The sequence below is a fragment of the Podarcis pityusensis genome, assembly GCF_964106645.2.
Source record: "Podarcis pityusensis genome assembly, chromosome: 5".
Lineage (NCBI taxonomy): Eukaryota > Metazoa > Chordata > Lepidosauria > Squamata > Lacertidae > Podarcis > Podarcis pityusensis.
Window position 1 is genome coordinate 98,000,226 of NC_138032.1, and position 284,374 is coordinate 98,284,599.

Below are 284,374 nucleotides of genomic sequence, written 5' to 3' on the forward strand. Positions count from 1 at the left end.
TATATTTTAGATCCATACTTAAAGTATCTTAGCTGTAAACCAAAATATATGTAAAGTGGCCTACAGATTCAACACAAAAAGTCCCAAAGCAGTTGGTATACTTGCCTGCACATGAAACTGACAAGATAGTCAATAAACTGTCTTGAGGTCAACACATCTGCTCTAGACAGGGCAAGATTTTAAATTTGTCTCTCAATCTGACACTGGGTATGCTCACATTAAGGGATTCTACACATGGCTGTAATCTGCAAATGCCTAGTGTTGTATCAGGAGCCATTTGTAGCAACAACCTCAACCTCTGCAATGGAAATGGGGAGTTGCCATGCTGGCTGGCAGAGTGGGGTGGGCTTTAACTCCAGAGATAGCTGGCGGGGGGGGGGGGCAATAAAATTGCTGGAGATCTACATTCAAGCATTGGGTGAGAGGAGTGCAGAGGCTCCAGATTCAGCGAGAGAAGAAAAAGAAATAAAACCAAGGTAAAAAATAGAGAATCCTTTTGTAAAAAATATCACAATAATAATAATAAGTGGTGCAGCAAACTGCCCAAGTGTGAACTACACACAGCCAAGGACTCAGTAGGTGGCCTTAATTGTGTGTGCAGGTCCTTTTCTCCAGTCACTTTTACCCATTCCTGACTCAGGTCAGATGCAGGATGGTTGAGGGTTCAGCACCCTGTTTTTGAAGCAAGACACACATCCCATCCTGCTTTATTTGTAAATGGGGCAGATGCATGAATGATGACTCCATTCCATCTGGCATGTCCCCCTGCGGTATGTTGGTCTGCCCCTCTCAAACCCCCATCTGTAACATGAGGAAAACAATACTGGGCGGAGCCTGTGCACTAGCAAGATGCTGTACATACAGTGTGTTAAGTATAATTGCTTAATTGTACATTGAAATGGAAAACAACTCTGCATGCATACTGCTAAATGCATAGCATGGAAACTTCTACTGTAGCTAAACAAAGGTGTTGCAGAAAGCCTAACAGATTGATAATTATCTTAGAATGTATCTCTGCTACTCTGTCATGAAGTGTTTAACTTTAGATCACATGAGAAAGGTATTCAGTTGCAAATATCCATTTTGTGGGACTTGGCATTTGTAAGAATTTAAATATAACAGGACTAAAGCTACTTGGCATTGCTAATCTCTACATGTTTACTTAGAAGTAACTTCCACTATACTCAATTGGACTTATTCTTAAGTAAGTGTCTAAAGCAGTGTTTCCCAGCTGGGGGGCCATATTGCCTCTTGCCCCTCCCCGGATATTCCAAGGGGGCCACAGGTGAAAATCACGTAAATAGGTGGACACAGCACGAGTCTTGGCGGGCACAGAGGGAACTGAGAAGTGAGGGGGGGGGAAATCCACCCCAGCATCTAACCGAGTAGGGTCATCTAGTGCTGCTGACCTGCATCTAGTAAATAACTAAGTGTCTACTTAGAAGAAAACTGCACTGAGTTCAGTGGGCCTTGCTCCCAGGTAAGGGTGTATGGGCCTTTGTGTTTTATCTAGGCAGCCAAGGATCCTCCAGATGACAAGATCTTTTTGCACCAGGTCAGTGAGGACCACTTACTTTTAAAAATTATCCCATATATACAGAACTCCCTGTGCACCTTTTGGACTGAATCTGTAGGTTTCTCCCTCTGTGTCAGATAACTGGGGTCAAATAAATGTTGTTTACTTTTTATAATACATGGAAAATAGAGCTCCCTCGTGAGGTTCTGGACTCTCCTTCTTTGGAGGTTTCTAAGCAGAGGTTGGATGGTCGTCTGTCATGGATGCTTTGGTTGAGTTTCCTACGTTGGAGGGCGTTGCACTAGAAAGATGACCCTTGAAGTCCCTTCCAGCTCCAAGATTCCATGTTTTTCTGCTTCAACAATATTTCATTATGTTCTTATCATTTTAAGTAATTGTATTTTGTATCTATTATATAAATTATAAATAAAAAATGTTCTATTTACAAACAAAATATTTAAATAGCTACCTTTCTACTGGTAGAATGGGGGAGGGCATGGGCATAGCCAGGATTTTTGTTAGGGGGCAGGCTTTTGTTGGGGGGGCAGAACCTCAGATGTGTATTGATTTTTTCTTATGGGGGGGCAGCTGCCCCCTCGGCCCCCCCTTGGCTACGTCCATACCAGGGGCACAGGAAGGAAACAAGGACAGAAGGGGGCCACGGTCAGAAAAAGGCTGGGGGGAAAGTTGGTTTAGAGGAATGTAGCTTCAGTTAACTTAAGATTTAAGTTAAGTGGATCTGACTGAAAATGACACATGTCTTCAGGGGCAGATCTACTATGAAACTAATGAAGCTCAAGCTTCAGGACCCCTAACCCCAGAGGGGCCCCAGAAATGACTTTAGTCCACATTTGGGGTCTAGTAGACCCAATCGGAGTCACTCAACTCAGATTGATCAAGTTTTCGTTGTATATATTTCAATAATCCCAAAGTTTGAAAGTCAGTAGCACAGATGTTGTAGAATCATAGAATCATAGAGTTGGAAGAGACCACAAGGGCCATCGAGTCCAACCCCCTGCCAAGCAGGAAACACCATCAGAGCACTCCTGACATATGGTTGTCAAGCCTCTGCTTAAAGACCTCCAAAGAAGGAGACTCCACCACACTCCTTGGCAGCAAATTGCACTGTCAAACAGCTCTTACTGTCAGGAAGTTCTTCCTAATGTTTAGGTGGAATCTTCTTTCTTGTAGTTTGGATCCATTGCTCCATGTCCGCTTCTCTGGAGCAGCAGAAAACAACAGTAAGGGTGTGGTGATCTGTCATGGAAGAACCCATTGAACAGTGGCTACCTAGAGCTTGTTGCTGGTTGCAAAAGGGCCTCAGGGCCCCAAAGATGTAGGTCTACTACTGCACGTCTTTCATAGGAAAAATGCAGAGACGAAACTGCTTCTTTATCATTTTATTCCTAGAAAGCAAACCAGGTTCCCCACTGAGCTGTTTTAGACCTTTTTAACCTCTCTCCCCTTGTTCCAAAGTCTAGCCTAAAATTATAAAGTTAGTTTCAATTTAAAATTCTCATACATGTAAGTGAGTATGCAAATAAGCAGTGGCTTCCATACTCTCCCATGCCTTTACACTAAAATAAAGGGACGCAGGTGACGCTGTGGTCTAAACCACTGAGCCTCTTGGGCTTGACAGTCAGAAGGTTGCCGGTTCAAAACCCCACAATGGGGTGAGCTCCCGTTGCTCGGTCCCTGCTCCTGCCAACCTAGGAGTTCAAAAGCACGTCAAAGTGCAAGTAGATAAATAGGTACCGCTCTGGCGGGAAGGTAAACGGCATTTCCGTGCGCTCTGGTTTCTGTCACAGTGTTATGTTGCGCCAGAAGCTGTTTAGTCTTGCTGGCCACATGACCCGTGAACCTGTCTGTGGACAAACAGTGGCTCCCTCAGCCTGAAGCGAGGTGAGCGCCGCACCCCACAGTTGCCTTTGACTGGACTTAACCGTCCAGGAGTCCTTTACCTTTTTTACCTTTTCCCTCTAAATGTATTGGCATTCCTAAAGTTTCCAAATCATAACCATAGTCATTACCACCCTCAAAATGTTATATGTTTTTGACTTTTAAAAAACAAATTCAGTCATTAAATCAAACAGCATATTTTCTCAAGAGGTAAACCTCACAAATCAAGGAGGTTGTTTGCTTTCACAAAAGGGGCATAAGACTAAAATGTCCACACCACCGATGTGTCCTGCATACACAGAAAGGCACGAAGAACAAAATATGCTGTTCTTCCATGCATTTCAGGGAAGTGTATATTACACACACCTCCCAAGAACTCTGTGGAACAAGTTAATCGGAGGTGTTTGTGACTGGCACAAGGCCATCCCGTGACTGTGGTGTCCAAACTGACATTTGAACCCAGATCCCTGGAGTTGACACCAAACACTCTAGGGGTCAGCAGCTGAATGTCTCTGGGCCAAGTCCCTCTCCCTCAGGGATGCCAACTGCCCACCAGTCGCTGGTAAAGAGGAGAAAGTGACATCCATAGTCACAGAAAGTCCTGGGTGGGCCCAGTTAGAGTTCATGTGTTAGCCTGGTCACTCCCCAAAGTGGGGCTTCAGGAAAACTAGTTGTTGAGAAGGGCTGTACCTTCTATACAGCATGCTAGACCTCAGTGTAATGGCTGAATCCATGTCCTGGGATTCTTCTGCTCTGCCTTGGTCTTATGCAGGGGTCGGCAAAGTTTTTGTGGCTTGGGCCGGTTCACGGTCCCGCAGACGCCGCGAGTGCGTGCTTGTGCAAATGCTATTTCCGGTGCAGAGGAGGCGTGCACAGCTTCCCATTGGCTGCAGGAGCTTCCTGCAGCCAATGGGAAGCCGGCCAGAGTCGCAGAAGGGGGTCCCCCCTCTGCTCCACGCCGGTTTAGTGCGGTGCATGGGAGCCGACCGAGCGGGTGGCGGGGGTCCCTGAGCGGGCGGCAGGGGTCCACGGGCTGGTTAAATGACCCCCATGGGCCGCTTGTGGCCCATGGGCCTTAGGTTGCCAACCCCTGCTCTTGAACTCTTGAGCACGACCCCTGGTCTTGAGCAAAGAGGGAGCATTTCCTATCATTGTCAGGGGAGGGGGAGACAGACAAGGGTGAAGAATAGAGCTCTCTTCCAGACCAGTGCCGACTTTTTTCCAGTTGAAAGGAAAACATCAAGATGTTCATTTCAATATAACATTAACTCCCTCCCACCCACCCCCCTTTGAGAGGGGTATTCCAGGCTCATTGGCAAGTGACTAGAAGGAAGAATTTATAGTGTTGGCCTAGGAGATTTGTTGCTTGTTGTTTTTGTTTATCCACCTGTTTTCTGACTCCTTGAATAACTTTTCTCTCTGTCTCTCTCTCCCCGAAAAAGACAGCCGTGCAGTTACTGAAACAAGTCGGTACTGTCGGGCATCTGAGACCCCCTCTTTGTTTCACTGCTTGTGCGTTAGGTGGGTTTAGTGGCCAGATGCACTGAAGTTTGCAACAGACAGTCCTTAGACCATCTGTGCATTGTTTGGGTGGGTGGGGGGAGTGGACGAGTGGGGGGCGTGAAAGAAAGGCTGTTTGTGCAAGTCGTGGGAAATCTAGTGGCTGGCCTTGCCAGCATGCTCTATGAATTGAACTAATTGAAGATTAGGCTGGAGAGCTGGCCATAGCGGAGGGAGAGGATAATCCTTCATCAGTCCCAGTCGAAGGCCAGTAATTGGAGCTTATTGCAGGGCGGAGTTCCCCTCCAGTGCTGAAGAAACTGAGAAGCTTTTGCTGTTTAACTATGAATTCTCAACAGAAATTGAGGTTATGGGCTCTGTGCATGTGGAAGAATTTAAAGCAAGGGCAGAGGGGGGGGGCCTGCAAGAGGGGAGAAGTGGGTGGGAAGCGTAATGCAATTTTGATAGTCTAGGCTCAACTTTCAGAAAACAAAAGAAATGAAGGCTTCTTTTGTTACCCAAACCAACATTTTAGCATACATAATGAGCCCTTGGGTTGTATGTAATTAACCCTTAAACCTGTCTACAGGAATTTGTGTGTTTTAAAAAAGCTGCCTTATCTTAAAATAGGAGGCATTACCCCACAATCAACACAGGTAGGGAAACTTTAAAGGGATGCTAATCTGCTGTTGCTACATTTTCTCTGCCTTTAGATTTATACTGCATGTGATGTTCTTATTACTGGTATTCACACAAGTGGCTGTTTCAGTTCAGGACAGAACAAGAACCTTTGCTGGGACTCCATTTATTTGAGCCAAAAACTCCAGTAATTCTATCACAGAATCAAGCTATGGCATCAATTTAGTTGCTATCACCAGTGCTTTTTTTCTGGGGGGACACAGGGGTACACATACCCCTAAACATTTTGTGAATCCAAGTTTGGCCTCATTGAGGGGCAGTATTTCAATACGAGTAGGAAAATGAGAGTACACCTAAACTTTTTTTAAAAGAAAAAACACACTGGCTATTACAGATGTGCTTTTAAAAAAAGCTTTATAAGGGGGACGGTGACTCTGTAGCTCTCCAGATGTTGTTTAGTATCAATTCCCAACAGCACAGCCAGCATAACCAATGGTCAGGGATGACAGGAGGTGAAGTTCAGCAGCAAGTGGAGGCTTACAGGTTCTCTATTATTTTATAAGTAAACCTTCTAAAAATAATAATGTATGGGGAACTTAAGATTTGAGGTTACACTTTTTCCAGTATTTAGAATTCAAACATTTTTTAAACAAAAATATTCCAGCAACTGTTTGATGGCCAAAACAAAAACACAAGAAGATAATATGAGCTTATGATATCTCAGAATTTGCTTTCAAACATCAGTGGAGCAATGAAATGGATATGCAAAGTCATGATTGGAAAACACTATTGTGACTTTCAGAGGATTTTTCATTATGCTGAAATGCTTACATGTAATGGTTTTATTTTGATTTCATTTTACTGGCATTGCAGGGTTTGTTGTATTTGTATTCTGTTTTTACATGTTATGCTGGAAACCACACAGTGATGACCATGTAATGAAGGGAAGTCAACAAATCTGGTTAATAAATAAAATAAAAACTACCCAATAGAACAACAGAATAGCACATTTTTTTTAAGGCCCTCTGAAAGAACCATTCTAGGTGGAGGCAGGGGGGCCAGCGGGATTGTGGAAGAGGCAGCGTCTCAATACTGCTGTTAATGCATCTTCCCCCACTTTGCGTAAGTTGCGAAGGCTCAAATAACTTGCTCAGTTTCAAGAGCTGAGAAAAGCAAGGTTTCCTTCTCCTCCTGGGATTGTTGATTACGGTTAGAGCACTGTCAGTCTCCCAGCTGGAGAGACCTTCCTAATTTAGCAAAGGGAGCACACTTTGAGACACTGTCACCACTGCCAGCCAAGGAATGTCCAAAGTGAGGAATTAACTCTTTTTTTTTTTTTTTGTCAAAAGTACACTTACACGTTAGGAAAAGGCATGTCCGTGAGTCCTAAGCCTCTCAGCTACTCCTAGGTTTGCACCCAATGAGGCAGCTGCAGCAACCCAGAGGCCTGGCCCCAACCACAACTTATGTCCCTTCCCCACCTGAGCTGTGTGCAAAGACTCCATCTGTGTGCCCCCTGTTTCTGTTCCTCCCACCTCAATCCTCTCCTGGAGCAGTAAGTGATGCTCCTTTTAAAGATGAATCCTATGTTTATTATGTGTTATCTTCCACTTCACGTTAGAAATGAAGGCCTGTTGAAGAAAGGCAAGGTAAGACTATTAAATGAATAAACCAGCTAGCCAGTAACTATTTTCAACTGCATCAGGCCTGCGTGGGCCCCCATGAGTGAAAGGTTTATTTCTTTAGTCAGCAACTAGAGTTCCTTGAGATGGGACTGAGTGTACAGAGCCAATGACAACCATTTAGAAAACAGAGAGAAGACTTTTGTGCTTCGACTGGGCCACTTCACCACAGCAAGAGATTCAGAGTTTCGTCTTCAGTCCACCAAAGGGCATATATTGATTCTATATGTTGCATTGACAGCCAATGGTTTTTTGTGGAATTATAAATAGGAATAGGCAAATATTGTTTTGACTAATTTCAAATCCACTTCAAATTTAATAGGTTTGAGATCTGAACAGGTTTTGAGGTTTGTTCTGTGTTGGGAACTGGGACTTTGCCAAAGTATATCTGTACATTTAACCTGAACTTTCCAAGCCAAGTACATATTGGTTTCTCATTATAGGTCATTTACATTTCTTTATGTTTCCCATTGCCTTGTGTTCCAGCTGCTTCATTGGCAGCAAATTTCGGAATAAATATGTCATTAATTTCCTGTAGGACTATGTTATGTAGCTCCTTCTATGTGATCATATGGGGGGAAATGGTAGCGAATAGCATAGTGAGTGGTTGGGAACTCTTTGATAGTTGAAATTAAGCACGTGAAGAGCCTAGTTGGGAAGACCCACATTATTTGTTTGTTTAAATTTGTAGACCACTCTTCATTCAGAGATCACAACATAAAAATACAAAATTAGAAGACAATATAAGAAAACAAAACTAAGCCAATAACCCCCTTCCCACAAACACATTTAAAAGATTGTTTAATCAGCCAAAGGCCTGGCTATAGAGAAACATTTTCACCTGATGCCTAAAAATATGTAAAGAAGCTGCCAGGAAGGCCTCCCTGGGGAGAGCACCCCACAAAAGGGAAGCCACAGCAGAAGAGGCCCATGCTTGTGCCCAGGGGTGCCATGGGGGGCGGGCAGAGAGGCCAGTTAATGAGGAAACAAGACTGTGGAATTGGCACAGACAGTAACACATTGATCCACCATCTGTCTTTCATATGAACTATTCCAGAGATGATTCTGAGGCCCTCATAAATGTTCCCTCACCAATGTAGGTCTGGTTGGTGGGGAGGAGGGTATACTTTTTTTGGCTGTGATTTTTGCTTTTAAAATGAGGGTTTCCCACACCACAAATCAACTGAACACCTCATTGCAGAAGAATACATAGAATATGAAGTGGCATAGATTAAGAAGGAAAGTTTTACATTTCTACATCCCTCAGGATCCTGTCATGCTACCAGACATAAAGCAGGGCTAAGATTACACAAAATTATTATGGAATGTGTTGAATAGTGGGTAGACATAGCAGACGACACAGCGATTCTTCCAAAGCAGCTCTTTATTTGTAAGCTGGACAGAACTGAACAGCAAACAGCTCAGCCGGCCTGCTTTTATAGGCAGCCGGCTGTCAACACTGTAACAACAGCAGCCCAGGGTTTCCCGCCTAAAGTAACTGATGTGGACCTGAGTGAAAACTACATACACAATACTCCTGGTGGCCTGAGAATACTCCTGAGAACTTCAATACATAACACCCCTCCCCACCGAGATAAGGCGTTAGTTACAATCGTAATGGTTTCCTTATATACAGCACTACACGTAATGGTTCAATCAGGCACAAAAGCATATCGGTTACATTTCCCATACTTAGACCAACAGTGATACATGTTCAACAACATAGTCCTTTAAATAAGTTGGGCGCTTGGAAACTCTGCCAGACCGCCGGGGACTGGTAGCCAAGTCCGGGGGGCCACACAATTCTTGCTGAGGCTGTGGTGCGACCCTAGGTGGCGTTGAAACCAAATCCCCTGGATCCAGACTTCCGGGTTGGCGCCTCTGGCAATGGCGGAGCTCCTCCGATCGGGAGGAACTTGCTCCGTGAAAAGCAGGGTCTGACCACCACGGTGAAGGCGGAGACCCATAGAAATCACAGGCGGGAGAAGCCTGTGAACCTGGGATTCGGCTGGCACCCTTTGCGCCTCCCCTACTCGCGGGGAAACCCTATTTTGGGGATCCGGAGCGACGTGGGGTGAGCGACGCGGTGCTTTGAATCGACCGCTTCTTTCACAGAGTGAAGCTGCATTGCTATTGCCGGAGAGCGCTGACTTTTTCCTGTGGACAATTTGACTTTAAACGACTACCCGTGAGTAGAACGGAGAATTGGATCTTGAAACACTTTAATTTGGCGCCGAAGCGGGAAGGCTCTAAACAGGAAGTCCGCCTCCCGTTTTGTAAATAGATTGAAGCAAAGACGTTACAAGCTAAAGTCTTTGAAAGCTTTTGATAAAGGATTAAATTCCCACCGGACAAAAATATATAACCCCTCTTGGAAGCAGGAGAAGAGGGGGGAAGTTTTGGATCTAGTGTGCCTGCAGAAGAGAGTGAAAATCAAATTGCCACTGCTCTGAACCTGGAAAAGGGCTGCCAGATGACGTTCGGGGAATGTTTATTGACAGAACGGATTTGACAGTTAGCTAAAATAAGAAAGGTACTGTTTCCATTGTCCTCTTCTGCGTTTAAAAATGGAGGAAAAAGTAACCGAAAATTGAAACTATTGTTATTTGCTTGAGTCGTGCTAGAAAGAATTGATACAAACGGAGACTGTTTCCCTCTAGAGGGAGCATGTGAAACTGTTACAGGAGTGCAACAGGGAGATCTCCAGCTGCAAGATAAGATTCTAAAAACTAGAGTCTGACCTTGGATTATTCAAAATGTTGATAGGAGAAGCTATTGTGACTGTATTATACAAGATAAACTACTCGCTGGAACAGCTCCACAAAAAGACAGATGATACGATCTCTAAAATTGACAACTTGGAACAGAACGTGATTAATTTGAGTCAAAAAGTGAGTGTCAATACAGAAACAATTCAGGATGATGTGAAAATGATGGAGAAAAAGGAGAAAGCTGACGATGTGAAACCAAAAGTAGTACAAGAGGGATACTTAATTTCTCAGAAGCAAATTGAGGATTATAAATTGAGGTCTTTCATGACTGAATCTAGCAAAAGTCATATTTTGAGGTTAGGGTCCCGGCTTGGATTGAAGAAGGAAAATTGGAAAGAACCCTCTATCCAGGGATTGACTGACTTTTGGGACATGGACTTGGGTTTGGAGGAGCCTGAAGTTTTGGGGGTCGCTAGAATTGGAGGAATCTTGAAATACGTTCTGAAACACTCTATGGACAATATTTTTAACTTTGGAAATTTGGCTGAACTGTCCAGAAGGAACAAAAGTATTGCTAGGCTGGAGTTTTCCCGAGATTTGCTCCTGAGCATCAAAGAATATGAAGAAGACCTGCAGAAGGGACTTGGAAGAGATTTAAGGGCCTCGGATATAAGAGCACCAGGTTGATGGATTATATGGAACTGACGGAAAGGACTGGCAGAATCCGAAGCCAGGGAGAGGAGATAGTGGAAGATTACTGGAAAATTTAAAGTGCTTATTTAGAAATTTAGAAATTTTGTTAAAGTAATGACTGTTAGAAAAATGGTGGAATGATATTTTATGGATTTAGCAGAAATGCTATAAGAAGTTGGGTGTATATAAGTAATTTACTTTTAATGGGAAATAAGGTTAAAGAATATGTTATTTATAATATGACAGAAAATAGAGAAAGATGGAAAGGATTTGCGGTGAAAAGAGGGAAAGTAAACTTATATTAAGATCAAGATAAATTTCCAGGATAAAAATTTTGAAGAGAGGGAAAGGATTTGCTGAAATGATAATTGACTTAGGCATTGTCGGCCAACTGGTGCCAAAGAAGGACAGAACCTTTCTCATGTATGCTACAACAGCAGCAAGAATACTTATCGCAAAGTATTGGAAGACACAAGATCTACCCACTTTGGAAGAATGGCAGATGAAGGTGATTGACTACATGGAATTGGCGGAAATGACTGGCAGAATCCGAGACCAGGGAGAAGAGTCGGTGAAAGAAGACTGGAAGAAATTTAAAGACTATTTACAGAAATATTGCAAAATTAAGGAATTTTAGAAGGATGTCGGATAGAAACTAAGAGGTTTTTAGCTGTAATGCTTTTAAGAGACATGAAAAAAAAGGGTTAACAATTGGGTAAAAGATTAATGGTAAGGATTTGCTGAACCAACAAACTGAACTGGAATACAAAGAAGGGAGGTATGAGGAGGTCCGGGGAAATAAGAGCAAGGAAGATAGGTTATGGAAAATTATTGTGTTTTTAACTGTTTTATTTTGTACGTTTTTTCTTATTTTCTACTTTTTTGCTGTATCTTAAAACTTTATACTTTTTTCTTTGTTTTGTACTTTCATGTATTTTTGTGAAACTTTAATAAATATCATTATATAAAAAAAAATAGAATACAAAAAAGGGAGGTGTGAGGAGGTCAGGGAAACAAGCAAATGAAAGATAAGTTATGGGAAGGCTCGATTTGTTTTTTCTTTTTTTCTTTTTTGTTTTTAATTGTTTCTATTTTTCTGTTTTTTTTACTGTGTTGTGAGGGGTTTTGGATTTGATATCCCGCCTTTCACTCCCTTTAAGGAGTCTCAAAGCGGCTAACATTCTCCTTTCCCTTCCTCCCCCACAACAAACACTCTGTGAGGTGAGTGGGGCTGAGAGACTTCAAAGAAGTGTGACTGGCCCAAGGTCACCCAGCAGCTGCATGTGGAGGAGCGGAGACGCGAACCCGGTTCCCCAGATTACGAGACTACCGCTCTTAACCACTACACCACACTGGCTCTCGTGTTGTTTTGCTATTGTTTAATTTGGTGTTTTTTCTTTTTTCTTTTGCTTTTTTGTAAACTTAAAACCTTAATAAATACTATTAAAAAAAAAAATCCTCTGGATCCGCTGCTGTGGGTGGAGCCTCCGCAAGTGGAGTGGTCTGAGCCTGTGGTAAGTCTGGCAGACCCTCTGAAGCGGCTTGGTTCAGCTCCACGCTGGCAGTTTGCGAGGGAGGTGTAGGTGGAGCCTCGCCATCTGTAAGTGTCTCTTCTGGAGCCACGAGCGCAGTTGGGGGCACCACGGTAGTGTCCAAGTCCCCAACCCTGCGCCTAAGCTGGTCTATGTGCCGGCGCCACAAGCGTCTGTCTTCGAGTGCTACCTGGTATGAGCGAGGTCCAGTGACTCCCACTACTGTGGCTGGCACCCAAGGAATGTCCCCCACATAGTTCTGGGCAAAGACCTGGTTTCCTGGAACAAATGACCGTGGTGTGTTGGCACAGCCTGCGGGTTCGGCCACGGCAAAGTCCGGGTGCAGCCAGTCGAGCGGTGACCTGAGGCGGCGGCCCATAAGCAGTTCAGCAGGACTCCGCCCTGTGGCCGCATGAGGGGTGATGTGTTGCACGAACAAGTATTCAGCGACCCGCTCGTGCCAGTCTCCCCGGTCCAGGCGCGTCAGTGCCTCTTTTGCCGAGCGCACCATTCTCTCCGCTTGCCCATTGCTGGATGGATGAAATGGTGTAGTTAGGGCATGGCAGATGCCCAGTCCCAAAAGATACCGCTCAAAAGTGCCTGACGTGAACTGCGGTCCGTTGTCGGAGACAAGAACATCAGGACACCCATGCGTCACAAACAGGCCTCGCAGCACCCGGATGACGGCCTCGGTAGTGGTGGAGGGCATCAGGGCCACCTCCAGCCATTTGGAATAGGTGTCCACCACTACCATAAAGGTCCGGCCGTGAAAGGGGCCGGTCAGATCAATGTGCACCCTTGACCAGGGTGTCTTTGGCGTTTCCCAAGAGTGTCCCTTAGCTGCCGGTGGTGCAGGCCTCGATTCTTGGCACGCTTGACAGGCGGACACCCAGGCAGTGATGGCATCGTCCATGTTAGGCCACCAGACGTAACACCGAGCCAACGCCTTCATTTTGACAATTCCCGGGTGGCCAACGTGCAGAGCCTCCAGGACGCGTTGACGGAGTCTTTGAGGAATCACAGCAGACAGCCGCGATGAGCCGAGAGTTCATGTTGTCTGGTTGCGAAGGGCTGGAACTCCGATGCAAAAGGCCCTTGTGGCCACCCCCTCCACACCCAGTTGAGCACACGGCTGATGGTGCGATCCTGGGCTGATGTGGAGGCCACAGTGGCAGCCGATACAGGCGCTGCCGGAAGATCCTCAATCAGGAGGAGCGATGAAGCTGGAGCCGGGTCTTCCATAAACGCTGGAAGAGGGCAACGGCTGAGGGCGTCGGCATGGCCCATCGATTTCCCCGGGCGATGGACGAGCCGGTAGTGGTAGGCAGCCAGGAAAACAGTCCATCACAGCATGCGCGGCGAGAGGACCGGTGGAGTTGGACGATCACCGGCGAGGAGGCCCAGGATCGGCTTGTGGTCAGTGATGAGGTCAAAAGTCCTGCCATAGAGGTATTCATGGAACCTCTTCACTCCAGCCACAAGTGCCAGTGCCTCCTTGTCGAGCTGGCTGTAATTCCGTTCCGTTGGAGATAGCGTCCTGGAAAAGTAGGCGAGCGGTGCTTCTCTTCCGTCTGGAAAACGGTGACTAAGGTCAGCGCCGATGCCAAAAGGCGTCGCAGGCAAGGACCAGTGGCCTGGATTCACTGTACTGTACCAGCACACTGTCCGATGAAAGGAGAGCCTTGACCGCGTTGAAGGCCGCCATCTCCCGATGACCCCAGGACCAAGGCGTCTTTGTGCTGAGGAGTCGGTGAAGAGGCTCAGTCACCGTGGCTTTGTGGGGCAGGAACATGTTATAAAAGTTCAGCAGCCCCAGGAATGCCTGTAACTCCGTCTTGTTCTTTGGGATGGGGGCCTGCTGGATAGCGCGGATCTTGGATGTGGTCGGGTGAAGGCCGGAGGCGTCGATAAGATAGCCCAGGAACTCTACCTGTGGAACGGCGATCTGGCACTTCTCCCTCTTTACCTTGAGCCCGGCCTCTTGGAATCTGGTCAGCACAGCACGGAGGCGCTCGAACAGCTGCTGGTGTGAGTCTGCGGACACCAAGACGTCATCAAAATATGGTACCATGCCCGGAAGCATTTGCAGGAGACGCTCCATAAGGCTTTGGAAGATGCCAGGAGCCACACTTACCCCAAACTGCAACCGGCGGCAACGGAATGCCCCTCGGTGGGTGACGATCGTCTGGGCTTCAGCAGTGGCATCATCGACGGGCAATTGTTGATAGGCTTGGGCAAGGTCCAACTTAGCGAAGACCTTACCCTCACCCAGGGAATGCAGCAGGTGTTGGACAACAGGAACCGGATAAGCGTGCTGCTGAAGTGCCTTGTTGATCGTGCACTTGTAGTCAGCGCAGATTCTCACCGACCCGTCTGGCTTGACAGGCGTGACGATGGGGGTTTCTCACTTGGCGTGGTCAACCGGCTCCAAAACTCCTTGGGCGATCAGCTTGTCCAGTTGTTCGTCCACATTAGCCTTGAGAGCAAAGAGAACCCGGCGTGGCTTTAGCTTGATGGGGGCGACTTGTGGATCAAGGCTAAAGGAGATGGGCGTACCTGTATATTGCCCCAAAGTGCCGTCAAAAACCTCGGCAAAGTCTTTGACCAGACCCTCAGTCTCTGCGTTAGAGATGCAGTTGATGCCGGTGACTTCCAGGCCGAGGGCATCAAACCAGTCTAGCCCTAGGAGGCTTGGCCGCTGACCTTCAACCACCAGCAGCCGGAGCAGGCCCGAAAAATCCTTGAAGGCGATCCGGAACTGGCCAACGCCTACCACGGGAATGTCGTTTCCCTGGTAGTCTCTCAGGTGTATGCGGTGAGAGTCGAGTTGCCTTTTGGACACTCTGGGTACCAGTCTTTTGATGGTGCTCCAAGACACGATGGACAGGGCAGACCTGGTGTCGATCTCCATGTCACATGGTGCTCCTTCAATGAGCACTGTGACGTTCAGCTTGCGTCGCGTAGGCGAGTCGGTTTGGCCAATCGTGGTTCCAGATGGGCAGCGGCAGTTGGTGAGAGCGAAACAGCTTTCTTTGGCAGACTGGAGTGAAGCCTTGGACTTGTGAGTCGGTGAAGGGGGGGTGTCAGACGGAGCCGATCGGCAGACCTTAGCAATGTGGCCCCTTCTGGAACACTTCCGACAGATGGCGTCTCTGAATCGACACTTGGCACGGGAATGGTTGCCTCCGCAGCCGGCACATTCCGGTTGGCCCTTGGACTTCTGTTGGAACTTCCTGCGCTCCCGCTTTGTCTGGTGCACGTCATCGTCTTCACTGGAGGATGCCTCATCACTGCTGGCCTCTTCGTGATGCACTGGAACTGGCTTCCTAGCAAGACGCGGGCTGCTGGACTTGCGGATCTCCTGGGCGGAGTGTTCAGCAGCTTCTGAGGCCACAGCCTCCTCAATGGCTTTCTGTAGCGTGAGGTCTGGCTTGGCGAGGAGACGCTGTTGCAGATGGATGTCCCGGACCCCGCAGACGATTCGATCCATCAGGGCATCGTCTAAGTCTCGGAACTCGCAGTGCATTGCAGCCTGTCGCAGGGCGGTGGTGTAGTTGTTGATTGACTCCCCCTCTGCCTGGTTCCAGTGGTAAAACGCATGGCGGGCAGCAATCTTGGACGGCTTTGGCGCGTAGTGGTTGCGGAGCTTCTCTTGGATCGTGTCCCATGGTGTTGCCTGGACTGCTTCAGGCGCAACCAATGCTCAGGCCGTCTCAAACACCTCAGGCCCACAGAGGCTGAGGAATAGGCCCCACTTCCGTTGCTTTGATACTGCTGTCAGCTCGTTGGCTTGGAGGTAGCAGTCAAACCGAGCGAGGTAGGAGTCCCATGATTCAGAGGCTGGCGCGAACGGCGGTAGAGGCACAAGTGAAGCCATGATTCCGATGCCGGCGTGAAGGGCGATGGATGGAACACAGTGCTCTAGCCAGAACAGTCAGCTCTGAATTGGTTCTGTCCAGTGATTTCGCTCAGTGATTTCGCTCTGTGATTCAGCTCAGTGATTCAGCTCAGTTCAGAGGATGGCCGCATCTGGCTGTGCTCTGATGTCCATCGATCCCATCCTCGTCGCCAGTGTTGAATAGTGGGTAGACATAGCAGATGACACAGCGATTCTTCCAAAGCAGCTCTTTATTTGTAAGCTGGACAGAACTGAACAACAAACAGCTCAGCCGGTGTGATGGCCTGGGAATCCGATTCAGAGGCTGAACCGGAGGAATCCCAGCCTGCACAGGAGTCCCCGCCTCCAGGGCCGGCTGAACTGGGGCAGGGCCTTGATTCTGAAGCGCCTGCACCTGTGCCGGTTCCTCAGGAGCAGGCACCAGGTGAATCCACTCTGGCTCCGGAGGTGGTTGAGGACTCAGTGCCTACAAGTGAGTCTCCCCCTGGGTCCAGTAACCCTTCAGCCTCTCCTGAACTGCAGAGGCTCCGGGCAGAGAGGCGAAGGGAACTGGTTTCTCCCAGGAGGAGTGCTCGCCTTAAGGCCAGGAGAGGCGGGTCTCCTGGGGGCCGGGACCGCCCCTGGCCTCAGAGAAGATAAAGGCCAGTCAGCCCGGTCCCAGGTTGCGGGAGCAACGTCATTGTTGAGTACCTGCTCTTGCCCGGACCCAGACCTGACCTTCCAGTGATCCTGTCCCCGCCCGGCTTGCTGCTTCGGACCTCGCCTCGCTCCTTGTGAACTGTTTCCAGACCAGTGACCCAGGACCGGACTTTGACTACGCCAACGGTAACCTTCCCCCCGGGACCAGCACAGCCGGCCTGCTTTTATAGGCAGCCGGCTGTCAACATTGTAGCAACAACAATCCAGGGTTTCCCGCCTAAAATAACTGACATGGACCTGAGTGAAAACTACATACACAATACTCCTGGTGGCCAGGGGGAGAACTTCAATACATAACAGAATGTTTCTCTGCTAAATTTTCTCCAACATTTCTGACTCTTGATTTTTTTATTAGCACCAGAAATATTTTCTGTATTAGGACCAGCTAATGTTTCAATGCAGTATGTGAACTTTTGAGTTACACAGAACTCTTCCTCAGGTTTTAAAAAAGGGGGGAGATAGAGGGTATTTATGGTGCATGGCCTTAAGCTCATCTGCAGTTTTTTCCTCTCTTCATGGAAATGGAGGAAGCTGCACCTGAACTGTAAAGGCCGCACCTTGAGTAAAGGCTTTTGGGCTAGGCAGAGGTATGCTGGGACTGAGGCACAGATGAGACTATCACTTTGCAAAAAGAAAGGGAGAACAAGCTGTCTAACTGATACTTACATGGGTGTTCATAAATACTTACCCACCAAGCTAAGCATAGTTCACTGGGCATGAGTTTTGGCCTGGTATTATATTGGCAACACCCCTCTTTTCACACTGCTGGGTAGGCAGGTGGCCAAATGTATCACGTACACACCCTCCAACATTTATCTGATGAAAATAGGGGAGTCCCATTCCAAAATGATAATTTTACTATTTATATCACACACATCTTACTGGGTTACCCCAGCCACTCTGGGTAGCTTCCAACATACAAAAAAACCATAATAAAACATTAGACATCTAAAAAACCTATACAGTGGTACCTCGAGTTACAAACGCCTCAGGTTACAAACGCTTCAGGTTACAAACTCCGCTAACCTGGAAGAGTTACCTCGAGTTGAGAGCTTTGCCCCAGAATGAGAACGGAAATCGTGTGCCAGTAGCGCAGCGGCAGCAAGAGGCCCCATTAGCGAAAGGATGCCTCTAGTTAAGAACAGTTTCAGATTAAGAACAGACTTCTGGAACTAATTAAGTTCATAACTAGAGGTACCACTGTACAAGATTGCCTTCAGACACCTCGGGGGTTGGATAACTCAATACCCTCCATCAGGATGCTGGACGAGAGGGACCGTTGGACTGACCCAGCAAGCTATTCTTACCTTCTTAGTTTCTTACCCCCCTCAGAGCTACAACTCCCAGCAGCCCTTGAAAAACTACAGTGCCCAATAAGCCATGTGTTCCCCAGCAACTGGTGTCTCTAATCTTGCAGACTGCGTGTTGCCACCATGACTGGCAGCTGTTGACAGCACTCACAGGTGTAAACATGCAGACACTCTCCCCTGCATTAAAAGCAACATCACTATGAAAACATTAAACACTTAAAAATATCACTTCTCTACATGTAATAAATTAGCATATCAGAGATTTTTTTATGTGTGAGGCATTCAAAGATATATACCCACAGTCCCAAATTATACCACCTCATTCTGCAAGACTTGTACAATGGATTGACCTACATATTATTTTAAAATGCTTTTATTTGCCCTTAAAAATAAAAAAATAAAAGAATCTAGTAAAAGTGCATTTAAATAGAACTATTAAAGTGTTCAAGGTTCTTCACATTCATTATTATTATCATCATTATTTTTCTGTAATCCTTACAAGGTAGTTTTGTTGGCTCTGTATTATTAAATGAGGGGTTGAGGTTGAGAGACAATGGCTTCACTAAATCTAGAGGGTTTTCGGGTGAAGTATGATCTGATTGCTGTGTTCCTCTCCTGATATTTTACAGCAAAACAGTTTGCCAGCCCTGATAAACAAAAATGCTCAGAACGTGCAGTTTCACGGGATCACTAAAATGTGACAAATAAAATTGTGTCTGCTACATACAAAGGTTAATTTATTCACTTCCTTGTTAAAAAAGGAAAGGAAAGGAAAGCATCTTTGGGAGAAGCAATAAGAAGCAGAGAGGAAGTGGTATTTAACTCTTGGAATGGGAAAGTCTGCAGTTCCTCCACGGTTTCCCCACCTCACCGAGGTTTTGCTACAACTTTCCCACTCCCTGATTCACACGGTCCCCACAGTAAGCTTTTTTGTGTGGGAAAAGACAGAGAACAAGTGCCACTGATTGTGAGTTTCACACATTACATGTGTACATGTAAAGCCTGGTTTAGCTTAGAAGCAAGGTTTGAGTTTACAAAATCGTAAACTGCATGGAAAGAAAGCATCAAACACCACTTGTCACCTTCTCACATAACAGCAGGGCCAAATTCACCCCCTTGCCAAGTTGATTGGCAGTTAGAAGGAAGCGCTTCTCTACACAAACAGGAGATGATGACTGCCATCTTTGTGTCCTGCTAGTAGAGATGGGAAAGAAATTTGATTCTGCTTGTATTTTAATAAGAAACTACCTCATTCACACTTCTTGAATCAAAACGTGAACTGAAACCCAGCTGTCCTTCAATATTTGCACTTTTCCAAATTTTGCAGTGCTATTCTCCAACCACTCTTTACAAAAATGTGTATGTTGGGGAAAAGGGTGAATATGAAGGCATATATTTATGAAAAAAGCATACAAAAATGCTGTATATTGTGGGATTATTTTGGCAGTAATGTGTACATTAGTCAAAACTGCATACAAAAATGTGTTCATTAGGAGAAATTAACACAAAAATGGTGATGAATTCTCTTGGGGATTTTTGCAGATTGTTGCGTAAATGTGGAGAAATAAACTCACATTTGCAAAAAAAAAGAAGATACCAAGAGAACCTGGAGCTGGCACATTTGTCCAACCCTACATGCTCGGGACCCCTGGGAAGCTGACCTGACTAGCTGTGGCTGGAAACAGAATGCTGGACCACAACAATATTCCCCCACCTGTTGCCCTCCAGATACTCTGGAGTACAGCTCTCATCAGCATCAATCAGGATGCCTGTGCTGGATGGGCCTGACGGGAATTACCGACAGTGGCCATTTTATGTGTGTCTCGTTGACTTTACGACCACACACATGCTCATTGCCACAGACCTGGAAGTGGCCAGAAAAGGGGGCATAACGAGGTAGGGCGTGGATGGGAGGGGCTTATGCATGCAGGGGAGCATGGGGGGGGCAGGAATGCAACATCTGGCTAGGGATGACTAGACTAGATGGATCTTGGTAGAATCTACAAAGCTCTTCTTCTGTTCTTAAAGCATTCACAGTCCCTGCATTTTATTGTGTGTTATTGCCAGGTCCCTAAATGCCAGTATAAACAGTTACCCTGTATTGAGAAATAAACCAGTATATTTCACTCTGGTTAAGCTGAAAAAGTTAGATAGCTAAACACTGTTTATTTAATCTCCACACTGTTCTGAGTTAGAAATATGGGGATAATTATTGCATTCAAAAGTTAGCGCGCTCTGCTTCAAAAGAAACAAATGAAAGAACATATGGATTTCTTTAAAACTTCTCTTTGAAATAGTTTAACTTCACTGGGCTAATTTACAAGCAGTTTTAACATATGAAGAGTTCATTTCAGGACATAAGTTTTCCTGTGTGTGTGTGTGTGTGTGTTTTAAAATGTCTTCCTGTGTAAATCATGGGGGGGGGGGGAGAATTAGGCTCTGGACTCTGGTGCTGTTGTATTTTGGCATTCTGCCTCTTGACTGTTTTATTGTCTACTTTGGCTGGACTCAAAGTTCCAGTTAGAGTTGCCTGCCAAAAAGAAAGGGGGGAAATGTTAGGTCCTTTAAGGATACTGAAAAATAAAGCCAGTTTTTAAATCTGCCACGTCCTGTAGGCAAATAAAAACCAAATCTCTATGGAGCTCAGACGTTCTTTCCTGTTCTCCTTTTTGGATTCCAAGTAGGAATGAAACCCTTTTCCTTTGCATCAAGTAAAAAGTGTTCAAGTGCCTCACGGCTCTCTTACCAGGCCTGCCGCCCCCTTCCCCTCATTCAGTCAAGTCAAGGTGCAGATTTACAGCCTCCAGTGGGAAAATTATTAGTCAGTTCAGGTTTTTGCACATTTTAAACAAGACAAACAATGTAAAATCTATCTATCACTCTTGCGCATCTGAGCTGCTCAGTGTGGTTTTGCTCTCAGGCTGTTGCCATATAGGACATTAAACCTATAAATGCTTCAGGGTTTTTAAGAATTATGAGTACAATCCTGCCAACAGTTAAGCACTTTGAAAGCCCACTGATTTCAACTGAAATTTCTCCTCACTGAAATCACTGGGGCTTAAAAACTGTCACCTTTGCTTCTTTGTTACCTTTGTTTGATAATGACCTTTCTTTTATTACACTTCTGTAAGGAAGGAGGTGAAATGAACAAAGTCCCAAAACATAGGGTCAAGGGCACTCAAGGGTATGCAGTACCAGCACCTCATTTGTTCAATATATATAATTTTCTGGGTTTACAAAAGTACACACCTTGTCTCTTTTTTCAGGTTGTAGTCCTTCTTACAAATCAGTTACATTTGCTGTGAGACATTAGTGTTGAGTACAATATAAGGTTGGGGAAGTAGAGGGGGGAGGGGAGGTTTATATTCTTTTGTATGGTGTCCATGTGGGGTTTTGTGTCAGCGTCAATTGGGTAAGTCCTCTTTCTATTCGTTTATTACATTTCTTTGGTAGTGAGAGGTATTGGGGGCCAGGGTGTGGGTGGTTGTCTGTGGTTGTCTGCAGTGGGGTTTGCATTTACGAGCGGGGGGTGGGGGCTTGTTAGGTCAGGTAAGCCAGATTGATTCATAGGCTGTTGATGGATTCTTGTCATTGTCTTGTTGGGCTGTGTATGTGATAAAGGGGAGCCATACCGGGGTGAAGGTGTCTTCTTCTATTTGTTCCCACGTCAGTTTCAGTTTATTGGTTAATTGAATTTTTTGTTGTTGTTAAAAAGTGTGGCACGTAGTGTAACAACTTCATGGCAAGTACCAGCACCTATTTTTCTTTTTTTAAAAAAAGCACTGGTGAGCAGGGACACTGCTCTCCTGCCCTGTAGTTTCCCAAGATGGATATTCTGCTATTGCATCCCAAGGCAGGGGACTTTGGGATTTTACCTTCCAGGTTTTCAGTGCAGCAGCCAGAGACCACAGCACCCTCCACCTTGCTGGTTCAAGAGGTCAATTGACCCATTGACCATCCCAATGCAGCTGCAACACTTTTGCATCAGCATAAAAAGAAAAGAAAAAAATGCATCCATTTCACTATGGAGAACTGGTCCTGCGACAAAGTGAGCATATATTGTGCCCATACAAGGTGACCAACAGAGATAGAATTTCATTGGATGTACGTCTCTCATGCTTCTTTCTCATTTATTTATCACATTTATATCCTGTATTTCCCCCAAGGAGGTCAAAGCAGCCTATGTGAGGTGGGGGAGTGGCTGGATGCTATCCTTACAATAGCCCTGAGTGGTCCAGGGGAACTTTGTGGCTGAGTGCACATGAGGTCTCCCTGATCTGTCACACCACATTGGCTCTCGTATATTAAAATGACAAATACTGAATAATAAGCTAGAACTGAAAAAAATATCATTGCCACAAAGTTATCTTCAACATTCTCCTCTTTGAAAATCATGGATAGTAAATCCAATAAGTATAAAAAATATTCTTATACACCTTAGAATATATATATTATTGTATATGTTATAAATACTAACATAGTCCTAGGCTACCTATCTTGAACTGGCAGGATTTTGGGGAGGAACAGGATTTTGCTGAGAGGTGCAGCTGGGACTGGGTCACACGGGAGCAGGCTAGGGATGGGGAAGGAGAGGTTGTTGTAGACAATACTCACAGAGGGACAGAGGATGATGACGCTGCAGGGGGCAGTGCACAGGAAGCCGAGCAGCGGGGCCCAGAGCCAGAGAGGTCCCCGTCCCCATGAACACAACAGGTCCCAAGACATAGGGAACAGCGGGCAGAGCACTCCAGGATGCAGAGTCAGGCCAGGGCCTGCAGCCCAGTTCACTAGCTGGCCAGGTGGGGAAGGAGGCATAGACTCCTCAGCTGGGGCAAGCTGGAGCAGGGGAGGGTCATATGCTTATCAAGCCCAGATGCTGCAGTCAGCAGACACAGTATCAGAAGGCAGCAGAGCTGAGGGGCTGTGTTTGTTCAACTGGCCACGCTGAGGAATCTTGTCTGGGATTCGCCTTGGACCTTCACAGGTTTCTACTTTGAGATTGCCTGCTGAGCTACTTACTGCTTACCTGGACTGACTCTGGACTGCATTTCCTGACTTGGCTTGTGTGGATTGGCATCTGGAACTTGGAACTTTGTCTTGGCACACTGTCTGCCAGGTAGGCCAGGGGATCAGGACACTACCTCACCTTTGAGCTTCAATGGTTCTCATTAAACCCATAGAAGGTGCTATGAGAGGGAACTGATAAGGGGTGATGGATTTCCTGGTCGTCTTGTGCATTTGTAAATAAATCATGGGTGACAAAAATGTCATATGTCTTCCCAAAGTCAATCTCTGGCAAGTGCAGCCTGCAGAACTTCTCAATGCTTGGGGAGGTGGGGAGCAGGTAGCAATATATTTACTTTCACATGTTAGGCCATTGTTCCCCAACTTGGTGCCCTCCAGATGTTTTGGGCTAAAGTGCCAACTGTTCTATCCTAACCATTGACTATGCTGGCCAGAACTGATGGAAATGGTAGTTCAAAACTTCTGAAGGGTGGCAGCTTGGAGGAGGTGGCAACTTGTGCTTTAGGCACTGAAGGGGAACATTCTGTTAGACACAACCGTGGTCCAAGGGACAGCTCAGCATCCTGGTTACTGCCCTCCCCTCCAAGTTGTAGGTCAACCTGTGTGGAGTGAGATATTGGGCAGTGGTTGCAATCTGGAATTAAGAGGGTCAGGATTTCTGCTGGCAGAAATTTATTCCACTTTTATCATGCCATGTAAGTTCTGTAAAGATACTTTGTTCAGCATTCCTGCTGGTTCTTGAGACGTTGATCTGTTAACATGCTGAGGCTTCCCTCTCAGCCTTGTGGTTCTCCTTCTGTGATTTCAGCCAGCAATTGGAAAGAAGTCTTCAGTGCCTTCTTAAACTTCCCGCGACATTCCCCTTTGCTCCTCCGGGCTAATTTGGCGATTAGGAGGGGATTTAGGCTAGGAGTCCTCCCGGCTTGGACTGCATGCCCTGACAGAGCTCCTGCCTTTAGGAGGCTACTGCTCAGTCTTCTGTTTCTTCCCTCAGAGTCTAATGTATATATCAAATTTTCCTGGCAGGAACAATGGCTTTTGCTTTAAAGGGAGTGGGGAGCTTAACTTTGTGTTCTCTAGAAGCCTGCATGCTCTTATTAGAAATAAAAATTTTAGTCTTTCAGGTAGAACAGAGGGAAGACCAGTCGGGTTGCTCCTCGCTCATAACTGTATGGCCTGGTCCCATTTCAGGAGCAATATCCATAATAATGAGAAATGTTATGAGAAAAGTTTACTTACACAGTAGTTGTTCTTTCTGGGAAAAATTTTCTCCAAGCAAATTTCAGTCACCATGGTGACTGCAGGGGAAAGGGACTGTTTTTCAAAGGAAAAAAAGAAATAAGAAAATTCTGCTTACAATTAGTGGCTGAATGGTATGGAAGATATACAGTGCTCTGTGATTATGTATGGTGAAGCAGCCCACCATATGTAGCAGATGTTAATATTAAATTATTTATAGGTACTTCTACATGTTCAGCAGAAGGGACGCGGGTGTCCTGTGTGTCTGGGCAAAGAAGTGAAAAAGCCGACACGTGTGCAAAACAGTTCATAGCTAAGGCCTTCTCCATGCCACCACTTTGTGCTACATCATACCAGGTAAATTTCAACAAGCCTAACCCACTCCTGGTATCAGCCTGGCTGGGTGTGGGGGGGGGGTGTCAGGTGCATAATGGGAGCAACTCAGTGCTTTTTTTCTAAAAAAATGTTTAGGGGTACTCTCATTGTGACTCAAGAAAATCACTGGGAAAGGAAAGGAAGCCACCATCGGAGGTGGTAACAACAAAACTGACCAATCACTGTGCTAGATTCCAGCTCCTACTTCACACATTAAATGCTTGCTTCCATCTGAGACTCAGGAAACACCATGAGAGGAAATGAGGCCACCATCAGGGGTAGCAGCGGAACTGACGATTCACCGTGCTAGAGAAGAAATTGACAATTTAAAAATTTTTGTTTCTTCTCCCGTTAGATTCACAAAATGTTTATGGGTATGCGTCCGCCTACGTTCCCCCAGAAAAAAAGCACTGGAGCAACATCCCCTTTCCAACAAAGGTCCGTATAGTAAAAGCTATGGTTTTCCCAGTATGGAAGTGAGAGCTGGACCATAAAGAAGGCTGATCGCCAAAGAAATGATGCTTTTGAATTATGGTGCTGGAGGAGACTCTTGAGAGTCCCATGGACTGCAAGAAGATCAAACCTCTCCATTCTTAAGGAAATCAGCCCTGGGTGCTCACTGGAAGGACAGATCCTGAAGCTGAGGCTCCAGGACTTTGGCCACCTGATGAGAAGAGAAAACTCCCTGGAAAAGACCCGGATGTTGGGAAAGATGGAGGGCACAAGGAGAAGGGGACAATAGAGGATGAGATGGTTAGACAGTGTTCTCGAAGCTACCAGCATGAGTTTGACCAAACTGCGGGAGGCAGTGAAAGACAGGAGTGCCTGGCGTGCTCTGGTCCAGGGGGTCACAAAGAGTCGGACATGACTAAATGACTAAACAACAACAACAACACACCCACAAAGCAGCACCCAGCAAACGGAGCCGTCCTGCTCTTTGCAGGGTGGTCACGAGGGGGAAATGAGATTGAGTGCCACCTTCCCCTGCCTTCCTCCTGAATGTGTGTGTAACTTGCATCTTATGCTTATTTTACAAGGGCTCTGTGGAATATTCATTGCAGTCAAACCAAAAAATCATGTTTTGGCAGATAGGCACATGAAGGGGCTGAGGCTCGTAGGGATCACTTCCCTATTGTGGCCTGAGGGCATAGCTATATATCTGCTCCTCCTTGCCTGAGCACACCCCCACCCCCGCTCTTCTCCATCATACCTACAGCTACAACATTAGAACAACTGCAAATAGGAGCTCAAGCTCAGACTCCATTTTTAAGCTAGACCTTAGTACCGTATGTCTTAGTAACTCAATTAGCATTTTAAGCCTGCCTGCACAAATCTGCTGAATCTGCTATTCTTCAAGATGTATACTGAGTGAGTAAATGTTTTTTCTACCTTTTACAAGACTTGTTTCTGTGTGGTTATTATTTTAAGGGAGAAAAAAGGAGATAATACCAGGAAGATCCAGTTCACCTCAAAGCATTCTGGATTATTAATACCAAAAGGCTAAAACTAGCCTATCTAATCCATCTGACTGGGTTGCCCCAGCCACTTTGATGAAGAAAGGATAATAAGGCAGGATGGATTCATTGAAGTATCAGGAAATCCTAGGAGGAAACATCATGCTGTCTGTGAGGAAGCTGAAGCCTGGGTGTCATTGGACCTTCCAACAGGACAATGATCCCAAGCACCCCTCAAATTCCACCAAGGCTTGGTTGCAGAAGAAGTCTTGGAAGGTTCTACAGTGGCCATCACAGTCATCTGACTTGAACCCCAGTGTCTGGTGAGATTTGAAGAAGGCAAATGCAAGAATATCATTGAACTGGAGGCCATTGCTCATGCGGAATGGGCTAAGATTCCTCAGGAATGCTGCCGGAAGCTGCTGTCTGGCTATGCATCTGGTTTGCAGCAGGTCATAGCAGCAAAAGGCTGCTCTACTAAGTACTAAAGATGCTTGCCATGAAGGGGTTGAATAATAGTGACACTGGAGAAGCCAGTGTAAGTTGCAATTTCAGCTGAATTTGAACCTGAAGCATCCATTGTGTTGAACTATTTCAATTTTTTAAATAATAATTTTTATTAAGTTTTCCATTTTAACAATACAATCAAATCACATTAAATATTCCAAATTATACAAATATATATCATGAAGTCCAAATATTTTGCCAAATTATAATTTTTTTGTTGGGGGTTCCAATGCTTCAAGTTCAGTGGGGTCCAATCATCTCATATTTCTACTGCTTTGAGTGTCCACTAGTCCCATCTTTAAATCTTGTTATTATCCTTCTTCTTTCATAGCCTCTGAGTTGTTTCCACAGGCGAGCTGAAATGAACAATATTATGCTTCTGTGTGAACTTTGTATGACTCCCCCCCCTTTTTTTTTGCAGCTGATAAGTCTTTTATTTACAATATGTCCTCACACGCTGGTATTTATGCTGAATCCATCCAAAAGTCCTTCTCGGGTGGCAGACGCCATCTTTCCTCAGTTCCGATGAAATAGAATCTAGGCGTTTGCTCATTAATTTTCTCAGACAGGTTGCACCAAACATTAGTCTTTCCAGGGGAGGATTGCCAAATCAAACTTGAGATACTGATATAATAACAAAGTAAGGGCTCGCCTCCCCCTATGACTATTAATCTCTGCAACACAGTCTGTCTCATAATGGCGGATCCTGATTAAATTGTGTGTCACAAGAGAGTCTTTTATCTTCTTCCAAATATTCTTCCAGGTAGTACCGTAGTAGAAAAAGAAAAAGTTTTATCCCCCCTCCTTTCCGTTCCGTTTCAACATACTGGCTTAGATGTTATTCTTTGATGTTATCTTTCTTCCAATCCGTCACTCTTAGCATCTCAGGGACTGGCTTAATTAGCAGATAAAATACCCTTTCTTCGCTCAAAGCATGTCCATAAATCTTATATCCAATCTTTTATCTTAAGAAATGGAACTTGGAGCACTCATAGAGACAGCGTCCAGGAGATCCGAGCTCGCTTGAGGGCTTTCCATCCAGTGCCCCCACCCCCTCCTTCTTTTCGAACTCGGGGGTGGTTCGTGGGCAGCCGCGGATGAGACTGCGTCTTCCCTTCCACCGGGAAGAAACCTGGGAGGCTGATTACTCACATCTCAGCCTCTTAATTACCTCATGTGAGCTGGAGAGATGGTATTGTCGGCCATCTTCCGTGGCGCCCCTAGCGGAGCCCCCGTGTTGAGCTATTTCAATCGCTTTTGTTTGATTTGCTCATTGCAGACAGCTGAAATTTTGATAATAAACACAATTTACAGTGGGGGTTGAATAATTTTGATTGCAACTGTATATACTGTCCTAGTATCCATGAGCATGATGACCAGCCTAAAAATATTTTTAAAATAAAAATAAAGAAAAATATGTGAAGAATTGGCTATTATTTATTAAATGTCTTTACCACCCTTCATCCGAGGATCACAGGGTAGGTTACAATATATATACTTCCTTTTGTAATTTCTGAAGCTATTGCCAATAAACTTAATTGGGTACACTTGGATTCTAGTATTCTAGGGAGGAAGAAACATTTATTTTTATCAGAAGTTTCCATACTAATTGTAATTGTGTATAATATGTTCCAGCATGTTCTTCCTTGTAGTGCCCTCTCATACCCTCCAACATTTCTCAGATGAAAATAAGGGCGTCCTATTCTACACCAGAAAGCTTTTCCCGCGGTTGATCTTGCTGCACACAGAGACATCATGTATGGTACATCTGTCACCTTGAGCCAATGGCAACCTCTCCACCGAACCTACCTCACAGGATTGTTGTAAAGAAAAAATGTGTGAGGGAAGGGATTGTGTACAATATCTTCCACAGATAAATGGAATGAAATAAATTTTCAGAGGTAAGTTGGCTTGAGTCCCTGTCAGGGAAAAAGCCAGGTAACAATAATAACAACAATAAAAAGTAGAAATTGTCAGAATCATCAGAAACACACCAGAGAGTAAGTCCTACTGCACTCAGTGGGATTTACTTCTGAGTAAAAATGCTTAGGATTGCAGTATAAGGCTGCCCAGTCTTTACCCAGTTACCTGGGAGTAAGTTCCACTGAATACCGTAGGGCTTCTGAGGAGAGATGTAAAGGCTTGCTGTGTAAGGCTCCATTTGCAATAAGCTTCACATATTTCCTAAGAAATGACTGGCTGCTGAAGCATTGCAATTGAAGAGTTTAAAGTGAATTGATGACATTTTCCTTCAAAAGTATAGGGAGGGCTTCATATGCCAGCTTCACCATTTTCTTCATTTGAGGCAAGGATTTTATTTTCAGTTTAAACAGGACTCTGATTTTGCACCTACACACACACACACACACACACACACACACACCACTTTCAATTGTTCGCTGTGATGGGGAGGGGAGGAAAAAGGAAAACTGGGACATTATGGGATCAATCAGAAACTGGGTGGCTTCTGTAATTCTGAGACTGTCCTTGGAAAATTGGGACATTTGGAGGATCTGCACTCTGAAGTGGGATGCACAGTGGTAGATCCACTTCTGCTTCCAAAATTCTTGCTGGTCAGGGCAGGAGCTGTGGGGGGAGGGGCAGAGTTCTTCTCTTTGCCTGTCTCCCCCCACCCCACCCCCTTGCCAGAATTCTCAGTCTGCAGGCGTAAGGTTAGCTACTTCCACAAGCAGCAGCTTTCTGCCTGTGAAGTGATCCACTTCACTGCTGGCACAGTTCTCTGCCAGAGGAGGTGCAGCAGTTTTCCTTCTGAACCTTCTCCAGCCTGTGGATCTGGGGCCTAGAATTGCATTGCTTACAATACAATACAATAATCTTTATTGTCATTGTCCCATGCAGAACAATGAAATTGAAAATCTACATCAGACATTCAGAAACCAACAAGCCTGCTATCCCAGCTATCCCAGCCTGGTTAACCCCCTAAAAACTCTGATACCCCATAATTAAATGCAATATACTCCCATAGAGACTACCTTACACTGTGTTTAAAACCTGCACTTATCAACCTGTGCCTGAATAAAAATGCTCCAAATGCTTTGACCTTTCTTCATAGGGAACTGCCCCTGTCCCAGCTCTACAACAGCCCTTTTTGACAGCATTATAGACCATAAACAGACCACCGAGTTGCACAGTAGCATTAAGTATTATTTTCAGTCCCTTTTCTTATCATTACTAAGGTTGAAGTTTGTTTGTTTAGTTACTGCATTTTAGACCACTCAAGAGCAGAAGTTTTTTTGGGCAGCTTACAGTACATGTTAAACCAAAAACAAATAAAATCATAAAGCAAATACAGATTAAAGTCAGCAACTGCAGGTAAAGTTATGATACTTTAATAAATATCTTTAGTCACTAAAAGTTTTTAAAGTTTAAAAAGCCTGGGCCCAGAAATGGACAGGAAGCCACTGCTAGTGAAAAAGCACTGGTTTCATATATGACCATATTCTGTTGTCTTGTGGCCCTATTCTGGACCAACTGAAGTGTCTGGAGCATTTTCAAAGGCAGGCCCATGTATGATGCATTGCTGCAATCCAAGTGAGAGGCTATCAGCATGGATAACTAGAGGAAGGCTGGTACAGTAGACGTATCAATCAAGTACTACAGTCCAATCTCCCTATGTTCTGAGCTGGTTGGGTGAGCGCTTGGATTGTGCCCAGCCCTGCTGGCCTCCAACTACAGTGACACCAGCATAATTGAGCAGGCATGGACCTCTTTCTGTTCCATCTGCCAAACAGGCAGGTGGAAATGCTACCAGATTCCCACCGGGTGGCAGCCTGCAAAAATCCCCCAAAAGGGTGAGGAGTGGGCAGGTCTCAGCTGGCCCAAGATCGGCTGTATCCTCAGTCAACCACAATCACTGAGCCAGCTCCAGGTTTAGATTACACAGTATCCTGGTAAAAAAACACTCTGAGACATAGACGCTGCTCATTCTCGCCAGCAACAAGGCTGAGGATGAGTGCAAGTCCTCCAAAACAAAATGAACACCACTTCGCTGGCAAACTGCCCATTAACAGCACCTCCATCTTAATGGAATTGAGTGCCAGTTTATTCGTCTTTGACCGGTATGTTACCATGTCCTGAGACCGATTTAAAAACACCATCATCTGGATTTGATAAAAAGGAGAGCTTCAACTGTTCCCTAGGCATATATTAGTGACATCTTGCAATATGATGTCCTTCAGCAGCTTCATGTAGATGCACTACCATTGCACAACCATACAATATTTTCTGCAAACTGTTCCACTGCCATATTGAGATATTTCCTTAGGTAGCCACCACCAGTTCAAACTCCAACAAGGCAAGTTTGGGATTTTATTCATTGATTCGTTTTTACTATTCAATAAAACAAGATTTCTAAGCCATTTACACAAGTTACAATGATAAAATCACAAACAAAAAGTAAATGCACAATGCACAATCAAAATATCACAAAAAGCTGATAAAACATTAAAATAGAAATACTGAGCAGTGTTATCTGAAAGTTGAGATGGTGGGGTGTGTTTTTTTGTTTTGTTTTTTATGCCAATATTTGTCACAAATCTAATGGAAATGGCCCGAGCCGGACCCTTGGTCCATTTTTGGCCCCAGTTCATGTCTGCTCTGTGGGTTGCTTTGCCCATTACACAGCAACAAGCCACAGCCAGTCAAGGTCTTCTGATGAGCACGTACATAGGTGTGCTTGAAAAACAATAGGTTGTACACCTAGAAATTATAATATATGAGGAGGCCCTGTTAGAAGTAACTCTCCAAGACTTTAAGAGGTGTTTCCCCATCCCATAATCCGAGACCCTTTAAGGAGAGATGCTAGGGAATGAACTTGGTGCCTTTTACAGGCACAGAGCCATAACCAGCAGGAAATTTTGGTTAAATGAGAAATATAATATGACATCTAGTTCAGAGATCTGATGATGTGCTATGATGGAGAAAGCACAAGGCATTTTTAAAATTCCTGCACCTGCCTTCCCCTCATCCCCACCCAACAGTGCAGTGATTTTTAAAATATTAATGGTTCTGGCAATAGCAATTTATCTGCTTATCATATGCTGCCTTCTCTGTGCCATGTTTAAGTAAGTGTAAAAGCCACTTATTTCCAGTAACATTAATTTTTTTAATGGATTCATTTAGGGTCATGTATTTCAGCAAAAATAGATACCTTTATTTCATTTCGCACCCAGCATGTTGACTGTTGTAACATTTGACCAGTTATTAATCAAGGAGCTAAAAGGTTGACTGTTCCAATTGAGATACATTAGCTTGCATTCAATATTAATAGCTTCTGCCAATATTTATTTTGCCCATTATTTAAGTGGCTGGTGTCATTTATACTCCAGTCTTTCACTTGATGTCAGCATTTTGAAGCAAAGCTACTGGGAGTGCAGGGGGCACGAGATGGACTGAACTCTACCTGTGGACCCACCTGAGTGCTTGGGGAATGTATGGAGACTCCTTTGGCACTGCCATTTGTGGGGAGTGAAATCCCCATAGTGGGTGCTATGCGGCCACCATGGTTTCCTTGAGTGTCCTTGTCCTTCATGGTGACCGCAGAACCAAAGTATCCATGAAGGTAGTGTCCATGTAGAGCACGGAATCACAATAATGGCTGTTTTATGTCATGTGGAGATGACTGCACTGGCACAAATAGATTTAGCACGCGCGCGCACACACACACGCACAGCATATTGAGAGGCATGCCCGTCTGCTTGCCCATGGTTTGGGACACCAGCTGCATGAATGACTGCGCCCGATCCTCTCTGCAATAGGAGCGCCTGGGTGTGTGTCAAACACTGGGAATCTTCACTTGTGTTTAACCATGTAGCTTAACCCCTGCAGCACATACATGATGTTGTCATGATGTTTGTGTTGAAGCCTTTTGAAGAAACAGAGTCGAGAGACCTACTCATCTATACAGCTGCAAATAAAATGTTTTCACTGTGTTGTGAAGTGCAATATACAAATCTGAACTATGGCAAATTCAATATATTTTTCAGAACGTTTTTAAAAAAGCATTTTCACAGTGTTTTTTTTGTATGTGTAGATTCCACCCTAGTGCTGTGTCCACCAGTGAGAGCCAGAGCAAATACTTACAATGTTGTCTTGTTGTATGGATTACTTTGAATTGAATTTTTTCGGAGAGAAATAAGATTTGGACTATTCCTTGAATTTTAAGGCTGACAAGATACTGGAAAGCATCAAATAGATTTCGCAGGTTCTTGAATCAAGGAACAGAAAACCTGCAAACCCATCTTTACAAGAGTCAAAAGGATACCCACCATAAGCAGCAATTATTTCTACAGTATATGAAAAAAGTGAACTATCGTTTATCTCTAGTCCTTATATTTCTCCCAAAGTCCCATAGAAAGCTTTGTTAGTACTCTTACAAATGCAACTGTAATATGCCTGGAAGCCTCAGCTAATGCCTCATCGTTTAAAAATCCTTGCAGTTTGAATTGGAAATGAAGAAGCCTAATGCATTTTGCAAACGCTGCTTTTCCACACTGAGCTGCTGCTGAAGCAGAGCCAAGAGAAGTCATATGTCGACCTCTGTATCCATTCTGCTGTATTTCAAAATATATGAACTGGAACTGTAGGCGTCTCTGATTGGTTGGCCACGAAAACATAGAATGTGAAGGGGGGCTGCGATCTTCCACATTTGTGCTGTATGATAGTTGTGTAATCCAATTTTATGTACTGCAGTAAAGCAGTGCAGAGGATGCTGCCTGCCAGCAGATGGCACCAAAACGGAAAAAGTCGGCACAAAGTCAGACTACAGTGGACAAAAGGCTTCAGATTTCTAGCGCTCTTAGTTCCACTAGCCTGTTTTTGATATGCAAGGTAAGTTAGGAGAGGGTTCGGTCTTCCTCAGTGCTGGACTGCGTACATCTGTCACGTATTGTGTAAATTTAAGGTTTCTGGTGATGATGACAAGTGGTTAATTTATAGTAATGGTTTCATACCACTGTGTTTTCTTAACAACTTCTAATGTTTCAGATTGTATAATTTGCAGAGCATTATCCATCTCTAAACATACACACACACAACTTTTGGTAGATACCCAGAGTAAACTGTCCTAAGGTGACCCCCCCAAGGGAATTTAAAGTTGAGCCTCTCTAGATTTTAAACATGCTAATGATTTAAGGATGCATGTTTGCAATTTTAATTTATTCATTCATTTATTTATTTACACTGATACTGAAGCTTTGGTAGTTGCAGATAAGGCCACTGTGAGCAAGTTGGTAAGAACTGTACTGTACTCATGGCAAACAGACAGATTTGTACATGATTCATTTTGTGACTGAGAAAGGTTGGATTGCACGTTCAGATGTGTGTGTTGCAGGATAGCATATTCTTGCTTTTAAAATCAAACTTTTCCCAGTGAATTTTACATTTTAAAACAAGGTCTGTGGTTGGCTAATTTAAACTGTCACCCATTTCATATTATATTCTGTGCTTAACTGGCAATAATTTCTTCCAAACTAACATTTATTTTCTTTTAAATACAGGATCAAAGCAAGAGAAGTACCAGGTGCCACTTATTATAATTCTTGTCCAGAAATAACACAAAAGGTAAGGAATTGGTTTCATAACTAATCTGTTTTGGGATTTATTTATTTTTAAAAAACAAAATTTAAAATTAGACTTTGAAAGGCTTTCTGTTTTTGACTAGATAACTGGCACTTTTTCTTAAACTGTTATCTGCTACATAAATTGTATTCCAAATGTGTGGTTAAGTATGTACCAGATATTGCTATGTTTCCTGACATTCATTGAAGTGTGGAGAATGTGTGTGTGTGTACACACATATTATAAACCTTATTGAAAAGATGCCAGACACTGCTAGCAAAGGAGTAGTGGCTGGTGAATCTTCATCGTCATACTGATTTTGGATCTTTTTGCATATTTCTTTAAAAATGTTCTTTTTCTTGCCCTCTTCACCTCTCCAGCAAATATTTTGACAGTTGTAGTAGCAGCATAACCCCCCCCCTCAAAACACCAGCCAGTTTTAATGATGGGCTCCAGAGATCTTTGATTGCAATAGCCCAAGGGTTAGTTCAAATATGTCTTTACTCAAGGCAGAGCCTGTTTGTTTCGAGAATTATTGAATGCAAAACATCTCTCAGTGATCAGAAACAGAATCTTGAATTTGCAGATGGTGCCTGGAAGATGCAAGGAAGGGAAATTGCGAAGGCCTCGTGTGTTGGTGCGCCAGTGCCTTGAGTGGACATCACACTGGGCAAGTCTTTAGTTAGGCTGAAGATAAGAAGCTAGCAGGGCCCTACTCAGCATCCGTCATATGGCACATCCTTCTAAGAGGCAAAATCCTTTCAGTCAAGTATTTTCTGGGGTTAACTTGAAACACTGCATATTGATGCCTTGATTACTGAGAACCTGGCACTTCTAGAGCAAAAGTCGTAGAAGTGAAGCAGTTCGGTCACCTAGTTAATGTAATTAAGGAGGTTCAAATCCGGGCCAAGTTATCTGCATTCCCTACATAGCATCTTGGTCTTTTTTGAATGCCATTATCTCATCAGGAATCCATCCAGGCAAAAAAATAAATGCAATTCTCAGGAGAACAGATTTGCATTAGCTAGGGTTATAGCGTGAACACAATATCTAACCAATAACATTTCCCCCTTCCATTTTCAAGGGGAAATGTTCCTCTTTTTATGATGGATTTCAGTGTATTCTTCAGTTTTCCTAAGCAAGTTTTCCTGGAGGTAAATTTCATTGAAATTAGTAAGATTTACTTCTGAGTTAATGTGGTTAGATCAGGCCATAGGTTTCTGTGGGAAAAGGGGGGGGGGGAGAGATTGTAGTGAGGTAAAATAATATTTTTTAACATGAGTAAATGACATCAGATTGAACAAAATATTCATTGCTTCCACTGAAGTCTTTCTCAAAGCTTGGGTTGACAATGAATTCATTCTCTAAGAGGTTTTCACTTGCAGTAAGTTTATTTTTTTAAATTTCACAATTAAAATTAATAATTTATATTACATTTGTGTTAATGCAGACCAGACAATTGCAAAAGCAGATGCACAATCCATTCTGAGATAATAGAAAAACCCCTCCACTATCTCATTGAACTGAATGAGAGAATTCAGTGCATCCAACAGTGGTTTTGATTTAAAACAACTATATTTTCTCTACTTTGGTTTAGCATAAAACGTGAAGCAGCTGTCAATTTCTTCCCTTGTCATTTGAATTTATAAAAGAAGAAAGAGAAAACTTTGCGTAGCTTTGAAGTGTTTATAAAGCATTTAGCTTTAGCACAAATCTAAACAAATGTACAACGCAGTCTGTTTTTCCAATTTGTAAGAGCTAAGCTGGGGGAAATCACGTTATTTGATATGTGATTACTCCAAATGACAAGAAAGTAGGAAAACAGCAAAAATAAGGTTGCTAGTTTCAATGTATCTACTTTATGCACTAATCCTAACTTCATTACTTATGTGGAGACATGTCATAGGCAAATGACTATTGATATCTAAAGCAACAGTGTCTACTGTTCTTAAGACATGTTTTAGGAAGTATGCTTCTTTTCACAACAGTTGAAAATGTTAGCTCCTCTTTACATGATACACAGTATTTACAGAGATCAATGCATTAGATTAGCAAAAATGATACGGTAGTAAAATAACATTCATCACATGTAGGGGCTGAATATTAATTTTGTAGGTTAGTTATTGTATATAGGCTTATTCCCTCTATAAAGATGATTCTCCCATTTCAATAAGGTTTTATATTTCTGAAGAGTGTTTTGCAATCCTGTGCATAATTACACGGGAGTAAGTCCCACTAATGCCAAAGAGGTTAACTGCCAAGTAAACATGTATAGGCTCAGCTGTGAGGGCAGATTAACAACCTGTAAACGCAGCTGAAAATAACTCATATACAAGATTTCAAGTCTCTGTATTTTCAGTTTATTAGTTTTTACAGGTCCAAAGAGATCTGTTTTCTTAACAGGTTCCAGAGATCAGTTATGAACTAGAGATCTTGTTCATTTAGTTTTAATATCGATTATGTTACATAATAAAAGCATGGTGCTTTGCCCTCCAGAAAATTCATCTCTTTTTTGTTAGGTAACATTAGTGTAACATTTTTGGTATTATTTTCAAACGTAAAAACTTGGAAGCCTTCACTTCTGTATTCAGAGAAATAATTTTGGTAAATGTGAATGCGGATGCAATTTCAATAGCCTCATGAAGCAACTTTGCAAATAAAGAGAAAACAATACTAGTAAGTGCCAGTGAAGTGTGTGTGTGTTTGTGTTTTAAAAGGGGGAAAGCTTAAAATAAATAGGAATGTGGTTGACTGTATAAAACCTGCCTCCATTTTTAATTAGCAAATAACACCTCTGAGGGAAAATGCTTCTCTTCTACTTTTCTTTATAAATCTAAATAATGTAATGATTTCATATTTCAACCTGAAATACAGTACAGAAATTGATATGTACAAAGTTGAGGCCTGAGTATAGAATTTCTGCATTTCTAACTTCTTGTTTTCCATAGGCAACAATACAGAAAACATCAAATAAACTCATCCCCTTTTGTTAAAAAATAATTACAATTACCCTACCCAGTTGCTTACTTTAATTTTGCTTCACTTCATGTAAAATGTTTAGTTAAGCACTTTGCCTCCCATTGATTTCAATGCTGCCCTTGGTTTTTAGGTTATCTAGTATCAACAGCATGATTTTCTATTTTATATTGTTATAGAGAAATAAGAATACTGCAGTTGTGTGCATTTGTGTGTCTTGTGACTGAATGAGTATCTGTGCAAACATTCAAATAAATAGACACACGCACAGGTTTTGTGATGCCTTAAATGCTAACCAGTTTTTGATATATTTGATGCATCGGATGAAGTGGACTCTAGCCCACAAATGCTTGTGTCTCATTCAATTTTTCAGTCTTTAGGGTGCCACAAAACTTGGCATTTTCTGTAAAAGCCAAAGGCTGCAATTCAATGCGTATTTAGCCTAGGCTCTGGGGTGAGGGTCACTAGCACACCACCCTTGGGTGCAATGGCTTTCTTGAGGCTGTCCCCTGGATCCCACGAGTTTGTGAGCCCCCCCCCTTCACTTCAGCCTTTGTCATGAGAAGGTGAGACTGGATACATGTTTTTTTCTAAGAAATGATGTCCCTTCCCACATCCCCTGTCAGTTGCAACCACTTTTCAAGGCTTAGGTTGGCACCTGAGCAGCTGCACAGAGAGTGGAGTGACCAAGAGAAGAGGAGGGAAAGGAGGAGAGGATAGAAATAGGAGTGATGTGGGAGACGGAGGGGGAGGGGAGGGGATGTCACAGGAGCTGGGACAGAGGGGGAGCAGAGGGAGGATAAAGTAGCAGCAGTAGAGAGAGGTGGGTTGGGCCACACTGCTTACCTGACCTCCCTCCTGCGAAGGGAGTGGTGGCAGTGGCGGCAAGTTGTGCTGGCAGGGGCACCAGATTGACTCACCCAGTGTGTGTTTACACTGTGCCCACCTCAGTCCCAGTATGTGGCAATGATTGGAGGGAGGTCAGGTAGGAGGCGCAGCCCTGCAGTGTCATCTTTTACTGAGTAGCAGGGGGAGAATGGACGTATTTGCGCATGCGCGCGCACACACACACACACACACACACGTGTGCACACATACTGGCTCCATTAAAAGCGATCCTCTTGAAATTGCGCCAGTTTCCCACTACCATCAGAACCATCAGATTGCAGATCACATCTTTCTCCACTGATGAGTCATAGAAATTGTGGATTTGGTGCTTTCCAGTACTGCTGTGGTGCACAGACATGGATCTGCATCACTCAAAGATACTTACGCATTCTCATAGTTGTTTTTACAACGGATCTGCTCAAAACCACTATCAAATCATAGATCACCTCTCTGCACACAGATATCCTCTGTGACACATGAAGATCTGTGCCTCCGATCAACATTTTCCTAGTGGGTGCAAGCATTGGATATGTAAATTTAACACTGTAAACTTAATTTTGTACAATCAGGCAAATTCAAGAAACTCTGTTTAAATTCTCCTCTATCCAACTTTTACTGAAACAATAGTTGACAATAGAACTCTGCAAGTGAAAGGGATGCAGCTTTATACTGTTCTCTGTAGTCCTTGTGGGCTTACATGCCTTAATAAATTACTTCCAGTTTAGGGGTTTAGACTGAGCTGTTTGTGTTTTTCCATTCACAATATATTTCCAACAAGTGTAGCCAACAGAGACTTTGGTATTTTTCATTGTGAAATAGTTATGGAACTTGGATAATGCTTTCTCCCATGTGCTCCCTCTGTCATGAACCAAGGCCACCATCGTAAGGATGGAACTAGAAAGGAGAATAGCAGCCCTCACTAAATCCCACTTCCTGTCCCGATAACAAGAAGTTATGAGAGCACTTTGCAGGATGACACCAATGTAATTTCCATTGCTATTCCTGTTCCATGTTATCAACTACTGGTCAGTACTGGGGAAGCACAGCCCCACTTTCTCTCCTGACATATTTGTTAATAGAGGGGGCGGGGACATCCAAATTGGGCTTTCCCTAAATATAGGAAGTAAGGGCAAAACATGCTGGGAAGTGATTGGTCTTCATTCCATAGCAACAGAAGAAGGCAGTAACTGGGGTTGAGCAACAGCAGCCATAGAATGAGACAAAGCCAGCCACAATCATCTACACCACTTTTTAGCACACATTTATGAAGCAGGCAAACTTCCTCACATTCACTGTCCGCTGTCCATGTTCAGCCATAGTTTTAGCCCTCAGCAAAATGTGTAGTTGGATTTTTTTAAAAGAAAAAGAAGGATACTACCATTAGAGTAGTTTCCAATGATTTCTTGTTGTGCGGAAATAGGATGTGTAACTTTCCCCCTGCTTCCTGTCCCTTTGCCTGAAATTCCAATATATCTCTGTATGAGGGACTTGTGCATTTCTTAGGCAGGAGGGGTGCAAATACCACATTTAAGACACAAGTTAGAAGAACCTGGCCCCTAGTCCCCCTGCCCGGACCCTGGATAAACAGGCCTCTACAGTGGTGATGCCAAAGATGCTCTATGTCTCACACATTGCCACCATCCGCTGCCCCCTGGAAGATACAGGTCCTTTTCCTGCTCCACCCGTCAAAATTGTGACCATTTCCCTTGTATAAAAGTAAATGGCAAAAATAGAATTTGCTGGGAAAGGTCTCTAAGTATGAACCAAGAAACTTTCTCATGCAGGAATAAATTACCAGTATGTATTCTGTCTGCAGCCCCTTCATGCAGCCTACAGCAGAAGCACACACAAGACACTCTGATTGCAAGGACAGAACTTGTCCTTGAAGGTAACTTTAGCAACTGTGCCATCTAGGATCTTGGAGGGTAAAATATTAAAACATGCAAACAAAAGTCTTCATCTCTACATAGGCATTTTTATATTTTTTTTAAATAAGGCTCAGTTCAGAAAATCATCTTACCTTTAAAAGTTGACCTTTGCCTTCACTTTTTCCACTTTACTACTCTTAGCCACTCAAATGTCAATGGCGCTGCCCACTCCTCCTTGTTGTAACAGCTGTGTGGTGTCACCTCTTTGCTTCTCTTCCTTCAAACCCAATTGAAAACCCTGCATCTCCTGTGTAGCTTCACTTTAAGCCACTAGGGCCAACCTAAATGGAACAGAAACATACACAACAAATGTTGCTGCCCCATCCAGTCTACTATATCTGTAGTAGTAGTAGTAGTAGTAGTAGTAGTAGTAGTAGTAACAGTAGCAGCAGTATATAATTACATTTACACCCCACATTTCCCCCAATACCTCATGGTAGCAAATTTATCTCCTTTCCTCTGAGGGTTAGGCTGAGAGATAGTGTCTGGCCCAAGATTATCCAGTGAGCTTCATGGCTGAGTGACGATTTGAATCCTGGTCTCCCAGGTCCTAGACCAGCACAAAATGGTGAATGTTTGTGTAGTGTTTTCCACATGAAATTATCGCTCCGCTAACTCAAGGACAGCCTGAGTTTTGGTCCTAGGGCATCCCACCACAACCAGTGTTGCTACCAAAATTGAACATTGCTACAGAAATTGGCTAGAAGTAATAACTTTTAAGATCCACTACTTTTGGCTATAAGCTTGTTTTCCTTTCCCATATAAATCCATGAGACTTAAATGAGTCTAACAAGCTGGATTGTGTCTATAATGGCCTTTCTGGATCAGCGAAGGTCGGCTTCATTCAGCCTTCCATTTCTAGTGGTGACTAGCCAGATAATCTGGGCACTCAGAAACAGGACATGAAAGTGATCGACTTTCCCCTGTGGTTTGTCCCCAGCATCTGGTAAGCAGAGTAAATGCTGCCTCTGTGCATGCACAACCCATTTAGCAATCATAGCTAATAGCTGTTGATTGCCTCATCTTCTCATTCATTTTAGGAGGATTGATTTGGACATGAGCAAGCAATTCCAAGAACTGTGCTCTTTGTACACAATCCAAAAGACTTTTAATGTTGAAAATACAGAATAGGTGTGGAATGATAGACAGATAAATATATGTTTTCTTTACATTTGCTTTTCACATCCTTCACAAACTCCCTCAAAATTATTATTTCTCAGAGGCCACAGAAAGAAAGTTGATGGTTTAAAAAGCCATAAGCTAGACCAAAGCGTCATATGGTCCATCTGAGGCTGGCAGTAGACAAAAGGTCTATTTATATGATGAGAAAGGGGTCCTAGAAGACAAAGGCATGCAGTGATCCTGATGGCAAAATAAATCATCAGACCACTAAATAGATCAAGCATCTTACTCCTTCAACAATTATACCAATTCAGTCAATCTAGTGAGATTCTGAATCAACTTTGTAGAAGCTCAATGTCAAGGGAGGACAAGCAGATATGTTTGTCTGGTCCAGTGAGACCGTTAATGATGCACCAGGCCCATCAAATGTTGTTCAGCTGACAATTGCCACTATTAAAAGTGTGGTGCCTCGTGAAATTTAAAAAGGTGCTGTAAGTCTGCATTCCTCAGTGCACACAGAAACACATTGCACCTCCCCTTGGGACCCTTGTCAGGTCTGCCAGTGACTGGGATGGAGGGGAATGTGGTCCTCCTCACTATGCCCACTCTCCTCCATGTGGAGTGCCTTACTTTTCTCCATAGGAATGTAGGATTGAACTGCAAGAAAACTGGGGAGAAGCGGCTGCATCCTCAAAAATCTTTGGTTGTGGGAGAAGTCTATTGCCACCAGAAACCCTTAAAGAAACATATCTGTGATTCCTATTGTTCCCATGCCAAAATGGTACAATCTGCCCTTGCAAAAGGATCACCCCAGCTATCATTCTGAAATTTGTTAGGCTCCTGAAAACCCCTTAATGTATCTGCCTACAGTTTTGCAGGCTTAATCCAGTGTGGAGGGGATCTGCAATGCTGGCATATTTCATTGATTTCTATGAAAAGTGGGGAGGGTGTTATAGCCATTTTTTAGATTCCTCATTATAGTGAACAGAGAAAAACATAGCTTCATTGTTAACATATCTAATTTAGTTCTGAATAATGAGTTGAATTGGAAAGATATAGAGCAGCTCCAAAACAGTTTGGGCTGCTTCCAACCCCACAGTAGATTTCTGTGTTTGTATCGTGATGACTTCTTTTGTAATCATGCAGTGTCATAGGACTGTGGAGTTGTAAGGGCCCTGAGGCTTCTCTAGTTCAACCTCTTGCGATGCAGGATTTGATTTATATATCCTTCAGTAAAAACCATTCATTTGGTTCAGGTTCAGTTTAAGTGATAAGACATCTGCTTCTTCTGTAGAAAAGCACTGAAGCCAGTCTCTGCCTCATGTGTTAAAACTTTAATTCCATATGTGTGTGTGCGTGCTAATAATTAGAAAAGTGATTCATAATAACATTTAGCCATATTGTGTCTGTACTTCACATTCCGAATGACTTCTGTATCCATTTTCCTCAACCAGATTTTTATGCTTCTTTAATGCCAAGGCTTGCAATTTTAGAGAGGAATTAAGTAGCATAGGATACAAAAATGTCTTCAGTTTCTGTAACTATTCCTGACCAGCATTTTGGCTCTAAAGTACAGTACAGTGGTACCTCAGGTTACATACGCTTCAGTTACAGACTCCGCTAACCCAGAAATAGTGCTTCAGGTTAAGAATTTTTCCTTCAGGATGAGAACAGAAATCGTGCTCCGGCAGCACGATAGCAGCAGGAGGCCCCATTAGCTAAAGTGGTGCTTCAGGTTAAGAACAGTTTCAGGTTAAGTACGGACCTCCAGAACAAATTAAGTACTTAACCTGAGGTACCACTGTAATGATCTCAAATTGTACTACCCACAGAAAGTTTGTCTGCTAACGAACCAACGGACCTTTTACAGAACTACTGTGTGTGGTAGAGGATTCTGAATTCTTTTTCAGAGTACCCACAGGCAGTTTAGGAGGTACAGTCTCCAGGTTTCTTGGGTCTCATCAAAATCATGTTTGACCTACAACATACAAAATATTATTCTGCAGCAACACTTTGCATTTGGGGCCTATGTGTCTCTGAGGGGGCAAACCTGTGCCTGTATGTTGTTTTTTCCTGACACGCTAATTTTCTATTTGGAAGGATTTACTTGTATGTAGGAACATTCAATTGTGTGGCATCGCCTTTAACTCTGAAATGGTACAGCTGAGACATTGTTTTACTACCTCAGTGAGAACTAGGGCATCATCTCTGACCATAAAGAGCATTTGTGTTCAAAGAGCATTAGCTGCCGTTGCTAAACTTCTCACTGAATAAATCTTAGTAAGTGTCCATGGAAATCCTGTGTTCTTTGCAGTACTGTTTAAAACCATAGCTGTAAAGTTTGCAGATATGGCAAGAGCCCATTTGGAAAGCTCCTTGCAATGTCCAAACAGCATTATTTTTTTGTCATGGAGGTAAAAGTCCAATCAACGTGTTTCAGTTTGCTAGGCTGCGCTGTTTCTCTTATTTGTTTCATGGTACTATTTTTACTATATTATATTTAGTGATGTTCTAACTATGTTAGCCAGTCTGAGCGTCCTTGGACAGAAGAGCAGAGTAGAAATGTATAGAAATAAAAATGATGGGAAAAGATTTGTGCTTAGAAGAAGATCCATTGCAAATGGGCAAGGGCGTTTCATTTTACTGCTTCATTCCATAAAATTCCGGTGGTTTACAAGTCCTTCTCCATCCCTGGGATGGGTGAAAGAAGCTGAATAGCTCACATGGTGGTGTCGCCTGTGTGCAACCCGAAGCTGACCCAGGAAATGTCAAAGGCAGATGAGGCAAGAGGGAACAAGTTCCATGCCGTGTCAATTTTCTCTTTGGTAGCTTGAGAGAGAGAACAAAGAGCAACTCCCACAAAATGGATATTTGCAACTGAAAACCTTTCTCATGTGATCTAAGTTAAACACCACATGAAAGCTAGCAGAGATACATTCTAAGTTAACGTACTTTTAGGCACTCTGCTGCTCTTGCTTAGCATCAATGGAATTTTCTGATGTTACACCTCTAGCAATAGCATTTCAATGTACAATTTAACAGTTATACTTAACATGGATGAGCCCTTGGATAGGCTTTTGACGTTTGGGCTAAAGCACATGTGTAATCTTGATACTGTAGGTTATTTACACTGACATACAGTTCTGATATTCTGTGTTAATAAGAATTTTATCTATTAGCTTAATTGAAACCTGGTTTAGAACTTGCCTGTGGCACTTCAACAGTTACAGTGGCTTTATGTGAAAATATTCACCAAGTGTTTAACAGGGGACAAATGCATCCACTGTCATTGTGCACTGAATACATTTCATTGTTTAGCATTCGTCTGTATTGTGATTTATATTTTTATCACACTTACAGGACCGTATTTGATCAGTTCAGTTTGTTCCCATCAGCAAGGTTCCTGGAATAAAAAACACCAATCCCTGTGCCCTTACCTTTTGGGTCCATCTAATTCCATCTACAGGTTTTATTGTCGAAATGTGATGCAATAACTGGATTGTTGGGCTTGAACTTCGGGTTCAGATTCCTAGCCAGGTATGAAGCTCTGTGGGTGGCTTTGGACAAGTCAATGTTTATTACCATAATCTACCTCACAGAGTTGACCTGGGGTCTATGTAAGGAAGAAAGCTAATACTACTTCTAATGATGATGGTGGTGGTGGTGGTTAATAAATAAGAATGAATTATGTACCACATATGCAGTGGGTTCAGATGAGAGAGAAAGATGGCTATATAGTTTGAATCAAATATTTGTACAGTGGTACCTCGGTTTACGAACTTAATCAGTTACGGAAGTCCATTCTTAAACCGAAACTGTTCTTAAACCGAGGTGTGCTTTCCCTAATGAGGCCTCCCACCGGTCCCTTCCACCGTTTGGTTCCGTTCTTAGATTGAGGTAAAGTTCGCTAACCGGAACACAACTTCCAGTTTTGTGGAGTTCGTATACCGAATAGTTCGTAAACAGGGCTGTTCCTAAACTGAGGTACCACTGTACTTGGGAAAATCTTGTGTTTCAGATATATTTCATGCACAATGTCCATGTGTAGTTTGGTTGACAAGAATGCAGTCTGTGTAGTGGTTAGCTCAATGAATGCGGGTTGTTCTTTCACATGCTTTCTGTAAATAACACGTTCGAATTTACTATAAGAGGCAATAACCTGATTCAGCAAACAAAGGAAGAGCAGGAACAGAAAATTCTTTCCCAAGCAGTTGGGGTAGTCTTGGATGCAAGATAAATACTGTACCTCTTACATAGCTCGATGGTCACTCACTATACCTGATCTGTGGCTGCATTATGGCTCAGTTGATTCATGGGGAATTTGAGTGAATGTACAGAGTCCATTTAGAAGAATAGCTTATGCAAGCCAATAACTTTGAGGTCTTGGTGGAGACAAGCAATTTTATCCTCAAAATGCTTTGCAAGCAAGTCACAGCGAGCTTCCGTTGGTTCTACCACCTCCTTGGGCCGGCCTGTGAAAAGCCCCATACATGCTGGAAAAGCTCTGCTGGACGACATAATGAGGATGGTCTTCACTGCCACTAGGTAGGCTCGATAATGAGCCCTGACCAGTGTTTGGCTGCATTCATTCAGCTCTTTCCTCCACTTTCCTAAAATGAAGTCTTTACAGCATCAGTGAATGTCTTTTCCAGTGGCGTAGCGTGGGTTCTCAGCACCCGGGGCAAGGCAAGTAATTTGCGCCCCCTAACCCGGGGCAAGGCAAGTAATTTGCGCCCCCTAACCCGTGGATTTTAGCACTCGAGTCTCTTCCGCACCCCCTCCAGATGTTGCGCCAGGTGCAGCAGGCCCCCCTGCACCCCCCACGCTACACCACTGCTCCCACCACAAGTCTTCAGGACAGCCATCCGAAGGCTGGCGCGGGGAGAAGGTCTCTCCGCCCCACCGCCAGGCTTCGGAGCAGCCTTCCGAAGGCTGGTGCGGGGAGAAGGTCTCTCCGCCCCACCGCCAGGCTTCGGAGCAGCCTTCCGAAGGCTGGTGCGGGGAGAAGGTCTCTCCGCCCGACCGCCAGGCTTCGGAGCAGCCTTCCGAAGGCTGGCGCGGCGAGAAGGTCTCTCCGCCCCACCGCCAGGCTTCGGAGCAGCCTTCTGAAGGCTGGCGCGGGGAGAAGGTCTCTCCGCCCCACCGCCAGGCTTCGGAGCATCCTTCCGAAGGCTGGCGCGGGGAGAAGGTCTCTCCGCCCCACCGCCAGGCTTCGGAGCAGCCATCCGAAGGCTGGCGCGGGGAGAAGGTCTCTCCGCCCCACCGCCAGGCTTCGGAGGAGCCTTCCGAAGGCTGGCGGTGGGGCGGAGAAACCTCCTCCCGCCGCCAGGCTTCGGAGCAGCCTTCCGAAGGCTGGCGGTGGGGCGGAGAGCCCTCCTCCCACCCCCAGCCTTCGGAGCAGCCTTCCGAAGCCTGGCGGCGGGAGGAGGTCTCTCCGCCCCACCGCCAGGCTTCGGAGCAGCCTTCCGAAGGCTGGCGCGGGGAGGAGGTCTCTCCGCCCCACCGCCAGCCTTCGGAGGAGGTCCGAGGACAGTGGGGTTCCTGCTTCCTCCAGGAGGGCCGGCCAAACGCGCCCCCCCCAAATGTTGCGCCCGGTGCGGCCGGCACCCCTGGCACCCCCCACGCTACGCCACTGGTCTTTTCCATGATACATCAGTACTTGCAGAACTGCTTAGGAATGTTTAATTTATAGTCAATGAAAACTGAATGTGGGAAAAGAAAAATATCCACTAAACCTGTATGCCAGGAAAAATCTAAGGAACTTATTGCATACACACATAATATATGAATAATAAAGAATGTTAAGTTACAATCAAGAGAGCTTTATTACATTACAACACAGATTTTTATTAGAAGAGGTATTTGTAATTAGATCAAATACTTTTTAAAATGTATCGCTACAAGTCGGGATCAGATTATATGGGGATGACAAGGTAAAGGAGTCCCCTCAGGAGTGACGAAGCAAGTGCTGGCACCATTGAGATGTGCAGATGGTAGGTGATGTCCAGCTTATCACAACTTTTGCATTTCCCCCTGTAATGGTTCTAGGGGTTGCTCGTGCGTAAGCCGGTGCTTATCTCCCCGGCTGGGTGCAAACACCTGGCTGGGTTGCCTAAGTGAAGCTTTTCTGCCCGGACCGCCACTCACCCGTGGCTGACTCAATCGCTGGCAGAATCTGTCAGTGGGCGTTTCTTAAACTTCTTCCAGCAAAGAAGCTCTTTGACACCTAGTCTCCTCCTACTCTCTCTGCGCAAAAGCCTTCTGCGCAAGGAGGGCGTGGGCAACGGAGGACCCCTACTCTCCCTGCTGGTCCCAGGCAAGGAGTCATGGGACCGCCTCGCCGCTTCCCCCATCTGCCCCCCTTCTCCACTGGTGCTACGCTGATTCTCTTCACCAGAAGATGGGCTGTTTCTCCCAATCCCTGGACGCTCTCTGGAATCCCTCTGGCTTTTGCTCTCTCCCTCCGGCACTGATGGCAGTTCCCTGACACCCCCCTTTACTTTTTAGTTAGCTGAAGCCTTAGGTTTTCTGATGTGTGCGTTGTCAACCCATCAGAAAATACCAAGTAGTTCAAAGCAGCTGGTGCACGAATTACTTACTTGTCACCACCAGTGTCTGCTATTTAGCACAGTGTCTTTAGCTATTTTAACTGCCCCCACCCCAATGTTTCAGATTGGTCTATACCTCTGGATCTTCACTAATACTCATATTTCTGCAGAACAGAAAAAGGTGTAGATTCCTTTAGTCAGCCTGGACAATGTCACTCTGCCTCCCTGCTATGCATGCTGCCTTTCTGTTGTCTGTCCAGCCAGGAGCTGTGAGGATTAGGCAGTTTATGATTACAGTATTCTGCAGCCTACTGCAGCTTGCCCATGTGAGATCAGAATTTTCTAACATGCAGATAGCGTAGGAAGAGGATTAGTCTACTGTATGTAGATGACAAACAGACTTACTGTGCATTGATAGAGCCTTTTCCTTATTGCTGATCTCAATGGGATGTGGCATTAGTTGGGACAGCTTGCCCAAATTACTTTCCTGTTCCAGTTGACTTTCTGCTTGTGTCTCTCTTCTGCCCACCCTGGTGAAGCAGGAGAAAAATCTGGAGAGATTCAGTCCTTCAGTCATACACTTGCCCAGCGATATCTGCAATATTATAGATTGCTCCCTGTGGCCTATTGTATTGACCATTAAAGAAGATGTTTGTTGGCTATGACTATGACAGAATGGATAACATTTTCCACCCTGGGGCAGTAAATGCCTTCCACATGTGACACCATAATAAGCATTATTTTTAGGCATGGCTATAGCTGGCCAATATGGAGTGTCCTTCTTGAAAACGGACTTTCATGCTCCCTCCTTAGTGATTTATACCATACAGCAGGGAGGACATGAAGTGCAACATGTTTTCCTATTTGTACTTGTAGCTCTAAATGAGCATTTTGTAATTTGCCACTTACCTTTAAGATTCACAGATAAAAGTGTCAAGAATGCTAAGTTGCAACCCCACAGATCTGGACTCTGCGCCACTGGCTCACACAGGCAGGATAGATCTGCCTGGCTATGTAGCCGCAAATGTTCTGGCTCATTACTTGAACTAGCTTTGTGGTGCCTGTGTATTGCTGATTCAGTAGTTGGGTTAATACTCTGGCAGGTGGGGGAGGGGGGAGAGATGATAAGAAAAACTGACTATAATACCCTGGAGTAGATGAGGTCATTGATGGATATGATGAATACTAATATTAGGTGACTGCTTATGATCACATCTTCCCAAGCGCAGAAGCCATGATTCAGCTCTGCCCTGCTAGGAGTGGGTGGGTGGGAAGCAGAGATTATTGAATCCTAACCATAAAGTGGGTTAAATCATAATTGGCAGTTGGCCAAGCTGCTCAAGGTCCCAAATAGAATTTATAAAAGGGTTTCAAAGCCGGGAAAGGAAGCTCTGAATTTATGCCAAATCTACATTCCTGAAACAAAAGCTTCATACATTAGCTATGTGTTTATTTAATAAGTTCTGAATTTTGGTTATGCTGTGAGTGTATGAGGGTGGGCAGACTTAATTGGTATACACCCTTGAATGGAGTTGCCACATAGAGTAATATTCAAGTGAATTTGGAGGGGCTCCTACTATAATGCGGGGAGGGGGGGACCTTTTTTCAACCTGAGGGCTACATTCACTTCTGGGTAACTTTCTGGGAAGGGTCAGAGGCAAGAAAGGGCTGAGCAATTTATCTTTGTACAGTGGGCTAGTTTCTTTGCCCCCTCGCACTCCCTTTCCGTCCTCCAGAGAGGGAAGCGAGAGTTCATGGTCACTTTCTGGCCAAGAATAAAAACCTCAAGGCTGATCCATCTACCTCTTGAGTTTCACAGAATTCCCGCTGCTGCTTTCAGTCTGTTTCGCCATGGGTCAAGAAAAGATTGTATTGTAGGAACCAAACCAGGGCAATCCTCAGGTGAAATGTCTGAGGAATTTCAGGGAGAAAGCAAAAGAAGAACAAGAAGAGGGGCAAGCTCTGAATTAGAATTTAATATAGGAAAGAGATGCAGCACTCCACATATACATATCCATTTCTACTTATTATAGACCATTTGTTTGCTGCACATTTACTTTTAAAAATGTAAATATTTTTCTTAATATTAGAGATTTTAGGGTAATGGTGGATAATGAAAATGGCAACTCGGTTTGCGGGAAGTGAAGAAGAGGCAAAAAAGAGAAAACCATGTTATGGAAATTGCCATAAATCTCTCAGGTGCAACCAGGACAGGTCCTAATCCTAACCTCAACTTACCTGAAAGTGATTCCCACTGAATTCAACTTCAGGCAGCAGTGGCATAGCGTGGGTTGCTGGTGCCCGGGGCGGGGCAAGTCTTGTGCCCCCTAATGGATTGGGCAGCTGGGGTGGAGGCGCGTGTTTCCCCCCTTGGGTGCTTTCCTGCCTCCCTCACTCCTTGGTGGAAGGTGGCAGCACCACCCTCCCCCTGCATCCCTCTCAGCCATGCAGGTGGAGGCGGCAGGCTGGGGGCGGGGGCAGGCTGGTGACCACCTGTGCTGGGAGAGCTTGGGGCTGCCCTTGGGAGCATTGCCTGCTGGCCATATCCCCACCACCACCACCGCTGCTGCCGGCAAGACCAGCACCAGGAGCACTGAGTAGCGCTGCTGCTCTGACTGCAGTGACCCTGGTGACTCAGCCTCCGCTGCAGCCTCCTTCTACCCCTCCTTGGGAGCAGGCTCCTCCCCGACCTATGCTTTGGTCACTGCTTCTACCGGCGCCCAGCGTTCCCCAGGGCCTGCTGCCTGCATCCTCACCACCTTGCAGGCTGGGTGAACCCTCAGCTCCCGGCCAGCCCAGGGACTTGCAGGTGTCCAAGGAGAAGGAGGCAGCCCTGAAGGTTGAAGGCCCAGCCCAGGACTCCGGAAAGCTGCGGGAGCTCAGCAGGGAGTCTGTTGCGGGCATGCCTGGTTGCACCCCTCTCAGGATTTTATGCCTTGGGCCACAGCCCCCTTGGCCCCCCCACTCCACTGCCAGGAGAGCAGCCCCTGAAATTTCCTCCTTAGGGGTGGGAGGAGACCAGCAGTGCCTCCTATTCGCTGCATGGAGGGGGGGGCTGCCCAGGAGGCGGCTCATTTGGCCTCCAAGGAGTGTGCCACAGCTGTAATAATAATTCTCATCTACTTTACAAATAATCTTTGTGAAATACTTTGAACACTCAAAATTGCTATACAAATGCTAAATATCCTCCTCATCCTTTTGAGAGTAGAGTTGTGGGCATTTTCTAACAAACTACCTCCCATATGCATTTTATGTGGTAGAATTGTGTACAGGGCTGGTACCACAGGGCTCTTACTCAGACATTTGAATTGACTCATTGCGCCCAGTGCTCCATAGCTGAGAACCTTATCAGATGTGCCCTGCAAGGTGGATTGTTGGTGATTTGGAATCCATCCTTGAAGATTCAGGATGCTAATCTTCACCCAGGGATTCCCTTTTACCATCTTATCACATTTTACCTTTGGGATTTAGGGAGCCAGTAACTGATTCTGCTGCACCCTCTTCTAGTGTTTGAAGTCATTTCTTGATGCACAGTTGCGTGCTCCCAAATGAATAGAGCCATTCCGCTTTTCCTAATTATTTATCACAGCTATAGGCAAACTATTCTTCACATTTGGTTGAATAATTTAGGATTGGAGTTTAAAAATTACTTTATAGACCTATCAAAAGAATTATTAGTTGATACCATTTGGAGAAGCACTGTGACATATTTTGGGCTGGCCATTTTATTATTGCCTTCCAGGCATATTACACAAAATCGATTTTGTATTTGGAATTATTTTGCTAACAAAAACTATGTTATCTTTGGGATAGGCAACTGGTTGTCCAAGTGTCCAATCCAGCTAACATGGGCTTCCATTCTGGCTCCTGCATGATCTCATTAGGAACATCAACCAGTTTCTTCCGAGCCAAGATCCAACTAAGTGTTCTTTAGCCCATTCACTTCAACTATGAACAGCAACATGGGCTCTGACAGCATTCTCCTCTCTTCTACTCCAACTGCTTGCCCTTGTGCCTGAGCCAAGATGTGGGGATGAGCAGCAAAGGTGTAGACCAGGGGTTGTCAACCTGGTCCCTCCCGCCCACTAGTGGGCATTTCAGGATTCTAGGTGGGCGGTAGGGGGTTCTACGGCACAAGCTGAATCCTCCTTCCACCGAGCACTGGGGGGCGGCAAGGAAATTTTACCATCAAGAAAGATGCATTAGTGGGCGGTAGGTATAAAAAGGTTGACTACCCCTGGTGTAGACAAAAAAGGACATTTCTGCTAGTGCTCCAGCTTCAACTTGTGCTCACACTGGGGAGGAAGAAGCTTTTGCTTGTGGAAGAACCGATGCTTTTTGCCCTTTTGTCATTGTTTAGTGCAGAATATGGTCATTATTAAAAAGCAGTTGTCAACCAAGCAAGTCTGTCTTACCTCTATGGCTACTTGTTATTCAGGGGTGAGAAAAGCTATGACTTCTGAATACTCTCATATCCACAACGAAGGAGCCATCTCCTCCTTTGTAGACGGTAACCTATCACTTCCATCCTAGTCTGTATGTCTCCCCCCATCCCACAAAAACCCTTCCCATAAAGTATCTTCATCTAAAATTAGAGAAGGACTATCAGCATATACACATTAGATGAGCATGCAAAATCTTTTCACCCAATAAAGTATGACTATGTAGTATTCATTTTGCTGATATATGGAAAAGTTGAAATATTTTGCAAAATTAAATAGTAGTGTAAAACGATATGAAGACACAGCTAAAGAACTGTGTCTAGTTTGGTGATGTATTTTGCTTTTCAATCTAATCATTTCAGATGATGGTCAGTGGGTTCATCTGCACGTGTAAGTAGTTAATTCTGAACTTGATTTTATCATTTGCAATTTTCGCCCCCTCTCTGTTGTGCAAAGCATTTATTAGCACTTGAAGGGAACACTTTGTCATTTACAAATGGAATGATACATATTCAGTGACGGATCATGTTTAATTGGAAAGGGAGGAGACAAGCAGTGAGGGGTCCAAACAATGTCCTCCATCATGCAGATTCGATAATTAGCAGAAATATGCTGGCAAATTGTGAAATGGGGGGAGTTATGTGAGATGGAGCAGCATTTTGGCACACTTGAAACATGCCTGCAAGTGTAAACCTCACACAGTTCATGGTCTGGAAAGCTGATTTTTGGACACTGAAGTTAAGTGTTACCTAAACTTCTGAAACCTAGTGCACAACACACACACACACACACACACACACACACTGATTAAAATTGGAAGCAGGCATAATTCACACATGAAAAGATTATTCAGAGAGAGAGAGAAATGAGAATAATGGGCAGATATATACCTTGCAACTGCAAAGAGCCCAGTTAATATTGTCAAACATTGAAAATTAACCTATTGTGCTGGATTCAACCGCTACCCAGTGTCTCTTAATGCTCTGATTCTCTCTTGCTCCCCTTCTTACAAATATACAGTGCAACACTGTATTTCACTCTCTGCATGCAGGAAACATATTTTTTGCGTTGTTGTTTTCTATCCCACCTTTTATCTTACAGGAATCCAGGGTAGTTTATAACATAATAAAAGAAAACCCAAACAATCCAACAATTAAAATATTAAAACCACATATATAAACAAACAAAAAACCACCCAATGTAGGAAAGCATAATCAGTGGTGATGCTTCTGGTAACCCCCCGCCATACCCTTCAGGATAGTGTCACCAAGTGAGGTGGCATTGATGCCCTATGGAACTTCCAACAGGCCAAGAGTGGTAGCTGAGCCCAACATGGTGGCTTTATTTTTCAAGGCTCACTTCAGCCTCTGTTGGAGCACCCTGGTGTGTTCTAGTTCTGGTATTCAGTTTGGGAATCGTAGGCTGAGCAGCAAATGCATGAAATTAAAAAGGTAGCTTATTGTACAAAAACCTTGTCTTCTGACATAGCTGATATTTGCTAAAAGAAGCACTTTTGGTTTTATTTATATCTTAATTAAAATATTTGTAATCCCACCCTTCATCTGTAGTACAGATTCTTTACAGATACCAGGGCAGTGTAGGCAGTGGTGTCGCAACAGGGGGGGGCAGGTGCCATGTCTGCGGGGGTGACAAGAAGGCACCCTGCAGGGGCTCATGGCGGCGCAAGCAGCCATCACGCTGCCGCAGCCGCATGTGGAGGATCCTCTGTTCACAGCTGCAGTCGTGAGCAGAGGATCCTGGAACCGTCCGTATGGCGCTGGAGTGGCGCCGGCAGCAAACTGCTATGAACCAGAGCAGCACACGGAAACGCCATTTACTTTCCCACTGGAGCGGTACCTATTTATCTACTTGCACTTTGAGGTGCTTTCGAACTGCTAGGTTGGCAGGAGCAGGGACCAAGCAACGGGAGCTCACCCTGTCGCGGGGATTCAAACCGCTGACCTTCTGATCGGCAAGTCCTAGGCTCTGTGGTTTAACCCACAGCACCACCCGCGTCCCCGCCCCTGGGTGTAGGTCATCAAATATAAAATAATAAACATGTAATAAAAATAAAAAGTTGCTAAAAGCACCAGCACTAGAGCAGGTTAAACAATTGCTCATGTAAAACCCTTTGAGATATTTAAAATGTCTGGGCAAAGAAGTATGTCTTAGCCTGGCTCCCAAATGATTACAGGGTTGGCATGAGACACACTTTTGCTGGGGAGGGAGAGGTCCACAAAGAGGGCACGGCTACAGAGAAGACTGTCTTGTGTCACCAGATTGTGATTTCCCTTAATGATGGAACATAGAAAAAAGCCCCCTCTGGAGTTCTTAAGGCACAGGCAGATTGCTATAGGGAGAAGCGTTCTTTCAGGTATTTGGGTCCCAAAGCATCTAGGGCTCTAAAAGTAAGTGTCAGCATCTAGAATCGGTCTGTGTTATGTGACTCTGCCTGCACTGGTTAAAATTATGGCAGCTGTGTTCTGTAGTAAGTGAAGGTTGAGATGCCTTCAAGGGCAGCCCTTGAGCAATGCATTACAGTAATCCCACTGGGGGGTTTCCAGAGCACGGCTCCTCTTAGAAATACCATCCTTAGGCAGGAATAGTTGTGGCTAGAGAACCAGCTAAAGCTGTTAAAATATGCTTTGCACCACTGAGACTTCTAGTAGTGATGGTTCTAGGATTACTGTGCCCCCAAGACTATATGTACCTTTTTCTCCAAGGGGAGCAGAACACCACTGAGAACAGGCCATACACTTGATTCTCAGACAGAAGGACCAGCTGCCCACAGCATTTCTGCCTCATCAGGATTCAGCTTCAGTTTATTGGCAGTTGACTTCCAAATCCAAGCAGCAATGCAACCCCTGTACAGCCTCACTAGACTCAGATGACAAAAAGAATAGAGATGAGGATCATCAGGATACTGATCCTATCTTACATGCAAACCATGCAAATTTATTAAAACAGCTTCTCAGCAAGAGTTTAGTTATTTATGTTTCCATAAATAGATATTGGCGCAAGCAACTCACACCACAACAAGTTTAATAATCAGTTGTGTATGTTTGTTTTATATTAGGAACGATTTGTGCAAAAATAGGCAGAGGGCATAGTATGTCAGTTTATCGTCAATATGTGAAATGCAGGGAAAATACCAGCTGGCACAAGAATATGGTCCAGGTGAATGGAAGCCAAGAAGGAGGGGGGAAATGGGTGGCGAGTGTGGACAGCTTGAAGTTTGAGAAAACTAATGTAGTTAACAGCATCCTTGGTTCTTAATTGTCACGATGGCATTTGTTACCATATAGGTGTGTTGGTGTGAAGTCTGCTGGGGACAGTGCCTGCTCAAGTACCTGCTCACTGAAGTTGTCTGTCTGCCCTCCGCCAAGTAACATTGAAGGGAGAGCCTTGGCAGAGATAGTCACAGTGCCTTCCTTAAGACTGTTTCATCTCCCTCCCCAATCAGGGAGTGGCTTGCCCAGTGGGGTGGGCCCACAGCAATAGCCTCCTGGCAGCAGCACTGCCATTTATGATAGGGGAAGGGGCATGAAAGTGGCAAGGTGGGTGTTGGGCAGATACGCCTGTGGGACCACTCGGTGGGCTCCACCGGTGGCGCCTTCACAACTCTGCCACTGCCTCACCTTCCCCTCCTGGTAAGTAGCAGTGACACCAATAATAATAATACCCCACCCATCTTGCTGAGTTTCCCCAGCCACTCTGGGCAGCTTATAGCATATCTAAAAACATAATAAAAACATCAAGCATTAAAAACTTCCTGATACAGGGCTGCCTTCAGATGTCTTCTAAAAGTTGTGTAATTCTTTATCTCCTTGACATCTGATTGGAGGGCATTCCATGGGGTGGGTGCCACTACCAAGAAGGCCCTCTGCCTGGTTCCCTGTAACTGCACTTCTTGCAATGAGGGAACCGCCAGAAGGCCCTCAGAGCTGGAACTCAGTGTCCGGGCAGAACGATGGGGGTGGAGATGCTCCTTCAGGCTGTTTAGGGCTTTAAAGGTCAGCACCAGCACTTTGAATTGTGTTCAGAAACATACTAGGAGCTTACTGCCAGGAGACTATTATTGCAGTTCCGTCCCACTAGGTGGGTAGCACCTTGGCAGAGGTGTGAACTTGTATCAATAATATTGCCACACACAGAATAAGGTTTACCAAGAGAGAGAGAGAGAGAGAGAGAGAGAGAGAGAGAGAGAGAGAGATTAGTGTTACATTATTTGATGCAGGTGTTTTCAAAAATCCAGGCAATACAGATTCAATTCATCAGAAAGAAAAGAAGATATCAGTAAAGCTTTATAGGACTCTTTTTTAGCAAAAAGAAGGGGGCCGAGTCTGTTTTGGAACATGGTAGAAAAGTCCAAGTGAGAACCACATAGTAATTTAAGAAATACAGTAGATTTTAGACTTATTAGATCATTTGTGTGGGATAGGATCATGGTATGTGCATGGGGGGGGGGGACCTTGCTACATGTTTGGACTGGGTTCAAAAAACTCCTTTATTATTTTATTTATGATTTTCAATTTTATACATGTCAATAATTATATAATCATTTTAACATTTCAAAACTTGACTTCCTTCCCCCTCTTTCTGCGGTTCCTTAAGCTTATTTTTTAATATTTTCTGCATATCCAAATTAACTTAATTTACTCATTTATTCATATATATACTATATATATTAAATATATACTCTTATAAAACTGCAGGTTATTATAATAATCCTGCCAATGTTCTTTCTTATCTGTTTACAGTTTATTTGTAAATATTCAATAAACCGTTTCCATTCTTTTATAAAAAGTTTGCTATATTGATTTCTTATTTTTCCAGTAAGTTTTGCAATTTCTGCATTTTCCATAAGTTTTTGTATCCATTCTTCCTTTGCTGGGACTTCTACTTCTTTCCATTTTTGAGCAAGTAACATTCTTGCCGCTGTAGCAGCATATGTGAATACATTTCTATACAGTTTGGGTAATTCTGTCCCTATAATTCCCAAAAGGAAAGCTTCTGGGGTGTTTTTTTAAAACATCTTTTTCAATTCATTATTTATCATTTCCCAGTAACCTTTAACCTTACTACAAGACCAGCACATATGATGAAAAGAACCTTCTTTCTCTTTACATTTCTGGTTTTTACTTTTTGAAATATGGCAACCCTAAAAATAAGCACTGAGACAAACTGCTTTTTAAAATAGTTCACCCTTCTTCCTCCCAAGCACTAGGGTTAGAGAAGGTTGGGTGAGATTCCAGCCCTGGATTGGAAGCTGGATCTATCAAGGAGCAAAGTCCAGCTTTCCTCCTACGCCTCTCCCTCTTAAATGGTTTTGTTTTGAATTTTTGCAACACTTGGGAGAAGGCCTTTGTGCTTTTTTAGAAAGTGTTTTGAGTTTGGGGCTGGTCTGAATAATTTGGATTAATTTGACGAAATTCAGAGCTGCCTTGACCCACTTTGAACCAAGTCCAGTTGGCTTGTTTCGGTTCAGAATTTGGATTTAGTCCAAAGAGGTTGCACAACTCTCCCTGCTCCTTATATGGAGAGTTTGGGGAAATTTTACTGTTTGAAAGAATGTGAATTGCTTGGGTGTATAATTTTATTTTATCATTATTTCTGTGTTAAGTACATAGTCTTGGATATGGTGCTTGAATGGATCAGTGTACTGTTCAGTTCATTTAAAATGGTATATTATGCTTCATCAAGTATTAGACTTTGGAAAATTCCATAGTGAGTTGCATTCTGATGCCATAAGTGTTTGTTGAGTCCATGCTTCTTAACTGAAAATTAAACAAATAGCTGTTACTGCCTATTTTGTACACGTACCTGCATTTATCTGAACAGAAAGAATCAAATCATTATATGAATGAACCCAGGTGCACATAGTTGAAATGTTGCTCACTCAGAGAATCAGTTCAGCACACCTGAATGCATTTGCAAGTGTAATAATTTAATAAACACCTTTAACATTAAGAAGTAATGACTTTTAAATATTTTTTACATTTTTCAATGTTGCTAAATTACTGAGTCCAGGGTTTACAAATTGAAAAGAAGACCATAGTACATAATGTAACTAAAATCAAGAGAGCAAGAGACTTTTGAGTGACTGGAGAGCAGTAAAGCTGAAAAAGCAGTATTCCTGGGCAGAGATACTTCATTTATGAGATAATTTGTGTATTCCTGTGAACTTTCCGCACAAAATGATGCTCAAAGCAGTTCAAAACATATCAAATGAAGAGTGGTAAAGACAATAGTCAAAAAAAAGAGCATGAGCAATTACAGGCACAAATCCCCATACCATTACCAAATAAATGCACCATTAAAGAATATAAACAATTCAGTACAACTGAAGCAGCATGTAAAACAAGGCAAATAAACTGATCTACATGGCAACACGAGAATGGGTCTTCTCTGCAGTGGCTCCCCGTCTGTGGCATGCTCTCCCCAGGGACGTTCGCCTGGTGATTATACACCATTAGGCGCCAGGCAAAAATGGTCCTTTTTAACCAGGCCTTGGGTGAACCTGATCAACATCCCATACCCTTTTAAAATGTGGCTCTTTTGTTCTTATTTTAATTTTATATACTGTCATCCTTTTATGTGAATCGCCCTGAGACCTCCAGGTATAGGGCAGTACAGTGGTTGGGAACGGGATCCGTTCCAGAGGCTCGTTAGCAACATGAAAAGAACACAACCTGCGTCTGCACGTCTGCGCATGCGCGGGTTGCGATTTGCCACTTCTGCGCATGTGCATGACATCATTTTGCGCATCTGCGCGAGCGGCGAAACCCGGAAGTAACCCTTTCCAGTACTTCCGGGTCACTGCGGGACGTATCCTGAAAGAACATAACATGAAGCAGATGTAACATGAGGTAGGACTGTATATAAATTCAATAAATCATCATCATCATCATCTAATCTATATTTTTTTTTAATAAACAAGAAAAATTTAAAAAGAAAAAAAAATACACAATACAAAATACAGAATACAAAATACAAAAAAGAGAAAAAGAGAAAAAAACAGTTAAAAACAATTCCGTCTTTTCATAACTTCTTTTACATTTACTTGTTTCCCGGACTTCCTCATACCTCCCTCTTTTGTATTCCAGTTCAGTTTGTTAGACCAGCAATTTCTTTCTCTCCTTTTTAATCCCAATCCTTAATCTTAATATATTATGACATTAGATTTTTACCTATTTAAAACCAATTTTTCCATTCTTTTAACCTTTTTAATCCTAATCCTTAATCTTGATATATTTATAACTTTAAAACCTGTACAGCTGGAAGCCACTTAACTTCAATCCAGCATCACTCTAACATTCATTAATTTTGCAATGTTTCTGTAAATAATCTTTAAATTTCTTCCAATCTTCTTCCACCGACTCTTCTCCCTGGTCACGGATTCTGCCAGTCATTTCCGCCAATTCCATGTAGTCCATCATTTTCATCTGCCATTCCTCCAGTGTGGGTAGCTCTTGTGTCTTCCAATACTTTGCGATAAGTATTCTTGCTGCTGTTGTGGCATACATAAAGAAAGTTCTATCCTTTTTTAACACCGATTGGCCGACTATGCCCAGGAGAAAGGCCTCTGGTTTCTTCAAGAAGGTATATTTAAATACCTTTTTTAATTCATTATATATCATCTCCCAGAAAGCCTTAATCTTTGGGCACGTCCACCAAAGGTGAAAAAATGTACCTTCAGTTTCTTTACATTTCCAACATTTATTATCAGGCAAATGGTAGATTTTTGCAAGCTTGACTGGGGTTATGTACCACCTGTATATCATTTTCATAATATTCTCTCTTAAGGCATTACATGCCGTAAACTTCATACCTGTGGTCCATACCTGTTCCCAGTCAGCAAACATGATGTTATGTCCAACATCTTGTGCCCATTTAATCATAGCAGATTTCACCGTTTCATCCTGAGTATTCCATTTCAACAGCAAGTTATACATCTTTGACAAAATCTTAGTTTTGGGTTCTAACAGTTCTGTTTCTAATTTTGATTTTTCCACCTGAAAGCCAATTTTCTTATCCAAATTGTATGCCTCCATTATCTGATAATAATGAAGCCAGTCTCGCACTTTGTTTTTTAGTTTTTCAAAACTCTGCAATTTCAATCTGTCTTCATCTTGTTCCAAAATTTCCCAATATTTTGGCCATTTGACCTCCATATTGAGCTTTTTCAAGGCTTTCGCTTCCATTGGTGACAGCCACCTTGGAGTTTTGTTTTCCAATAAATCCTTGTATCTTATCCAAACATTAAACAATGCTTTCCTGACAATATGGTTTTTAAATGCTTTGTGCGCTTTGACCTTGTCGTACCACAAATATGCATGCCATCCAAATACATTGTTAAAACCTTCTAGATCCAAAATGTCAGTGTTTTCAAGAAGCAGCCATTCTTTCAACCAGCAGAAAGCTGCTGATTCATAGTAAAGTTTAAGGTCTGGCAGGGCAAATCCACCTCTATCCTTTGCATCTGTTAGTATTTTAAATTTTATTCTGGGCTTCTTGCCCTGCCAGACAAATCTAGAAATATCTCTCTGCCACCTCTTGAAACAGTCCATTTTGTCCACAATTTGCAATGTTTGAAACAAAAACAGCATTCTAGGCAATACATTCATTTTTACAGCAGCAATACGACCCAGCAGTGAAAGCTTCAAGTTTGACCAAATTTCTAAGTCTCTTTTCACTTCAGCCCAACATCTTTCATAGTTATCTTTGAATAAGTTCCCATTTTTTGCTGTCAAGTTAATCCCCAAATATTTAACTTTCTTAACCACTGTTAAACCTGTCTCATTCTGAAACCTCTCTCTCTCTATTGGTGTTAAATTTTTCTCTAAAACCTTGGTCTTTAACTTATCATCATCATCTAATTTAACACCTTAAAACCAAACAGGGGAGAGTTTAAAACCTAAGAGAAATGGCATACAGGACCTTGGAGGCCAAGCCCGTTATTCCATTCTGAAGTTTGCCACTCTTCAGCTGCACACATTAGTTGTTAGCAACCCTTTGGTCTCTCCTCTCAGCCCCTTTCCTGCTCTGCGCACCTGGGAGATAAAGATTGCCGCTCCTCCTCCAAACCCCACATATGCTTGCATTTCACGGCAAGGCAGTCTCCCCCCTCCCCAGCATTGCTTCATGTTTGCAGTCACTTCTGTTTTTAAAAAGACCCTGAGCTTGGTTTTTCTTTCTGGACACTGCCATGCTGTCCCGGTGTGCTGGGGCAGCCTCTTGGCTTTCCCTGGCATGCCCACGCACGCAGGCATTTGATGCAAAGAAACGTGAATGAAGAAAGATGGCTGTTCCCTTGTAAGATTGTGGTTTCATGTCTCAGTCGAGTGCTTTTCTAAAGCTGCTCACCCCCACCCCTCCTGCCCCAGACCATGTATTTTGCATGCGTGGGACAGTGGGCTATTGTTAGTCTGTGAGACACAACTCCGTCTCAGAGCCGTTCAGGAGTAGCTTGTGAAGCAAGTCAGCTTGATTTGCATTTGTTCCAGTCACAAAGGTTTATAGGTCAGTGGAGGCTGGCTGGAAAAAAAAATCACCATGCTTTTGCACCATTCTTCTATGGTTGTCAGGAATTCAAACAGGCTGGTTTGTATATTTCTTCTCGGCCATGAATATATGATGGCGCAGTCTGGAGCTGCTTTGTTCCTTGGGAACCTGGTACCAGCTGGGACTAAGATGGAGGACATGGCTTGATGCCAGCCTGCCGTCCCCCCCCCCCCCCCCGCGCTTCTCTGCCTCTCACCCTCTTCCTTTTGCCCATACTAATCCGCATCTGCTTGGATGTCAGTACAGCCAGAGACAGTGAGAGGGCACTGCTCACCTGTGTGCTGTGCCTCCTACATTTCTTCTCTTCTGAGAAAAGAACCCAGATGAATAAAAGGCAACATTTGCTGTTTTCATTGGGAGCTTTGCAGGAGCTTAATCTCCATGCTGTTGTTGTCACTGTGTCTTTCAGTTCATGCAGGTTTAAAAGCTGAACGGGGGGGGGGGGGGGCTGCTTAGCTATGTAGGAAGAAAAGCCATGCTTCTGTCTCACAAGCCAGATAAATAGCACATTTTATTTAAGGCATGCATTAATTCAGACAGCCTTTTGTTTTTGGCATTGGAGGTGGAGGAGGAACCCCTTACAATACAGGATTTTTGTGGAATATAATGATATAAATGTACCAGTTATATAATGGCCTTAAGTTTTGCTATGTTGGATATAGAGGGTTCCTAGATAGAAAGAAAATATATATTTTAAACATTACTAGACTTTAATTTTAGATAAAGCAAGAGGTTTTGAAAGAAAAATCTGCAGTTTGAAACTGTGAAGTGTCACACAGATTAAAGGAGACCATGGCAAGATGCTATCCTATTAAACGCTGGCAACTCTGCTTGCAGGAGGCTTAGCCTGAGCTTGAAATGTATTTTGCATTGGTTTTGATGTCAGATCGCCCTCCCTCTCCTGAGTTGATGAGAAGATCAGTTTCAGTTGCAAAAACCAGTTCATCCCATAACTGTCTGAAATCTGCAGTCCAGAGATTTTCCTTACAGATACCTGAAAATGTGCCAAGCATGGTGTTTTAATGCCGCTATTTAAATGCAAGCGGTGATTCTCCCATTCTGAATCTACTTGAAAGAGGCTTTCTGTAGAATATGAATTGTTTTCCAGCCAGTGAGACTTCACTTGGTAGGGTGGCTGCTTCTGTAAACGAGTGAGACCCTGGCTGAATATCACATTGATGCCTCCATTTGAAACGGCCAGGGAAACCCATTTGAATATATGAATCGCTGCCAGGTTGGCACTGCCTTTCATTCACAGATTAGAATTCAGCCATGTCTTTAACTCTTCAGCTGCACAGGCTGCAAAACAACATTGCCCTAAACAAATGTTCAGGTACAATTGCTTTATTCTCCTGCTGTCTCAATCAGGTCCTGTTACACTATTCACTTAGGAACATGCACCATTTACGTATTTAATACACATGCAAAGAAATGCATCATAACTTTTTAAAGGATCAAACATCAGATTCTGTTATTGAAAAAATACAGTTCCCAATTTTGTTATTGCTTTTTAAAATTGGTGCTTTATTTTTATTTTAAACACACACTTGTGTATGTGTTACATTATAGTCAGACTGCAATATTTAGCAGATTAATCAATGCCTAGCACAATCCTATACATATCTGCTCAGAAGTAAGCCCCACTGAGTACAGGAGAACAACCCTGTTCTCTCTTGCCTTGGAGTGAGTCCCGATGAACGCCCTGGGACTTACTTTGAGTAGGCATGTATTGTATGGAACCCCATGATTAGTTGCTGGACGCCAATTTTAATCAAGGAAATGAGGTTAAGGGCCTTCTTGTTAAATTTTTAAAGCTATTTTGGTAGTGTTGTATAATGCAATAGAGAAAAATGAAAATTTTAAGAGATGGCATTTTCTTGTGATAGTAAATTGTAGCCTTTGTTTATTAAATTTTAAGTTGTGTTAAGCTTTCTTCAGTCTCTCAAAAAGTGCTGATGTTTAGGGATTGGTAATGTACCAGTTTATTTACATTTCATGCTTTTAGTGACAATGTGGAAAATTAATCAAAGTAAAAATAATGTTGGTGGACATATCCTAGTTATAATTACTTCAATGCAAACCACTTGTTTTAATGTCCTTATTCGCTCCTTGTTTCAGACACTTAGGAAATTCATCAATTGTCTCTTATCCATCAGATCTACAGTAGTAACCTCCCATAACAAGCCCATAACATTAATTTCTGCCAAATGATAAATAATGCAAGTTATTGATATGTTGATATTAAGAATTCCTGCAGTGGTGTCCAAACTTCTTTCAAAGAGGGCCAGATTTGATGAAGTGAAGGGCCGTGAGGGCCGACCAAAGGGCCAGCCTTTTTTTTAGGATTGAAGTTGTTGTGCTTTTTTATTTTTTTACCCCAGGAAATAAACTGCCAAGGAGACAAATTAAACCGACCAGCGGGCCGGATTAGGCCCCTGAAACCGACTTTGGACATGCCTGCTAGCATCATGAGCAGCAAATTCTCATAAAATATGTATAAATGGAGAGGGGGATGATATAAAATCGAGAGGGTGAAAGAATGCTTGGATTGTGCTAAAAATACATTTTGTAGCTGTGAGAAATTCAACTTATAAACTTATTGGGACTGGGACTTATATGCATTTTTATAATATTTTGTAAAGCAGTGCATGCATAATGCTAATACTAATGATGTGATAATATATTGTAGCTAATTAGTTAAACTATAAATATTTGATTTGAAATAGTGACAGTACAAAATAAAAATTGTTTTTAAGAGTAATAAATAATAGTATGATCCAGTCAAAATTAAGAACATATTAATTCACACTACGGTCAGTTGGAGAGTTATATATTTGCCTCTTGTTTGCTACGGTGGCCCTGACGCTGCCTCCTTTTGCCTCCCCCACATCCTCAAGCTACATTGAGTGGCCTGGCGGTGGCTTTGTGAACATGGTTTTGCTGCCCGTCTGTGACTGTGCAGTAATTAAGGTCATGGTGATATAAGTTGTCGTGGCAGACCAGCAGACCTGTCCGATAGGCCACAAGTCATGGAAGCCTGAGTTAAATTCTGTCATTTCACCTTTTCTTATGGAGATCTCGTAAAACGCTCTGTTCTGTGGAACATATCTGATTTTGGTCATGGTGGCATATATCCTGCTTTACAGTCCTCAATTCAAAGACATACTCTGCTTGATGGCCTGCCCAATCCATATCACTGTAAGAACCATAAGAATGGAATTCAGTATATTCAACAGTTAATATGTCAGTGGACATTACCATAGATTGAATAGGCACATAGGTCATCTGGTTATAGTCTTCCCAATTATAGTAAGAGATATTGTACTTCTGTTTAAATTTTAGTACTGCTTTGATGCATGTAAATTAACACATACAGTCATACCTCGGGTTGAATGTGCTTTGGGATGAGCATGTTCGAGTTGCGCTCTGCGGCAACCTGGAAGTAATGGAGCGCGTTACTTCCGGGTTTCGCCGCTTGCGCATGCGCAGACGCTCAAAACGACGCCACGCGCATGCGCAGAAACAGCGAAAAGCGCAGATGTGCCGTCGCTAGTTACATTTGCTTCCAGATGCGAACGGGGCTCCGGAACGGATCCCGTTTGCATCTAGAGGTACCACTATATATTATGCAAAACTGTCCTCCTTTTTGATGATGGGTAGCTGCCATAACATTTGGTGGGGTGGGAGCACTGATCTAATTTTTCAGCAGTGTCGCTGTGGCTTACTAGGAGGGGTAAGGTCAGCATGGTGCAAACACACTGGCAGACCACTAATGGCCACTCTGCATGACCCACACTCATTGGAAATCAATGGGAAGTGCAAAAGAGCCCTTCAAGAATTGCACTGTGTTCTCCAGTGAAACTTGTGTAGGAGCACTTATTGCTGGATTCCACCCCATGTAGCTGATTAGTGCTTCTTTTTGCCATAATTGCACTTTCTTCCATAGGAAGATATAGGATACAGAATATTTCATGTGCTGTTGGAATGTATTATGCATTGTTGGTTGTTTCTGAGTACAATATCGAAAAGTTCTAGGAGCAGCTATCCAGGGCTTGTTTTCCTTTGAATAGGAGAGCCCTGGAGATTTACAGAGTCTTCATATATTTGCTTTATTTACAAATATAATACAAAGCATAGTTTGTCAATCCTAGAGATTCCCAGAGAATAAACTGTGCAGCCACATACCCCACCCCCTACTTCTAAGGCTGCCCCCCCCCCCCAGTTTCCTACTAACTCCAGCTAGCAACTCTCAGTTCTCAGTCTGCTTCTCTATGTCCATGCAATTGGCAATTTGTTTTTCACTCTCACAGTCACACCCCCCCCCACCCTGCAGAGCAGTCTATCTGACAAACCGCCTCTGCAAGTAACTTGTCTAGTCAAGAAACATCCAGAACCATTAAAGGAAGATCTAGGATGGAATTCTGCACCCTTTGGGAGTCAGCCCCATTCATATTTTTTTTTAATGATATTTATTAAAGTTTCAATAAAAAATTAAACATAAAACCTAAAAAAGAAGTACACAATTCAAAATATACAATACATAATCTAAAAGAAAGAAAAAAATAAAGAAACAAGAAAACAAAAGACAAAAAAGAAAGTAGAACAATTAAAAACAATATCACCTTTTCGTCTCCATTTTTAAATTTACTTATTTTCTGGACCTCCTCGTACCTCCCTCTTTTGTATTCCAGTTCAAATTGTTTGTCCAGCAATTTCTTTCCCTCTTTTTTTAATCCCAATCTTACTCTTAATATAATATAACATTAAAATTTTACCTTTTAAAAGCCAAATTTCCATTTCCTTAAACTTTTTTAATCCTAATCCTTAATCTTAATCTATCCATAATTTTAAATCCTAAACAGCTGGAAGGCACTTATTTTTAATCCAACATCACTCTAACATTCTTTAATTTTGCAATGTTTCTGCAGATAGTCTTTGAATTTCTTCCAATCTTCCTCCACCGACTCTTCTCCCTGATCACGGATTCTACCAGTCATTTCCGCCAGTTCCATATAGTCCATCAGTTTCATCTGCCATTCCTCCAGTGTGGGAAGCTCTTGTGTCTTCCAATACTTTGCAATGAGTATTCTTGCTGCTGTTGTTGCATACATAAAGAAAGTTCTATCCTTTTTTATCACCATTTGGCCGACTATGCCCAGGAGAAAGGCCTCTGGTTTCTTGGGAAAGGTATATTTAAATACCTTTTTTAATTCATTATATATCATTTCCCAGAAAGCCTTAATCTTTGGGCATGTCGACCAAAGATGAAAAAATGTACCTTCAGTTTCTTTACACTTCCAACATTTATTATCGGGCAAATGATAGATTTTTGCGAGCTTGACTGGGGTTATGTACCACCTGTATATCATTTTCATAATATTCTCTCTTAAGGCATTACATGCCGTAAATTTCATACCTGTGGTCCATAACTGCTCCCAGTCAGCAAACATAATGTTGTGTCCAACGTCTTGTGCCCATTTAATCATAGCCGATTTTACCGTTTCATCCTGAGTGTTCCATTTCAGCAGCAAGTTATACATTCTTGACAAATTCTTGGTTTTGGGTTCTAACAGTTCAGTTTCTAATTTTGATTTTTCCACCTGGAAGCCAATTTTCTTGTCCAATTTAAATGCCTCCGTTATCTGAAAGTAATGAAGCCAGTCTCGCACTTTGTTTTTTAGTTTTTCAAAACTCTGCAATTTCAGTCTATCTCCATCTTGTTCCAAAATTTCCCAATATTTCGAGAGTCAGCCCCATTCAATGCAGCCAGGCCTACTGCTGAATAGAATTATTCTGCATTCCAGGAGAACCAGAGCAAGACAGACCCAACACACCATGGTATTACCATATTTTGAGATTAGAGGAAAACAATTTGTAAAAAGTCTGCTATTTCATTTTTAATTTTCTTTAGTTTGAAGTCATATGTACTTTCTGTGGTTGAAAATACTTTCATAATCACAAGTATATTTTAGGGTGCTGGAGGCTCCTTAAAACTGGCTTTAGATGTGGCATCAGATCAAAAGAAATCTTAGACTGTGATCCAAGCATAGGCAGACCTTGCTTTCTTCTCACATTTCCCCCCTTTACATATTTCTTTTTTTATTCTTAATGGCTTTTTGAGGCAAAGGAGGGTGTTAATTGTCCAAGGTAAACATGATATTGATATGATTATAAATCATATTTCCCTCTCAAGTCATGTTGACTTTATCATAGAAGCAGCTTTTCTTGGCAAAAATGGGCTCCTAGAGCTGCAGATGATTCCTGCTTATTGTGTACGATATGCAAAGTTAATAATTTTTTGCTATTAATTCATTAAATAAAACACATATCTTTTTATCTACTCTGTTATTCCTCAACCCCAACTGAAGCAAAGCCTAACTAGGTATAAAAGCATTTTCTGCTATCCATACCTCTCTCTTTCCTCCCCTCCTTTGTTCTAAGAAGGGGGCATGATGAAGCACCCCCTCTCTATACTGGTCTCTGGCCTGTCCTCCACCTGAATGGACAGGACACTACCATATGGGGAGCCTCCACCGGTTGTAACCAGTGTAGGGCTCAAAGTGGGACGCTTGAGGAATGGATACGGGGTGGCCAAGTATCCACTGTATTCTTTGCCAGCCTGTTGCCTAATTCGGGCCCCTCTGCTGCGGCCGCCTGGAGGTTGTGCAGCAAGAATTGTCCTCACTTCCTCCCCGGCTGGCAGACACCAGCAGGGCTTGGGATGAGGTGGTGGCTGTGCCACTGGGATCGCTTCCCCTCTTTCCTCCTCCCCAGGCTGGGTTAGGTTTGCTCTGCTGGTCTACTTAAAACTGGGAATTGTTATGACTTAGTATTTTTCGCTTTTTCATCTATGACTATCGCTTGCACCGTTTCAGCTTTCAGTGTTGTAAGAAGAGGTTTTGCCGGGGAGGAGACAGGATTCTTAGAAAGATAAAAAGTCATTCTGTTCATATTCAAAAATGGCAGGAAAGCCTTCTAAAGAGCATTGGTTGCATACCCTTCAACATTTCTCTGAAGAAAATATGTGGTTACATTTTAATACCTCAAAATATCCAGAAGTATAGATGTTGCTAGATAATGTGGGGGTGGGCTTCCTGCCTTTCCCCAAGTGATGTTTCAATGGAATGAATCCATTGCTTGGGGGTAGAGCTCATATTTGGCAGAAGACAAACCTATTTTCTCTTACCTATCTCTTCTAAAGCACTAGCATCATTTTGACGTTTTGCCTTTTGGGGAGAGGTTGATTGATACTTTTTGACTGTAGTGCACATGTGCGCAAATGTGTGCTTGTGGACCCAAAATGGCAGCAGATGGCTTCCCTTCCACCCTCACACATGTGTGTGAGTAGCAGCTAAGTAAAGCCAGATCCACTGTAAATTGAAACGTTTAGTCGAACACCCTTGTGGTGGTTGTCTTTTCTGACAAAAGTAAGCTGCTATTTTTAGTTTGATAAGCAACAGCCAGAAAAGCATATTTAGTAATGTGCGAGTGGAGGAGGGATGCCCTTGCATTGGTGTGAAACTATGGGTGCTATAACTATCCAACTCATGCACCCCATTTTTTATATATTAATGCTGGAGCGTTAAGAGGATGGAGGGTGGGGTAGGGCAGAGCCTGAGATTTCACAGAGCTTCTGCCAGTCAGGTAAAGCAGTGCTGGATTAAATGGTCTCCCTCAAGGATCGGCAGATCCCCTTAAATCGGTCCAATCTCATTTTTCTGGCAATCATAGATCTATTTTGTCCTGCTTTGCATTTTTTAGTACGCATTGCCCCCAAAGTATACATTTTCCAATGTGCTTTTTGTGTGTGTTAAAAACACATTTTACATGCACTTTAATCATAATGTGCATATTTTTGTGTGCACCTTTGTGCACCAAAATTGCATTGCAAAATCCAGAGATGTGTGTCATCTGATTGGGAGCTGTATTCTGATCCATAAGCAAGTGTAGGGCTGCTGCAAAAAGCGGGCTGAACAAGGTCCTCCTCCACCAACAACTGACTCAGAATAAGGTGACTGCGTCCACTCATAGCTCTGATTAACCTTTGCTGAATTATGCTCATTAATAATAAAGCATACACATATATACAGCAGCGCTTTTAGGAACACTTAGGTTGAAACATTTATCGCACAGTAAATAAGGTAATGCTGACTATCAGGGTGTGTTTTTTTAATATTGTGCTTTTTTAATGTTGTGCTTTCTCCCCTTCATCTAAATCAAGATTAATAAACTAGAATAGAAAAAATATTGTTTTCATGACCACATGGAACATGTATAAAAAAATTACAAGGCACAAAACCCCAGACATTCAATTCATTGCACGCAGACAGGTTCTGTCAGTTGCCAACCTCTTTGGGAAAATGTTGAATGGAAGGTGAAATTGCAGACAGAGGCCATTTGGATGCCAAGACTTCAACTGGGTGCTCTGGAATTAGCATATCCGTCTGGCCACCAGTGCCAAGCTGTAGTTTTTATGGTGTTGATAATCGATGGGCAGAGGAGAACAACAAAAGACGCTCCTTGCAGTTGGTTGGCAGCAGAAAACAAGTGGTGAGAATGAGGGAGGGGGCAGGGAGAGACCCAAGAGCATTTGTATGCAGTCTGCTTGGGAAAGACTGGGCTGCATTGAAACTGTGTTTGTGTGTGCTATGGTGGTGACTCGGGTGACACCACCATCGACTTTATTAGTCCTGTTTCTTTCTTCCTAGAAGAAACAATTAACTCAAGTTTTGTTGCAGCAGCTAATGACCATTAGCCAGGTGGAGTGGTGTGCTTGTGTGCGCACATGTGCAGGCATGTGCACACTTTACATTGTTCCAAAAGCAATGGAAGCAAAGAAACAAGTCATTCATTTTAAAAATTGATTAATAAAAACACAGAGTATATCATTCCCAGGGAAATTCTTAATCTCAGGAGCACAGACCAGTACATTTAAGCCTCCATGGTTTCAAAGGAAATACCGTATTTTTTTCTCTATAAGACTCACTTTTTCCCTCCTAAAAAGTAAGGGGAAATGTGTGTGCATCTTATGGAGTGAATGCAGGCTGCGCAGCTATCCCAGAAGCCAGAACAGCAAGAGGGATCGCTGCTTTCGCTGCGCAGTGGTCCGTCTTGTTGTTCTGGCTTCTGAGATTCAGAATATTTTTTTTCTTGTTTTCCTCCTCCAAAAACTAGGTGCTTCTTATGGTCTGGTGCATCTTATAGAGCGAAAAATACGGTAGTTTCTTTCAGAGAAATCCAATGTTTAAATTCAGCTTGATTGTGATTTAGGACTAAAACTCTCACTAACATATTTCTGTTGGATTTTACTTATTGGATATTACGTGTGGCCACTATAAAAGAAGCTGTTGGTGGATTTTTCTAGAAGCCTTTTTCACACATAAACCAAACATTTTTTTAGAGTGTGTGGTTTACCTGTTGACATGTAGAACATTTTTGTGCTTCTGAACCTGTTGGCTAGTGTCCCATGCAGTTTTGGGAGGACAATGGGGTTGGGGAGGAAAATCACTGGATGTCAGTATCTGTCATGTATTTGCACACCTGAGTGCCTTCAAATTGTGTCTTCTTTATCACTTCTCACAAAGCACAGTTCACCACAGCTTTCCTTGCTCATTCAAAGAACTCTTCCCTTTGACCGCAGAAACTGGGTAAAGGGAGACACAGGATTAGTGGTGGAAAGGGGTTGCTGTTGTGACACCCAGGGAACCAGCTAAGACTGGAGAAAGGACAATAGTTGCCTCTCCCCCCCCCCCCCCAAGTGTTTAAGGTGACATGATTGAGTCATAATTGGCACACTTTCCCTGCCTCGCCTTCTATACTTCTAGGCTGTGTTATACACAATTAACCTGCAGGGCTGGGCAGTACTATAGGATGCAGGCATGTAGTTCACAGTTGGCAAAGAATCACAGAGTCTCTGTCAATTGGGAACTATGGGCAGGAATATATTTCCATTATGCAAACCAGCAGTATCAGTGCATGACATTTTCTTTAAGCTGTTCCTTTCCAGAAATAGTTTCTGTTGTATTTGAGAAAATATGTGTTTGCCTCAATAAGCTGCCGTGTTTCCGGTGAACTTTGAGGTTCCTTCCATGTTCTGTTCCATGTGTCTGATGCAAGTTTTAGAGCAGCAACTGCTATGAGTCCCATGGCAATCAGTGTGTCTACATGTACTTAACAGCTCATGCCCAGTATTCAGAGTTTCATGTGCAAGTAAAGTTCCTCTTGCTGTCAACCTATGAATGGCTAGAGTTTGTCTGTTTACCTTCTGCTCATAGGAGTGCACAGGCCATGCTTGATTTAAAACAGAGAAAGTGTTCTCACCAATGTGCAGTCTTTTACCAATGTACTTGTGCATTTGTGTGCATTCAAGAAACACTGCAAAAGCAGCGTATGTACATAAAGTTTATTTTTGTTTGGCATTTTACCAGTGCACATGATTGGTAAAAAAGGTAAAGGTAAAGGACCCCTGACAGTAAAGTCCAGTCACAGACATCTCTGGGGTTGCGGCGCTCATCTCGCTTTACTTGCCGAGTGAGCCAATGTTTGTCCGCAGACAGTTTTTCCAGGTCATGTGGCTAGCATGACTAAGCCACTTCTGGCGAACCAGAGCAGCACGTGAAAACGCCGTTTACCTTCCCACCGGAGCAGTACCTATTTACCTACTTGCACTTTGACATGCTTTCAAACTGCTAGGTTGACAGGAGCAGGGACCAAACAACGGGAGCTCACTCCGCTTCGAACCGCCGACCTTCTTGATCGGCAAGCCCTAGACTCAGTGGTTTAGATCACAGCGTCACCCGTGTCCCTACAAGATTGGTAGTATTACACAAATGAATCTTGATGCAATTATACATAGATCACACTGAGGTTGTTGTTGTTTTTGCAGTGCTTTTTCGCAGCACACACATGTGCATCGATATCGTAGAGGTAAAAATATGGTCTTCACCAAGGCTAGTAGTAGCTGTGGGAGGGGTGGATTTTGATCAGAGAAACAGGTGAGGGAAAGGGGTTAAGCCTTCACCCACACAGTACAGTTTCCCTGGTCAAATTAGCATCAACCTGCAGCTCCTTTGGAGGGATGAAAAAGACATCAGATCTTGTAGTATGTAGTTTGTCCCTTATTTTGATTCATCTATGATTCTAGGATGTATCACAAAATTCAATAGGAGAACATAATACAGAAGAACTGCTTCAATTTTTTTGCTTAAATATAGCCTGTATCATTAGCCCTGGTTCTTGGCTATACTTTTCTTGGGACAACTGTTCTAAAATTGTACTTTCCATTAAAGAGTGTTGATATCAATAACAATATAAATAGTTCCTGGCAATGTAAAAGAAGCACACACACACACATTCTTATTTTGCATTTTTGTGCAGAATGGTTAAAACAATAAAATGTTAGCGATGCATCAGTGCAGAAGATAAGTAGTCATGCATAGAAATGCAGGTAACATAAAGATATGCAATCAGAGCAACTTCCAGAAAATCTCAGGCATGAAAACTAAGTGGTGATACAGGCTAGAGAACCTGTTGCTACAAGCAATGGTTTCCATGGAAACAAATGGTTTCCAGCATGTAGAGATGAAGGAGTCATATTTTTCAGATAATAGACAGTCATTCTTTTATGCCATGTGCTACAAAAAGCAATTGCTGAAGAGTCTCCACTACAAATCAATGCCTGAAGTAAAATTAAAAAAAATTAAAAAATGAAGAAAGGTCCTACAAACACTGCTCATCTTTTAGCCTCACCATTCCTTTTTTATTATTCATGTCCATTTAAGGCTATCCCTCCTATCCTTGGCCATGCCCCTTCTGTAAATAAATGAGTAATATTTCTAAGAAATTAAAAACCTTACAGACTATGATGGTATTCCTGGACCATCATCAAACCTTGTGACAGCGCACTTCACACCTGACCTGATCTTCCCCGCTGTAAAGAATACAGTGGAATAAATGATTGCTCATTTAGGGAAAACTGTATGCTCCCAGTTTCTTTTCATCATTCATGAAATAGGCAATGGTATCAAGCAACCCACTGTGTGAATAACATCTGCCAGTCAAGAAGATAAGAAAAGGGTTTACTTCTAGATACCACTCTCTGTCCTGTGTGTGTGCAGCTTCTAACCTCTGTTGAAAAGCCTTCAATGAAAATGAGTCCACTACCTCCGGAGTAAGTGGCGGTTCTAAGGGGCAAGGCCCATCTTGGAGAGCTCCCATTCATTTTTATGGGTCTTGCGAAATAAAATCATCTCATGGATTGTGCCCATGGCTCAGATCTGCCCATTACTCCTAATAGCCCCTTGATTTGTCACCCGACAGCTGCTTCCACTAGTCTCGTGGTCAGAGAAACCGTTCTGGTTTCCTCTTCTACACTCTATAGCCATTGCTCTGTCTCTATATTGAGAATATCAGGTGATAAAAATATTTGTATTTTAAACATGGTTTGTAGAGATGAATGGTCTTTTAAGTGTGTTCAAATTCCACTGTATTAACAAGCATCCAAAGATGGTGAGCCTACAACCCTATGCACACCTACTTGGCAGTAAGCTACATTGAATACAGTGGGACTTACTCATGAGTAGGATCAGGCTGTGGCTGCACGAGAGCTCGTGCAAAGCAGTAGTTTATAAATGTCAGAGAGGTGCATAAAAGCATTAGTCACCAAGATTATACAGTTCAATTGCAGCCACTTTAAAGGAAAAAAGTGGAGGAGTAAAATACTTTTGAGTAATTTGTGACTTTAATTTTGATTAAACCCACCTTTTCCTATTCAAATACAACGAAAGAGTAGATTAGCTGGAAAATGATGTTTTCCATTGTAACCTGTAAGTTAGGGATGAGTAATCCCCAGTTTGAGGCCTACGCTTACAGAAAGAGCCCACCAATTGTGGCAGCAGTGACAAAAAAGGGGAAGGATTTACACTGCTCCCAGTACATTTCCAAGCACAATTCAACATGTTGGAGCTGACCTTTAGAGCCCTGAACGGCCTCAGCCCAGTAGACCTGAAGGCGAGTCCCACTCCCATATCGTTCAGCCTGGACACCGGGGTCCACCTCTGAGGGTCTTCTGGATGTTCCCTCAACGCGAGAACTGAAGCCACAGGGGACGAGACAAGTGTGGTGCCCACCCTGTGAAACATCCTCCTGTCAGATGTCTTTTTTAAAAATTAGTTTTTCCTTTATTACTCACAACTATATCTTTACATCATAACTTTACATCTTACAATTATACATATTCCTGTTTTCAAAGTATGTTCATAATTATTATCATAGATCGGCAAGTATTACTCTACACAAAAAAGAAAAAAGATGTAATTTTAAAATCGTAATATTCCTCATAAATAAATGACTTCCCGTCTCTTCCATTTTGTACTAATAAACTTATTGCCTATATTTGTCCCTTGTCTTTTTATTTATAATATTTTCTTATCTATCGATTTTCCTTTTAAAATTGTTATCCACAGAAACTACTCAAAGGCCGTCACCGTTTTCAGATTGCAGCAATTACTCAAGTATTCCTTAAAACAATTCCAATTTGCGACAAACTCCTGTTTGGATTTATCTTTGATTCTTTCTGATACTCCGTTAGCTTTTGTATCCAATTATATCTGGTGGGTACATACCTGCTTTTCCAATGTGTAGCTATTATAACCCTCGCAGCTGTGGTGGCATACAGAAAGGTTTTCCTGGTTTTGGGGGGGATATCCAAACCAGTAATACCTAATAAGAATGTTTCAGGGGTTGTTGTTTTTTTTTAATATTCCCTCCTGTCAGATGTCAAGGAAATAAACAATTATCTGACTTTTAGAAGACATCTGAAGGCAGCACTGTATGGGCTGGGAATAAGAATAAGAATAAAGCATTGAAGAACTGTCAAAGTCACTTGAATCAGTTTACATCTGAGAACCAGGATCGCCTGGCTATCTCCTGATATATCTCCACCCGGACATCTTCTCCTCCAGCACAACCAGCCTAATCTATTTGAGTATCTCCTGCTCTTAGCACATTTAACCCTATTTTTGCTTCTGGCTCCAGGAACACGAGGCCACCTCTTTATCTTTCTTCCCTTTCTGTGACATCTTTGGTAGAACTTGTTAGAACTCTCTGTGTGCTAATACATAGTATAACCGAAGACATGTTCTTCTTTGGTTTAACATTGCCTCCATCTTGCCCTCTCCCTCGGTTGCCTCCCTGGTGTCACATTTTAGACTATAAGTGTTTTGGGGCAGGGAAGTCAATAAACATATGCAGCTCTCAGCTATATCTAATAAAACTGGTGATTCTTGCAGTGAAGAGGGAAAAGAAAACAAGATTTTGTTGTTGTTTTTACATTAAGGATGTTCCCAAATTCCATCCAATATCAGGTTGGGCCCATGGGTTTCAGTTAGAGTGCACTGATTTCCAGACTGGACACATGTAACATGCGTAGCAGGCAGCCTAAATCAGTCGTTCTGCCCATCCTGTGTTGCAACGTATAAAAAACAAGAGCTGAGAAAAGAACAAGGCAAGAGTGACGAGGATCTAGGAAGGCTCCTCATGGAAGGACCTTTACATGCTAACTTGGCAGAGATTTTCAAGGTATGGGAATATATCACAGAGCTAAAAATTCATGAAGTTAAGCAGTGACAGTGAGAAACCTGGATACTTGCAGTTAAATTAGCTGCAGTTAAATTAAAAATTCAGAAAGGTCTGAATTTTACAAATTGAATAGCAGCTGCAGAAAGCAGGTTGATGGTGTTGGCAGAGTGGTGGTGGCGGTGCTGGGGTTACCTCTTTTCTCCCATGCTGTTTTCCCACTGAAAATCACTTTGCCTGTGCTGCTATTTTCTCTGTGATTGGAAGCATGTAGGTAATTACTCTTTCTAATAGTATTATATAATAATATTTGTTCTAGACAAGTGAGCAAGCTCAAGATGCTCATGAGGATTAATCAGATGTGATCCAAACACAGTAAATGTCTTCTTTTTGGAAATATACTTAATTGGAGAGACTGAATTATCTTGAGAAAAAATGAAACAAGTAGTTGCAAAGAACTTTGGTTTGGAGGATAATAACAGCCTCTGCAATTTGTCACTTATTGCAATTAAGATGTCATTGGGTCCAAGAACACAGGGAACAAGAGAAAAAATCTAGATATATACTTTGTATACCTTATAGGTGTTTGACACTTTAACATCACATTGCGTCAGCCCGGAGGATGGCAACTGGACATCACTCAGCTACAACAATGCCGCACTTCTGGACATTCTGTCCTCAGGGCCCTGGAATCGCCGCCTTGGCTACCATCTCACCTTTTGGAAATTCAGCTTTGTCAGAAGCATTCCCTCTCCCCTTCTCCCTCTCGGTGTGCTTGTGAAGGGGGAAGGGAGGGATGTTTTCTGCTCCTTAATTAACCATACACTGCTCCACAATTTAAATATGGAAATGGAAAGCCATCCGCAATTATTAATGAGCCTCCAGGCTGTCCTGTGGCGTTTTGAAGCAAAGGCTTGCTGGCCCCCTCAGAACATCCCGGCCAGCCTCTCCTTTTGAATTCTTCTTATTAAGAGCTTGCGTGTGTGTGTCTCGGGGTGCCTGGGCGCCCACCCTCCGCCGCCGCCGCCGCCGCCCAGGCCCGAAGGAACCAAAGAACTGCAGACAGAAAGGCTGGTTTTGGTTTGCTTCCCCTCGCAGAGCGCAGGGCCAGCCCATTTCCCTGATGTCCGTGTTAGCGAGGGAGACGGGCGATGCCCGCCAGCCAACTTCCGAAGGGTCTGGGGGATGTTCTGCTTTCCGAGAAAGACCACCGCGGACGGAGGGGGCTCCTTGCCCCGGCTGACACCCGCCCGGGGGACAGGCAGACTTGGCCGCCCGCCAGCTTCCCAGCCGAGGGCGAGGCGGGGCGAGCGGGGCGGCCTGGCAACCCTGCGCCCCCGGAGTGAGAGCGGGGCGCTGGGGTGGCCAGAGGCTTGGCTGCGGGGGGAGAAGGAAGAAGATTGCTCGTAGGTGGGGCGGGGGGGGAGATGCAGCATTCCTGCCCCCCCCCCCCGTCCTGATATGCGAACATCAGCCTGTTTGCAGGCTTGGAAAAAGAGAGGAGGCGAACAAAGACGCGGAGCCTTCGAAATGGAGAGGAGAAGGAAACGAGGGTGGCATAATAAGGGCGCGAGAGAGGGAGGCGGGGGGGCGGGGGGGTCTTCGTCAAGCTCCAAAGCCCGAAAAAGAAAAGAAACAGGAGGCGGGGAAAGGCAGCCGTTGGGAAGCCCGAGCTCGTCCCTCTCGGCGGCTGCGGGGCTCCAGCCTGCCCGCTCCCCGCCGGAGGCGAGGGAAGCCCCTTCTTCGGGGCCCTTCTGGGGGGGGCTCCTCGCCCCCCCCCCAATTCTGCACTGTAACATAGACAATGTCCGGGGGGGGGAGGTAAAGTTGGATGTCATTTCGAGGTGCAAGAAGCGCGAACAGAGTTAGGGGGCGGGGGGGGGCGCAAGGCGAGGGGGCTTGGAGTGCCTGGCCGAGTGCCAGCTCCGAGGGGGGGGGGCAGCGACGGAGCCCACTTTTCTCACTGCAGCATTTCCTCTCTTTCAGAATGATACCAGCTATATTATAGAAATCCTTGTAACAGTTGTAAAAACACACACAAATAAATAAGCATTTAAAAAACAACCACAGCAGACTTAGCTTATTGAAAGCACTTTTTAAGAATTCCTGGCGGGAAATCCCCCCCCCCCAACGTTCCAGCTTACATTTATGCAAGGCAATTTTTACCTTTTTTGTCTCCTAATCATGGCCCTTTGTATCTCAAATGGCCTCCCCTTAATTTATTGACTTGCCCTTTCTTTTCCTTTCCCTCTATAAACCTCACATGAAACATGGTGATGGTTTAAATGCAGGAAGTTATAAAATGAAAGATATGATTCAGAAAAGGCAAAATGCTAGAGGTGTTTACTTTGAACAAATTAAGTAAATAAATCATAGTGAGGGCAGCCTTAATGAAATTACATCTTGTCCTACATTTTTGTCAATACATTTGTGTTTAAATAAGCATAATTTTCAAAGAAAATGCCTGCTGTAGGAGTATCTTGCATCACAGAAACTATATTAATGTTTTGAATGGTAGTCAAGTTACCGTGCTTTTAAAGGGTAATCTCTTGTTGCTGCATTTTTTAATAGAGTATTTGTCTAGGGATCTTATAATGGATAAAATAAATCTTAGAGAAATGAGATTTGTTTATGATGTACCTACAGAGGAGAGATACTGAAGGCCTTTCAAATAACCCTTAGTATAAATGGAGCGAGGTTATTTATAAAAATGAACCTAACAACATTTTGAAAATTATCAGTCCTAAACAGATCAAACACACCGAATAAGTCAAATTACAAATGCAGTAAATATTGTTAATTCATTTGCTAGATATACAGCTATTTGGTAATAATAACTTTTGACATTCCCTTACATGATAAGGGACCTGCTAGTATTTGTTTGTATTCGGTATCAGTTTTCCTGCATATGGAACCACTACAGATTTGCAATCCAGAGAGAAATGCAACCTAGATAACGTTTTTCTTCCTAAATTCTATCCATTTCAAGCGTGGTGAAGTCCTGGACTTCTGCCATGACTTAAAACCCATCTGTGCTGATTTTCAAAATAGTTCTCATATATTGTTCATTGAAGCTTGGGTAAAAAAATACTGTTGACCAACTTGTATCGTAGGTAAATCAACTACATTTGGTCAGAACTGAAAGCAGTATAAAACTGTACAGTAAGTTTGCTTCGGAAGGTGCTAGGATCAGTTCCACGTGGTAATTAGTTACTGTTTAAATGTGTTGCTAGGAGAAAGTAGTACAGGAATGGCTAGGATTTTGTATAATCTGGCGGTGGACTATTCTTCTGCTATTCTTTGTATCAGGCCTTTGTTGATCTATTTAGGCCATTTCTGATGTCTGCTTATTTTATTTTATTTTATTATGAGTCCAATTTATTGTCTTCAATGGAAGGCTTGCAGCACCTGAAAAAAGATCAAAACAGTATAATTATGCAAAGAATGCTGGTTTAAGGAAGGGGCTAGGTCTGTTATAAAAATTTTATTTACTGGGAAAGCTATAGTGCCCTAAGCCCCTTTATGTAAGACATGTAATTGACATCTGAAACAATTAGGAAGTACTGGGAGAAGGTATCATTGATGCCATTGTTACGATGATACGCATTTTAGTGTTTTTATATGGTAAACTACCCTGTGATCCTTGGACAAAGGGTGGTATATAAATCCAATTAATAATAGTAATAATAATAATCCAGGGCTTGGGGTATTCACAGGCCAACCTTTTAGCCTGCCCCAAATTAGCTTTGCTGAGTATTTTCTCAGGCAGCCTTGATAACTTTTTGCACAAGCCCAATAATATCCCTGTGGGGACACACTGTCTTACAAGCTGGCAAAACACTTGAAATCTGCCGGCACTTTGACCCTTTCATTGTGGGAGTTAAGAATCGGAGACAGAATAATTAAGGGAGAAACCCCCTACAAGGGTTTCTTGGCTAGACCTGGCATAGCAGGTCTAGCCAAGCCAGGTGTGTTTTTGTCAAATGATATTATAAAACATGACACACCCACCCAGTGCTAAATATGCTTATTTCTTCTCTCAGCAGTTATCAATAAACTTTTGTAAAGGTATCCTGCTAGATAAAGTGGAGCAATATATTAAGAATTCAATACAATAATTCACAGACAATGATGCCTATAGGAGGTCTTGCCATAAAACCAAACGGAGCCCCATTTTCTCTCTTCCTTCGTTTGGGGAATGGGAAGGCCTCCCACACTGCCATTCTCTCCCCCATCTCCCCTTGGTCAAGGACTGAGATCTCAGAACTGCACTACATCCTAGTCTTTTTTGGTATCTCTAAAAAATGAAGACCATAAATAAAGAGAAAGATTTTATATATATATATATATATATATATATATATATATATATATACTATAGTTATGTAAACTATTGCTTCTGACTGAGGATGCTGATTTTTAATATCTGCAGATTGTATCGATTTGCAGAAAAAAAGAGTGCAAACTAGAGAAGGTTAATGCAGAGAATGATTTTCGTTGGGTGACTGCTATTTATTCGATTTAACAAAATAAATAATACATTCTACCCCATTCATTCCAGAAGGCACTGGATTGCAACAAGAAGGGATTATTAGAGCCAGATGCCTAAATTGGATGCAACCATCACTGCATGTTTTAGAGTGATACATGGAAAGACCATCCTATTTTCTGGGAGGTAGCTGTTCTTCTTCCTTTGCAGCAGTCATAAGCAAGGTGTGCAATGCTTGTAGCCTGAGTCATATTTTAAATAATAGGTAACTCCACTGATTTCCACCCCCCACTGCATGAAGAAATACAAGCTTGGCCCTTTTCCAAACTGAAGATTATTTTTGAAAAGTACATTAACATTAAAATAGTTGTGATTATTTAGGATATTATTGACAACACATTCATAATTCATGTCAGATAAGCAATTACTTTAACTGTTGAACATATTAATAGCACAGTAATAATCAGTGAATATTTGCATCATTATATACCAGCTACATAAAAAAAAGCAGCAGCAGAAGGATATTTTCTAAACTAAAGAATAATAGTTTCCTTTGCTGTGCTATGGAATGCTGAATATGCAATAATGGCAATATTTACCAATTATGGTATGATAATGAAGAATGTTTTTGTTAAAATATAACATCCATAATTTTCATGAATATTAGACTTGAACAATATGGCATGTTTGCTCAAAAAAGAGAGAGAGAGTGATTAGATGAGCTGAGATATAGAGCAAGAGATAGCAAAATATAAATTCTGCAATCCCATATTACATTTTATCATTTTGGAGATCTAAAATAGAAATTGATTTAAGTGAGCATAACCAATTTGGACATTATTTGAATATATTCTTTTTTGTGCAACTGAGCTGATGCAGGGAGAGAAACATGTTGACCCTTGTAATGGGCAGAGCCCCCTGCCGCCTTAACTCAGTGTGCAGTATACAGAATTTTGCTGAATCAGCTTTCTGAAACATTCACCTAAAAGTATTCCATGCTTGTCAGTATATGACAGTGTTAGTACATACAAAGGAGAACATTTCAAAAGTAAATCTTAAGGTGGTAAAATATACAAGGGCAACCTCATTCATATCCTTATAGGTAGTGTGGATTTTCATCTAAATAGGATAGCATGTATGAAGTTGATTATGGAATGCAAATAATAAAATATTCTGCTCGGTGACAGTTTGTGTTTAAAGTACTTAAAGAAGAGCAGGCTTGATTGTTAAATAAACCCCTCAAAGTGGTTTACAAGCATATAAGACAAGAAAATCAAGGGAAAAATATGGCCATTCTGTAAACCATACAAAAGTTAAAATACTAAAACAGGTTAAGATTACCTCAACTTTCTAAGCATCTGGCTAAGCTTGTCTAAAGAAGAACGTTTTTAGCAGGCACAGAAAAGAATACAGTGGAAGTGACTGCTTGATCTCAATAGGCAGGGAGTTCCAAAGTGCTGGCACTGCCATGCTAAACAATCACGTTCTTACAAAAGCAGAGTGGGCATTACGTGGCACCTGTAGTAGTGCCAGTTCTACCAATCGAAGCAGCTGAGTGGGTACATGTGGGGTAAGGCGATATCATAGGTAACCATTCCCAAGTTGTTAAGGGCTCTATATACAATTATACTGACTAGCTTGTGATTAAAAGGTACTTATTCAGGGGAAAACATCAAATAGCAAGGTCCCTTACCCTGCAGAAGTGTAGTGATTTCAAAAGACGGCCTTAATTTAAAGTGGTATTTATCAGCAGATATAAATGTCATTCAAGACAGACCTTCCAGCTAGTTTGACCAACCAATGAATAATATTACTTCCTTGCAGTAAACATACCTGGAATTGAATCTTATTGAAACCAGTGGAATTTAATTCCAAGTGAATATGGCCACAAACCTTTTAAAATATTCTGTATTAAATGGCTTGTGGTAACCCTATAAATCCTATCTTTAACTGTAACAACACCAAAAAAAGCAAAGCCAGTGGTCTTGATTCATTATTATACTGTAACAGTTTACCTACTTGCAACAATAGAAAGAAAATAGACTGTTTCTATTTGCAGCAGATTGATTAACTGAAATTTCTACAAAGCTACAAATATTGACACATACTTCCCAGGTGAAGAATGAATGCATATTTCAACATAATATTCCAAGTAGTATACTATTCAGTGAGCATGTGATTTGAGGAAGCGGATTCACTTTGTTAAAAGGAAATCATTGTGTGATTATGCATTTTTTAAAAGTATCGTTACAAATGTGCATGTCCGCACTGAAGAGGCAGAGTTCACAAATTTCAAAAAGTACATGAAATAAGATTTTAAATAGAAAAGATTCACAAAGTAGTGTGGCATCTCTGTGAGTAGAGGGATTCACCACTGTTTGCCTTCAGGGACCAAACTGTTATTCTGGCAAGCAAATTAAAATTTCCAAAATATCACTACCGTATTGAGAAAGAATGTTTGGATCCCAGACTCAGGATGAAGTTTTCTGTGGAAGCAAAGAACACCAAAATATTGGTGACCCGTTATCATGAAATTAACGAATGCAAATTAAGTTATGGGATAATGTGGTGTGTGTTTAACTCAGCTAAAAGTCTTCAAATACAGTCCAGTATAGATATCAGCATGCTTGTTACATTGGATGCATTTGCGCAATCATATCTGGCTTAATAAACCAGAAACCAGAATGCACATGACAGTCACCATATGCAGGTCCTTCATGTAAACAGAAAAATGAGCCAGGAAGCTGCTTCATTTACTATAGCTTCCTGTTACATGTGAACCAGGATCTATGGTTAATGGCTTCCAAACAAGCTGCAATAAAAAAGTCAAGCCATTAAAGATAGTTCCTGGTCCTCATGTAACAGGAACCTACTGTTTTTTGCAAGTTCCTGGTTTGTATTACTGCTCACAATAAAAAGTGGAGACAAACGAGAGCAAAGGAGCTGCATCTAGGTACACAAAGCTTGTATGTACCCGGCCTTATTGAGCCAGGATTGTACAACCCAGGCATGAAATCCATACTGTATTGCACGTTAACCTTTTTAAAAAGGATTTTAAAAAATGAAATCTTCAAGAAATATCAGGAGAGCTGAATGTGTGTTCCTTTATGTGTACCTTTACTGCTTCACCCATCCACCATTTCTCCATTCTCAAATCATGCCTCCCCCAAGTAGCTTTTCCTGCATCAATTTTCATATGTAGCTAATAGGTACATATTTTGAACCACTCTGGCTGAAAAGGCAACTTGTGCAGCAATTTGGAGTGGATAAATGGCGAGGCAGGGAAGGGAGAAGCACATACTATTCATTTGAAGCTAGGCTGGGCTGAGAGTCACTCTACAATTTTGCAGGGCTATTTGTCTCTTTTCAAAACTGCAAATCTGTTTTCCATACTTTTCCAGGAGCCTTGAGGATTTAACAGAAATGTTCAAATTGGGGGGGGGGGTTGCACTTACTTTGTTAATTGTATGAGGTGGTTGAATGTGCTGTTATTGTTCTGCTCTTAAAGCACTATAAATGCCCCATGCCTGTTCTTGGTGCCACAAAAGTCTCTACCTGCCACCTTCCAGCCTGGCCCACATCCTGGAACATCCATTTTGCCATACAATAGGCCCCATCTGCACTATATATCTAAACCACTTTAAACACTCAAAGAACCATGGGTACTGTAGCTTGTTTAGAGATTTTTAGGAGAGCCCTTTTTTCTCACAGAGCTACATTCCCCAGAGTTCCCTAGAAAAATGAGGAGTTTGTTCAACTACTGTAGGAGTTGTAGCTTTCTGAGGGGAATAGGGGTCTCATCATCATCATATACCCCACCCAATCTGGCTGGGTTTCCCCAGCCAGTCTGGGCAGCTCCCAACAGAATATTAAAAACAGAATCAAACATTAAAACTTTCCTAAACAGGGCTGCCTTCAGATGTTTTCTAAAAGTCAGGTAGTTGTTAAATTCCTTGACATTTGGTGGGAGGGCGTTCCACAGGGCAGGCGCCACTACCGAGAAGGCCCTCTGCCTGGTTCCTTGTAACCTCACTTCTCGCAGGGAGGGAACCGCTGGAAGGCCCTCGGAGGTGGACCTCAGTGTCCAATGGGGATGGAGACACTCCTTAAGGCCGTTTAGGGCTTTAAAGGTCAGCACCAACACTTAGAATTGTGCTCAGAAACATACTGGGAGCCAATGGTCTCGGCAGCCATTCCCAGTCACCAGTCTAGCTGCCGCATTCTGAATTAGTTGTAGTTTCCGGGTCACCTTCAAATATAGCGCCACATAGAGCGCATTGCAGTAGTCCAAGTGGGAGATAACTAGAGCATGCATCACTCTGGTGAGACAGTGCGGGCAACTCTCAGCACACTTAACAGTCCTGCAAATGTTCAAAGTGGCTTGCTACCACTTTAGATGCAGTGTGTGCCATCCATGATGTGCTAGTGGACTGGAAGCCAGGAGGCTGAGGCCTTCACACTGTTGCAAGCATGCTTTCAACAACATTTTTAAGGAGCCCAGTGTTGAAATCCACCTTCCAGTTTCTTGAAAGTTTTCTTCCCTCGTTCTCAGGACATTTTAGAATTCCTTTAGAATTTGGGCAGGTGGTGAGCTTGGAGCTTGGAGGTGGCTGAGGGTAGTGTGAGTATTTTTGCTTTCCAGCAAAAATTTCCCAAGCACTCTTCAGGCTCCCCAGACTTTAACTGAAGTGTGGGAACCCTGAGAGTGCAGACCACTGGTGAGATGATTTGTAGAAGGAAATGAAGGACAGTCACAAACACCGGGGCACCTTCAAAGCAGGGGAGGCAGAACACAGACTGTCACCTAGTATTTCACCAAAATATTCCACCCCTTTTGATAATTTTTGAATGCAGTTTCTTTTCTCATTAACTGATGGAGAATGGATGAAAAAACACAAAAGAATTTTTTGGTACAACAGTAGTTAAAAGAGCAGAGAGCAAAAAAATAAAAATAAAAATTTGACCATTTGCTACAGCTAATGAGTACAAAATTCCCCCTCCCTCAACAAGTTCTGAGAAATTTTAGATACCAGTACGTTATCTCAATTTCTTCTTGCTACTTGCTTGGTAAATCATAAACAGCTCCTTATTCCTTTTCCCGGCAAGTTGTTCCACCATATTACTCACAGCCACCACTCACAATTTAATACATATAGATGATATTGATGTAGATTTGGGTTAATTTTCCTTGAGGTAAGAAGATAGATTATTTTACTGAACACCTTCTTTTTAATGTCTTTTTGTATTCTGATCTGCTGTTGCCCCATCTCTATTCCCCCACTCCCCATCAACTGGGGCTTATTTCTCAGTTATTATATAAACCTAGCCCAGGGGTCAGCAAAATTTTCAACAGGGGGCCGGTCCACTGTCCCTCAGACCTTGTTGGGGGCCGGACTATATTTAGGAAAAAAATATGAACAAATTCCTATGCCCCACAAATAACCCAGAGATTTACATAATAACTGAGAAATAAGACCCAAGACCCCTCAGAGCCAGTGTGGTGTAGTGGTTGAGAGCGGTAGTCTCGTAATCTGGGGAACCGGGTTCGCGTCTCCGCTCCTCCACCTGCAGCTGCTGGGTGACCTTGGGCCAGTCACCCTTCTCTGAAGTCTCTCAGCCCCACTCACCTCACAGAGTGTTTGTTGTGGGGGAGGAAGGGAAAGGAGAATGTTAGCCGCTTTGAGACTCCTGAAGGGGAGTGAAAGGCGGGATATCAAATCCAAACTCTTCTTCTTCTTCTTCTCAGCCGCTAAGAGTAGGCTCCTATGCTTTACTGTTATGAAGCCATATAATATGTGTCATATTATGATTTGATGTGACTGTTTGCAGGAGGAAAAGTTAGGTGAGGTACACTGGGATTTAATTTAGTTGGCCTCTTGTGGGGAAATCCCCGCAACAGTGAAAACAGAATGTGAAGTATTCTGGAGAGCCAGGAGCCTTACTCACTTCTTGTAGAGAGCCTCTTGTGGGAGATGGATCAGAGTAGTGAAAGTCTGGGCATATCCTTCAATTTCTGAAGATTTCACTTTTGTGGGGAATCTCCAACATCAGCTTTAAAGAAACATTTTTATTTTATTTATTCAACAAAATTGAATAAATGGGTGACTAGTGGGGTGCCACAGGGTTCTGTCTTGGGCCCGGTCTTATTCAACATCTTTATCAACGACTTGGATGATGGACTCAAGGGCATCCTGATCAAATTTGCAGATGACACCAAATTGGGAGGGGTGGCTAACACCCCAGAAGACAGGATCACACTTCAAAACGACCTTGACAGATTAGAGAACTGGGCCAAAACAAACAAGATGAATTTTAACAGGGAGAAATGTAAAGTATTGCACTTGGGCAAAAAAAAGGAGAGGCACAAATACAAGATGGGTGACACCTGGCTTGAGAGCAGTACATGTGAAAAGGATCTAGGAGTCTTGGTTGACCACAAACTTGACATGAGCCAACAGTGTGACGCGGCAGCTAAAAAAGCCAATGCAATTCTGGGCTGCATCAATAGGAGTATAGCATCTAGATCAAGGGAAGTAATAGTGCCACTGTATTCTGCTCTGGTCAGACCTCACCTGGAGTACTGTGTCCAGTTCTGGGCACCACAGTTCAAGAAGGACACTGACAAACTGGAACGTGTCCAGAGGAGGGCAACCAAAATGGTCAAAGGCCTGGAAACGATGCCTTATGAGGAACGGCTAAGGGAGCTGGGCATGTTTAGCCTGGAGAAGAGGAGGTTAAGGGGTGATATGATAGCCATGTTCAAATATATAAAAGGATGTCACATAGAGGAGGGAGAAAGGTTGTTTTCTGCTGCTCCAGAGAAGCGGACACGGAGCAATGGATCCAAACTACAAGAAAGAAGATTCCACCTAAACATTAGGAAGAACTTCCTGACAGTAAGAGCTGTTTGACAGTGGAATTTGCTGCCAAGGAGTGTGGTGGAGTCTCCTTCTTTGGAGGTCTTTAAGCAGAGGCTTGACAACCATATGTCAGGAGTGCTCTGATGGTGTTTCCTGCTTGGCAGGGGGTTGGACTCAATGGCCCTTGTGATCTCTTCCAACTCTATGATTCTATGATTCTATGATTCTAAAATTTATATACTGCTTTTGTGTGTGTGTAATCCTCTGAATGGTTTACAAATATATAAAACAAATTGTTAAAATTATCAATAAAAACCATTAAAAGCAAGTATTTAAAATATTCAAAAGATATTTAAAGTCAATAGTAACTAAAAAGAAATAAAACACATGTAATTTCTACATATCTTGATACGTTGCTTTGAAAAAATGTTTTAAGTAGGAAGTGCACACAGTGGAGGCACCTGCCTGATATTAAGAGGCAAAGAGTTGCAAAGTTAAGGTGTTGGCAAACGAAAAAAGCAATTTCTTGCCTGCACAGAATTCATATTATGTGGCTCCTGTCACGGCAGCAGTTTCACAGATTGAAGTGATTGGGTGGGCATATTTGCAATATTGAGTATTTATTTATTTTAAATAAACAACTTGGATTTATTTTTACTTTTAATTGAAGAGTGGTATAGAAATATTTTAACTGAATGAACACTGAGCTCATTCCTATTTCCGGTCAATTCAACAATTCATAATTAATTGGAAGGCGCTTCCATATCATCCTGGAGAAGGCAGGGTATTGGAACAGACGAGGCAGGGTTTTTGTTTCATCCGTTCATTCTAGACAAAAAATCACCTCTGTTATTTAGAAACAGGAACCACTTCACAGTGAGATCCCAGTGCAAGATCTCCCTGTGCTGTCCTGCACTGCAGGGCACTGCTTTGCCCTCTCCCCTGGAGTTGAATGGCATTGAGACACAGCCCAGAAGCCTTGCTTCTCCTGTATCTGGGGGGCAGGAGCTTCAATACTTCCCAGCCACACGCAGCAGGCCCCAAACACATAGATTCTGCTGCTAGACTTCGATAGGGCACTGCAGATCTGTAGCTCCTGGCTAGAGATTACTGGCACGGCTCATTTCACTCCCAGAAACAAACCTGGGCAGGAATGGGGTAGTGGGACCGGCAGTTAACCCAATCCAGGTGTGCCTGGGATTCAGGACTTGGCGTTACTTCCTGCTGCGCTTGGCATTGCTTCCCTTTATTGGAAAATTGTGGATCCAGGTCCCAAATGTGTATTTTTTTACCGCTATGCAGTTGTATGGCATGCAAATGATGACAAATTATTTTTGTGTAACCAATGCTATCAGTGAATTTTTCTTCAGAATACATATAAATTAAAACTAGCCATATTTCTAACTTAATAAATGCCTTAGACTATTGAGTGTGAAGTTAGAAGAACCAAAAAAATCATCTTGCAAATTGCTCTGTTTATCATCATCATCCTATTTGTATTTTGAAAAATAAGAATGTAGGAAAGTATATTCAGAATATGCTTTTCTTAAAAACTGTAAGTCACCAACTATTAAAAATGAATGTTTCAGTTATTTCTCTCTCCCTTTTAAAAACCACTTAAGGATGTTTGTGTGCTCCCACGTGTGTATATAAAGTTTCAAAAAACAAAAGTCAAATGATTTTGGTGGCTAAGGAGGGCTGCCACTTGTCTGCGCTGAGGATATGACCCCTTTAATCCTCTTTAGTTAATGTATTGGTGATCTTTACTTAGGCAAAGTAAACAGTGCTGATCTGAACAAAGAGGAGGTCATGCTTCCTGCATTACACTCTGACCCAGAGGTCATGGCCTTTGTTCGCTTCTCAATAGGAATTGCTCTCCGAGGGCCACCACAAAATGGAGAACTAATTTAGGCACGTGCGAGCATAGAAAGGCAGAGCATCAGGATTATGTAATTTTAAACACTTCAATACCCAACATTTACACCCACAAAATTGAAGTAGGTTGTTGTTAACATTCTGTGAAAAATACTTTAAACTAGTTTTGCTAGATTGGTTGTTTGCAAAGTTTAATTGTTCAATTCCTCACTGTGATTTGTCAAAGATAAACAATTATATAATAATAGTTTCTGTTTGGAACACTGGTGTGTGTGTGTGTGTGTGTGTGTGTGTAATATATATATATATATATATATATATATATATATATATATATATAATTAAAGCAGCATAAAAACCTGAACTACGGTGCTTTGCAGATAATCTGTCTTGCAAATATATTGTTTAAAAGTGTGTGCAGTGTCTTCCAGCTTTTCAGGGAAATGGTGTATGATATTTCCTCAGCATACATTTAAATAATAATCTTGAATTGTAACATACCATGGAAAACCATCCCTCTTAGGGCTTTACTAGAATGATGTCATATTGAAATGGGAGTTGTGGAAATTAAGAGAAATTAAGTGAAATGTATCTTTTGGAACTGTAGCTAAATTCTAAAGAACAAAAGGGGGAAAAAATCTAAAGAACAAAATTTTATCCTTATATACATATAGAATTAGTGTTAGCTGTTTATTTTTCCTGCACATATGTGATCCAGACAGTGAAATACATAGAAAACAAGCAGTTCAGAAGACATTTACATTATTTTAAAAATAACAAAATACTTTCTGAGTGAAAAACTAAAATAACATATATTACGTAATATAACAAATTACATACATAGAATCTTCAGGGAACCTACAGAATGTAGGAGAATCGGGGGGCCACTAGGGGGCGCATTGGAAGATGGCCCATCTCTCCGACCCACACGGGGTAATTAAGAGGCTGTTATGGGAGTAGGCAGCCTCCCTTGTTGCCCCAAGGAAATGGGGAACACTGCCCCTGCCTGCTGTGCCCATAAATCACCCCCTAATTCGAAAGAAGGAGGTGAGGGCCCTAGGCAGAATGCCCCCGTGTGGACCTCGGCTCTCCTGGACGCTGTCTCTGATCGCGCACTAGCTGCAGCAATTTGGAATAATTAATTACAAAAGAAGCAAATGCACATATTTCAAGTGAAGAAGGGGAGTGAAGTCTGCTAATTTAAGTGACCTCTGCGAAAGAAGACGACGGGTTGGAGAAACAGGAACATTTTACGATGAAGATACACCAAAGGCTGGGTATGTTGACAACGGGACTGAATGGGGGGGGACCTTTTTTACTTTCCTTCTATGTGATTTACAAGAACCCCTCCTCATTAGAACCGTCGGTTGAACTGACCCAAGCAGGATGATTAAGGTCTGTGTGGAGATAAACTTTAACCAAAAGTATGCTTTATGGAGATCGAGAAGCAATAATTCGGAGTCGCCATCTTGCCAAAGGATTTATAGCCGGGAGGAAGAACGGACTTGTTTTCAGACTGCATTCCTAGTGAATCTCCTCAGAGGTTTTGAGAAAGGAGGCAGATTGGTGAAGATTAATGACGCTAAGACTGTTTTGAGGTATGGAAGTGATGTTATATGGAAAACGTCTGGATATGGCTACTGGATAAAAAAAATAATATCCACGCAGGATTACAAAATGTTCTAACCAGCTTGTGGAGACTATCAGAGGTCACAAAGAGTAAGGAAAAATATATGAAAATAACAACAAGAGATGTGGAAAAACAATAAGAAAGGACTGGATAGTAGTATGAACATCATAAGGTTAGATTTGTGGACATTAAAACAGCAGCAAGAAGCAAGAAGTTGATTGGATCCCCTTCGGAACTTGAAATATGGGTACCCCCAACAAAAATTTAAAATTTGGCTGTGTAATTTGGAATTTATGTAATTTGGTTTGATTTGATGTGATTGGTCGGTTAATAAAAAATTATTCTCATAAAAAAAAACACCAGAATGTAGGAGAATCCTTCCAATACCGAATTATCAAGTTTATACTTGTATTATAATAACCTATTTTACATACTTCTTCACACATCTACATAAGTGGATCCCAGTGAAGGATTTCCTGTGAGGTGTGATAAAATAGCTGATGGAAATCTACATAAACCACACATTTTATTTTGAAGTTTAATGTCATAATTTTCTGTATTAGTTCCAAACTGAGGTTGCTTCCAGAAGACCTGTTTTTGAACATTCATCCTGATTTGTTTGCAGGAAGATTATATGATATCAGCTGTTTACAGAGCATTCCTTTCTATGATGCGGGGTCAAGCAATTGCCACGCCACACTTTCCTTACTACAGAAAGTCCAATATGAGAGGGGAGTGGGTTTATTCTGCAAGAACCAGTAGTGGTTTAGTGGGTCATATTGGAATGGGGCAGCGTTGCTCACCTGGTTTCCCAATGCAGGTGACTCCCAGAAATGAGAGGGTGAGGAGCGCACAGCAGACGGGACCAACCTCCGGCCTCCCTCACCCCTCTGTGTTTGGAGGCCTGGTGAACGCTGCCCAGCCCTGATCTGCTGGTAAGAGCCCCCATCCCACTTGGCTATGTCCAATAAAACTGACTGAGACCCAGCCCACTTTCATGGATCGGTGCGAAATTGCCACTATGTGATTAAATTCCAAAACAGTCTGGAAAGCAGAGTCTGAGACATATCTGTAGTACCCCGGGATAGAGACGGTTCTATTCAACTGCTGTTGGCTCCAATTTTGTCACACCAAGCAATAGCCAGAATTTTTTTATTCTATTTGGTAGTATAAATAGAACCTCAAATGTACTAGCTAAGATATTCTCCATTTCATATCAATAAATACTGTATTATGAGCTATAACTTGCTGTTCAGCATGCAGAAATGTAGAGTCTTGACATTTAATTAGTGAGGTTAAATAAGAGAAGTAGGATAATATTGGAGGTCTCTTAACAACCTGTGTTCCCATTCACATGAAGAGGCAAACGTTCAGTACACCCAAAATGCAGGTGCTGTGGAGGAAGGGGAGAGGCCACGTTCTTCAGAGGCTTCACTTGGTTTGCTCACAGCCTTTGCTGCCTCGTGGCCCATCCAGCAGACGAAGGGCTGCTTAGCTTCATAAATGATTAGTTTGAGAAAGAGGAATGTACTGAGGTTTAAGAGCTCTTATAGTTTGCAGTGATAATGCTGAATGATAGTTGTCATATGCAATTATAAAACTACTTTTTTAAAGGAAGTCATTTATAAATATATTTACTGAGCTGTTGATTTAATTGTAGCCATTTGCTATGAAGAAATGTTGAGAATTTGCACAACAAAAGGCTTATAGCCCTTTTAGTACTCAGAATCTGTTCTGTTTAGAGAAAACAAAATGCTTAACTTTCAAAATATTACTGGTTATTTGTTTTAAATCCCTCTTCATTTCAACTTATTGCGGCTCCTGGGTGAAGGGGAGTTCTATAATTTCACCAGCACAGTGAATAAAGGATTGAAACAGAAGATTTCCCAGCATTATGATAAAAAATGCTTTGTACAGCATATTTTTTAAAAGTAACATGCAGAAAGAAAAACTACCTGCATGTGATGTAAAACAATACCTCTGTTCAATCATTTTATCCAAAACAAGAAAATGCAGCAGAAGTAGAGACTAATTAAAATTTATGATAATTACAAGCAAAGGAAAAGCAACGTACACTTGGCAACTGTCTTCTTGGATATATGCAATATAAAAGTGACTGCTTTTTTACACTTGCATTTCTTAGGCAGTGGGACATTTCAGTTATTTGCTTTTTGAATTTAGTTTGGACAGGGAAATAGAACCACAAGCTTTGGTTTTTCCTCAACATTTCGTAAAAAAGCAAAAGATATACTTTTTTGAAAAATGCTGGGGGGAGGGAAGGTTGTGGAACCTGCTTTACTTAAGAGTGTAGAAAAACCTGGAAATATTTATTATATTCATTTTAAAGTTGCAAAAATTATTCTACTGTTAAAAAGACTCTGTGATGTGAGTACGCTTTATCTGGCACATAACCCCTTTTCTTTAAGAATTACTTCTATATATAAAGTGCTTAGAGCTCCATGGCACAAATTTGGAGTTCTGAAAGGGTCTGATCTTTCTATGGTTAATGTAATGCCTTCTTTTACAAAAAGGAGTCCCCTTTGTATATTTTGATGCAATATGTAATATAGAGTATTGATGCAATGAAGCAGACCACAGACAATATTATTTAATTAATATTTAAAGTTTTTCTACCTCCTTTAGGGTGTGTTCTCTCCCTCCTGCATCAAAAAGGTTTTGGTTTGGTTTTGTATGTATTCTGTTAACTGTCTCTGTATAATGGATCAGCTTCCGACTTATAGTTTTGGTGACTTTTTCCTATACAGTTTTCTTGACATTTTCAGAAGCTTAACAAGAAATCTTTTGTCACTGCCAATAGCAATTGTTTTATGTGATAGCCTAAAAATCATGATAGTGACAAGCACAATGAAATTGCATAAGGATAATTCTGTCATAATAAATTGCAGACAAGTTAATCTGTAGCAGCAAAAATAACAGCAATGAAAAGTCCCGATAATAAATATCCAGCAGCTTTCTGAAGTGGCCATACAGGTTTTTTAGGTTTTTTTATGTTTGAATAAAGTAAATAAATAAATTAAAAGAAAGAGGAAAAAAATTGCTTTCTGCTCAGGGCATATATAACTTACCCATTTAGGTGACCACTTTATGCATCTGCTGACGTGGCCTCTGGCCCTTTCCCAGTTTTCCTCATTAGTATTGCATCAGTATAGCAGGAAAATAGATTTAGCCTATGAGTCTTGTATAAAGACTCATAATGATATTATTAAGAATTTCAGCTTCACAGCTTCACTGAGCCAGTTCTTTTCCATAGTATCATCAGTTGTACTAACAGCAATGTTGTTCCAACTTCACTCAGCCACGCAGCATTTTCACGCAGTGCTCCATTGTCTGGACAGAACTCAAGTCCTGCTGAAAATGGTCACATTTTGGTTGAGGCGGATCAAAATGTAGCTGTGTCTTCACAGCTACTGTGACATCTCTTTTGTCGAGACAGGACTATGTCTCAGCTTTTGCAGCTGTGTGGAACATCACTTAGAATAGCTTTGCATGATATCTCCCCACTTTTTCATTTCGTAGGTACATAGAAAATTATAGTCAATATTGGGTAGGAATATGGGTTCCAAAGTCATTTGACATTTTGTGCACGGAAGGAAATCAGATACCTTTCTAGTGAGGCTGCTGTGCCTTTCTGCTGGAGGGAGCATTTCTGCTTTGTGACCTCCTCTGTCTGCAGCCTCCCGTCTCTTGGACAGTCTCTTCAGCAGATCCCCTGGAAGCTGCTTCATTTTGGGTCAAACCGTTGCTCCATCCAGCTGAGTGTTGCCTCCACTGCCTGGCTCCCCAAGGTTTCAGGCAGGAGACATTCTCTGTAGATGGCCGAGATTGAACCAGGGACTTCTGCTACAGCTCTTTCCTAAGCTTCCTGGGGGGCTCAGTGAGGCTGTAGACTGAGTGACTATCAGCCAACTTGCACCCCTTCCAGCAGAAGTGGAAGTGTTAGCCATTCTTGCAACCAGAGATGTTTTTGGCCCACAACTCCCATGATCCCTAGCTAGCAGAACCAGTGGTCAGGGATGATGAGAATTGTAGTCTCAAAACATCTGGAGGGCCAAGGCTGAGGAAGCCTGGTCTAAGATATTGTGGCGCAAGGGGTCAGTGCATCTGGCTGTTCACCAGAAGGCTGGTGGTTCCAACCCACCCAGGAATGGCTGTCTGCAGAATTCCTGCATCACAGGGGGTTGGACTAGATGACCCCAGGGTTTACAATTCTGAATCAAATGAACTTAATCAATTATTATATTCAATTAGTTAGTTTCATAACCTGCCTTATATGACATTACCAGCAGAACCTTAGGTATTTTTACTCTGAAATGAATCTCACAGGTGGTCAAAAGTTACTCTCAAGTAAATGTGCATAGGATGGCAAACGAACATTAAAACAATAAGCTAATGTCAAGAAAGAACCAGCTTCATCCCTGACTGCAGAATACTTGCTCATATTAGCCTTTTTCAAACTTCTGAAAGAAGAAATTTCTTAAGTAAGGAAGTAGTTACTGAGAATCTGTGTGCGCATGTGCTTTGAAAATGGTCATGCCCAATTTACCCAACAGTTGGATCTCAGTATTTGAGGTAAAGTCAAGCATTTACTTAATTGCCAGCAACATTTGTTTACTTATACTGTAAATGTAGAGTAATCAAGTAATCCTTCAGGAAGTCCTCCTGAACATGTTCCATTGAAATGAATGGAAGCTCTGAAAAAGAAACAAGTCACTGTCATGCTCTTCGTGTACAGCAGGGCTCCCATTAATTTCAGTTATGGGGCTGGCAGATAAAACTAAGGATTGTGCCTTTATAAATGACAAGGTTGTGCTTGTATTCAGGGACCAATCATGCTTTGAACAGCTTCCAAATTCTCTTTTAAATTATACACATAACATCTAGCTGTTGTTATTTTTATAAACTAGCTTGTATGTCATACCTAACCCAAAAGAACTATTTTAATAGATTTCTCAGAGTGATTTTAAAGAGCATTTATTTCTACAGCACTTGGCTTGGTAACAATAGATTTTTAAGCCCTTAGCAAAATGTTTCTGCTTATATTCAACTTGTATGCACACCCTGGGTAATAAATCGCCATTTTTATTTTCTTAAATGAGACGTTAGATATTAGTATTGTCAACTGTTGTTTCTGCTCTGGAAAAACCAAAAAGTGTGGTGTTTACTCATTTGTATGTAAGAAGCATTACTGATTTTTGTGGTGGCCAGGAAAATGTAGGGGGTGCATGTTTTTATGGACTTACTTGGTAGTTCTTACTGAGGTTGAAATTAAAGTACACTTCAAAATACAGGTCATACAGTTCCCTTTGCCAGATCTAAGGGGAAACAATTTAAATATACTTTTCTTTCAAGGTTGCATCCAAAGTTGGCAGATAATTTGTATTTGTGGGTGAAACAACAAATCATTTTTCATCTAGAATTAGGAATGACATGTGACAGAAGTTGAAGCCAACCACATGGATCCAGACACTGAGCAGAACCCTGCTCACCCAATGGGGCTTTCTACTCAAAATGCTCATCGGCTCATACAAGACATCTCTGAATTCAATTCATAGTCAGTATATATTAAACTTTTTCCACAATACTGATGGGGCTTGAACTTGTTAACTATTTTAAAGCCATTTTGCATTCTGATCACTCTAACAGCGGACACTCTATATTTAAATAAATATTGAAGATAGCAAGTACTGATGATGACCCTTGCACTTTAATACCAAGGCCTCTCACATTCAGTAACTATGAATTAAATATCCACATAAATGTAGCAGTACACAAGCTCAAGTAATTTAATTTATTGGCCACCTAATTAATCAAAGACAGATGATAAATAAACTAAATAATTTTAAAGCTGTGGCAACTCCAAAAAATCCAAAATGAAGTGTTTTCCTTAATATTTATAATCCTTTAGGTTGTATATCTGTATATCTTTAGATTACAGAATATGTAATGTGGTTAAAGTTAATGTGTTTTAAAAAGAGGATAAGCAAAGAGAAGTTTTGTCTAAGTGGTTGAACCTGGCATTTGCTGCAAATCTGAAGGGGAAATATTCTTAGTATTAGATTTCCTTTCTTTCTCTCATGTATAACCATTATTAATTTCAAATTAAGGGTTTTTTGGGTATTTTCTTTTCTATTATTTTCATATGCTTCCATTAATGGGAGTGAAGAGTTCGAGAGAATTAATATCACCATAGTAGAGACCTATTCTTATTATACATCCATTTGAAAAGTTATATTTGAAAATATATTATTGTAATTTTCCCTCTGTGTATAAACTATGGTTATATATTGCATAGCTTGTTTCCTAACTAAAAACAACAACAACAATTAATATTCACCACATTTCTTTATTTCCCCCTCCCTCCCACAATGTTTTGTAATGTATATTGTGTTATAATTAAAAATGTCAATGTGTTTCTATCTAACATAACACAAAGAAAAAGCAATATATGTTGGTGTACCTTGACAGAATATAAAGCATTTTGGCTGTTTAGTAAATACGGGTTCTAATTGATCAGAAAGCTATTTTGATCGCTACCTGTGCAGAAAAACTGCACGTGCATATATAGAGGCTTTTTAAAAAAAAAACTAAAAAAAACTAGTAGCCTGCTAAGTGTGTCCTTCTAAGAGAGAGAGAGAGAGAGTGATAAGTCTCTCTCACACAAATCCAGCCAAAATTAAGCACTTTTAAATCTCATTTTTGGGATCTCTCTTGCTGGAGTCAGTACTTGGACTTTTCTGTTTATGGGAGTGCAGGCAGAGTGAAGGTTGAAGCTAGTTGCAAAACAGTCCGTGTTATAATTCCCTTCTAAATGGGGATTAAATTATTTATTGAAACAAGGTAATAAAACTTGCTCCTTATTCAAAAGCAACACCACTGAAAAGAAAGAGCCTTAAGCCCAAGCAAGAGCATTCAAGTTTGTTATCACAAGTTTTAGAATGAAAGCCTCATGACTCATTAATATAATACTGCATATAATGTAAGTGTATCAACCAATTTGTATTATATCTTTGTCAATGCTTCCATTTTTAAAAGTTGAAGAGTCCAGAATTTGGTACTTTGTATAATTAACATTACTTACTGTGGTGAAGGCTTTTTAAAAACATTGCAGTTGACTTACTGGTGAAATTTGAAATAAGTTGGTCTAGAATGAACTGAGAAGAAATATTTACAACCTGCAGTTCTGAGCAATTTTCTGAACCACACAGTTTTTAGCACATAGCACATGTTTGTTTTACATATTTATTTATATTCTGTTATGGTTCAATGCATAAATATTTGTAAATGCTGAAAGGAAAATAAATGTGCAAGTTGCTTAAAAATACTTTTAAAATAATATTTTTTGCTATCAGCCCTACTGCGTCATTTTTTTGAAGCAAGATTACAATTAGTGGGGAAATGAGGTGGCCAGGCCCAGCTTGTGTGTCCATGTGCCCTTATTAGCATGATACACAAAATTCACTGAGGAAAGATTGTAAATTTATAAGATTTCATTATCTATGTAGTTTTCAGTTTATAGATCACTGTGTTTCAAATATTAAAAGGGTTTCAAAAGTACTTGTCAAGTATTTCACCATGCTTATCTTCTTTAGGCTGCTATACACAATTGTCTGGCAGTAAACTCCACTGAACTCAATGTATAGGATTGTACTGCTAAGTGCATCAAACTAGGGTAGAGTTCTACTATTGTATCACAGTGCTTCATTTTTAAAATGAAATAAGTAAAATTTCTACCTTAAAAATAAAAGTGAGAAAGGCAAAAGCCCACATCTTATAGGCAGAAATGTGAACAGATGCAGAAAATCCTAAAAACAAGGATGAGGGGGGAAATCACATCCAGTATATTTAATGGAGGTCTCATGCATTCATTCAGCCTTTATTGCCATAATTTAGATAATTAAATCATAAAGGGGGGGGGTCCTAAAACATTGGTAATCCAGACATATTAAAACACATAAAACATACAAAAGATTCAATAGCCAACATTAAGTAATATTAAGTAACTTTAGATTTGACTTTTAAAATCTCTGCTAAATATCCTGAAACCAAACTCAGTAGTTTCAAGAATATCATCCCTCAGCAAATATTGCATTACAAATTCTTTGCAAGTAGATACTTTAAACTTCAAAGGAGTCACCAATAGGTGTCTCCGAAGAGTATAAAAGAGAAGGCAGTCCAAAATTATATGGAATATTGTATCTGGTGTATTCATACCACAAGAGCAAAGTCTATTCTGGAAGGGTATTTTTTGGAACCTTCCAAACAGTACAAATGGGGGGAATGCATTTAAACGGGTTAGCATAAAAACTCAATGATACAAAGGGTTATCCAAATTATAAAAATTAGTTGGGCATCATTCCATGACAAGGCTGCACACCTAAGTAAGCAGATGAGCATACAGAAGGCTGAGAAGGGTAAAGTTTTTGAAATACAGCTCCAATAATATTGTCTATAATTATTGAACCTGTATTTATTAATTGCCTTATATGGGGAATAAAATATTAAAGGAAAAGCAAATGTTTTGTTAAATATTAGCATAATCTTAGATGTCAGTGACGGGACTGCCATAGCAACAAGCTAAGCATAACAACAGTCACGTTAATTCTTACCACGTTATTTTGGAATTACTGTCCAATACACTGAAAGTGGCTGTTTGTTTTGTAAATAGATACTAATGAAGCAGCTTAGTAAATGACAGAATATATAATGTGTCGTAAATATAGCAAGTATTAAAAATGTAGCATTGACTTTCTTATATATCAATGGGGTTCAAATGTGCTGCAGTGAAATGAGTTTTGATACAACATAATGCAAAGTTAAAGCAATGTGAAAAGATAAAGGTAGTATTAAGAGTAAATATATGAAATATATTTATTTTTAACTTAATATAATAAATTAATAAATTTAACTTTAATATGGTACACCAAATAGCTCTTTAAACCCATGAATGTTAATATCCAGTGTTAATAGCCAATGTGTGTTGATACTGAGCAGATGTGAATCTTTACTGCTTTAGATTTGCTGAAAATGTATTTTAAAGTAAGGTGTTCTGTCCCTCCCCCATTTTTTTAAAAAGGAAAGTAACCTCTCAATACTCTGTGTTTAATTCACTAATTCGACTAATTCAATGCACTGTTATTTTTATTTTTTATGTGGAAACAAATTGTGTGTTGAGGGGTGAAACTTTGTTCTACATCCGAAGTATCATTTATATAGGTTTACCAGTTCGGTGCAAAGTTCCCTACGAAATAAGACAGTGAAGTCCTATTGAAATTGATGGGAGCTGAAGGAGAGCCCTACAGTTTCCTCCTTCCTTTCCATGGTGGTTGTGTGGATTGTGACCATAGTGTAGTGTTAGCAGCAGCCTTTTGGGCTGCGCTGCTGTTCTCAGCTGTGCTTCAGGTCTGATGGCTCCTTCGCCCCCAGATGCATCTCACATAAGGAAATACAACACAAGTAAAAACATGTTTAGCTAATTACATGTACAAGAGAATATTAAGTATAGTAATTCTGTGCTTGTGTCACCCAAAATCTCAGTATTAAAAGACAGCAGCATTTAATATTTGCCATTTCAAGTGCCATATTGAAATTAATCATTTATGTAGTTTTGATTTATGAAATAGGAAACGTGTCTTTCCTAGAATATTTCAAGTCTCTATCAAGAGTTTTTAATCCTTAAAAATAAAAAAACTGTTGTGTTTTAAAGATATATATATCCTGAACACAGACAGACATGAAGAGACTGAGAGACATTTTAAAAAAAAATTGCTTGAAGTAAACATTAAGAAAATGAAAAACAACAACCCCATAATGTGGCTCACTGACAAAAAAACAATTACTAAATTCTCTGTCTTCTTAAAATTCTCATACCAGAGAAGATTGCTTCAGAAGTATCCAGGTAATTATTTTCACTTTCCAGAACCATTTAAGTGTTGGTTTATGTCATCTCCAAAAGATAAAATCATACAATAATTTAGAAGGAATGTATACTTCACATTTCTGTTTCTTACTGAATAAAATCAAAAGTAAACTTGCCACCATATGCTCCCATGATTAATGTAAACAAATAAAAGATAGATAAAATGTTATTGTGGATCTAGAGCTAGTAAAAGTTTTAATTCATTTGGGTGGGGTTTATATATTCATCTCGCTACTGCATTTTGCATCTGAAAATATAATTTATTAGTGGCAGATAACCAGCATTTAAGATAATATTACAAATCTGTGTCAATGCAGAAATATTTTATAGTCTACTATATACTTGATTCATGATTCTCTACTTCAGAATAAATAATGGGAAACGAGTGTTAATTGAATAGGTGGTTTAATGGTTTTATACAATTTTCGTACCATAGTATCTCAACACAGATATTAAAAACATTCGTGTTTCCTCTCCATCTCAAACGCAAGCAAGCAGCAGCAGCAGCAGCAGACCAAAGCAAAGATGAGACAAGGTCCGTGGGAAGCCAAATTTTCTGAGACACTTTCTAAGGATGGCAGGTGCCTTTTTAAAATGGCAAAATGTGGACAAAGCCGGGGGAGGGGGGGAGAGGGAAATTGGCATGTATTGCAATATTTGTAACTCGCTGCTATATATACACTGTCAGGCTGCAGTTCTGGTTAAGACAAATAGGCTGTTTTCCCTATACTAGCTGTTAGAGAAGATGCCCACTAGACTAGTAGTAGTTACAATGTGAGCTTTGCTGTTTCAAAATAAGCTTAAATATAGACAAACTATGTAAGTGGACAGGAGACCAGATAATTTCAGTGCTGTGAATTTCTAGTACCTTCTTATGAACTTGCATTTGGAAAGGGGGACTAGCTGCGCTGTTGCCTGCCTATGAGCTGTCAAGTAAAAAGCAAGGTGGTCAGTATCCCAGAAGTGAACAATATTTTGAAATAAAGCAAAACTATACAGTTGACTTCTTCCAGTTGATATATTTTCCTGTCAGTTCTTAGGAACAAAAGGTGCTATTTTTAATGAGAATTTTCCTCATGGTAGTACATGGGCAAATATTTGTCATAATCCTGTCAGCAGAATTTGAAGAGAGTTGAGTCAAAATGAAATGATGGCAATTCTACATCCAGGCAAAAGCTTCCCTCACTGCTCCCTGAGGCTGCAGTCCTGTACCATTTTCTGAAGAGAAAGTAGAGAGGTTTGGCAAAGTATCTTCATAGAAGTCTGAGATTTTGTGCTCGAATATTGCAAGGCATCCTTTAAAAAATGTGTTGGGTAATCGAGCATTATAAAGCTTGTGCGTATCTGTGTGTATGAGAGAGAGAACCCGTGCGAAATACGCTGATTTACAAATACACCAATAGGGGGGAAATCTATCTGTGTATCTATCTATTTAAAATATGAAAGTGGGATTTCAATTGGTTGATTGAAATGGTGAGATGTGACGCAAAAGGACACTTGGATGGGTAGAAATGCTGATGTGTGCCAAAGCAGGCACACCAAGAAATATAGTTGTTGTTGCTGCTGTGTGTGTGGGGGGGGGGGTGCGCAGGCCTTGCACTTTCTTTTTTGCTCACCCTTTGACTGAATATCTCAGGGCTGAGATATGTGTGATGGGTCGATCTATCTACAAAGCAGAAGAGAAAGAAAGCCATTGCCAAGTGTGGCGGAAGGGTCTGCTGACCACCTTCTCCCCCCTCGAAGCGAGACAAGGGGCGCCTTCAGTCCACTTTCACCCCACTTTCAAATGCACGTCTGTCTCGGCCCAGCAGCAGCTCTGCAGACGGGAGGCAGAAGACCTCGATCTGCCCATCCGCCCGCCCAGGCGGAGCTGCCAGTCAGAGCCCAGGCCGCGAAGAGGGACAAGGGGGGCGGGGGGAGAGAGCTGTCGCCCCGGGCAGGGACACATTCACACGTGAAACGCAACGCCCGAAGCAGCGGAAGCCAGCCCCAGCCCCGACGCCAGGCGGGCGCACGTTGGAAATGGAAAAGGAAAGGCGCCCGCGGAGAAGAGGAGCCCACCTTCGTCCGGCGGCGGCAGCGCAGACGCCTCGGGCGCAACAGTCGCCAGCAGAAGTTCGCCCTGGTCGGGGGGCGGGCGGGCGGGGAGCCTCCTTGGGCAAGGGGGAGTTTCGCCGGGGACGCGCCCCTCAAGAGCGCTACATGGGAAAAGCCCCAAGCCAGGCCGGAGGAGAGACAGGGATACATTATCTATCTTTTAACGTATATAAAGGAGGCGGAGGCTTCGTTTCCTCGAAGAAATGGAAGGATTATCTGTGCTTGGGAAGTCGGCAGGAAGTGCCAGGCGGGGGCGGGCACCAAAGGGCCCTTTCTCAAAAGTACTTGGTAACCAGCAAGGGGCTTTGGGCCCGACCCCTCGAGCCTGGGGGGGGGGGGGATGGAGCGAGAGCGGCGAGTCTCCTCAGGATGCCCCCCCCCCGCTCGCCTCGCCCCTTCCCTCCAGGCGCGCCCATGGCAGCTGTTTCTCCTCCAGCCCCGCAGTCGAGCTGTCTCGCCCAAATGCTTATCGGCGCTTGACTCGCTGCCAAGCTGGTTGCGAGGGCCGAGCAGCCTCGGCCGGGCTGTGCAGCTGCGGCAGAAAACAAGGGCTCCGCCAGGGCTGCCCCCCCCTCCTCCGGCGGCAGCGCTCTTTCTCGTCTCCTCCGCCCGTGGCTGCCCCGATTTCCCCGCCTCGGGCGCAGCTTCTCCAGCGGGGCCTGCGGACGGCTTTGCGCTGCCAACCTGCAGCCCGTTCTCTCTAAAGATGGAGTGAGTTTCTCTCCGGGCTTTGTGCGCCTCGCGTGCCTTTTCCTCTTTGGCACCAAGTCGGGGCGGGGGAGACCAGGCGGAGGAGGCGCCTCCAAAGTTGAATTCGGCAAAGCGCCTTTCTACAGCAGCTGGGCAGGTCGTGCGCGCGCGCGCCTGCTGCCTGTGTGCGCGAAGCCCCCGCAGCCCCAGATCCCGCCGCCGCCGCCGCTCGGGCTCCCTTCTTTCTCTGCCATTGCACCAGTCCTCCAGCCCCCCCCCCCCGCCGCGTCACAAACACAAGCCCGCATTGGGCTGGCAGAAGAAGAGCTCTTGCTGGCTCGCAGGGGCGGCGGCCAAAGGCGGGCGAGCGGAGCAAAGAGACCTCGGGGCGTCGCAGATCTGGCGCAAGGAATCGTGTGTGTGTCGGCGCGCGCGCGCGCGCGAGCGAGAGATGCCTATGTGCGTGAGTACGTCTGGGCCGCGCCTGCTTCATCCTGGGCTTCCGCCGCGCGCCCCGTCTCGCTCGCCTCGGCCCGATTGCGCGAGTCGCGAGAGAGAGAGAAGGAGAGAGCGCGAGCGCGCGCGGGGGGAGGACAAGGCGAGTCCTTTGCCGCTTGCTTCAAGGGCCGCCTCCCCTTCAGATGGCCTTCAAAAACTTTTTTATTATTATTTTTAAAACATGGCCAAAAAGGACCACTGCTCCCCTTCCCCTTGGCTGTATTTTTAACTCCTCTTCCCCCTCTTACAATATTTGGAATATTTTTTCATCTCCTTTAGTGCACTTTGCTTTGAGGTTTAAGTACTCCCCCAAACCCTGCTGTTTTCTCTCGTTATCTGGGGGTTTATTTCTTTTGACCAACCCAGCTATGAAAATGTGATATTTTTAAAATGTTTTTCCTTTTCTGAATAGAATGCTGGTGCTTTCTCCTTCCTCCCCCCTTTTTCTCTCTCTTTTGGATTGTCTGGAATGTATAAGAGAATCTCCCGTGTGGGAAAGGCTATTCACCTGCCCCCCTTTGAAAAGTTAGCCTGATACAAGTGGAAATATTTACATGTTTTGGTTGCCCAAGCATCCTGGCATTTTCTTCTGCTTCTCATCCTCCACCCTAATGGAAACACAGGGCTGGTGCATTAAAAATGCTACCTCCAGGACAGGTGCCAACTTCAAGGTAAAAAGCAGTAAAATAGGTGATAGAAGGATTGGGGGGGGGGGGGGAGAGAGCAGACAATCAGGAATTACAAAGTCTATCTGAAATTATGATTGAATTTTGCCATCCAAAATGGGCGAAGGGAAAAGTTGAAAAGATACTTTTTCTGCATGCATTCAAAAGGGGTGAAGAGACTCTTTCTTTCTTTCTTTCTTTCTTTCTTTCTTTCTTTCTTTCTTTCCTTGCCTACTGAATTATTCAAACTGTCAGTGGTGAATCCAGGGACATTAGCATGCACCAGGCATGCTGTTTGTCTGTTTGCTAACATTCTTCATTCAAGACTTGTTAACTGCCAGACAAGCTTAACACGCTCTTCTCTCCTCCTCTCCCCCCTTTCCTTTCTCATTCTACCTCCCTCCCTCACAGTGTCTTTCCTTCTCTCTCATGCCACCCCTCTCTGCCTCTTCTATTGTTGTTGCTGGGAGCTGGCAGCCAGGGGGGCAGCGGTGGCAGGGGAAAGCATGTGGCTGCGAGGCTGGAGCCCTGTGGTTGCTAGGTAAGGACCGCCTTCCCATATTTGCCAGGCCTGTGAGCACTTGCAAAATCAAGAAATGCCACGGAGATCACCGAGTGTCTTCCATCTGCTTTCACAGGAGACCGCAGAACTGCAAGGTGAACACACTGTCGTCCTCTCTCTGCTTCTTGTCCTTGTGGCTGGATTCCTACTCTTCCCCGGGTAAGAGTCAGTCCCTTCCTTAGATGCTTCTGATTATTATGTCGCAACATTTCACATTTAGCAGCATTCACAACAGAGTGGGGGAACAGAGTAAAATTGCCGAGAGGAAAACGACATTTAATCACTCAGATTGGATATTGGTGGATTGTCCTAGGATTCACTAAGTTAGACCACCTAACCAGCAACATCTTCATTGGCCTAGCCTGGTCTCAGTCCGGCTTGCTAAAAATGACGGCTTTTAGATTTAAGGATGTTGTGTAGTTACTGTTGTTTTTTTCCTTCAATTTCTGTGCCTATCGTTTTCATTCTATCATTTTGTCAACCTGTTTTAAAACCAGCAACCTTTCATTTTTCAGAAAATCAGATGCATGGTTTGTTTTTGAATGCAAATGTCTTGTGGCAGTTTTGGTTTTGCTTCACTGACAAGTTTTCATGAGTGGTGTGTTTCCTTGCCTTTTGGTGCGTAGGTGGAGGTATACATACATGATACATAGAAATTATTATATAGATGATACGCCTTTTTACCAGAATGGCACTTTGCAGAGATATGGCACTGAATCAGATTGTGTAGTCTGTTCTGACTTTTATTTGACCATCCTTTCTCTTGGAACTGGAAGCTTTATACTCTCCCTTATTGCGAAGCTTTGCCTGTCTGTCTGGTGCACGCTCACATGTATCGAGGAACCAATAGGCTTTTAAAAAACGACAACATTTAAAACTATATTCTTTGGTAACACAATTCAGTGGCAATAACCTTTGCCCAAGTAGTGCAATGACATGTATTTAGGCACATCTGTACCACACGTTATTTGATAAGGAGAGGGATTAATATTATAATCATAAATGTTACATTATTTTTGTAAAATCCCCAGAGGAATCTGAAGTATGTCACTGCACTATGTATACGTATTGCGTCTATGGCCAGTCATAATATATGGATGTCTACTTTTTAATTATTCATAACAAAAGCATTTATGCAAATGCTTTTCTTTTTCTTTTTTTACTGGAAACCAATGTATACATCAAAACAACATGTGGATATGGATGCTCTTTTGATGAACTTGACAGTCAGCCAGTTTGGCAAACACTGTACATTTTAGATATATTCATACTGTGCATAAGCTGAACATCTAATATGCTTAGTTTTATTCATATTCCCAATTAAAATATGCATAGATAAAAAAGAAAGTATTGTTCTTTGCTAAATGAAAAAAATACTTTGATCGAGCTTTCGTTTCTGATGTCGAAGCTTCTTCCTCTTTTTTTTTAGACAAGTATGGGAGATTTCAGTTTAGCCAAGGAGGAGAATGTATTTAATTGCAATACATCTGCTTGTGTATCTCCTAAATTTAAGTACACTTTAAAAAATAGGTGGGGTTGTGAAATTGCAAATACGTAGAACATACTTTCTGGTTTGTATAGAGACACTTTTTAAACAGAGACATTAGCCAATATGAGGATGGCAGCCATGTAGTAGCTCTTGTGGAGAATTGTTTAATGGTAACATAATGCAAAATGCAAATAATAACATCTGTATCTATAGCTGGTGTGTGTGTTTATGCCGATAATCTGAGACCAAAGAGATAAAACATTCTGGAGGAAATACAGCATTGGTTTCTTCATTGTTCAGAAAGGCCTCTGCCTTCCCCAAACAACTGTAATAGAAGTGTGCGTATTAAATCGCTACCACTTTTTAGCATTTGTACTTTCAGTAAATTGCATCCATGTCCAAGATTTTTATGGCTATTTTGTTTTTGTGTTATATGAAGAAAAGTTATTGTGGATACTGAGGGTAATTTATTATGTTGGAAAGTCACATTTGAAAGCATACTTAAGATAATATTCTCTTTAAATTAACTATGGGAATTTGGGGGGATGTGAGAGGAATTAAATTGGATAAATTGGTAAGAGATGAACAGGAACAACATGATTAGGTTATTTACTCTTCTGCAATTTTCATACCATTGTAAAGTAAGTACTTGCAGAGACGGTGATCCTAAGCCAAGTCAGTGGAAGAAAGGCGTATTGAAATTAATGGGAATAATTTCAGGGAATCTTTTTAGGACTAGAATTCTAGGTTAGTGCCAAGACAGAAATTATGATCATGCGTGAGTGTGTTCCTGTAATATATAGCATGTACAGTGTGTACAGATAATAATTGTGATTAGGTGTTGAATATGCTACAAATAAGTTGGGATTTTACCTTTCTTTTCCTAACTTTGTCCTTTTCAAGGGTTTGGCAAGGAAATACTGTGTATCAAAAAAGTATTTCCTTCATGAAAATCTACCAGCATTGCCTGTTTTGCTGTACCAAGTACTGAGCAGGAAGGGATTCCTTATTTAAAAGTAAAATTCACACCAGAGCTAGATAAAGTTGGGAGTCCTGAGCTCCATTATATGCAATATAGCCCTACTGAAGTACTCTATCTATCTGTGTATAAAATTGCAGTCAAACACCTCAGTGAAGCACAAGTGATGCAGCCTGTTTTACAAACCTGAAATCCCTCTGATCAGCAGTTTTGGGGGAGGACAGGAAGGGCTGGATCCTTTCCTCTGGTTCCTCTCTGGAATGGCTGGTCACCAGGATTTTAGCTTTTAAAAATCCACGTGTGGGAATTGCAGGGGCAGCACCCAGTCCTGCACATGGCTTGCTATCCAGCCTGGGAGATGTACACAGAATCCTTCCTATCATGGCAGAAGCATGTTATTAAAGGCACTACGATATACGTAAAAAGCAGAAGGGCAACCAGCAGTAAAATAAAATGAGGCCTGAAGTGACCACTTCCTAGAAACAGACAGATTATGGTTAGATAAATAACCGCATGTGAAGATAATAGATGAGAATGGACGTCCTGAGAGCGTTCGTTTTCTTTTAGAAAAGTACTATTTCCTATTACACCAAGTATAATGGAACTGTAGTTAAAAATTCAGCAAAAGCATTGGGGGGGGGAGGAAATAAGCAAGATCAGGGTAGGTGTATTCCCCCCATAGTACATTTATTTTATTTTTGAAAAATGCACAAAACAAAGAAATAACGTACAGTAGTACCAGAATTTCCCCACATTTAGTATGCACAAATATATGCATACTAAATGTATATACTAGATGTATATACTATTTTTTTTAAATGATATTTATTGAGAATTTTTTTAAAATTACACAAAAAAAGAGACAAGACAAAAAAAAGAAAAAGAAAAGTAAAACCATCATTCTCCAATTCTCCACTTTCAATACCTTCTTTCCTTGACCTCCTCCTCCTCCCTTTTCCTGTATCCTAATTTATAATAGTCACAGCAAATCCTTTCCATAATTTATAATATTCTGTCCTTACATTACCTTAGTCTATTTTCATCTTATCTTATATATAAAAAAAGTTATATATATATAAAAAAGGATGTGAGGGCAATCTGGCTGCGACATCTGTCACCCCATTGATCGCCAGGGTTGATTCGGCTGATCTGGCTGGCTAGGCGGGTGTCCCCTTCCTCCCTCACCGCTCCATGTGCGTCCCTCCCGAAGCTGCGTGCTCGGTGGAAGAGGACGACCATCCCAGATAGAAGGAGTGTACCGTTCTTCGGTCAAGGGTATACGATAGCTGCGCTCCCCTGCTAGAACCTCAAAACAAGTAGATGTATATACTATTGTACATCATCTATATATTCAGAAAACATAGATAACTTTTAAAATGATAAATGGAATTCTCTTTATTATCCACATTTTTCCTGCAAAAAAAGTTCCATTTTCTTAAAAATTCACAGCTTCTCAAATACTTTTGCTTAGCCTCTGTCTTATCTTCACAGGATTCTTGTTATTATGGAGGTACCTTTCTTCAGCAACAATGCTCAAGAGTCTTACATTCACACCCACAGGGTTTCTTGTTTAAGATAGACTCGTCGTACTCGTAAAGGGGTTGTATACAGAGTAGGTTCGTGGAGATCCCAAATACATAGCAATCAGGTATTGTGATGGAAAGGGAAAGATAGGAATGCGCTGCCACGTAGTAAAATGTCCATGTGAACTGAGTTCAGAATAGTGAGCCTTTCCCCTGAGAAGGAAGTTATCATAGCATCTTCTGGGCATTCCATGATCATATCTTGCCCTGGTCATATCCTGATGCAGCAACTGGTAATAATGAGTGGGTTGGTTTTTTATTATGCTATCTGTGTGAAAGTGCAGCCATGCATTGCTAGGTTAAAATCTTACTCAACTGTATTTTGTAAAGCTGTATCTGACTGGGCTGGGTTGAGGAAACACACACATTTTACAATGGAAAGAGGTATTGACACCCAGTATCCCAAGAGCTGAAGGGCCTGATTGTAGCGACATTGAATTCTGCATATTAACATAACGAGAGATCCTTGTTGAAGATGACATACTGGGACTGCTATATTAGGTGTATTGATAAAGCTAGGTAGATGTATAGTAAGGAGTATGCAAAGCTAAAACTGTGATTGAAATTTGAGAAACGCTTGAGTTAGGCCTTGAATGACTCCAGCATTGAGTGTACAGTCAATAGATACCCAGTCTTTTGGGTAGATCAAAAGCTGCATTTATATGATTGAGAAATTGGTATTAAATGCTCAGATTGGGATCATTAAGCACTAGTAAATCTTGGCTTTCTGTAACAGTTTTTAAGAATAAAATTGTAAGTGACAACAGTATGTTAAACTGCCTTCCTATTTACTGGGGCATTAGCTCTTATACGTAACAGAGGTAGGTAGCCAGCATGGTGTTCTCTAGATATTGCACCACAGCTCACATTATCCTTAGGTAACATGGCCAGTGGTTAGGGATGATTGGAGTTGTAGTTCAGCAATACCAGGAGGGTACCATATTGTCTGTTCCTTCTCTACAGCATCCTCGTCACAGATCTTCAGGAGAAATCTTGCAGAGTATCCCATGAATTTTAGAATTTAGACAGGCTTGGATTGGAAGAGGCAGGCATTCTTTTGCTGTGACGCCACAGCTGTGGAACTCACTTCGTCAGGAGACTTGTGGGGTCCAGTTTTTGGTTATCTTCCACAAGATAATGAGGATGTTTCTGTCAGAAGTCATTATTCAGAGCAACTATGTTTTACAAAATATTTTGCCATGGTTTTTATTAATACTTTATTTTGTTGATCTGTGACCTGCCTGGAGAGTATACATTCTAGAAAGTTGGCTTAGAAACATAAATGATAATAATGATACGTACCTTGTGGTAATTTGCACCCTTTTGCAAGCATTCTTTGTGGCTTCTGTTGAATCATGGTTCAGTTGAATCCATGCCTGTGTCAGAAAAACTAAGTCAGACAACGCAGGCCTTCACTTTGTAGTTAATAAGGGATTATATGCACAAGAGAGACAGCTGCAAAGTGGGTTCCCTTAATGTTTTAATTTTTTTAAAAAATCCTTTTTTAACTAGTGCTGTAATTGTTTTATTTCCTACTTTGCACACTATCTTTCTCTGGACAATTCCTGTGGATTTGATTCCTTTTAGAAGTGTATACATTGGCCTAATACAGATGTAAATAATAGTTCCCAAACATACAGCACAGAATCATGGTTTAGGTCAGTAAGCTAAGCTGTGAGGACATATATGTATAGAAAAGCATCAGTGAAAAACCTTCCCATCACTTTATAAGCATATATATAAAGTATAGTTTGTGTGGTACAGTTGTTATCCTTAGCCATGGTCACTGCAGATCGTTTGTGTACCAGCCATAGTTTTCAAATATATAGTTGAAACTCGGAAAATTAGAATATCGTGGAAAAGTTCATTTATTTCAGAAATTCAACTTAAAAGGTGAAACTAATATATAAGATAGACTCATGACATGCAAAGCAAGATATGTCAAGCCTTTATTTGTTGTAATTGTGATGATCATGGTGTACAGCTGATGAAAACCCCAAATTAACAATCTCAGAAAATTAGAATATTAAATGAAATCAGCAAAACAAGGATTGCAAATAGACCAGTATTGGACCTCTGAGAAGTAGAAGCATGCATATGTACTCAGTACTTGGTATGGGCCCCTTTAGCATCAATTACTGCCTCAATGCGGCGTGGCATAGATGCTGTCAGCCTGTGGTACTGCTGAGGTGTTATGGAAGACCAGGATGCTTCAATAGCAGCCTTCAGCTCTTCTGCATTGCTCGGTCTCATGTCTCTCATCTGTCTCTTGGCAATGCCCCATAGATTCTCTATGGGGTTCAGGTCAGGTGAGTTTGCTGGCCAATCAAGCACAGTAATCCCATGGGCATTGAACCAGGTTTTGGTACTTTTGGCAGTGTGGGCAGGTGCCAAGTCCTGCTGGAAAATGAAGTCAGCATCCCCATAAAGCTCATCTGTGGAAGGAAGCATGAAGTGCTCCAAAATCTCCTGGTAGACGGCTGCGTTGACCCTGAACTTAATGAAACGCAGTGTACCAACACCAGCTGATGACATGGCTCCCCAAATCAACACAGACTGTGGAAACTTCACACTGGACTTCAAGCATCTGGCATTGTGTGCCTCCCCATTCTTCCTCCAGACTCTGGGTCCTTGGATTCCAAATGAGATGCAAAAGCTGCTCTCATCAGAAAAGAGATTTGGGGAGTACCAAAACCTGGTTCAATGCCCATGGGATTACTGTGCTTGACTGGCCAGCAAACTTGCCTGACCTGAACCCCATAGATAATCTATCAAAACATCTTAACTAGAGTAGAGCCAAACTGAGGGAACCGTTTTGCAAATGTTCTTTATAATGCCTTCCCACAGCAGGGCCGCTTTTTGACTTTTTTCTTTTCATATGACTCAGAAGGACATGGAAATGCTCCCTGGGCCCAGGGGCTGAACTGCTGATCCCTGCCTTGGCGTCCTGCTGCGCTTCCATTGGCTGCCCTTACAGCACATTGGCCTGCCCCCCTCAACCACACAGGGCCCTGTTTCCTCTTGCTGAGTGAGAGGGCAGGAAGTGAAATAACCACAGTGTGGCACACTAGGACGGCAAGAGTTCGCCCGGTTGTCTGAATAATATAAAATCCATTTCGCCGTGAGGCACTGTAACAACATCTCCTTTATGACATATCATGTCCCCTTTAAAGCATGCCTTTTGCCCTGAAAATATTTTGGGGTGAGAATTCCAAGGTATTGCTAATCTTAACATATAACTCTGAAGACGTGTTGCTTAGGATGGGCCATGCCAGCATGCAGGCTTTCAAAATGAGAAATTATGTGTACTTTGAGGAGTTTGGAATGAGTATTGTATTGAATTTAAATTATGACTCAGAAAGATGCACAACAAAGACCCTTGCAGCTTGCCATCCTTTTTTCTGCTGAGAGAATTAGTAAGCTTTTTTTTGCTAAGATATTATAGCATGCTTTGATTTTCTTTTAACGTTGCTTTTATTCTTGCTATCATTTGCTATATGTTTTTGTTCCAAGCTCTCTGACATAAAGACGTGTATTGGAGCAGACCCATCCACTTAGCTGCAGTTTAAGGGCTTCTTTATAACATAGTTAGATCATCTTGCAACAAACACAGTATTTCACTTTGCAAGACAGAGTTTTTGTAAAGGGAAGAAAATAGGTATCAAAAAGTTTATTTTGACAAAACAGTTCATTCTTGGTACTCTATAGTTTTAGCAGTGTCAGCCACATTTATTTAGGATTTGCGTACTTATATCCTATTCCTCAGTAAATTTCCTGGTACGTAAGACCCATTGATTTTAAGGGAGCTCATTTCAAAATGAAGAGCTTGATCTGCTCAATCCCTTGCTCTATCCTTTCCCTCTCCAACTTCCCTGATCTATGTGCGGAATTTCCTCTTCCTGACTAGGCCCCTCCACATTCGCACAGCTGCACACAACCTGCTCACCTGGGATAGACGGAAATCATCCCCTGGCAGGCACAGGAGTGGTGTATGTTAAATAGTAAAAATTATTCTGAATATAGCCACAAATTCTAAGTAGGGATGAAGATGCTGTTGTTGGAAAAAATACTGGTTTTGTATTTGTTACTTTTCTGAGTTTCAGTGTTTAAGTTCCATAAAAGTTGTTAGGGTTTTTGCAACCATTGCCTTATCCTAATTAACTATGGCTAATAAGGTAAAGTCAACATAATGAAAGGGAAATAGTTGCAGAAGCAATGTTCATATGTTACATGGCAAACCAACTTGCGTTTGTGTTTCAAGTTGAGCCGTACATTTTTTGAGACCATGATGTTGTTTTTCCTACATTACCATATATTTCTAAATGCAGTAGCTAATTTAATAGGAAATAATGTGTAATACATAATTAAAATTGTAATTCATCACAAGCTAAAGTTATGGATACGTGTAATTTCAATTCCCTCTGCATAGCATTATTGGCAGGTGTCATGATATGGATAATAATAATCAATTTAAGATTTATTTTTTCTTTTAAGTAGGAATTGTGTTATGTAGAAGTCATAAATAAATGTAAAGCACAAAGTAAGCTACTAAAACACTTTACATTTTGGTATTTAATTGGCATATGGTGCAGAATGATATAGAATTATCTATAATTATCATCATCTCTGTTTTCGAAACCACAGTCTGTTTTCTGTGTTGTATAAAAAGAGTTTTAAGAACTATACCACAGTCCTACAATTCAATATTGTGATATAGTACATATTACAGTACAGTGGTACCTCGGGTTACAGACGCTTCAGGTTACAGACTCTGCTACCCCAGTAATAGTACCTCGGGTTAAGAACTTTGCTTCAGGATGAGAACAGAAATCGTGTGGCTGCAGTGGGAGGCCCCATTAGCTAAAGTGGTGCTTCAGGTTAAGAACAGTTTCAGGTTAAGAACGGACCTCCAGAATGAATTAAGTTCTTAACCTGAGGTACCACTGTACATCTTTGCTGCCCATGTTTGTTTTTAAAGTCAGCAAATTTTGCTAGTCAGTTACTCTTTTGGTAAACCACAGCATATTCCATTCTCAGGCTCTAATCCGAAGTTTCTTGTGTCTCTTTATTCTGTTGAGTTTTAATTGGACTAATACATTACTGTAAAGCAAAAAAAAATTAAGCGCAGATGTATGCTATCCATAAATGCAGGGATCCAAGTCCAATTTCGGAGCTACATGTCTGGACCTGTGTTTTGAATATCTGATCACTATTTTTACTAATTGAAAGAACAATAAAATGTGGTTTTAGAGAATGTTGCCTCCGTATTCATGTTCTTAGACTTTGCCCTATTATCTAGTTGTAGGATCCGAGATGTTGAAAAATAGGGAGAAAACATATTTGAAGGATAAAGAAGTTGTGCAGTCTCAAGGCTCAAGAGGCAAGTGCACCATGTTTGACATGTTACATTATTTGTAGTTTAAATCGCCTTATTTTTATTTGCTTTTTGACAAAAAAAGTCTTCAAGGTATCTTAGAATGGCAACCATAAAATTCCACACCAAAAATAAAGATACATTACACTGCAATACAGAGTTTCATTTATGTTATTTATAAAAACATTTATATATAGCTATTCATTTTTTTAAAAATCAGAGCGGTTTAGAAAAATCATACAGAAAACCACATCATAAAAACCATATTGCCAGATCTTTTGATTGTGCTGGTGTTGAGGTGCAGGGAGAGATCCTGAGATGCTGTGAAGATGACCCAGTGCCTGGTGGGCCAGGAGGTGGCTGGGACCGGATGAAGCCTAGCAGACAGAGGAGGGATGGTGGTGGAAAAACGTGAACGCTCCCAAGACAGGCAAGAAATAACCTGTCCCACTGCTTCTCCCTTCGTTCTCTGAGATTGTACTCCTCCAACTGCATCTGCAGATCTTTAGCAGTGGCAACCATGGCACGATGACATCCAAGAGAAATAGCACCAAAGAAAACTTCAAGACTGGTCTTCGATACTTAGAGGAGCATCACCCCACCCCACATAGAGACTGAAGCTTTTTTAAAAGCACTGTAGGAGAATGGAGGGTGATACCAAAAAATGACATTAACCTCTGAAATTTGCTGTCTGAAATAAATTATTTGTGTTGCTTCACGTTCTAGAAGCAAGTGTAGCAAAATAGTTCTAGTTGGTGACTTGAGTAATGTAGCTCTGCAACAGTGTTAGAAACTGAGATAAGAAAGCCGGGAGCTAAATGGTGCCCTAAACCAAGGCTATGGGCGCAACAACGGCACACTTTTTATAACAAGAATACAAAGCTCAAAATGAATGAACTGCAGCTGAAACCTTATGTTCATTTTTCACATGGTCTGGTCCTGATCTGAAGGCTTCAAAAAACAAAGCCACGCTATCCCCTGCCCGCCCCCTTCATATTCTGAAGAGGGTCTCTTCTCTAGTCTTCAGAGAGTGGCTGGAAGTGGGAAGGCAGAAAAAATGTCCTCCTTTCCTTCCACACTGCAGATAAGCCCTGGATTCTCCCTACACCCCCTTTCCTTTGAAGTATGGTGTGCACACAGTCTCAGAGGCATGATGCCTCTGGCACTGGAGAGCATAGAATTGTCGAGTTGGAAGGGACCCCAAGAGTCATCTAGTCCAGCCCCCTGCAATGCAGGAGTCTCAACTAAAGCATCCATGACAGATGGCCATCCAACCCCTGCTTAAAAACCTCCAGAGGACTTTTGTTTTCCTTGAATTCCTGGTCAGCGCCTGGCACTTCCCACTTGGAAATACTTAAATCTAGTTCTGCATCACACACCAGATACTCTAGGAAGCCCACAACCACGACAAGACAGCCACCCCAGCAACTAGCATTCAGATATATACTGCCTACAAACACAGAGGTTTCTAGGTAGCTGTTATAGCTAATAGCCACAACAGACCTTTCATGAACATGCCACGCACATCCTGTTAACATCATCTAAGCCTGTAGCCATCATCACATCTTGTGGCAACAAATCTCATAGTTTGACTATGTACCGCAGGGGCAGATATTGTGGCACACCCCATATTATGTTGTTGGACTACAATTCCCATCAGCTCCTACCAGCCCCCATACCTGATGGCTTCGGTTGGTGGGAGTTGTAGTTCAACAGCATCTGGCTTGTTCGGGGTGAATAAATTTGTGCCTAGGAATCTCCCACCATTGTGCTTCATTGGATGACTAGTGTTACAGAAGATGCGCAATGAAGGCGATCCCCTCCCTGTGGCTGTTAATTGGCTACATTCATTAAATGCTATGCGAGGTATATTTACATTGCAAGCATATGCATGTCTAGGCAGAAGTGCACCCCGTGGGATTCAAGCGGACTTGCTCCCCAGCACATGGACGATTGCAAACCTCAGGCTACCAGCCTATTCACTGGTATATCCCACTGAAAAATCCCACATGGGATTTGGGAGAGGACAGCACTGTGAAGTTGCAATGGATACACACTTTACTTGGAAGCCACAAGGCTTCCCTTCTGAACAGGCAGCTCTGCAGCTGCGCCATACACAGATTGCAAAACAAAAGGGCTCCCCAAATGCAAAACAAAAGTTACCCCCGAAATGCCTTTTTTTGCCTGCCAACTTCTCAGCCACACAAGACTAGCCCCGACCCCGCTCATTCTCCCCTTTGCTGCCCCCCAAGCAGCCCCGACTTCTAGCATCCCTCCCCGCAGGCGCCTCACAAAGTTTTCTCCGTCCCCCGTGGCGAGGCTCCCTCCAGCGGTACCTGCCTCTGGGCCACCTCCGAGTCCTGATAGTACTTTGCGGCCAGCAGTTCTGCCACCAGCACCAAGGCCAGGCCCGGCCGGGGCAAATGGGGTGGAGCAAGGCACTGGGAACTCCCTCCGCCCGCCTCAGCCTCGCTCGGCGCCGTTTCTGACAGGGGGACCTGGGGCTCCCCTCTTCTCCCCCGGCCATCGCCCACAGCCATAGCCGTTTCCCCGGACTCCTGGCCTGGCGCCCCTGAGAGCCCGGTGCCCTGGTGCCCCACACCACTATGGGTGAGACGGCCCTGCCCACTGCTATGGGAAAGTATGCCTTAGTTTAAGAACGCTTTGGTTTAAGAATGGACTTCCGGAATGGATTAAGTTCGTAAACCAAGGTACCACTGTGTTACAGCAGGGGAACTACACTTGTGACTATCACTTTTGACAGCTGCTACACTTTCAGACTGCATTCAGACAGTCCTCCAAACCATAACTGGAGGACTGGGATTTGAGAGCTCCTCCTTTCCCTTTCCTCATGCTCACAACTAAGTATATTACTTTCTGGCCTTATCAAATGCTGCTATGTCTAGGTCAACGAGCAAGTTTTGAGCAAGCCCTCCAGGCCAAGGCTGCAAACTTTCCCCATGACTTACTCCATGGTTTGGAGGATTGTCTGAATGCAGAATTAGTTTAGTATCTAAGCCAACTCAGACACTTGCTTACATATTCCCTGATGGTTTTCTTTTTGCCCATCACAACAGTTTGTATTGTGATTGAGTTAAATGTTTTTTATTTTAATGTTCCTGGGTTTCCCCCCATCTAATTTGGAGTACTATACGTCTCCAGTTTTACATTTAATTCCTAAGCAGATTTCCTTGGAAGTAGCTACCTTTGAATTATTTTAAAATGTATTTAGGATTACAGCCATAAGTAGGTAGAAAAATATAACTGGAATAAAGTAAGTTAATAAGGTTGCCCCAAATTTGCCTGTTTTCTTGAATAATTCCATTTTTATTTCAGACTGGTACTATTGCAATATCTGTGGTGAAAAATTATACAGGTCAAAATAGAGAATGTGGTAAACTTGTAGCAGTTCCATAGCTTTGCTTATAGTTTCAAAATGTGTAGGGATTACATTATCTGAAATGAAATATTTCTGCTCTATCCAAATGACTAGTTAAGGTCAGCATGATAAAAAATAGAAAAATCAACTAAAAAACTGAACAATTAGCATTTTTAAAAAGACATGCAGTTTCACCTTTCTTGCATAGCTCATTAAAGCATTATTTTAAAAATTAACTTACCTTGGCATTTGTGCGACATTCTGACAGCTTAATCACAAAACAAATTTCAAAACAAATAGGCACTGTCTTTTATATGGGGTCTCTAAATCCCTAGTAATTGATACCAGACCTTGGTAGAGAGAAAGAGTTCAGTTCCCACAAGAGAAGGTTTTTCACAGCTACCTCACACAGAAGTAAAAGAGAAAAGTTATTGTCTTCCATAAGTTTCCGCAGCTAATCTTAGGGCCTTCAAGGTATTCCTTGTTACTTCAGTATAATACTTCGCTAGAAATTTAAAAGAATCACTTCTTTTTTCAAACCCATCATCCTTGGAAATTTTATAAACGAGTTCCTAATTTCTCAGACTAAAATGTCAAACCATAGAGATATAAATAGCACAATAAAAGCTTTGTAGACGGTGCAGTAAACATTAGAAATAATATTTGCTATCATACCTGTTAGAGTATATTTTGAACTGTAGCCTATTTATCTACAACAATAGCACAGATAGAATAATATGTCATTAAAATAATTTAGTGCTTTTTTTCAGAACTCTGGAGCATATTTTTTAAAACGTGGCAGCAAAATACTGTTATGGATTGTGGTTAAAATAAACAGAATAAATTTGGAAAAGTAAAGTTTGAAATAAAAATATGTACTGCCTGTCTTAAATTGAGATTATCAGTTATTTTTATTTTTTAATTAATTGGATTTATTCTTCCCAAGCCCTTGGGATGATGTGGGCATAACAATATGTTAATTATTATGATGCTTCCTTCTCTACCAGCAAGGATAGAAGTGTCTTCCAGAAGATGCACATGGTCAGGGTTGTATTGTAATGTACTCTATATGGGTCTGCCACATACAGACAACACTGTAGCTAGATGATTGATGGAAAGAGGCTATGACAGCACATGACTCTGGCACTCAAAAGCTTGTACTATCAGATCCGATTTGTGGTTCATGTATTAATATACGGGCAGCGGTCATTTTAGACATCTCCAGTTGATATGCAATCGCTGACGCATGGGTCCTCTTGGACCCAGAAGAAGGCAGAATGGGGGTGGAACAGGTCGGGGGGTGCTTATACATGCTCTGGTGATGGGGGGGGGGCAGGAATGGTCGGCACCTGTATATGAACAACTTGGGGCCAGGATATTTCAGAGGCCACCTGATCCCTTATATCCCTGCCCAGTCACTGAGCTTCAAAGACATTATTATTATTAATTAACAGTGCTTTTTCTAGAAAAAAAGGATGCCGGTCCTGCTCAGCTGCAAGTGGGGGTCAGAGGGAGGGTACTCTGCACATGCTCAGAGGCATGCAGCTCTTTCCCAATGCTAGCGTCGTTGCTTGGGCACCGACGAAGACGCTGATCATAAGTGGCCCACAGATTTTGGGAATGGCTTTGCAAGGTCAGCAGAAGAATGCTGATTACAGGTGGGCTGGAGGCTCTTGTTCCTAAGAGTGCCTGCCATTTTTGCCTTCCTCCAGCCTGCGGTTGAGTTGATCTCTGCTCACAGAGCAGCGTTTCTTGCTGCTTGCCCACCCTTTCGATGAGCAGCATGACCCCTCTTCCCTCCATGGCTGCCCTTCTGCAGCTCGCCACCCCACTCTCTGGCAGGAAAAGGGAAGGCTGCTTGCGCAGCACCCTGAGGCATGTCCAGAGCAGCAGAGCTCCTCCAGAGCACACTTGCGCCACCCTTTGGACATGCTCAGCAGCAGTGCTCCGGCCTTCACTTCATGCTTGCTGTGGCGCATGGAGCCACTCGAAAGGCTGGGAGAAGAGAGTTTCGCTTGGGGAGACAGATGTGTCACTGCCCTTTCCCTCCCGCTCCTCTCACTTGCTGTTGGGTGTAAAGATCAGTGCTTTTTTCCAGAAAAAGAGGTGCCAGTACTGTGTACCATTGGGTATGACCAGAAAAAAGCACTGATTTATTATTATTAAACTGAATTCAGATTTTGTAATTGTAACTGATTTTTATTTTCATTTTTTGTACACCCATTAGATACATTTGTGGTTAAGCTGTATATGAATTGTCAATATAAAAATAAAATGAGGGGCCTCAAGTGATCTGCCAGCCTTGATTTTCAAGTCACTGGGCCAGATCCCAAGCCCTTGGACCTGGTTGGTGCACCCGGTACATTTCTGTATTTTAGCCTCAGAGGGGCTCAGCAAAAGTGCCTTGGAAGAATGGCTACTGGAATGTAATGGCAGGGAGGAAGCTCAGTGCTCCTCATCCGTGCAAAATTTTTTTGGTTTAAATCAACTCCAGGTTCCTAGTTTCTGCATGATTATTGGTACACCCAGGCTCAAAGACACACAGATCTGCAGTCACCACATCTGGTTTATTGAAAGCAGTCTGGAAGGGAGAAACTGCTCATAGCAGTTATGGGGCTTTCCTTGCTTAATGTTTCTGAATTTATATTAACAGTATCCCCCAAAATTATTGTAGCTAAAGACATGTCTGCATGTGCAGATTGACGCATGATACATAGAACCTGTTTTTCCATGTGGGCAGAGACAGAAATGTGTAGAATACTCCCTATATTTTTCAGGGATCAAAAGTTGTGGTGGTGGTAGTTGTAAAAAGAGAGAGAAACATTTCCTGAAATATAATTCCAATAACATATATTATTATTACTAATAAGGTGGGAAAGGATTGTTGGAAGTACAGAATGAAAAAACCCCCCAGCATTCTGGCAATGGAGAGCCCTTGAGAGCAACAAATATTCCCTCAAACGAGGAAGGCAAGGAAGCTGTGAACAATGAGAGTAACAGCGTGTGCTGGTGGAAGAGAGAGAGAGAGAGAGAGAGAGAGATGATTTTTTGCAAGTTTCTTTGCATTGAGTTTACCCTATTTATATTGCACACAGTATCTTTATTATATAATTTTGCAGGAAGGTTAACTGACTTTTGATGCACCTAGCCCTCATCCATCTTTCAGGCATGGTTTCAAAACAATCACAGCCTCTCTGGATTCAGATAACAGAGAAATAGAGCTGGGTGTCATCAGCATATTGATAAAAACATGCCCCAGATTTCCTTAGGACTGTTTCCGTGGTTTCTATAGCACAACTGCCAGAGGGCAGACACAAAAGCCCCAGGGCGATTCTAGGTCCTACAAGTAGGAATGGAGCCACTGCAAAAGAGTACCACAGGCTCACACGAACCATTCAGGAGCATAGAGTGGTCAGAAGCTCTTGAGATAAAGCAACCGGGTGACATGCTCCATCCGTCTCTTGAAGAAGGTCAGCCAAGGCCATTTTGGTCCCAAACCCAAGCTGATGTTAAGGGAACTGAATGTGATTCATTTGCCTCCTATGTTAAGGGAACACCATCAGCATTATCATCATCAATCAATAAATACATCAATAAATAAATCATTAAATGTTTTAAGGTAAAATAAATATGAAAAAGAAAACATATTTTGAGTCATCCTTCATGCTTGTTTCTCACACCGAATGGGCATAGAAGGTCAGGGTTAGATCTTCTGCAGGTATGTTGAGTAACTAATAACTTTATATTGCATCTTGCAGGGTCATTTCAATCCCTACCACTTCCTATGCTTGGGGTTTTGTGGATGTGTGGTTGGTTGTTGTTGTTTTTTTGTTCTCTCAGTCATTTCCATGACTGAGTAGAATTTGACCACAAAAGCGGAAAGAGCAAAACCACAAATGGTTCACTAAATTGAGGGCTGAAGCACCATATGGCAATTCATACCTTGTCATAGCTGAAGACTACCTGGGACGTGGAGTTGTAGAAGGATGACACAAAAGTTTTCATTGCTGTCAGGTTGCATTTGATTCCATCAATCATTAAGGACAGGCTGCTCATTTTTTTCAATCTTCTGTTCTCCACATTTCCCCTAATATAATGGATTTTTGTATGCCATTTTCACCAAGATATGCATTTTATAACGTATTACTTGGCTAGCGAACTGCATTATAAAATTTGGAGAAGGACCAGTTTCAAAGGATGGCTGGGGTTCAGGCCTGCAGAACCAATGGACTCATGAGGTTGAGAAATGCAGCCTCGTCAGCTGTATAGGTTGCCAAGGTCTGACAATCTCCTGTTTTTTCATTCTGAGGCAAATAGCAAAACTAATTTCTCTACCCTAGAGACCATGCGTGGTGATGCATGGCTTGGGCGCAACAAGTTTTACAGTTCTGCTAAAAATGAACTTAAATATGTGTGTGACATCTTAGGGCTGGTCCAACACGTGCATTGAACATCAGTCTACTTGATGACTCAGCGCTGAATTGTGAAATGGCAGGCTTGAAAGCAAAAGATAAAAATTATATGGTTCTCATTTATGAGGAGTCACACACGCAAGCCATTAAAAGACAGGCAGTGTGAAAAGCATTAAATGGTGGTGAATATCTGGGTTGTGTTTTAATAATTTGTGTACAGAGCACAATATTTTATAGTGTTGTCCTTAATTTTATCCCGTATCTCCCCCACAACATTCTCCATCAATAAAAAATGAAAATAAATTGCTTTAAAAGATAAAAATTTTGAAATTATCATGGGTGGGGGGTAGAGTTTTTGTCACATTTGTCTTTCAGGGTGGCCTTCATTCTGCAACTCATCTCTCCAATTGTTTATGTTCTGCAGCCTTCCTAGGTGCCTCCACTTCCTTAAACAAAGCTCTGATTCCTTCAGTTTTGCTTTCAGTGTGGGAACCCATGGAGTTCCTGACTGCTGTTCTTTTTTTATTCTAGTGAACTCTTGTTTTACTTTCAAAGAAATTTGTGCATATTTATTTTAAAATTAAAGGAAAGACTTCTCCTGAAAGTAATACCAGTGCACACAGTGATCTCAGGCACTCAGTAGCCCTCTTCCCCAGCTTCAATTCATGCCCAGCGGGAAGATGTGATGACCTAACTCCTCCCAGGAGGCCTTTTCAGCCGGAAGGCTGCAGAGCATTGGAGAAATGTTCAGTGGAATGAATGTGTGCACACCAAATGTGTGCTATGCTAAGGTATGTTCAACCCTGCATTTGCTGAAATTATGAAGAAATTCCAATGGCAGCAGGGATGGAAAGTGAAGCAGTTTTGCAGAATAAGAAAATATTTGAGGACAGGTTTCAGCACAGCACTAATATTTTAGCTGCAATCTGAAGAAGTGTGTGTGAGCAAAGGGCTGTGCCCAATAAAATGCATATGCCTGATTGTGAATGTGTTGACAAGGACAAACTCAAATCAAAGAAACTTGCAAAGACTTTCTTTACAATGTGCAGATAAATGCACGAGGCACATTATGTATCTTTATTTTATAAATACCAATAAATGTGGCAGCCCATGCTGTTAGCCATTATTAAGAATTCCCTTTCAGGCATTAGAATGCCAGACCAACACACATACCTTGTTTTCTATGTGGTTGTGACAGATGCAGGTAACAATGCAAAGAACTGCTTCTGTTGTGTCTGGTTTGGTTCTGAGTTCTAGGCTCTTCACATACTGTGAAAAATATATCTCTACCACAGACTTAAATGCCCACTGAAATGAATTGACAGACCTGCACTTGACATGGAGGTTTGGGTCCTGAATTTCCGATAATAGCTTTATGACTTTTTCTTTTGCCAAATCATGAATTTCAATGTCAGTCTTTTGCATCATTGTAATGTTGACTCTTTTAGCCCAAAACAGCTGAAGCTATCTGGTTCTTGTCAAGGATTGTGAGTTTTATTGGTGCAGAACTTTCTTGAACTTTCTCGAAAAACACGCTTGCAGCTGTTGTTTATCTGTTTAGTCACGCGAGTCTGTGGGACTCAAGGTCACTGCTTGGCGGCGGCCAATATATCTTCTGCCTGCTGAGCAGTTCTGTATCAGTCCTTTCTTTCTGTTTTCCTCTCTGTTTTTACTTCTGTAACTGGACACTCCCTTATGAGCTGAAGTTTTTGTACCTTACTGAGGATCAATTTTTACACTTTTAAGCCTCCTCACTAAACTATTACTGAAAAATTCTGCTGCCTCTGTGTGTATTGTATTTGCACTCTGCACAGGAGATGGATCCCATGCATTTGCTACTCTGCTGCTTTCTGCCCATGCACTGGAGTTGCTGAATTCAGGCATGGAGACAGGGGGTGCCTGGATTTGCACCAGCCCTGTCAGTCCTTTCACACGGAGAGAGAATATACATTAGAAAATACAGTAATACCTCGGAAGTTGAATGGAATCCGTTCCAGAAGTCCGTTTGACTTCAAAAATGTTCAGAAACCAAGGCACGGCTTCCAATTGGCTGCAGCAGGCTCCTGCAGCCAATCGGAAGCTGCAGAACCCACGTCAGACATTCGGGTTCCAAAGAACGTTCACAAACCAAAACACTCACTTCCGGGTTTGCGGCGTTCGGGAGCCAAAATGTTCGACTTGCAAGGTGTTTGGGATCCAGGGTACGACTGTAATGCATTTTGCACGCCTGGACAAGAAAAAGAAAGACAGAATTGATATCTGCATACAGTGGTGCCTCGCAAGACGAAATTAATTCGTTCCGCAAGTCTCTTCGTCTTGCGAGTTTTTCGTCTTGCGATGCACGGTTTCCCATAGGAATGCATTGAAAATCAATTAATGCGTTCCTAGGGAAACCGCCTTCAGACCAGGTCCGGGGACACTCTGTCCCCGGACCTCTTCTGAAGGCTGGGGGGGGGGATAAGGGCTTTTCTTCCCACCCCCAGCATTTTAAAAAACCCCAGGACAGCGGAGGACTTCTCCGCTGTCCGGGCGATCTTAAAATGCTGGCGGGCGGCATTTTAAAATCGCCCCAGACAGCGGAGGACTTCTCCGCTGTCCGGGGCGATTTAAAAGCCCCTGGGAAGGCAGGCAGGGGGGACAAAGACTTTCGCCCCCCGCCCGCCTTCAGAAGGTGTTCCCGCCTTCCGCCCCGCTTCGGAACAGTGTTACGAAGTGGGGCGGCTGGGGCAGGTGTTCCCGCCCCCCCCCGCCCCGCTTCGGAACAGCGTTCCGAAGTGGGGCGGCTGGGGCAGGTGTTCCCCCCCGCCCCGCTTCGGAACAGCGTTTTAAAATGCTGGGGGTCGGGAGCGAAGCGTTCGCTGCCGACCCCCAGCATTTTAAAATCTCCCCGGGACAGCAGAGACTTCTCTGCTGTCCCGGGGAGATTTTAAAATGCTGGGGGTCGGCAGCGAACGCTTCGCTCCCGCCCGCCAGCATTTTAAGATCGCCCGGGGCAGGCGGGGGGGGGAAGGCAGGCGGGGGGGAGCAAAGACTTTTGCCCCCCGCCGGCCTTCAGAAGAGGTCCTCTTCTGAAGGCCGGCTGTGGGCGAAAGTCTTTGCTCCCGACCGCCAGAATTTCCCTATGGGCTTTCGTCTTGCGATGCAAGCCCATAGGGAAATTCGTCTTGCGAAGCGCCTCCAAAATAGAAAACCCTTTCGTCTTGCGGGTTTTCCGTCTTGCGAGGCATTCGTCTTGCGGGGTACCACTGTATTGAATGTTCTAAACAGAGTTGTAAAATTGGGGGGGGGGATAAGATTCATAACTGATTGAGAAAGGGGGATATTAAAACATGCATGATTGTAGTACATCAGATCTAACTACATAGAATCTGATGCAACACCCTGTTACTTTGTTTGAGAGCTGCACACCCACCACCAAGGGCCAACAATGTATGAAGAGTTTCTGAGTTTTGGGGATCCATGTAAAACAGTAACTGTCCTGACCACCTATACCTATTCTGTTGACCCCTCAGTAGATAGAGCAAAACCGTTCCGTTAAGTAACGCCCATGAAAATATTACAACTCCAAATTTGGTAATATAATAGCAATAACTACCTGGGGGCTGGGAAGCAGCATAAAACATAAATTTTTATCTTTTGCTTTCAAGCCTGTCCAGTCCTCCATCATTTTTTCACACAAACATTAATACTCATATCAGCAATAATATTAAGGTGAACATCCTTTCTGTGAATAACATTTTGCTTCATTTGTTACTTCACAATCAACCTCCAACTTTTCAAGCAGTCCCTGTAACTGTATTTGACAGCCATTTGGTTTGCAATGATAAGCCACGGGGACGTTTATCTCCCATGCTATGAAAAGTTTATTCTACTAATATCTGCTGGTCAAGCTGTGTTGAAGGCACAAGAGCGGGCAATGCTGGATTTTCTTCTGGTCAATTGGCAGCCCTAAAGATTATGCAAAGTTGGCTTTGATTTAGCAAATAGGGTGAGAGGGCACAGGAATGGAGGTGGTGCAAGAGAAGAGGAATATAGACAAGAGAGGTCTTGTACACTGTTTCAGCTCAGGGCCTCCTGGTCTTCTTTCCAGGCAAATGGTTGCCTTGGGCTCGATTTGTTCATGATACTGAAAGGAGATGGACGGCAGCAAGATAATCCCACAGGTAAAAGCATCCTCCTATCCTGCAAGTGTACTTTCTTCTCCTCACCCTCCTTTCTGTAAACACACCTTCTCAAGGCACACTTGCTCATAGAGGCAAAGTCAGTAAAGAGAGGAGTAGAAAATTAAGCTGACTGCACTATAGTGCTAGAGATCATACAGGAGAATTATTCCATGGTTATCCAGTCTGTATATAACACCTAGAGAAAGCAAATAACCAAGAGCTTTAGCATTTAAGCAGTTTTAAAATACAGCAGTTGGGTATTACTCAGTTTCTCTTGTAATTAATCATTATAAGCACAGTGCAAAGCAACTGTTACGTTTATTTTATTAATGATGAACTGTGATTTGATCCATGGAATAAGATGATATTTTGTGGGAGAGGAGTCAGACATCAGTTAATTAACCATGGGGATCAAATGATATCATCCTCCTGCCCACTGCCTCCTGTGCCCACCCTTTGGACTCCTGCCTGTCCCTGTAATCTGGTCCAGAAAAGCATTAGGTATAACCTACAAACCCTCAAGTGCCTAGGGAACTCAGATACCTCATTGAATGCCTCTTGCCATACAAACCTACTTGGTCATCCTTAGAGACCTGCCTCTAAGCAGTGTTAGAAAATTGGATATATAAACTAGGCTAATATATGACTCCTTAAACCAGGGTTACTGTCGCCAAAACAGAATGCCTAGTTGCCATTTTGGGGCCAGACTGCTCAAAAGTTGTATTTTTCAATATGATTTTTTGGTTCCTAGAATTCATTCTGATTGTGCAAATAAAATATAATGGGTAGAATTCTACAGGATGTGTTGCAAGTGTCAACAGTCAATATCCAGTGTGGTGTAGTGGTTAAGAGCGGTAGTCTCGTAATCTGGGGAACCGGGTTCGCGTCTCCACTCTTCCACATGCAGCTGCTGGGTGACCTTGGGCCAGTCACACTTCTTTGAAGTCTCTCAGCCCCACTCACCTCACAGAGTGTTTGTTGTGGGGGAGGAAGGGAAAGGAGAATGTTAGCCGCTTTGAGACTCCTGAAGGGGAGTGAAAGGCGGGATATCAAATCCAAACTCTTCTTCTTCTTCTTCTTCCCCAGCAGCAGCAGCACCAACACGAATTGATCAGATTAAAAAATAGCCAATAGAAACTGCAATAAAGATGTTTAAAATCATTCAAAAGCCTGGCACCAAAAATATGTTAATGTGAACACCAGGTGAGATTCTTTAGATAGAGCATTCAATAAGCTGGGGGGGGGGGTGTGTCATTAAGAAGGCCCTCTCTCTTGCTGCCACCTGACATTCTTCTGCTGGGGGAGGGGGGAACTTAGAGGCAGCATTCAAAATTCACCAGGCACCAGGCACTCTTTGCACCTGGCTATCGGCTGCTTATGACCAAGGATGGCACCTGACATCTCCACCATCTGGAGATGCATGCCTGGGGATTGTTGGAAATGTTTCTGATTATTGCAGTGATTCTTTATAATAGCAGATGTGTTGTGTTTTTTATATTTCTTCTCTTTGACTGATTGCTATTGAATTACTGTTTGGTAGTTGGCTTCAGGCTTTGGTGCAAAGCGATGAATGCATTGACTTATTGTTATACATTGGTCTTTATTGAGCTTTTGTCACTAAGGGCAAGTGACAAAGGGTTCAAGCCGCGTAGTGCACATCAATCACCAGACTTTCAAATCATAAGTAGAATAATAGAATCAGCAGAATTAGGCCCATGACTTCCAGTTCACTTGGTTCATCTTCCTCTTACTGATGAGCTGTAGCCTATCCCCTGCTACTATCATGTTCAGCCACTTTGTTAACTCGAAAACTAACTTTCTGAAATGCATTACAGTGGTGCCTCGCAAGACGAGAAGAATCCGTTCCGCGAGTCTCTTCGTCTTGCGGATTTTTTCGTCTTGCGAAGCAAGCCCATTAGAGGTTTAGCGCTTAGCGCTACAGTATTAGCTGATAAGCGGCTTAGTATCAGCTGTTAAGCGGCTTAAAGATCAGCTGATAAGCGGCTTAGCATCAGCTGTTAAGCGGCTTAAAGATCAGTTGATAAGCGGCTTAGCATCAGCTGTTAAGCGGCTTAAAGATCAGCTGATAAGCGGCTTAGCCATCAGCTGATAAGCGGTTTAGCAGCTTGGGAAAAAGGGGGGGGGGAGGAAAAAAACCCTGCAGGAACTCGCAAGACATTTTCGTCTTGCGAAGCAAGCACATAGGAAATTCGTTTTGCGAAGCACCTCCAAAACGGAAAACCCTTTCGTCTAGCGGGTTTTCCGTCTTGCGAGGCATTCGTCTTGCGGGGCACCACTGTACTGTTTCCACTTTATTGACACATACATACAATGTTAGTCTTTTGTGATAAAGATAAATGTGTTTGGCACTGGATACTAACTGTAAATAATCTTTTCATTACAAAATGGCATGAGTTTTAGTAGACAGCAACCTACTTCATCAGTTCTTTTTGGTACTTTGAAAAGGAACTAGCTAATGCCAGTGCCTTGGAGTCAGGACTCTGCTTATCAAAGAGAACTACTTGCACCCATCCATTCCTATTGGTTTTGGTGTACTGCTGTCCAGATTTTTAACATCTCTTATGAAGAAGGCTAGTCGTACGGAATCTGTTCACAATTACAGCAGCGCCTTGGTTGTCGAACGGCTTGGCTCCTGAACAAATTGGCTCCCAAATGCCACAAACCCAGAAGTGGGTCAAACCGACTTCCGGAACGGATTAAGTTTGACAACGAAGGTACCACTGTATTCTAATAATAGTAGGGAAGTGGATCTTTTTATACCTGTTTCTGCTCTCCCTCCATTCCTTCTTGATTAGCAAATTGTTCAATAGATGACTGGGTAGAAACATAAAGTGAGGCCTGTGTATTACAGGCGTTTTCCATGTTTATCAGACTTGTACAGTGGTGCCTCGCAAGACGAAATTAATTCGTTCCGTGAATTTTTTCATCTAGCGAATTTTGCGTCTTGCGAAGCACGGTTTCCCATAGGAATGCATTGAAAATCAATTAATGCGTTCCTATGGTCAAACAAAGTCCAAACAAAGCCAAATTTGATACAACAAGAGTTTATTAAGTGCTCTTTAAAGTCACACATACTGTAAAGAGCATTTCAAAATTCAAACCCAGAATTTTTTTTAAAAAACAGCAGAGTTGCCCAATGGTCACAGAAAATCATAAAAATGCAGGAAAAAAAAACAAGCTTCCAGATTCTTGCAAACCCCTCCCCAACTGTTCACCCAGCACACAGAAATTCAAATCCAGAAATTTTTTTAAAAAACAGCAGAGTGGCCCAATGGTCACAGAAAATCATAAAAATGCAGGGAAAAAAACAAGCTTCCAGATTATTGCAAACCCCTCCCCAACTGTTCCCCCAGCCACCCAGCACACAGAAATTCAAATCCAGAAATTTTTTTAAAAAACAGCAGAGTGGCCCAATGGTCACAGAAAATCATAAAAATGCAGGAAAAAAAACAAGCTTCCAGATTCTTGCAAACCCCTCCCCAACACCAAGTCCTTGAATTCCAAACACCCCAACCCAAAATCCAAACCCCCCCAAAAAAGTTTTAAAAGCTTAACTTACCAAATGGCTGCAAAAGAAGTTTTGGAAAAGCTTCAAAAATCACCAAAGTCTTTAAAAACCTCAAAAAAGGCTACTATGTACACTGCGTTCTATGAGTTGCTCCTCAAAGTCAAGTTGCAACTGTATTAACGGTGTTAAGAAAAAGGAATCAAACTTGCAAGACGTTTTCGTCTTGCGAAGCAAGCCCATAGGGAAATTCGTCTTGCAAAGCAGCTCAAAAAACGGAAAACCCTTTCGTCTAGCGAGTTTTCCATCTTGCGAGGCATTCGTCTTGTGGGGCACCACTGTATAGGAAAAATGTGGATGTAGCCTACCTTGATTTCAGCAAGGCATTTGACAAGGTGCCCCATGATATTCTTGTAAAGAAGCTGGTAAAATGCGGTCTTGACTATGCTACCACTCAGTGGATTTGTAACTGGCTGACTGACCGAACCCAAAGGGTGCTCATCAATGGTTCCTCTTCATCCTGGAGAAGAGTGACTAGTGGGGTGCCACAGGGTTCTGTCTTGGGCCCGGTCTTATTCAACATCTTTATCAACGACTTGGATGATGGACTCAAGGGCATCCTGATCAAATTTGCAGATGACACCAAACTGGGAGGGGTGGCTAACACCCCAGAGGACAGGATCACACTTCAAAACGACCTTGACAGATTAGAGAACTGGGCCAAAACAAACAAGATGAATTTTAACAGGGAGAAATGTAAAGTATTGCACTTGGGCAAAAAAAATGAGAGGCACAAATACAAGATGGGTGACACCTGGCTAGAGAGCAGTACATGTGAAAAGGATCTAGGAGTCTTGGTTGACCACAAACTTGACATGAGCCAACAGTGTGACGTGGCAGCTAAAAAAGCCAATGCAATTCTGGGCTGCATCAATAGGAGTATAGCCTCTAGATCAAGGGAAGTAATAGTGCCACTGTATTCTGCTCTGGTCAGACCTCATCTGGAGTACTGTGTCCAGTTCTGGGCACCACAGTTCAAGAAGGACACTGACAAACTGGAACGTGTCCAGAGGAGGGCAACCAAAATGGTCAAAGGCCTGGAAACGATGCCTTATGAGGAACGGCTAAGAGAGCTGGGCATGTTTAGCCTGGAGAAGAGGAGGTTAAGGGGTGATATGATAGCCATGTTCAAATATATAAAAGGATGTCACATAGAGGAGGGAGAAAGGTTGTTTTCTGCTGCTCCAGAGAAGCGGACACGGAGCAATGGATCCAAACTACAAGAAAGAAGATTCCACCTAAACATTAGGAAGAACTTCCTGACAGTAAGAGCTGTTTGACAGTGGAATTTGCTGCCAAGGAGTGTGGTGGAGTCTCCTTCTTTGGAGGTCTTTAAGCAGAGGCTTGACAACCATATGTCAGGAGTGCTCTGATGGTGTTTCCTGCTTGGCAGGGGGTTGGACTCGATGGCCCTTGTGGTCTCTTCCAACTCTATGATTCTATGATTCTATGTTTGATACAACCTGTGGTGCTGCATTTAATAGGGATATTGGACATCATCCTCTATGTGTCCTTGAATTGACATTGAGGCTGCAACTGGCATAAGTTCTCCTACAACCTTGGTGGAGGAACAGATACTAGATGTTCCGAATGTCATTGTGGAATCTCTCCCTCCTAGTAATCTACTCCTGTGGTAATGTCACACAATACGGAAAGGCAAATCTGTGCTTTCCACTAGCTGTACATGCAACAAGGACCTCTTGATGTCTTTTGGTCTTGTCAGGTGAGCTTGTATAGGATGACTTTCCCAGATGTCAGGCTTGGAAAACCAAACTATTCCATGCTAGGAAAAATTGGAAGGGGATTGAAAACAAAACTACTAAAATCATAATGTCATCATGCAAAGCTGACTGCACTTGGAATACTGTGTACCATTCTGGTTACCTCACCTCAAAAAGAATATTGTAGAAAAGGCTCAGAAAAGAGCAAGTGATCAAGAAGGATGGAGGGAAAGTGGCAGCATTGGGGCCTTTTTAGCTTACAGACAAGGGAAGTAAGAGGTGACATTGTAGAAGTTTATAAAATTATGTATGGTGTGGAGAAAGTGGATAGAAGCTTCCCTCCCTCTCATTACTAGAACCCAGGACCATCCCTTGAAAGTGAATGTTGGAAGATTCAGGACAGACAAGAAAAGGAACTTCATCTCAGTGCATAATTATGCTATGAAATCCACTCCCTCAAGATGTAGTGGTGGCCATCAGCTTGAATGGCTTTAAAAGAGGATTAGACAGACACTGGCTACCAGCCTTGATGGCTGTGGTCTACTCTCAGTGCTTCTGTACTAACGTCCTGCTTGCGGGCTTCTCATCTGGTTGGCTGCTGTTAGAGGATTCTGGACTATGTGGGCCTTTTGCCTGACTCAGCAGGACTTTCCTTAGGCAATATTTGAGCTTTAAAATGTTTCTTCATATATTTCAATATGAGTTTGCTGAGGTTCACCTTCCTGAGTCAGGAAATAGAGCATCTCTGTGTGTGATACAGTTGTCTGTCTGCACAGGCAGTTTTTACGTGTACAGTTTTTTACACATATAGTTGTAACATGTGAAGTGGTCCTTGGACGTTTGTTAAGTAACTGAAGAATGTGAAATAAAGGTATGGGTATACCAAGAAAGAACATCTTGGTATTAATCATTTCTGTTTTAACTTATTAATTTTGTACTTTCCTATTGATTTTATCTTTGTGTGTATATGGAAAATTTGAAATAAATATTTTTACAATGCCTATTTGGAGCTCCAGCTTATGTCAATTTGACTTTTAATTAAAAAGGGAAGTTGGTTTTTCTGTGAAGAAAACGCCATAGTAATTCATTTTCAGAACTCCCTACTGCTTTGATCCCATTTTTGTCCTCAGGCATCAGTGTGGGCAGGTGCTAATAAAAGCTTTTTACTGTATTGGCAGTGCCAGGTGCTGTACCTCCGTAGAAGTAAGATTAATTTTCTATTTCTGGCTCTCCTAAACCCTAACCCTGCCATCCTTTCCGTGTAGGCTCCCAGATTCACCCACAATGACCTGATTGTGCTGAGCATGTGCTGTTCTGAAAAACACACTTGTTTGAATAATATGTAATAATGATTCCAAGTTGAAATGTGGAAATTATTTTCAATAAGTCTGGTGTGAAATCAAAGATTAAATGTGTGTGTGTGTGTGTGTGTGTGTGTGTGTGTAAATAGCCCTAGGTTTCTATTTTTATCTCTATACCACAGATCCATGGACTGCAGGATCTTGTATTTAGTGCAGAATTTTGTTAATTACTGCACTGTTTTAAAAAATAAGAAAGTTGCTGGCCTTTATAGCTGCAGCAATACACTTCAGAATGGGTGGCAGCTGGTGAATAAAATTTTCGTGAATTGAGGAACGTACATTTCAGTGCCAAATGTATCTCATTTTGCTTCCCATAAATAGAAAAGAAGAATATACAGTGCAAAATAAAATAAAAAACATTGCAGATTTGCTCGATTTCCATGGAATTCCTGTTGTGAAAGTTGAATTTCTTGGGCACGTATTTTTTTATTCTTTAGTATGGAGTACAACAGAGATATCCTTCCTTCAGCAAAATGCAGGAAGTGCATCTGGGTAAAACCAAAGGTTTACAACATAAAGACACAAAATACGAAATACATAACAATAAAAGAACAATAACACGCACATAGACACACTCATTTAAAAGGCCATAGATTGTTTAACACTCAAAGGCCTGGTTGAAGAAATAGATATAGAACATATTTCCTGCATTTCCGTGGGCTAAACTAGGTGATCCAACTCTACAATTCTATAGAAAAAGATATATTTGTAACTAAGCAAAGTGTTTATCTCCATCTTTGGTCTGTTCTCTGAAGACTTAGAAAGCATTTGGTTGACTGGTGCAGTCAGTGTAATTGCTAACTTGCTGTTGCCAATAGAAAGAGCACACCATCCTAGCATAGGAGCAATGCCCACTCCTATGGGAAGTTGCTTTGTGTTCAGCAGAGCCCCCCCCCCCCCCGTGTGTGCACACCACTGAGCCAGGCAGTGTTGTTGGGACATCTGGGTACCTTGCAAACAGAAACATGTAGCTCATCTGCATCAAGGTGAAAGGTAACTAGGGATCAGGAGTCCAGACTTTCCATTCCTGAGAATGGCCTGGGGGACTAAGGTGTGTATATGTACTCATGCTCTAAAGGCGGGGGGGGGGGGGCTGTTGTTGCTCCTAAGAGGTGCTGCAAGGCCAGGCCATGGCTGGTACTTAGACCAATGTTTCAAAATTTATTTTTTCATACTAATTTTGGTATTGTTTTATAGTGCTAGTTTAAAATTGTATATAACTTTCCCCTGCCCTAGCATGGGAGTACAGTGGTACCCCGCAAGACGAATGCCTCGCAAGACGGACAACCCGCAAGATGAAAGGGTTTTCTGTTTTGGAGGCGCTTCGCAAGACGAATTTCCCTATGGGCTTGCATCGCAAGACGAAAGCCCATAGGGAAATGCTGGCGGTCGGGAGCAAAGACTTTCGCCCACAGCCGGCCTTCAGAAGAGGACCTCTTCTGAAGGCCGGCGGGGGGCAAAAGTCTTTGCTCCCCCCCGCCTGCCTTCCCCCCCCGCCTGCCCCGGGCGATCTTAAAATGCTGGCGGGCGGGAGCGAAGCGTTCGCTGCCGACCCCCAGCATTTTAAAATCTCCCCCTGTCCCGGGGAGATTTTAAAATGCTGGGGGTCGGGAGCGAAGCGTTCGCTGCCGACCCCCAGCATTTTAAAATCTCCCCGTGTCCCGGGGAGATTTTAAAATGCTGGGGGTCGGGAGCGAACGCTTCGCTCCCGACCCCCAGCATTTTAAAACGCTGTTCCGAAGCGGGGCGGGGGGCGGGAACACCTGCCCCAGCCGCCCCGCTTCGGAACGCTGCTCCGAAGCGGGGCGGGGGGCGGGAACACCTTCTGAAGGCAGGCGGGGGGCGAAAGTCTTTGTCCCCCCTGCCTGCCTTCCCAGGGGCTTTTAAATCGCCCCGGACAGCGGAGAAGTCCTCCGCTGTCCGGGGCGATTTTAAAATGCCGCCCGCCAGCATTTTAAGATCGCCCGGACAGCGGAGAAGTCCTCCGCTGTCCTGGGGTTTTTTAAAATGCTGGGGGTGGGAAGAAAAGCCCTTGTCCCCCCCCCCCAGCCTTCAGAAGAGGTCCGGGGACAGAGTGTCCCCGGACCTGGTCTGAAGGCGGTTTCCCTAGGAACGCATTAATTGATTTTCAATGCATTCCTATGGGAAACCGTGCATCGCAAGACGAAAAACTCGCAAGACGAAGAGACTTGCGGAACGAATTAATTTCGTCTTGCGAGGCACCACTGTACATTTGTGAGGCTAGAAAGCAGAGTACGAAATGCAACAGTGAATATGTAGATTAAACTATGCAGAACCAGATTTACATATTAAATTAGAGATGTCAGCAAAGTTCTCCAAACCAAAATATGAAATTATACTTGGGAGCTTATAAAAGCACACCTCGGGTGAGAGGCAAATCTTGAGATTATTCTTTAGCTCAGATCAAAATCCCACCTGGCAAGCAATTCCTCACTCTCCCCATCCACCTGACACTTTGCCCTTTCCTGTTCCCCAAATCCATTTCACCCCCGTCTCAAAGCACATTGACCTCTAACCCCTTCCTTACCTTTAAGAAGCAGCAGCAGCAGCAAATGCCGTTGCAGCAGGTCCTCAGGAGAGCTCCATTTTCCTTGTTTATCCTTGTTTATATCCAGTTCGGAGAACTGAGGCTTTGTGTGGCTTGAAACAAGGTTCTTTATTCTTTCATGTACCGTATTACCGTATTTTTCGCCCTATAGGACGCACTTTTTCCCCTCCAAAAATGAAGGGGAAATGTGTGTGCATCCTATGGGGCGAATGCAGGCTTTCGCTGAAGCCTGGAGAGCGAGAGGGGTCGGTGCGCACCGACCCCTCTCGCTCTCCGGGCTTCAGGAAGCTATCCGCAAGCCTTGCAAGCCCGGCGGGAGGTCCCGCAGGCTCGCAAGGCTTGCGGGCAGCAGCCTGCAGCCCACAAGCTTGAGGGACAGCGGGGAGGCGGAGCGCCGCCTTCCCGCTGTTCCCCGACCTGGTTTGGATTCCCCAACCTGGTTTTGGGGGGGAAATAAAGGGAAATTTTTTTTCCTTTATTCCCCCCCCCCCCAAAAAAAAACCTAGGTGCGTCCTATGGGCCGGTGCACCCTATGGGACGAAAAATACGGTACCTTATTTCCTTGATTTGCTATGTCTGCTTCAGAACACATATCTTTCACATACTGCAGAAGATGGAATAATCTGAAGCAGACAGTAATATTTGAGAGCTGTATACAAGAATAACAATAATACAATGCAATTGTCTTATGAAGTTATTAAATAGTTATAAAGGAAATAAAGAGCAGCTAAATTATTTATTTAAAATATTTCGTTATAAAACATTTATCATTCTAGAAGAAAAAACAGTTATCATTAGTTTTTACAATTTTCCCATAATTCCCCCCCATTGGGAATTAAATTTAAAATCCCCCAGAAAAATGTGGAAGGTAAACCTAATTTTCCAATCATTTTCATGCCACCACACCCAGACCCTTATATCTATACCTCCCAGTAAAGTTTTTACTTGCACACCCAAACCCTGCACTTCACCCCAGGCCTTACCAGCTAACAGGCTATATGCAGATTATCCGCAGAGCTGTCTTTGTTTTTGCTGTCTGTCTATCTTGGTAGATCACAAGTTCTGCTGGTGGAAGGACCATTTCACAAACACTCATGGCAGTTGCCATAGTGGGAGACATTAGGAACTGAATTCATCTCAATTTGCAGTCTACCTCAGGTACCTAGACCATTCCCAGATTTCATTTTTTGTCACATGACAGTGTAGCCAAGAGATGGAATCTAGGACCTGCCTTACGGTTTTGGAATGCCACTGTTACAAAGCTTTATCGTGAGCTCTTTTTCCAATTTTTCTAAATTTCAGAATACAAGTTAATCTCATTTCTACTATTCTCATTTATACTATGTCTTATCAGGTTTCAGATTCCTCCCCCCCCCCAAATTACATGTATTCAGATTAATTAGCTGCATCCAGTTCATGAAGAGCCTTGCCAAAAAAGTTTCATTCCCAAGCAAGTAATGACACAAAAAACATATGTCTATTCAACATAGCATCCTAAACAGGAAGGTGGGCCTTGTGGCCTCAGTTCCAAAAGACAGGAAATGATGCTTCTATTCCTAGCTTTATTCCCACTTTCCTGTGTGACCTTTGGCAAGTCACTCAATCTCCCCATTTATCTGTTATGCTAAGTGTACAGTTGTGATAATTATATCTCATGTGGGCAATATAGTTGTGGCAATTTAAATTGCTGAAAGAAAAGTGCCTAGGTAAGAATTTCTACAGTGGCACAAGATATCATATGCTGATGTTCTTTTCATTATAGAGCCAAAGATCTTACACATTAAAATATATATATATCAGTACCAGATAATGCTGCTGAATTCAGATCAATAATTAGAGTATCACCTTTCCCTCATTGAATATGACAGTGCACAACAACTACAAAAATTAGGCATTTTCAGTGGGAACTCTTCCACAAGCAGAGAAGAGGATCATGATGCAACAGACCAGATGTTCCAATAGGATGAGGAAGACACCTAATAGTGGGGGAGGGGAATCCAAAGCATGGCTGAAAGCAAAGGAGCCATGGCAGACCCGACTGGGATTCCTCTTCAGTGAATCTGACTTGGATAAATCCTTCTTAACTCCCAAATAATCTCTAGCCAGTTTGCAGTGCGTTTTTGCACATTGTCCTGGGTACTATTTCAAATATTGAGGAAAAAATTAAGACATGAGAATCTAATTTGTGGTCATCAGCTTAACTATTTCTGGTTTATGACTACGGCCATACCTTGGATCCCGAATGCCCTGGAACTCGGACGTTTTGACTCCCGAACATCGCAAGCCTGGAAGTGATTGCTCAAGATTGCGAACGTTCTTTTGGAACCTGAACATCCAGTGGGGCTTCCGTGGCTTCTGATTGGCTGCAGGAGCTTCCTGCAGCCAATCAGAAGCCATGATTTAGTTTTCACATGTTTTGGAAGTCAAACAGACTTCCAGAACAGATTCTGTTTGACTTCCAAGGTACGACTGTATGTTGAATTACAACTTGCTCTTTCTTCCATAGGCTTGCCTTTCTTAGTATATAGTTTTGCTTTTTTGGCTATCAAATAAATAAATGGCTAGTTTTGCAGGAATAGAATCAGAAATTTTAGATACAGTTTCTTTGGTTGCGGAAGGAGAAGTGCCAGAGATGACTAAAGCCAACAACATGTTTTCCTGTTGCACACGGCCCTGTGATCATAAGATGAAGGGCTGTATGCAAATTTAATAAATAAAAAAACAAGAAAGCTTTTCTCCACAGTCAGTACGCAAAGCAAGTGGGCTGTAGAAGGAGAACTGGGAGCTCTGTCCCTCCTTTGCCAGCACACTCACTCAACCTGGAGGGCATTTCTGGTCACCAAGTGGTTAAAAACAAGATGTTGTTGTTGTTTACTGAGCCGGTTGGTGTGCAGATAATTTCCTTTGCACTTAATCATCTGCTTATATTTCCCAGTGCCAGTCTGACATTGTTAGTCATTCTTCTGGATGTGTGTGAAAAGCACCCCCCCCCCCTCAGCAAACTAGCCATAAAATTATGTCTTCCTCACTGAAGGCAAAATTGAGTACACCTGTAATAACAGTGCAGTAAAATACTGTCCACCTATTTCTGGACGTTCGTCTGTGCTGCTTTCCAAGCACTCAGAAGCTGAAGCCCGTGCCCCAGTATATATCGTTTTCTATAAAATAAGTGTGTTATTGTTGTGAAATCTTAAATATGCCTGACTGCATTTCCTTACAACCATTTCTTACCACCCCTCCTCTTTCTGCTATTCATTACCCTCGTTTCTTCTTTGTTTCTCTCTCTCTCTCTCTTTCTCTGTTTTCTTCTCTATTGCAATGGTGGTTGGAGCTCATTGGGACTGGTAGGGTGGAAGATACGGGTACTTGGATCTACAGTGGTACCTCGGATTAAGAACTTAATTTGTTCTGGAGGTCCATTCTTAACCTGAAGCTGTTCTTAACCTGAAGCACCACTTTAGCTAATGGGGCCTCCCGCTGCCACCACATGATTTCTGTTCTCATCCTGAAGCAAAGTTCTTAACCCGAGGTACTATTTCTGGGTTAGCGGAGTCTGTAACCTGAAGCGTCTGTAACCCGAGGTACCACTATAGTACCAATAACAAGTATTTTTTAAAAAAAGAAAAAAATTGTGCCAATACTCACCATGAGGTTGTTATGGTAAGTGCCACACTTTTAACATGGGGGGCAGGAGGTGCCGGTACTGTGTATCCTGGCGTATCCCCAGAAAAAAGCACTGCCAATAACTAATTCTAGTTTTGTCCCCATCCTCCTCCCTGATGAGTTCTACAAAGGTAATACTGAGTCTAAGGAGGAGGCGGCGGCTGGCGGGCAGTCCCAGCAAGAGGGCACACACTTGGAGACTGGCTGAGGGCAAGCTCAAGCTGGTGAGACATTGCCCCTTTTATCCAATGTGCCAGCCTCCACTCTCTTGCTGTCAAATTTTAGGCTGTGTGCTCCTTGGGGCATGGATTTGTCCTTTTAAAAAGTTGTGTGAGAAGGCCAACATATTTGGTGAATATGTCAAATCGAGGTTATGAGGGGGCCTTACAACGCAGATGCCTCCCTCCAAACATTTGCGTTTGAGGGGTTTTGTGTGTAGTTGTCTGAGACAGTAAGCAAATAAAGCGCAGGTCTGATTCTGTGCTACAGCCAGACCTACCAAGAGGACCACAAACCCTTGCTTAGTTGTACGGCTGGTAGAACAGCCAATAGCTTGCATTGATGGTGTTGCAGCTGAGAAACACTTCTTTTCCTAAAGCCACCTTGTGAGCTTATGGAGTAGATATAATTTGAACTGGATATATGAAGCACATCTCTTCAAACGTTAAAAATACGAAGGCTGTCTGTGGGATTAAAGGGGCAACAGGTGACACTTCTGGCCCCATCCCCAAGTTGAATGGCTTTGTCCCCTGCCTTGGGATGTGCCCGGATGTCTGCCAAGGGAAGTCCTACACATGTAGACCTCTGTGTGAGTAGATATCCATGGGAGCTGGAACCCCGATTAGAGAAAGCTATAGCTCCCAAGGAAGCCTTTGCAAATAGCCATGTTCAATGCATTAATGTTGGAAGGAGCAGAAGGGTCAATGGTCATTCTAATGGTCAATCTAATGGAGCAGCCCCTTAATGCCCTGATTGCATGAGGAGGCCTGTAGTTTCACACTGCAAAGCTGGAGGTTTTGGTATTATTTTATTTTATATAACCTCAATCCCCACTACCACCCATCTGCATTTAGAGATGCTCTTGAGTCCTCTAAAGGGTTTTATAAATCCTAACTATGATTATTATTCTGTTCTTTCAGATCACTCTGGTATGCCATTAGGTAAAGGTAAAGGTACCCCTGCCCGTGCGGGCCAGTCGTGTCCGACTCTAGGGTTGCGCGCTCATCTCACTTAAGAGGCCGGGGGCCAGCGCTGTCCGGAGACACTTCCGGGTCACGTGGCCAGAGTGACAAAGCTGCAGCTGGCGAGCCAGCACCAGCGCAGCACACGGAAACGCCGTTTACCTTCCCGCTATAAAGCGGTACCTATTTATCTACTTGCGCTTAAGAGTGCTTTCGAACTGCTAGGTGGGCAGGAGCTGGGACCGAACGATGGGAGCTCACCCCGCCACGGGGATTCGAACCGCCGACCATACAATCGGCAAGTCCTAGGCACTGAGGTTTTACCCACAGCGCCACCTGCGTCCGTTTTGCCATTAAACATTGCTAAATGCAAACAAGATATTGTGATAGTTAGATTTATAATTTCTATTCTAATGACAGTTGCCTACAAACAAAAAACTGACTGACTAACTTGATAGTCATGGTGACTTGATAATTGATTGCTGGGGGCATGAACTATGCTCCCTCTTCTGAACATTTTTAGCTATCCTGCCAAATAACTGTTGATGAATATCATCCATGAGTATATCTAACTCATTTCTAAAAGCCATTTAAGTTGACTTTCAGCATTATTTTGTGATATGGCATGCTCAATAACCTTTGAACTGTTCATAGAATGAAATGGTCAGCAATAAAATGTTCTCAATTCACTTTCTATGAGGGAAGGAAACGGTGAAGGTTTTGCTGCAATAAACTCTGCACACATATCTTAAAGCTTAGACAGGCTCTAGGCTGAGGACTAGGAAGGTTAAGTGAGAAGAGTCTGTGTTTGGAGGAAGAGGGCGGAATCGGTAGTGAGATACAGGAACCTAAAGAAAAGTTAAATGAATGAACTGGAGTGTTGTGGGAGGGGAAGTGGAATAAAGAGGAGATGCAGAGTTGAGGAAAGGAGTGGGGAATAGGATAGGGCACAGAGCCAAGGTGAGTGCTAAATATTCTATATAAAAAAGAAATGTGCTGAAGTTACACAGGTAAAACTGCATGCACCTTACCTATAAAGCCCTAAATGGCTTGGGACCTGGCTGCCTTCTCATGAACCAACCCACTCTCTTCATTTGACATAGGAGTGCCTTCAAGTTCCCTCACCATCTGAGGTAAGACAAATGGTAGCAGGTCAGAAAGCAGGTGTTAAGAATGCCCTTCCTGGGAAAGCTGGCCTGGTCTCCACTTTGATGCCTTCTCAACACCGGGCAAAGATGCTCTTCTTTCATTTGCCCAAGCAGTCAAACATTTATTATAACTGTTTTTAGTTTTGTCTTTGTACTCTGCTGAATTTATTGACTTTTAAGGCTGCTGCGGTTTTAAGGTTTTAGATGGAGTTTTTATGGCATTTCTTGTCTGCAACTGTACATTGCACAGGAGTCTTGCACTGAACTGCGTATAAATAGCTTGGAATAAACAAATTAAGCAAATATTATTGCAAAACATTGTGTTGTGTATCTAGTAGGAGTTTCCTGCTGCTGCTTTTGGACAAAACAGAGACCCTTATACTTATTTGATCTTCCTTCATTTTTAAAAGGAGGAGGCTGCAACAAATACTTTCTCAAATGACATAGGGCATCAAAAAATTTGTCCACTGTTGTAAGTGTTATCTGACATGGACAAAACTGCTATTTTAAGAGAAAGCAATATTTTGTAGCAGAGTCCCTGTAGTAAGACACTTTTAATTTCAAGTCCACCAACACACATCTGAAAGGAACGGGAAGATATTGCATCATGTTACATTTTTAGAAAGGGCCTTATAATCACAAACTCTCCGTGTAAAATTATTGTGAGGAGAATTAAAGTTAAGCTGTGATCCTCAAAGAACTTAGCATCTCCTGGGGCATGAGCGCTATGACTATTATGAAGGTCAGCCATTTTTTGAAACTAGAAGCAGGTGCAAAAGCATAAAAGGATTGCTGAACTATTTTGAACATGACAAAAGGGGGTGAGACAGAATGTGTGATTGACTTGGGCTTCCTGTTTCCTGCATCCTCAGTTGGGGCTGAAATTGAGCTATCACATTTCAGTGCCAGGAATGGAGGTGGGTGAGATGACAGTGTACAATATGAATTGCAGATGAAACAGAGAAGCTCCAGGAAGTGCACAACAGTTGTGCATAATGGGGACCCTCCTCACTTTTTTTGGGGGGGGGTAATCTTGCAAATCACTCTGGAAAAGTTTGTGAATTCCACAAGCCTTTACTCTACCATTTGTGCTTTTGTTCCTTGTTTCCCCCTTTTGCAGTGTTTGTGTTGTGTTCATTCTAAGAAAAAAAATGAGAGCTCATCAGCATAGTCTAATTCTAGTGTGTGAGGTGTGGGGAGTCTAGTTTAATGCCATTTTACTCAACAAAAATGCTGAAGCTGACAAAGGCCAAGGGGACTCTGCCATTCAGACTGTCATTCAGTATACCTCTTTGAACATACCTAAAAAAGCACAACATAGATATTTGTGGTAGCAAAATACGCCTTAAGATTCTAGCAAATCTAGTTCTCAAGTGGCTGTTCAATCAGTAATCATTATAAAGGATCATACACTGATCAAAAAGGCATCTAGTTAGTAGGAGTGAACGTTTTTTTGAACATGGGCATTCAGTGGAATAGGAGGGCAATGTTTAGAGACAAGATGTACATAGATATATGTGAAATGTGTCCCCATTTCGTCTTTCTAGCATTCTGGCTTCACATGTCCTGGGCACTCGTCTCAGAAGGCACATATGTAGTTTTAGCCATGCAGATATTCTTGAGTGTCATTAATTGTCTGCAGTTGGTTTGCTTGCACAACATCTTGAACATTCTGTCACTACTTTCCTCCTTGATTGATCTGACAGTAATGTTGAGCTGCTGCTTCTTCAACATTAATCAGCAACAGCAGATTTGTGGCTTTCACTAGGACTGAACCAGCGGTTCTCCTGCTGGAAATCTGGAGGATGAAAGTTGCTCCAAAACTTGGGTGGGCGTGCTCCTCCAGGGAGCTAACTGGAAATGCTGCTGTGTGGTGACACCTTGCCATTCTCTGGGAATTGTGGGAAATAAAAATGGCAGTTGCCAGTTATCCAGGAGAGCCGCTGTGGGCATGGCCCACATTTTTGTTCCTTTGCCAGTAATAATAATACTACTACTACTACTAATAATAATAAATTGATACCCTGCCCATCTGCCTGGGTTTCCTCCTTCCCCCCAAAATTCCACTGCCTGCAACTGGGACAGTGAACAGGGGTGCCAGTTTTGGTCAGTCCTATGTTTGTTGTTGTTCTGTTGTTATTATGGTTATTATTTATTTATACCATGCCTTTTCCCCTGATGGGACTTAAGGTGGCTTACATATAAAAATGAGAACTAAAAACGTAGGAAAAAACATTAAAAATAAGTCAACATTGTTATAAGTAAAACTATATACAGTGGTACCTCGGGTTACATATGCTTCAGGTTACACACGCTTCAGGTTACAGACTCCGCTAACCCAGAAATAGTACCTTGGGTTAAGAACTTTGCTTCAGGATGAGAACAGAAATCGTGTGCAGCAGCAGCGGGAGGCCCCATTAGCTAAAGTGGTGCTTCAGGTTAAGAACAGTTTCAGGTTAAGAACGGACCTCCAGAACGAATTAAGTACGTAACCGGAGGTACCACTGTACATTTATAAAACCTATTAAAACCATGCCAGTAATTACACTAAAAACAGCACAGCACCAGCCCTTCTATTAAAAAAGCAGCCTGTTGCCAAAAGCTTGAGGGAGCCAATCTAGCTTTTCCAGGGAGGAAGTTCCAGTGTCTGGGAGCAGCCACCGAGAAGGCCCTCTCCCGCATCCCCACCAAAGTGTAGATGTTGTGGGTGAACATATCAGACAACACAGCGATTCTTTAAACAGCTCTTGTTTATTCACAGGCCAGAACAGGACTGAACTGAAGGGTTCAGCCAGCCTGCTTATATAGAGCTCCACTAGAATGCAACAGTAACCATTTTCTGTAACTATCCAATCACTGAACGTCACTTTCAATCCCTTATTTGCATATGCGGACCTGAGTGAAAACTATCTACGGTGTCGCCCTGCTGGCCCAGGGTGAGAACTTCAGTACATACCAGTAGACTTGCACATGGTGGCCAGCTTCCATTTAGATTTGCAATGCTTGTTTGGGGCTTCTCAGAAATATGTAAAGGCAGGAAGCGGGTGTGGGGAATGCCGGCCTGCAATGATGCCCACCTAATAGGTGCTGGAACTATGCTCCAGTGCGCTCCGGCTGAAAAAAGCACTGGTTATGAGTTATCAGCATCTTCAGATCTCACTCAACCACAAGTTCACAGACATTAAGTCAACATCTGCAGCCTCATGTTCATCCTATCTGCAATATGAAGGGAACAGTTCTACCTTTCATACAGGCTGTTGTATGGATTAGGAAAATATGTAGGGCTAATTGAGGAAGAAGGGGCTTTGTTTTTAGGTTTTGTTTTTTGCAGACTTTCAGGAGCTTCAAAAAGCAGCCTCCCCTTTCTGAGGCTGTTTCAAGGATTGCTACAAAAGCAGCAAAACTCTTTATTCATTCAGAGTGAGGACAGTGATGATCCAGGTCATGCTGATCAAAGGAAACACAGCCCAGAATAACTAAGGAGATAGTACAAGAATACTTGGCTAGTTTAGATGTATTCAAGTCTCCAGGGCCAGATGAACTGCATCCAAGAGTATTAAAAGAACTGGCAGATGTGATCTCAGAACCACTGGCAGTCATCTTTGAGAATTCCTGGAGAACAGGCGATGTCCCGGCAGACTGGAGGAGGGCAAATGTTGTCCCTATTTTCAAAAAGGGGAAAAGAGAGGACCCAAATAATTACCGCCCAGTCAGTCTGACATCAATACCAGGGAAGATTCTGGAGCAGATCATTAAGCAAACAGTCTGTGAGCACCTAGAAAGGAATGCTGTGATCACCAATAGTCAGCATGGATTTCTGAAAAATAAGTCATGTCAGACTAACTTGATCTCGTTTTTTGACAGAATTACAAGCCTGGTAGATGAAGGGAACGCAGTGGATGTAGCCTACCTTGATTTCAGCAAGGCATTTGACAAGGTGCCTCATGATATTCTTGTAAAGAAGCTGGTAAAATGTGGTCTTGACTATGCTACCACTCAGTGGATTTGTAACTGGCTGACTGACCGAACCCAAAGGGTGCTCATCAATGGTTCCTCTTCATCCTGGAGAAGAGTGACTAGTGGGGTGCCACAGGGTTCTGTCTTGGGCCCGGTCTTATTCAACATCTTTATCAACGACTTGGAGGATGGACTCAAGGGCATCCTGATCAAATTTGCAGATGACACCAAATTGGGAGGGGTGGCTAACACCCCAGAGGACAGGATCACACTTCAAAACGACCTTGACAGATTAGAGAACTGGGCCAAAACAAACAAGATGAATTTTAACAGGGAGAAATGTAAAGTATTGCACTTGGGCAAAAAAAATGAGAGGCACAAATACAAGATGGGGGACACCTGGCTTGAGAGCAGTACATGTGAAAAGGATCTAGGAGTCTTGGTTGACCACAAACTTGACATGAGCCAACAGTGTGACGCGGCAGCTAAAAAAGCCAATGCAATTCTGGGCTGCATCAATAGGAGTATAGCATCTAGATCAAGGGAAGTAATAGTGCCACTGTATTCTGCTCTGGTCAGACCTCACCTGGAGTACTGTGTCCAGTTCTGGGCACCACAGTTCAAGAAGGACATTGACAAACTGGAACGTGTCCAGAGGAGGGCAACCAAAATGGTCAAAGGCCTGGAAACGATGCCTTATGAGGAACGGCTAAGAGAGCTGGGCATGTTTAGCCTGGAGAAGAGGAGGTTAAGGGGTGATATGATAGCCATGTTCAAATATATAAAAGGATGTCACATAGAGGAGGGAGAAAGGTTGTTTTCTGCTGCTCCAGAGAAGCGGACACGGAGCAATGGATCCAAACTACAAGAAAGAAGATTCCACCTAAACATTAGGAAGAACTTCCTGACAGTAAGAGCTGTTTGACAGTGGAATTTGCTGCCAAGGAGTGTGGTGGAGTCTCCTTCTTTGGAGGTCTTTAAGCAGAGGCTTGACAACCATATGTCAGGAGTGCTCTGATGGTGTTTCCTGCTTGGCAGGGGGTTGGACTCGATGGCCCTTGTGGTCTCTTCCAACTCTAGGATTCTATGATTCTATGATTCTATGATCTGATATGCTGTTTAGCCCTGGTATAATAATATTTTCCAATACGATTCTCGGATTGGCTTGGAATTAACTGCCCATGAGGCTATTCCCAGCTAGGGGGAAAACAGCACCAAAGCAGCAGCCGATAGGGGAAGTAACGGAACAAGGTAAGGAGAGATGTGGTGGAAGATGCTTTCTAACATATTCCGAAAGCACTGTTTTGCCTCCAGAACATAACATGTTAATATTCTGGTGAATACTTGGTTCTACCTATATAAATAGTAACAAGTATTATAAGGTGTTAACAGTGGTGCAGGTTAGGTACCAAGAGAGTTGACAATTGGATTTTCCATGATAAATTCCATTGAAGTATTTTATCTTGCATACTGTCCATGCAGTTGTGGTTCCTGAGCATTAATAAAGTTCTTCCTAAACCTTTTAGGTCTTGTGCTGGGGGAGGGGCAGCTGTGTCCTCTCACTCTAACTCTGTAACATCTGTTTGATAGAAGAATGTCAGTAAGGGAAAGATCAGCAAGGGGGGAAAAGACAATTAGATCCCCAGGGTATAGATGTGCAAAAGTCCTCTGAGAAATGCTATTGGTCTTATCAAAAAAACTCCACTTCCCTTGAAATCCCACTGGTATTTTGCCTGAACCACAGATTAATTTTGAATTTTATTTTAGGTGAAATTCGAGGACAGCCTGGGACAGTGCTCATCCCAATAAAAGTTGCTACATTCATCAAAACCCATTTTGAATTTTCTTGAAATCCTTCAGGTGGTTTGCCTGAGGAATGATGCCCAAATTAGCTCTGAATCTAATTTTAAGTGACATTTTGATGGCAAGTCTCTTCTAGGGGAAGACAGATTAAAAATGTTTCAGTACTAGAATTGCTAACAGAATGCTTGAAGTTAGTATATTTTTATTTTTACCTTATTGATTACTAAAAACAAAAGAAAAATAACAGGCAGTATCTACAACCTCCATACTTTTAAAGACACCAATAAATTTAATTTTGGCGATACAGTCTATAATAATTATTATACAGTCTATAATAATTCTTCAAGATGGCATTCAATTTACATCAAGGCAAACAATTTGTAACATTTTAAGGGAAGTCTGATATTGTTTAGACTGCCAGTGAGGATTTTGTCTCCTGTCTTCTTGTCTAGACAATGGGGCGGTTTCCTTAAAACGTTAAAAATTGCTTCCTATTACCAAAACCAAAAAGCTTCTTTCCACATAATTGACTGTCTCTTTTGTGCCATGCTACAACCAGAGCTTTTATTTTGGTCTAGAAATGGCGGGTATTGATTGCTTGCTAAACCCACTTAAAAGCAGCTTCAATTGGCACAATTATAATCCATTATAAAAATGCAGCATTTTAAAAACATCAGCCCTAAAAACAGATAAATTTAGCTGCCTGCAAGTTGATTTGGTGACATATTTATGAAATTGTTCATGTGCTCAGGCTTTTTTTACAAGTTTTAATTTCAAGCTATACAATTCCTTTGAGAAGTTTCTTTTGAGCATTTCGTAGAATCTGTTGACTGAAAATGTCAGAGGAATAGGCTTGCGTAGCATTATAGGTCATGATATTCTGCTGTGCCAAGCAGAGAGGGAGCCCTCTTTTTCTTTCTTTCCTTAATGGCCCATCAGTTGCTACTGGGGGTTTCTTCTGCCTGTGGCTAAAAGGAAAGTTTGCAGTTTGGATCTGGGAGAAAAGGCTGAAAAGAGGTTTCTTGCTGGCTTTTAAAGATCCATCTTTTAAAAATGTTTTTATTAAAGATTTTATTGGGTTAAAGAAGTACATACATTGTTTCTATTTTCAGATTATAAAGTGTATTTTTACAGATCAGTTATATTCGATGTGAGACTTTAATGTTATATAGAGGATGAGGTTGGGGAGAAGAGAGTTGGAGAGAGAGGGGAGGGGGGAGAAAAGAGGGGGAGCTGCTGCTTGGGAGGGAGGGAGGGAGGGAGGGAGGGAGGGAGGGGTGCCTCGCAGGGGCTCACACACTTCCCCCCATGCTCCACCTGCACTTTGGTAAATGTTATAGAAGTGCCACTACTCCCTCACTGCCATCTCTTGCAGGGAAATTAGCCTGGTAAAGCTATCCTGGAACTCCTTATATCAAGAACTTCTTGAACAGAAAAGAAAATCATAAGTTGTTTGAAGTTGAATACAGATTTGTCTCATGCACTTTTTGATCATTCTTTTGTACGATCATATTTGTTCCTTTCCACCAGTGTTTTAGATTTTTCTTCCTTTCTATTTTCTTCCTTACATTTTACTTTTCAAGTCAGAAAAAGCAAAAACAAAACAAATGAATACTGAATATAGTTTGGTTTTGCAGAGTAACAGAGGGCTGTGTGTGTGTGTGTGAATGATCGGATGATCGCTGAGATCATCCGAGGAGACTGTTGTTGACGGTGCCGCAACCTGCAAACTTCCAGCTACTGGGCCTACTTTGTGTTGGTGCCTGTCTCTGGGATGTTTTCCCTGCCTGCAATACGGGAATATCCATCTCTAGTGTGTTTGACACTTACTGAAAAGGAGAGTTGGAGAGTTGGTCCTGGTCTCTGTGTGTAACATCCACCCAGGGAAAAATATCTACAGCTAGAGAAAGGAGTCTCTGAGCTTAGATAGGAAGATGGCGTTGAGTGTCTTGGGAGAGCATTCAGACAGGAGTTAACCGGAGGGCTGAGTTGGAGCCAGGAGAGGGAGAAGCTGTGAGGATAAAGTCTCCTTGGGTCTCCTTCCCGTCAGGAGGGGAGAGATCTTCCAGAAAGAGAAGACTCCCAAACCAGGAAAAAAGGGGTGCGTGGGGATCCCCTGGGTCTGTTAGACTGCCAGAGGTATCTCAGGAGTATGACTGATCAAAGGTTGGGAAACGGACAGAAAGTACCACCTCCGTGTTTAAGAACCAAAGTATTAATCTGTAACACCTACACAACAACTAAGTTTAGGAACTGAAGTGAAAGAAGTGGAAATAAACTTTTGTTTAGAAACCTGTAACATCTAACTGAGGAGTAAAAACTGAATTAAAGCAGCTGACATTTAAAAGAAGCTGTGCATTTATTACCTTCTTTAGAAGCCTGTATCATCCACCTGATTAAGTGTAATTATTAATAAGTTAACTGTTTCCTGAAAGACCTTTTATCTCCTGACACATCCTTTGTTTTATCAACTTCATTCTGTAAACTAAATCTTTCTTATTTGTCAAACTTCTGCCTGAGTCTCCAAGAATCTAAGTGTACTCTCACACAAAACTCATATGATAACCCCTGGTGGTTATATATAGTGTAGACAGAGGTGAGATTTGCTTCAATTGGTGGCAGAGAGAGGGATCCACTACAAATTGGTGGCAAAGGTTTGATCCAGTACAGTATCTTTTGTCCAGTCATTTTCTGACTGTTGATTGCTGGATCATACTTATTATTTTTAGTGCTTTGTAGTCTTGAGTAATTTATTCTTAAGAAAATGAAAGTATTTTCTGATTATATTGTTTGTTTGTGTGCATTGAGTTGCTGCATGTTTTAGAGCTCTTGACTATTGTTTTAGAGTTTTTGAGTTGAGTCCTTATTGCAGGGCCTGACGGGCTTCTTAAGGACTGCTGCTGCTGCTCGGCAGAGAGGGCTTCCTCTTTTAAATGATTTTTATATCCTTTTATATCCTTTTTTTTTAGTGCTTTAATGGTTTTTAACTGGGTTGTAAAGGCGCTTGATGGGATGTGCCTGGGAGGAGAGGAGTGGGAGAGAGTGGGGGAGGCCCAGTTACAGGGGTTCTAAGTAGGGGGAGGTATGGTGAGGGAGGAGGGGCAGGCTGGGTGAGGGGCACACACAGCCGTGTGCCAGCCCCTCCTCCAACCTGGGGCAGCCCTCAGGTCTGTGACTGCTGCTGTTGAGCGCCAGGGCAGCCCAGAATAAAATCTCCCTCATCCATGATCTGATTATGGATGGGGAGGCTGATCTGGCATGTATCACTGAAACTGGGTGGATGAACAGGGTGGAGTTGGTCTCACCCAGCTGTGCCCACCTGGGTACTCAGTGCAGCATCCGGCCAGACTCGAAGGTCGAGGAGGGGGCGTTGCTGTAGTCTATAGAGATTCTCTATCTCCAGCCTCTCTATCCAGTTGTGGGGGGGGGGGCTAGAGTGTGTGTTCCTGGCGTTGGCCAATCAGGACAGATTAGGGATTCTGCTGGTTTACTGCCCAGTAGTCTCCCTGCTGACAGAGCTGGTCTCGGAGGCGGTGTTGAGGACTCCCAGACTGCTGGCTCTGGGAGACTTCAACATCCATGTCAAGGCAGCTGGCTTTGAGGTGGCTCAGGAATTCATGGCTGCCATGGCAACAATGGGGCTGTCCCAACATGTTACTGGCCCAATGCACATGGCAAGCCACACTCTAGACTCTAGATTGGGCAGAGGTTGATTTGAAAGTGGGGGACATTGACATCAGTCCCTTGTCATGGTCAGAGCACTTCCTGATTAGATTTAGGCTTTCAGCACCATTTCCCATCCGCAGAGGCGGGGGACCTATTAGGAAGGTCCGCCCTCGGAGGCTGATGGATCCAGTGGGATTCCAAACAGCTCGGGTGGGGGGGGGGCGTTTCCAGCTGATACGACTGGAGCTCCTGTCGAAGCCCTGGCTGACCTCTGGAACACCCAAGTGGCTCGGGCCATTGACACGATTGCCCTTGAGTGCCCTCTCCCACTTCATGGAGCCCAATTTGCCCCCTGGTATACTCCAGAGCTTAGGGCGAGGAAACAAGCTGGGAGACGTCTTGAACGCAAGTGGAGGAAAGATCCGAATGAATGCAACCAAACACTAGCAAGAGCTCATTATCGAGCCTACTTAGTGGCAGTGCAGGCAGCAAAGAAGGCATACATTGCTGTCTCCATTGCATCCTCTTCATGTCGTCCGGCAGAACTTTCCTGGGTTGCATGGGGCCTTTTATAGGCTGGCCCAGAGGAGGTGATAGAACCAATGGTAGCTCACTGTGACTTGTTTGCAAAGCATTTTGAGGATAAAATTGCTTGCATCCACCAAGACCTTCACTCTGCTGTTATGTTGTTGTTGTTGTTGCTGTTGCTGTAGCTGTTGTTGTTGTTGTTGTTGTTTAGTCATTTAGTCGTGTCCGACTCTTCGTGACCCCATGGACCAGAGCACGCCAGGCACTCCTGTCTTCCACTGCCTCCCGCAGTTTGGTCAAACTCATGCTGGTAGCTTCGAGAACACTGTCCCACCATCTCATCCTCTGTCTTCCCCTTCTCCTTGTGCCCTCCATCTTTCCCAACATCAGGGTCTTTTCCAGGGAGTCTTCTCTTCTCATGAGGTGGCCAAAGTATTGAAGCCTCAGCTTCAGGATCTGTCCTTCCAGTGAGCACTCAGGGCTAATTTCCTTAAGAATGGATAGGTTTAATCTTCTTGCAGTCCATGGGACTCTCAAGAGTCTCCTCCAGCACCATAATTCAAAAGCATCAATTCTTTGGCGATCAGTCTTCTTTATGGTCCAGCTCTCACTTCCATACATCACTACTGGGAAAACCAAACTTTAACTATATGGACCTTGGTTGGCAAGGAGATGTCTCCTTTTTAAGATGCTCTGCTGTTACAGCAGATGAATTTCATGGGGTGTCCAGAGCACAGTCTAGCCCCATTGTGTTGGATGAGTTTCAGTTGGTAAGGCCTGAGGATGTGGACAAGGTGCTCGGATCGGTTAGGGCGACCACTTGTGCCCTAGACCCTTGCCCCTCTTAGCTGATAAAAACCAGCAGGCTGGGCCCGGAAGGTGATGAACTACTGGCCAGTTTCTAATCTCCCTTTTCTGAGCAAGGTTTTGGCGTGAGTGGTTGCAGACCAGATCCAGGCGCTTTTGGAAGAAACTGATTTTCTGGGTCCATTTCAGTCGGGGTTTAGTTCCAGTTGTGGCACAGAAACTGCTTTGGTCGTCCTGTATGATGACCTCTGTCGAGTGGGAGACAAAGGAAACAGGACCCTGTTAATTCTTCTCAACCTCTCAGCGGCTTTTGATACCATCGACCATGGTATCCTTTTGAAGCAACTGTCTGAACTAGGGGTGGGTGGCACCACTTTGCAGTGGTTCCAGTACTACTTGGATGGTCATTTCCGGAGGGTGTTACTTGGGGAGTGCTTTTCAGCTCCCATGTTGTTTAACATTTACATGAAACCGCTGGGTGGAGTTATCCATAGGTGTGGAGTATGTTGTCAGCAGTACAGTGGTACCTCGGGTTACATACGCTTCAGGTTACAGACTCCGCTAACCCAGAAATAGTACCGGGGGTAAGCACTTTGCTTCGGGATGAGAACAGAAATTGTGTGCTGGGGCGCAGCAGCAGTGGGAGGCCCCATTAGCTAAAGTGGTGCTTCAGGTTAAGAACAGTTTCAGGTTAAGAACAGACCTCCAGAACAAATTAAGTTCTTAACCCGAGGTACCACTGTATGCAGATGACACTCGGCTCTTATTTCTCCAGGTGAGGCAGTGGGAGTGCTGGACCAGTGTCTTACCTCGGTAATGGACTGGATGAGAGCCAACAAACTGAAACTCAATCCAGATAAGACGGAGGCACTGTTAGTGGGTGGTTCCCTAGACTAGATCACCTGCTCTTGATGGGGTTAGACTCCCTCTGAAGCAGCAGGTTCACAGCTTGGGGTTCCTCCTGGATCCTTTGCTGTCACTTGAGTCTCAGGTGGGCTCAGTGGCCCCAAGTGCCTTCCATCAGCTTTGACTGGTGGCCCAGCTGTGCTCCTATCTGGACAGTGATAGCCTAACTTCTGTAGTCTATGCTCTGGTAACCTCAAGGTTATATTACTGCAATGGTAATATTAGGGCTGCCTCTGAAGATGGTTCGGAAACTTCAGTTAGTGCAGATTCAGCGGCCAGGTTGCTCACCGGAGCAAGACGGTTTGAGCATATTACACCGACCCTGGCCAACTGCACTGGCTACCAATTAGTTTCCAGGCCCAATTCAAAATGCCGGTCTTGACCTATAAAGCCTTAAATGGCTCAGGACCGCAATACCTCAAGGACTGCCTCTTTCCATATGAACCTATCCAGACCCTGAGATCATCTTTGGAGGCCCTCCTTCGTGTGCCCCCTTCTTGAGAGGTCCGCAGGGTGGCAGCATGAGAACGGGGCCTTCTCTGCAGTGGCTCCCCGTCTGTGGAATGCTCTGCCCAGGGAAGTTCACCTGACACCTTCATTATACATCTTTAGGCACCAGGCGAAAATGTTCCTTTTAAAGCAGGCCTTCGGTTGATTTGATTGACATCCTGTGCCCTTTTAAAATGTGGGTTTAGGGGGGTTATTGGGTTGTTGTTTTTAATTTGATTATGTATTTTGTGATTTTATATTTTAATATTTTTCTCTGAACCACCCTGAGACGTCCAGGTACAGTGTGGCATATAAATTCAATAAATAATTATAAAACAACAACAACAACAACAACACCACCAATACCACACCTAACTATTATATATATGGTAAGCAATCTGTAAACCACAGAGCCTAGGACTTGCCGATCAGAAGGTCGGCGGTTCGAATCCCCGCGACGTGGTGAGCTCCTGCCCACCTAGCAGTTTGAAAGCAAGCACGTCAAAGTGCAAGTAGATAAATAGGTACCACTCTGGCGGAAAGGTAAACAGTGTTTCCGTGCGCTGCTCTGGTTCGCCAGAAACGGCTTAGTCATGATGGCCACATGACTTGGAAGCTGAACGCCGGTTCCCTCGGTCTGTAAAGCGAGATGAGCGCCACAACCCCAGAGTCGGGCACGACTGGACCTAATGGTCAGGGGTCCATTTACCTTTATCTTAAGCAGTCTGTAAGTTGAATATACACACATAAATAGTAAAATAAACAGAGGATCTTCTACATGCACTGAGTTCTGGGTCTTCCCATCCTACAGATGTACTGGACCTACATAGGAGCCTTATAGCTAACCCTTCCATTGGAAGTAATGACCAGTTATTCTGCCCATGCCCAGCTTGGCTAGATGGGGAAGGATGAGGAAGGGGCTCAGTTTGTCCCTCTCTCTCTCTCTCTCTCTCTCTCTCTCTCTCTCACACACACACACACACACAGGTATATGGAAGGGAATGATAGTTTTCTCCTTGTTATTTGGGCTGAGCTAAATTTCTCAACTAAAACTACGTCCCTTCTTTAGCATTTTGAGGGTGGGGCAAATTTTGAGGGTGAGGACAAAACACCCCAACACTCCTTAGGTATCTCGCCCCTGCTGGCTGCCAAAGTTTCTCAATACCCCTAGAATGCTACATTAGGTGTCGTGTTTTTCCCAGGGACATCAAGGGGAATTAAGATGTCAGCCAACAGCAACTAGGACTGCCAGCAAGTTTCATCCCCTTGCAACCTCAAAATTGGCCCATCCTACAAAAATAGCCAACCCATTCCTCTTTTTCACTGCTCTTGAAGGGGGTGAGAAAATGAGGGGCATTTCAGTTAAGCTCTGCATGAATAGTTCTCACAGTTATATGAGAAATATTTTTGTAACTTTAAAGAAAATTCTTTTTTCTTAGTTTTATGAATTTAGCTACTGTAAGTCATCCCACGTCAGGGGCAATCAGATGCAAATGTTTTAAATCAGTAAACCATTACAAAACCTGTTTAAGATTGTGATATGCTCATCCCATATCTTTTAATCCAGTTGTGGCTAGTGATGTTAAATTCTCGAGAAAAATCTTTTGGAGAATATTCTCAAGAATATTCTCAAGAATATTCTTGATTAATGAGAATAATAGAGAATTTTCATTTAAAATAGGAGAATATTCATTTTAATGCATTGAAAATGATATAATTAGTTAATATAGATGCTTATTCATGGGTAAACTTGTTCAGATGGCAACCAAAAACTGTACAGATATTTATTCAGTGGGGCAGTGCAGTGAATTCATATTCTTTGATTTTTTGCTTGAAATTGAAAATTCAACGCAAATGACTCAGGTTAATCACTAAGCCTGCTACTACCCGTCAGCTTGAAACATCACTGTTTAAATCAAGGCCACCTCACATGCTGTTACACATAATTGTATAGGCCTAGGTACTTTAAGTCTACAAAGCATTAAAGCTACTTTCTGTAAAAAAAAAAAAATCACACTGTATGTCCAAGGGTATAGAATTGCTAAGAATAAGGTCACACCAAAATAGAAAAAGGCTATTACATATAGTTGAAATACATATGAATTCAAATGTTCATCAAATTAAATGAATAGCATTTTAAAAACTTTTTTTAAAAAAATGTTTTCTATATCTCACATTTCAGAACTGCCAATGGTGAATGACACAATTTCCAGTAATGTAACTAGATCAAAAAAATCATTATTCATTACTTACACTGGCTATATCACAGCTTGACTTATTATTTACTAGATTTTTTAAATGTGGTTATAAAACTGGTTCTTACATTAGAGTTTACAGTTTGTGGAGAATATTCTCTGGATAATTTTCTAGCAGAGAATATTCTCAAGAATATTCTCACATCACATCACTAGTTGTGGCTGTGGAAATGGGAAAGACCACCTTTATTTTTCATGTATTTAATGCATTTTCTGATGCTTTCTTGTACACTAACGTATCACATATCGGATGGCTTACAAAGTACCTATATTCCTTCGAAATAAACAGAATCTGACCTCTGGACTCTGGAAGACTATCAAAGATCTTGGCAGCACATCAGACAGTCTCTTAATATAACTTTCCAGCTATTTGTGGAAGTCCATCTCAGTTTTACGGAGGGGTGGGGGCTGACCAGGCTAGAGAGAGTTGGGGGTGGCAGCTTAGATTTGCATCCTCCTTCCGGAAGCCATTTCGGCCACGCAGCCCATTATGCATCTTGGTGCCCTTTTATAACTTAAGGACCCATTTGCAGATGTAAAGTAGATCCACAAGGAAAGCCAGAGCAAGTAAAGAAGAACAAAGGTCCAAGGTAAAGTACAAGTCTTGCTTTGCTGCTGCATGTACATTTCATTTCAGAAAACTGCTGGCTTTTTTAGTCAAAGGGATTGGCATAGCTATAAATGTTAATTTAATTTTTCTTTATGAAGTGGTAAAGCAGATACCAATTCACAGCTGAGTATTCCCCATGACCACTTACAGAACAATGTTAGTTTCCTTGGAAGTACGTTTCACAAACATTTTCTCTGAAAGGTGAAATAGGATCCTAAAAATCTGGCTTCATTCCCAAGGAAGCAGCAATACTCTCATTACGAAACTTTCTGTTGTCAGCCCAGTTTATCTTTAAATTGTCAATGTTTAGTAAAACTTTTTATGTAAAAACTAACCACAATCTCCTGTTTATTTTAGTAAGAGATGAACATATTCTTATATTAACGTTTGCAGGAAGGTGTTAAGTTCCAGTTCACTTTTTTATTCAGGCACTCCTAGAGTACTACAACAAATGTTGATATTTTATTTGCTTTCTTAGTTTGAGGTTGTTGGGGTTTACTTCTTACACAAAGACTTATATACTGCACTTTCGTGCTTATGCACCAGTCTAGGCAAATCAAAATCATACAGCTTTGTGTATCTTAAAAGGAAATTAAATGCTATTCCTGACTTCATTGACTCAAAAGGATATTGCTCTTAGTCTGAGGTTTCAGTTAGGTGTTTTTTTAAATGGAGATCGTCACTTGGTACTAAAACCTTGGGTGGACAAAAGTGTTTATTGGAAGGGAAAGCCTAGGAATTGAAATTATTATTATTATTATTATTATTATTATTATTATTATTTTAAAAAAGGTAAAGGTACCCCTGCCCGTACAGGTCAGTCGTGTCCGACTCTAGGGTTGCGCGCTCATCTCGCTCTAGAGGCCGTGAGCCGGCGCCGGACGAGGACACTTCCGGGTCACATGGCTAGCGTGACGAAGCTGCAGCTGGCGAGCCAGCACCAGCGCAGCACATGGAAACGCCGTTTACCTTCCCGCTATAAAGCGGTACCTATTTATCTACTTGCACTTAGGGGTGCTTTCGAACTGCTAGGTGGGCAGGAGCTGGGACCGAACGACGGGAGCTCACCCCGCCGCGGGGATTCGAACCGCCGACCATGCGATCAGCAAGTCCTAGGCACTGAGGTTTTACCCACAGCACCACCCGCGTCCCTAATAATAATATTTTTTCTTATTTATACCCCACCCATCTGGCTGAGTTTCCCCAGCCACTCTGGGCAGCTTCCAATCAAGTGTTAAAGATGATACAGCATTAAATAATGCACAACTCCTCTTCAAATTTTAACAGAGGTGATGTTGACTTATGGCAGTGGAAAAGGCAGGCTGGGTAACCCAACCTAATAGTCTGACCAAGAAATTCCTTGAGGCAACAGAAATTATAGAGTTTCCAAGCTAATTGGAAAACCCCTCAAGGGGAAGCTCAGTTTCCCCCGCTTTCCCACCCTAACCCCTTTGGGCAACAACATTCCATTCTGATATGTGGGGACAGTGGTGCTCCCTCTGATTGTCGCTTATTTTTCTGGTTCTATACAAGTGAATGAAGCAAAAGTATCTATTCACTTTTATGAAGCAATGAAAGGGACTCTTAATTCGGAAGACCCTAGGGGAACACAGGGACGCAGGTGGCGCTGTGGGTTAAACCACAGAGCCTAGGACTTGCCGATCAGAAGGTTGGCGGTTCGAATCCCCGCGACGGGGTGAGCTCCCGTTGCTCAGTCCCTGCTCCTGCCTCCTAGCAGTTCGAAAGCACGTCAAAGTGCAAGTAGATAAATAGGTACCACTCCGGCAGGAAGGTAAACGGCGTTTCTATGCACTGCTCTGGTTCACCAGAAGTGGCTTAGTCCTGCTGGCCATATGACCCGGAAGCTGTACGCCGGCTCCCTTGGCCAATAAAGCGAGATGAGCGCCGCAACCCCAGAGTCGGTCACGACTGGAACTAATGGTCAGGGGTCCCTTTACCTTTACCTAGGGGAACACAATAAGTCCTAAGACTTACTTTCATTGATCTTAATGGGAGAGGACTATATTCTTATTTTCCCATTGAAATGAATAGGATCTTAAAATGCTCAGCTTATGGCTTGATCACAGCTGGTACATATCTCAATTCAAGCCTTTAATCCATGTAGCTGGTATTTTTGGCAGTATGTTGTTGCAACCCTTTTCCATCACGCGCCAGTACTTTAAAGCCAATTAAAGATCCAACTAAACGGAGAACCTCTGCTTCTTAATGGTGGCATAGGAGGGTTTTCGCCAGGCAAAGTGCTTTTGCAGTCAGCGCCTCCCTGCCTCCCACATTCCATGCCAGAGCAAGAGCCAGGTACTAAGGCGAACTGCAAGTGAAGCCCATTCCCCCGTCCCTGGGGGAGATTTGCAAGGATGATTTACCCTCTATCATCCTTGTTTTTCGTTCACTGACAATCCATTGCTGTCGTGGAGGCTGCCTCCATTAAGGCAGGTGGGCCCAGAAGTCTAAGGTGTGAATAATTATATGTGGGGAGGGGGGTACCTCCTGGGAAAATCCATTCAAAAAGCAATTGTACCAAATGGAATTGTGAAAATAATAAATGGGGGATTTTGTCTTCCCTCAGGGGAGGTCCTAGACTCCTTAGGGCAGACCCTCCAAGTGTCCCTATTTTCCAGGGACATCCCTGATTTAGAGAAGCTGTCCCAGTTTCTGATTTGACCCCAGAAAGCAGATCTATCATCGCCAGGGCCAAGGGCCTTGACACCTCCCATTTTTCCCATGCCATTTGTCCAGTGGAAGCACATTTCCAAATATGATCTGTGTAAACCAGTGTACCTTAGTTGCTACTCCTTGCACGCTGTTCACAAGCATGCATCTCTTGCTGCACTTTACTTGGAATACTTCTCTGCCCTAATAGAAGGCTGTTGACAGGCAAGTCTCCCATATCTCAATCTTAGAAATGATTATCAGATGTGCCCTCCCTCTGAGTGAACAGCAGCAACACTCAGTGTCGGGAACCCTGATGCACAATGTTGCCTTGCCCAAGTCACCGCGTTGACCAATGCTAGATATGCCCAGACTTTTGCAGGGGCCTTTCTTAATAACTTTTCACTGGCATGCTCATGGTTCTCCCTCCTGTTACAGTGGCACACCACTTTGGAACAACCAGTTTACTAGAATACCTCTTGCTTGGAGATACCACAGTGCTGTGTTTTCCTACATGATGTAGCTTGCCTAGATTCACCTGGTGAGTTTGTGGCTAAAGTGAGGAAAGATTTCAACTTGAAATTTAGCCTTTATACTGCACTTCATACTCTTGGGCTTGGTGCTATAATTGCGTGTGTTTTGTATGTCGAAGCTGTGCAGGGACATGGGCAAGGCCAGCTTGCCATATGAGTTCTGAATTTTCAAACTAATCTACTGACATTTGATGTCACAGGGATCCTTAAGAGACCATTTTCCTTTTGTTTTGTTTCTTAAATGAGCTATTGCATTGGAGGGATGCATTGCATATGAAGGGGCAAGGGTTCTTCAGACTATTACCATCTCATTCCTCTTATCCTTCTGATGTGTGGGCCAATTAAGTGATTCAAGAGCAATTGGTTGACAGCACACGCTCTCACATACATGTGGATCATTATCATATAGATGTTTTGTGCCCACAGCCTTTGAATTTAAATGAAGTGAAACTGTAAAATGAATAAATAAAATATATGTTTTAAACTATGCAAATAGAGAAGTGTAATGTTGGCAGCATACCTCAGTAGCAGACTTGAGTGACTCACATATAAAAGTGTGGTCATGTGAAGTTATGTGGCACTATCGTCATTATTTTGCTGATTCACCAAACAGTTGTATAAAAGACTTCTAATTGGTTTCATAGTTCTGTTCCAAACTCATTTCACAGATTTTAAAGTGGCATTCAGATGTATGGAAGTAGTAATGGGCTGCTCGAGGGTTATTTACATCTGGCTCTTCAGAGGAAGACAGGTTTCATGTTGACAACCAACATTACCCTGCCTAGAACTTGTGAACTTACTTATGTTTCCTAAGCAATAAAAATCAACACCTGAATCCATCAGGTAACAATATTATTTCCCCATCTTATAATTAAAAAGGATGTTAAACACATTCAGCTACTTCTACCAGTAATGTTTGTAGGCCTGTCTGCTCAGCTGGAATAAATTCTGCTTGTGTCAGCGGTTAAATTTGGTACAATTTCTATAGATGAAGGGATTACAAGCAAACCCATCTGGCATGCATTACATTTTCCAAGTCAGACATTGTACTACTAAAGATATTGGCAAATTATTTTTTTAATTATTATGTAGGGGAAACAGGGCTGAATTTTTAAAAATCTGTTTAAACAGCAGGTTAATCAGCTAACACAGGAGTGGGGAACCTGAGGCCCAGGTACCAAATGTGGCCTTCCAACCCTCTCTGTTTGGCCCTCAAGACTCTCCCCAGACCGCACACCTCCCTGGCCCGGCTTCACAACCTCCTCGAATGCTTTTATGTGACTGGAATGCCTCCTTGAACTCTGCCCTTTGCTTGCCTGAATGGAGGATAGAGAAAGGTGTTTGCGTGTGTGTGTGAAAAGTAGCTTACTGGAAAAGTAACGTGTACATTTGTTATTTACCCACTTTTGTTTCTGAACCCAGCCACCACTGACATGTGGCCCCTGAGAGATTTCCCAGAATGAATGTGTCTCTCAGGTTTCCTCCCCCACCCCCAAAACTTAAAACTTTAATCAATTTCAATTTGCAAAGGCAATTTTTATCCTGGGTAGAGGCTGGTGTGTAATGGCACACCTGCTTGCTTTTTGCTAGCTAATGCACACCCCCTCCTCCTCCTCCTCCTCCTCCTTCTTCCGTTTCTGATATATTTTCTGTTATAAGGAATGAAAAATGAAATATTAAAAATGAGCTTTTTAATAACTAAAATTATCTTTAGTTTATTAAGACCTCAGTACTGTACAGTGTACACACTTAAAAAAGCTTCATTTGGACTTGCTTCTAAGTAGGCATGTATAGAATTGCACTGTAAATTGTATGACATGTTGTTGTTGTTTATTAAATTTCTATACCACCCTTCATCCGAGGATCACAGGGCAGTTGACAATATGAAAACACAATAATACATACCAAAGCAACAAACAAAAACTGTATTCCACCCTCATTTTAAAAGGCTATATAAAAGCAAAAAATCTGGGAGAAGAGGACTGTTTTTGCCTGTAACAAAGGCGCCAGGCAGGCCTCCCTGGGGAGAGCATTCCACAAGCAGGGAGTGACTGCAGAAATTCTCCCTCCAATATCTCAGAAAGCACCTAAGTTAAGCAGTTGGTAATATGCAATTATCTTTTAAGTTAACTGATTTAGCATCTATTTAAAAGACAGTTAAATCATCTCAAAACCTTGGTTATAACCTGAATACTTCCTAGCAAAAGTTAGTTTTCATGACTTCATTGAAAACAGTGCAGTTGACTACAGCTTAACTTAGTTGCAACTACATTCTGTTGTTTTCTGCTGTTTTCGGTTGCAATTGCAACTAATATTTGCCACAACACACACACATCTGTATATATTATAATGCACATTCCTTTGAGTATTATTAACAGTGACTCTTGTCAAGAAAATATTTTTCCCCTGAAGTTACGTTGCCATATTCTAAGTATAAGCAGTCACTGATCTTGTCCTGCTTCTTTCAGAACTTCATAACCACTTGTAAAAGGTGGAAAAGAAATAGGCAAAGCTGTAATTTCCAACATATTATAGATTAAAATGTTGTAAGCTTTTGAATCTGTAAGGTCTTCATCAGACTTGTGTGGAGTGGGAAAAATAAAACAGATTCATTTTCATATATGGAGTAATTTCTTTTATCCAGGTATCAGGGCTGGCCCAATATATTTTGGCACCTGAGGTGAACCACAAAATGGTGCCTCCCTCCCTGCCAGGAAAGAAGGGGTGAGTGAATATCTGCATCAGGAACAAGGGGGGGGGGGGGAATAAAGATCTACATCAGAATCTGCTGCCCCTGTGGAGCCTGCCACCCGGGACAGTCTCCTCACTTTGCCTCATGGGTGGACCGGTCCTTGCAGGTATGGTGCTTGTTGAAGAAAGGAAGTAGGCTAGGGGTGCAAATGTTTTTGGCACTTGCTGTGAGGGGGAGAGAGAGCTCAGTGAGTATGGGGAACCCTGCTTTCTGCAGTTGTATCTGATCTCCCTCAATTTCCAGGCAGTACTGAACGGAGAAGTGCCTGAGCTCTGGCCTATCAGGAAATTATAACCATTGACTTTGGAACAGGGATGACTGGGTCACTCTGTCTTTTCTCCATGTCATTTCTACATAGGAATCCATGTGCAGTGTGTGATATTTGAATTGATGTTAAGTTCTGCCTAAAGTAGTTGGTCTCCAAGATGCATCATTGACACATATAAGTCTTCACTGGATGTTTCAGTGACGTGATGAATATCTTTGTGTAAACAAGCCCATGAGCCATTGTGAAACAAAAATTCAAATTTCAGCACCTTGAGGTCCTCCCCCCATCTTTGTTCTGGTTGTTCCAAACACTAGCAGTGACAGTGATGGCATTGGTCATAAATCCTTTGCTGTCATTTGGTTGTTGTTGTTTAGTCGTTTAGTCGTGTCCGACTCATCGTGACCCCATGGACCAGAGCAGGCCAGGCACTCCTGTCTTCCACTGCCTCCCGCAGCTTGGTCAAACTCATGGTCGTAGCTTCGAGAACACCGTCCAATCATCTTGTCCTCTGCCATCCCCTTCTCCTTGTGACCTCAATCTTCCCCAACATCAGGGTCTTTTCAAGGGAGTCTTCTCTTCTCATGAGGTGGCCAAAGTATTGGAGCCTTAGCTTCAGGATCTGTCCTTCCAGCAAGCACTCAGGGCTGATTTCCTTAAGAATGGAGAGGTTTGATCTTCTTGCAGTCCACGGGACTCTCAAGAGTCTCCTCCAGCACCAGAATTCAAAAGCATCAATTCTTTGGCGATCAGCCTTCTTTATGGTCCATCTCTCACTTCCATACATCACTACTGGGAAAACCAGAGCTTTAACTATACGGACCTTTGTTGGCAAGGTGATATCTCTGCTTTTTAAGATGCTGTCTAGGTTTGTCATTGCTTTTCTCCCAGGAAGCAGGTGTCTTTTAATTTTGTGGCTGCTGTCACCATCTGCAGTGATCATGGAGCCCAAGAAAGTAAAATCTCTCATTGCCTCCATTTCTTCCCCTTCTATTTGCCAGGAGGTGATGGGACCAGTGGCCATGATCTTGGTTTTTTTGATGTTGAGCTTCAGACCATATTTTGCGCTCTCCTCTTTCAAGATTCCCCAAAATGAGTACATTGAGACATTCTACCAAAGATAGACATGCATCCCTTTGTGCTGCCCACATCACTAACATTTTGGGGAAGTTATTTTTAATGTACTAGCTAATTATGGGGGGTATAATGTCACTAGAATACTATTTTGAGAATGACTTCTTTCAACTGTGCTGAAATTATTCATTCTAGGGTCACCCCACTCCCTCCCCCATTTGGACTCATCTCTTGTATCCCCTATATCACACTTTAGGTTCTGTAAATAGCCAGTCACAGGATAAAAGTATTCTGTATAGTTTAGATGTCAGTCCTCTCATGTTGACAACTCTTGAAAGTAGAAGCTCATCAAAATCGGTGACAGCATGGGTCGCTTGAGCCTCTAATTCTTGTCTTGATATGAAATCGGTGGTTTGCCTCAAGACTAGCCAGTTACACCCGAGGGTTCCAGGTTTCTCCTGCAATACTCTTTCTTCTAATTGGTTCTGAGTTCTAGTAAAAATCAAGTAAAAAAGGCAGGATGGTAAGTAGTGGGGTAAACAGGGATATTGGAAATGCAAAACTTTTTGTCTTGGATTTTCGCACCTTAAGGGTTTACATATATCACTTTTTTTGTTCAGGTAAGACAAGTTTGGTTTTTTTAACAGCTTTTTTAAAAAGTATGTAAGGTAAGGAATGTGTGTTGAACAAGACAAAGCTGGGCTAGGTTTTCTTTTTTATAATTTTATTTTTCATTTTCCCATTTTACAAATATTACCACACAAATACATTTATACAACAAATTTAAAACATCAAATCCTCGACCCTCCTCCCCACTTTCTGTGGTTACTTATGTTATATATTTTATCACTGCATATCCAGTTCATACCTAATTAATTTATCTTTTATATTCTATTTAAGTTATTCTCACTACATACTTTTATGTCAATCCTGCTAATGATTTAAATTGTTTACAATAATTCTACAAATAATCAATAATTTTTTCTCCATTCTGTATTAAAATGTCTCTCTTCCTGACTTCTTAATCTTCCAGTAAGTTTCACCATTTCTTCATACTTCCAACGGTTGTTGTTGTTGTGAATCTTCCTTGGTTGGAACCGTTTCTTCTTCCTACCTCTGGGCATATGTCATTTGAGCATCGTGGTAGCGTACATGAATAGCTTCCTTTGTTCTTTGGGTACCTCTGAGCCTATTATTCCTAAACTTCTGGTTTTTAAATAAATATTATTTTCAACTCATTTTAAAATCATTTCCCAGAATGTTTTGTCACCACCTTACAAGTGCACCATATGTGGAAAAGGTACCCTCTTTCTCCTTAAACTTCCAACCGGTATCCGATTCTGACTTCTACATTTTTGCTAGTTTACTAGGTGTGAGATACCATCTATATATCATTTTCATATAATTTTCTTTTATCACGTAACATGCTGTAAATTTTAGCTCAACGTTCCATAATCTGACATTTCGTTATGTCCTATATCCATTGCCCAGTGTATAATTGATCACCTGTTCATCTTTGGTTTGCCATTCTAGTAGCATCTTATTCATTTTTGACAGAACTTTATTATTATTATTATCTAGCAGGTCTCTTTCTGGTTGGGAAGTTTGAGTCATAGCCATTTTTCTTATCCAGTTTAAATACCTCATTAAGCTGATAGTATTGCAACCAGCTTCTTACCATTCCTGCAACTTCCTCAAACCTCTTTAATTTAATCTCACCATCCACTTCTGTTAAAATTCTAAATGTTACCCAGTCCTATCTCATGTTCCTTTTTTTAACCTCTGTGCCTTGTATAGGCGAAAGCCATAAGGGTGTTTTCCTTCCCATCAAGTTTTTATATTTATTCCATACTCTATACATTTTTTCCTGATTACATGATTCAGGAAACCTTTATGCATTTTAGTTTTTCCATACCACAAATAGGCATGCCAGCCAAATTTATTATCGTGACCTAGATTCAAAACCTGTGTGTTTCTCAGTGTCAATCACTCCTTTAACCAGCAAAAACAGGATGTCTCATAATATAATCTTAAATCTGGCAGAGAGAATCCCCCTCTTCCTTTAGCATCTATCAGAATTTTATATTTTATCTGTTAAATAGTGGGTAGACATAGCAGACGACGCAGCGATTTCTCCAAAGCAGCTCTTTATTTTGTAAGCTGGAACAGAACTGAACAGCCAACAGCTCAGCCGGCCTGCTTTTATAGGCAGCCGGCTGTCAACAATGTAGCAACAACAGCCCAGGGTTTCCCGCCTAAAGTAACTGATGTGGACCTGAGTGAAAACTATATACACGATACTCCTGGTGGCCAGGGTGAGAACTTCAATACATAACATTATCCTTGTCCCCCATCCCTGGCAGACAAATCTAGAAACATCCTTTTGCCATTCTTTAAAGCATCCTGCATTGCTCATTGCCAGAGCTGTTTGAAATAAAAATAACATCTTTGGTAACACATTCATTTTTATGACTGACATCCTTCCCATTGATGAAAGTTTCATCCTTCCTCATATTTCAGTATTTTTAAAACTCTTACCAGATTTTAATATAATTATATTTAAATAAATTAATACTTCTTGCTGTTAACCATATTTCTAGGTATTTAACCATTTTCTCTGTTGTTAGACCAGTACTTATCTGTAGTTCAGTTTTAACATTTTCTCTCATATTTTTCACCAACATTTTAGACTTAGTCTTTTTTAATCCGATACCTGCTACTTCTCCAAATTTTCTGATTCCTTCCAGTGCCTTTGGGGTTCTTCCCCAGATATCATCACGTGGGCTGGGTTTTCTGAAGCAATAAAACAGTCCTGTTGCATCTCGCTGAGGGTGGAGGTATCCCAGGGGTTCCAGGCACTTACCCAGGGTGCAGGTTTCCTTTTGGAATGAGGGACCCTGGAGGCTGTGGTGTCTGTGATATATGATTTATTTATACGTATCTACAACGTGAGCCTGCACTGCAAGGGTTCATAGCCCTAACACCCCAAAAGGGTCTTGTTTCTCCTGTGCCCGCAACATTGAATTCAAACAGAGATCTGGCATGGATTCAAACCAAGGTCTCTCTGGCTCTCTGCTTGCTGTTTTCCTTCCTAGGCCACATCACTGCTCTCAGCTTTATTCCTCCTCACTATTTGCGGGTTGAGGAAGGAGCCCTGCCCACTTGCTGCCTCGCACATTGCTCCTTCCTTGGTTCTCTTTGCACTTCACCAGGAGGCTAGCCTGACACTTGCTGAGTCCAGGGATTAAAGAGTTCTGGCACCCATAAACTCATTAACACCACTAATATTCTTTTAGCTAGTTCTAAAGGCAGACACTCCAGATGAACTTACCTCTTTCTTTCTCTCCCATTTTTTTCTTTTCTTTTTAGCACCCTCAAGATATGTGGGCTCCATTCACTGCCACTCACTGTTCCAAGTTCCTTTCAGCAAGGCCAGTCTACATTTGTTAGATGATCTGTGTGGTACCAGGTAAGCAAACTGTACCTTTTAGATCAAAATTTACAAGTTATTAAAATGCATGTTGTCCTAGCTGTGTGGAAGCTACTTTTTCACAATACCCTCCCACAATGTTTAAATTTCAATGCTGTATTTTTGAAGGAGAAATTTTTTTGGATATCAATGTTTTCAAAGAATGTTTTTTTTCTAGCTACAGTCTGAACAAGGAAAGAAGCAAAATATTTATTTTACCTGTTTCAAGCTACCATCCTAACTTTACTGAACTTGGAATTAAATCAAAATGAAATTCCTTCAGAGTAATGGATATAATGGAATTGATGTCCTGCAGTTGCTTAGGTACCGCAAGGATGTGCACTTTGTGGGGCGGGAGGAAACACCCAGCTTGGGTAGGAACTGGACTCCCATCATACTTTTCCTGGCTTCTCCTTTATGTGCTGCAATGCTTTGACCACTTCTGCTTAGCTGGGCATACAGAAATGGAACAGGGGAAGAAGGCTTCACCTCTTCTCTGTGTCAGGTGCAGGGTATAAAAACTTTAAAAGGCTACTTCTCACATAGGCGTGTGGAGCAATTATAAGCAGTAAAGAGCCTTATTGCGTCACAGTGATGATGATATGGTCGCATAAGCTTTATATGGGCGCATTACATGTTACCCTCATTTGGCTGAAGTGTAATACCAATGCAACTAAATTATTCCACTACCAGTAATGTTAAATGTTGTGAACTCAAAAGAAACTTTGATTCTGTTGGAGGAAAGAGTATTTTAATTTCTGGAGAAAAGTGAGAAGGGGTTTGGGGGAAATAGTGAAATAATCTAAGGTAAGCATCAGTTGGTGGTTTTAAATCTGTGGTGCTATACTAGGGGTTTTTTGCGGGGGGGCGTCATGTTAAAATTAAATATATCGAACACATTTTTAATAAGAAGTAACATTTGATCTGTTTGTTGCTATGAAAAAAACAAATGAGTGGCCTTTATTTGGCTTTATTGTACTTGGCCAGCTTTACTGCTTTTCTTTTGAAAGGCAACACACTTTCTGAATGTCAAGTTAAAACATTCATTACAGGACTTGAATAAAATGCCAAATTTAGTTCCACATAATATTTCCTTTTGCGTAAATAGCCACTTGCCTGATTGCTTCGGGTGAACAGGAAGTCTCACCAGGTGACCAGGCAAGGTCATCCAAGAGGAAACCTTTCTTCTGGTTTTTAATCTAGGTTGTCCGTGATTTGGAGAAAGATCAGCATCATAACATCTACAAACTACATCTCTGTGTTGGGGGGGGGGGCTTTCTGGAAAGTGAATGACTGGAAGTGGGGTGGTTCTAAAGGATTTTAGCTCAGATTTGCTTCCCAAACCTACCCCCCATGGACCCCTTAAAAATTGTTAATGGTCTTGGTGGACCACTTAATGATTTTTCTGCCTGTTATTAATGCTGTATGATTTTAATTGTGTTTTTATTGCTTGTTTTATTTCTTTTATTTATTTCTTCTATATTTTATTTTATTTTATTATATTGCATTTTGTATTCCATTTCAGATTGTAATCCACTAAAAGGCAATTTAAGAAATTAAATAAGCAACAAATTTCAGTTAAAAAATGAATGTTAATATTTACTGTGGACATACAGTGGAGCCCTTGAATGAAACTTGTGGATTACTGGTGGTCCCTGGACCACAGACTGGAAACCCCTGTGCTAGAAAAACCTGTTACCACTCCAACCCTGGTTCTATTCTGCTTGAGGACAGACTGCTGTCTGTTGAATTCAGCAGAGCCATAAAGTAGCCTCTCTCCTAAAATACTCAGGTGCACAGCATGTGCAACATGGCATTGCTTGGTCAGGGTAGCAGAGTGCCCTCATACAGTAATCAGAGATGCAGAGACTAGATCAGAACTTTCCCAGAAATTGGGAATGGATTATTTGTTGTCAGAAGTGTTGAGTTGGTTACTTACGTTCCCCCCACCTGCGTCTGGAACCTGGCAGGTGGAAGAGTGGTTTAGGGAGCAAAGGTTTCTGGGTAGAGTTGTAAGGACCAGTTACTGGAGAGAAGAGTGCAGTTGCACTCAGATCCTTCTTGTGGGGTCTTCCTACACACATCTGCTTGGCCACTGTGAGAACAGAATGCTGGACAAGATGGGTTTTTGGACTTATTGAACCCTGCTCTGAGAATCCTTACAATACCACCTTTTAACCAATTAATTTGAGTCAAAATACTTCGTAATCTAAAGATGGAACCCATGAATTGGCTAAATCTGCAGCTCTGGTTGAAATCCACAGGATTGAGTTGCATCCTAGAGTGTGTCAAAATCCCAAGGCAAAGTAAGAGTTGGACAAATATGAGAGATAGTCATCTGCCTCCATATTTCTTCTTGACTCTGTGATGTTCATTGTGTGTTGATAATTCTAAAGGTGTCATTGGCCAACAGTAAACCACACAATGAAGCTGGAGTTAACTCTTTATAAGCAAAAACACGATCTGCACAGAATTGGTGGAGTGTCAGGCCTAATAAGCACAGCAACTCATACCTGGTAGGCCTTGCCCCCATGAGGCAGCTGCTGAGACGGAAGATCCCTGCCTCTCCACAGCTCCTAAAGTCCCCTCCTCTCCAGGGCTTTCCCAAGCAATTGGAGACTGCACTTGTGTGAAGCCCACCTCTCCTCTTTTCTAAATTCGTTGGGATCCTTTCTGTTGTTGTGTGGCTCCAGTATACAATTTTAGGAGAAGGATCAAGAGAAGCAAGCTGTGTCAAAATATCACTTTTGTTTGGGGGAAGTTTAGTTTTAAGGAAGGCATAAAAGGGTTGCTTAATATTAATTCATTTTTATTTAGTTTGGGTGTTGAATGTCTTCAAGATTCACTTCTCAGTTAATCTAACAATAGCTTGATTTTTTAAAAGAAAAAGAAATATTAAAACTACTATTTTAGTTGTCAAGGCAACAATGCTTACATACATGATTATGAAAAAGATTTATATAAAATGGCACATTAGGTCGTTATGGTAACTCCAATACTTTGAAAACACCAAACTGCCACTTTGGAGCATTGATCTCCCCGCCACTCCCTGGCCAACCCTAGTGATAGCTTGATTTGCAGATCGGTTTTGAATATGGCTTAACTTGAAATTTTTGAACCTGATATGGTTTTTGAGGGACGAACACAAACTCTGTCCAGTAGGAACAATCCAGCAAAGGGCAGAGCCTCGAGAAAAAGGCACCAGACCAGTTTTGGAGCAGAAAATGGCACCTGGTCAGTCAAGGTAAGACCATGGCAGCGCCGAGTGCCTTAGCCATAGAGCTTGCGGGACAGACAATACAGGGCGATGGCTCAGACAGCAAAAGAGAGCTGAAATAGCTGAGCCTCATTTGTTCTGGGAGATTTTATTCCTCCTAGAGACCCAGAGAAAGAGAAATGTCAGATCAGGACCTAACGTGACAAACATACAACACACACACACCAAGCAAACTTTTCTCAAGAGGATATTGACCTTTAGTGAACTTTTCTATGAACCGGGGTTAGGTTTCAGGTTTTGTTGCATATGGTATTACAGGATTTGGGGTTTTTCTAACAAACACAAAATGCAGGCTGTAATCAACATAGTGGTTTTAGAGATGTTCCATGAGCTTTGAGGGCACTATGCCAAACGCACAGGCTCTTAAGATTTTGATAGAACTGTGCATGCTTTTCCCACCTGTTGCCATAGCATTCCTGGGGGCTGCCAGGAGAGATGGAATGCTGCAGAAGTATTGTCTAAAGGAAACAGATACTTTATAAACACACAGGGGCACGTAGTATGTTTAAAGAGGGCCATTCAGCAGCTGGAGTTCTTCAAGGACTTTCTCCTATTTGTAGTGTGCAGACCACCACTATAGAGCACAGCAAAACAGCATGGAATGGATCCTCTTTCTTGGTTAAACCATTACTTCACTGTCATGGGTTTTGCCCCTGTAATTTTGCCTCACGTAGCTAAAAATCATTTATAGTGGTACCTCTAGTTACGAACTTAATTCGTTCAGGAGGTCCATTCTTAACCTGAAACTGTTCTTAACTAGAGGCATCCTTTCGCTAATGGGGCCTCTTGCTGCCGCTGCGCCGCCAGCACACAATTTCCGTTCTCATCCTGGGGCAAAGTTCTCAACTCAAGGTAACTCTTCCAGGTTAGTGGAGTTTGTAACCTGAGGCATTTGTAACTCAAGGTACCACTGTATACCCCACATACCTTCACACATGGTATTTTTTTAAAGTTGTTTGACAGTTTTTTTCTGTCAAGCACATGGCAAGGTCCCAAGTTATGCGAAGTCACAAGTTATGCAGGCCTGCTCTGACATAATTTGCAAACTGAATGCTTCCAGTGTGTCACAAATCTAACCAAACATATATTTTCTATATTTCCCGTTTTCTGTATTTGAATTCAGCACCACCCTCATCCTAACCCCTTTTGACATATAGGAGGGTAGATAACTTCCCACTCTACCCAAACACTTTTTAAAACACTGTCCTGGTATTTTCCTTTGAGGGAATAATTCAAAACAGCTGAATCTTTAACCCTGAAATTTGACAAACACACAAAGTTTAATCGGTAGCATGTGGTTGCCTGCTTTTTTTCCAAAGGGTTGAGACCTTGGCTCTTTTGGATCCCTCTATTCTGTACATTTCTTAACATTGGAACTGATAGTCATACAACTCTGGAACTATGTAATTTTTATGTTAATTTGTAATGGTTTCCTTAGTTTATATGTTTTCAGGCTCTACTGGCCTTAGTTTATATGTTTTCCCATGTCAGGGAAACTGTCCAATTGCCTGCCCTGGATGGAGTTTCATTCATGTTTCATTCATCCTGAAGGAGCAGGTATGCAGTCTGGGGTGTTTCTGGAACACCTCTGTCACTGGAGGCCGAAGTAGCTTCAGTGGCTAGAAGCACATTTAGCAGCCGTACCTGGAGTGGCAGCTGGGACCGTTCCTGAATTGGGAGAATTTGGATACTGTGGTTCAGGCAGTGGTGGCTTCAAGGCTGGATTTCAGCAGTGCTCTTTGTGTGGAGCATTCCTTGCACTTGATCTGGATACTGAAGCTAGTGCAAAATACTGCTGTGTGGTTGCTGACAGGAGTGAGACCCTGTCAGCATATATCACCTCTGTTCAGGGATTGGCACTAGCTGCCGATTTGTTACCAGGCAAAGTTGTGTATCACTATTGGTACAAAAAGCCCTTAACAGCTTGCAGAGTCATCTTATCCCATATTTGCCCAGTCCACCACTTCAGTCAGCAGAGCAGGCACCGTTACAGGTGCCACACCTACACTTTGGAGCTCCCTGACTATTGACACCAGGCAGGTGTCTATTCTTTTCAGCACCCGCTTAAAACTCCCCCCCCCCCTTTTAGGCAAGGCTATCCAGACATGTAGAAGTTGACATGTTTGAATCTCTTCTTAGAATCATAGAATCATAGAGTTGGAAGAGACCACAAGGGCCATTGAGTCCAACCCCCTGCCAAGCAGGAAACACCATCAGAGCACTCCTGACATATGGTTGTCAAGCCTCTGCTTAAAGACCTCCAAAGAAGGAGACTCCACCACACTCCTTGGCAGCAAATTCCACTGTCAAACAGCTCTTACTGTCAGGAAGTTCTTCCTAATGTTTAGGTGGAATCTTCTTTCTTGTAGTTTGGATCCATTGCTCCGTGCCCGCTTCTCTGGAGCAGCAGAAAACAACCTTTCTCCCTCCTCCATGTGACATCCTTTTATATATTTGAACATGGCTATCATATCACCCCTTAACCTCCTCTTCTCCAGGCTAAACATGCCCAGCTCCCTTAGCCGTTCCTCATAAGGCATCGTTTCCAGGCCTTTGACCATTTTGGTTGCCCTCCTCTGGACACGTTCCAGTTTGTCAGTGTCCTTCTTGAACTGTGGTGCCCAGAACTGGACACAGTACTCCAGGTGAGGTCTGACCAGAGCAGAATACAGTGGCACTATTACTTCCCTTGATCTAGATGCTATACTCCTATTGATGCAGCCCAGAATTGCATTGGCTTTTTTAGCTAAGCCAATGCAATTCTGGACTGCATCAATAGGATGCAGCCCAGAATTCTTCTTAGAATCCCCCTTCTTAGTTTACATGGTTCATGCTGGGATTGGGCTCATCCAAAGGGCAGATCAACTGGCTGCTACCGAGACCTTTCCGAGCTGTTGGCCAAGCCTGTGCCCAGTAAGCTGCCCATGAGCAGGTGGGAAAGACTCCCTGAGGGGTCTCTGCTGGCCCCTCTCTTAGCGCCCCCCCCCTCTGCCTTTAGGGTCTCCCATATACTCTGACAACACCCCCCTCCGCTCTCTCAGCCCTAATTAAAAGTTCTTTCCCTAAGGCCAATGGGCATTTGGAGAGCTAGCTTGGAGATGAACCACATCATTTTGGGTACCTCTAAGCGCAATTCTTGAATGTAAGTTAAAATACACAGCTCTCATGTAAGGTCAGGGAAAGCCCCCCCTCCCCGTATGTGTTTGTCCTGAAATCTTAGCAGACTGAAGCACCTACCAAAGAAAGGGGTGGGGTTGGGGGTTGGGGTGGGGGAGGGAAAGTGTGGAGGAATTGAAGCACTTGGCACCCCATTCCCCCCCCCAAGGCTTTGTTCCTTTCCTTTGATCACCATACTGCTTGGATCTTCATACTGTATTTCTTTATATTGTATTCATATTGTATTTCTATATTGCATCTTTTTCTTAGAAGACATCTGAAGGCAGCCCTCTGTAGGGAAGTTTTTAAATGTTTAATGTTTTATTATGTTTTTATATATGTTGGAAGCCGCCCAGAGTGGCTGGGCAACCCTGTCAGATAGGCAGGTATTATTACTACTACTACTAATGGAATAGGATGTCCCTATTTTCATCAGAGATGTGTGGGAGGGTATGGCATGCGTGTCCACAGTGTGCATGTGGAAGGCGAGGGGGCTCCACATCCTCTTTTTTGCTCTTCAAAATATGGCAACCCATTAAGGATGCTATCCTATACTCACTTACCTGGGAGTAAGTCCCACTGAAGTCAGTGCACCTTATTTTGAGCATAGATGGGATTGCGCTATAAGGCACTTTTAAAAATTGACTCGCAGTCCCTGGGTTGCCCTGGCCATTCATAATGCATGCTGAATTTCGGTATATTTTTATATGGGCGTACTGGAACATAGGCCAAACTTACCAGCGTTGTGAGTAAAACATGTAAATTTGCTAAAATCAATGTTGCATAGATGGAACATCCTAATTAAGTACAGAAGCACTCATAGAAAAAACACTGAGGGGAATATAGAATATTAATCTTTAAAATCGAGAAACACGTTAGCCTGGTTCCCAAACTATATAATTTCCACACTGTCTCCTTGTTGGTACTGAAAGATAGGCTCTCTCTTTTTCCTTTTTAATTGTGCATTATTATTACATGTCTTTCCCCCTCTCAGAAATAAATAAATCGCCATTTTGTGGCTGATTGATGACTAACAAAGACTGTGAGGAATAGAAAGTAAACTGTGGCATGGAAGGCATTTCAATGGGAATACAAGATTGGTGTGTTTTGTTTAGCCTTTTTATTGTTGCTGACTGGCTGCCTTTGCAAACGACTTTACAGTGTCTGGAAGGAGTCCAGGCCCAGAATCTGAGGAGCCAAACTTGGGCAAGTGCCACCAACGGTTCTTTTCTTTTGGCACTGATGTGTTCCTGGCAAGAAGCAAATACTACAGAGAGGCCTCTAACTCATTTCTCCATCCGAGCCGCCTGAATGTACAGAGACGCTAAACCAGCTGTGCTTTTCTCTGAATATTACCTGCAACCTTTTGCTATGGAGTGCAGAGTTGGAGCTGCTGCGTCTAAGGATTTCTCCCTACCAGTCTTGATAATTGATTACATGGTGAGATGGCAAACTCCCCCATATACAGTCTCTGATCCATTGTCACTGCAGGAAAGTTCACATTTTCTATGGGCATTGCCCTATCCCTTCCTCTCTCCATATTGTGGTGGATTTGTGACACGACATTGCACACAAAAACACATTCACACACTCAATCACCATATACTCTCCATCAATTTCTTTTTCTTCTTCCTTATCTTTTAAAATGAAAGACATACCAGGCAGCACATCCATTGCATTAGCAATTCATATTGATCTTTGATCAAATTCTAATTGCTTCTTTTATCCTTACATGGTATTTTATTGTATTACAATTTGAATTCTATGGAATTAAATTGTAATACAATATAGCAGGAGTGGCCAACTCCCAAGAGACTGCGATCTACTTTTTTATGGCTACAGGGCCTAAGATCAAGGGGAGACAAACGGATCGCTGGGGAAACAAACAGCCTCACTGAGTGAACTCCTCTTCCGTTCTGCAGATCGTGCAACAGTGGAGGGTGGGGCAGGATTCTGTTTTACCAACACAAAGGAAAGGGACCCAGCAATCGACAGTGATCAAAACCTCACAGGGATCTACCTGTAGATCGCGATTGACCTGTTGGACACTCCTGCAATATAGAATAAGTAATAAAAATATAATTAAAATCACACCACATCTAGCACAGCCATATTTCAGTTGCTACAATAGGCAGAAAGATCATAAAGTGGTCCCTGAAGGCCCTCGACAATTTTCAAGTGGTCTATGGAAAAAGAAGCTGCTCATCCACTGAGATAGAGTGGATGTCCTAACACTAGAACTCATGGACATACAATCATAGAATTGTATAACAGGAAGGGACACTGAGGGTCATAGAGTCCAACCCCCTGCAATGCAGGGATTGCAACTAGATCATTCAAGACCATCCAGCCTTTGCTTAAAAACCTCCAAGGAAGGAGAGTCCACCACTTCTCATGGGAGTCCACTGTTGAACAGCTCTTAGCGTCAGAAAGTTCTTCCTGATGTTTAGTCGGAATCTCCTTTCTTGCAACTTGAAGACATTGGTTCAGGTCCTACCCTCTGGAGCAGGAGAAAAGAGACCTTTACATGGGAGAGACCTTTACATATTTGAAGATGGTTATCACATCTCCTCTCAGTCTTCTCTTTTCCAAGCTAAACATACCCAATACCCTCAACTGTGCCTTATAAGCAAGGCTGAATTAACCATTAAGCAAAATAAGTTTGTCCTTAGGTCATCTAGCAGTTGGTTCCTTACCTTTCCCACCCCGACCTGGCCACAGTGATCCATGCGACGGTCACTTCCAGGCTTGACTACTGTAATTCGCTCTACGCGGGGCTGCCCTTGAAGCTGTCCCAGAAGCTCCAGCGGGTGCAGAATGATGCAGCGAGGCTCCTCACGGGATCTCTGCCATGGGAGCATATTCACCCAGTGCTTTTCAAGCTGCACTGGCTCCCGGTGGAGTACAGGATCAGGTTTAAGGTGCTGCTTTTGACCTTTAAAGCCCTTCACGGCCTAGGACCCTCGTACCTATGGGACCGCCTCTCCTGGTATGCCCCACGGAGGAACTTAAGGTCCATAAATAGCAACACCCTGGTGGTCCCGGGCCCTAAGGAAGTCAGACTAGCCTCAACCAGAGCCAGGGCCTTCTCAACACTGGCCCCGGCCTGGTGGAACGCCCTGTCTCATGAGACCAGGGCCCTGCAGGATCTGATTTCTTTCCGCAGGGCCTGTAAGACAGAGTTCTTCCGCCTGGCCTTTGGCTTGGAGCCAATTTGATTCCCTCCCCCTCTTTTTTTTCCCTTTCTCCTCCTGTGATGAGGCTGCATTTTAATATTTTAATGTTTCAATATTTTAATGTTGTATTTTAATCTTGTTTTTAAGTTGTATTCATTCAACTTGTTTTTATTATTGCTTGTTAGCCACCCTATTATTATTATTATCATCTAGAGAAGGGGGGGCACCACAGTAATTTTCCATTGCTGGATTTTAAACATTAATGGTCACAAATTGCTCAGCTGCGTGTTCATTTTCTCAGCTGAAGTATACAGTGGTACCTCGGGTTACATACGCTTCAGGTTACATACGCCTCAGGTTACAGACTCCGCTAACCCAGAAATATTACCTCGGGTTAAGAACTTTGCTTCAGGATGAGAACAGAAATGGTGTGGCGGTGGCGCAGCAGCAGCAGGAGGCCCCATTAGCTAAAGTGGTGCTTCAGGTTAAGAACAATTTCAGGTTAAGAACGGACCTCCGGAACGAATTAAGTTCTTAACCCGGGGAACCACTGTATTTAAAATCCCAACAGAACAACTGTGCAACAAGGCAGGCAGGATATCTCTGCTAGGTAGAGGCAGAAGTGTTATGTAGGATTAGTTTTGAGGATGTGATCAAAGACTTTGCAATTAGAAAAAGGAGGATATTTTTTTCAAATATAAAGTGGAAGTATACAAAACTTAACATTATTTTCCATCTTACTGTAGGTTTTGTTTCATTTTAAAAAATACAAAATATGGTTTATTATTGTTTATATTTTGATTTAGATATATATGGGGGCACCAAGTGCTTAGTGCCTCTAAAGGTCTTTATCTAGCTCTTCTCATAAGGCTTGGTTTCCAAGCCCTCAATCATCTTCTACACACACTCCAACACCACGATGTCCTTCTGACCACACTCAGGGTTGCCATATTTCCAAAACTGAGCTTTTGTTGAGTTTTTTGGGAGAACATCTCTCCCCCCAAAACTAAAGTCTTTTGCAGCATTTTTCTTTTTAAAAAATCACCCTAGTTGCCATACAGCCAGGTTTTCCTGGACATTTTGCTGAGTCAGCAAAAACCTGCATTTTGACAGTCCAATTCCTGGATGTGTGGCAGCCCTATTAGTACTATGACTTCCTATGATCAGGACACTAGACTTCAGTTGATGCAGCCTAGAATAGCTTTAGCTTTTTTTGCTGCTGCATCACACTTATGTTAAGCTTGTGGTCTACAAATACTCAGAGATCCTTTTCCCGTGTTCTACTGGCTCCTGCAGCCAATCGGAAGCCACGCCTTGGTTTTCGAACGGTTCCAGGAGTCGAACGGATTCCTGGAATGGATTAAGTTTGACAGCCAAGGTACCACTGTTTGGCGAAGATTAGCACGTGTTGAAATGGCTTGAGGGTTTGTTGAAATACAGACACAATAGAACTAAAGGACTCTTGAGTGTATATGAAACTCTTCCCATTGTAGGACTCTTACTGCTGTATCAGGCCCATAGAGGAATCAGGTCAACCATGTTCATGGGAAACAAAACTCAGGAAACAAGTCCTATTTTGGGCATGGAAAGAAGAGCCCTTACCAGTTCCTTCCCCTTCACAGCCTTCCTGCAAGTGTGGATCATCTCCTTGGCTAGTATTTGCCCATTATGCCCCAAGGAGTTTACAGTTGATTTCCTAACACCTTTGACGTTGAGGTTAGAAAATTTGGAACACAACACCAGAGACATCCCTACTGCGACACGCATCCAGTTTCTTCTCATTATTAAATAGATAGCTAATATACAGATAGCTGTACTTTTTATCAGTACAGTCATACCTCGAGCTAAATATGCTTCAGGTTGAGCGCTTTTGGGTTGCATGTGCAGATGCTCAAAATGACGTCACGTGCATGTGCGGAAACGGTGAATCATGACACGCAGGCGCGGGTTACGTTCGCTTCAGGATGCGAATGGGGATCCGAAACGTATCCCGTTTGTATCCAGAGGTACCACTGTATATAAATCCCGTCCAACAATGTATGCAAAAAGTTAATTTTAGTCCGAGGACTTGGTTGCTTGAAGCTTGTTCTTATAAGTAATTGACAGTGACAGTGCTTTAATACAAGAGAATTTGAATGAGGTTGGGGTTTGTTTGTTTGTAAGCATAGCATTTCCCCACCCCAGTCTGGAGAGTGAATAGAGGACTACCTTGATGTTAAGAGTCTTGTTAATTTTATGGCCCATTTTCACATGGAGATCAGCTTTTATTTTCTGCATCTGCCTTTATTCTCTGCTCCATCATCAGTAAGGTTTACTGAGCAGAAACAGAGGGAGTATTATGGGAAGAAATCTAATCAATGCAGCGCTGAGGGACAGTCCTTCAAAATTCTCCCTCATGGCCGTGTGCCAGATTGGAGGTCATTGTGAGGTTATCCTGTCTGACTTTCACACAAAAAACCCCCATCCAACTTCTCTCTGTGTGTGTAAGAAAGAGTGCTGGCAGTCCGAGTGTAATAGAAACCTTGTTAAAATAAGTTCCTAATATACATGCACCTGTTATACCACCCTCCCTAGCACAAAAGCTGTGTTTCCTATTTTAAACGCTTTGCGTGTCCGTCTGCATTCCCGCCCGTCTGCACTTGGTCTGGTGTGGTGCAGCCAAAGCACTCAAATGCCAGACCTCCAGCCAATGTCCGAGGGGTGCAGAAAGTTGCCGCAAGCAGATGTCCACAAACATTGCCAAGCACTAATTTTCATGTCAGCCAGTTTGAAAGCTTCACTGGCTAATCCACATTTCGTGATGCAGAAGAGACACCACATAAATGTGTGGCCTTATTAAGTATGTATTTCAGAGGCCTGCCCCTTTCTCAGGTAGCCATGCGGGAAAGTGCATTGACAGAAACTGATGCGGCAGATTTAGTGGGGGGGACGGACTGTTAATAGAATAACTTAGGCAAAAAGATCTTTTCCCTCATGCAGTCAGCTCTCATTCTTCTCAAATTTTAAACATTTGTCAGATCCTATACTTCCGTAGGCTGTTACCTTGTGTCTGTGACTAACGTAAGTTGCTCAGTGGTGAAATTTATAACCCTCTGTGAATAGCTTAATCTCCCTTTCAAATAGCAATAATTCAACTTGGTTACAGAAACGGGCCCTAGTTCAGTAAATATACTCTTAGTACTGCCATCCCTTTGCCAAAAAGGTCTGCCACAACATGCCCCACCAAGGCAAATGCAGCCCACCAGTCATATGTTGCCGTCTGCCAGGTGCTTGACTGTTTTCTCAGTCCAAGGCAGGCTGTGTTGTGCCGGGTGGGTCACAGGTTGTGCAGACCTGATCTAAAACAAAATTTAACATTGTGAAAACAACATAACTCCTCCAGCAAGGGAGCACAGAAGCCAAAATGAAATTGGCCATTAAAAAGTCTTCCACTTTTTAGAGAAAAGAGCCTCAAGCCGATGTCAAATGAGATTTAATCTTTAAAAAGTATAAAAAGCCCAAGGAGTTTTGATTAAAAAGTCTTTCCTGGGGCAATGAATTTTAATGCTATTTTCTTAAAGAGAAATTTTTAGATGGTTATCTTTCCATATCTCAGTCAGCACCAGTTTGAAGCTCCTGTTCCATGTGTCCCTCTCTCCTTGGAGCCACCCTCCTCATTTTTGTTTCCCTGCTTCTTTTAAACTTTCCCTTTTAAAATATGTGCACAGGAAGTGCTCCAACCTTGGGAAGAGGAGACAGCTTTCATCTTCTCTAAACTGGACTACCAAGGTGTTTACCAGAAGGAAGAGGGGTACCTGCTATGATGAGCACTTTTGTGGACTCACTGCTATCCACTCCAGCATTTGAACCCTGCTGGTAATATCTAAGCTGCCTTTTCCTTTTCAATGGAGGTTGCTCTTCAAGTTGCCTTCAACTTCCTCAGCCTGTACTCAGCCAGCCCTCACCTGCCTGCTTACTTACACCCAGCCCAAGAGGTCGTGGCACTGGCGCTCAGCTTCCTCCTCAGCGTTGCCATTACAGAACTTTGCACCAGGGACAAAACTAGAATATTTGTTGTTGTTGTGTATTAAATTTGTATCATTTAAAATTTACAGGGCAGTTCACAACATAAAAATACAAAATACATAATAAAAGAAAAACAAGCCAATAAACCCCCTCCCACAAACACATTTAAAAAGCCATAGAGTGTTAATCAGGCTGGTTGAAGAGATGCGTTTTCACCCGGCACCTTAAGATATGTGATGAAGGTGAGCTTCCCTGGGGAGAGCATACCATCAATGGCCAGCCACTGCAGAAAAGGCCAATTAGTTGGCTCTGGTTCCACCTCCTGTTGGCTTTCTGCCTTTCGCTCAGCCCCATTAGGTGCAGCCACCACTGTTTGTGTTTAACCCTTGTACATGGACGCTTCCAGACAGGGCCCTTTATATATTGCAAGATCCATTTTGTCTGTGTGTGCCTAGCCTGTTAGCTCCCATTCATTCCCATTATTTCAGCCATAATATTCATTACTGTTCCACCACTTGCCATCTATAGCAGTGGACAAAGTTTGATTGTCTCCCATTCAGAGTGAAGGCAATGCAGAAAGGTTTCGTAGTGGGGTTTGGGTGTGTGTCCTGCTTTTTGCCCTCAGGGATGTCATGTGGCCACATCTCTGTGTTGTGCTGAAAAAGAAAGTGTATAGTTGGCTTGGAAGTTGCATAACTATTTCCTGTTGGTGTTAATGTCTCTATGTGGGGTTTATTGTGGGGCGTGTGCACATGGCACGCTGATATCATGCAGCCCCGGGGCCCCTCAATCGCAGGGGCAAGGCAGGGAGCATGGTTGTCTGTCTGGTTGGTTATAAGTCGTTTTGGGGTGCCCTGGGCAATATAAAGGGGAATAACAAATTCAATAAATTATAATAATATCACAGTTGTGAACAAATACAGAAAACTGAAACACCACAAAGGGAGATGTTTTGCTATTTTAAAATCTCAGAAGCCCAACTTTTTGCATCAAAAATATTTCAGAAATAGCCTGGAGCACTAATTTGCTTGTGTAGCACCAGCAAGTACTGTATAGCACAAAAGATGAGCCCCAGGCAAATGGGGTGGGGTGGTGAGTGGAGACAGAGTAACAGAATATTGAACTTCTGTATTTGAAACTCCTAATGACAAAGAATCTAAGAGGTCTGATACACATTGTATATTAAACTCCCCTTTTCTTTCCCCCCAATTGCTATAGCACCACACTGCAGTACATTGCACTTCTTGCTAAAACTGTTTTCTAATAACTGAGCTTGAAGCATGATTGTTATAGACCATTACTCAATTGCTCAGCTTGTTGTCATGCATTGAGTCATCTTTGTGGTGGATGTCAACCCCAATGTTTCTTCTGCTAAGAAAGAACTGGTGACTTGTATAACAAACCACACAATTTGTATGGCATAATCTTGCAATCACTTTCCCTGTGAGAGACAGCTACCATTTCCAGGAATCAGTCTTTTGCTCATGAGTAATAGCTATGAACTCTATTCAGCATCCTGGTTAAACACAGGGAGGGAAGAGTGCGCATGAGCATGCTAGCTCTTTTCTCTCATTGCCTTCCACGAGTTCAGGAGCAGCTGCATGACGTGAAGAGCCTGCTTCTACTTAGTTAGGCTCCTCATGTCATGTAGAACCCTGATTTCCCAAGGCTCTACATTGCACAGAAGACTCTACAGGTCCTGGGTGCTCTCTGGGTCCAGTAGCAGCCAGTTGCCACTTGAGAGCTGTGTGCTTCCTTCCTTGCATGATTTTTTAACCAAGACCCCAAATGCCTGAATGAGGTTACCATTTTTGAGATCTGTCTTCTGTTCATAATCATACAGAACATGAGACTCCCAAAGTGGAAGCACTAGCCCTTCCCAATTTACACTAGCCCCTCCCAATCCGGTACCTTGCTCCCGAATGCTATTGGACTCCAACTTGCGTCAGCCCCAGCCAGCATAGCCAACAATCATGAATTGTAGTAGCACAAAATATTTGGATTGCGCCAGGTTAGGGTAAGCTGCTGTACACACGGCTTCTGTCTTTTGTGTAATCTAGTAGGATGTTTCTATGAAGTCAGAGGAGGTAATTTTATTTTCAAGCTTCAAAAAGCAGTGCTGCACAAATAAATTATTGCCAGTCTTACTGATTTAATCTATTTAAAATTTGTTGGCAAAATAAAATTTCATTTTTAATTTCATGGTAGGCTAAATCAGGTTATACCCAGTAGAACTTCACCCACCCACCCTGAACATTTTTAGTAATTGTACTGAAATGCTTTTAGTTTCTTCATGAAATTTCTTATACTTTTCACTTCTTATTTTGCTTTAGGCAACATTTCAGTGGTAACACTGAATGATGCCCTTGTAAAATATATTAGATGCAAGGTTTTGTTTTGCTTTGCTTTATACATAAACCCAGTGGTCTTTGTGAGGAGATTTCACCCCTCCCATACCCAAGAATCTCCTGATCATCTCCTGATGGAATCTGCTCACTCTCCAGATAGGAGGAGGTGTGTCCTGCCTATCTACTTATTCTGCCCAGCAACACATATGTGTGTGAGAGAGAGAGAGTCAGTCAGTCAGTGTATCGGAGAGAGTGAGAGTGTTGGAGATCCTAGAGATAAGATTGCTGTTAGAGCAGCTGCAGACTCTCAGTGTAGCATTGATTTATGCTTAGAATATTCAGCTCTGTATATAGTTTTGTATCATAGTTGTAGTTATAGAATAAAAGGAAGATATTTTACAGAGCTGCTCTCCGAGTGGTTTATACTCTGCAAGACTCTGCAAAACTCTGCTGCGCAACGACTGTATTATTGAGACAGTAATCCGGTGCTCTCAGCTCTGAGCTGTGAGTCCACAGCACTGTGACCGTTTCCTGTGAGAAGGAGGTCTCTGGCGGTGCTACCCAGCTCGCCTAGCCCAGTCGGGGCTGAGGTGCAAGAGTCCAGTTGGTGCACTGGCTCTAGGGCGATGCTGACATCGGTTGTGGGCCCAGTCGTTGTTCCAGTCGTCTGACCTGGCGTTGTTCCAGTCATCCCAGGCGTCCCAGTCGCCAGAGGTTTCTGTTGCTGATTGCCGGACGGTGGAACGGACACTGCATGCTGGACTGATTTGCGGTGCCCAGAAGCAGAGCTGTTTTGGAGCAGAGTGTTCAAACTGCCGCTGTTGCTGTTGCTGCTGCTTGATTTATGGAGGTATGTTGCTGACTGCCAAAGAAAGAAGATAGCATCCCTGTTTGCCTATTAATTGCGCTCTGAGTGGGAGAGAGAGTGGCTGAGGGAGTCAAGGCTTTATCTGTGTTGCACGAGGGAAGTGTCTTGCTCTAAGTAATAGCAGACATGGCCTGTGCACATTCTGGCCAGATGACTCTGTCCTTTCCTCTCCTCACGCCTGAAACCTATGCAGTTTGGCAAGTAAAGATGAAAGCGCTTTTACAGAGGGAAAAGCTATTTCACACGATAGAAGATGACCCTCCAGATAAGGATGATGATGATTGGGCTGAGTGGCATGCTGCAGATATGAAAGCCCGAGGGACAATTATTTTGAGTGTTTCAGACCACTTGCTGGTGAACTTAGAGGGTCAAGAGACTGCACAAGCTGTTTGGCATAAGTTGAGAGATATGCATCTTAGACAAAATGCTGGTTCCAGTGTGATTTTCTTTAAGAAGCTGTGCAGGCTGCAGTTGGAGAAAGGTGGTGATTTGCCTAGCCATCTATCTCAATTAAAGCGTCTCAGACAGGACCTTGTTCAGCGAGACCTGGCTATTTCAGAGGCTGTGTTTGCAATGCTGATGATCAATAGCCTAGATGAGTCTTATGATGGAGTGGCTGCCCAGATTTCCACAATGCCTTCTGACCGGCTAACAGAAGATTATGTGTCTAGCGTGCTTTTGAATGAGTGGGATCGCAGACAGGCTGTTAGAGAAAGCCGGGACTGTGCTGTTAAAAATGTGCTTGAAAATGTGCCTGAGTCTTCAGCAGGGGAAAGGGAAAGTGAAACTGCTGCTGTTAAAGCTTTGAAACTGAAGCGGTGCTTTTCGTGTGGAGCACAAGGCCATTTGAGTTTCCAGTGCAAGAAATCTTCAAAGAAGAAGGGAAACTTCAGAGGCAGAGGGGGAGGAGGAAGAAATCCCCAAGCACCTGCTACTTCAAAGGCCTTGATCTCTCGCTGTTCCAGTCAACGTGGGCGGAGTTTCTTCGTGGTCGACTCTGGCTGTTCAAACCACGTGGCCAAAGATAAGAATCTCTTTGTTCAGCTTGAGAAGCAAGAGAAAGAAATTCATCAAGCAGATGGGACAGTTCTCACGAGTATGGCTCAGGGAACTGTGTTCTTAAAGAGCCTGAATGCAACTATTAAGAATGTCCTGTATGCGCCTGATATTCAGGACAATTTGTTGAGTGTTTCCCAGCTTGATCGTCAAGGGTTTAAGGTGGTGTTTGCTAAATCTCGCTGTGAAATTCTTAGAGATGGCAAGCTCATTCTGTATGCAAAATGTGTAAATGGGTTGTACCAATTGCCTTTTGTTTCAGGTACAGGCACTGCAGAAGCAACTGAGAAAGAGTGTTGCAATTTGTCTGTAGAAAAGAATGAGAAGTTGCATGACCAATGTATTCATTATTACCATCGCGTTTATGGTCATTTGAATTTCCAGGCTGTGGCAAAAATGCCTGATATGGTTCAGGGTATGAAGTTGAAAGAATGTCCCTACCACATGAAATGTGTTTCTTGTGCTGAGAGTAAGGCAAGGCAAGCTCCCAAAGGTACAGAGTCTGGGAGAGAGGCCAAGAAACCATATGAAGTCATTCATGCAGACTTAGTGGGGCCTCTAGCGCTCTCTAGAGGCAATTCAAGGTTTTTCACGGTTCTGATAGACTCCTGTTCAAAATATGTTTGGATCTATATGCTGCAGAAAAAGTCTGAAGCCTTTACCAAGTTTCGCCAGTTTTGTAAATGGCTCAGAAATGTACATAATGAGAATGTACGTTGTCTTTTCACAGACAGGGGTGGAGAGTTTTGTTCAGAAGAGTTTGAGAGTTTTCTTTCTGAACAGGGCATTGAGCATAGGACGGCCACGCCCAGATCACCCTGGCAGAATGGTTTGTGTGAGAGAGTAAACCAGACCCTGCAGCAAGGAATCAGAACGCTGTTACATGATTCGGGCTGCCCAATCCTTTTTGGGCTGAAGCTCTTTCGTTTTTCTGTCACGTGTATAACAGGAGGTACCAGTCTAGTGTAAATTGCACCCCATATGAGATGCTTCATGGAAGAAAGCCATGTGTAAAGCATTTTAAAATTTTTGGTTCGGAGGTTTGGGTGCACACCTCGCAGGGTGACAAACTGAGCAAGCGTGGAGAACATGGTGTTTTCCTAGGATATGAGAAAGGGTCTTATCGTGTTCTGATCACAGACACGAAAACCATAAGGCTGACCAGGAGTATTGATGACAATCCACAATGGGACAGAGTTGGCGTTTTTCAGTGCCATCCCATTTGTGATGATGGTGCAAAAGGGGCAAAGAAAGTTAAGAGGGAGGCAAGTGTTGTTGGTGATGATAATCCTGATGCCAATGTAGTTCCAGATGATGGCACAGATTATCAGAGCCCAAAAGCCTCAGGTGAGTCTGACGCTGACTCAGACTTAGCAGCTTCATATACTTTAGCTCCCCATTCTCCCAAAGAGGAGGAAGCACCAGAACAAGAGGATCAGAGAGTTTTGCGCAGATCCGAGAGAACAACCAAGGGTGTACCACCGAAAAGGTTTTCTGAAGAGTTTGCAAAGACTGCGGTCACGAGCAACTCTGGTGGGGTTTTCAAACCTAGCATGAAGTGTGCTGAGAGTAGTAGCACAAAACGCTTTATTTATTTCCTTACCTGATATTTGAAGGAAAGCGTGTATTTGAGTTCTGAAAGTGGTTTGTTCAAATCTGCCTAATTAGAGATGTCAATTTGCATTTGAGAGGAAGAAATGTGTGTGAAGATTTTTCCAGAAGCTGCTTATTCATTTGTATTATCACAATGTGTATTGTGCGTAAATTGCAGTTATGTTAAAGATTCTTGAGATGGTCGGATGAAATGGGGGAGGATGAGGAGATTTCACCCCTCCCATACCCAAGAATCTCCTGATCATCTCCTGATGGTCTCTGCTGACTCTCCAGAGAGAAGGAGGCGTGTCCTGCCTATCTACTTATTCTGCCCAGCAACATATCTGTGTGTGTGTGTGTGAGAGAGAGAGTCAGTCAGTCAGTGTATCGGAGAGAGTGAGAGTGTTGGAGATCCTAGAGATAAGATTGCTGTTAGAGCAGCTGCAGACTCTCAGTGTAGCATTGATTTATGCTTAGAATATTCAGCTCTGTATATAGTTTTGTATCATAGTTGTAGTTATAGAATAAAAGGAAGATATTTTACAGAGCTGCTCTCCGAGTGGTTTATACTCTGCAAGACTCTGCAAAACTCTGCTGCGCAACGACTGTATTATTGAGACAGTGAATCCGGTGCTCTCAGCTCTGAGCTGTGAGTCCACAGCACTGTGACCGTTTCCTGTGAGAAGGAGGTCTCTGGCGGTGCTACCCAGCTCGCCTAGCCCAGTCGGAGTTGAGGTGCAAGAGTCCAGTTGGTGCACTGGCTCTAGGGCGATGCTGACACTTTGTACATACCTGAAGTGACAATGTAGTTAGTGGGGGAAAGAAATTATTTCAGTGAGGTACTAAACAATTCAATGTTCATTTAAAACTCTATGGGACCAAACTCATTCATTCTCAAATATCATTTTAGGCTTATAACAAACAAACAGGCAAAAAGGAAATCCATAAGCTTCTCACAGCAGGAAAAGGGAAAAGCCTACAGAACTGTGTCACATAATTATGAAAAGGGTTCTTTTCATAATCTGGTTGTTCATACCATCAGACTATAAGATTATTTATCCAGCATGCTAAAAGAGTGACAACGATTTCCATTAATCCTAAAGATAATCTTTTAGTATCTTTTTGATGCACTGTGTTAATAAAGAGCTACAAGCTGAAGGGCTTGGACTAAAAAAATAATTAGGAACACTGCCTTTAATATCACATTCTAGCAATAATGGGAGTTGCACATTGCATATTTGGATTGCACATTTGGTAGTAAATGCAGAGATGTAACGTAAGTAAAAATGAAGCTATATTGGCCCTACTCCATTAGTGTTGATGGAGTGCCACAGAATGGCAGTCCCTTGGTTATATGGGAGATAGTAAAGGGATGTCGTCAGGGACACACTTGGAGTCTGGGCTAGCTATACCTGTGCCTGAGGCACCGAGAATCAATCCTGCATAGCCCCATCCTCGGTTATTTTTCTTGGTCACACTAGAGCCCTATTCAGACATTCAAAAACCAGCAGCACTAACAGTGTGAAGGGGTAGACTGGAGAACCCCCTTTGAAATTATATAGGTTACTTTTCTAGAGGTACCTATACAGCATATGCCTTTTTCATTCCAAAACCATTCCCACAAAAGCACAAGTATGAAACTGAATCCCTCTTAGTTTTACCCACTCCAAATCAACTTTGAAGGCACCCCAAAAATGAACAACAGCCCCTGCATCTGTCCTTCTGATATTTGTCGCGTTTCTTGCCTAGGGGCACTTGCAGAAATATTTGTGCTATTTTCATACAAATTGCAACAAAACAATAGGAGAAATGGCATTAATCCTTTTTTTATCACTCCATGGAAAATGCTGCTCTCACAAGAAAACCACTGCAACCATCCTTTTGAAATACAGCAGGATTATTACCTCAGAAAGGGTCGGTGTGCCTGCAAATTTTATCCAATTATATCAAGGGGGGGGGAGTTCAGTTTGTTTGTTTCTTTGTTTTTGTTTGTTTCTTTGTTTGTTTGTTTGTTTTAATCTCTATAGCTGTAAAAGGGGATAACAGAAGAGTTTTATTCTTCTGGATTGGGATTTGGACTTAAATCTACTCAGGCTGTCTACAAAGTACCTCAGACTGAATTGGGCTGCGCCAAATCAGAGTCCAAACCAAATCGTGCAGTTGGTGCACACCTCTACCTCATGCAACCAATTGTCGAGTTGGGGTTTCATTTTGGGGATATGGATAGAAATGTGAAATAATAAACTAAAGCTAATATTCACTGTTAAAGAAAGGTAATGTTGAATAATTTTAGACATGATCTAGCACATGTTTGACTCCAACTGAAATCAGTCAAATTACTGAATTTTTGGCTGGAATCTGCCTCTTTTTTATTCTGTATTCTGTACCAGCATAGTTAAAGCATGCGCACACACATATATTTGCTCTCTTAACTCTAAACTCTACAAGTTTATATTGTCCCCAAACTACCTCTTGCTACCTCTAAACTACCTCTAAACTCAACAAGTTTATATTGTCCCCAAACTACCTCTTGCGAGTGAGCGTTTTTTAATTGCATTAATTTCAGTATGACATATTTAAGCATACACATTGGAATCCATGAGTTTTTGAAATGTTTTAACTTCAACTGGCTTGTACTCTCAGTTTTCAATACTTGGTGCAATATTGTGTCATAATCCTGAGCTGAATATTAGGTTATTTAGGAAATCTTGGTAAGCATTGGGAGAGTCTAGGGTACGTAATTGTTCACACTTCTCTTTACTTACATGCCTTTTTCACAACCCAACCCAAACTAAGCATTTTGAAATCCCTTTGGTTTAGAATTGTTGATATTCAAGCCTAACTCCTCTAAGTGTGTTTCCCTGGACGTGCTTGGAAGCGACCACATTATTTGGGAATCCTGATAAGGCAGAGATTGTGCATGTAGCATCACTCAGTTGGGCTTATTTGTGCCCCTAGTGGACAAAGGGAGGGGTAGCTTTCCACAGTGTTTTTTCCCTAGAAAAAGAGGTGCCGAAACTCACCATGAACTCATTCTCTTAGGTTTCCAAACTGAGTTAGAATCATAGAATCGTAGAGCTGGAAATCTTGATGGGGGATAATGTGGCCTAGCAGCCGCATAAGGCCTTGTGTGAGACCTTGTGTGAGCACTTTCAGGGGCCTACTAGCATCAACTGACTCAAACTTTGGGCAGCTCGTCTAGCCACTGAACACTTCTTCCATAGCATGTGTCTGTCTCACATCCTAATCTGAATGGACAACACAGGTGCTCACTCCTGTATCAACAGGGAAGGCAGGACCAAATCAGCAGATCTACAACAGGAATCTACGTTATTCCTACTCTGGGTGGAGAATCACCTCAGTGGAACACATATCTAGGAGGTCCAATACACAAGCTGACTAGTTGAGCCGCACCACACTGTACCCAGGGGAATGGACACTACACAAGGCAGCATTTTGACATTTTCAGCGAGCCCCAGGTCCATTCGACATAGACATTAATCACAGTGCATCTGAGGGAGGGACTAGCTTTCAGATGCATTGTTTCTAGTTGTTTCTAGTTGCCTTGAGAAAAGGGTTTAGAAAAATGTTAAGCTGAGAGGATGAAATTATTTTTTTAAATGGCATTGGCAAAAGTGCAGTCAAGGCAGATAGGATTTTTCTTGAGTGGGGATGGAAATTACTAACAATATTAGTTTTAGTTGACAGACAAGGTTGTAAAGACATAGACTGGGAAGTCCAACCTCTGCCACCCTCACCTAGCCCCCTTTCTTGGTCCATCCCAAGTTCTGGCGCCCAGACAAGTACTTGCAACTGAAGAGTTGGGCACATAAAGACATGAGGTTCATGCGACATCTGCATAGCAGGGGCTGACCTATATAACTCCAGACAAACTTGAAGCTCAGCTTTGACCCCTGCCTGTAACATGCTTTCAGAAGGCTCAGATTTTGTCCTTTGTGCAATACATTTACTGAACAGAGAGTCCTCCATGATTGTTAACGCTTTTTGACGGTCTACGTTTCTCTCAGAGAATGAGAAGGATTATCTCCACAATCTGTCAAATGCCTTTAAATATGGAGTTCCGGATGGGGGAGAGGCAACTAGTTGAGTTGCAACTAGAGACAAAATATGACATAGAACAGAAGTCGAACAGAGAGTTTATATCCCACCCATCTTTTTTTGCAGTTGTCAAATATGAAATCTCAAAACTTGCCAACTATCAAAATAGCAACTATCATTTGCCTTCTATATGACAAACTACACTAAATAATTTTGGGCTTGTGCTACCAAATAATAATACTTTTCCATGTCTAAAAGTCTGTTGAAACCATTTTTAATGTTTCTTAATTTTTGTAATGTGATTTCCATAGATTATATTAATCCTCTAAATAGAAAATCCTGTAGGATTATCTGTGTTTAGGCCGTTTTTCAAGGGTTTCAGTTATAAGTGTTACATCTGGTTCCCAAACCTTATTTTTGTTTTAAACAGGATATGAGTTTTGCTGGGTATCAACACATTTCTTTGAGAAAAAATTGTTTTAACAGTTAGTCTCACCTGTGATTGGAAAATTATGGGGTATGCATATTTTTATATACATATATTTCTTTAAAATGTTTATATCTAGAATATTTTATATATTTATATTTACAAAATTTATATTTATAAAATATTTATATTTATCACAATGATCTCAGGGCAGAATACAATAAAATTACCTTTCCATGAATTTGTTCCAATAACCTAGTATATTGGCTAAATCTCTTCTTTTTTGTTGGGGATCCGGAGCGAAGTGGGGTGAGTGGCGCGGTGCTTCGAATTGACTGCTTCTTTCACGGAGTGAAGCCGCATCACTGTTGCCGGAGAGCGCTGACTTTTTCCTGTGGACAATTGGATTTTAAACAACTACCCGTGAGTAGAACAGAAAATTAGATCCTTAAATTCATTAATTTGGCATCGAAACGGGAAGGTTCTAAACAGGAAGTCTGCCTTCCTTTTTTGTAAACAGATTGAAGCAAAGAAGTTGCAAGTTAAAGCCTTGGAAAGTTTATTTTTGTAAAGGATTAAATCTCCATCGGTTAAAACTATTAAACCCCCCTTGGAAGCAGGAGAAGAGGGGGGAAATTTTGGACCTAGTGAGCCTGCAGGAGAGAGTGAAAAACCAAATTACCACTGGTCCGAACCTGGTAACGGGCTGCCAGAAAGAGTGACATTTTTTGACAGCTAGCAATAAGAGAAATATATTGTTTCCATTGTACTCATCTGTGTTTAAAAAGTAGGAAAAGAAACTATTTTTATAGTTTAAACTGTGTTTGAAAGGATTGATACAAGTGGAGACTGTTTCCCTCTAGAGGGAGCTTTTGAAACTGTTACAAGAGTGGAGCTGGTGTTTTTCCAGTTGCAAGATAAGAACTGTGTGAAATAGAGATCGACCTTGGACTTTAAGAATGTTGACAGAAGGAGCCTTAGCGACTGTATTATGTAAGATAAGCTATTCGTTGGAACAGCTTCACAAGAAGACGGACGCTATGAATACCAAACTTGAGAACTTGGGACAAAAAGTGATTAATTTGGAACAAAAAGTGACCATTAATACAGAAATGGTTCAGGATTTGACACAGGAACCTACCTTGACAGGACAAACTGGGGAGAGGACGAAGGAGAATGTTGGTGTTGTTGAACCTAAAATAATACAAGTGGAAGCCCCAGTCTTACAGAGGCAAACTGAGGACTATAAGTGGAGGCCTTTTATGAATGAATATAGAAAAAGTCAGAATTTGAAGATTGGAGCACTGTTTGGATTGAAGAAGGAAGGTTGGATAGACTCTTTCATGCAGAGATTTACTGACCTTTGGGTCCTGAATCTGGGTCAGGAGGTGATTGGAGTTGCGGGGGCCTTTGTATCTGGAGGAGCCTTGAAACATGATTTGAGATATTGTATGGACACTGGTTTTAGCTGTGGAGAGTTGGTTGGTCTGTCGAGAGGGAATGGGGGCATGGTTGGGTCGGGGCCCCCCCAAGACCTGCGCTTCAGCACCCTCAGCATCAAAGAATATGAAGAAAAACTGCAGAAGGGACTTGGAAAAGATGTAAGAGCCTCGGACAGAAGATCTCCAGGTTGATGAACTATATGGAATGGACGAAAATGACTGGCAGAATCCGAGACCAGGGAGAAGAGATGGTGGTAGAAGATTGGGAAAGTTTAAAGTTTATATATAGAAATATTGTAAATTTAATGAGTGTTAGAAAATTGCTGGAATGAAATTTTATGACTTTAGCAGAAATGTTATAAGGAGTTAGGTATAAATAAGTATTTCAGTATTAATGGAAAATAAGGTACAAAATATGTTAAGATATTCATAATGATAAAAATAGAGAAAGATGGAAAGGAATTGCTGAAACAAGTAATAGAAGCGGAATACAAAAAGGGAGGTGAGAGGAGGTCAATGAAATAAGGGAATGAAAGATAGAGTAATGAAATGGTATGATATATGTTTTTAAATTGTTGTTCTTTTGCTTTGTTTAGTTTAGTGTGTTAAGGTTGTGTTTTGTATTGTTTATTGTATTGTATTGTATTGTATTGTTTTTTCTTTTCTTTCTCTTTTTTTTCTTCTCTGCTCTATTTTGTCTTTTTCTTTTGCCTATTTTCTTCTTTCTTCTTTTCTTGTAAGTTTTAAAAGCAATAAAGATTATTTTTTTAAAAATTTAAATCTCTTCTTTTTTGTTATGCCAACTAAGTAATTCATCTCTACACAGTCAAAGGTCCTATAGATGTTTAGAACTATCTAGGTTTTTGAGTCTTCCTGTAATGATTTCTATTGTATTAGCAGTTCCCCAATGGAGTTTTGAGATTTGGCAGCGAAGGACAAGGCCAGCAAAAACAGGATAGACGTATTAGCTCAGGATTTGCTTTAAAAGGTCAACTAAAAGTGCTATAAATAATTTATAATAATGATTAAATAATGAAATTGGTCAGTGTGATTAAATTTTAGAGAGGTCCTGGAAGGGTTTAGGGATGACTACAATTTTAGAATGTTGCCATGTTCAGGGCAAGGTAGTTCTTCTAATGTGCCATGAAAAAGCCATGCCAGATAAGGAAAGGATTGAGATATTTCTAAATAAATGAGCTATGTAACCATCTGCATGGTTGTCTGCAGGTGAGGCACTCCTCATCCACCAAATCCTAAATTTACGTGAGGGTTACGTTCCAAGGCACTGTTCACATATGTGAAATTGTGTATAATTGAAGCATCCATTGACAAAGCCTGAAAACACCCTCTAAACCTCTGGAAAACTTAGAAAAGCTCTTTTAAAAACCAGCAGCCCTACCAGACAGGCAGTAATGGTGGCAATGTGGCACTCAGTCTTCCTCATAATTGGAAGACGATTTGAAGTGCAGTAGACCGGTACGGCAAAGTCTGGGTCAGATGCACTTGTGGGGCTGGTGGTGTCTTGCCACTGAACATGATGATGGGCAGATGGTACAGATGGTCAGGACATGCTTGGGGAGCCTCCTGGTCCACTGATACAGCTTCAACATGGTTGCGTCATCTGCATATCTGCATAGCTGAGGTTGTTGATATTTCGTCCTGCAATCTTAATTCCGGCTTGGGATTCATCCAGCCCAGCCTTTCGCATGATGAATTCTGCATATAAGTTAAATAAGCAGGGAGACAATATACAGCCTTGTCGTACTCCTTTCCCAATTTTGAACCAATCAGTTGTTCCATATCCAGTTCTAACTGTAGCTTCTTGTCCCACATAGAGATTTCTCAGGAGACAGATGAGGTGATCAGGCACTCCCATTTCTTTAAGAACTTGCCATAGTTTGCTGTGGTCGACACAGTCAAAGGCTTTTGCATAGTCAATGAAGCAGAAGTAGATGTCTTTCTGGAACTCTCTAGCTTTCTCCATAATCCAGCGCATGTTTGCAATTTGGTCTCTGGTTCCTCTGCCCCTTTGAAATTCAGCTTGCACTTCTGGGAGTTCTCGGTCCACATACTGCTTGAGCCTTCCTTGTAGAATTTTAAGCATAACCTTGCTAGCGTGTGCAATGAGTGCAATTGTGCGGTAGTTGGAGCATTCTTTGGCACTGTCCTTCTTTGGGATTGGGATGTAGACTGATCTTCTCCAATCCTCTGGCCACTGCTGAGTTTTCCAAACTTGCTGGCATATTGAGTGTCTTTGTCCATGGAGTTTTCTTAGCAGGGATACTGGAGTAGCTTGCCGGTTCCTCCTCCAGGTGGATCACGTTTGGTCAAAACTCTCCACTATGACCTGCCCATCTTGGGTGGCCCTGCACGGCATAGCTCATAGCTTCTCTGAGTTATTCAAGCCCCTTTGCCACGACATGAAGGGGATCATACAAGTAGCAGCACCCAATATTTCTGCCTCAAAAGAGACAGAAAGTACCCAGGTACAGGCAGGGCAGGGCATGAGAACATCCCAAATGAAAATAGTCAGGCAGTACAGTACTGTCAGTGCTGTACAGCTTGAATGACGGGTGGGGGGGGGGATAGATATGGGGAGCTACATATTGAAAGCAACTGCACTATCAGATGTGTTACTGGACTCCTACAAAAAGTTATGACTTCAGGCATGAAAGTACAGTTGCAAGATTATTTCACCATGCATAGCTTTCTAAATACTCTCCTTGGTGACTATGATCTACTGTTTTGAAAGGACCTGTATGTTACTGCATTTTATTTCCCCAGCCAGTCATATGAGGGGTACAGGTCATATTCATTACCAAAGTTTGCACCAAGAACAAAGACTTCAGTTGTCCTGTTGCTTGCAGATACCAGTCGGGCCTAGTTAATCTTTCTCTTCACTTTGCTGGATGGGTATTGTAGGTTTCCAAATGCTTGATACAATTCCTTCTGATCGTTTTTGAATGAAAGACTGGAGCAAATATGTCTTTTTATGCGGTTAGGCTGTAGACACGTATTTGGAGGCGTGTTAGGGCTTCTCCAGACAACCTGCTTATTATGCATTCATCCTGAATTGCTTTTCAGATCACTTATGGTGATTTTTAAAAAATTTTGTACAACTTATATGCCAAAATGGCTTATGTATATGTCTTCCTTTGTGTCATTCACTCATTCCACATTTTTCAGTGCATTCTCCCATAACTTTCCTACCTGCAGAAAGCCATTTTTAATGCATTTGTTGCATTAGGGCAAGGCAGTGCTTTAATTAACTTTAATGGCACAAGCCTTAATTTTCAGGATGTGCTTGAATAATCTTATTTTTGAGGCACTCTTTTTAAAAATGTTTTTTATTAAAGATTTTGTGGGGTTACAGAAGTGCATATATCGTTTCCATTTTCAGATCATAAAGTTCTTTCAACAGTTCAGCTGTATTCAATGTGAGACTTTGAGGTTGTATACAGTATAGGTTTGGGGAAAAAGAGGGTTGGGAAGAAAGAGCAAAGGTGGGAGAGAAAGGGGGTAATAAACTTCTGTTCTTTTACATGGTACGTGTGTGAGGTTTTTGTGTCAGTGTCACATGGGTAGGTTCTCTTTCTATTCATTTATTTGTTTTCATTGGCACTGAGAGATTAGGATGCCCAGAGGATGGTTAGTTGTCTACAGTTGACTGCAGTGAGTTCTGTTTGCCGGTGGGGTGGGCTAGTTGGGTCAAGTTAGCCATATCAATTCATATGCTGTCAGTGGGTTCTTCTTGTTGTCCTGTTGGGCTGTGTGTGTAAGAAAGGGGAGCAGCACCAGGGTGAAGTCATCCTCTCTCTTTTTTTACTCCTGTGTTAGTTTCAGTTTGTTGGTTAGCTTTTCTACTAAGCTGTTTACCCTACTATTTGGTACCAGTGGTTCATGTTCACTCCTGACGGGTCCCTTCAGTGTCTAGCTATGATGCTCCTGGCTGCTGAGAGTAGATAGGTTATAAGCTCTTTGTGGTGTGAGTGTGTGCTATTGTCTTGGAAAATATTCAATAGAGCTAGTTCTGGGGTGGCTTCTAATACCTGTTGAGTTATTTTGCATACTTCTTATAGGACTGATGTCCAAAAAGGGCTGCATTTTGGGGCAATCCCACCACAAGTGGATGCATGTGCTTGTAGAGGCACAGCCTCTTCAGCATGTTTTTGATGTTCCTGAGTGTTATCAACGCCAACATATATGGTGTTAGGTTAGATAAGTTTCAAGGTGAGTGCCCTTCTTTTGGCTGAGATGAAGATAAAAGGAGGTTTAGACCACAGTCGTTGTTTTTTGATTGAGTTGAGGGGATTTGTGGGATTTTGGAGCAGCGCTTTTTATATTGTAGATACAGTCCCCTTGCCATGTCCCTCTGCTGTCAGCAGAAGGTTTTCAAGGGCCTAGTGGCTGCTGTTTTTACTGCTGGGTTGTTTAAGAAGGCATGCAGTTGAGAGTGGGTTAGCCAGGACATTTGGTTGTCCCCTAGTTTGTCTTGTATTTATTGTGTTGGTATGCGTTTATTATTTTTGTAGAAGTCTGTGGCAATATAAACCTTTGGCTTGCCAAGTTTTCATTTGGAAGTTTTGGGCTGCATGATCGAATAGTGGGTGGTGGCCCAGGAGGGTTAATGGGGATGGGGTTGGAACAGTTTTCCACCTTTTTCCTTCCATGCTTAAAGCATGGTCTGTGTGAACCTTTTAGTGTTGTGGGGATTTTCCTTAGTTTGTTTTCATAGAATCATAGAATCATAGAGTTGGAAAAGACCACAAGGGCCATCGAGTCCAACCCCCTGCCAAGCAGGAAACACCATCAGAGGAGTTTTAGAGGAGTTGGTATGGTGTGGTGGGGGTATTTTCGATTGTGTCTATCTCCCTGTTTCCTTTCGTCTTCTAGGATGTATGGGATTATGTGGCACATTTGGTTGGCAATGTAGTATAGTCCTATATTGGGAATTCCCCCATCCTTCTTCTGAGGAGGGAAGGTGCAGGTATTTGGAGCTTATTCCTGGCAGTTTTTTCTGCCATTAGCAGAGTTGGGTTGGGGAAATCCAAACTGAAAGGGTTTGGAATAGGTAGGTTAATTTTGGGATGGTGATCATTTTGATCATGACTATTTAGTCTGAGGGGGTGAAGTTGGACTTCAGGTATTTATTAATTTCTTGCCACAGGGGATTGTAGTTTTGGAGGTTTAGTTTGTTGAGGTTTCTGGTTATTTGTACCCCTGAGTATCTGAATATGGTTCAGCAGAGCTTTATTTTTATGATGTAGGTGAATTCTTTTTGGATATGAGGGAGGGTGTTGAAACATATAGCCTCAGATTTTGCAAAGTTCACCTGTGGGGCTGACACCATTGTGAAGAATGATTGCTGTGGTTGTGAGGTCTGGTGTCATGACCATCACTTAGTTTATAGGTTTTGCCTTTTATTCCCACTCCCTTGATGTTGAGGGCTGCCCAGAGTCGGATTGCCAGGGGTTCCAGGGCCAGGATGAATAGGAAGGGGGGCAGTGGGCATCCTTGTTTTGTGCCTCTTTGGATTGCTATGGTATTGGAGTCCATATTGTTAATTCTGCATTTTGCTGAGGCTTGGGAGTAAATTTGTTTGAGGGTTTGTAGGCGGTTGGGGCAAAATGTCATGTTGGCTAATACTGCTATTAGGTATTTCCATTCCAGACAATCAAATGCTTTGAGGATGTCCAAGGACATAACTATCAGTGGGAGTTTGGTTGTTTTGCTATGTTCAATCAGGTTCAGTAATTTCCTAATGGGATCTTTTATGTTGCGGCCAGGGACAAAGCCAGCCTGGTCCGGGGCTACTAATTTGTGTAGGAAAATTTTATGCGGTTAGCCAAGATTGATGTGAATATCTTGTAGTCTTGATTTATCAATGAGATTGGGCAGTATGATTCTACTTTGAGACTATCTTTGACTGGTTTGGGGATTTTGAGGCACTCTTTGAGTGCTAGCAGTATAAAACTTGACAACCCCAGTATTTTGGAGATGAGACAGGCCATTTGATTGTGACTCTTATCTTCTCAGCTACATACTCTTGAAATTTTGGTTCAAAAAAGAGCCCCCTCTGATCAAAGTTTTTAAAGTGTAGTTTGGGGATAGCCCATGCAATGCCTTCCGTAAGTTGTTGGACTCCATCATCCCTGACTGTTATTGTCCATGCTGCCTAGGACGGATGGGAAGTTCCAGATGTAGCAGATGCCGAGACCTTTGAAAACAACAGAAAGGCTGAAGCAACCCAGTTAGAAGGGCAGGGTTGAAATAATAAAATTATTATTATTGCTTTATTATTATAGCTTCAAGGTACTGTAGTTAGCATTTAGAGTAAATCTTAGACATCTCAGATTGCATGTTGATATGGTGTGTAATCCAGCAGTTGTGTCCTGAACATGAATGGAAGGGAAAACTACAGGCTGGAAAGCAGGTTTTAGTACACACAATCATGTATGGGAGAACATGGATGTAGGCTAGAGAAACTTTTGATGGTGTTTTCAGATCTTTGCCTGCTACTCCAGTACACTGTGAGTCAGAGAGAGAGTGTGTACATGTGTTTTCACGTGACTCATGACAAGTTTAAACAGATTTCATGTCAAAACATTTTTTTGCTGATGTAGCACATTGGTGCATTGAGCAGCTAATTGCTGCTCATTTGTTTGTAAGATTGTTTTATGACACCTAGTGGTCATTGTGCTGGTATTTCCGACTATTGTAATTATTACTGGACTCATATTCTAGACTAGAAGTTTTTACTCATAGTAGTTTTGTACTAGTCAGTTTCGTGCAGTTTATGGGCTAAGACTGAGCTACTTGGGAAGTCCAAAGTTTGACTCCCCCTGCTATGAACTCTCTAGCTGGCCCAAGGCAAGCTGCTTTAACTCTACTTCTGCCTCAGCAACTGTGGCACAGGACTAATTATACTTGCTTGCTTTGCTTGAAATGTTCTATATTAATACTGTATTACTGTTATGCATACTACAAGTTTTCAAATGGCAGGAGTCCAGGATAGAATTTCCAGAAAATCCTGACAATTTCAAATAAATGTAAAAGCCAAGTGAAAGTAAATGTCCTGTAGGCACCAGGTGAAGACGTTCCTCTTTAACCAGACCTTTGGGTGATTATTATCTGATGCCCTTTTACATGTGTTGTGGAAGCGGGGGAATATTGGTTTTTGTTAAGTATTTTGTGCTTTGTATAATATAATTTTATGTTGTTAACTGCCCTGAGATCTACAGGTATAGGCCGGTATGCAAATTTAATAAATAATTATAACAATGATACTAATTCTCCTTTCCATCATCTACAAGAAACAGACATATATACTGCCACAAGTGTGAACAGTGAAAGCAACTCTAAACATTTCTGTAATTTCCTGCTGGACATCATAGAATCTTAATTTTCTGACTATATTTATGCTGTAGGTGGGAAATGCACGAACATTTTACTGTTATTTGATTGTTTGTTTGTTTGTTTGTTTATATAGCATGGACAATGTATATAGAGCTTTACAGACAAAGTGAGACAGAGGCAGATACAGAGAGAACAGCCCATTCTAAGAAGTTTGCATCCTTTTTTCCTAAAACATATAAATGTTCATATAAAAACATGCACTCATTATCATTGTTACTAGAAGAGAGAAAGTTTCATAGAATCCTAGAATCTTAGAGTTGGAAGGCACCCAAGGGTGCCTTCTCCCCTGCAATGCAGCTAAGGCATCCATGACGTTTGGCATACGGTGATTGGGTATAAATAGTTGGAAAGAAAACTGCATAGATGGAGAACAGTATACACAACAGTAGCAGTTTTTCTTTTTCTGCTTATTCTATTTATGGGTTTTTCCCTCTAAATTAAAATTGAGGAGGCTTTCCAGTTATAAGCAGAGCAGTCCTAATCCCTGGACTGCCTTGCTGGAGGGGGTTGAGGTGCCGCAGAGGCTCCAAATGGGCCCACTCAAAGCGCTGCAGAGCACAGGCCACCACAGGCTGCGTTCCCACTTTCTGTAGCCAGGAGTAGGACCATGCCTCTGATGGAGCCAAGGCTGACTGATTTCCCACTGATTTCCCTCGTCAGCTGGAACCAGCAGGGCTCTGGACGCCACAGAGAATCCACCTCTCTAATGCCAGCTGGGAGGATGCTTAAGAACTTGGAGTCACAATCAAAAACAAAGCAAAAGAGTAACAGTTCAAAAATGAAAACTGTAGTTTTAAGAAGCTGAAAAACATTATCCAAGAAGGCATGATTTAAAAGGGGGGGGGGGAGTTTTGACATGTGTAGCCGGAAATACTGGAAACTCTGAGCACTGGAGACCTTCTTTTGAAAGGCAGTTCTGGAAGATGAGGCAGGGTTGCTGGTGAGGAGGCTGTGCCCATGTCTCCTGCGGGCATCATAGAGCAGTATGTGGGACCTCAAGGCCAGGACCCTTCCTGAAGACCAAAGTGGGTCACGGCCTCTTTCTTTAAGCTGCTCTTTTTGATTCTGCATATGCACTATTAGTAGCTGGGGGCGGGTACCCAATCCATCTTCATGGCTGTGTACCACATCCCTGGTTAGCAAACCAGCAGCAGCGCTTGAGATTGGAGCTGGGATTGTCTTCTTCCCATCACCATCCTCCACTTGGCCAGTTGATTGGTGCCATCACCAGTACTATGTGCACACATCCCTCATCAAGACCACTGAAATTAAAGAGAAGTTAGTCACTTCTGTGGGGGCAGCTTCTGAACAGGAAATCCTGTAAAACATAGCGCAGTAAAGTGCACCTTCAGTTCTGAGTCGAGTTTCCATTTTTCCGTGCTTTTCTTAGCTGATCGTCGTAACGGTTCCCTTGCTACTTTCACTTATGTAAAATTAGAGCCCTCAGCAAAAGCATCATGAATAATTGACACTGAGAATAGCATGCTGTTGAGCACCATGGCAGCAGCGATCTGCTTGCTTTCTGACACTTTGAAGCCTTTGTTTCACTCCATTAATGAAGGTTTAACTACATAAAAGCTTTATACTGTGAGTTAAAGACACACATACTCCATTTCAGACTAACAGAATAGTTTTTTAAAAAAATGGAAATCACTGGAAAGCAGCATCCCTACTGCAGTTGAGTTACAGTCCTGTCTCACAAAGTGCTCTTTTGTTACGTGCTTTGCAGGCTCTCTCTGCGCCTCCAGGTGGCTGGATCTCAGACATTTGCACTAGGCCCAAACACCCAGGGTTTGCATCCCTTATTTCATCTTGCTCAATGCTATGGTCCTGTTATATGTTACTTCTGACTACCAGGATGTTGTGTTATTTTAAAACTGCTGTGTGGTGAAAACTTGATAGATTTGGAAATAGCAACTTATATAATTAGCAACTTGAAGGCAGCAGTCCTTGCTAGGGGGCAGTTCCCACTGTACAGACTGTGGCTTTCTTATGAGTTTTATGCATTGGGCTAGATAAATAATTTAAATGGTTTCTCTAACTCTTTTGTAATCCTTGGCTCGGTTTCATTCATGGCCCACTGGATATCCAAAAGGTGTATGACTTCTACAAAATTGTCTGAAACCTCTTCTTAGTCCTCGCTCTGCTTGGCCCCTTTTTTTTCTTGTCAGGTAGTGTACACAAAGCCTTACTTTGAATTGTTATTTAAGGTGATTGTTTTTCTTCCTCAATACATTTCCCATCTCTCTTTCTTTCTTTCTCTTCTCCCCTCAGGTTTCTTATCCATCCCAAAAATTGGCTTGGTACCGCTTTCGGAACTCAGACCATCTGGTAGCCATCACAGCCTCCTGTTGAGATCATGGAAACTGGTTCCGCCATGCTGCTGCTGCCACTGCCTCCCTCAGCTGCACATGTCACATTTCAGCACCATGCGGCGGTGGGCATAAAGCCCATTGGCACTAACACAGCAAAGCAACGGAGGAGCACAGGTAAGAGGGTCCTGGAAAAATTATAAGGCCCCAATCCAGCCACAGTCAAGTACTTCTGGTTTCACTGAAATCATTTTCACTGATTTCAGTTCCAGAGCTGAGCACATGCTTTAACTCTTGCTCAGACACATTTGTACATGCATACGCAGAGAGAGAGAAATTGGTGGGAATTAAAAGCTCTTATCTTCGACTGGATTGCTCCCCATTTAAATCCTGTCCCATTTTATTTGGAAACAATCTGCTTCAATAGACTGGGTATAAGGAATTATTCCGTATGAGAAAAAGGATAGAGGGTCTTCTCTGTGGGCCTGGCTTTCAGACTGTAAACTCAACTAGCCTCTCTGAATCCTATCTTGACCTCACAGAGCTAGACCAAAGCAGCCTGGCTCTACTTGTTCAGAACTATGAAAGGCCCCTTCTTACAGGCAAGGGAAGGTGGAAGAGATTGAAGACATCAGGGTTTGCCTCAGACTTTAGTAGTCCCTCTGCCCCCAACACTGATTTGAAGTTTTGCCAAGATTTGCTATAACCCCTGCCACCCTTAGGCCCCCCACCCCACCCCAAACTGCTGCTACCAGTTGACTTCTCCTGGACATCCTCACCGAAGTGTAGGGTGACACTGCTTGGGTCCCATCCACTGCAGGTAACCACTATGTTGTAAAGGTAAAGGACCCCTGACAGGTAAGTCCAGTCGCAGACGACTCTGGGCTTGCAGCGCTCATCTCGCTTTACAGGCTGAGGGAGCCAGCATTTGTCCACAGACAGCTTTCCGGGTCGTGTGGCCAGCATGACTAAACCTCTTCTGGTGCAACAGAACACCGAAACCAGAGCAGCGCACAGAAACACTGTTTACTTTCCCGCCAGAGCAGTACCTATTAATCTACTTGCACTTTTTTGCATGCTTTCAAACTGCTAGGTTGACAGGAGCTGGTACTGAGCAACGGGAGCTCCCCCCGTCGCGGGGATTCGAACTGCCGACCTTCTGATCGGCAAGCCCAAGACCCACTCATCTGGTGCCAGCTTACTTGGAGGAGTTTGTCAAGACGCATTTGGACAGGATACCTACCACATGATGGGTTCCCACTCCAGGTGGTTGTTGATGATGGTCAGGCAAATACCATTACCCTTGATCCCTTCTAAAATTAACCAAGATGACACTAGACTTACTTTTGCATATTACAGTGTAAGAGGTTTTAACATTGGCACTATAACTCATGAGATGCATGCATGTATGTATTTAATATGCCTGGTATAAGAAATTTAAATAGCAGCCATGGGAGGGCTGGGGAGGGAGAACTCAAACACACACACACACACACACACACACACACACACACACACACTCTGGTGCAGCAGTCTTGATGGGGGAAGGAAATTCCCAATGCTGCTGCCCCCCCCGGCAGACTGGAAGCTGCCATTGGCTGGTGATTTTTTTTAAAATGAAAGGTTGACAGCCCTGTTTATGGCCATATAATTATAATTTTTTATGAAGCTTCTGATCCTGGCAGTTGTTATCCTTTGGGGTTGTATATCTCTCCTACCTTAAAACTGTCATTTTTCCTATTACATAACAAAAATAGCTGGCTTGGTGCCTTTTGAGGAGAGACTGTTGAGGTGTTTATTACCATCAGTCCCCCTCTCCCAAAGTGCAAGGGCGTTGTTCACTCAGCACTGAAACTGCTGGGAATGGAGGTGGGGGAATAGATCTCTGATGGACTCCGTACGTGCCGCTTTGGTTTATTAAGCAACATTTTAACCAGTTAAAATAAATTTACAAGCATTTATAAAATCCCAAAAGTAATTGGTTTTCACCCTTGAGCAAAAACATTTCATAACAGGCACATTAAGCATTAATGTAACCAAACCTTTTTATTGTTGACAACCACAGGACAATCATGTGTAAGACTAACAGTTTGTAGTTAATATTTATGATGGAGCTTATGACTCACCTGTGGAGCAATTAAGTGCTGCTCTTAAAGACTGAGGTTTGGGGTTTTTTTACAAAAAAAAAAGTATTTTCTGCATGCCCGTGTGAATCTCCTGCAACTTTAGTACATTCTTGCTTTAAACACTGATCTTTCTAAACATTGTACATTATTCTGCTGAACGGATAACAGACATGTTAATTATTGTTGAGTTTATACTTCTAAAGACCGTTGTATGTCTGGGTCAGACCGGATAATATCAGTACATCAGAACAGCACATTAAACCCCAAATTATCAGATCAGCTGAGGTCAGCAGATGAGACATACACACACACCTGTGGGTGACAGTACACATTATCAAAAAATGTGAGAGTGGCAACCCCATGTCAAGACCCATGTATCAAACAACAACATGTTAACTGACTGGGTGTCCTTGAGACTTTCCCTGTCCTAGCCCTACATCATTGGCGCCTGCCGGCAGTGAAATGCTCCGCATAAAGTTTCTCAGGATACTAGTAAATCATATTTCATGATTTCATATTGGGGTAGCCCATACGCTGTCTTGCAATGTTGCTGGACTCTTTCCACCATTCCTGTCCCTGGGCCTGATGGGATTTTGACTCCAACAACATGTTTCTAAGCTCTGGGATGGAATTTGGCAGAGGACTGTTATTTTTTATCTAGCCCAGAGTTTCTGATAACATGTAATTCTGCCTTGCATAATGCCACACAAATGGTTCTTCATGTTTTCAGAGGGTTTGGTCCTTACAGATTAGGTCAGGCTGACATGGAGTCAGGGTGGTGTAGTGGTTAGAGAGTTGAACTAGGACTGGGAAGGCCAAAAAATCAAAGCGCCATTTGGCCATGAAGCTCACGAGGTGACTTTGGGCCACCCACATTTTCTCAATCTAACTACTTCACAGAATTGTTGTGGAGATAAAATGAGAGCTGAAAACTATGTACACCTTGAGCTTCCTGGAGGAAGGGTGGAATCTAAATGCAACAGATAAATACCATACACATCTGGGAATTAATGAATCATTAGAGCAATCACTGCATTGGTCATAAAGAAAGATGGGATCTTTTGACACCTTTTGTTTGATGAATTGTGTTGGCACAGTAGCATGCCTTGATAGTTGCATTGAAGATGCCTTTATTAAGCAGTAGAGCACAAGCTTTGCACACAGAAGGACCCAGATTCAGCCCATGCTGTCTCCAGTTAAAGGGTATCAAGCAGCAGTACGTGGAAAGACTCTGAGATCTTCCAGAGCAGATGCCAAAATGGGAAGATAGAGGTAGACAAAATGGAGCTTTAATGTATGCATTAGTTTTGGCCCAGTATGGTTCTGGCATCTCTTTCAGATGCTGAACATAGTCTTTAAAGCTTGCTTCTATATGAATTAATAAAATAAATTCAGGGTGACTTGTGTGGGGTGCCATCTCGGTTGGGGCATCACAGTGTTCAGAAAATTATCAGGCCCCCTGGCTGATATATTATTAAGAATGGGCTTTGTGTAGCCTCCAGTAGGTAAACACCCACTGACCAAGGCTGGTGGTGCCTGGCCAGACCCCAACAGCTCCATGCCCTGTGCATAGAATGCAGGATATTAACCCATGTTAGTCATACATACATACTTTAAGTTAAATGTCAGGTTATAAATAATAAAGATTCACTACCTGGATTACTACCAACAATAAAAGCTAAAGTATGATTGTTATAAATGTGGAATTTGTAGAATATTCCTAAAAGATTGTATTGTGTCTAAACTAGTAATGCACTGATTAGCAACACCATTAATTTTTCCTCCCTCTAGAGATCTTTTTTGTCTTGCAGGTTACTATAATTCAACCCAGGGATTTGTTGGACCTCATCTGCATCAGAGTGAGACTGTCCTTTGGGGTGAGGTAGTAGGTTGTATAGTTTTAGGGTTATACCCTGCCTGTCAGATAACTATACAATCTACTGTCTTTCCTGAAGTGGCTGTGATAGCGGCACAGGACGTTCCATCACCGTATCAGGAAACAACATATGTTACTGATGCATACGAATGTATGGGACAGGAGAGCGGAACCTTAAAGTATTTGAATCAGCCCATCCATTGACCTCGTTGAGCCAAGGACATGATTCAAGGGCCTAACACACCAACCAGATAATGTCCTCTTACTGAGTTGTACTTGATAAGGGTAGCCTCTGTGTCTAGGTGTACACATTTTGACTAACCAAACAGTATGGTCTTCTTTAAAATGTTTTGCAAAAAAAATAACTCTTGTGGAATAGAGCATCTTTCTTTAGTACAGTAGTTCCATAGGAAGTTTGCACAGATCACAATATCCTCCAAATGTAAATTACAGCACTACTTGGCCACTACAGGTTTCTAGTTGAGACAGGAATAGACCCGTTTGGCAGGTGGCAGTGAAGAAGAGGAGAGGGCCCATTTGGTTATCAGAGGGTGCTGCGATGTGGCAGCAGAGGTAAAGTATAGACCAAGACCACATGGTAGGAAAATCCCACACAATAGACCTGGAGTGGTGACTCATGAGTGGAAGCAGAAGGCATTGCAAGGCTGCTGCTAATCCTGAGGAGTGACTAGGAGGTGGGGAAAGGGCTGGTGGACATAGGAAGGAGAGCATGAGGCCAGTGCCGTACTGCAACACCTGGAGAATGGCCAGCAGCACTAAATACAGGTATAGCCTAGTGGAATGAGCACCATCATCCCCTCTTTGGCTCTGTTAGATTCCTTGAACAGCAGCCCCTGGTTGTCACCCAGTGGAAATGGCAGCCTTGCCTTTCACTCCAAATACATTTATGCATCACCACATGCAAGACTCTCTCTCTTAATTGTGGAAGCAAAAGCCAAGAAGTAGCTGTGTTCTATCAACGCCACCCAGTGCTCTGGCAGGATGAGGTAGTAGGTTGTGTGGTTTCAGGGTAGTGATTTTGCCCCAATCAGGAGATAACTATACAACCTACTGCCTTCCCTGAGGAGCAGCTTTGCAGCTTGCCCAGAAAACCCATTTCACTTTCAAGTAGACAATCCATGCAACAGTCCTCCCAAAGTATCTTGAGAACTGTATGATTATGCTGGGAATTCTGTGTTGGAGAACCACTACCCCCACCTAAAAATGCAATCCCCAAGGACAATATGACTTTTAAGCCAGCTTCAATCTATGAAATGGGACAGTATAAATTAGAGAAGATGTTATGGTCATCTCCAGAGTAAACCTATATGTGAAAATAGTATTATTTGGGATTTTATATTTAGAGTTTATATAATTTTATGCCTGTCAATTAATTCATATTTTAGAAAAAGATCTTATTTATCTCATAAGTTCAATAAAATGTTTTGGGCTGTAACAAATTTGCCTTAAGTGTCAATTGAGTGGAGTAAAATTGTTATGTCCTGAAGAGTAACACTTTGACCCTCCTATTCAGCATATTTGCAAGACCACTTGGCTTACAAACAGCTCCAGTGGGTGTCACTAAGTTGTCAGGCAAGGAATGTCCAGGGTGAGGATTTAACTCTTTACTGTCAAAAGTACACTTACAAGTTTGGAAAAGGCATGTCCACCCATCCTGCGTCTCTCAGCTCTCCATAGATGTGCACCCAATGATGCAGTTGCAGGAACGGAGAGACCCAGCTCCCAACCTCAGCTTATGTTTCTTCCCCACCTGAGCTGTGCACAAGCTTCAGTCCTCTTTTGCTCCCTCTTACTGAGGTTGGAAAAATAAGGCTCCTCTCATTTAACCCCGTGAAGCAGCCCATGATGCCATCTCTTTCAATGCTGATGACCACAGGCAGTCACACTTTAAGCACAAGTGATTCAGGTCCTACCAGACCCTTGTGGTGTGTTTTTACAGGAGGCCGAGCCATAAGAGATCTTTCGTTTCTGAAACTAACTTAGTGAATGCATGTCCTCAGGTACATAAGCCTACAAGCCATGTTTTACAGAAATGGAATAACTGCTTGTGTTATCAGCTTCACATCTGCGCATAAACCTACATATGTAAATACTAGTAACTGAGTTTGCCAAATGGTGGTTGCAGAAAGTGGGAGGGTGGCGGGTGGGAATGCCACAGGTTTGCAAGCAGCACTCAAATTCATTTCTAATAGTCTGTGAGGGAAAAGGTACTTGCCTCACAACCTCCTTTGAGGCTTGTCGATTTACCAGGTGTGAAATCTGGATCAGTTCCTGGAAATTTTGCCTGTCTCTAATGGAAAGCTTGGGAAGAGCTTTAGTAACCTTATAGCAAGTTATTTAACTGGTTGGGAGGTGAGAAGGGGGGGGGGAGAGAATGGCCCATTGCCCACCATCAAATCTGGTATCTATTATTACTGTTTATTAAAGGTGCAAGATTTTATCCAGGCCTGCCCAGCTTGGGACCCACCAAGCAGCATACAGATCACCCATTATGTGTGGCAACTGAACTTACTGTTTTTCCTGTTTGCAAGAGAATGCTGTTAAACATCAGTCAAACCGCAATACTTTGCTGTGTTGCTGGAATTGTCTTGGTGGGTCATAGGTTGATCAAGTCTACAATGGGAAACATTTTAATGGCTCTCATCCAGCCAATGGAGCTACCTCTTTGCCTTTCCCTCCCACCAGGGCACAATGAAGGAAGCACAACCTGTGACCTATCAAAGCACACATAACCCACCATCATAGTAGAACAGGATCTTGACAAACCTCATTTTTATGTCTGTCAGAGACTACAAAAATAGGGGAGTTGCAAAGCCTTTGGCAGGCCACAAAGGATGTCTTGTGTTCAGCTTGGTGGGTTTCCCAGATGGAGGGACAAACAAACTGCTTGGCGCTGGCCACCCCCCCCCACCCCTGCCTTGCTAGAAGAACTCCCCTTTTAACCAACAGATTCCTTGTAAGTAGCTCCCTCCAGTCTTTGCCAAGCATTAGAAAACAACATTTATTGTGATCCTGCTATCTTGGAGCATTGAGTATCAGCAACAAAGTTTCTCTCGGTTGTTTCTGACAATCAGCCACAGAGTATTCAGATAAAATTGTCAGGATTGGAATTTGGATTCCCTGTAGGCATTCAAATAGCAGCAAATGAAACCAGCAGCAGAGTCTCTGAAAGAAGAAATGCATTAAGAAGAGACATCAAACATCAGCAGGAGAATATGTGGAATTTCAAAGTATTCATTTACAGCAGAAATATCCTATTTGCATTATGATGCATTATTTATTGAAAAGCACTTTGAGTCTCTGTGAGAAAAGTGAGTGTAAAAGCTTTCTCAATAAATACAAATAAATATACATTTTCCATCACGGTCTGTGTTGGAGGGATCCAAACAGGTGATACCAATGCATAACCAGAGCAATGGCAGCATTCTTTGATACAATAGGCAAAACATGGGGCGACATAAGTTCTGAATGTTGGCCCACCAAACCCATGCTCATATGCTGTTTTTTGGAAAACCTCCTTTACTCTGGTGGATTTCTCTTGTGACTAGGCAGGGGAAATTCACTGCTATCTGAGCAGGCAACAGTCTTAACCACCACTTAACTGGAAGTAAGCCCCAACGAACTCAGCTGGGCTTGTTTCTGAGAAGACATGCTTAGGCTGGCACTGTAAGTAAGCTGAGCGGCATCTTCCCAGTGAGAAATGCAGGAGGCTCCTTTCACTTCTCTGCCGGCACAGAACAAGTCAGTCCATGATGCTCCCCTCTTCCACCAGCTGACTGTTCTGAAGACTCGCTCAGAATTTCAAACAGGAGGATTCTATTTGAAGAGAATGGATGAATGGAAGCAAAGAGCTTTCATAAACATTGCACAAAATGAAGTGATAGACCAGAGTGGTAGAATTCTGGGATGTGCAACTTCAAACTGCAGGGAACACATTTCTGAATGCACCTGTATATAAAGCACATACACAAACTCCCAACAAGCTGAAAACTTGGCAGAGATATGTTAAACATTTCTCCCACAATAAGTTAGATGGCTACATGCAGGGACTGTTTTATGTAAAGATGCATAAGAAATGCAAACCCTCTATTTGCAGTCCAGAATTCTACTCCATTCTGCATAATCCGTAGAACAGCTGTAAGTCTACCTCCCTAATGAGCCTGTGGGAAAGGAGTTGAATATAAAAACCCATTTTTTTTCTGAATCAGCTGAAAGTTTACAACAGCTGATCTATTAGTACCCATCTGTAATGAACACTTGGAAGAATGAGTAACACATGCTGTATTTAAAATCAACATCTTGAAACAACAATACCTATCTTTGGTTATCCCTTAGCTAGAACAATTCTCACACAAAGCAGTTGTCATCACATCTACAATATTGATGCTACTTTTTGTTAATAAGGCACACCTGAGTCCCTCAAATTCTATCCCACACTGTCAACATCAGGGGCCAGCAAACTTCTTCAGCAGGGGGCCGGTCCAGTGTCCCTCAGACCTTGTGGGGGGCTGGACTATATTTTTTTGGGGGGGGGAATCTGAACGAATTCCTATGCCCCACAAATAACCCAGAGATGCATTTTAAATAGAAGCACACCTTCTACTCATGTAAAAACACGCTAATCCCAAGACCGTCCATCGGCTGGATTTAGAAGCCAATTGGGCTGAATCCGGCCCCCGGGCCTTAGTTTGCCTACCCATGCTTAACATTGTCACACAGGGATGCGTACCTCCTGTCCACAGGCCAGATGGGACATGACAGCTGGCTCAGTGTGGCCTGCTGGACTCTTTCCCCAGACCACGGCCCTAACTGGCTTCACTCCCTGCTTTTCTTCTCTCCAACAAAGGAGAGCATGTTATCTCTGCTTCGGCAGCACAGTCTGATTCCATAACTGGCTTCTGCAAGAGTGAAAACACTTTCTCTGCCAGTATGGAAGCCAATTGTGCTGGCAAAGTAAGGGGAAAGTGCTCTGCTTCGTCAGGCCAGTCAGGCTGGCAAAGACGGGCACCTGATCCCTGCTCGGTCGGCCCACTGGTTGCAAAGAGGCAGAAGAGGCTTCCTCTGCAAGTACAGATGCCAATCAAGCTTGCAAGACAGGGACAGAGAGAGCACTGCTCCAGCAGCACAATATATCTGGCCGGTGGGGAAGAGAGCCCTTTATTCTTGGCCAACTCACCGGGTTTCTGTGCTGTGTGCTTTTTCAGGTGCAGTGTGTGAGAGAGAAGGTGTCTGTGTCTGCGGGGGTTTGGTCCCACACACTTGGGCCTGGCCACTCTCTACCCAATGGAATGTGGCCCCAGCAATAGGAATAAATTATATCACTATTGGCCCCACCCCATGCAGGAACAGAGTTGGTTTTCAATGCCTGAGTTAAACTTCACTAACAAGGGGGATAGATCCACCATACCTGTGAGGGTTTTACACCACTTTTTAAAGTAAGTGTTTGTAGATCAAATTATTTTAAGCAATTTTCTTTGCAGCTATTTTTGCCCGACTTTCTTAAATAACTCATTTGTTTTGGTACAAAGTAATTGCCAGGTCACATGTAGAAAAGGTTATATACAAGTATGCATATATGTTAAAAGAAGTAGCGCTTCTTTACCCTGGGAGCTTACAGTGAAGCGTAGGTAAGAAATAAAATAAAATAGTAGTAGCATGCACATCCACTTACTATTAAAGGTAAAGGGACCCCTGACCATTAAGTCCAGTCACGGTTGCGGCACTCATCTCACTTTACTGGCCAAGGGAGCCGGCGTTTGTCCACAGACAGCTTCCGGGTCGTGTGGCCAGCATGACTAAGCTGCTTCTGGCGAACCAGAGCAGTGCACGGAAACGCCGTTTACCTTCCCGCCAGAGCGGTACCTATTTATCTACTTGCACTTTGACGTGCTTTCAAACTGCGAGGTTGGCAGGAGCAGGGACCGAGCAACGGAGCTCACCCCGTCAGGGTGATTTGAACCGCCGAATTTCTGATTGGCAAACCCTAGGCTCTGTGGTTTAACCCACAGCGCCACCCATGTCCCTTACTTACTATTACGCCCTGTCTAATCTGCACCACTTTAGATTGCATATAGGGTTCATGTTTAGAATTTCCTTCCTGCTACAACTAAAAATCTCTCCACATAGAAAACTAGCATGTCAGGAAGACAGTCTATAGCCTAATATCATATGGAGGAGTATCCCAAATCAGAATATTTATCTTTTGTAAACCACTCTGAGGTATTTTTTCAATCAAGCAGTGGATATATCTTATGAAATTAAATAAATATATCAATATATCAATGTATCTCACAGCAAGCAGGCTTAAGGTGAACTGCATCCAAGAGTATTAAAAGAACTGGCAGATGTGATCTCAGAACCACTGGCAGTCATCTTTGAGAATTCCTGGAGAACAGGCGAAGTCCCGGCAGACTGGAGGAGGGCAAATGTTGTCCCTATTTCCAAAAAGGGGAAAAGAGAGGACCCAAATAATTACCGCCCAGTCAGTCTGACATCAATACCAGGGAAGATTCTGGAGCAGATCATTAAGCAAACAGTCTGTGAGCACCTAGAAAGGAATGCTGTGATCACCAATAGTCAGCATGGATTTCTGAAAAATAAGTCATATCAGACTAACCTGATCTCGTTTTTTGACAGAATTACAAGCCTGGTAGATGAAGGGAACGTAGTGGATGTAGACTACCTTGATTTCAGCAAGGCATTTGACAAGGTGCCCCATGATATTCTTGTAAAGAAGCTGGTAAAATGCGGTCTTGACTATGCTACCACTCAGTGGATTTGTAACTGGCTGACTGACCGAACCCAAAGGGTGCTCATCAATGGTTCCTCTTCATCCTGGAGAAGAGTGACTAGTGGGGTGCCACAGGGTTCTGTCTTGGGCCCGGTCTTATTCAACATCTTGATCAACGACTTGGATGATGGACTCAAGGGCATCCTGATCAAATTTGCAGGTGACACCAAACTGGGAGGGGTGGCTAACACCCCAGAGGACAGGATCACACTTCAAAACGACCTTGACAGATTAAAGAACTGGGCCAAAACAAACAAGATGAATTTTAACAGGGAGAAATGTAAAGTATTGCACTTGGGCAAAAAAAAGGAGAGGCACAAATACAAGATGGGTGACACCTGGCTTGAGAGCAGTACATGTGAAAAGGATCTAGGAGTCTTGGTTGACCACAAACTTGACATGAGCCAACAGTGTGACGCAGCAGCTAAAAAAGCCAATGCAATTCTGGGCTGCATCAATAGGAGTATAGCATCTAGATCAAGGGAAGTAATAGTGCCACTGTATTCTGCTCTGGTCAGACCTCACCTGGAGTACTGTGTCCAGTTCTGGGCACCACAGTTCAAGAAGGACACTGACAAACTGGAACGTGTCCAGAAGAGGGCAACCAAAATGGTCAAAGGCCTGGAAACGATGCCTTATGAGGAACGGCTAAGGGAGCTGGGCATGTTTAGCCTGGAGAAGAGGAGGTTAAGGGGTGATATGATAGCCATATTCAAATATATAAAAGGATGTCACATAGAGGAGGGAGAAAGGTTGTTTTCTGCTGCTCCAGAGAAGCAGACGCGGAGCAATGGATCCAAACTACAAGAAAGAAGATTCCACCTAAACATTAGAAAGAACTTCCTGACAGTAAGAGCTGTTTGACAGTGGAATTTGCTGCCAAGGAGTGTGGTGGAGTCTCCTTCTTTGGAGGTCTTTAAGCAGAGGCTTGACAACCATATGTCAGGAGTGCTCTGATGGTGTTTCCTGCTTGGCAGGGGGTTGGACTCGATGGCCCTTGTGGTCTCTTCCAACTCTAGGATTCTATGATTCTATTCTGTGATTCTATGATTCTATTAAGGTATGTGAAGCAGGCTGTGCAGCACTCACAGCTCCAGCATAAGAAGCCAACAATATTTTTGAAGGCATGCCCTCCAACATTTCTCCAATGAAAATAGGGACGTCTTTTTCTATTCTTATTATACTATTTCTACCCCACCCATCTGACTGGGTTGCCCCAGCAACTCTGGATAACTTCCCACATACATAAAAACATAATAAAACATGAAACATTAAAAAGCTTCCCTATACAGCGCTGCCTGTAGACGGCTCAGGGCTCCATACCCCCCCAAAAAAACATTTTGCTGATGAAAATAGGGACATCCTAAGGAATCAGATCAGAAACCGGGATGGCTTCCGTAAATCTGGGACTGTCTCTGGAAAATAGGGACACTTGGGAGTGTCTGAATGCTACTCCTGATTGCACAACTGGTAACTCAACAGGCTGAATGCAATCAATGTTTTCCATCTGTTTGGGACTTCTGGGGAACTGCAAAGCACCTGACATTCTGCAATGCAAGACTGCAGACTGTAGAAGCCTCACCTTCCTCCACCCCCACTGATTTCCTTCTTTGGGCTATGGATGTCACCTTTTTCAGTCCTGTGCCCTTAAGCAGCAGCTTGTAATGCAGAAATGATGAGGATAAAGTTTTCCCGGTTACTTTATCCCTATGCCAGGAAAACCTTCCCCTATTAAATGTCTGCACGTCAGATTGCTGCTCAAGGTGCAGCAGCAAGATACTTAGATTCACTGCTGCTACAGAAGCACATTTATTACAGAAGCAGAGCAGTTACAAAACCATCCGCTTGATATGCATGCAGGGACACCTACTGGCTGACTTAGTGTTGTTGTTTTTCAAAATCCTGTGCAAACATTACAAGACCTCTGCTGGATCAGGCCAAAGTTCCATCTAGTCCAGCTTTCTGTTTTCACAGTAACCAATCAGATGCCTGCGGGAAGCCGACAAGCTTGTGATTCCCAGCCTTGGAAGGAAGGCCTCCAAGAGCAGAGGCAGAACAGAGCCATCAGGGCCAGGAGCCACTGGTAGCTCTGACAGCTCTGTCCTCCATGGCTTTCGCCAGTCCTTTGAGAACAACTCCCTATAATCCTTTTAATGGAGCTTTGCGTATGTGTTGTTTATGACTGAGTAATTTGAATGATTGGACAGTTGTTACCTCTGCATTTGTTTTAGATTTATCACCCTAAAAGCTTTCAAATAAATTTGCACAAATTAATGCCATATCACTTTAACATTTTAAAATTAAAATATACCAGCTTAGAGCAAGAAAAAATGCTGCACCAGTAGCTAGTTAAGGCAGGCAGGCAGGCAGGCAGACTTGTGACTAGGTGAGAGTTCCAAAAACCAGTTTTGGGGTTTGATTTAAAAATAGAAGGACTTTATTTTTTTCCTTTGCACCCTGCAGTATTGGTTAGTGGAAACTGCAAATCCGTGCTCCAGTACCTGACACCAAGATGGAGAGGTTTATGCTTGTCTCATAAAAATGTACCTATGCATGAATTAATATTGTAAGACTTGATTGTGTGAAATGCTTTGAGTTGTATTTTCTACATTAAATGCTTTGAGAAATGCTTTCCATATGAATGGAAATGACCAATAAGTCATACCCTTTTCACTACCTCACACCTTTTTTCACTAAACATTTTGTACCATTTAGTACCATTCCAACCTTGCAATTATACTTGGTTCAGCTAGCATCCCATAATTACTTTATGGTGTCTCTTTTTAACCCTCGGAAGTTGAACCAAATCCATTCCAGAAGTCCGTTTGACTTCCAAAACATTCAGAAACCAAGGTACGGCTTCCGATTGGCTGCAGGAAGCCGCAGAAGCCGCGTTAGGCATTTGGGTTCGAATGAACGTTCACAAACCAGAACACTCACTTTCGGGTTTGTGGAGTTTGGGAGCCAAAATGTTCGAGTTGCAAGGCGTTCAGCTTCCAAGGTACAACTGTATTCATTCAAGTGAAATGTTTTTATATTTGCTGGAAGCAGCCTAGAGTGGCTAGGGAAATCCAGCCAGATGGATGGGGTATAAATGATGTTGTTGTTGCTGCTGCTGCTGCTGTTGATAAGCTATTCGGGGATTACTAGGTCAGTGAGGAACTTTTGTCATGGAACCACACCGTTTTTTGAGGTTCTAAGGCCACAGTCCCCAGCTCATTTGCTTAAACCTAACTATGCTCCAATCATGTATCAGACAGATGAGGTTTCATTTTAAGAGTGAAGGGGGCACTGAATCAACCCCTCCTGCTGAAATTTATCTCCCTGCAGCCCCCCACCCCAATTGAGCTATGTTCTTGTTCTGGAGCCCCATTGAAATGGGGTCAGTGGGAGCTCTAGCAACTGATTACAATGCTATAAGCCATGAGAAAGTTCAGTTCCCCTCAACCAAGTGTCCTGCTGGGTCTTCAGATCACCCTGACTTATTCTTGACAAATATGTCTGCTGTGGCCATGTGTACTTTGAGCCTCAGTCACTCTCAGCCCTTCTGCCTCTTCCTTCTCCCAAATGAAAGTTTCCTTTGTTGATTTATGAAGTGAATGACCTCACTGGGTGGAATTACAGCCCCCTTTCGTCACATAGTGCTGTCTCTGTTATTCTTACTGTGTTCTATAGATTTACGATCGTTTTTAAGCCTGGCAGTACATGATGAAATATGATGTTTAAAGAAAAAACCCAACAGGCCAAATGATGTTGATGTGGTGGAAGCTGAATATAATATAGTGGTTTAGCATTTCCTTTTCTTTCTAGGCTTCAGTCACTAGTAAGCTTTAGCTGGTTTTGCCAGCTCTATCTGATAATCAGACACACAAGGATAAATCTCTAATCAAGCAGAAAGGGAAAGGGAAAGAGAGAGTTTTCAATGCTGCGTTTTCATTTTTTGCTCTACAGATATATTTTATAAACCTTGAAAAAGCAGTTCTAGTGCAGAGTGCCTCAGCACCCACCCAATGGCTACAATGGTTTATCTCCTTGTTTTATTCCTAAATAATTGCTACTGGAGTAGAGGTAGGGAGCCTATGGGCTCTCCCAAAATCCCTGGTTGGACTAATAGGAGTCCAACAAGATCTGGAGGGTGGAAGATTGTCCCTCTTACACACTGAAGGGAACAAAGCCAAACTCCTCTCCCCTCATTTAATGGAAAATATTTTCACCAATTCACATATGAAGTTACATATGAAGAAATATAGGATCAGCATGCATAATAATTATACCGACAATGGATTTTAATGGATTTCTAATGAAGCTATTGGGAGTACATTGGCCAAGTGACCTACTTTACAGAGGCAGTCTGTCGGAAGCCAGCCGTCACAAATGGCGCAGTTTAGCATAAAATAAAGACACAGAGAGCCAGCAATATTTTCAGGATGGTATGAGCAGCTCCTTTCGAACTTCTCTCCTCTCCCGTAACTTTTATTATCCTTTGTTCTCTCCTGTCGCATGGCCATTTGCCAATGTCTCACGTTACCTACATCCGGTCATGGCTTAAACCCACCCATCGCCATATAGGGTAATTACTGCCCAGAGGGGGAACATAACTCCATATAAGGCTATGCACTTAATACACTGCAAGGCACGGACATGCAGGTCACCGAGGTCAGCGAGGCACCAGGTGGCGCTACAAGCCTTTGCCATGACTTCATGGCTCCCACAGCAGTCCTCTGTTTGAAGGTATCCTTTATTTGAATGGTTGCCCAGCCCAAGTCCAGTTTAAAAAACCATAAGAAGGGATAACAGGAGGCCTCTGGAATTGTCCATCCACAAAGTTTGCTGCATCTGATCAGCAGATGGAGCAGCGCCAGGCACACAGGTCATCTAGTCACTCTTCTCTGATATGGTAAGATATATTTCTTTCTAAATTATACGAATTGTTTCCAAATTTGTATCTATACATATCAAACAGCATATACAACTTTATGCTATTCATTGTCTTCTTTTGGTGATGCATAAATGGCACCATAATTGGGAGTAAGCAGTTTGCCTAATAAAATCTATGCCAGAAGTGTATGCTCATCATAGAAGGAGAATAATTGTAATATACAGTTACTTACATTTGCGTGCATTAAAGGGTTAACCTGAGCCTTGAGTTCAAGTTACCAGAGTGTGTGTAGTTTGGCAGGCTCACAGCAGCCCATGCTTCCTGGAGCAAGCAAAGAAGGAACCATGCGACTTGGCTCCCAACTCAGAAAATGCTGTAGGTGAACTGAATTACTCCAAAAAGGAGATTTTTATAGCCTGCATCTTTGCACAATCCTTTTTGTAAGGAAACCAAGTTCTTTTCTTTTAAAGTTGTTTAGAATCTCTCCCCCCTCCCCTTGTTTTACTGCCTGCAGTTGGAGATCTGTTTGCAGTAAAATCTGGAATCTCTGTGAGTAAAGCATTCACTTATTTGCAAAGCTAAGTGTCTGTGATTTATTCTAGCCTAAGTATTTTTGTGGGGAACATTTCTTTAAAGGTGGATGAGGGCAGATGCAAATCTAACCAAGTTTTAATGTGCTTAGAACAATCACCATTGTGCTTAGCTCCGCTACTGGACAGTAGGAATCTCTCTTCCAAACTTCTCTCTCCAACAAGAAGGTATTAGGAATAAACAAGAAGCAGGAACAGGTGGTACTACTCTGAGAGAAGATGATGCAGCAGCTTCAGGATTTTAGGCACCACTAAAGGTGGCAGAGTTGGCTGCGCTAAAAGAATGGTAGCTGCAGCCAGCTACAGCTTTCTGGTTAAGTTACCTGGATTATGTGTATGTTCGTTTCATTCACACTTTACCATTTTGCATGGTATACCCTAGGTATACCCTGAAAAATGCAGCATATGTGGAATGGCTCTCAAAGGCAACCTGGAGAAATCACTTTTAAAAGTGACAGAAAGAGCAATAACCTTTAAATCATGCATCTCTCTCCCAAAGTTGGCTGATCTGGGAATATGTAACAAGTCAGTTACCAGGATTCCCCAACCTGTAAATTTGGTGGTTATTTAGTTCTCATAATGTTCTCACTTTTGCAAAGAAACAACATTAAATGTTGGTTGCAAAGCTCTACTTACCACCTCAAAGATACAATTTGTTTGGAATTGACATTGGACTGCTCCACAGTTTTCCACTGTGGTCAACTTTTCAAGCTGACCTGGCCTAATGTGGGCTGACTTTGTGTCCCTGGTGCCAGACTTTCCCCCCTTCTGCTCATGCCGTGAGCCATCTGTTCAAATTACTGTTGAAAAAGTACCGATATGAAATATTGCAGAGAGAATATTGTGAACAGGAAGCGGGTTTCCAGCAGGGTAATTTATGTACTTTAAAACTGAAAGGTATATTATCCTTGCTTTAACAGACATCAGTTGCTTGTTAAGCTAAAACTTACAGGTATTTTCTCCCTAAGGGGCAAACAGCATTGAGGACAATTTTGATCAGGAAAATGACATCGGGGGAAGGAGGTTTTTTAAAAAAGAATTTCCCTGCTTCTTCTAACAGCACCCCCTCCCCCTGCTCCATTTATATTTGTTCTTAAAAGTCAGGAAATGTTAACCCATGGGCTCTGAGTAGGGAGTCCTTATCAAAATGTTGCTGGTGGTAATTACAGTATTAAGAAAAGGGCATTTTGCATATGCTCACAGTCACTTTTTATCTTCTATTTTTATCTTCTATTGCTGAGACCCGGCACCAGATCCTAGGCCTTAAAAGGGTTTTGGGGAGCTTTTCAGCAAATGGAGAAACACCACAAGGGTCAATTTTTAAGGCACCAGTTGTCACCAACTCTGGATTTTGACTTCAGCCTTCCCATGCACTGAAGTGCCTGTGTGTGGTCATTTTATTACTTATTTACTTAAAATATTTGTACCCCACCTTTTCCCATCATACAGTGTGTCTACACATGCAGGTATGTATATACAGTGCAATTTTCAAATACGCCAGCTATGCAGTATATCCAACCCTGAAAGTGAATGCCCACTTAGAAAATCAAATAGTTTCTTTTTTTATGTAACAATATCTTACTTAGCTTGATTTAAAAAATGTAAGCACCTTTCAGCAAAAAGTGATTAAGCCTGTCAACATAGCGCCAAAGACACAATAGTTAAGTCATATAAACAAACCCTAGAAACCCACATTCATAATCGCAATCCAAAGCATGCCCATCCACAATCAAAGCTCTCTGTACTTTTTTATGACGTATCTGCAGAGATGAGTGAAGGTAGCTGCATACACATGGCGAGGGCAACACCCTGGCTTTAAATCCCCACCAACCATGCCTTTGGCCATGAGAGATTGGCCTGTATTCCAGACCTTCAAAAATAGAGCCACTTACCAGAAGAGAGTCACTTTCTAAGGAAAGCCATATAATGAGAACTGATACGTTGGTTCTCCTCTTATAGATGAGCAGTACTCATGTGACACAAGAAACACGTTCAACCATGATTTATTGGTCTGTGAAGGAGCCTCAGGCTTGCTTCCCTCTCCTCCTCCAGTCCTAGACTTCTTAAATATGACAATCACAACAGGGGCAGAAAAGAAACAGGAAGAGGGCATTGGCTGGAGAAGCAGCAGGAAGTGAGAAGCAGAGTCGGCCACTCAGTAGCCCCACTAGGCCCTTTGCCTCAGAGGTGCAAAAGAAGGATAGAGGAGTCCCGTTGCCAACCACCACCATTTACCACACAAGGACCACAACTGCTGCTTTGTCGCTGCAGCAAAGGGAGCTCCTGTGGGACTCTCCAGGAGTGCCAAGGCCAGAATGGCAAACTCAGATGAAGGGTCCTTCCTCAGTGAGAGGCATTCTGGGTGAGGTGGACTCAGAGGGGACCTGTGCTGCTGCTCCTCTCCCATGGTAACTACTTTTGAAGTTTGAGTAGCGGACCATTAAACCTTAAAGTCAAGTGTCTGTTAAGCTTGTGGCATATGCCCCATGGACAGAGGGACTGCAGAGAGGATTATAGAGTTATCATTATTTATGATGGAATCTCAGAATAAGTCATTGTTAGCTTCCAATGGTCACTGCTCAGATAGTCAAGAAAACCTCTCCTGGTAACATGTGAAAAATTTAAAACAAAGGGCTTGGTAACATAAATGCTGTTTGTTATTGTTCTGTTTTTTAAGAAGCTGCTCTTTTCCCCCCTGCTCCCCCCTCCCAATTTCTTCATTTTTTTTCTGGGAATCTTTATACAAAAAAATCACTTCATGCATCTTTCCCTCTTGGCTGTTGTAAATATTTCTGTTTTAACTTTATTCTCCTTTCCCTTTAAGATTTCGGCTGCAGAGCTGCTCATTTTCATGTCAGTCCCTTCTGGAGTCCCATTTGCAGCAGCTTTGATATCAGCTGCAAGCTTCTTGGTCTGCTCTTAACTTTGCAGGCAAAGAGCCTTTTGTGAATGAATTAAACAGCATGAAATCTCAAATGCTGGAGCTGGATAACACTCTGGGACAAAAAGCTCAGAAATGACATTTTCTAATGGAAAGAAACAAGAATGGAACCAAGGTGCATCTCTAACACACATACACACAAGAATTTTAAATGGGGATGTAGGGGAAGCCTATTGTGGAAGAATTTTGTGTATTGGGGAGATAGGATTATTGGTATGTACGATACTTCCTCCTTGCTTATTGGCACATCCTAAAGGGTTAAACCCTTGACTCTTATGCATTTTGGGTTTGCATTATTGTCTTGATTTTCTGTTTCTGCTTCAGGGATAAGTGCCTGCAGCTGAAGGTTGAGTGCCTGCCCACAGTAGTAAATCTGTAGGATTAAATACCTACGCTGGCCCTGGTCTATTAGCTTATCTGCCCTGGCCAATGATATAACATCCCTCACACCATCCCAGGAATGGTTTCTGGAACAGGTGTGAGGCATTTGGATATCAGCTTCAACATTCATATCAGCTTTGTTCTGCCTAGTTGGAGTCTCTCCATTATTGTCTCTGATAACTGAAGTGGGGATTATTTTATATTGCTTATGCTATGTTATACTGTTTGAAAACTGCTTCCATGGCTTTTTAGTCTGTGTTTAAGCCTGCTACTTAATAAAAGCACTGAATTTCTCTCCACTAGTGTTATTGTGATTGAATAAAAAATAACTATTGCATTTGGTATTGGGCAAAGAAAGCATTAGGATATTTTGTACTCTGTTCACTCAGAATGAAATGTGAGTAGGAGGCTGCATGCTGTATGATAGGGGTCAGCAATGTGCGGCCCATGGGCCGGGTGCGGCCCACAAAGACCGTTTTACTGGCCCATGAGCTGCCCATGAACCCAGACACCCTCTCGGCGAGTCCCCCGCATGCTGCGCGAAACAGGCTGCGCTGGTCCGGCCCACGGACGATCTCCGTGGGAGTGATCTGGTCCATGGCCGGTAAACCTTGCCGATCTCTGCTGTATGATAATGAATGTAATGATCTTAAGAAATTTTTTTGATATCATTTCAGTAAAGTATTTAGGTTGTAATCCTATACATATTCATCTGAGGAGATGTACATAAGGCTGCACTGTGAGTTTATTCATTATTTTATTTACATATTGGATTTATTGCTGCTAAATAACAAAAGTCCTCTGAGTGGCCTACAATCTTGATCACAATGGGAGAGAGGATTCCACAGCTTGGGTGTCATAATCAGAAAGGTCCTCTCCCACTATACTTAATGTTAGATGGTTTAAAGAAAAGGATTAGATATGTTTAAGGAGGGTAGGTCTATCAATGGCAGTTTGCCATGAAACCTAATTGGAACTTCTGTTTTGAGTCTACATGCCATTACCGTAATACCTTGCCTGTGACCTTCTCACATGAACACTGTGCTGATAGAACAAAGCAGTCCTTATATTTGGTGCAGACCATGTGCGTTGCAAAGTGTGCCCTTACTGGTGGTGGTCCAAGGTAGGGTAGGGGTTCTGGAGTAGTTTGGCAAAGAGCTATAGTTCACATGTATAAAATCCAGGGGTAATCAAAGACATATTGCTGCTGCATGAGGCAGACAAGATGACACCCTCACTCATACCAGGTACAAAATAGAATCACACTGGCAGTATTTTACTTCAACACTGGTGATGGGGCTGTATCCTCCAATGTACCTCACAGCAAGCTAGCTTAGGGTATATAAAGCAGGCTGTGAAGCACACAAAGCTCTGTCTTACAACCCCTTGCCAATGCTTCTCAGCTGCTTCTTCTGGAGATGCATGCCTCCCTCTGCCGAATGGTAGGGCTGGCCCCTGACAAAGTCCTAGGTTCAATTCCTGGCATCTCTAGTTAAAAGATCTCAGACCCTCAGCAAGTGTCCCTATTTTCCAGGGACAGTCCCAGATTTACAGGAGCCATCCTAGTTTCTTATTTGATCCCAGAATGCCCCTCATCCTTAGGACGTCCCAATTTTCATGGGAGACATGTTGGAGAGTCTGGAGTTATGTGACCACCAAGCCAAGGCGATAAGTAACTATACAACCTTTCAAAGACATCTGAAGGCAGCCCTGTATAGGGAAGCTTTTTTTAATGTTTATTGTTTTATTATGCTTTTATATATGTTGGAAGCCACCCAGAGTGGCTGATGCAACTCAGTCAGATGGGTGGGATATTGTTATTATTATTGAATAGGATGTCCCTATTTTCATTGGAGAAATGTGATCTCTGTCTGAGACCCCTACCAGTCAGAGTAGATATTTGGCAGTTGTGGGGAGAGACAAAATGAGATGGTGAGAAAGGGCAGCGCTGATTTAGAAAGGGGAACATACACATTGTGCTAATGCCTGCTTCCCTATTTGGAAAAAAATCCTCTAGTTCACAGGTTAATGCCAATGTAACTTCCAAACCCAATATGTGAACAAAAAAACAGATATTCCACAAAACATAGGCTTCTCTCAATTTTGAAGTTCTTCAATCCAAAAATATGTACAAAAATATATCTATTAGGGGAAAGTATTCTACTTCTCTTTAAATCCCTAATGTCCCCTCACCTGAGCAGGAACTTCCAGAATTTCTCTTCAGCTGAAATTTGGGGGCAGTCATAAATTAGAACTGTTTGGGTGTGACAGAAGAAAACAGACCTAGAAAGATTTGTATCCACCATTTTGCCAAATGTAACTTTCAGCCACTAGGTGGCAAATGCTCCCTTCTTTCTTAATTAAAAATTGCTGATTGTATACTGTACTCCTGTTACAGAATTGCAGGATAGTAACTTCTGTGGAGGCAAGAGCAGATGTTTTGCACATCACCATGCATGGGGTGGCTCATTCTTCCCCGAGGCAGAAGATTATCCATGGGAAAGCAGATCCAACTGCCTTATCTATGATTTTTTTACCCTGAGAAAGACAAGTTTAAAACATAGCAGGACTTGCATATACTTTGTCTAGACAGCTGGAGCAGTTGCTGTTCTTGCCCCCCCAGCCCCCCCTGCATTATTTCCCCAAGGCTATGCAAGGGGTGGGGGCAGCGCCACATCCGCTCTACTGCAGCCTTATTTCAGTCTGTGGCGCTGAGCTACCCAGGATGGTGTGAGTGATGTGGTACTCAGTAACAGGAAAACAGCAAGGCAGCACTTTTCCCTGGGTGGGCAATCAGAAATGGAAGAATTAATATATTGACAGGATGTTGACAATCTGGTGGGCAGAGGGGAGCAAAGATAAGAAGAGTGGTTTTCAGTGTTGCTTCCAATGCTTTTCTCCAGATGTTAGTGGAGGGTGACATAGCTGTTAGTTTATTTTTCATATTTAATATGATAAAATAGTAGTTCTAAGAACAGTAGTGCAGAATAGCACAAGGGACATCAGGCAAAAAAAGAGTGGTGTCCACTGTGGTCACCTTGCTACTGGCTGACCTCTGCCTCTGGAAGCCCTGGGGAGGCTGGTGGGTGGCCGTTTGGAACTGACCTCAGTTACATTACTCTACAGTTTACTTACATTTAAGCAGGCAGAGAACCCTTCCGGTTGGAATAAAGTGTACAATACATTGGTCGGATGAAAGTGCCTCAGGTTCATCACTCATATAATCCACATATTGTATCTGAAACCTGAAAAAGACTGTGGAAGTGAATTTACTTTTGACTGACTATAGTATTTGCATATAAAGTGTCTGCATGGAATAAAGGTTTTTGCAAGAGTTGTTTATGTAGTGGAATTTCTTCAGTTAAACAAGAATAACTTAGCTTTATGTTTATACAAGAACTTTATTATTATTATTAAATTTGTATACAGTTCACAACATACAACTGGCAGCATTGGGATTTTTAACATTTAGTGAATTGAAGTGTTGGTATAGTGACTCCTTAAAGAACAGGTTGTTTACCTGTGAGTGCAAACACATATATGGGTATTTTAAAATGTACTAACCCGAAGCTCAAGGAATAATGTTAAGTATAGCCAGAGCATATTCAAGTTCAAATGCTCACATTTACCATTATTACCTCATTCATGTCTCTGGTGTCTTTAGCTTTCAGTACAACAATTATTCCTTCATTTAGATGTTAAAAATTGCAGTGCAAAGCAAGATAATTTAAAATTTTGAATTGTAGAAATAAAAGTGGTTTAATGCTGAAATGGCTCAGCAGGCAGGAGACATGTAATTTAAAAATTTAGCACTTGGTTTTAAGTTTCACTAGTGAGTTGGAAAAATTAATCAGAATCATCTGATCAGGCCTTTCTCACACAACCTGCTTTAAAAACAACACCGCAATAGTTGTCATTCTTACTTCAGAGGTGCATTCAGTAGCAATGAGCAATAGTACTTTTACTTGACACCATGTCAAGTTTAAGCAATACATTTACATATTATTGAGTATTACTCCAGTTGCTTTCAAAGGCATGGTAAGAAAACATAGTCCCTACCTTTTCCTCTAGAGTCCATACTTTCATTATTTACACAATCCTATTGCACTCTAATTATTGATGCATACCTGTAGATTATGGATTAAGGAATATAATGTAAACAAATAGCAACAAATATTCTTTACACTGGAAGAATCCTGGAGCTCCCCAAGGCAAATGTTAGGGAGCAGCAGGCCTTGTCACTGGACAACCAGGCAGCGAGGATTCAGACATCATAGCGCCCCAACCACCTTCTCAAAACACAAAGGGTCCCTGTGCAGAATCAGAAGCAGAGAAGTCATGGAGTCCAGCAGATCACAGATGCCTAAAGGTACCGGCTTAGTCAGCTGCCAAGCATCCTGTTGCCTGCCTGAGGAACAAAGACTCTTCACAAGTAAGGAGCGACTCATGAGTAAAGTACTACTCTTGAGTAGGCCAACTCCTCAGGCAGGCTACACAACCTGCTACTTGCAAAAGATAATTTTAATCTGCATAAGATGCTATGTTTGCATGCATTGTATATGAAACTTAGTTGAGGTTTGAATTCACAGAATGTATGTTTTGCAGATGGGACGCGGGTGGTGCTGTGGTCTAAACCACAGAGCCTAGGGCTTTCCGATCGGAAGGTCAGCAGTTCAAATCCCTGTGACAGGGTGAGCTCCCGTTTCTCAGTCCCAGCTCCCGCCCACCTAGCGGTTCGAAAGCACGTCAAAGTGCAAGTAGATAAATAGGTACTGCTCTGGCGGGAAGGTAAATGGCGTTTCCGTGTGCTGCTCTGGTTCGCCAGAAGCAGCTTAGTCATGCTGGCCATGTCTGGGGACAAACACCAGCTCCCTCGGCCTATAGAGCGAGATGAGCGCATCTGCGACTGGACCAAACGGTCAGGGGTACCTTTATCTTTACCTTTATGTTTTGCAGAGCCCCAAAGGTGCTTTTACAGCTAAAGCTACATAAAGAGGATGGAGTCTTTGTTTCAGTGTTTATGTTAATTGATGAGTCAGCCCTAGAAGTCTCAGTCTCTCTCAGAAGCTGCCAGCACATTGAAGAAGCAGCTTGGTTATCTGAATCTCTCTCTGGGACCAGAGAGAGACTAGTAGTTCTTGGACTATATTACCAAGTAAGATCTTAAAGAAAACTGGACTTCATTGCTAGTTGTTTAAGAGCAATGTATTGATTTGTATTTACAGCACTTTTTGGTCACAAGTTTAAATACAGTTTGCAGCAAATCCCTGGGACTCTTTCTTGATGTGGAGGGCTTATCGATTTGTACTCTGCACAAGGTCCAGATCAGGGCATTCCTCTCACACTGCTGTGCTCTGGGTGGGACTCCGAAAGCTGAGAGGTTAAAGTTTTCAGTTGCTGGAGCCAATATCTGTACACCAGCTCCCTGCTGAGCCTTGTGAACTTAGCATGTTTCTGAACCTTGCTCTTGTGTTTTGACTTTCAGCCGCTACCAAGACCTTGCTTTTTGTGTTAACCCAGTGAGTAGACTTGGAACTGCTGCATTTGACTATGAGGGGCACATTTCAGGTGTCTGTAGCATCTTTCCTACCCCTCTAATGCATGCTACTCCTTTTCAACAGCCTTCTTAGAGAAGAGAGCTAGGATTGTCAGTGTGTTAAATACTAACTTCAGAACAACTTAACTGGAAAAAAGATCCTTATAAGGCTACACTGCCCTTGAATGATCAAATGCTGACTACTTTTATTCATCATGTAGCAGTACCCCATAAATTGCAAATGGGGAAAATTTAACTGCCTTAAATTCTATTCGTGTGCAGTGGTACCTCGGGTTACATACGCTTCAGGTTGCATACGCTTCAGGTTACAGACTCCACTAACCCAGAAATAGTGCTTCAGGTTAAGAACTTTGCTTCAGGATGAGAACAGAAATCGTGCAGCGGCGGCGCAGCGGCAGCACTGGGAGGCCCCATTAGCTAAAGTGGTGCTTCAGGTTAAGAACAGTTTCAGGTTAAGTACGGACCTCCGGAATGAATTAAGTACTTAACCCGAGGTACCACTGTAGTACAAATGTTATTTTTCTTGGTGAGGGGGAAACTTCAGCATCAGCCCTCTAAACAGGCAACTCACATTAGTTGGAATTTTACTACAAAAAAGTTAAAAATGCACACCAAGCAGACATTCTTTTGCATATGGCTTGGTATGAGTTTGAAAAATGTGTTCCAGTGATTTTAAAATCCCCCACATAACAACATTAATCCTTTCATCAAAGAGTTCCTGCTTCTGAATGTGGTTAAAACTGTGTCAGTATCGAGAGGATTATTAAGTGCACCAACCTACTTTGCAAATGTTTAAATTGCCAGTCTGTATTAGGATGAGTGTTGTATAGTAACCACAAGTAAAATATTAACAGCTCAAACTTGTAAACACATCCTGACTTTTGTATCCTTTGACAAGAACCATTATTGAAGTAGAGATATTTTTATTCTTAAAAATGGTATCCTATTTTTCCATCTCAACTGATGCTGAAGTTAAAAAGCAATCCCAACTTCACTGCTTCTAAATTTAGGCGGCTCTGCTATGTAATTTGAACCATTTGTTTATGTCCTGATCCACCTAAGTTGATTGTTAGGCAAGTGGTCGCAGATTCCATGTTTTGATTGGGAATCTGTATTATAATTAGATTAGGAAGCAATACAGTTAGAACTGGTTTAAGCTGAACACTCAGCTGCTTCTTATTGATCTCAGCCCTTTTGTGGTGTGATAACAACTATACAGTTCAAAGTACCGTATTTTTCGCACCATTGGACGCACCGGACCATAGGACGCACCGGATCATAGGAGGGGGAGAACAGGGAAAAAAATTTTTTTTCTTGTTCTCTCCCTCTAAAACAAGGTGCGTTCAAGGTACCTATTTTTGGGGGGGGGGGGAATAAAGAAAAAAAATTCCCTCCCCAGGCACGGGGCAGGCGCGGGGGAAGCCCGAGCTTCCCCCGACCCCAGCCCCCAGAACAGCCTGCTATCCGCAAGCCTAGGGAACCGAGCCGGTCTCCCCAGGCTTGTGGAGAGGTGCGCGAAGCCCGGACGTGCTCTTCAGTGCGCACCAGGCTTCGGAATGCAGGCAGCTCCGCGCCACCCTCCCGAGCCCCGCGCGGCTTCACGCCGGGATCGGGAGGGTGGCGCGGAGCTGCAGGAAGCCCTGGGGCGCAGGCAGCTCCGCGCCACCCTCCGGAGCCCCGCGCGGCTTCGCGCGGGGGTCTGGAGGATGGCGCGGAGCTGCAAAAAGCCCTGGAGCTCAGGCAGCTCCGCGCTACCCTCTGGAGCCCCGCGCAGCTTCGCGCCGGGATCGGGAGGGTGGCGCGGAGCTGCAGGAAGCCCTGGGGCGCAGGCAGCTCCGCGCCACCCTCCGGAGCCCCGTGCGGCTTCGCGCCGGGATCGGGAGGGTGGCGCGGAGCTGCAGGAAGCCCTGGGGCGCAGGCAGCTCCGCGCCACCCTCCGGAGCCCCGCGCGACTTCGCGCGGGGGTCTGGAGGGTGGCGCGGAGCTGCAAAAAGCCCTGGAGCGCAGGCAGCTCCGCGCCACCCTCCGGAGCCCCGCGCAGCTTCGCGCGGGGGTCTGGAGGATGGCGCGGAGCTGCAAAAAGCCCTGGAGCTCAGGCAGCTCCGCGCTACCCTCTGGAGCCCCGCGCAGCTTCGCGCCGGGATCGGGAGGGTGGCGCGGAGCTGCAGGAAGCCCTGGGGCGCAGGCAGCTCCGCGCCACCCTCTGGAGCCCCGCGCGGCTTCGCGCGGGGGTTTGGAGGGTGGCGCGGAGCTGCAAAAAGCCCTGGAGCGCAGGCAGCTCCGCGCCACCCTCCGGAGCCCCACGCGGCTTCGCGCCGGGATCGGGAGGGTGGCGCGGAGCTGCAGGAAGCCCTGGGGCGCAGGCAGCTCCGCGCCATCCTCCGGAGCCCCGCGCGGCTTCGCGCGGGGGTTTGGAGGGTGGCGCGGAGCTGCAAAAAGCCCTGGGGCGCAGGCAGCTCCGCGCCACCCTCCGGAGCCCCACGCGGCTTCGCGCCGGGATCGGGAGGGTGGCGCGGAGCTGCAGGAAGCCCTGGGGCGCAGGCAGCTCCGCGCCACCCTCCGGAGCCCCGCGCGGCTTCGCGCGGGGGTCTGGAGGGTGGCGCGGAGCTGCAAAAAGCCCTGGAGCGCAGGCAGCTCCGCGCCACCCTCCGGAGCCCCGCGCAGCTTCGCGCCGGGATCGGGAGGGTGGCGCGGAGCTGCAGGAAGCCCTGGGGCGCAGGCAGCTCCGCGCCACCCTCCGGAGCCCCGCGCGGCTTCGCGCGGGGGTTTGGAGGGTGGCGCGGAGCTGCAAAAAGCCCTGGAGCGCAGGCAGCTCCGCGCCACCCTCCGGAGCCCCGCGCAGCTTCGCGCCGGGATCGGGAGGGTGGCGCGGAGCTGCAGGAAGCCCTGGGGCGCAGGCAGCTCCGCGCCACCCTCCGGAGCCCCGCGCGGCTTCGCGCGGGGGTTTGGAGGGTGGCGCGGAGCTGCAAAAAGCCCTGGAGCGCAGGCAGCTCCGCGCCACCCTCCGGAGCCCCGCGCAGCTTCGCGCCGGGATCGGGAGGGTGGCGCGGAGCTGCAGGAAGCCCTGGGGCGCAGGCAGCTCCGCGCCACCCTCCGGAGCCCCGCGCGGCTTCGCGCGGGGGTCTGGAGGGTGGCGCGGAGCTGCAAAAAGCCCGGGAAAGCCTGCATTCGCTCCATAGGACGCACACACATTTCCCCTTCATTTTTGGAGGGGGAAAAGTGCGTCCTATAGAGCGAAAAATACGGTACATCACTAAAGCGCAGCCGCACTCTCTCTCTTACATTTCTATCCTACCTTTCCTCCAAAGAGCTCAAGGTGAGATAAATTGTTCTCCTTTATTTGTATCATTACAACAACCCTCTGAGGTAGGATAGGCTGAGAGACTATGACTAGCCCAAGATCACACAGTGACCTTGGTGGCTGAGCAAGGATTTGAACCCTGTTTTCTCAAGTCCTGGTCCCCAGCATCCTAGCAACAATGCCACACTGGCTCTCAGTGGGTAAATAAGGGCCAGAAGACCAGATATGTGGTGCCTCTCTCCCCTAGGGTTGCAATTCCGTGGGTACAGTTTGCTAGAAAGGACACTGGGTGATTGAATGGAGCTAAGTGAACAACCGTTCCTCGCTTTGCTGTTTTCTATCTCCTCCCTCTAAACTTAACTGATAAAAGAACTGCATGTTTTGATGGTCACTGCATATTTGGTTCTGGCCATGTCCAGATTCTGGTGTTATTTTTGCAAATCATATAATTGGATCTGGTTCTGTCAGTGCTGGTCTCTTGGCTGAAAGTAGAGGGGAATGAACCCAGCTCCCTTTCCCACATCAAACAGGTAATAATGTCTTTCACAGGCAGCCAATATTCATGAGTAGATATCCAGATAAAGTACATCATAGCTGGAATGGGACCATCCTGGTTAAAACCTTGTACTGTACAAAATACATTCTAGTGTTCCAGTATTAAGTTGCCATGCCTTACAGGTATTCATATGCTTAAAATCAGATATCTGGTTTGATTAGAAGTTGGCACATCATAATGTTAAGCTCATAATTATCCTAGAGTTTGCACTGAATATACATTGCCAAATATTTCTACTAGCAAGTAGGGCATGCAATTTCAGTGGCGCCTGTGCGAGGCCCAAATTCAGCACCCTTCTCACCTTCTGTTCTGCTCAACTCAGAGCAACATAGTGGCGCCCCCTCCCCCACCTGCTTGGTGCCCAGTGGGGGGAGACTGGTAGGACTGGTTGCAGAATGAAGTGCTTCTGTTCAGAATACTCCATTCCATTCCTGCATCAGGAAGAGAGTATAGAGTTCTGCTCACTTCATCTCAAAAAAGATATTGTGGAACTGGAAAATATTTAGAAAAGGACAAACAAAATTATCATGGAGATGGAGCAACTCCCCTATGAGGCAAGCTTACAACATCTGAGGCTTTTTACTTAGAGAAATAGTGAGTAAGAGGCAACAGGATAGAAATTTACAAAAGTTGTGCATGGCATGGAGAAAGTGGATAGGAAAAGTCCGTCCCCCCAGAACACTCAACCTCGTGGTGGACATCCAGTGAAGCTGAATGTTGGAAGATTCAGGACAGATAAAATAAAGTCCTTCTTCATGAAATTCAGTGATATCCCCCAACTTGGGAAGCTTTAAAAGAGGATTAGGCAAATTCATGGCGCAAAAGGCTGTGTTCTGCCTCCGCTGTCTGAATACCAGTTCCTGGGAATGGCAGGAGGGGAGAATGCATTTGTGCCCACGTCCTGCTTGCAGGTTCCCTCTTGTGGCATCTGGGAAGCAGCATCTCTTGCCACTTGGCTGCATCTTTTCACCATAGATAAAATCCTGTGAAAAGACTAAAATTGGTAAACAGTACAAATCGTATTGCAGTTGCTCCGATATGCAGTGGAACTCTGGCTGCAATATACTATTATCAAAATAATAATTTCAGAAAATAAGACAATTTCCTAAGTTTTATACTGTTACTGAGCATTAGTGCTATAACACCATATTTAGGTGCAGTGATACCAGAGCTAATACATCCTGGATATCCAATTACAATAAACTGCAGTGAAAACATATGAATTGCCTTGGTGGTTGAATCCAAGACCCATACGGCGCAGTACTCACCTTTTGGAAGTTTGCAGCCAGGACGCAAAGATCGCTCACTCTTTTGTACAATATCATCTCAATGGAGGCCTCTACTTGCTGCTACAATTTTTCTTTCAATCAGCACCACAACCTAGAAAGAAAATCACCACTTCTTGCTCTTCCTCACAACTCACTTCCTCAGGAGGTGATCAGGCAGCAATTGTCAGGAGAAGGAGCAAGGTCAGAAGGCTGGCATTAGTGGCGAGACCCCTACTGAGCTGTTGGCTGTGGAAGGCACCTAAGAAGGCCAACGCTTGCTCAGAAACAGACTAACTCCCATCCAAGTACTAACCAGGCCTGACCCTCCTTAGCTTCTGAGATCAGACAAGATTGGGCATGTTCGGGGTAGGACCATTTCTCCAAAACAAACTAAAGAAAATCCCCACAACACTGAACAGGTCCACTCAGTTACAACCCCCCCTGGCCTATCACCCACTATTCCATCACATGGTGCAAAATCTCCAGATAAACACCTGGCAAGCCAAAGGCCTACACTGCCTAAAAGACTTCTACAAAAAGAAATCCATACCAACACAAGAAATACAAGACAAACTAGGGGACACCCAAACACCTTGGCTAACACACCATCAACTACATGCCTTCTTAAACAATCCAGCAGTAAAATCAGCAGCCACTAGGCCAGGGGTCAGCAAGCTTACCGGACGATGGACCAATGGATCCGTCAGAGGGTGGGCCGGGGCGTGTGCACACACGCGCTCTTCCAGGTCGGAGGAGCGTGCGTGCGCACATGCTATTTCCGGCACTCCTCCGACCTGGATGTGTGCCAGAAATAGTGTGTGCACATGCGCACAGGCGCTTCTTTGTCCTGCATGGGTGCGCACATGCTATTTCCGGCATACATCCGGGTCGGAGGAGCACCCATGCACATGCGCACAGGCACCATCACCCTGGAAGTCAGTCCTCGCACCGTGCCACACCACACCGCACTGGTAAGAATGAGTGGAAGGGGTCACCATGGGCTGGATAGACGAGCCCTGTGGGCCGCTACTGGCCCATGGGTCTTAGGTTGACAACCCCTGCAGTAGGCCCTTGTTGTTGTTTAGTCGTTTAGTCGTGTACGACTCTTCGTGACCCCATGGACCAGAGCACGCCAGGCACTCCTGTCTTCCACTGCCTCCCGCAGTTTGATCAGACTCATGTTTGTAGCTTCGAGAACACTGTCCAACCATCTCATTCTCTGTCATCCCCTCCTCCTTGTGCCCTCCATCTTTCCCAACATCAGGGTCTTTTCCAGGGAGTCTTCTCTTCTCATGAGGTGGCCAAAGTATTGGAGCCTCAGCTTCACGATCTGTCCTTCCAGTGAGCACTCAGGGCTAATTTCCTTAAGAATGGATGCGTTTGATCTTCTTGCAGTCCATGGGACTGTCAAGAGTCTCCTCCAGCACCATAATTCAAAAGCATCAATTCTTCGGCGATCAGCCATCTTTATGGTCCAGCTCTCACCTTGACCACCTTCCAAAACCTTCTCCAGACTGCAGAGGGGATGGTATCCACAATATACAAAATACTGCTCCAAAATCCCACAACTCCCCTTGATGCACTCAAAGAACAATGAGAAGTCGTCTATGAAATAAACCCTACTCAATACGCTAAAATATGGTCTAAATATCTGTTTAGACCAGGGGTCAGCAAACTTTTTCAGCAGGGGGCTAGTCCACTGTCCCTCAGACCTTGTGGGGGGCTGGATTATATTTGGGGGGGGGGATGAATAAATTCCTATGCCCCACAAATAACCCAGAGATGCATTTTAAATAAAAGGACACATTCTGCTCATGTAAAAACACGCTGATTCCCAGACCATCTGCAGGCCAGATTTAGAAGGCGATTGGACTGGATTTGGCCCCCGGGCCTTAGTTTGCCTACCCATGGTTTAGACCCATCTCATCCAAAAAAAGGGGGGAAGTTACTCTGAAACTTACTTACAGATGGTACCAAATACCGCTGGAACTGATACACCCAGGAACCTCACCAAAATGCTGGAGAGGCTTTGCCATTACAGGCCCATACCTCCACATGTGGTGGCAATGCCCCCAAATCCAACCATTTTGGACATCAGTCCTACAGGAAATACACAGAATAACTAAGCAGTTATTAGAAGTCACCTCAGAACTCGCCCTGCTGAACATCTTCCAAGATAATAATTTCCACTCACACTATAAAGAGCTCATAAGCCAGCTACTCTCAGCATCTAGAAGCATCCTAGCCAGACCCTGGAGAGACCTGTCAGATGTGAACATGGACTACTGATACTAAATCGTATGGGAAACAGCTTTACTAGAAAAGCTAACCAACAGACTGAACCTGACATGGGGATAAATAGAAGAGGTTGCCTTCACCTCAGTATGGCTCCCCTTTATCAACTCAATGGGACTACAACAAGAACCCATTGACAGCATATGAATCAATATAGCTTACTTGACCCCCCCACCCACTGCAAACCTCACCACATCCAACAACAGACAACCAACCACGCCCCCCTGCCTCCCATCCCTCTCACCACCAAGAAATGCAAAAAGCGAATAGAAAGAGAACCTACCTAGTTGACGCTGACACAAAACCCTCACATGTACATTATATAAAATAATATGTTTCACCACACCACCCCTCCTCTCCCCCTTTCTTCTTCCCCAACCCCATGCTGAATACAAAACTAATGTCTCGTATCAAATGTAACTGATTTGTAGAAAAGACTTTACAACCTGAAAAAGAGACAATGCACATACTTTTGTAAACCAAGAAAACCTTTTATATATATTTTTAAAAAGAAATAAACAGACTAACTCTGAACATGGAGGTTTGACTTAGCTGTCATAGCTACAGCCAGCAATAAAACTAATTGGTTGCTTCAAAACTAGCAATAAAAAGTCATTGGTTGAGGCATGTTCTTATTACAAAATTCATATATGACAACATATATTTCTAGATCTGTGTTTATGAAACTGCATTATGAAAGGCAATCTTATTATGTTACATTCACATAACATTCCTATTTATATATGCTTTTATCAGTTTAAATATAGTTTACATTGGGCTTCTTTCATTTTAGTTCCCTAATAGGTGTTAAATTGGTGCTCAATAAACCATCATTTCTATTATTGAATCCATTTCTAAGGGTGTGCATAACTCTTAGGTACAACTATCTTGGCATGTGGTCAGAAGCAATCAAAACAAAGAGATTAAGGTCATTAATGATATTCATTTGTGGAACACTGATACAATCAAATGCAGAAATTTAAAAGCAATAATGTTCATGCCTATACCATCTGTTTCCTCCATTTTCTGAAAGTCATCAAATCGGGCAAGCAAGGTGTCCCCAAGATGTTTTATTCACAGTACCACAGAGATCAAATCCATCCAGGAATATTATAATGTATCTCCCTAAATGACCTTAATTTCATTGCCAGAGTTTGTTGTTTGTATCATGAAATTTCACTGTGGAGAGCAGGATTATCTTATTCTTGTTTCCCATCCTACACAATGTGGACTGGCCACGTTGGTCCTATGGGGACCCATCCCTCTCCAGGCAGCACATTGTAACAACAATTAATCACTTGCCCAAGGAACATGAGATTATATTTTGGAAGGACTAGTTTCAAAAGAGGAAACTAGTACCGAAAGAGGAAATCTTTGGTTCCAGCTGCTTAAGAGGGTGGAGTGGAAAGCAGTGCCCATGAGGAAGTCTTGCAGGCCCTACATTAGGGAAGAGGCAGGTGTAACTATTCTTTTGGTTTCAATAAACTAATGAAATTCTTAATGAGCTGTGGGCAGCTCATATAAATACAAATCAATATACAGATCAAGTGTTGCCTTGCACATTAATTTTCATGCAGAAGATCAAGTCTTCTGTATGATGTACCAGCGTTTTGTATCTGTAGAATGGATATGCAAATCTGGCCGGCTTCCAACAAATATAAAAGCACAATAAAACATCAAAATTAAAAACTATGCAGGGCTGCATTCTAAAAGTTGAATAGTTATTTATCGCCTTCTGATGGGAGGGTATTCCACTACCAAGAAGACCCTCTGTCTTGTTCCCTGTAACTTCACTTCTCACGGTGGGGGAACCGCCAGGAGGCCCTTGGAGTTGGACCTCAGGCTGAATGATGGGGATGCAACGCAGCAGCTTGGACTAGAGGACCCTTGGCGTCCCTTCCAACTCTACAATTCTGTGATTCTATGATTAAATGAAGCCTGTTGTTGCATCCATTTTCACATTACAAATGTGTACATTTCTTATTCATGACCACAGACATTTGAGTATGAAAATGTAATGTGTAAAACATTCCAAGAATACAAATGTTACTGAATTAGAAAATAAAAGTATATGCCTTAGCATTACTCCATGTGTAACTGAACCTTATCAAGGACGTTAGCAAGCTCTCCAAAATTACATCCATGTAAAACTCTCCATGTGGTTTAATAAGCAGGAATTTATGTGCTATTTCCATTGGCTGAACTCTTACCAAATTGTCATGTTTGCTTTCTGAAAAATAGAAGCGTTTGTTTGCAATAATTGTCATCACAAAAGGTCTGCAGCAAAGAAGGAAGTCCGGCTCAGCAAGTGTGACTAAGTGTTTTTTGTTAACTTTACTCACACTTTAATAATAGAGTTGAGGTGGATCTTTTCTATGCAAATGTTTTATTGATGCTTACTGGATGAGTAATCTCTACATTGCTTGCTGTATTAAAAAAAACCTGGTTGAGAATTCTCATCAATCAGTTGTGGGAGGGGGGAGGAATCTCCCCCCCCCCCCCGCCCCCGTTGATCAGTTTTATTCCCTCTCTTTTATGATGGCCAGAGATGCTGTGGCAATGGCTTTACATGGTGTCCTGACTCATTTGGAGAAGCAAGGGAACTATGCGAGACTGTTATTTGTAGACTTTAGTTCTGCATTTAATACTATTCTTCCGCATAGATTGGTGCCCAAATTATTAGACCTGGGACTTCCACCGTGTTTGTGCAGGTGGATATTAGTTTTTCTATCAAACCGTTCCCAAAGGGTCAGGTTGGGTTCACACGTCTCTGCGGATCTCATCATGAATACAGGGACGCCGCAGGGGTGCGTGTTGAGCCCACTTTTATATACACTGACTGTGCCCCCAAATACCCCAGTAATAAGATCATTAAGTTTGCAGATGATACAACGGTGGTTGGTTTAATCATGGATGGAGAGGGGGAGGTGGCTTATAGGAAGGAAGTTGAGCAGTTGGGGGAGTGGTGCAGGAAAAACAACTTACTCCTTAACTTAAAGAAAACAAAAGAGATTATTGTGGGCTTAGGAAATGTAAATTGAATATTCAGCCACTTATCATTGAGAGGAAGTGCATGGAACAGGTCTCAGTGTTTTGATTTCTGGGAATGGAGTTGAAAGATGACCTAACCTGTTGAGAGTGTGTTAACTTATGGTCTGTGTGTGTGGTTTGGGAGCTGCACAGCCAGGGAAAAAACAATGCTGTCCGGGGTTGTAAAGACTGCAGAGAGAATAATTGGGTGCACTCTTCCCACCTTGGATCAAATCTACGCTTCCAGGTGCCATAAGAAAGCTGCAGAGATAGCGCAGGATAGTACGCACCCCGGAAATGATCTCTTCCAACTTCTGCCTTCTTGAAGATGGTACAGGGTTATAAAGACTAGGCCTGAGAAACAGTTTCTATCCAAATGCAATTCTGGTTTTAAACGCAGTATAAGGAGCATCTATAGGAGTATATTGTATTTTAAAATGGGGTTGCAGAGTTTTTAGAGGTTTTTGAATGCCTTATATAGAGTTTTCAATTTCATTTTCTTCTGTATGGGACCATGGCAATAAAGATATTGTATCGTATCGTATCGTATTGTACACTGTTGGTGTCTATGCAGTTTAATTAGGTCTGGGCTTTTCACATGGGCATAGCCAAGGGGTGTTCAGGGGGGCAGCTGCTCCCCTAAATCAATACAAATCTGAGGTTCTGTCCCCCTAACAAAAGCCTGCCCCCCACTAGCAGAAAGGCTGGCTGCGCCCATGTCAGAGCAGTGTGTTTTCCTGAGGTTGGACCGTCAGAGCGGCAGCTTTTTGACAGCTTTGTAAGGTGTCTCAGAGAGACTGGAGCATAAATATATGCTTATTAGGTCCCCTATTGAAGCCAGTAGGGTTAAAATGTGCTTAGCTTTTGCTAAATCATTAAGTTAAAGTACCTAAGGCTGTAATCCACAATATCACCACTAGACCAGCATTTTATCAGGGCTTGAACCACTCTGGGGGAAAAATCAGCAGAGTGAGTGCCATTTGTGGTAAAAAGCAGGTTTTCGCAGGGAAAGTGGTAGACAAACCAAAAAAAGTTCTTGGACACAGACCTGGAAAGACCAGACCTGTGCCCAGAAATGTGAAGTAAAGGCAAGTGTGGAGGAGTTCTCAGAGGATGCAAAGATGATGTTCACTGCAGATCTTCTTCACTTGCACCCTTGGCATCTCCCAGACATGAGATCAGTGATCACCAACCTTTTTTGGTGTAGTGGCATGTTTGGAATTCTGAAAGAACGTCATGGGGAACCAGACACAAAGTGGCTGCCATGAGGGTGCAGCTTGACACAAAATTGGGAATACTGATTTTCTTGCATAACAAAGCATCAACTGATTGGTTGACCTGAGAGACCAGGGTTCAAATCCCCACTCAGTCATGAAGTTCAGTGGCTGATTTGGGGCCAATCACTTTCACTCAGTTTAATCAACCTCACAGGATTCTCGTGAGATTATAATGGAGAGAAGGAGATGCATGCCACATTGAACTGCTTGGAGGTGGTGGTAATAATAATAATAATAATAATAATAATAATAATAATACACCCTTCAGGTCATGAAAAAGCAATGAGTCAAGCCTCAAAGCAAGTGGGGAAGGTATCTCTGTCACCTCTTCTCCCCAGAGCCAGAAAAGGGGGAGAAGGTAAACTTTGCCTCCGTCTGTTCCAGTAAGTGAAAGATCATTGAAAATATTAAGGAAGAGCTGCCTGGAGTTGAAGGGCCAACTGCTGCATCTACATCTTGCTGTTCTCCCTGGCCGGGAAAGCGGAAGGCAGGCAAGTTGTTAAACCAACCTGGAGCTGGAGCTGTGATTAGGCTCACATTGGACACATGATGACAGCAGTGAGTGAGGCCAGTTCAGGACCCAGCGCTTCCTAGGCTGGCTCAAGCCATCCCCACAATGTCCCATATTGTGGCTTTCTGTGGTGGAGATTCCGCCAGCAACACTTCCTCCTGTTTGGCAGGCATGTCTCCCAGGCACCACCAACCAGCAGTCCTTGCAAAGCCCTGTGCTTTCACAAGCCCTGACATGATCATCAACTCTTGTCTTGGGACTGGTCTTATTCAACATCTTTATCAACGACTTGGATGATGGACTCAAGGGCATCCTGATCAAATTTGCAGATGACACCAAACTGGGAGGGGTGGCTAACACCCCAGAGGACAGGATCACACTTCAAAACGACCTTGACAGATTAGAGAACTGGGCCAAAACAAACAAGATGAATTTTAACAGGGAGAAATGTAAAGTATTGCACTTGGGCAAAAAAAAATGAGAGGCACAAATACAAGATGGGGGACACCTGGCTTGAGAGCAGTACATGTGAAAAGGATCTAGGAGTCTTGGTTGACCACAAACTTGACATGAGCCAACAGTGTGACGCGGCAGCTAAAAAAGCCAATGCAATTCTGGGCTGCATCAATAGGAGTATAGCCTCTAGATCAAGGGAAGTAATAGTGCCACTGTATTCTGCTCTGGTCAGACCTCACCTGGAGTACTGTGTCCAGTTCTGGGCACCACAGTTCAAGAAGGACATTGACAAACTGGAACGTGTCCAGAGGAGGGCAACCAAAATGGTCAAAGGCCTGGAAACGATGCCTTATGAGGAACGGCTAAGAGAGCTGGGCATGTTTAGCCTGGAGAAGAGGAGGTTAAGGGGTGATATGATAGCCATGTTCAAATATATAAAAGGATGTCACATAGAGGAGGGAGAAAGGCTGTTTTCTGCTGCTCCAGAGAAGCGGACACGGAGCAATGGATCCAAACTACAAGAAAGAAGATTCCACCTAAACATTAGGAAAAACTTCCTGACAGTAAGAGCTGTTCGACAGTGGAATTTGCTGCCAAGGAGTGTGGTGGAGTCTCCTTCTTTGGAGGTCTTTAAGCAGAGGCTTGACAACCATATGTCAGGAGTGCTCTGATGGTGTTTCCTGCTTGGCAGGGGGTTGGACTCGATGGCCCTTGTGGTCTCTTCCAACTCTATGATTCTATGATTCTACATTATTGATAATGTACAAAAATAAATCAGACCGATGCTGGAAATGTAAGGAGGTGGTGGGATCGATGTACAATGTCCTGTGGACCTGTAAAAGAATGAGGGAATTTTGGGATTCAGTCTATAACGAGTTGAAAAAGATGTTCAAAATTTCATTTCCCAAAAAACCTGAGGCATTTCTTTTAGGGATTATTGGGAGGGAGATTCCAAGAAATTTAAAGAAATTATTTATGTACGCAACCACGGAAGCGAGAGTTTTGATTGCACAGAATTGGAAAAGTGACACGATACCATCAAAAAAAGTTTGGCTGATTTAACTGATGGAATACGCTGAGATGGATAAACTGACAGGACAGAGAAGTGATCAAGTGAAACAAGAATTTAGTAAAGACTGGAATATATTTAAGCAATAACTGAAAGACCACTGTGGAGAATTAAATTTTTTGACTGGTTTAGATTAACTCTTGTAATAAGAAACATCAAAAAGTAGCAAAAAATTGGTTACCAATAAACTAGATTTATTTTGATATGCATTCAACCAAGAACTCTAAAGGACCCAAGTAAGAAGGGGAGGGAAGTCAGAAGTAATTAGAATATTAATGAGTCAAATGATTAAGAATATATCTTTGTTTTTCTTTATTATGATTTAGAAACACATGTACATCAACAAGAAATTGAAACTTTATACTGTGATCTTAAGTTAAGAAAGCATTTCTGTTGTTAAAAACCAATAAAGATGAATTGCAAAAAAAGAAGACGACATGATCATCAACTCTTGCTGACTGCTTATATCTGGTCAAGACAGAGGGAGAGGGGAAATAGACCAACTCAAGCTGTTTAAAGCAGGTTATTTAATTTCAACCATGCCTTCTAATCCAAGAGACTCTCAAATGCTGCTTGCATCTACTATATATTTTGGATGGTTGTTTGCTTGTTTTTGACACAAAAAAGCCCCATGAAACCACATTGCAGTACTCCAGTCTTGAAGTTACCATCACTGGAAAACTGTGGCTAGGTTATGTCAGTCCAGGAGTTGCCGGCAGTGAATCAGCCTCAGCTGAGATATTCTTTTTGCCACCAAGGCTACATAACTACAGTGGTGCCCCGCAAGACGAATGCCTCGCAAGATGAAAAACTCGCTAGACGAAAGGGTTTTTCGTTTTTTGAGCTGCTTCGCAAGACGATTTTCCCTATGGGCTTGCTTCGCAAGACGGAAACGTCTTGCAAGTTTGTTTCCTTTTTCTTAACACTGTTAATACAGTTGTGACTTGACTTCGAGGAGCAACTCATAGAACGTGGTGTGGTAGCCTTTTTTGAAGTTTTTAAAGACTTTGGTGATTTTTGAAGCTTTTCCAAAACTTTCCCGACACCGTGCTTCGCAAGACGAAAAAAATCGCAAGACGACAAAACTCGCGGAACGAATTAATTTCGTCTTGCGAGGCACCACTGTATCAAGAAATAAAGAGGAGTCTAATAACATTCCCAGACCACACACTTTGTCTTTTAGGGAAGGTACAGTCCCTTCCAGAAGTGATTGAACACATATTCCTTAAGAATTAAATTAATTAAATTAAATTAAATTCCTTAACCTTTTTCCAGTCTGTGATTGCTTTCAAACACCACATAAAAGCTTCTTCTGGGTGTGATTGGGGTATTGATGACACACATCTTCTGATGTCCTCATTCAGCAGCTTCATGTTGAGCAAATGGGGGACAGAAGGGATCCTTGAGGGACCCCATTCCACAAATGTCATGGAGCACAAGCACCTTGTGGGACCACTGGGAATGGGCAGCGTGCCTCCATTCCTGAGAGCATATCCTGAAGATTACCATGGTCAATGCTATCAAGCGCTGCCAAGGATCCAGCATCATCAGCAAGGTCACAGTCTTTCTATTCCAGAACAGAACCCGTTCACATCCAGAGGTACCACTGTATTCGGACAATTCTCCCAAAGTATAGAATCTTCCTGAAGGTACTTTCCAGGGATGTTTACTACATAGGATGAGTTGTACATGCCCACTTCATTTACTGGCTCTGCTCCCGTTTCCTAGGCGGGCGAGGGGGCCACCAGCTCTCCCCCCTTCAGCATACCATGCTAATGAATCACCACCTAGCCTTCATCTTTATGCACCCAGATTTAGCTTCCATTAATATTTTTAATAAACTCAGTGATTTTCTTACTGAGAAAAGGTGGGGAAACTCACCACAAAGTTAGTTTCTTGCAAGCCCAGTCACAATGCCACCCTGACAGGCAGTGACCAAGTGTAAGATGTGATTTTAAAACTCAAGCAGACAATGATCTGGATTAGAAATGGCCACAACTTTATTGATTACAGATATAGGTGGATTTTTGGCTCAGGCATTGGGTGTACTGCATATCCGTTCCAGCCCCCCCTCCCCCGACAAAATAATTAATTAATTTTAAAATGCTGTATATGTCTTCTTCTCCCCTTATGTTTAGAATCTTAAGAAACTAAGGTCTATTTAGTCCAACATATGATTTCCAACAGTGACCAGCTAGCTCTTCCTTTTATTTATTTCCTTTTAGGGACAACGGCCAGCCAGCTCTTCTTTCAAAAATGGTAAAAACCAAAAGTGGTTGGGTGCTGCTAGTGTTACTCAATTTAAGTTAGGAAGGCCATTTCCCACACCAACTGAGGAAGCAGCCAGTTGGTTATGGGGCACCTTGAAAAGAATGGCACACAGAGTCATTGAAATCCAATGGGAGTCTAAGCCCTGTTAAAGAAGATTCCAACTAAACACCAGGAAGAACTTTTGGACAGCAAGAGCTGTTCCACGGTGGAATGGTCTCCCTTGGGAGGTTGTGGACTCTTCTTCCTTGCAGGTTTTTAAGCAGAGGTTGGATGGCCACCTGTTGTGGATGCTTTAGGCTGAGTCTTGCAGTTCAGGGTTGGACTATATGACCCTTGGGGTCCCTTCCAACTCTGCAATTCTCCCCGCACCTGAGGCCGGCTGCTTCCTTTTTGTGTCCTGAGGAGGAGGAGGAGGCCTGTGTTTCCCACTCCTTGGCAGCAAATTCCACTGTCGAACAGCTCTTACTGAGCTGTAAGATGAGTGAGAAAACTATTTTATACTTTTATGTAAGACTGTTGTGTCTATTCTTTTTCTGTGTGTGTTTGGTCGTGTCTGCTTCTTTGTGACCCCCTGGACCAGAGCACGCCAGGCCCTCCTGTCTTCCACTGCCTCCCGCAGCTTGGTCAGACTCATGCTGGTAGTTGGAGAACCCTGTCCCACCATCTCGGCCTCTGTCGTCTATTCTTTTTAGGAGGAAGTAAAAGGGGAATTACCAGGAAACTTTTTTTAGAGGCTTAAACAAGCCTGGCAAAAACGTTGACCGCTATGTAAGTTTAAAAAGGGGCATGTTACTCTGCTAAATTGTAGAACTTGTTAACACAAGTTGGGAAGGATATAATTAAACACTATATCCTCTCCTGCCTCCCTGAACATTCCCGCAAACCGAGCATTGCAAATACAGCTGAGCCCATTTTCTGCCCCGCTGCCTGCCTGGGGGGCGCCGCGTCTCCCGCGGACCTGGCTGCCCAAGCGACGCCTCTGGGCTTCGCCCGCCCCGGGCGCCCCCCCCCCAGCCTCCTCCTCCTCCTCCGCCGCCCGCCCGCCCGCCGGCTCGGCCCGCCCGCCCGGCCTTCGCGGCCCAATAGCAGCCGGCCCTGGCGGGAGGTGTGCGCGGGCGTGGGCTGGGGCCGTGGGCTGCTGTGTGCACGGCGACCTCATTTCCGGTACCTGCCCCTCCGCGGCGGCCCGGGCAGAGTCCGAGGGGGCCAGGCCGGCTGGGAGCCCCAACCCGCAGCTGCGCCCCGGAGGGGAGCCCGGGCGGGCCAGGCCAGGTGTGCCACCTCCTTCCTCGGCGGAAGCGCAGCGAGCGGCTCGGCCTTTTGCTGCCGCGGCTCCTTTGTGCATTTCAGCGGCGTCGCCAAGGCGCACAGTCAACAAGTGAAGTTCTCCTCCGCAGCCGACCTCTCCGGGCGGGAAGAGGAGGAGCTCTACTGGTTGAATCGCCGTCTGTCCGGCGGGCTCGAGAAGGGCGCGTGTGACCTTCTTTCCTCGCTTACTTAGATAAAAGCCGCGGGCAAGGCCAGGTGGTTGCTGCGCAGCGCGGACGCGGGAAAGGCCCCTGGCGCGCCGTCCGGTGAAGCTCCTCGTCCCGGCCGCGTTTCCAGGCTGAGGAAATCCGCGCCGCTTGAGGTGCTGCCTGTCACTTTTGCTCCACGGTATGTGTATTCCTTTGCTCCCCAATGCGAGGTTTGTAGCCTTCTTTCCGCCTGCTACTAATCTTCCTTCCTTCCATCCTTCCTTCGGGGAGGACAAACTCTAATAGGAACAGAAGTAAGAAGGGATCGTTGGGCTGCCTGCTTCCCTTCAAACTTTGCAGTCAAGAAGAAATGCAACAGGTGTAGCAATTGGGAAAGTTTCACCTGGGAAGGGAAGGCTGCACATGTTGAATTCCTGCCTGTCAAAGACTGCAGAGAGTATAGGAATCCTTTTAAGATTAAAAAGTGGAAACCCTATGTTTGTTTGGCTGCGTATTCCTCTCTTTCAGCTGAAATAAAACCTAAGAGCAGCATAATTAACTTTGTCTTATTTGTTCTCCTTTTTTTGGGTCTAAACACAGAGTTTAAGCTCCATTTTTGTCACCTTGTAAAGTCCAGATACAGTGGTACCTCGGGTTACATACACTTCAGGTTACAGACTCTGCTAACCCAGAAATAGTGCTTCAGGTTAAGAACTTTGCTTCAGGATGAGAACAGAAATCGTGCTCCAGCGGCAGCGGGAGGCCGCATTAGCTAAAGTGGTGCTTCAGGTTAAGAACAGTTTCAGGTTAAGTACAGACCTCCAGAATTAAGTACTTAACCCGAGGTACCACTGTACTCTAATGGTATTGCATAAATAGCTTGAGGGGGAAATGTTCCAACAATATTCTTGTTAAAATAGGTTAAAATAGGTCAAGATCTCTTAGCAATTATTATTTATTTCAAACTTTTAAAAAGTCTTCAGAACTATGTGCAAGTTATGCAGGGATTAGTGGTGATAAAAGTGTGGATTTTCCCCACCCCACCTTCTTCCTGGTCTCAGGAATCAAGGGGTCACAGTTCAAATCCCTGCTCAGCTCTGAAACTCAGCCGGTGACCTTGGGCGCATTGCTCCCTCTCAGCCTAACCAGCCTGGCATGCTTGTTGTGAGGATAAAGTATGGCAACCTACATTTGTGTCTGCCGCCCTGAACTCATTAAAGGAAGGGTGCAGTACCAATGTGATAGGCTAGCAAAACCAGTATCTTACATATTTTATTGGCTAGACTCTTTTAGGATTATGTAAACGATTGAGTTTCACAGAACTCCTCTTCAAGATGACGTGGGGAACGATGATCTGTATCAATTCTTGTGAATCAAAAGCTCAGGCTGGGATGATGTAATTGCATTTTATCAGACTGTTGGACTTTGTGTTGGTAGACTGCGCCCTGTATCCTAACCAAAGGCTAGGGTGTTTCAAAAGAAACTGCCTGTGAATTCTGGAGTAAAGGGCCTTAAAATATCTATAACAGAGTAACATAGAGGTTGGCGCAAAAGAAAGATCTTGTAAGAAGCTGCCATCACAATTTAGGTGGTAATTCTTTCTGTTGAATATGTGAAGTATTTCTTTGGTTTTGGATGTGGGTCATATGCACACCAACATAGGTGGGTTGATTCTGTTGTCTTGGATGGGTGATAGTGTTATCCTTGAGACAAGGGCAGAACAGTTGTGTCTCTGACATAAACAATAGTTGGAAGCGATCCATACCCACAAAGCAGGAGGCTTTGCTGCCAAAATTGGGATTTATTTCTGTGGTTTGACAAGGAAAAATGTTTCTATTCTAACCTGCAGGGTTACCAGATTTTTTACCCCACTCCCCTCCCCCGAAATTATTGAGAGTGTAGTCCTAAAAGTATCCAGGGCATTGGAAGGACATAAAAATAACAATAAGTAGGCTTATGTATCATTTTTAAAAAATCTGTAGTGCAGTTTATTTTCAGGAAGATAACTGAAAGCAATAACTTGTTGCTCCTGGGTGGATTGATGAATATAATTTATTTTATAAAAATGTAGTATTTCTGGCAAATGGCATTTAGGTGGCAGACTAGACAAAATTACCATTTTTCTGAATTATCAGTTGTAAGCTGACACTTATACCCAGCCTTCAACTCATAACTGGAGTTAGTATAACACCTAAGTAGGTTGTAACTACACTTTGTAGGTGAAATACATTGCTATGCTATACTATACTATACTATACTATACTATACTATACTATACTATACTAATACTATACTATACTATACTAATACTATACTATACTATACTGTACTATACAGTGGTACCTCGGCATGCGAACGGGATCCGTTCCAGAGCCCCGTTCGCATCCTGAACAGAACATAAGATGCGACTGCCCGTGCGCGGGTCACATTTCGCCGCTTCCGTGCATGCACGTGACGTCATTTTGACCGTCTGCACATGCGCAAGCGACGAAACGTTACTTCCGGGTCGCCGCAGAGCACAACCCGAAAATACTTATCCTGAAGCGTATTTATCCCAAGGTATGACTATACTATACTATACTATACTATACTATACTATACTATAATTGGAACTTGTGCTGTACAATGCATAAATAATGAAGGCTGCTCCATCATTTTAGTGGGATTATTTATTTCCAGGTAAACGCTAGAAAGATTGGCCTGCAAAAGCATCTAATTATAAGTTTAAACATGTGGCAACAACACTTTCCTTGGTGATCTTTCTGTGTTCAGAGGCATATTGTTCATCTTATGTTAGCAAAATGCGTTTTGGTGATTGACCTTGGTGACTCTCCTGCTTTCTATGATCCAAGTACATAAGATATTCCTTCTCTCCTTCCCCTCCCCCACTTTCCATTTTGGGAAAGCAAGGCATAGTTATCATGGGACGTGGGAGGAGGAATCTTGCCAAGTTACTTGTGCCCTGCATTGCTGCAGTAATAAGATGGAGGTAGGGATTTTGGAATTGAGGATTTGTGTGGATAGATTATGTTAAACCTGCTTGCTTTACTTTTAAACATTAACTATTTGTTACTTTTTCACCCTTGCCTTTTTCATTAATATAATGTGAATTTCAAAGTTTTTGCATTGGAATAAATATAGCTGTGGACCAGCATTGCACTTCTGGTCTTCTCATGGGTAATGATGGCTGCCTTATCAGGTTGGATTCCCCCCCCCCCCCATCACAAGAGTTTTATTAGCCCAAATGTGATGGGTTGTTTTGATGTAATTCTAGATGGGAAACTTTGCCACAAAATACACTTTCTTAATCTGTTTTAATTTACCTGCTGAGATTGAAATCAAACATGGAAAGATTAGCTGCGGAGAAATTAAAAGCTTGTTGTAGCAAGTAAATGAAAGTAATGTTTCAAATATTTTCTTTAATTTGTTGTAGGAGTTAATTTAAATGTAAGAATTGTCTGTTACTTATTTAGACTCGTATACCTTCCAGCTTTTGCTCTCATCCTTTAAGCCTAAGTTTCCATTTGTTTTTTCCCCTTTGGGATGGGTGTGTAAGAGATAGGATTTATTCAGGTCATTTTTTAAATTTAGGCCTCTTGTGACTAGGTGTGTATTCATTTTAAAATGAGCATTTTAATGTATGTAAATGAAGCGCCTACCATAGGGGTGTTACTGATACTGCAAAGGCATGGTATTGTTTTTGTGTACATAACACCAGCAGAAACAAGGAATGTACTTATCCTTAATCTTTTACTACAATTGTGAGACTTTTGACTTGTAGAATGCTGTTAATATTTCCACAGAGAAGTAAAACAGCAAATTGGAAGACCTATTGCACAGCTTGTTAAAATTTCTGACAAGTTTTAGTAAAGAACAACAAATAAGATTTTTAATTATATTTCCTGTATGTTGCAGAGTTTTTCTGTTGTGTCTTCTAAGGTTAGCTGTGACTTTGATGAAGTGTATGAGCTTTCGTGTGCATCTGAAGAAGTGTGCATGCGCACGAAAGCTCATACCAATAACAAACTCAGTTGGTCTCTAAGGTGCTGCTGGAAGGAATCTTTTTATTAAGTTGTAGGATATCACCCTAAACAAATTTATTCTTGCTCATGACATAAGCTTTTGTTGTCTACAGTCCACATCAATGCAAAGTGTTATTCTGGTCAATGCAAAGTGTTACTCTTTCAAATTGCTTTGTTTAAGAATGACCACTTACGGTCAGTTACACAGTTGAGTCCCGGGTAACAAGACCCTCTCAGCCCTGCTGATGCAGTCCAAAGGAAAGCAGAGCAAGATGTTTGGCATCAGCTTGGCTGCAGCAGTTGCCAGAAGGAGGTGTACAAGACGCCATCCGATTTTCTTGTCCAGATTTATGTAGGGTTTACTCCTAAGCCTTTTATTCTCCCGAAGAGGCAGCAAGTATGGATTTTTCCTCATGATTTACCGTGAGTATAGCCACAAGGTGGCAGAGGCTTAGGACCAGAATTTTCCTTCTCCTAGTTGGGCTCCCTTCCCAGGTTGATGAGCCCCATCTGCCCCTCACTTCCCTCTACAGTGTGTGCAGAATACGCTTTCTTGACTGTTGGACCCACTCTTGTCCACTCAATCTGCTGGAGCCTGTCTTCACATGCAGGGGAAGTCTGCAACTCACTGAGGGTTTGAAACCCATTGGCTACCCTCACCTGGTTTAGCCAGCCTGTTGAAGCCATTCCCAGGGTGTGGCCACTGTTGCATGATGACAGCTTCTAGTTAATAGCATAGTTCAGTCATTTTCAACCTATTTGAGTCCACTGCTCCCTTGACCAACTACATTCTTTCTGTGGCACCCCAGTGGGGCTCAGGAGCCCAGTTATTTGACCCCTTGCCTGCAGAGCTGACAGCCTCTCACCCTTTTTCAAACACCTTCCCTTGTGGAGTGTTCTCCTCTTCCCTCTCCTGGGGAGTCCTCTGGACAGTTGCTGCTGCTGCCCTCGCACCTGCCCCAAAGAGAGGGGCCTCCTCACACTGCCCCACAGGGCCCTGGGAAGCACTCCCTGGCCAGCCCCAGGCACCATTCGCCTGGGGAGCTTGTAGCAAGGGCTGCTGCAACAAACAGCTGTGCAAGCCTTTGGGAGGCAGAGATGCAAGAGGGCATTAGAGGAGGAAATAAGCAACTATCTTACTTTCCAAAGACATCCGAAGGCAGCCCTGTTTAGGGAAATTTTTAATGTTTAATGTGGTATTGTGTTTTTAACATTCGGTTGGGAGCTGCCCAGAGTGTTTGGGGAAACCCAGCCAGATGGGTGGGGTATAAATAATAAATTATTTATTATTATTATTATTATTATTATTATTAACCATCATTCAAAGCACCCCAGGGTGCCAAGGCACACTGGTTGAAAACCACTGGCGTAGTTAATAGCATAGTTATAACAAGCTTTACTTTTCTTCATTTCATATTGTTCTCACTGTGGCTACCAATTGCAAATACAGTATTAGGCAAGCTTGGTCTGATATTTCAAAAGTTTTTAGTGCTTTAAAAACTAAATAAAGGTAAAATAAACTAATTACAGGTAAACTAAATATGCTAATTTAGATCATCTAGGATATTAATCTTTAAGGTGTCAGAAAACACACTCTTTTTAGAAATAGAATTATTTTAGTTTGTATCACATACTGCTATCTTTAAGCCTTGGGCAAGTAACAGTGTAGTAAAAACACAACAAGATTATGCTGCATTGGATATTTGGGTGGTTGCACCTAAGCATAATAATACTTTAAAGTCGATAATCAGTCATTTTTGTTAATTTTCATTCTTGGCCACTGTGTAATTTCCATTCACCAAGATCACTAATCTAATCTTTTCCCAAATTTGATTCTGAATGTGGATTTTTGCTTTGGTTGCCACCTCTTGGCCCTAGTCCTATGCATTTAGCTGCAGCCTGGCATATAGAAATTAAGCTGATGGTTTTTTCCTCATAACCTTTTCCCCAAGGCCACGAAATATTTCATTTTCTTATTTTTTGTGTGAGCCGGACTGTTAAATGCACAGGACGAAGTCTAAGGGTGGAAATGGCAACCTTAGAAATAGTATACATAGGAGAATATGTAAGAAAAGGCTAAGAAAAAATGTAAGAAAATGTAAGAAAATAAAATAAAACTTTTTGGTATGGACATAAAAGGTTGAGAGAAGATCTACCTGGAAGGGGCAGGTCCTCTGAAACAGAAAGGCTTTCCTAGGCTCCCTTGCAGGAGAGCTGATAGGAGGAAATAATAGTGATCTCATGCACATAAATCTTGAAGATATTTAGCAAAAGTTAAAAATGGGAAGAAAACAGCTGCTTAGAGCACAACTTTTAATGCACTGCTTAAGCATGAATTATACAATATTCAAGATACAGTTGAAATCTTTGTAAAATAGTTATGTGTCTTGAGCTGTAGTCCCAAAGAGCTTTGAAGTCTGCACTTTGCTCAGAGAGCTAACATTAAAGATACCTAGACAGAAGCCTTGGGCAAATTGATAAAACCAGGCTTGTTCTTGATATCTAGTATCTGCTTGTATAGATCTTAATATATGGGACTAATAATTTACCTGCTGATTAGATTTTTTGAAAGTGCAGTTGCTAGATTGGATAGTAATAGACATACCTTATTAAAGTTTGGGGGAGGGGGCAACAGACTTGCGGAAGTTTGCATGTGCCTTAGCTGCATTTAAGAGTCCCCTTCCATGTTCTGTTTATCTTATGTAGTACTCTTTTTCTTTTTAAGTGAAAACACTAGAAATCCAGAATACATGGTGAATTTAACAACAAGCAAGTCTGCCAAGAAAATGGAAGGGAAACATATTATGGATACAGTTTTTGTTTCTAGTTTTCCAAGAATCTGTTGTAAATGGTAAGTAAAATTTGCATTTTGTATATTATGCAAACCACTCTGATTTCTTCAAGGCACTGTGGAAAGAAACTATTACAGATATACTTGCTTGAATAGGTGTAAGTTGACAAAATAATATTTTTTATAATATCAGAACTCCTGGTCTGTTTTGTTTCACATCAGCTCAAGAGTTCAATTCTTATTTTGTTGTTGGCTCACTCACAGCGTTCAAAATTAGCCCATCTAATTTTGACTGGCAGCCGACCTTTTGCGAGGCAGTGCAGATGTCCAGGTGCCATTGCTTTGTGCCTAACATCTCCCCCTGGCAATACCACACCAGTCAGTTGGTCTGTGGGGCATCAGGACACCAAAATACATGCCTCTTTTGCTGCTGTACTGCCCTGCCTGGTTGATGGGGTAGCACGGTACCAGAAGACGCATGTGCCGAAACATCCTAGGCAGCAACTCTTGACGGGTCTCGGCCAGAGGCACAGTCGGCGGCATCTGCTGCTGAGGAGAAGAGCTGATGGGATGCTGCCAAGGAGAGGAGCTGTTTGGGGCTGCCACTCAGTGCTGCAAATGTGGAGCTGTTCATTTGGCTGCTCCAACTTCTTAAGCAGCTCTAGAAGCTTCTGCACTTCATTGCGAAGCTTCCTCATTCTGTTCCCTTCTTTCTATTCTCCAATACTGCGGAAGCCAGCTGATTCTGCCTGGCCTTAGAGTCTTCTCCCCACGTTGGAGATGGGGAAGAAGGGGAGGGAGGGGGAGCTTCACCTGACAGAGAGAGAATAGGAGGAAGGGGAGAGGAGCTGGCAGAGGGAGAGGAGGAGAGGAGCTGTCCTGTTGCTGCCTTGTGGGGTGAAAGAGTCACGGGGTTCTTTGGAGCCATGGTGGTGCTGATGCTGAAGTGCAGAAGCTGCCAGAGCTGCTTACGAAGTTGAAGCAGCCAAACAAGCAGCTCCACATTTGCAGCGCTGATGATGAACCCCAACGGCTCCTTTCCTTGGCAGCACCCCCAGACCTCTTGCCAAGGCCATTGGCATCCTGCTGCCACCTCTGCTGCTGTCCCCCACGGCCACCAGGAGCAGCCCTCTGCTCCTGAGGCTCGAGAATCGCTGCCTGAGCTCAGACAAAACCAGACCCAGGCAGCTTCCACCAAGTAAGAAAAAAGGACAAAGCGAGCGGGGAGATCTGCAGGGAAGAAATGCATTTACACATTGTGTTTTGGCACCCATAACCCAGGTTCCAGGTGCCATGTGGTGCGTAGCTTTCCCATCCCAATTTTGAGCACTGCTCACTCAGTAGCTGTGAAAGGACTTAATGTTTCAGGTGTCATAGTTTATAATAAAGGATGGATCTCAAAATTATCACATGGAATGTGAATAGACTTAACGAAAAAGCAAAGAGAAATAGGGTGGCACATGTTTTAGAAAAACAAAAACATGACATAATATGCCTGCAAGAGGCCCACGTCGCAAAAAAACATAAAAGAGTTTTATCAAACGAGAGACTGGGACTAGACTTTATCTCTTCTAATAATTTGATAAAAATGGGTGTAGTAATACATGCAAAGCCTTATTTGGGTACTAAACTACTACTGGTATATAATATGAATTAAAGCTGAAAAGCTTTGAAGAGATAAGAGAACGGATAGCGGATTGGTTCCAATATTATCAACTATTTGAAACATTCAAAATAGATTTAAAAAGGGGTTTGCGACAGAAACATCTTGATTGGAAACAGATTTGGTCAACTCCTAAATGAAAACTCTGTCAAAAATGTACCAACTCCTCCTTGACTGGGAAGTCACTTGTTTGGAGGATGCATTGATTCCCTTTCCCTGCACTTGTATCTTCTCTGGGTGGGATTTCAGCAGTCAGATTCTCACACACGTTCCGATCCTGAGTTCTCCTGCATTTCTGTCCTGTGCTTCTGTCAGGTACTCATCCCAATTGTGTATATTAAATTTGTTTAATAATTAACTATATTACATTTATTAAAGGTGTATTTAATTATATATTTAATAAAATATATTAGTCGTGTATATTAACTAATATTATATTCTCCATACTTTAATTGACGATATGGAAATTTAATTCAGTGCTGGCACACAGGTTCTATGTCAGTGTATTCTTGCAGTCCACTTGGCCTGAGAGGTTGCACCACCCAGGTCTATGGGAAAGAATGGCACGTTGCAAGTCTCGAGGAATAGCAATGTCTAGCTGTGGAAATGACATGATTTAGGATAGCTGTGGTATTTCACAAGTCTTAGAGTCAGAGACTAATGTAGCTATCTAGTCAATTCAGCTTAGAATCAGAGACTGGATGCGCAAAGAAATTCCCTCTCACGGGTTTCTACTCCTCACCTTCTGGGGGATTTTTTTTCCTGGGTGGTGGAGAATGATGTTACTGTGTGTTCCTTCTTAATGAAAAAATGTAGACTTCTACATTTTCTTATCTGTCCTGTGCCTATAAATAGCATTACAGCAGTATAATATTAAATTAATAATACATTATAGAATTTTGTTGTATTTATTTTACTAGTTTAGAAGATCTAATCTTAATGCATTTTATATTTTTGATGAGTAAAGTGCTACTACATCTCTCTTTTATCCTTGTGGAAGATCAAGGAGCCTGTATGTTTGCAGTTTAAGAACTGGCACCTGGGCTTGTGACTTGTCTAAGGATATCCTTAAATCTGAGAGAGTGGCATTTGGGGATGCAGAAACTGGCCAGGGACGGACAGCTGCTTGGGGCTATAGCCACTACTCTGGAGCTTACTTATGATGTCAGGATGTATATAGCAGGCTTTCCTGGGATGATGGGAAATGCAGGGAATTAAGGAGAGAGAGTATGTAGGGTATCCTACAACTTTGTTTTCAGGAGTATTCAATGTGTTTGTAAATATGAATGATTTTACTAAAACAAAAAAGTAAATAATTTGTGCAGGAGCTACTAATTACGCAATGTAACTACTTCAGATGATGGTATCAGCAAATTTATGTTTATGCAAGCTCATATGGCATACTTATTCATAAACTGCTGTTCGAATTCCTCCAATTTTGTGATTATCATTGCATTGCAGGGTTGTGCCACATGACCCTTGTGATCTCTCCCAGCTACAAAATTCTGTTACTCATATTTACACACTATTGCTTTTCTGTTCTTAAATATGCTGCTTTAAATATGCTACAATTTTTCTTCGCACCCTTCTGGATCAGGGTAGCTTGACCTCAGTGGTCCATGCATTGGTAATATCAGTACTTGATTAGTGGAATGTGCTTCATGTGTGCCTTTGTATGGGGTCTAGAAGCTGCAGCTAGTGCGAAATGCGGTGGCCAGACCGCTCACTGGAACAGGTTACTGGCAAAATGTTAACTCCTTTGCTGAGAAAACTCCACTGGTTGCTGATTCGCCCAGGGTCAAGGTTCTTGTGTTAAGTCCCAAAGCCCTAAACCAGGCATAAGCAAACTCGGCCCTCCAGATGTTTTGGGACTACAACTCCCATCAGCCCTCGCTAAGAAGACCAGTGGTCAGGGATGGTGGGAGTTGTAGTCCTAAAACATTTGAAGGACCGATTTTGCTTATGCCTGCCCTAAACAGTTTGCCTCCAAAGTACCTTAAGAGCTGCCTGGTTCCTTGGGATCGCAGAAATCTTCTGATGGGCCACTTTTGGTGGTCCTCCATGCCCCTGAAGTTCAGCCAGCTTTTAGCAAGAGTGATCCTTGAGTGTGGCAGACCCTGTCCTGTGGAACTCCTTACCTGCTTTCCTTTAGGGTCCTAAAAACTATTTCTCAAACCAGCATTTGGAATTTGATTCCCCCCCCAACCAAGTTATATTGACATGGTACTGATATTTTTGCAGATGCTGTTATATTATGGTTTATGTTATATACTGCCTTGTTCAGGGCCATCTTAAGCATATGCGGCGCCGGGGTGCAAAGATCCGCCTGGCGCCCCCCCCCCCCGGTTGCCCAGAGTTGTTGACCTTTTTTAGGGTGGGCTGGTGAGGCGCACAGAGCTGGCCTGGCCAGCCACCTCAGCAGCAACAGAGAAGCCCGAGGCAGCAGCAGAGTAGGGCCGGGCACCTGGGGGGGGGTGCAAGCAGAGCCCAGTTCAACAACAGTCAAACCCGAGGTGGCGGCAGTGGCAGCAACTGAGCGAAGCCAGGCGCCTCGTGTGAGCAGCATGCGCTGAACAGGCCTCTCAACGGCCCACCAATCCCAGGCGCGCAGGAGGGCTGCCTCATCGCCTCGCTCACCCTGCTCTGACAGCCTCTGCTCCACTCAGCAGTGGCTGTCGGCTCTTCCCAATCCCCGGACTCCAAATCTCTGCCCCGGACTCTCAGCCTGGAGCCCCTGAGAGCCCGCGTCCGGGTGCCCCACACCCCTAGTGCCTATGGGTAAGACGGCCCTGTCCTTGTTATGTTTCCTATGAATGTGTGGTTTATAAATACTTAAATAAAAAAGAAATAAAGCTATTTACTGAAGTAGATATATGTTGAATAGGGTATATTCTTGAAAACCTTTATGAGCTATTTTCACTTAACTTCCTACTGTTCTGTATACAGTGGTACCTCTGGTTACGTACTTAATTCGTTCCGGAGGTCTGTTCTTAACCTGAAACAGTTCTTAACCTGAAGCACCACTTTAGCTAATGGGGCCTCCCACTGCCGCCGTGCCACCAGAGCACGATTTCTGTTCTCATCCTGAAGCAAAGTTCTTAACCCGAGGTATTATTTCTGGGTTAGTGGAGTCTGTAACCTGAAGCGTATGTAACCTGAAGCCTATGTAACCTGAAGCCTATGTAACCCGAGGTACCACTGCACATAAATACAGGTCAAGGGAAGAAGAGGAGAGCAGGTGCTAGTAAGACTCCTTGCCCTCCCGCCCTCCCTCCCTCCCTGCCTCTGTGTTGCCAGAACATGCAAGTGTTGACCAGAGACAGAGAATGAGAGAGCATGTATGCTTCTGTATCTGCTGCTGAGAAAATGCAGCAGAAAACGTGTTCATGTATAAAGTGTATAACCAAACAAGGAAGAAGACGCTGATATGAGTTGTTGTATTAAGTATGTGTATGCTTTCCCAATATTGTATTGTAACACGGAGTGATGCAATGCATTGGCAGTAAAAGCAAGAAAGAATACCAGTGAAAGGACATAGTATCGTTTTTCTCTTCAGCCCAGAAGAAGAATTCATTCTTGTGCAGTTTCTTCCGCAAACAGATGTTAGTTTCACTGTAGCTTTTCAACTTGTAAATAATTGTGGTCTGTTTGTATTTTGTAATGAATCGTGCAGGGGCTACAGATGGTGTGGAGGCTGCAGCTGTGCAGATGCAGGGAGAGCTGGGATGGGGGGAAGCTGGAGGAGTGCACTGGCCTTCCTAGGCAGGAGAGGAGGAAAACAGCTGAGAGAGAAAATTGACGGGAGTGGGAGAAATAAATTGAACTGAAGGAAATTTAAGTTTTGCTGTGAATAGGAATAATAAGCATTGGTTGTGCTGGATATTGATGAGGTAAGACACTTATCTAGGACTGGGAAAATTGCTATACATATTTAATTGCTAAATAAAAAAAGGAACTTCAGAGTGTACTAACATTTCGTTCAGATGTTATGCTGTGAAGTCATGATACTAGTTTCCTAAATGATCTTCTTCTGGGTTTGAGTTCACAAGAAAATGTAGCATGTGATACATTATTCTTGTGTAGCTAGAAACTATGGTACAGTCCGAATAAACGAAATGCACGTCTGGAGAGAATCTTGCATGGAATTTCTGTTCCTGTGCTTCCTACTGCTGAAGAGGCAATGAAAGCAATGACTTGCCTCTAGCACTGTGGATTCAGCAGAGGCAGCACAGAAAACTGTGACTGTGGGTGGAATTGCTTACTATACTTCTGTATGGATTACAAGTTTTCTTTTTTCTTTTTAATATTTTCTTTTTCAAGTTTCAAAATAACAGCATTTTTCTTTTGTTTATACATATCCAATCCAAATTTGCATTTAATGACTCCCCCCACCCCCTCTGGTTTCCCTTTCCCCCCTTAAATTCTCCTTGCATATTATTATATCTCTCCAATTAATTTAAAGTTTTCTATAGAATCATTATTTAAGAAACTTTAGCATGGTTTGCTGGGAAGCAATGTGTGTATACTGTATTTCATATTTCAATTTTGCATTCAAGTTTTCCCAAATGGTGCCCTTATTGATCCATACTACTAGTGAAAACAAGGCCAAAGTATTAATTGGAGACCAAGTAGCACTGTGCTGTTGAGTATCTTTGAGAATACATAAGAGGTAGAATTGTACAAAACTGGCAAGAGTTCAATAACTGTTTTGCAAAGTAGTCAAGTAAGAAAAATGAAATAAAACCGGGAGCGGGGCAGAGTTCTAAAAGATTATCTCTAAATAGAGAATCTGCATAAACCTGAGATTCAGCATAGTTTGAAGGCTAAATCATGGTTTGTAAAGACCACAAACCAATGCAGTTATAACATAACAGATATAGGAGAGAGAGAGGGATCTGGACACGTGGCGTGATCACACAGTATTCTGCACTTGAATTATTGTTGAAGCTGGTGTTTTTGTCTTGAGGTCAAAAGTCCTAAATGAGAAGTGAATATTTAACTACTCTTTCAAGGACAGTTGGTAATCTTTCTTTATTGGAACATGAGATTAGAGGGTTGAAAACAACTCCACAGAGATATGACTCTGGATGGTTTTGGCTGCCAGAGCAGTGCAGCCTGTGGATTTAAAAGACCATTCCATAATAAAAATGAGACGCACCGTGAATCACCAGGGAATTTGGGGGGGGGGGGATCTTGGATTTAAGCATCGTCTTCCTTCTCTCTGCCTGCACCCACCTTATGGTGGTGATTTCCTTTACATTTTTTTCTAATCCTGTACTACCTTTCCCCACCAACAAAAGACTCCTAGCACGAAAAAACTATGAATGGATCTATTTATTTGCTATTTTTTTGCCCCTCCTTGCCTATTTGTTTATATGTGCAACATTCACACTTCCTTACTGCTGCATGTGCATTCCATTTTCTCTATGTACAATTATTTGCTTGGACATTTCATAATAATTAATGAAAACTAAACTATTTCAATGGAAAAAACCAATATTTTTCTTATTTGACAGAATGAAAGAGATTTAACATGTCCAACTCCCTAACAGAGTAGCTGGCAGAGTAGCTAGCAGTGCAGTGAAGAAAGATGATCTGGAATACCAATCTGGATAGCTTTAAAAGAAGATTAGACAAAGTTATGGGGGATAAGGCTACCAGTGGCTGTTGGGCATGGAGCATAGTCATCATGGCTATTCTTGAAGGCAGCAGGCTTCTGAATATCAGTTGTTGGAAACGGAAGGTGGGTTTCCCACAGGCATCTGGTTGGCCACTGCAAGAACAAGATGCGGGAACAGCTGGGCTGTTGATCTGGTCCAGCTGATGATGATGATGCACAAATTTGCTAGCTTGATTCTTGAGCTGTCAATCCTTTACCAAGAAATGTAAGCGCACACCTACCAGCACTTGTGAGAATGCCAGGCAGTACAGCAATTCTTGGGGAGGGGAGATGTTTTAAGGGAGATTGGTTATCTCAGATCCCAAGTTATAGTAGCAGTGTTGAGAATTCTGATATCACCTCCAAAATATTAGTTACATATTTATATGCAATTTAGAGCCCAGTGGGGGGGGGGGGAAACATCCCCCATGACATGTTTAATTTTTACTATGTGTTTTGTGTTTTTTATATTGTATTTTTATGTTGCGAACTGCCTTGATATCTACAAATGAAGAGTGGTGTACAAATTTATTAAATAAATGAAAAATAAATAATGCTAGTTTACGACTGTGATTGAACTTGCAAACATGAACCCATGACTTGACTAGACTATTTTTTTCTTTCCCCCAGGCATTTTTTATCTTTTTATTTATTTCCATTTCTAAAAATTGTACACCACTTGATTATATATTTTAAAACCCTCAAAGTGGTTTACAGAGAGATAAAACAATAAACTTATTGGTAAAATCAGTTAAAAACAGCCATTTAAAATATTCAAAAAAATTTAAAATGAGCATTGGTTTGCATTTTTCACAGGTATGTTCTGGTGCCTGCCATTTTTCTGCTGCATTGCTATTTTATTGTATTGTATTATATTCAAATGGGACATGGGTGGCGCTGTGGGTTAAACCACAGAGCCTAGGACTTGCTGATCAGAAGGTCGGCGGTTCGAATCCCTGCGATGGGGTGAGCTCCCTGCTCGGTCCCAGCTCCTGCCAACCTAGCAGTTCAAAAGCACGTCAAAGTGCAAGTGGATAAATAGGTACCGCTCCGACGGGAAGGTAAATGGCGTTTCCGTGCGCTGCTCTGGTTCGCCAGAAGCGGCTTAGTCCTGCTGGCCACATGACCCGGAAGCTGTACGCAGGCTCCCTTGGCCAGTTAAGCGAGATGAGCACCGCAACCCCAGAGTCGGTCACGACTGGACCTAATGGTCAGGGGTCCCTTTACCTTTTATTGTATTCAAGGCCCCCCCGGGGGGGGGGGGCTTTGGCAGGCATTCCATAGGAATGTTGAGTCCATGACTTGCTTTTCACTTCTATGAATAAGCAACATGTGAATACAGTGGTACCTCGGGTTAAGAACTTAATTCGTTCCAGAGGTCCGTTCTTAACCTGAAGCACGTTCTTAACCTGTTGTGCGTTGGAAGAGGGGTAGCCTTATACGGCGAGTATATTCCAAACTCTATATTTTAACTGGAAAAGTTGGGGGTCGTCTTATACGCTCAGTTGTGTTATACACTGGGAATACGGAAAATTTGAACGTGGTTTGCACCATTGATGCTATAAGTTACATCTCTGGGTATTTTGAGAGGGAATCATACAAATATGGCAAATAAGTGGCTTACCTTACCTTGCTAAGATATTTGTTTTGCTTTCAGACGCCTAATAAATGCTGAGCGACATACTTTGCTTCACCGAAATGGTGGACACAGAAAGCCAGCTTTGCCCCCTCCTTCCCTTAAAGGATGAGGATCTTGGTAGTCCTTTATCTGAAGAATTCTTACAAGATATGGATTCCATACAAGAGCTCTCACAATCTATAAGCGGGGATAGTTCAGGAGCATTAAGTGTAACAGACTTCCAGTCACTGGGAAATGGACCTGGGTCTGATGGATCAATCATCACAGGTAAGAATGTTATTATTTAGAATGAATTTAATCAGATTTTGTTTTAATGTATGGCAGCAACCTTTTATGTACCCTTATGACACCTAATACAATTTGAAATACTTGGTTTGCTATATTGCTGAAACATGATTTGGGATTTGTGTAAACCAGGGGTCATCAGTGTGTCCACCAGTATCCCAAGGGACCTGCAAAAGAAACCCACCATGCCCAAGAGACTGTTTGCTCTTGTTGCTCAGCTCTTGCCTCTTCTGTTTAGAACTCCCCGGCTTAAACAGGGGTTGCCAAGATGGGACAGGCACACTCAGCCATAAACTTGATTGGTAGACACAATACAGTGTGCTTGTCTATTATTTATTAGAACCCTTTTCTTCCATACTCCACCCAACCATCCTCTATAAGTTCAGTTGCCATCAGAATTCCATATTTTCTCACAGGTTCCTGTCATGCAGTTGGAAAAAAGTAATTTCTTTTAATTCACAGATATATATTCTTTTGCTTAACTAGGTGCCTCTCAAATATTTTGAGTTGTCTTGTTTAGCTTCCAAACTTATAGGCTTTCAGTCACCTGAGTTTGCTGTTAGTATTTGCTAACTTTTTTTTTTAACTTTCAGACTCTCTCTCGCCAGCATCCAGTCCCTCCTCTGTGAATTTTTCCACAGTTTCGGGTAGCAAAGATGAACTGCCCAGTGCATCGTTAAATATTGAATGTAGAATATGTGGAGATAAAGCTTCAGGCTACCATTATGGAGTCCATGCTTGTGAAGGTTGTAAGGTACTGTCCACAATATTCTCTGCATAACGATATTCCAGAATAGCAAATTAATTACTTTAGAGCTATTGAATAAAAGTTTTTTGTTTTTTTAATCTAGAAATTAGTAGTTGGATCTTATTGAAAATTGCTTTGTGAAGTTAGCAGTCCTAGCTTCATTTACCTGGGAGTAAGCCCCTTTGAATTCAATAAAGCTAGACTTCCGGGGTGGCGCCATCGCCTCTGAACTGGAGGGACCAGCTCCGCGTGAAACGGGTCCTTTCCGCTACGGCGAAGCGGGGACCCTTCCAGAAATCACAGGCGGATGAAGCCTGTGACCGTGGGACTCGGCGGGCACCCTTAGCGCCCCCCCAACCCGCAAAGGAACCCACTAACGGGCTCCGAAGCGAAGAGGGGGAAGTGGCGCGGTGCTGTGAGTCAGTTGCTTTTTCCGTGGAGCGAAGCCGCATAGCCGTTGCCGGAGAGCGCTGCCTTTTTCCTGGGACAATTTGGCATCTAAAATAATCACCCGTGAGTACTTAAACATTGAACAATTGGACTTTAAATAAGAACTGGCAAGCAGAAAGGAATTGGACTTAAAAATTCACCTTAATTTGGTACTGAAACGGGAAGGTCTAAACAGGAAGTCAGCCTTCCATTTCCTTGTAAAGCAAAGACAACGTAACTAGAGCCTAGAAAATCACTTTCAAAGGATTGGTTTTCATCATTTAAAATTGTTGAACCCCCCCTTTGGTAGCAGGAGAAGAAGGGGGACCTTTTTTGGACTGTTTAAACCTGCAGAAGTGAGTTTAAAGCAAAGTAACTTTCCACCGTCCTGATCCTGGAGCGGGGTGTCAGAATTGACGTTTGAAGCTCATTGACCAGAGACAAATGTCTTAGACAGATAGCTAAAAGAAGAGTAACATTGTGATCCCATTGTTTCCTTTCGCATTTTAAAGGAACAAATATTGACAAAGTATTTTAAAAAAGAAACTTTGTTGTTATTGTCCTTAAAAGAAAGAACAACCAGAAGTTTTCCCCCTAGAGGGGGACTGTGAAACTGTAACTAATTCCAGGGAGCTTGCAGCTGCCACAGATTACAACCATGGGAAAGGACTTGTGACCTTGCAGGACAATGTTTTCAGAAGCACTGTTGTGTGCTCTCTGTAAAGTAAATGCCCTATTGGATCAGTTAAGTCAGAAGACTGATTTGATGACTAATGCGGTCAGAACTTTTGAACAGGTAGTGGGAAACTATGTGGAGCCCACCCAGGAACTAAAACAGGAGTGTGCCATGACAGAACAGTTAAGAGAAGAGGATGTTGTTGAATCTCAAGCGCCAGAGATGGAGGGAGCTGTGGCCCAGCAGGAACACAAACTCTTGGATTTGATAAATGAACTTGGAAAAAGCCAGATTTGAAAAGATAAAGTTTGGTTTGGCTTGGAAATGGGGGGTTGGATAGACCCCCCTAAAATGGACTTTTCGAGTCTGGCAATGGGCCGTCAGATGTTTGGAGCTGTGGGGGCTCTTAATTTTGGAGGGAATCTGAAACATCTCTTTAAATACTACATGGAGTCTAGTCTGGACTATGGAAAAGGGGCCGACTTGTTGAAAAGGGTCAAAAACATTACCAAGCTGGAGTTCCCACGAGTGAAAGGAAAATATGAAGAAGAGCTGCGGAAGGGACATGGAAGTGACTTGAGGGCCTCGGATATAAGATTACCAGGTTAATGTGCTAGATCAATGGGATAAAAAGGACTGACAAACCCAGGACCAGGAGGAAGGGACGCTGGATGAAGACTGGATTGTTTTTATTTTTTTTTTATCATTAGGATTGTTTTATAAAATCGATGAATATTAGAAAAATGTTGAAATGAAATTACTTGGCTCTTGCAAAAATGTTTAAAGAATTAGGTAAAAATGATTATGAGAAGTTGGTAAAAATAAGATTTAAGTTTTAAGCTTTAAGGTTTTCTATAAGATAAGATGAAAATAGATTAAGGTAATGTAAAACGTTATGGTTATGAGAAGTTGGTAAAAATAAGATTTAAAAATTTTAAGCTTTAAGGGTTTCTATAAGATAAGATGGAAATAGATTAAGGTAATGTAATGACAGAATACTATGAATTATGGAAAGGATTTGCTGCGATAACTATTAATCAGGATACAAGAAAAGGGAGGAGGAGGAGGTCAAAGAAAGAAGGTAATGAAAGTGGAGAATTTGAGAATGATGGTCTTATTTTTTCTTTTTCTTTTTCTGTATTGTCTTTTTTATTGTAATTTTTAAAAAAAATTTCAATAAATATTATTTTTTTAAAAAATGAATTCAGTAAAGCTAGCTTCTGAGACATGGGGAGAATGTGCTGTAAGTTTCTAAGCATGATTACTTGGAAACAAACTCTATTGACACCCATGTGCCTTACTTCTAATTAATTTTGCTTCAAAGTATAGTGTGTCATTTTTTTACATGAAGTTTTTTGGTATTACAACTTAAATGTAAACTATGATTTAAGATGGAAACTACCTTTTCCTGTGCACAGGACACATAACTATGTTGTTTTATTATACACAATTCAGTCAGAAAATTACATTACTGAAAATAGTCTGGAATAAGTTTATAACTACTTTGCTCATAAACCAGGCTTTTGTTTGATGTTTTGAGAATGGTTTTATTTGACCATTTTGTAAATTGGACAATGGCTTCAGCTTTAGTAAGACTCGGCATTCCTCAGTTTGTTCATACCTGAGCACAACTGTAATGGGTTTGGGCAGGAATGTGCTTAAGTGTGGATTGAGGGATAGCCTCTGATGCTCTGGGTTATCCTTCTCCAACCTGGTGCACCCTAGAGGTTGTGGACTACAATGTCCTCCTCCTCCTCCCTCTCTTCTTCTTTGGCGATCACTCATAGCCGAGTAAGATTGTCTTCCATAAACACAGTTTTAACAGTGTGTCCGTAAGTGACTGTGGAGGCCAATTCTGGATCCACACATCCTTCCACAGTGGGGACATTGGTTTCCAGGTGGGAGTTGATCACGGTGTGGATTTGCAAGGCGTGCCTCCCTCTTAGCATGTTTCTCCCTTGCATCCTGAGTTTGAGTGTCTTCAAAGCCCATGACACCTTTCATAGAATCATAGAATCATAGAATCATAGAGTTGGAAGAGACCACAAGGGCCATCGAGTCCAACCCCCTGCCAAGCAGGAAACACCATCAGAGCACTCCTGACATATGGTTGTCAAGCCTCTGCTTAAAGACCTCCAAAGAAGGAGACTCCACCACACTCCTTGGCAGCAAATTCCACTGTCGAACAGCTCTTACTGTCAGGAAGTTCTTCCTAATGTTTAGGTGGAATCTTCTTTCTTGTACTTTGGATCCATTGCTCCGTGTCCGCTTCTCTGGAGCAGCAGAAAACAACCTTTCTCCCTCCTCTATGTGACATCCTTTTATATATTTGAACATGGCTATCATATCACCCCTTAACCTCCTCTTCTCCAGGCTAAACATGCCCAGCTCTCTTAGCCATTCATCATAAGGCATCGTTTCCAGGCCTTTGACCATTTTGGTTGCCCTCCTCTGGACACGTTCCAGTTTGTCAGTGTCCTTCTTGAACTGTGGTGCCCAGAACTGGACACAGTACTCCAGGTGAGGTCTGACCAGAGCAGAATACAGTGGCACTATTACTTCCCTTGATCTAGATGCTATACTCCTATTGATGCAGCCCAGAATTGCATTGGCTTTTTTAGCTGCCGCATCACACTGTTGGCTCATGTCAAGTTTGTGGTCAACCAAGACTCCTAGATCCTTTTCACATGTACTGCTCTCAAGCCAGGTGTCCCCCATCTTGTATTTGTGCCTCTCATTTTTTTTGCCCAAGTGCAATACTTTACATTTCTCCCTGTTAAAATTCATCTTGTTTGTTTTGGCCCAGTTCTCTAATCTGTCAAGGTCGTTTTGAAGTGTGATCCTGTCCTCTGGGGTGTTAGCCACCCCTCCCAATTTGGTGTCATCTGCAAATTTGATCAGGATGCCCTTGAGTCCATCATCCAAGTCGTTGATAAAGATGTTGAATAAGACCGGGCCCAAGACAGAACCCTGTGGCACCCCACTAGTCACTCTTCTGCAGGATGAAGAGGAACCATTGATGAGCACCCTTTGGGTTCGGTCAGTCAGCCAGTTACAAATCCACTGAGTGGTAGCATAGTCAAGACCACATTTTACCAGCTTCTTTACAAGAATATTATGAGGCACCTTGTCAAATGCCTTGCTGAAATCAAGGTAGGCTACATCCACTGCGTTCCCTTCATCTAGCAGGCTTGTAATTCTGTCAAAAAACGAGATCAGGTTAGTCTGACATGACTTATTTTTCAGAAATCCATGCTGACTGTTGGTGATCACAGCATTCCTTTCTAGGTGTTCACAGACTGTTTGCTTAATGATCTGCTCCAGAATCTTCCCTGGTATTGATGTCAGACTGACTGGGCGGTAATTATTTGGGTCCTCTCTTTTCCCCTTTTTGAAAATAGGGACAACATTTGCCCTCCTCCAGTCTGCCGGGACTTCGCCTGTTCTCCAGGAATTCTCAAAGATGACTGCCAGTGGTTCTGAGATCACATCTGCCAGTTCTTTTAATACTCTTGGATGCAGTTCATCTGGCCCTGGAGACTTGAATACATCTAAACTAGCCAAGTATTCTTGTACTATCTCCTTAGTTATTCTGGGCTGTGTTTCCTTTGCTGAATCGTTTGCTCCAAATTCTTCAGGTCGGGCATTGTTTTCTTTATCGGAGAAGACTGAGGCAAAGAAGGCATTGAGGAGTTCAGCTCTTTCTGTGTCCCCTGTTTGCATTTCACCATCTTCTCCTCTGAGTGACCCCACTGTTTCTTTGTTCTTCCTTTTGCTACGAACATACCCATAAAAGCCTTTTTTGTTGCTTTTAACCTCTCTAGCAAGCCTGAGTTCATTCTGTGCTTTAGCTTTTCTGACTTTGTGTCTACACGTGCTGGCTATTTGTTTGAATTCCTCTTTGGTGATTTCCCCCCTTTTCCATTTTTTGTACACATCCTTTTTTAATCTTAAAGGCTAATCTTTTTAATCTTAAAGGCTAATCGTAAAGGCTGTTCTCCAACTGGAGCGCTCGCAGGCCAGTGTTTCCCAGTTGTCAGTGTTTACACTACATTTTTTTAGATTTGCCTTGAGAGAGTCTTTACACCTCTTTTGTTGACCACCAGCATTACGCTTTCCATTTTAAAGTTCAAAATTGAGTAGTTGCTTTGGAAGACGATCATCAGGCATCTGCACAACATGATCCGTTCAACAAAGTTGATGTTGAAGAATCATTGCTTCAACACTGGTGATCTTTGCTTCTTCCAGTATGCTGATACTAGTTCGCCTGTCTTCCCAAGTGATGTGTAAAATTTTTCGGAGAAACCACTGATGGAATCTTTCGAGGAGTTGGAGATGGCGTTTATAAGTGGTCCATGTTTCACAAGCATATAGTAAGGTTGGCAGTACAATAGCTTTGTAAACAAGCATTTTGGTTTCCCTGCGAATGTCCCGGTCCTCAAACACTCTGCACTTCAGTCGGGAGAAAGCCGCATTGCAGAGCTCAGGCGATGCTGGATTTCAGCATCAGTGTTGGCCCTTGTGGAAAGATAACTGCGTAGGTAGGAGAAGTGATCAACATTTTCCAACGTTACAGCATTGAGTTGGGTTTGTGGCACTGCAGAGGAGTTATTTTGTACTTGCTGGTGCAGCACTTTGGTTTTTTGGATGTTGAGCCAAGCTTTTCGTAAGCTTCTGCAAAGATATTTAGGATGGTGTGAAGATCATCCTCTGAGTGTGCGCACATTACGTTGTCATCAGCGTACTGAAATTCTATGATGGAAGTTATTGTAACCTTACTATTTGCTTTCAGCCTGCTCAGATTGAAGAGCTTTCCATCTGTTCGATATATGATTTCCACTCCTGAGGGGAGTTTCCCTTTGACAAAGTGTAGGATCATGGCAATGAAAATAATGAATAGAGTTGGGGCAATAACACAACCCTGTTTAACACCTGATCCCACTGTGAATGGTGCACTTTGAGAGCCATTGTTATCTGCGATTGTTGCTGTCATATTATCATGGAGGAGCCGAATGATGTTTACAAATTTATCTGGGCAGCCAATTTTCAGAAGGACAGTCCACAGGGCATTATGATTTACAGTGTTGAAAGCCTTAGTCAGGTCAATAAACGCCATATACAGGGGTTGGTTTTGCTCTCTGCATTTTTCTTGAAGCAGTCAAGCAGTGTAAATCATGTCCACTCTCCTCCTAGAACCATTTTCAGATTCAGGAAGGGTCGCCTCGGATATTGTTAAGAGATGGTTTGCTAAGATCCTTGCGAGAATTTTGCCAGCTGCAGCTAATAGAGAGATGCCTTGATAGTTTCCACAATCAGTTCTGTCACCTTTTTTAAAAGAGATTGATAATTTTGGCATCCCTAAAGTTTGCTGGGATTTCTTCTCTTTCCCAGATTTTTTTGATGAGCTTGTGAAGTTGTTGCGTAAGTTCAGTTCTGCCCACTTTGAAGATTTCAGCCAGTAGTTTGTTCACAGGCTGCAATAATGGATGGTCCAGTGTTCCTCAATGTTATGAGGGAATTCTGAAAGCAGATAGTCCTTAAGAGTTGTTTGGAAGCAATCTCACTTAATGGGATCTTGAAGCACTTGAGTGTTCATTTTGCACCTTGGTCTCCTTCCTTGTAGCCTGCGTTGAGGTATAATTTTGATAGCCATCATGGAGCGTATTAGTCAGTAATCTGTCCAGCAGTCATCGGTGCTCGTCATAGCTCTGATAAGGAGCACATCATGGCGATCTTTAGCACGGACAATGACATAGTCTAAGACAGCGGTTCTTAACCTGTGAGTCCCCAGATGTTGTTGGACGACAACTCCCATCATCCCTGAGCTCTGGCCTTGCTAGCTAGGGGTGATGGGAGTTGTAGTTCAACAACATCTGGGGACCCACAGGTTGAGAAATGCTGGTCTAAGAGGTGCCATCATACCTCCATCATATGTCCATCATACCTGACCATTGGCCAGGCTAGCTGGGGCTCATGGAAATGTAGTCCAGAATCTGAAGGGCACCAGGTTGGGGAAGGCTTCTTGGGGAGGCTGGCTTTAGCATACAATACATTATGAAATGAGTATCATAATGCTTTTACTGACAGATAATTGAGAGATTTGTACTGGGGCAAAATAAGGATTCATCTAGTAGCAAAGCGAGCTAAAGAACTGGAAATAAAGAAAAATTGGAAGTGCCTATGAAAAATGCCATATAAAGAATTATTGGTACACATGCCTCATGCGATCTATTTTAACACTATGCTATTAACTCAAAGTATCTCATTTAACTTGTTATGTTCAGAGCTCCATAAACTTGGGCAGACCTTGGTAACCGAGGCAAAACTTGTAATTGAGATCCTGCTGGAACAGATTTATGCATATCTACTCAGAAACAAGTCTCACTGTGTTCAGTGGGGCTTACTTATAAGTAAGTGTGCTTTGGACTGCAGATATGCATAAATTTGGGCTGTTGGCCCCTGACCTCTTTCTGTATCCTCCATACAATATTAGGGTCCATTGCCTGCTTCCCTCCTCTGCCTTCCAAGTCTGTAGCTGGAGACAGGGTGGCAGGGTTTCCACAACCTACACTAGGCATTGGAGGAGCTTGGAAAACCAGGTTCACTGTGGGAATAGTTTCTGCCATGCTTTTAACTCTGAGAATAGTGTTAGAGGAGGGGAGCAGGATCTTGTATAGTGGCACCATGCAACCCAAACAGCCACTCCTGCCTTCCCCTCTGGGACTTGTTTTGCTGGTTGGCTGGGTGTAGAAACACTTGGCCTGTCTACTGCTTGCCATTCATATGGCCATTGGTGGTTGCTGGCAGAGGCACTCCTGCCCACAGCTTTGCTCAAACATCTGCCTCCACCTTTCTCTTTAGAAAAGGAATGTTTTGGCTAATATTGGCAGTGGGTGACAGAGGCTTTTGGAATGCACAGGTCTCCCACTCTTGAGAGAGAGGCTCTTGAGAGCCAGTGTGGTGTAGTGGTTAAGAGCGGTAGTCTCGTAATCTGGGGAACCGGGTTCGCATCTCCGCTCTTCCACATGCAGCTGCTGGGTGACCTTGGGCCAGTCACACTTCTTTGAAGTCTCTCAGCCCCACTCACCTCGCAGAGTGTTTGTTGTGGGGGAGGAAGGGAAAGGAGAATGTGAGCCGCTTTGAGACTCCTGAAGGGGAGTGAAAGGCAGGATATCAAATCCAAACTCTTCTTCTTCTTCTTCCCACTGGCCAAACAGCAGCTCCTTTCTAGCTTTGAGCTGGAGAGGTGGGTGGGAATCATTTCTCATAATTGCATCTCTAAAGCTTGGTGCAACTGTGTGGGATGTTTTACCACCTTCGCTTCATCAGACTTGCCTTTGGGGAGTTGGCAGAGCTGCAGAAGGTTGTTGAATAAGATTTGCATTAATTGTGTTGGAATTTACCTGTGTAAAGTTGGAAGTCTGTTTTTCTGATAAGACACGATAATTTAGGTTCCCACATGTCTTGATTCTATAAAAGCTTCAAATGTCCCAATTATTTCATGTAATCTAAGCAAATAATTTGAGTGGTGGTGTAATTTAGTGGACAGTTTGTTTGGAATTTAAGATCGGATTGAAATTGCTAGATTCCTGTTCTAATAAGGGCTAGAGATAGTTTAAGAGAACTGAATGTGGTTGGAGAGAGTTATCCCTGCACAAAATGTGTACACACATTTTTGTCCAGCTGAGGCTTCCGTTGACTCTATCTATCTACAATTTTTAAAGCCCTGGCAAAACCAGAAATGATGGTAGGAATAATAAAAACAAAGAGTCCTTTGGCACCTTAAAGACTAATACCTACATTGGTTCATAAGTTTTTTAGACTATAGTCTACTTCATCAGATGTACAAAGTATTATCCCGAGTAGCAGATATGTCAGAAGGAAATGAAATGCAAAAAAGTATGGATGCTAATAATGATCTTATAAACAGGGATCATACACAAAGGAACATAATTTATAACACAGACATCCTTATACTACTAAACCAGTTACCATGTAAATTATCCTTTAGGTAAGGTATTGAACAGATCCACTGAAAACATTAACACCCTGAGTATATATGAGATGGGGAGAATTAAGAGCCTGAAAATCTGGCTCTTATGTCTGTGTTAACCATAGGTTGATATGTTCATCAGAGCAAGGAGGAGTTTCACAATGTAGTATTATGTGTAAATTAATATTTTACATAAAATTTGCTACTATTACTCTAACATCTACATACTGTATAGCTGAATTGGGGGGGAATGTATAGAACGATCCTAGACATTTTTACTTGGAAGTAAGTCCTACTGTCTTGAAGTGTTTTTTCATAAAAAACAGGTTTAGGATTGTAATGCAATTCAAATATAAGAAGCTTTTATTATATCCTAATGTCTTGTCTTTAAACTTTTCACAGGGCTTTTTTAGGCGAACAATCAGACTAAAACTTATATACGACAAGTGTGATCGCAACTGCAAAATTCAGAAAAAGAATCGAAATAAATGTCAGTACTGCCGTTTTCAAAAGTGCCTTTCAGTTGGAATGTCTCATAATGGTAGGTAAGAGTGACCATAATTTTTGTTTTACTTCAACAAAAAATAAGTTGGAGAATGATTCTGCATGGATAGCTGGTACGACATCTTATGCAAATACAGGACTGAAGCAAACATGGTTTGGATTCATATGTTCCCATCCAGATATGGAATACATTTTCTGCTCATGCAAATATTGTTCTGTATCTTGTGCTAGAAAAGTCAAATCTAAAGTTGATGGTCTACTTGCACAAACAGAAACATGAGAACTGCTATAGGAGCCTACTAAATATAACACTGCGTGAATGTTTGCGCAAGCATTTATTGAATGCCATGCTCCTTCTGTTCTCCAGTCTTCGGATCTAGTTTGATGTCAGAAGGTGAAGAAACACAGAACTGTTATGAGCAATTCCAGATATTGCAAGGTAGCAAAGGGAAAAGAATGGAATCATCGTAGAGTTGGAAGGGACCCCAAGGATCATCTAGTCCAATCCCCTGCAATGCAGGAGCCTCATCTAAAGCATCCAAGACAGATGGCCATCTAACCTGTGCTTAAAAACCTCCAAGGAAGGAGAGTCCACAACCTCCTATTGGAGTCTGTTCCATGGTTGAACAGCTCTTACTTTCAGAAAGTTATTCCTGATGTTCAGTCAGAATATCATTTCTTGTAACTTGAAACCACTGGTTCGAGTCCTACCCTCCAGAGCAGAAGAAAACAAGCTAGCTCCATCTTTCATGTGACAGCCCTTTAGATATTTGAAGATGGCTATCATATCTCATCTAAGTCTCCTCTTTTCCAGGCTAAACATACTCAGCTCCTTCAACTGTTCCTCCTAAGGCATGGTCTCCAGACCCTTAATTGTCTTGGTTGCTCTCCTCTGCCCACATTCCAGCTTAAACTGTGGTGCCCTTTTTCCAGGATGATGAGGAACCATTAATTAATACACTTTGGGTCAGTCAACCAGCTACAAATCCACTTAACAGTTACCTCATTCAACCCACATTTTGCCAGTTTCATCACAAAGAATATCATGGGGGGCTTCGTCAAAAGCCTTCCTGAAATCAAGGTACACTATGTCCACAGCATTCCTCTGATCCATCAAGCTTGTGACGCCATCAAAAAAAGAAATGAGATTTGTCTGACATGACTTGTTTTTGAGAAACCCTTGCTAGGTCTTAGTAATCACATCATCCTTTTCTAAATGCTCACAGACCGACCATTTGATTATCTATTCTAGGACCTTTCCTGGTATTGAAGTCCACTGGTCGGTAGTTACCTGCATCCTTTTCCCCCTCATTTTTGAAGATGGGGACACCATTTGCCCACCTCCAGTATGCAGGGACTTCACCTGTTCTCCAATCATTCTCAAAGATAATAGACAAAGGCTCTGAAATTACATCTGCAATCTCCTTTAGTACCCTTGGATGCAGCTCATCAGGCCCTGCAGATTTGAATTCATTTAAAGCAGCTAGGTGTTCCCTTACCACCTCTTTTCCTATCTTGGGCTACAAGCCTCTAATCAGTTTCAAACTATTCACATATTGAACATTGTAGTTAAAATTCATTCACAAATTTCAATGTAAAATTGCTACAATAGGACACAGAATGTTGCTAGGTCTGAATCTGAAGGTGCGCCATTCTGAGATAACGCCAGTGACTGAATCAATGTTAGGTTCCGCTTCAGTTGTTACACAGTTTGTGTGCTGTTGGTGCAGATAGGAATTCAGTTTAGGGAGGGACAGTACTGGTGGCTGCTATATTGGACTATGGTCTGGTTGGTGATACACAACTCAAATAAACCACTTCTTGGTTTTTATTAATATAAGAAAGATGTTTTTGATGCATTTATCTGTGGGAAGTGTTTGTATTGCAGTTTTAATGCAGTGTGTGGGAACTCACTACATTAACACCCTATTTCTTTCTGTACTTCAAATTGCACCCTCTTCTTCTCATTATACAAAGCATCACTCTGCACCTCATTGTTGCCCCTTTTTCTTTCCCTACTCTACAGGTTTCTCCAAAGCCTCATCTTTCTCCCATCCATTTATTCTGTCTCTGTTTTTGCAGTGTTTCTTTCCTCTTCACACACCTTCTCTAAGCCTTCTTTCTCAGTTTAGCTGCAGCTTTCCAGCAATTCACATAATTAAGGAGTTGTGGGTTAGCTACCCACAAAGGCTGTAAAAACTGTGGCACTGCTACCATGTGCTTCTTAGTAAAAGGAGATGATGCGTTGATGCAGTCATTCTCCCACTTCTGATGGACTTGAGTAGACGTTCCCCAAAAAGATGTGGGAACGAGCAGACCCGGTATCTTGAATTCTTTATGGGGTCACAAATAGATAGGAATGGGGTCTCAGCCTGTGGGGCTAGTTTACTCCTTGTGCTGCTGTTGCTAGGATCCTGGTAAGCTAGTATTTGAGCTTAAGATCAGGCTTACAACTGGAGAACAAATGTTTTTGCTGTTCCACTTTAAATATGTTTTCTCCTCAGCGATTCGATTTGGACGGATGCCAAGGTCAGAGAAGGCAAAGTTGAAAGCTGAAATTCTAACAGGTGATCATTGTATAGAAAATTCTGAAATTGCAGATCTTAAATCACTCGCCAAGAGAATTTATGAAGCGTATTTGAAAAACTTTAATATGAACAAGGTCAAAGCCAGACTCATACTTGCAGGAAAAACCAGCAACAATCCAGTAAGTATTTGCCATCATAAAGTTTAAAAATAGCAAACTAAGCAAATGGTGAGCTAATGTGTATGTAAGACAAGTAAAAGCACTTCTAAGAACTGCGGATGGAACCGGCTGTGTTAGAAGAGGCATTTCCCATTCTCTCTCTCTCTCTCTCTCTCAGGTGTGGGAGGTGCTTATTTGGTGACATGCATTATGGAAATTTCTTCAAAGTATATTAGTTTATTTCAGTGCAAATTTATGTAGATTTTAATGACTAATTGCTTGATCTGTTAAAACCTTTGTATGAGTAACTTCTGGCATTTTGAAGTATTGTTGCTAGGCAGTTGACTATTGCGTATTTAGCCATTTTCATAGAAGTATACAGCTGAACTGGGCAGTCTCATACCACGTAACCTCTTCAACTGCTTCTAAGCAAATGAAAAAGAAATAAAGGATATGGGGCTTTAATTATAGGGACACACACGCCCCTTGTCATGTTGCCTGTAGATGAGTATGAAAAGTTGCAGCCTGTATGCTGAAATGGTCCCTTTTACTTTTGAGCCTGTTGTACTATGTGGTAGCCATACTAGGCTAGGTGGTTTTGCGTTGGGGGTGAGAGGGACAGAAGGAAAGGGAGGTGGAAGAGATAAATTGGAGATATGTGAAACTTTATCTGCTTGGCACAAGGAAACACATAATTTTTTTCTCACAAGTCCAACGGGATTTAGAAGTGCTTATCTTTTGGTTGGATCTTGTCCTGAAGGTTGTTTCCCCTGCTCCCCCTCTTTTAGAGGATGTAAGTCGAAAACGAATCCACTAAAAATACTAATGCCATAATCCAGCCAAAGTTAAACATCCTTCAGCCTCATTCATTTCACGTCAAGGGTGCCAAATTTACACTGGACACTTCCTGAAGCATATTTGGCTGAGGGGGGGAGAGATCCCCTGGGGTGTGTTTGTGGGGGCAGGGGTGGTGAATGAGAGAGACGGGGGGGGGGGAGAGATTCTGTTACCGAATGAACTTCTTTGACTGCATTGGGAAATGATTAACTGGGTTTTAGAAATGACTACGCTTGCAATACCTTAGTTCTCCAGCAAAAGCAGCAAAGTTTTACAACATCTAGTTTGAAATGGTCTGAAATGGCCTTACATCATTCCTCTCTAATTGTATTTACATCAAAAGCAAAAAAAATGAACACAGGATTGAAAAGAAAATTGGGATTGTTATTTCACCATTTAAAGGTGGTGTGTCTATTTGAATCAATAGCCCTCATTGCAGTAAAGATTATATTATTTTAAGATCACATGTAACTATGAAAGTATTCAGGCAATGTATGCATATAATAAATTGCTCAGTATTTCACGACTACTTCTTACAATCCCTGGTGGTACATAGTAAACTGATTTTGAATGGTCAATTTTCAAAAGTAAGTTGTAATTTTGCCAGAGTTGCTAGAGTGTCAAAGAAAGAAAAATGTGTTGTGTTTTTTTTTTAATCCACTTGAATAGTCCTAATGATGTGGGTTTTCCAGAATAAACTGAATTGGAGTCTTTACCACACTGAATTGAAATATTTGGTTGATGGGTGCAATTCTGTCCAGGATTACTCAGCAACAAATTCAATTAATGGCAATGGGACTTGCTTCCAGATAGATGGGCATCGGATTGTAGTTACATTTTGCAATCCTGTACTTGCCTTATGCTAGGTGTACACCTCTATTGAAGCAGGCTCCAAATTCTATGTCCATGTAGTCAGGAGCAGGGAAGTACAACATCAGGAGAAATAAGCACATCAGAAAAACAACCAAATGCCCACAGCATCTGCAGAAACATTGCCACAGTCCAGTAATCAGGACTGTGGCAGTGACAACATCCACATGACACACAGGCAGCCAATGAACCTGTACACCCTCCAAGACACACCCTGCATTGCAACACACACAGTAATGGAAAAGCACCCTCACTCTAGCAGGCCTCAGTGGCACAGTCAGCAGTGCAATAGCCAAGTGCTTTAAGACCCGCACTACCAGTTGGTACTTCCAGGAGGCTGGAGAAGAGACTTGCCATCATTGCTCTCCCCAACGCTTGCCTTGTGTTGCTGTCAGCCTCCTCTGGAGGAGAGGTGGGGGAGCCAGCTGTGTGCCATCTACCCCTCCCTCTGAGCTGCATTTAAGGCAGGCTCCTGGGAGTGCAGAATCTTTATTGGCAGTTAACTTTTGTTTTGCTTTGTACCTATTCAATGTACCTATTCAACAACCTAGATGGTTGTTGTTACTTATATTGAATTTATTTTGTGTTTGCCAAATTGTTTTGTCGTTTTTGAATTTTCTGACATGTTCCGTATTTTGTATAGTCATATTTCTAATACTCTGTATTTGTTTTGAAAGTTTGCTTGGCAGGGGGTTGTACTCGATGTCCTTTGTGGTCTCTTCCAACTCTATGATTCTATGATTCATAGCTCATTGTGGAAAAGCAGCATATGAGTGAACTCAGTCAGTGACTCTAGTACTGCCTGTTCAAAGGCATTCCTCCAGACAGAGGCAAAGGTGCTAACATAATTTTCTGGGCAAAGTGCACTGCAGATCAGATCCTCTAGCCTCCCCTCAAAAGATAAGCATATTTGCATAACAATGGAATATGCTAATTTACTTGTGTAGCTGCAGATGTATAAGTAAATAAGTGAGAAGACTCTTACCAGGCATAGCTGTCATCTTTTCCCTTTTCTTGCAAGGAATCCTATTCGAAATAAGGGGATTTCCCTTTAAAAAAGGGAAATGTTGACAGCTATGTTACTAGGTCAGGGGACATATTGTCCCCATCTTTTTCCTTTGGTAAATATCAAACTGGTAGGAAACCTTTTTTATATGAAGGACCATTGACCCACAGAAAAGATAAATTGAGGCACACACAGAAGTAAAAAGCTATCTGATTGGCAGGATGTCAGCAAGCTCAGCTTTTTCGTAGTTGTACTTCCATGCTAGCAAAAACTTTTGTATTCTTGCTTGCCGCAAATATAGTGCCTCTTCTGTTATCGGTGTTTAAGGCACAAGAGCCCTGCTCTCCCACAATACCAGTCCTAAACTATAGAAAGATCTCAGGTGCATTATATAACGGTTGTTACTGTGGGTCTCTCATGTAAGGCTGGATACATTTCAAGATAAGGCGTGATGTATTAGATGGAGGTGGTGTCAGAGTCAGTATTAAATGGTTAAATGCAAAAGGTATATACTCTAAGAACATTGGCTGTGATCACTTTTTAAATATCCCAGTGACAATAGCAGTGTTGTCAACACAGATCAAACAAGGACCCTTTCCTTTTCTTTTTTGAGCAAAAAGGATTTGACCCTTTGACATTAATATGCTCATTTAGGTGTTTATACCAGCACCAGCAGCCTATGCACCCAAACCCCCTATTTTTTCTGATAGGCAGGGGAACTTTTTCCAACCTCAACCATTATCCTGATCTTTATAGACTTTTTCTTTTTGATTTTTATATATTTTTTAAAAATATAAAACACCCTAATATTTTAAATCGTTTTTATAGGGAAATAAATGCATGTGCTAGAGCCCCAACCAAACTTGTGTGATATCTCCATGTGCTCCTGCTCCCTTCCCCACACTAGTTGTCTTGTTTCCTCCTCCCTCAAGACCCAATACAATAATTTTTTCATTGACTATTTTGAATGCTGCTTGTGCAATGAACAGGTGGCTTGGCTGACAAGTCCCTGCTGAAGGTGCTTCAAGTGCCTTCTCCTACGCATGCATAACTCTTCCTCTACCCCTCCTTGTGTGCAGTTGCCTGATCTTGGGGTTCACCCATGCTCACAGATGTCCCCCTCGTGCTTGTGGGTGTGGGCATTTTGGCTACAAAGCCATTAGCATGTGCCTTCCATCTGCGGCTCTCTTTGCCTTCTGAGAATATGTCCCTGTGGGGTTGGGATGCCATTGTGAGATGTGGTGCCCAAGGCTGTGGGTTCCAAACCTTTGTCTTAAAGCTTACTACCTTAGGCTGTGAGACTTAACTATACAAGCAAATCCACATGGGGCAAATGCTTCTGGTGGTGTCATCTTACAGTGTATTCATTATCTCTTTCAAAATGCTGAATGTTCTTGAACAATTGATTACATGGGTGGATTCCATCTTCCATTCAACCTGCTTCTGAAGATACGCCTTCAGTAGTGGCTTTGATTATATTGGTTTTCTTCCTGTTAATATCTTAGTATATTCTATTGCTATTAGTATATTTGTAAATAGTTAACATATTTACTTTTACTATCTCTTTGTAGCCATTTGTTATACATGATATGGATACATTGTGTATGGCAGAGAAGACACTGGTGGCAAAACTGGTAGCCAATGGAATACAAAACAAGGAGGCAGAAGTTCGAATTTTCCACTGCTGCCAATGTACCTCCGTCGAAGCTGTAACAGAACTTACAGAATTTGCCAAATCCATCCCTGGCTTCTCTAACCTAGACTTGAATGACCAGGTGACACTATTAAAATACGGAGTTTATGAAGCCATTTTTGCCACATTAGCCTCTGTAATGAACAAAGATGGAATGCTAGTAGCCTACGGAAATGGTTTTATAACTCGAGAATTCCTCAAAAGTTTAAGGAAGCCATTTTGTGATATCATGGAACCGAAGTTTGATTTTGCAATGAAATTCAATGCATTGGAGTTAGATGACAGTGATATAGCTCTTTTTGTGGCTGCTATAATTTGTTGCGGAGGTAAGACTTAAAGCTTCTATACCTATGTATTCTAATTAGTGATTATTTCCATTTATACTACCTCCCCACCTTTCTGCAATAGTATTCAGGGCAGCTAACAATAGCAATAAAGCAATTATTTAAGCAAATAACAGTAAGATAAAGAATATAACAGTGGATTTTGGGTGGTTGAGAAACAGATGGAAAGACTGGAATATTTCTTGTGTTATACTGTGCAGAATGAATGATTAGCTGCTGTTCCTCATGGACCTCATATGAATTTTACCTTTCCCTGTTTCTAGTAATTTCCTTTCATAAGTTGTTTGAGTTGGTTGAGAGCAAAAATGGACAAAAGGATAGCTATAAATGACAAGGCAAAACAGTTTAACAGATAAAAGCATGTTTTTGTCTGTTTAAAAGCTGCTTTCTGTTTATATTGGTCTCGTGGTTTGTGGCTGTATGAGGATTTGAAGTGGGTTTTCCCTAGTCTAGCAGTCTTAAAAACTCTACCACCCTCATTCTTGCAGTTAACATTAGGGAGAGGGTCTTTTAGTGGGTCTTTCAGTAGGGTCTTAAGCAAATATAATTTATGGTCACAGATTAACTCTTCTACAATAACTTGATGTGCTTTTTTTTGTTTTGGTGAACAGATCGCCCTGGCCTTGTAAACATAAGACACATTGAAAAGATGCAGGAGAGCATTGTGCATGTACTAAAACTTCACTTGCAGAACAACCATCCTGATGACATCTTCCTTTTCCCAAAGCTTCTACAGAAAATGGCTGACCTCCGACAGCTTGTCACAGAACATGCTCAGCTTGTTCAGATTATCAAAAAGACTGAATCTGATGCACACTTACATCCTTTACTACAAGAAATCTACAAGGATATGTACTAAGGCTGTTTTTTGTTGTGTTTTGTTTTTTGTTTCGTATGACGTGAAAATACAAAAGCAATAGATGGGAGCAAACTACTTTGCACAGTTCTCTCTGTTGTGCTTTTATTTCAAAGCATTAGTGAGCTAAAAGGTATGTAACTGCAATATCATATTTTTCTTGCCAGGAGTTATTTTTAAGTACTTAAGAGAAACTGTATAGTATGTATAAAAAAAGGCAATAAGCTGTGATTGACTTGAAATTTGGGCAACAGTGGTAATATCATTTATAGTACATCTGAACTTACTAACAACATACACTTCTTCTGAAGTTTCTGCACTTTTAAGCCTTTCTCCCATCATCTTCATTACTGTAAGAAAGCTAGGAGTTTGGGCCAGGATCCAAAAGCTTTTATGTGATGTCCATTAAAGCTTTAACAGCGTTTCTCCAAGAGCAGTCCTCCGTGCTTTGTGGTGAGTTGCATTTTGAAACTCAAAGGTGTTTCAAAAGCAGATTGGGATTTGACATGGTGGGGGCAGAGATGTCTGCCATTGAAATAAGTCAGATGCTACTGGTCATACCCTATCCCTTAAATCAGGGATAGCCAATATTGTATTCTCCAGATGTTGTGAACTACATCTCCCATAAGCCCCAGCCAGCATGACCAAAAGTCAGAGGTAATGTGACTTGTGGTCCACAATCCACCTGGCCTAGCAGGCGAGGCCCCCACTCACCCAGCCCTACTGAAGAGGCTCCTCATGAGGCCAGAGGAACATCGCCCGGCTATTGTTTTATTATTTATTGATTTAATATGCTGTACACCGCTTTGAGGTTTTTTATTAAAAATATAAAGCGGTATAGAAAATTTAAAAATAATAAAATAAAATATCTGAAGGGCACCCTAGTCACTAGCCCTGCATCTAAAGTACAGTAAGCCCGCAATTTATGCTGGGGTTATGTTCTGGGGATTGAGCTTAAAGCCAAAATTGTGTATAGTCAAAGTGCATTGGGCTCCCACACTGGCGGGTAGGATTGCCAAAGTCTTTTCCCCCAGATGTCTGCCCCCCTTTTATTTATTTTTATTTTTGCCAAGTGCGTAAAACTGAATGCGCACAAGCTGAAAGGTAAATAAATTGTAGGCTTTCTGTAGTTTCTTTAGCTCCTGTCCCTACCTCAATTGTTTTCCATAAAGGATGCATTTTTTAAAAGCTCTCTTCCTACTTAAGGCTGCAATCCTATGCACAATTTCTGGGAAATAAATTCCACAGACGTCACTGGGACTTGTGTAAGATTGCTGTGTTGTTTTATTTATTTAACTGGAATGAAATCCCATTGGCATGTCAAAGCCATAATGATATTGGGAAATATATTTCATGATGTGCAACCAGGCCCTCCCTCCCTTCCATGGTTCATGCCAAACTGCTTATTTCCAGTCAGCTATGCAGGATCAATATACAACATTAAAAAACCTTATAGTCATGCAGAGCCAGTTCATAATACCTTGTGTATTCTGGTGCTTGAGTTTGAATTTGAAACATTGAATTTCTAAAACAGCTCTGCTCTGGGCAAACTTCATGTTAAGCTGCTGTTTAGTCTTATAGTGAGCCATAGATACAACAAAGTTGATGTATCTGACAGAATGTTGCTTCCATGCAGCGCTGAAACAAGGAATAGGAGTCAGAGTAGTGTGTTGTTTGGACTTGTGGATAATTTTCTAATTCAGTGCCCTTTCTTCACTACCGAAGCAATAATACTGGGGGGGGGGGGGGGGACAAACCGCATAGAGGCCAAGGTGTTCCAATACTGTAATAAGTAGCTTATTAAGGTTATGTTTAATCCAGATGCTCAGCACTAATGCAAGTTGTTACACATAGTTTTTGTATTCTATAGACAAAAATCGATCATAAAGGCTTTCCCTCTTCTGGAACCCTGAGAACTCTTTTTGGGGTGGGGGCAATGAATCTCATTCAGATATCTCAGAACTTTCACCATTCTGCAGTTGCCAGGATTCTTTGGAGAAAGTCATAACCTTTAAAATGGTATCAAACATGTCTGCAGTGTAGATGTGTCCCTAGAGCTCTTTATATCAGATGCATACACAACTTCTCACAACAGTGTTTCCTTTGAGGATCATTTTTAATGGATGCACATGAAAGGCTGCAGATATTACAAAAACTATGCTGGGGTTTGTTTGTTTTTAATTCATTGTATTTCTAGGTGTGTGCATTTGATGTTTTTAAATACTACTGTTTTATAGGCTAGGGGCACAGGTGGCACTGTGGATTAAACCACAGAGCCTAGGACTTGCCGATCAGAAGGCCGGCGTTTCGAATCCCCACAACGGGGTGAGCTCCCATTGCTCGGTCCCTGCTCCAGCCAACCTAGCAATTCGAAAGCACGTCAAAGTGCAAGTAGATAAATAGGTCCCGCTCCGGCGGGAAGGTAAATGGCGTTTCCGTGCGCTGCTCTGGTTCGCCAGAAGCGGCTTAGTCATGCTGGCCACATGACCCGGAAGCTGTACGCCGGCTCCTAGGCCAATAAAGCGAGATGAGTGCCGCAACCCCAGAGTCGGCCACAACTGGACCTAATGGTCAGGGGTCCCTTTACCTTTTATTTTATAGGCTACACACTGCAACTAGTCACATGTGTCTGCTAAAACTTCATTTGTATTCTGTGCAAATACTTTATTAGAACACCTGTTTCAAAGATAACATTTTATAAGATCATAGCAAAATCAGTCACCTTGATTTTGGAAGAAGAAGAAAAATCCTAGATCTGCTTTAGTTGGTTATTTTTGTGGCAACTCCATCTTTCCATTAAATATCTTCCCACTAAAATACATGGATGGCATTTGCAAGAGGGGCTTTCTGTGATTTTGCAAAAAGTATTGGGTTTGTATTGCAAGATCCAAATAGTTCCACCCTTTACATTCTTAATTACTTTACCGAATGACAATCCCTTATTTTTAAAATTTGACCTGGTTTCTGTATAGCCTGAAACAGTAGCCTGCCTCAGGTTTCTGTTCCTGGCTACTATATGCTGGTTTTTCTCCAGATCGTTTAAATCCTTTGTATTTCATAAACCATGGCTTATTAAGACTGAAACCAATATTAGAGCCCTCTGGCTCTCCTCATATTGTGCCCCAGCTGTGGCATGAAGAGCCTTGCTTATATTAAGGCCGGGCTCACTCTGGTGTCCAAGCTGGAGAACTCTGGCTTAATGTCAACAAACTAGGATCATACCTGGGGTTTTTTTACCATGTTGTTTTTAAAAGTTTGCAAGCTGCTGTTGGTTTCTAACTGACCAATCACCAGCATTCTGCTTCCTCTCTGTGGCCTTCCCTTTCGTGGCCTTCCATGTAATTTAGAATAATTTAGAATGCTATGGGATGCAGTTGTAGGATGATGTGAAGATTTCTAGTATTTTGTGAATACCTGTGGGTTGCAACTATGAATTACAAGTGCTGAAATAACTTTTGAGAGCCTACAGAACTTCAGTAATATGTTAGTCAGTGGATTTTAGGAGAAGCACTGTCAGAAAGTGCACTAGAAGACTGCTTGCACTATCATTCAGAGTACTCAGGATTGGGACCATAACTCAAGGTGCAACGTTGAAGAAAAAATTGTTTTCCAAAAATGAAATTGGCTACCTCAGCAAATTATGAAAAAGAAGGCAGCAAGCTGACTAGCTCAATAAATTTATAATATATGACTCAGGGTTGCAAGTCCAAGGTAACTGGAAACAGTTCTAATATCTACTCTCATCATGCAAATTGTGTAGCTTGTGGGGGGAGTCACACTACTTTATTTTTTGCACACTCATATCCATGTTGCATTATTTCTGTGTATTTAACCTGTGGCACTTTCATTAACTGTTAGCTACTAATTATTACTTCATTATAATGTGAGAGGG

At 42.7% G+C, this 284,374-nt stretch overlaps 2 protein-coding genes across 14 annotated transcripts; both read left to right on the plus strand.

Moving 5' to 3' along the window:
- The first annotated feature begins 6,978 nt into the window (after positions 1–6,978).
- On the plus strand, positions 6,979–205,004 carry LOC308477259 (uncharacterized protein). 13 transcript variants are annotated; one of them, XR_013986405.1, is made up of 6 exons: positions 6,979–7,203; positions 34,197–34,260; positions 105,679–105,761; positions 167,895–167,994; positions 203,092–203,306; positions 204,223–205,004. XR_013986405.1 is itself a non-coding variant. In XM_081005787.1 (5 exons), exons 1-4 carry the CDS (start codon positions 19,845–19,847, stop codon positions 167,977–167,979), a joined length of 363 nt encoding a protein of 120 aa, XP_080861913.1. In that variant the 5' UTR covers positions 19,785–19,844; the 3' UTR covers positions 167,980–167,994; positions 168,173–169,207. The 13 variants fall into 13 exon arrangements, 2 of the variants coding, with proteins under 2 accessions (XP_080861913.1, XP_080861914.1); XR_013986406.1 differs by lacking the exons at positions 6,979–7,203; positions 105,679–105,761 and adding an exon at positions 19,780–19,975; XM_081005787.1 differs by lacking the exons at positions 6,979–7,203; positions 203,092–203,306; positions 204,223–205,004 and adding exons at positions 19,785–19,975; positions 168,173–169,207.
- A 40,657-nt stretch (positions 205,005–245,661) lies between these two features.
- Positions 245,662–280,913, plus strand: PPARA (peroxisome proliferator activated receptor alpha). The gene is made up of 8 exons (XM_081005601.1): positions 245,662–245,980; positions 252,529–252,654; positions 261,574–261,822; positions 262,434–262,594; positions 272,089–272,227; positions 274,695–274,897; positions 279,161–279,608; positions 280,238–280,913. The coding sequence occupies exons 3-8, from the start codon at positions 261,585–261,587 to the stop codon at positions 280,483–280,485; spliced, it is 1,437 nt and encodes a 478-aa protein (XP_080861727.1). The 5' UTR covers positions 245,662–245,980; positions 252,529–252,654; positions 261,574–261,584; the 3' UTR covers positions 280,486–280,913.
- Positions 280,914–284,374: the final 3,461 nt, after the last annotated feature.

Bases quoted from the DNA above. Each gene is read 5' to 3' on its own strand.
- LOC308477259 (XM_081005787.1), top strand. From the start codon at position 19,845: ATGCCTGTGCTGGATGGGCCTGACGGGAATTACCGACAGTGGCCATTT. The intron at 19,976-34,196 runs GTAGGGCGTGGA...TTTTAAATACAG, and splicing joins AGAAAAGGGGGCATAACGAG to GATCAAAGCAAGAGAAGTAC. The intron at 34,261-105,678 runs GTAAGGAATTGG...CTGCTTTCACAG, and splicing joins GTCCAGAAATAACACAAAAG to GAGACCGCAGAACTGCAAGG.
- PPARA (XM_081005601.1), top strand. From the start codon at position 261,585: ATGCTGAGCGACATACTTTGCTTCACCGAAATGGTGGACACAGAAAGC. The intron at 272,228-274,694 runs GTAGGTAAGAGT...TTTTCTCCTCAG, and splicing joins AGTTGGAATGTCTCATAATG to CGATTCGATTTGGACGGATG. The intron at 274,898-279,160 runs GTAAGTATTTGC...ATCTCTTTGTAG, and splicing joins GAAAAACCAGCAACAATCCA to CCATTTGTTATACATGATAT.